General features: G+C 38.1%; 6 protein-coding genes across 9 annotated transcripts in view; 2 read left to right on the top strand and 4 right to left on the bottom strand.

Moving 5' to 3' along the window:
- Positions 1 to 36,873: 36,873 nt before the first annotated feature.
- LOC140241102 (glycerophosphocholine phosphodiesterase GPCPD1-like) lies at positions 36,874 to 62,678 on the bottom strand. The gene is made up of 18 exons (XM_072320869.1): positions 62,639 to 62,678; positions 57,471 to 57,677; positions 55,920 to 56,062; positions 54,750 to 54,791; positions 53,451 to 53,626; positions 51,411 to 51,527; positions 50,874 to 51,060; positions 49,558 to 49,708; positions 47,973 to 48,045; positions 47,316 to 47,408; positions 45,707 to 45,784; positions 44,191 to 44,233; positions 43,961 to 44,025; positions 42,330 to 42,395; positions 41,620 to 41,753; positions 40,919 to 41,054; positions 38,536 to 38,696; positions 36,874 to 37,002 (listed from the first exon to the last, which is right to left on the bottom strand). The coding sequence occupies exons 2-18, from the start codon at positions 57,608 to 57,610 to the stop codon at positions 36,930 to 36,932; spliced, it is 1,878 nt and encodes a 625-aa protein (XP_072176970.1). The 5' UTR covers positions 57,611 to 57,677; positions 62,639 to 62,678; the 3' UTR covers positions 36,874 to 36,929.
- A 14,541-nt stretch (positions 62,679 to 77,219) lies between these two features.
- LOC140240953 (N-terminal Xaa-Pro-Lys N-methyltransferase 1-like) lies at positions 77,220 to 79,897 on the bottom strand. The gene is made up of 2 exons (XM_072320725.1): positions 79,730 to 79,897; positions 77,220 to 78,259 (listed from the first exon to the last, which is right to left on the bottom strand). Exons 1-2 carry the CDS (start codon positions 79,895 to 79,897, stop codon positions 77,747 to 77,749), a joined length of 681 nt encoding a protein of 226 aa, XP_072176826.1. The 3' UTR covers positions 77,220 to 77,746.
- Positions 79,898 to 85,186: 5,289 nt separating this feature from the next.
- LOC140241101 (formin-binding protein 1-like) lies at positions 85,187 to 192,381 on the top strand. The gene is made up of 14 exons (XM_072320868.1): positions 85,187 to 85,369; positions 133,480 to 133,595; positions 138,213 to 138,263; positions 139,130 to 139,340; positions 140,528 to 140,632; positions 143,969 to 144,097; positions 144,527 to 144,673; positions 146,528 to 146,740; positions 168,580 to 168,600; positions 173,293 to 173,402; positions 174,325 to 174,457; positions 189,340 to 189,548; positions 191,008 to 191,087; positions 192,242 to 192,381. The coding sequence occupies exons 1-14, from the start codon at positions 85,346 to 85,348 to the stop codon at positions 192,379 to 192,381; spliced, it is 1,689 nt and encodes a 562-aa protein (XP_072176969.1). The 5' UTR covers positions 85,187 to 85,345.
- Positions 192,382 to 205,061: 12,680 nt separating this feature from the next.
- LOC140240752 (outer dynein arm-docking complex subunit 3-like) lies at positions 205,062 to 235,091 on the top strand. Of its 4 annotated transcripts, none has more exons than XM_072320521.1 (14): positions 205,062 to 205,195; positions 221,340 to 221,549; positions 222,833 to 222,957; positions 224,250 to 224,327; positions 224,740 to 224,910; positions 225,456 to 225,560; positions 226,320 to 226,442; positions 226,777 to 226,936; positions 229,934 to 230,040; positions 230,901 to 231,061; positions 231,495 to 231,657; positions 232,791 to 232,928; positions 233,374 to 233,452; positions 234,244 to 235,091. In XM_072320521.1, the coding sequence occupies exons 2-14, from the start codon at positions 221,459 to 221,461 to the stop codon at positions 234,366 to 234,368; spliced, it is 1,626 nt and encodes a 541-aa protein (XP_072176622.1). In that variant the 5' UTR covers positions 205,062 to 205,195; positions 221,340 to 221,458; the 3' UTR covers positions 234,369 to 235,091. The 4 variants fall into 4 exon arrangements, with proteins under 4 accessions (XP_072176622.1, XP_072176623.1, XP_072176620.1 ...); XM_072320522.1 differs by having other exon boundaries at positions 205,064 to 205,195; positions 221,373 to 221,549; XM_072320519.1 differs by having other exon boundaries at positions 205,071 to 205,191.
- Positions 206,889 to 219,044, bottom strand: LOC140241066 (uncharacterized). Its single transcript, XM_072320834.1, has 6 exons — positions 218,923 to 219,044; positions 216,394 to 216,537; positions 212,814 to 212,957; positions 209,893 to 210,042; positions 209,602 to 209,739; positions 206,889 to 208,388 (listed from the first exon to the last, which is right to left on the bottom strand). The coding sequence occupies exons 2-6, from the start codon at positions 216,526 to 216,528 to the stop codon at positions 206,889 to 206,891; spliced, it is 2,067 nt and encodes a 688-aa protein (XP_072176935.1). The 5' UTR covers positions 216,529 to 216,537; positions 218,923 to 219,044.
- Positions 235,092 to 239,589: 4,498 nt separating the features above from the next.
- The window catches only part of LOC140241100 (LIM/homeobox protein Lhx3-like), a 69,166-nt gene continuing 51,724 nt past the window's right edge, over positions 239,590 to 257,031 (bottom strand). Inside the window, exons 3-7 of the mRNA XM_072320867.1 lie at positions 251,398 to 251,572; positions 248,500 to 248,702; positions 242,143 to 242,300; positions 240,561 to 240,750; positions 239,590 to 240,029 (exon numbers count right to left, since the gene is read on the bottom strand). Of these exons, the coding sequence (XP_072176968.1) occupies positions 239,590 to 240,029; positions 240,561 to 240,750; positions 242,143 to 242,300; positions 248,500 to 248,702; positions 251,398 to 251,572 (1,166 nt within the window). The remainder of the gene's footprint in view (positions 240,030 to 240,560; positions 240,751 to 242,142; positions 242,301 to 248,499; positions 248,703 to 251,397; positions 251,573 to 257,031) is intronic.

Below are 257,031 nucleotides of genomic sequence, written 5' to 3'. Positions count from 1 at the left end.
ATAAGTTGTGACCACATGCACTATCTTCGGACTGAAAGACTCAATAAGACACATATTGAAGAAAAAAAAAACTTTTGCCAAAATCTCTAAAGTGAATACGAAAATATGAAATGAAATGACGCTTGCGAAACCATAACTATGTTAAAAAAATAAAGAAAGAGCCAAAGCATAAACATGTGTGCTAACCTGACTGCAAAAGATGTTAAATTGGATGCCCAAAGACGAATTTTAATGAACACGTGACTATATCATTCTAAATTGAATGAACGAATGACGAAATGGTGCTTGTTTTACGAATTTCAACTGAAGAAGTGTTAATTAGAATGAGGCTAAGGGTAATTCGAATCCTCTAAAACAAATTTGAATGAAGAGATCATAAAATTGAAATACCGAACATGTCATCTACCCTAAATTTTGCTAAATTGAATGCAGCAATTAGGACTGACAAAAGTGCGAAATTTGCCGGGAAAACCTATATTACGCTCGACAGGAAAACAAATACCTATACAACAATAAGGCCTACCAATACCTGGTGATGGTCTGGTCTTGCATTAAATATGTTTGGGTTTTTGTGTTTACAACCAGTTGGAAGAGTTTATATCATATCTCTTTCTCTTTACAGCTGATAAAAAGAACAACAAATTGATATATACATCAATATGCTCACACATCCAAATATTCACAATGATCATGACGATACAAAATTGCAGGCATGATTAGCAGTATCGAAATCCTGGAAATCGACAGAAGGCTTCTAAATTTTTCGATATTTTACATGCATATCTTGGTATCAAATAGGGAATGATACATGCTCGTTGACCAACTATCGTGTAATATATCGTAAAACCTAAGTCGTCACAATGAACGTGATAAGTGATTCGTTGACTTGACGTCTTTAGATCAAGCCTTAGATGATTAAGATAAAAACGACGTCTACATTAAATCAGAGAATATACATCCATAGACTGGGACAAACAAATACAAGCATTCTACGTGTATGTTCTTTTATGTATTCGTATGTGTACTTACCGACATGCTCGTTTCACAAGTGTTGTTGTATTTTAAGCTGACAGACGGTCGCCAGTGGCTCTTTGTGTTTAATCCTTTCAGTGAGAATTAATTCCATTTAAACGCCCACAATCACTTTTATCCATTCCTGTTAAAGAGTGGTCATATATATCTCCTTATCTAGGCCTATTGCTATATATCTACCCCACTTGACACCACAACAAAGATTCAAAGAAACAAGTGTGTTTGTAGTAGAGCAAGTTACACTCCGCTGGACGCTTATCAGTGTACGTGACTCATACTTATATCATGAACTGTTTACAAGTAAACATACCAGCGAGATACTTACCTGGATATCTGTACACAAAACAGACTGCCGGTAGTAACGAGGTAAATTTTGTAAGACTGGACTGCTGATGATGAGGATGTGCAGTTCCTCATTGCCAATGGACAACCAGGTCTTCTAGTTCAGGAACTTTTATACCTTCTATAATACCCTCGACGTTCTCGGAGCTAAATGAGGGATTTACCCATTTTCACCGCATATCATTACATGTCGTTGTTGGGTGTTCCACCATAGCTGGTTCGAACCAGTTACAGGAACGCAGAAAAGGTATGTTGGGACTCTTTCGGAACGGACAGCACTAATCTTTGGCAAATACACACGCCGTATTCACCAACACTCACAAGATGTCATTGAGCTCCATGGTTGAATTCACTGAGGTTTATGTGTGTGAATGTTTGTGTGTGAAACACAATTGCATCAGAATCTGATTGGTAAAACCTGAAACCCATACGAGCTCTTTGAAACGGCAACAAAACAAAAACATGTCCATGACAACAAATGGTAAACTGACGGGTATTAAAGACGGATGTTTTGATAAGAGATTTTCAATCTAGATCAGTTACCAATCTGATATACTTTGGGGCATTCAAAATTATAAGAACTTACTTGTCCGCATGCAGTTGGAGAGCTAACAGGTTAATGTACAGAGAAGGGGGTGTGAACGTTTAAACTGTCTTTTGAAGTGATAGAATGTATATAGCCATGGTAACAGAGTGCAATCTGTATATCAAAAAGAGAGATTAGCCCATAATTGAAACGGAAAATTCATGAACAAAGAGGGTAAGTTTTGGACCTGAAGATTCTGTCTCTTCCTAATATTTTCACCTAAAGATACGCATCTGTTGAATAGAAAACATTATTTCACAATGTTTTGAATGAATAAAGCGATACTTAATTGAACATGATACGTGCTTCATTGTTGTTCTCATAAGCCCTGCACATAATGTATAAATCAGAAATGTACCAGTAAAAGTATGCAAACTTATACAATGTACATTATGAGCGTATAAACCCATATTTTTCCACCCATGTAACCTCAGACTACACATCATTATGAAACCGTTTAAGTGTGAATGTGTACTTTTATATCTCATCTCAAGCCCATAATTAGGAGAAATTGGACCTTTCTAGTTTATCTATATATACATATATATATTAAATGTTTAGTCAAATACCGGTTAGTGAATGGCTAAACACAGTCACATGATGGAGGTACATTCGTTATGTTCGCCCATGGGCGAACATTCTTGGCAATGTTCTCCCATGACAGAAGGCCTACGCGGACCAGCCACCCACGCGCGCACAGTGAATTTGGCTCTGCGCGAGCGAGCGATCGAGTACGTGCGTTGTGCTCTGCATGCATGCTGGTGGTTGCAAAGATCGTACACTGTAACTACAGCCCAGTCGCTGTGTAGCGCACTGTACTGCGTATTAACAGCGTATAAAGAGTGCACTGAATCTCTACGATCTTTGGTGGTCGACGTTCACGTATTTGACTAACCCATATAATATAACAGATGACTTTTGTCGTCGGGAACATGTACCAAACGTTCCACCCTCAGGGTTTGAAATGCTATTTCGGGAGGCTATAATAAGTCCCTCGACTTCTTCTCGGGACTTATAACCTCCCTCAATAGCATTTCAAACCCTTCGGGTGGAACATTCGGTATGTTCCCTCCCCCGCCAGTCATCATCTATATAATATATATACATGCATATGCCCGTTAAAAATTCTCAAATTAAATGATATTGCTGCTTTTCAATGAATAACATATTATTACGAAAACATATTGAAATAGAGTGCAGCATTGATAATTACAACAAATTTGAATGGTCATGTTCATTTTTTTTAACCTAAGTGAAATCAAGCCTGATCATTCGTGACTCCCCCCCCCCCCCCGCACTCGCACCTTTTAACTGTTAAACTTTAAATGGCTGTCATCTCGTCAACATTATTACGTATGTTTATCGTGACGGAAACTGCAACGTGGAAGAGGTCGCAGAAGTGAAAATGCAATAGTTTATTCTTATACTTTACTTGTACATGAGTTATTAAATTTGCTTAAACACTGGATTTTCCTTGTAAATGGTAATTTAAACAAAATTGTTGTTATTGTATTTTCGTTTGTATATTATATTCTTTAAAAAAATAGCCGTAGAAAGATATTCATATATATATATATATATACGTGTTGGAATAAGAGCATGAAGACGATGAAGACAAACAAGTTGACATAATGCATTAGAATCCAACTTCATTTATTTGTAAACCAAATTTTCGACCCTTGCACGGATCTTCCTCAGGGTAACAGTGATATTTGTATTTGAAGCTCAGCACAGAAAAATAATAATAATTATTATTATTTTTCTGTGCTGAGCTTCAAATACAAATATCACTGTTACCCTGAGGAAGATCCGTGCAAGGGTCGAAAATTTGGTTTACAAATAAATGAAGTTGGATTCTAATGCATTATGTCAACTTGTTTGTCTTCATCGTCTATATATATATATATATATATATATATATATATATATATACATACACACATACAGAGCTCAACATTAGCGGGCTACTTTCACGTATGTATCAGCAATGAAACAAAGACTCTAACCTTCTTCGTACCCATGTACTGAATTGGACTAACCTATCTCCATCAAGTTCAGCATTATCCGTCTTGGATTTGTGCTGGTGAAGATGTCATCCACATTTTTCAGGTTGATCACTTCCTTTGCGCCTGATGGAAATCAATCAATCAGTTGTAATGAAAACATCTCGACGGAAGAATTTCATGAATTTGAATGATCACTTCCTCGTAGTGAAAGTGAAGGAGTGCGAAAGACTTCAGTCGACTTCAGGGCCGTACGCAAAATGTTTCGTGGGGATGCAAGGATAGGCTCAATATATTTGGGGAACATGGAAAAGGGGGAAGGACGTGGGAAGGGGTATCTCCATCTCAAACAAGGAAGCTTTTACGTTTCTGGAATCCATATGAACTCGTGCACACTTTAGATAGAATATTCGTTGAATTTTACAATGAAGAGAGTAAGACGATGCATTGCTTATTAATATCAAAGTTACAAGAAATGGTGCCAAACCAAACAAATTTCTGAATTTGTACACATTTACAGATTTCCCTATCTCTTTCTGGCTTGACGTCCCATTTCTCAGGTATAGCACACTCATGCATGAAAAACGGACTGATACCAATGTGGCAGTGTATATGGGTTGTGTGTGTCGTGTCATTTATTGTTCAAAAGCACCACTGATTTTATACAAGGCCGTGGGTACTTTTGCGAACAATTTCAATAACAGACGATGTTTACCTAAAGCTTCAGCCCCCCCCCCCCATCACTCGCTTGTATGAATTGGTAAATACAATGTCAAGAAAAAAAAAGATCAGCTGCATGGATGAAGGGCATTATCATTGTTTGTGACTGGAGATTGAAACCGTACAATCTAGCCATCCAGTGTAGTGCCACAGTGTCCCCGTTTCTGATATACTTTACACGTTCGATCTTCGATGACATAAAATACCAGCTGAGGCATTTGAAAGTTGACTTTGCCACTCTCTCCGAGCAAGAATGAGTCTCTTCAAAAGCTTTTACGGATGCAGTGAAATCTCTATTACAGGAAAGATAGTGGTAATGAAAATATTATGCATAATCGGATTATCCCTTACCCACGTTTGCGCAGCTGGCAGCTATGACGCGCACGGGACTGACTGCACTGCGCCCAGTGAACAAGAGGTGAGTGTTATGCAAAGAGATAATCTCTTTGTTATGTTTGAGCCGCGTTCCTCATGTTGTCTGGAATGTCCCTACGCACGTGTTCAAACACAAAATATACCAGTCGGGCTCTTTGCCAGACAAAGCAAGAATTAGTGGGAACTGAGGGAGGAATAAACTAGATCGTGGATTGTTGTTGGTGCTGGTGGTGTTGTTGTTGTTGTTGTTGTAGTTGTCGTCGTCGTTGATTTCACTAGCAGCATTATAAGCCTTTCTCTAGGCACCTAAGCATGACAGTACCCTTGTAATTTATGAACCCACACAAACACACACACGTACATACTCAAGTCATCTTGACATCAAAGCGTATACGGCTAACATAAAACAAACAAAAACACGGGAATTTGCAGGTAAAACAAAATTTAGTCCGTGGAAAATAAATCTATATAGTGAAGGCTCAGTGAAACTTTTCATATATTAATTGTTACATACCGATGTACTTAGTATGTCACGTTTTTATTTACTAACGTGTAAATTGTGTTTTCGACATGTTTGTTATCTTTCATTTTCATATCTCCTTTCCTTCCCTTTCGTGTTTTAAATATCCCCCTTGCGCTTAGACAGGTTGTATCAATCGCGATACAAATACAATGTATTGTTATTGTCATTGTCATTATTATTATTATCATTATAATCATTGTTTTATTGTTGTTGTTGTTGTCATTATTACTATATCATTATTATTGGTATTATTAACATTATTAGACTTACGTGCGACAAAATATGCATCAATTTTAAGACAAGGCTATTCACTAGTTATCCGGTAAATTTCTGCATTGATCTCTCTACAAACATAAGCTTGCGTCGCGTGCTGTAAGCGTGAGGGGACGCTCCCGTCCCAAACCTGCACATTAATGTTGCTTTCTCGCTTCTTCTAGTGGTCGGATATTTTAGTAGTATGTTGTTGACCAATAAAACATATCATATACATGTTTTGGGGGATTTTATTATCATTTGGACGTCAGCATTGTTGGTGTTTCGTCACGGATCAAACGCCGAATACTCGCAACTCGAAACAGCAAGCCGATATTATACCAACCAAAAATATACACAGCGAACTATATATAATGTGCTGGAGAGCAACGACTTACTCAAAAAAACTTGTAAGTGCATTTCAAAAGTCTCTCGTTGGTGAAACACACCCATCATTATACCAAAACAGATAATAACATATCCGTAAATGTGTAAAGTTTGAACAGCAATCAAAAGAAAAGCATATTGCTTATTTTGAGACTAGAAAATCCAAACATTACTAGCCAGCCCTAGCAAGACGAGTCCGAGCAGTACTCTCGAAGAAACTGTTTGATATTTCAGCGAAGCGAAGGAAGAAAGAGTGTGAACACGAATGATATCATAATCATTGCTTCCTTTGAGCAAAAACTGTATTCAAAGCGTGATTCAAAGGAAGAAAGCATACATTGCTTCCCAGAAAGGAGCGAGAAAAGCATGCACAAGAGTGATACACATTTAATACCAACATTAAACACAGGTGAATAAATCTACATTTATCACACAGAGCTGAGGAGCGTAGTGGGCATTGTATTTGATAATGAGAGCCTTTGCAACAACTCAGATCTGAGCTCTCGCCCATGGTTAAAACCTGATTCAAAGATGCTTTAGGGATAGATGCATTGCAGACCCATATAAAGGCCAATCCTTTGAGTACTCAATCTAACGGAAAGGCTCGTCTAGATCACAAAGGAAAGTGACCTCGGCAAATGGAATAGAACATCATGCTCCCTCTGTCTGATTTATTTCTTAATCTCGGTTCTTCCTTCACATAAAAGTGTTTCCGTTCTTATAATGTTACTACAACTCTCCTTGAGCATTCTGAGTTGTGCTTTCTTGAATCAAAGAGCTGAATCAACGCTTTCGGTTTGTCCTGGTGCACATTTACACGCGTTGTCATTCTTTTCTTAGAACAAAAGTCTGAACGGCTTTTGACTGGTGACGAACATTGACGAAGGACTTTTCGAATTGCATGTCCACATAGTTGACTGAGACGTGACGCCGTGAGGCCCCTATGTAAAGATCCCGCCCGTTCGCTATCATTGAGAACATTCTCAATTTTACACGACACCGCTCACACCAGTTCATTAGTGCGCCAAAGTGACGTCGTGAATGTTGTGCATACAGAGTGCGGATTTCGTTCAGCAGTTGCAGCGGCCATTGTGGCTAATCCCCACAGATTGAGAAGAGATCACCATCGTATACATTGTATTTCGGACAATTATGATTCCGTGTTGCTCTATGACGCCAATAGACCTACATTACATCATACATTATTCAATTGCACTGAGTATCAGCCATTCAGGTTACAAAATTGCGACGATGATTGCAAAGCAGTCAAGTTAGAACACATTTCTTTTCTTTTTTTCAAGTAGGAACACATGTTACTTCGGTAGCGTAGAAATTTCTTCGTTGTATCGCCACCTGAGCTACACTGGTCATTGGCGCAGGTCCCAGGCACAGCCTGCCGGCCAGAAGAAAACGAACTTACCGCCGAACTAAGCCGACCGACATTTGGCAGCACTCCCACCCCAAGGGAAAAAAAACACTCGAGATAGACGAGTTCTGAATTTGTAGGGTGAACTTGTGGACAATCGTTGCGCATGTATTGTCTTAATCCTTAAAATGAAGTTATACTTCCCAATCGGCTATGTGGACCTGCAAATCGAACGCTACCGCTCTTGTGGTGTACAATGAAGAAATGTCATAGTTCAAACTATAAACATATTTCAAGCCCGAGCAATCTATAGAAATGTTTTGAAAATCCTGTCACTAACCTTTGTTACAAGTCTAAAAATTGGAAACTAATTTTTTTTCTAGCTTTATATATTGGTATGCTCTACGTTATCAATACAGACTGTCGAAAAGCTTTTCCATCTCATTTTATTCCCCCTCCTTTCAAAGATTAAGCTCGCTTCACCTTTCACCCCATCATCGCGTGAGCGGAGATCCCTGGCGGAAGTTCCCCAGCCCTTTAGGTTCCAAATTGAATACCATACCAGCATAACGGATGCTCCTGACTTCGACATCAAGCAGGTAACAATCTTTTCCTCCCTCTTCGAACAATGTAAGTCGGCCCTGTATCAAAAAAAAAAAAAAAAAAAAATCACACGTTATTTCATGTATTTTTGAACAACTGATTTTTCTACGATTCGTAGTTGCTCTGGACCTTCTATTCAATTAAAATGGTAACATAGAGGGTAACTGCGCAATTCAATTCATATGAGGTAGACAAAACAATATGCATCTAATTGCAAAATGAATCTAAAGTAATATATCCATAACATTTGGTTTCAATTGTTGAATCAAAACACACATCCAAAGTCACAGAGCCACTATTTTTTTTTTCTTTTTCTCTTCCTTCTTCATATAGTATTCTTCGTTGTCTTCTCTTTGACTTTATTTTGTCTCCTCTCTAGAGAGTCCTTTTGGATCGACTTCAATTCGTCTCACGTCAGCTGCGTGTAAAGCAGGAAACAGTCCAGATCCAGGTCACGTGGTAATGTATCATCCAAAGCCATCGCCGCCATTAATACGGACTAGATGACGTAAATGTTCAAGCAATCTTACGTGAATTAATTCTTAACCTCACTTCAACTTATATAGGCCATTCAATGAGTTCGGGCTTAGGCGTCAAACGAGTATACTGACGCTATCATTACAATTTCAACATGATATATTACATACCTTGTCAACATACAGTGTTTAGTTATAGTAAATGTATCGTCTATATAGCATTCTTGTATAGTTCAGGTTATCTACCAATTACCGGGGTATGTGTGCGAAGTTTTTAGTTTACTCAAGGGTATCGTCAAACCATACGAATTGGAAGGATGGGGTCCTTCTAATTCCTATAATTGCGTGCGCTGTCACGAGTTAACGAACGCGAATTCCATGCGCATGCGTAACACTCTAAATGTCACTGGCCTCGTGCGAAACCGAGTGCACTGATTGGTCAATTCGTTCACGCAAGGTTGCTCGAGCATACGTCATGTATAGTTTGTGTTAATGGTAGGAACTGCCTTCCTTAATTCAAATTCGATCCATCACGTGACAGCTGAAGTTAATTTAGTCAAAACTCCCATTATAAAAATGAAGTCTCAACTGTTGCAGCATTATGAATTCCATGACCTATCTGTAGTCCTAAAATGGCATGAAGAGAATCTGAATGACTGAAATTGTTACATTCTGTGGGACGGTAACAGTCGTAGTCTCATATATCCACAGACGACAGAGAAGACTGGAAGGCCTAGATTCCTTTATCGTTGAGTGAAACTAAAAGGAAGCTGGTCAATCAGTTTTTGTACCTATTTAGTTCTTGAATGTTAAAGACATTAAAATATACGACTGCTTGGGGGTTTTTTTAAAGATGTATACCTTTACTCATTTCATGCACAGCAGTAAAAAAAAAAAAAAAATCATGTACTTGGTTTGTGAGCATATTGATTTTTTTGTGAAGAAAATTGACAGCCAGATATTTATCAAACTAGGACATTATTTCACTGTCAGTTCAAAGGGTCAATTTGATAGCCTGTTCCGAGTTTTTCGTCATAATGGATAACACAAGTCATAGGGCATTATAAAACCAACAATATACATTTTTGGCATCTGGCCAGGGGGTGTTTCATAAAGCTGTTCGTAAAGTAACGGACGACTGGCCCGACTGGTGATCAATATATTCTTGTGCTGAATTATTGAAATTCTGATAAGTATAGGACATCAGAACTGATCACCAGTCGTTCGTAAGTCGTTCGTAACTTTACGAACAGCTCCATGAAACAGTTCCCAGGGCGGTTCCGTGTCAATGCCTTTTCATGAAATGAGAGAAGTAGCCCTATTTGACTGGGGGGAGGGGGTATTTCATGAAGCATTTTGTCCGACAGAGTTGTCGGACAAATTTGCTCACAGCCAGTCAGATGCAAGGATTTCAGTAACTTGTAACAGTTTGTCAGAAAAACATTCGACCAAAACGCTTCATGAAATACCCCTTGTGTTCTCGGGCAGGAGTTGTCCACACGGTGTCGCGAAAGTGGAGGATGGGAAGACCTACTGTCTGCGGGAATGCGCCCGGCCCATGTGCGGACCAAATGTCATTTCCACACAATACCTCAAGGTAATGAGAATTACGATAGTGCAGATAACGATGAGTTTTAACTAACTTTTGTATAGTTTTGTAAGATGCGATTATGTATACATGATTAATACATATGTGCATACATTCAGTAATATGTCTCTTTACTGCTCATAAAACAATCGAGAACTATATATATATATGCACAGAAAATGTATTTTTCACATACTCCACGCTCGGTAGTCCGAAAAAATACATGATAGTTACTACCTATTTACAGGTACTGCCCTATAAAATATGCATGTATTTTTCCCACTATCGAGACTAGGCTTGATACATGTAAAAAGAAAAAAAAAATATGTATATACAACAATGATTAATGGATTTGCATTGTATGTTAAACGATCATGCGCGTATGCTGTTTGCTGCCTACAAAGCAGGACATTTCAATACGTCTCAACTGGACAGCCGTGGAAGAGAGTGCAAGGCACACCATAATATCAACATTGATAATATGAATCCTAACAAGCGTTTGACCGTCAAATTGATAATCACGTTAAATTCTTTTTTTTTTTCTTCTGAAGTGGAGGTGGTACATGTTAGTAACTAAAATGTAAAGCCTATTATGAATATCATTCATCAGTTGGGAAAGAAACATAGTCTGTTATGTAGGCCTAATTATTATTTTTTTTTTTTTGAGCAGGTACCATTCTGCACTTAAAACATTACAGATGCTTGCGTAATTTCTGCTAAAGTAAATTCTGCTGCATACTTTACTCCTAGGGAAATAAAACTGCTTTTTGAATAAACATATATATGCCTCCTATATTGTTCATTTATTCATGTTCTGTTCATATGATATATGTTTTCGTCCCTGTTCATGCGTGCGTCAAACCTGTGCAGCCGTGCTATACGTGCGAGGCGGACACGAACGGCACGTTGTATGACTGCGGAGCTCAGACGAGTGGTAACGAAACGGCGATAAGTGACGCGCACTTTCTCCTGTACGTGAATGGCGTTGAGTGCATGGGCGTGGTTGCAGCGTACGCACGGATTTGCTACGTTGAAAACACATTTAACAGGTAGGTCTATGGATGACTACCATTATTCAAACACAACCTTTGCTCATCAAAATTACTCCCCACAAGTGTCATTTTGGTCATTCTTTGATACCGTCTTTGCCGCTTACAAGAATAGTTCTATCTTAATCAGTTGCTATAAATCAAACTTTCGACAAGCAAGATCGAACATGGTATTTAAGACCACTAGAGAAATTGAAAAAAAAAAATCCTTCTGAAGAGAAAAGCGGAAGAAATAAATCTCATAATCAAGATAACGGATAAGTGTAAATTCAGATAAAAGCTCTTTTCACTTCATTTTAGAATTTGTCTATAGTATATTTCCTCTTGTCATACCTCCTTCAATCTCAAAAATAATACGATGTACAAGTGCACTTTTGTATGTAATTATGACGTACATTGTACTCCGTAGTTCTGACTGAGGTGTATTTATTCACTTCTTGTGTGAAATTGTATTGAAAGAAGTGACGTTTTCGACAATTAATTCTTGTCTAGACCATTTATTGGACTTATAAACCTCTGTCCTGATGCCGTCGAAAAAGTAGGAATCGATCATCTTCCGTCGCTGACCCAACATGAGATTTACCACCTATTGGTAAGTTCCTTTTTTATTGGTGGAACAGACATAAAGCAAGGTCCTATTTATTTCATTCGTACGTCGTTCATCTCCTAAACTTAATGGCATAACTCTAGTGTAGTTTACTTGCAAGACCTTGAAATCTTTTCACTTTTTTGACATACGTAATTGCCTTCGTGTCCGCAATCCTGCCCATGCTAAGGTCGTCGCACCTGCCCTAATGTATCATGAGAAGTCGAATTGGTAGACAGGTGTAATCATGTTACGTTAATAAGGACTTTGTGGAATAAATCTTATTCATTGTTGATACAATTTATGTTAGCTCGTAGCATGTGGCTTATTAGATTATTGATATCGATATAACTACGTGTCATTTACCCAGTTACCCTATTATTGGGTAAGTTATCTTATACTTTCATAATTTGTACTGTTCATTATTAGTATTTCTTGAAAGAAATGAAGCTAATCTTCTGTCTCACGAAGCGAGGTAAACACGACAAATTATTTCGATGTTTCGGCCGAGAAATGTGCTGGCCTTCGTCTAGCAAAGTAGAGCGAGCGCTGCAATCTACTTGGCCAGACGAAGGCTAGCAGATTTCGCGGTCGAAACGTCGAAATAATTTTTCGTGTTTACCTCGCTTCGTGAGACAGAAGATTAGCTTTATACAGTTACTACCCCGATGATGAACATCTTCCGTACTATTAGTATTTCTTACTGTAGAACTACCCTTTTTTTAGCCCTTTATCTTGTTCACTAAATAATTGTGTCCTTTGCAGAATGTTTAAAAGTTTCTTATTCCTAAATTTGTAACCAATTGAATTATTGGCAACAAATCTTAACGGATGAAAATTTCCAATCTCTCTTTATTTGGTTAATGTTTGTAAGTTTTTTTTTCTGTTTTTATTTTCAGAGTTAAGGAATTTAACCAGTTACAGCTACGATATGCAATGAAATTTATAAATGCCAGATGCATACTATATATAAACATGACAACCTTGGCAGCATTATAATTCCCGCATGTCTTCACACAAGACAACGTCTTTATGAAACAACTGCGTATTTCTAAATATCTATTTCATATGTGCATGACGTTTCAAAATGGATCTCTTGCTTCTGCATTGTTATGAGTGTGGAATTTACTCCTTAGCCCAGGTTTTCCATAGCCTACCCAGACTTAGGGGCATCTGACAGTAATATTTGTTCATGCGCAAACCGCAATGTAACAAAGTCAAAACGGTTACAGCTCGTTATTCCGAAGGTTCGTTATTCCGAAGGCTCTTCAGTCCGAAGATTCGTTATTCCGAAGGTTCGTTTTTCCGAATTTCATTTTCGGATGAACAAATCTTCGGAATAACGAAACTTCGGAATAACGCCACAAATGTTCGGATTAACGAACCCTTTTTCATTTTCGGATTAATGATCCTCGAGGTATAGGGAATTTGCGTGTTTCGGATTAACGAACCTTCGGAATAACGAACCTTCGGAATATCGAACCTTCGGAATAACGAACAGCACCCTTCAAAACACATCCTAATGATATTCTCTTTATTGCCTAGGCCTTTAATTCAGGAGTGTACGCGCTTTTCCGTGACGAGTATGGGGAACCTCTTACTCCCTTGAGTAATGAAACGGGTCTACCTCTGACACACCCTGAGTAAGTTCAACAAATAATGTCATAATTGGATAAAAGTTTCCCAAATTAATGGGACTATGCAATGCAATTACAAGTTGACTTGTGCTGATTTTGGCCATGATGTGACCAAGAGAATAACTAAATACATGCCACATATCACACACTTTTTTCTAATATTTTTCTTCATATTACTTGGGTACGCCCACATACAAGAAGAAACGATGAAAGGTAGTGCTTATTAAAGTTACCAGTGATTAACAGATGATGTTAGGGGCAGAATCTTGGTTTGGAAGTTTTTTGTGTGTGTTTATCCAACTAATATGAAGAAGAATCGTATGAAAATTATTGTAAAATGTATGGTACATATTTCAGACGTTCTTTTGGCAACGTAATTGATGATCAGTGTAATTTGAATAATAAGGAGCTACACGTCGACATGCATTACTTTCCATAGTCCCTTTAAGGGACGTAAATATTGACATTTTCATTTTCATTTCATATACTTTCCATATCCAAATAGACTGTAATACAGATTTCCTACAAAGTAACAGAACCGATTTGTAGCATCAAGTCAGTTGAACCTTTCTAGGACAAGGTACTGTTGTTGCTATGTCAGGCAAGGCTTAGAATCCATATAGTCCAAGAGCATTAGTTTTAACCTGGACATTTTTGGTAACAAGCTGATTTTTTCAGGATAGGTCCAGAAAAATGTCTAGAATAACATACTAAAAGTCCTCATAAATCCTCTTTGAGCGTTTTCCGCAATCCAAGATGGCGTCCAAAATGGCCGCCATATCCAGAAATTCTTATAACTTTTCAACCAGAGAACCCAAATATAAAATTTAAATGCCTAAATATATGTTTTGAAGCATGAAGAACTCAATAAAACACATATTAAGAGATGTTGATGCACGCAAGAACCGTAATCCAAGATGGCGTCCAAAATGGCCGCCATATTTTGAAATTCTTATAACTTTTCAACCAGGTAACCCAAATAAAAAATTTAAATGTCTAAATATATGTTTTGAAGGATGAAGAACTCAATAAAATACATATTAAGAGATGTTGACGGACATAAGTACCGTAATCCAAGATGGCGTCCAAAATGACCGCCATTTCCTGATTTTTTTTTTCTCATAATTTTGCAAGTAGATTTCAACTGTACACCCTTGTAATGTCGAAATATACGTTTTGAGTCACAGGGAACCAAATATAATACTTATTCTGAGATTTTGAAACACAAATAAAGCATTTAAGCACTTCAGAAATCCAAAATGATGTCCAAAATGGCTGCCATTTCCTGTTTTTCTCATAACCCTGCAACTACGTAACCGCGATGCGCACTTATTGAGACATAAGGAACCCAACAAAATACTTATTCAGTGATCTTGAAAGCAGGTAAGTACAAATAAAACCACGTGAGTTCTTCGCGAAAACCAAATGTTGCCCAAAATGGCCGCCGTTTGTTTATCACGAGACAAAGATATTCAACATAATGTTCGAGATCCAACAACTCAGATGGTCTGTTGGTAAAGGTTCGCTAGGATGCATCCCCCCCCCCCCACCCTTGGGGAAAGGTGTGACCTGTACAATCACTATTTTCCAAATATTCATCCTGAAGTCATTGAATTGCAATCATAAAAATGCAAAACGTCCCTCGCTCGGCCCCTTTCCATAGACTTTGTACACTTTTGAGATTAACACATTTCCGAATATGTCATCAAAAAGTGTGCGCTAGATCTTTCACTTACAAAATGCAAAAGTAAGGGTAATTTGCCCTTCCTACAAAATCCTTCCACCGCTCACTTCCCCAATATAGATTAAATACCCCTTTGATTAACAATTCCCAAATATTGCATCGAATGTATGTAAATGATATAATTATTTTCATTTCAATTCAAGTGTAATAGCTCCCTGGAATTGGAGGGGATGGGGATACTGAGACAATGAATTATCTACTCTTTAAGGATGGACAATCAATATAACACCAAAGGTGCACTAGGCCGGTTAATGATCATAGAAATGCCAAACTCCCTCCAGTCGAAAGGGATTCCCCCCCCCCCCCCACGTCCTCTACCAGCTCATTGCCTTGGATATACTAGTCTTTATTCTTTATTCTATACTTACACTTTTTAATAGAAACAACAATCTGGTATGTCATCAACATTGTGCACCATAAAACCCGTATATCTTGAAGGAAAAAACAAAAAACCTCCATTTTGTGGGAGGGTGCATCACCCTATACACTTCCCCTGCATATTTCCATTAGTAATATATATTTTCTTACTTTTAGGACAAAAACAAATCTCAGATATTTCACCAAAAGAGTGTGCTAAATCTCTGAATTTCAAATGGGAAAATGCCAAAATCTCCATCGTATGGGAAGGAGTATTCTCCCCACACACTTCCCCCTCCCCGACACTTTCCTGAATTCGTTCTTCCAGCGTTAAATAGAAAACAAATATCAAATATTTCACCAAATAGGTGCAACAGATCTGTAAATTTCAAGTCTGAAAATACGAAATTATGCCCTCGTGTGGAAGCGGGCATCCCTATGACTGCGCACTTCCATGATTACATAACTTTTTGTTACTTTTTATGGAAACAAAAAATTAACATTTCACCAATATGGTGCATCAAATGTCTGAATATCAAGTCTGAAAATGCAAAATCTCCCCCATGTTGGGGGGAGGGGATCCCCTTCCACCCCCTCCCATATATTGCCCATTTCCCTGAAAACTTCTTTATATATTTCCTACTCTTTGATGGAAACAATTCAATATCTTACCAAACGTTTGCACTATATGTTTCACTTTCGAGTAAAAAAAAGAAGATCCCTCGTGTAGGAGAGGATTATTCCTCCTCCATGTACCAATAACTATGAGTGCCACATTCTCTGATTTCTATCTGTAATATAATTTTACCTAATCTACACGAAATGAATAGGCCACCTTAAGATAATTTAGACACTTTGTTTTAAGGTGGAGCAATACACTGCAGCAAAGAGATTCACTGTCATTTGATGAATTACACATTATTTTGTCGCACATGAAGAAACTAATTTTCAACAGTTATGTAGCACAGACATCAGAAAGAATTGTTTTTACTTCTTGAGTGATAACTGACAGTTTCAAATGTAACTCACCTCATGGTAGACACCAAATGCGTTGGTAATAAAAAAAGGGCTAGCACTAAATTTTCATTTCATGTGCTTGAGGTGACGAAAATAGAGCATGTGGTAAAAAGATCTAGTAGGCTCTCTGCTTAGCAACATATCTGATGGTGAATGTTTCTATCGAAACAAGGACACACTCCTTGAGTTTAACATCCAAATGTTTTATTTGTATACTTTACTCATAAGAACTATTTGTAAATAAAAAGCTTCTTATATACTATACTGACATTTATTTACATAATGTTTTTATTGTGAGATAAAATTGTGACTGCCAGCCATTTTCCACGCCATTTTGCATTTTGGAAGAGCTCGAGCAGTTTAATCTGGACATGCGTGCGTCAACATCTCTTAATATGTATTTCATTGAGTTCTTTATAAATATTTCGAAACATAGACACTTAAATTCTGTATTGGGTTGCCTAATTGAAATATTTCAGAAAATGGCGGCAACTTTGGATGCCATCTTGGATTGCGGTACTTATGTCCGTCAACATCTCTTAATATATATTTTATTGAGTTCTTCATCCTTCAAAACATATATTTAGACATTTAAATTTTGTAATTGGGTTACCTGGCTGGAAAGTTATCGGTTATCAGAATTTCAAAATATGGCGGCCATTTTGGATGCCATCTTGGATTACGGTACTTATGTCCGTCAACATCTCTTAATATGTATTTTATTGAGTTCTTCATCCTTCAAAACATATATTTACACATTTAAATTTTGTATTAGGGTTACCTGGCTGGAAAGTTTTAAGAATTTCAAAATATGGCGGCCATTTTGGACGCCATCTTGGATTACCGTACTTGCGTGCATCAAAATCTCTTGATATGTGTTTTATTGAGTTCTTCATGCTTCAAAACATATATTTAGACATTTAAATTTTGTATTTTGGTTCTCTGGTTGAAAAGTTATAAGAATTTCTGGAAATGGCGGCCATTTTGGACGCCATCTTGGATTGCGGAAAACGCTCAAAGAGGATTCATGAGGACTTTTAGTATGTTATTCTAGACATTTTTCTGGACCTATCCTGAAAAAATCAGCTTGTTACCAAAAATGTCCAGGTTTAAGCCTTTTTTGACCTAATGCTCTTGGACTAATAATTTATCGATCGTAGTACAGATTAAAGGAAACCAAAACCCAAAGAGAAATATGGATTGAGTGAAAGCAGCAACATTAGTAGAACACATCAGTGAAAGTATGAGGAAAATCGGACAATCGATGCAAAACTTATGAATTTTTAACATTTTGATGTTGAAAACACTGGATCAGGAGACTTCTAGAGGTTGTGATGTCATGTGTGGACAACAATTATGAAGAAAATATAAAGGGAATTCCACAAAAATTCGTTTTTCTAGCATAGTGAAAGAGCATTTATTTTTATCAACCGTTTCAGAAAGCAGGGGGATTGCTACCCTTAACATGTATATGTCAGTATCAAGTTAATGGAATATGTAATTGTCATGCAAAGGAATATTTTGTGGAATTCCCTTTATATTTCCTTTATATTGTTGTCCACACATGACGCCAGATAACCTCTAGTAGTTTCTTCATCCAGCGGTTCTAACACCAAAACTTTAAAAAGTCATTTCTTGCATCGATTGTCCGATTTTCCTCAAACTTTCACTGTTGTGTTCTACTGATGATGCTGCTTTCACTCAATCATGTCAATCCACATTTTTCTTTGGGGTTTGGTTTCCTTTAAGCCAAAAAAAAAAGTGGACTACGACTAAAAAAAGAAATTGATTTCCATTTATTCCAAAACTTAGCCATGAACGAAAGTGTATCATACTTGCAAGTTTATGGTCCCAAATCTTTCGGCATAGTTTTTGTGTTGTGTGTGTTCACGCTTGGATGAGCAGGAGAGCGAGAAAATCGACTCATGCAATAGTATAAAAGTGAGAGAACGAATTTAATGTGCAATATAAAAAGCATTGCATATGCTTTCTTTTCAGAAGCAAAGTCCTTTCAAGCCCTGGGACCTAGGAAAACGTTGTTGCAGAAATCATGGGTTTTTTTTTTTAGATTAAAAGAAAAAATGTCAGCTGTGGCTGTTACTGCATATTCTATATCGGAACGAGATTTGATGGAACTAATGGTTAGAGTCATTAGGTCTGTGTTAAGTGAAGTGAAAAATCACAAACAACTGTCGAAAAACAAAGGTAATCAAACCTTCTAACATGCATTGTCAGTGTTAAGATCCCTTTTTGATTTAGCGATTTAGATGATTTTGATAACTTGGCAACCGAAATACGCGAAGTATGTGACCAAACTATAATGTAGGGCTCAAATACGAGGTTATCCGTTACTCTTATATAACACTAGAATTGAATGCTATCCTTTAATAACAATAACAAACCATATGTGTCCCTTTGATTCGATATAGACCTACGTTAATGCCATAGCCGTGCCAGTGCTCACAACATTAAGAGGGGCTGTCATCATGTCCAAATTAATTGGAATTCAATCTCCTGATTACCAATTTGATGCATCTATTCTAATGGTTTCAATACTTTAACATTTATTTATTGTTGTTGCAATGAAGGACTGGGCTGTTTCAGTGGAGTGAGAGAGTAATTCGGAGCATACCTCTGGAGTGGGATGTCCGAGGTGGTCAAATCAACCGGACGGTACTCGTGGTCGTAACGCCTAATATTGTCGTGAGTGACGTAATGAATGGCAATATCACGTAGTGTTCTTTGTGAATGCTTCGGATCTAGCTAATTTGCTGAAACTATTACGTGCAAACTCTTCAACTATAAGCGTTGGATGTTGATGTTGGATGTGAACATCATTATTTATCCCCATTTTGTCAATTATTTCATTTAAAGACAGCAATTACATCCCAGTTTATCATCTTTTGTTCAATTTACATTTATGATTTAAATACGTGACGCGTTTTAAACATATCAAACATTGAAATAAACTGAATATTGACCATATTTTGATGATAATATGACCTTTATGTTGAAGGGTTTTTTTTTTCAAGTACAAACGGAAAGTTTGTCTTAAGGATGAAGAGATAAAAGGCATAGGACATGACACAAGTCTCATTTGTCCTATAATTTCATACTATATTACGTGAAGTTAAACATCCAGTGCATTTTCTATGTTCGATAGGAAATCTCACTCATAGGCGTCATCAACAACTTTTGTTTAACATTCATTTTTCCCCGACGCCACCTAGCGAGAAGCAAGAGCCCACTACGCATGCCCGACCATGGTGGGGGTGGAACTAGAGGACCAGTCACCAAGTCACTTTGAGAAAAGAATAATGCAGGTAGTACTGATAGTACTCATTTACTTCAAAGAGTTTATTCAAACAACTTTCACTTACAAGTTGTATGATTTTCTCCGTGTCTCTCTAGAAATTCCTACTTTTCCCTATAACTTTTAATTGTCATTGAATACGTGCAGATAATGAATTCTGTCGTTATTGCACTGGTGTTTGAGTTCATTTCGTGGTCTTGTTGCTGTGTATAGGCCCACTCGACACTCAAAACTTTTGATGGGATATTGATAATGCAATTCTGTATGTTTACTGCATACTCTACAGAGCGAATCAATGACTGGAATCATACCTCCTGGTCACACGTTTTCTCGACTGACCTCAGCACTGTTGGATGACTCGGGCTGGTACATCGTAGACTATGACTTGGCTGACCCCTTCAATTGGGGTAGAAACCTCGGCTGTGACTTTGTGAACAGAAGTTGCAAATGGTGGATGGACACGCGCAGAGAAAGGCAAAATTCACATTACCTGTTATTATTCAATGTGTTAATGTTATGTCAATTACAACAATTTAACGAGTATATCGGACAATGCGAATGATTGATACTCATGTTCGCAAGAATGCTGGGTCTTGTAAGCTCATGAAACCCAGAAGTGCCCCCCCCCCCCCCCCACTACTGAAAACGCTCCGCCGGCCGGCCCTGGACAACATGTATGAGTACTGTTTTCGCTTTCAGTTGATAAACCCCTTTGTAAATACCGGGTCTAAGCATCATTACGTTAAACTGAATTGTCCCAGCCTGTAATCCAGCAACAGTAATATCAGTGTCATTTTCGCTTGAATTTGTGGCAGGCTTACCTTTTTGTTCCACATCGCTCCTGTTATTCGCATGATATTCCAAATTCTGGTCACCCATGCAGATGTCTTCAGTCGCCATATTTCGGCAGCTCTTTAAGATGTCATAAAATGTATATGAGCATCTAATGTTATCTTTATTCTGTTTATTCTTTTATTACTGTTCTCAAATCTTCTACAAATTTTCTATAATGATGACGTTTCAAAGAGGGGAACCATTGGCTCCATACTGTGACAAGCCCCGGGAATTTCTGTGTTACCCGGAAGGGACTTATGCAGGCCTTTGTAACTTGGCCAACCTAGGAGAGCCACTTCCCCCTGAGTTCCAGGTAATATAACATGAACGTTTGTAAGGTATATTACCTATCCGTCGACACGTAATCATCATCTTCACAGCATACAACATAATTATTACTATGAAAATGAAATGGATGTACCTTACTGAAATTTTGCGTTGTCAACAGATTCTGAAACTTTGCTTGATTGTATACCTGCATGATGCATGATGCCATATGGGGGATTTTTCATGTCTATTGGTGCAACACATGCGGGTTAGAATTCACAAGTGTTGTGTTTGTTCTGGGCAGTTAATTTTTAAGGGACATGGTTTTCAATGAACCCCATAGCAAATTTCGAAAGAAAAATCCACAAAACTTTCATTTCTGGTTTTCATGAAAAGTACACATTCTCTCGCCTTTTTACTGACATATTATGTGAAGGATAATGCTATTCCCCTGTTACCTGAAAGATTTAAATCAAGTGCTCTTTTCCTTTGCTAGAAAACGGAAAAACATTTTGAGTTTTCTTGATATCGCTTTCCACAGCACACGCAACATGCGCGACATCGGAACTGTTGTGGTCTTCTCAGTTAGCGATGACGGTACCGAAGCTTAAAAGAAAAATAACTTTCTAGCGGATTTCTGATTTCCTTAAACTTTCTGCTATACTATTGCATTCACTAAATCCACCTGTATGGGTTTCGTTCCCCTTAAAGTATTTCTCGTCACTTCCTGGGGTAAATGACTCCGAGGTGTCGCATTACGGTGGTCTTTGGAGCGTTGCCGATTACTGCCCTTTTCCTTTCGTAAGTATAAAAAAAAGTTCCAATCAATCTCTTCCTACACTTAGCACAAATTATTACAGATACAATACTTTCATTGCTAGCGTTATTTGCGTGCTTATTCAGAAAATGTTTCTATTTTTTCACACGAAAAGGGTTCAGTGTGTGGAATTTCCCCCGGAATAGAATAAAGGACCTAGATTAACGAAGTACTTTATGGAATTGATATTCATACTTTGAGGTATATGGAACTTTGCAATGATTCTCGATTGCTGTTAATGAACACTTCAACCTTATTGAGAATTAAATATTTCTTTACCTGGAAATGCAAAACTTCGTTATTGAAAGTTCTGAGAGTCATACATGTAAGTAAAGATAGTTGTCTTATGAGTTAAGAAAGACACATGGAAAATGGAAAATGGAAAAAATCACTGAAATTATACGATATACATTACCTAAGTAATCAATATCATAAGGAGTCTGCACTCTTGTCAAGATAAGTGGTACGTTGTCACATTATTGTGTGCGGTAGTGTTGGTTGTGACATTATTTTGCAGTAGCCAAATTATGCATGCTTTGTTATTGACATTGTCTCCTACCTCTCCGTTTGCCATCACAGGCCCATCCATTAATCCGGGATAATGATTCAAGACGATCGGTATGCGAGAAAGGTGAGTCGTAAACACAGCTTCCTCGATAGCACCTCTACTCCAGTAGAAAACAGAGGTCATGCTTAAAAAACAACAACAATACGAATAACTAGGGTTTCCAACGATCACTCTATTGTAACATTTTCAAACTAATGGCGATCGTATAATTTGTTTTATTTCAAACACATTTCTAATCCCTGCAAGTGATTTTTTTATACATCTAAGCATCTTTCCATTCCTTAATTAATCTAATTTTCTTTAAAAGTATTGACAGTCATATTATCTTACAGCCGTGCATGTTTAATAAATCGTGATATTTGTCCATCCACTCCACAGACATTGATGAGTGCGAGAGTTCCCCCTGTCATAATGGAGGGACCTGCTACGACCTTATCACTGGCTATTACTGCGCGTGCCAAACCCACGTGGAAGGACCGCACTGCGAAATTGGTACTAATCCCGTTGTCGTGGATGTCACATTTTCATTTTCATCAAGTACCAGGAGCTAAACTCAAATAAGTGTTTCCAATTAGTTTTTGAACAATATCACATTCGATATTCCCACGCCATACATTTAAACGGTGCAATTTTGATACTGTACGAGCAGCAGAGAAAATAGTTCTAACACATAATGACGGAACAACTAATCTTGCTTTTCAAGCAAGACACCAGCTCATTTAAATAATTGTACTTCAGTTTTGATCAAGAGCACTTCTGTACCATGAGAAGCTATGATATTTTCCTTAAATTTTCTATGAGTATTTCCTTAAATGTGTGTGTATGTGTGTGTGAGTTCATTTTTGTTTTGCAGTTGTTTTGTAGCCTTTTAACTATAGATAGGTAGACAGTGTAGTATAGTCACATGCGCTTTGTACTATTTGAAACTTGTTTCGTTACTTATTTAAAGGATGGTGCAGTTTCGGCTGAGATGGGGTTTGATGTTTCTAACGTTTTTGGATGATTTTTTTTTCAGATAATGAGAAACTTCTTATGAAATATGAAAGGGTATATTATAATTCAAAGAGGAATTCAAAGTTTACTTGACTAAAATTGGTTTGGAAATGACTGAGATATCCCTAAAAAGTAATTATGATAAAATTTGAGACCAACCTTTTGTCAGGATCCCTTTGTTTACTTTGTTTCTGGATATTTCAGCCATTTCAAAACCGATTTTTATCAAATAAACATTCAATTCCTTTTAGAATTGAAGGCTTTTTGACATTATAATTGATGGTTTCTATATATCAATTACGCCTCAACCAATACTATACCATCCATTTAATTATTCATTCTTCCTCAGAGAAAACCCAGTGCGCTACGACGGAGCAGTGTCTACCCCATGAAGGCTGTCTTGACGGTCGGTGTAATTGCAACGGTGGAAGAGTGAGAATAAATGGAACCTGCACAGGTCTGTCTCGCTAGTGACACTTTATGTCGTTAGAATTACGTATCGTGACCCACCATCCACATTATTTGCTGATAAAATCCATTTTCTTTACTTTAAGAGTTATAATTTCAATGAATTTGTTAAAAAAATAATAATTGTTGTATTGTTGTAATTTTTGTGTTTTCGTTTATGATATTCGTTATTTTTGAACAAGCTTACTGGTTCAGCGTATAAAATGTCAGTTAAAAAAACATGGGTGAAAATGTCAGAGGTAAGCACAGTACTAGTATATGAGTAGGAAATAACTTCCTCGCAGTCAGGCAGTGATGTCTTGTTCTAGTTTAGAGTAATTGGTAGAATATTTTAATCCAATATTTTCACTGTCATATGTGTTTGCTTTCATATAACTTTCTCCTACGGCATTTGTACTTCCGACATAAGACCTATACTTTCTATTTTGTTTTAACCTCTGGCAGTGAACCTCTGATATTTTAACTGGCGCTGCTTACATTATCATCATCGTCACCTCGGCTGATCTCAAACAAGTTTAGTACATCTGATGTCCCAAAATACTAAATATCCCACGGGTGAATACAAAGCCCCGTTCCTTCAACTGTACATGTTGGCAATAGTCTAAGGAGAAAGACAAACAACGTCTCCCAGTACCTGATGTTTCTGCTGTTTAATTGTGTACATCGTAATATTCCTACTCAATATGCCAATCACCAATGACATTCCAAAACGGATTCTTAATCCTGTAGATTTAACTTACAAAAAAAATGAACGTGCATAGAGACACTCTTGTCTCTTATTTAGTTACACCTGTTTTGGCTGTCCATCACTTTTCTTCTCTGTATTATGCATCTCAGTTCCGAGAAGGTTTCAAGTCGATCTTCTAATCACTCACATTGACGGATCTCCAGCGAGATACTCTCCACAGCTAAATGAGGACGAGCAACTGAAAACACGTCTCGGACATGCCGTACGTATGCATGGACGATAGTTTTTAACGTTGAAAAAAATGAACGACGTAATTGGCGTAAAGATTTTGTTACACTTTAGAACGTGACATTTGCGAGAGAATAGTAGTTCAATGGAAACTTCCATGAAAACAATAATACGTCATCTATTTCATCCTATCATAGGACAAGTTTGGTTAGCTATTTGTTTCTGAGATCACTGAAAGAGAATCAAAATTATGCTGTAATTCAGTAATTGTATAAAATGATATAACGGCAAAAAGGACATTCAAGAGAAACATATTCAGTATATTAAAAACGATAAAGAGGGCGATGAAAATATTGACAAGGTCAATAACTATCCTTTAAAAATCTCCAAGCTGCTATGACAATAGTATAGGATTGATCGTGAAAGCGATGGTTGTAACAATGACAATGAAACGTAGAATTTCGATTCTTACAAGCTACCACTATCCAGTTACTCCATCGTCCTTTATCCTTGTCATTAATGCGTTGATACGTTATGACCGTAAATAAAATGTGATTGGAATTACATCATTTCATGGTCGTAGATTCGGTCCGAGAGAGTAATTTGTTCATGGACATCAGGGTGATGTTCGAGAGTTCTATGGTATTGCATGAAATGCGTAAGACTACAAAATCGAAATGTGAGCTTTCTTTGCTTTGAGATTGGATATACGATATTGATTTTGCATGGCTTCCTTTCAGATACGAGACTTCTTATCACGAACGGAGCAATTACTGCTGGCAGTCGTAGATTTGCGCGTGATTTCTTTCTACAACGGGAGTGTTAGAGCAAGTGTGGCTGTGGCCCTGGCGCCATCCAGTACCGCAGATGACGTCACAATATACGACAGACTGCACAACGAACTCCTCGTTCCAGGAGAGTTGGCATCCGGGAACTTGACGTTCATGTTCGACGAGGACGATGTGGTCGTCGCTGACGTGGACGAGTGTCGAGTCGATGGTTTGTCTGACTGTTCGTTCGCGGCCACGTGTAACAACACACATGGAAGCTACAAGTGCACCTGCCTGTCTGGCTACGACGATGTCGGGGATGATGTAGCCGGCATGGGCCGCGCTTGTATCGGTGATCTAGCCCTTGACACTTGCCCTTTATGACAAATAACGTGTCTTGAAATTATATGATTTAAAATGGTTTATACGCTGCTCATTGATGATCATCAAAGGTCTTTAAGACGATTTAATTTAGTAGCAACAGATCCACGGTCCTCGAGTAAATGAATGTGCACAAAATAAATGTCACATACAAACTTGTATGAACTTGTGAACAGGAATTAATGTGGCACACAGAGGTTTATTACACCCAGTCCATTATGGGTAAAACTTCTTACCCTTAGAGTTAACACACTAGACGGGATTCGAACCATAGTCCTTCTATTTTTTGGTTGGTTTGGTTGGTTCGTTGGTTGGTTTGTGGCGTCGTTTTAAGAAAAATCACGAGTCTCATCCACTACACTGATGCTCCCTAAACTCTTGTTGTTGTTGTTGTTGTTGTTGTTGTCGTTGTTTTTTAAGTTAGGAAAGAGCTCCTCATTGTTACTTATAATGTGCTATCATCTTTCCTTTTCTGTATCAAGATGTGTGCTCATCCTCGCCGTGTTACCACGGAGGGCGCTGTCACAACTTCCGATTTAGATACATCTGTGATTGCCCGGCGGGCACCGATGGACTGCGTTGCGAAAGAGGTAGGACCTATATACAAGTTTTGATTCATTTCACTGTCTGCAGGGGGGTGGGGGTGGGGGTGGGGGGCAACTGCTCCCCCCTCCCACACACACACACACACACACATACACACACACACACACACACACACACACACACACTTTTAAAAACGTGACGCCTGCCGTGGTCTGCGCTGAGGAAATGTATCTTTCATTACACATTTGCATTTATTATCTGTATGCATCAATTACATCTTGTTTGTCGATCTATTATTTTCACAGCTTAAGGTCGCAGTAATACCACTCACAATATTTTGATGTAAATGTTTAAATGTGGAATTGATACGGAAGCTAGCGTTGGGATTATCTCAGCCAGTGTCCTTGCTTAAAATGAAGGAAGTTTGAACACTGATTCGAGATGATATCATCTTGATAACCCAGGGTTCCCGTTTCCGTTCCTACAGTCGTATCTCTGTGTACGACGGACCCAAGTCTCTGTTCCAGCCCTGGATATGAAGTTTGTAATGACGCAATGCTATGTCAGTGCCGCCCTGGCTACTTTAGATTGGACGGATTATGTCAAGGTCAGTACTATCCTGCACTGTTTACATGATAGAGACCGCGGTACTTGAGAAGAGAGGTGGAGGCCCTATACTTTTGGTTCTTGATGAAACAAACAAAAAAAAAAAACTATAAGCAGAAGAAATGAAACACGAACAAAATTGGTAACTGTAACACATATGAAAACCTTTCCGAGATTTGATCCTTCCACTGAAAGGGGCGGACCGGGGGCGAGAGATTCCTGGAAATTACCTTTAACTCGAAGCAAGTTGATTATATTTTCATAACTATATTTACTTTAAATCACTGTTGGTGGTGGGGTGGTTTTGTGTTCGTTTGTTTGTTTGTTTGTTTTCTCTCTGAATTGTACATGTAGCATTGGGGACATATTTTTCACAAAATTGTCAGTTCTTTTCTTTTCATTATTTTCTACGACATCGGAATGCAATCTGCCCAGTATATTTCACTTTTTCTTAATCGCAATAACAAAGCAAACGAGTGTGCTATCGGTAACGGGTAGTAAGCGAAATGTTAAATTCTTGCATTATTTTGTGCGTAACAAATTTCGATGATATTAATCTTTGGTTTGTAGTGTATAATCTGAAGTTACAGATTTCTGTGACGTCGTTATATAGCAACACAAAATAAATGATCGAGATTAGCAGTAATACGATATGTTTCTTATAGAATTGATGAAACATTTATCCCAATGGTGTTACTGTCGCTTATTTACCAAGATTGTTATATTTCCCCCTTTTTTCAAATCTCCTTAACTTTGTCACATTATCTCTATCTCATACATGTTAATTAGAGATATTCCAGTACCAGGGGTCAACAAACTTTTCCACTCTGAATGGGGAATGTCTAAATGTTACGCAACGCCTTGCCAACGAATCTGAGTCACAGTTCAACGAACTTTTGATGTTGGTTCGAGGAGCGGTAAATATTGCATTGCATTCTCACACTATTCCCACAGAGGCTATCCGAAATATAATTGACAATAGGGTTTTAAAAAATCACGAAGATGATGATGATAATGAAATTAAGATAAAATGATTTTAGAGTGATGAGGGTTATTAGTGTGTGACTGATTTACACATGTAAGAATTTCTCCATATAAACAAGAAAAGAAAGTAAAATAATAACAAAGCCTAACTATCGGCGCAAAGATTTTTTTTTCAAAAAATACACATATTGTAGGCCTACATGTGTTTGTGTGCGTGTATGTTTGAGGGACTATACATCATGGATTATAGTCACAGATCATACAGAAGGTTTCAATAGAATCCATTGTAAAATCCATTAAAATCATTCTCATTTCTCTTTGTACAAGGTAGGAGTCTATCAAAGCGCGACTACGTAATATAGAAAGGTTAATAGCGTATACACTGCAAATCGTTTTTCTCATTGCTTATTATAGACACTTTCAGATACACGTTTATGATCACAACTGAAATAGAATCGTTGAAGGATCCAAAAGGGCACATTACGATTTTCTCAACATTTCGAGAGTGGCAGGCAGTGAGCATACGACTCCAGTCTAAAAACATAATACTGTTTGTCTGTTTTGTGTTCGTGGTGCCTGATTGTGTGTGATGTTTGTTTTGGTTGGTTCAGTTCTTTTCTTACATGCCAGATGTCGTTGTCGATGTAGCCTTCACTGCTCTTCGACCGGGCGCGTGTGGCGTGGTCGGAGATTTCAAACTCGTGGTCGCCGAAGCTCTCCCGATGGCAGAAATCGAATCTCTGGTCAGAGATAGTATCACGTCGTCTTTCCTGACAGTGGGTCCGAATGTGATTGGGGTGGAACCAGACAGTATCGTCATTTCAGGTATATAAGTCAAAGTTAGGCTTACAAACAGCTTCCAAGTTCAGAAATAAGGCGCTTACATCATACATTCAAACAGCATTGTTTATCAGACAGCGTTGAATTAGCATACAGGTCAGGAGTGCAAATAATATCAGGGGCGGATCTAGCTTTTATAAAGGGGGGTGGGGGCGGTATGCGAGGGAGCGTAGCGACCGAGCCCGAGCGAGCGGAGCGAGCGAGGGGGGGGGGGGGGGGGAGGGTGTGGGAGGGGGTGTCCCCCTCCCACAGTAGGGAGAATTTTTGAAAATCTGTGTGTGAAAATGGCGTTTTCTTGCATCTAAAACACCACTATTTTTGGTATAGAGGTCATTGCCATAAATAGAAAAAAAATAAAATTACAAGTTAAAAAAAGATAACATAAAAAAAAAAATGGTCCCCGGATTTGTTTCTTTTTTTGGGGGGGGGGTGCAACCCCCAACCTCCCTCTAGATCCGCTTCTGAATGTAGAGAAGAAACTGTTATGTTATTACAACAAGGTTATGTTACTGTTATTTCTGTTGATTGGGATTATACAAACACCTTTTTGGACAGTCATTTGTCTATGAATAGAGAAATTCAGTATTGGCCAAAGCGAACTAGGCTTTTACTCTTTTCGTTCAAATGTTAAATTCTGTTTATGTAAAATTCACTGGAATGCTGCTAAAAAATGTAGACAAAACGATCTTGCTATTTTCGGACATCATTGCTTGTCGAGTTTTATCGAGTCTTTTGCACCGAAATTCCAGGGCAATATTTGTCAACACATCTGCCTCACCAATTGATACACTTCGTGATTATTGTCCAAATGAGTTGAATTCTTACTTACTAAAAATACGAAAAAATAACAAAAAAGCATAATTCATATACGTCAGACAATAATCTTTCACCTGTATCAAGACGCAAATAATGACCCTTTTGTTTCAATTGATTTTCAGCTCGCTTGTTTCAATGCTACACAAAATGGCGCTTTTTCGTTAATTCTGTAAATTGATTTGCATAAATTTGAATTAGATGTGGACGAATGTGCAGCCAAAGGGGCTAACGATTGCTCGGGTCACGGGTCAAAATGCATCAACTCTGAGGGCGGCTTCACGTGCCAGTGCTCCGAGGGGTACAGCCACGTGTCGTTGGACGGGACCAGCCAGGGCAGACTGTGTCGGCAAGGTACCGTCTCGTTGTGTTTTTGTGTGTGTGTGTGTGTGTGTGTGTTTGTTTGTTTTTGTTTGTTTTTGCTTTTTTGTCGTTGTTGTTGTTGTTGGGTTTTTTTTTCCCTGAAGATAATGATTGTATAACAAAAGGCTGTTGGCTGTCGCTGGCCGATGTTAACAAACTGACTTTCAATCTGCGATAGTCTGGTTTTTTTTTTTTTTTTTTTAATTCTTCTTAGGACTGCCATAGATAATACATTATCTGTCTCTTCGATATTTCGGAAGATAATTGGGGGGAACTGATTTTTACCTCGTCTTACGGGGACCACTCACGAATTACAGCTCAAACATGCAAAAGAAAGTAGAAAGAAAGGGAAAGATTATGATACAGCAATCTGTTTTGCGTAGATTTCTCCCATGGGCGGAAAACACATTATACAAGATAACTTTCTTCATTGTAAAATCCATTTTGAAACGTTTTTGTGGAAATCAATGTTGTGACTTGTTTGGTGTTTGTTTTGCTTTTGTAAAGCTCGAGAAAACAGGAGAAAAGTTTAGTTTTATTTGAGTTCATGGTTCCATGAATAAAAGACCAAACATTTAATTTTCGGTTGACATGACAGGCATAATTGATCTTCCTTTCAGTTTTTGTCTTAATGTAATTTTTTTTTTCATTCTAATGTAAGCTCGATTTTCCGTCATGTGGCAGTGTTCTACCACTTACGCCAGAGTTACTTTTGTATTTCCTACGGGTCGACTTCAGATCTCAGTAAACCTAAAACGAGAAAATATTCCAGCTGAAACCATGAAGACTGCATCCTTTCGTTCGTCCTCTTGTTTCAGACGACGTTAAAACTGCCGGTGGCCTTCACATCAACTTCGTGGCATTAATCATAATTTGTGCTGCAGGGTTCCTATTCGCTGTCGCACTGGCCGTCGTGGGTCTCTCCCTGCGACTGGTCATCAAACAACGACCGAGTCGACAAGGAACATCTAAGCCGCCTTGTGAAACGAAATCGACGTCGATTGCATGATGAAGCCACCGACTGATATCCGACTTTACTGCGGTTTGTTTTCATACGTGTATTCAAAAAGATTCGCGAGAGCGCAAAGTTGTATATCAACGTACCATCCAATTATAAGAGAAATACTTTTTTTTTCAGATGTCTTTTATGAACAATTCTGCTCTCAGGATTAATGCTGTCATTCTGTGTGTAATATATTACAAGGCTCGAAATTAGCGATGGCTCGAAGCCACCAGGAATAGACATTGGGCGACCAATAATTATGTTTGATCAAAAGATCGGTCTGTATCTTGTCGTCAGGGACATGTTCCGCGGAGACTGCGTCTGGCTTCACGGAATCACCAGAAAGCCGTAAGTCACAGTCAAAAAATGATTAGGAAAAAAAACCCCGGACAGACGGATTTTTCTGTCTACCATTATGTAAGAAATGATTATATGTTTTGGTTGCCCAATCGGACCAGCAAAACAAAAAGAGAAAAATTATGAATGCGAGCACATTGTATTTAACCGGAAAAGTCAGAAGAAAATAACTCGCGGCTCTTGATAACTTGATAACTATACGTGGTTTTCAGCTAGATGCCGCGACAAGGGTTGTCAGATTGCCGATAAACCATTGCCGTGTATTCTTGGCCAAACTCGATCTATTCTACGGTCAAATTCGGCCAAACTATTCAATTTATCTAAATCTTATCTCTCTAAAAACAGAAGTAGGTACGCCCCAGTGTGGTGAATATGTGGTGTCATGAAAAAAAAAAAAAATGTCTATGGCCAAATTCAATATTGCATGTTAGACTATAAAGTGTAATTAGTCACAGGGCAGGGTATTTGAACCCCTTTATCATACCTGTTAACTGTCACATAATTGTCATGGCTTATTGTATTAATTTGGTGTTCATTAAATCATTTTATTGTTGATGTTTCCTGGATGGGGGGGGGGGGGGGGGGGTGGGGGAGGTGTCACCGAATTTCATTGTCGGGTCACCAAAATACATGTATGAAATTTGATGATTTTTGTGGCCCATGCGACCAAGAAAAAAAAATAGTGTCAAGTCCTATGTTTTATTTTTGTCATAGCATAATCAATTATATTAAAACTTTTCTGTGTTGCGAGATTTGCTGAGTACTACAATGTACTTGAATTTGCACTTCGGCATCACTTCGGTATGTTCCATTCCTTCTGATAAGTTTCTGTGGGTGCATACGCATTAACTTTTCGAAGAAATTTCATTTTGCTTTATCACACACATTCTTTTTTTTTTTTTGTCCTAGAATATGCACACTCACTCACAGACATACATGCAAACAACCATACACACATACGCACAGTGCACACACACATTTCAAAGCATACACTGTGTACTTCCATGTTGGAAGCTTGAAATAATTTTTGTTGCCATGCATGCTCTTCGAATGTGATCGTGTCATATATTTGTGTCTGATATACATGTATAATCTACAACCATTATAAGGTGTTGTTTGACATTTATCATTATAATAAATTATTGTACACAAGTATCAATCACCTGAAATCATCGTGAAAATGCACTTAGTATTCATCAACATAATTAGCCTTGTATGTATGAATAATCTAATGTCATTTTTAAAAATGCATTTTTTTACGGATTATATATACTGTATTCTTAATAATTTTCAGGGATTGCAAATATAATTCATCCTTGGGATATTCATTTCTATGCGTGAATATTTCTGCCTATTTCCCTGTTGTCCCTTGTCTGCACGTTTCATTTGAAAGAGACAACCACTGGAAAGATATTGTGTTATCTCTTTCTATATAGTTGTGTGTGTATGTGTGTGTAAGTAAACATTATACATATGTAGTGTAGTGCGCGCGTGTGTGTGTGTGTGTGCGTGTGTCTACATGCATAGGGGGAACTTTTGGGGACATCCCTTTCATTATCATTAATCATCATCATACTGTAATCTTATTAATGAGTAATCATCGCAACCATCAAACATTATTGACGATGGTGTCACTGTTATCTATGTGCATTATAGCCGGCGTTTTAAAGGGACATTCCAGACGATTTTCATAATTTCACATCATGTAGTACATAAATCGACAACTCCATGTATAGATTTGTGGAATTCATTGTGGTTCTTGAGCATAGAAACAATATTTTGAAAAACCTTAAACAAATTACACTGAACAAGGATGATGACATGGGAGGTTAACATATTTCAGAAATGTAGCAGTGTAATTTCTAAACAATGCCGCTTGCTTGCGAGTTCACCTGTGCATAAAAATGTATGCATGCATTCTTCTTTTGTTCTGCTTCCTTGAGCCCCAACTCATGCATTCTTATGGTGACCCTGTCATGTCATCATCCTTGTTCATTGCAATTTGTTCTAAATTTTGAACATTTTCTTATTCTTCATCCCAATTATCACAAATTCTGAAACACTGTCCTCAGTATAACTAATTTATAGTTGTTCAAATGTAAAAATCTGAAAATCATCCGGAGGTCTCCTTTAAACACCAGCATCATTTCACATCATCATTGAAGCCATCTTTCTCAGCATTAGCATCATCATCAATCTATAACGGGCTTTTCACAGACTTAATGTAGGTTTTACTGCTGTTTGTGTTACAAATTATTGGTCACTACATTCTTACAATATAATGTTGAATGTAACAATATAAATTCATCTAAGAACTCGAATTTTCATCATTTCATGGTTCATTATTTTAGGCAATTTTTTTTTACAAAAATATTCTTTGAAAAAAAAAATCACGGAATGTTTTGCTGACATGAAATATTATAAATGGTTCACAATCACATGATCATGTTTATCAAATTGCAGACTAGTATTAAATTGACTATTAAAGCCACATAATATTTCACAAATATTAATTATTCTCACACTTGCATCATGATATGGCTTCTTCTACACCTAATGCACACGATATTAGCTGGAATCAACCTGGGTCATGACTTTGTACTAGGACCTTCACAAGTCCACAGTAGTCAATATTAGTAACACTCTTGTACATTACATATTGCACAGGTTGTACACTTACTAGCAAATATGAGAACTGCACCATACACAACTTCCTTGGAATAAATATATTTTATTCAATTTGTCAATAATGTAATATATCTCCAGTCATCACAAACAAACATATATCCATACCGAGCTAACACATCCCAGAATAACATTTATTTATTGCATATGAGGCCAACGGTTAAAACAAAACAAAACAAGAATTCCTCTTTAAGTACATCCATAAACCCTGTTCAGACTTGTGCTAAAAACAACGTAAGAGGTACTGCACTAAACAGTGAAAACTGATGTTCAACAACTAAATCTGGCTCAAAGTCATAAGATAAAGAGAAAGAAGAAGATATTTACATACATTTCTGCCTAACTACCCAATAGTAACAACACAAAAATGACACTCGGCATAAGAAGCTAATGTACAGAGCCAAGCATTTGGGCAATATTCAAGTACAGTTGTACATGCAAAAGAAGCCGACAAATTGATTTCTGTCAACATTAGCTAACCCTGAATGGTAAAACTAACATGTGGGTCCTGTTGTTGCCTTCTGTTTCTTCTTATTATTCCTCTTCTCCTTTTTCTTCTTCCTATCTTCATCCATTAACAGTATCACAAATGTAATGTCATGGGGTTCAGTGACTTATGGCATAGTCTTTAGGATGTTATAAAACTGATGAATGTCTTCTATGAGAGACATGTAATGCAAGAGGACACTTTAACAAAGAAGCAGATCTGTATATAGTGCACTCCTGTTATAATGAAATTGTGGTTACAGCAAAGTAAAAATTCAGGTTGCAACATGTTTGTTTTTTGTTGTTGTTGGGGTGTTTTTTTTTTTTTTCTTTTTTGGGTGGAGGGGGAGGTTTATTCAGATATAATTAAATTTCAATATAACTTAAGAAAACTGCCGGTCATGAGGACTTCGTTATAACAGGAGTCCACTGTATAGGGGAAACTGGGTTATTGTTTGAATAACACTATTAAAAACACAGAATGAAGTTCATTTCATCAATCTTTCCAACCCCCTCCCCTTAATTTCCATGATATCCATATTAGGACTTTGGCCCAACTGCCAGGTCTGAAGACTGCCCTCAGCACAGGCCATGTAACCAAACAGCCAATCAAATCTGCCTCATCTGCATACACATCAACCAATAGTTACAATTTCATTGTAATTTAAAAATCAGCTGATATAGCTGATGTTCGGTAGCAGAAAAATAACCACTTGCCATCTTCACCTGTTTCTGAGTCTTCTTATTCATCTTCTTATCATCTTCAACACTATTGTTGTCATTATAATCATTCAAAGAATCACCAACTTTGTGTCAACACTTGTTTCAATTCTCATTTCATATTACAGAATGTCATATAGAATGGTTATGAAATATTTCCTGTTCACTGCACAATGAATACTGATTATTACATCTATGTTTGTCTTACGTGTAAAGTAATTATGATCACTGTATTCATCTTTATCTTACTGTTTTCTGTATGATTTGGGGTAATACATTATGAGTACAGTAGTTATGATTACTGTTTTCTGTATGATTTTGGCTGAAATTCATATGTATTTTCAACCCAACATATCTGCAGTGGAACAGTCCCTACAGCATGTACCATGCAAAAAAACACACAAAACAAAACAAAACAAAACAAAGGCGTATTGCGTACAACATTCCATACAAAACACACATTCTTTGTTAGTGCTCATTCACTCCTACAGTATCAACGTCTTTGCATTCCCCATTCAGCAATACTTTGTGCTACGTAATGGTCTTTGGAATACCTGTTTGGAACAGCGCTGTAAGTACAATCAAAATACAGTCAACCTTGCCTATTAAAGTTGAATCTATTCGGACTAAAGAAATGGCTTCAGCTCAGAGAAAGTTCAACTTATGAGGGATCATAATCAATAGATTATAAAGAGAAGAGACATGAAAAGACCTTCAACTTAGACAATTATTTGATTTGTGCAAGATCGACTTTAAAGCAAGGTTGACTGTACAACAGTAATCATATAACAATGCAATTAGAAAAATGCATACACTGTACAAAGATGTCAAACCTTTGAGGTAATTCTGCATAATGCCTACATGTAAGTAGCACACACAAATCTATTGGGAAAATGTGCATATTAAAGAAAATGTAATGCCTCATCAAATTTCTACACTACTTAGTAAACAAAATCCTGAGCAAAATGGACATGAACCAAATTGGAGAAAACCCCACTCTGTCTCAAATGGTTCCAATAAACACGACTTATATCCATAGAATAATGCAGTTTAGTTTTGTTTATAATCAATGAAAATAAGAGAGTTGTGTAATAGTTATCAAGTTTCACATTGTCATGAAACAGAGATATCAGGTATGATCTAATGTAAGTTTCAAATCTCATTTCTTCATCTATATAAATCACTCTGATTTAAAAACAAAAACAAAAACAGTCCATTCCTGCCCTGCATATCAGACAGAAATTGAGAATTTTTCACTATTGAATCTCTGTTGAGTACATGTCCAAGTTTGACAAGATTACAGCATTTTTGGTGGAGGACAGCGCCATGTGCTTTAGAGTCGGCAAATGGAATGATTAGCATGGAATCTCACCAATTGCTCTAGATATCCCACAGCCAAGGCCACAGCCAACAGACCTCAATGACTCCCACACTCTACTTGTGACATCATCTTCTTTGACCTTTGACCTGCAGCAGAATGGCCAGACTCCAGTCTATCACCCTGTATCACAAGTGTCTGTCCCATTCAGCCTCACTGAGCAGCACTGAAGCATATCCTACCTGCCATCAGAGGTGCCTGATTTCTTCTGCATGAACTTGTTCTTTGTACCTTTGGGAAAACTGCCCATACTGAAAGACAGTAGATAGATCATAATGCAGATGACTAAAAGTTAAAGAAACACATCAGTGCAGACTTATGCACTCACCATGAAATACAATTATATCACTCCGTTAATGAGTTACTGACTTTGACTTTGCAAAATTCAGACTTCCTTAGTATACTTTTTATCATGATTTCACATAATTCTGTACCCTTATACGTCATTTTGATACTGAAAGACAATAGAATACTGAACTTGCAATTATACACAAGATTACAGAAACACATCAGCGTAGACACTTGCACTTACCATGAAATACAATCATATCACTCCAGTGATAACTTCCTGACTTTAGTATTGAAAATGCAAAATTTCTTAGCATACTCTTTATCATTATTTTACATAATTCTGTACCCCAATAAATCATCTAGATAGGACAACAGCATCCGGTACAATATTTCATAATCTGCCATACTTCCTGTCAAATGCATCTGCATCATGGCAATCTACCATACGCCAACTCTTGTTCTCATCTTTCTCTTTTCTAAACTTGACCCTACCCTCTCCATCTCCTCACATCCACATGTCTGTAGGGTAACATTCTACTGCTGAAAAGCCAATAGGTTCCTCTCCTACTCCCTAGTCCATCTTTCTATTGCAACAACTTGTCTTGTGACAATAGCGAGCTTCAGATCTGTGATGCAAATGCCAAAGACAATGCTATTAGGCTAAAAATCATATTCTTCACATGCACGAGACAGCTTTGTTCAACCCGGGAGGCTGTCTCATCTTAGCGTTTGCATCGCAGATCTAAAGCTTGTTACTACCGTACTTCTCCCAGAAGTCAAATTCTCCCTGTCCCACTTCATTCTCTTCCCCTCCCTCCCACATCACGTTCTCACACCAAATTATTATATCTGATCGTTTCCTAGCAACTCCTCTTTACCCATCCACAAGTCATCTTTCCCTCACATCCATCTGTCTTGATCAATAGTATGTGACCGACAAGCTCAAAACCTACACAAAGACGCAGATTAGGATTCTCTGTTATGGACCAAAATAAGTTGTTTGGGTCGACTGACACAACTATCTCAAGTTCTTTCTTACCTGGGAAACCAATATTTTCTCTACCTACTGTCAAAATTTAGTGTCTTGAAACAAACCAAAATGAAGATACACATTTTATTAGCAGCTTTTCTGCAACATGTTTTCTTGGCTATTCCATTGCTTTCCCTTAGACATTCATTGATACTTCTGCACAGCATGCCCAAGTGACCCTAATCTTTAAATCTTTTTTCCCCCTCCCTTTTCTATGAAACTTCACCTCCTAACTCTCACACATTTCAATCACTTTGGAATAGGTTCAAATGGTCCAATTTTAAAAAGTTATATAGCACTTAAAAGCTCAGAACTTACTCTTTTTAATAAATTATAGAAAAGTGGAAATTCATTTTGGCCTACATTTTGTGGGCTTGAGCTATGTGTAACAGTCAGTTTGTTCCTCTCTGTCTCTCACCCCCATTACCCCCATTCACCCTAATCCCCTTTCCCTTTCACTGACCTGTCATGAATGATGCAATCCACTTCAATCTTCTCCAGTTCCTCCCTGACGGCAGCATTGGCTGTCCTCTCACCCCAACAGGCCAGCATCAGACCGTTGCTATGGCAATCCTCCACCAGGGCGGGGTTATGTAAGTAGTCTTCGCAGTGGCCACAGAGTCCCTGGGAGATGAAGACAATTTTCTCATTGGTCTTATTAACACTTATTTGCCCAGACACTTATCCTTACCAATGTTTTTCATAAGCATTCAGCAGTCCATCAAAAACTTGATGGAATTGTAGATTAGCATGTCAACCTTGATGTTAACAATTTGCCTCAGTCCAGCATGAAACCCATGGTTATGACACAATATGGATTATTCACAGGACAAGGAAATGTCTATTTATTACCTCTGCCTAGGAGGGCGAAGGTTGTTTTCTTTTGTTTGTTTGTCTGTTAGCAAAATAACTCAAAAAGTAGTGAATGGAGTTGAATGAAATTTGCAGGAAAAGTTGATAATGACACAAGGAACAGATGATTAAATTTTGGTAGTGATCCAGGAATTTGTAAGGATTTTGAAAGGATTTTTCAATCTTTTGGCAGATAGGGTCAATAAACTTAGGAGTTGAAGCTGCGCGTATTTGAGGTTTGCATACGCGCTCTTAAGCACATGCTCTGCTCGGGCGAGGCAGCGCTGCATAGCTGGAAGCTGATGACGTAAACAAAAGGCTTCAATAGGGCAATTTTCAGCATGCATGTATAATGGGTGATAATGAGCTGCTTAGTGGAGGTCCGTGTTCAATGAGTGCTTTTCTAGTTGACAGTTACAGGAGTAGTTTCCAGACATATGTGCCAACAGACAAAGAAAGCACTCCAGTGTGCATGCTAACTGGCAAACAAAGCACCATGAGGGTTAATAACCCTGTCGAACAGTGTCCTTGAATAACTTAGTTGAAATTTGACCGTACCTAAACCAGGGGCGGATCCAGGGAGGACCGCAACCGGCGCAAGCCCCCTCTTTATTTGTGACCCGCTACAACAAAATGATCCTAAAGTCGGGCGAGGTCGATTATTTGAAAATTGCATGATATAATCCCCTAATCTTTCAGCTTTAAATTGATATATAACACATTTTATAAAGATAATCGGCTGCGGAGATATCGATGTTTAAAAGAGAGCATGTCGAGACGTCTGGAAAATCACTGTTTCGAGAAAAGCGCCCTAAAAGTCTTCCTTTCGACGCAATCGCGATCAAGGAACACGCAAGTCAGTGTTCACCTCTGGACAATAGAAGGTAAGCCCTAGCAACCCCCGAAGAGTTCATTCAAGCACATCAGCGTCGGCGGTCTCCTCACCAACCAATCAGTGACCAGGATGTGAGAAGCGGCTGAGCATAGCGCACCCCGCCCGCACGCACCAGTCGACTGGGCAGTGTGCGAGCTTCACGCTTCGGTTAGCAGCAAGCAGCAAACTGACCAATGAGATCACTCTGGTCGTTGTTAGGGGTGGAACCTATCTGTGGCGCTCAATCCAAATTTTCGAACCAGTTTCTGCTTCGTTGAAACGCCAAAAAACATGGCTCAGAAAAACGTTATTTTTTGGTCTTTCCTTTGATCATTTTGCTTCAAAATTTCGAAAGATGATAGAAGACATGTTAGACTCCAATAATATATCAACATCAGAAAATCGTAAGTTTTGACCAATTTTAATGCTCTGACTTCAAACACGATTTTCACGGCTTCGACCGTGCGCGACTTTAGGACCTTTTTGTCGTAGCGGGTCACATTTTTTTGTTGAAGCAAAAGAAATAAAAAGAAAAAAAATGGGGGAGGGGTGCGTGCGCCTCCCCCCCCCCCCCTTTAATTTTGTAAACACGCCCCCTCTTTACGGAATTCCTGGATCCGCCCCTGCCTAAACCAGATGTCACAAAAATTTGAAGCAATACTCTACAAAAACTTCACTTTTCCCTGCACAGATTGTACACAGCCTGCATCTCTTCCTCATACCCTATAATTTCTTATTAGCGTATCTAGGGCTTTTTGTGAATTCATAATGGATGCTCAGAAGTAGAAAATAAAAACAAAAACCTTTCAAATCAATTCTACTGCAACAGTTGTTAACAAATAAATAAAACCCATTGTAACAGACTGACAGCTAACTCCCTATCCACTTTGTCTTCGTACATAAACCTACACAGCAATAACCATCTATAATAACTGCACATGCTTATCATTATATGGACAAATTTAGAAGCAAAATCTGTACAAGACTGAGATGACAATATCATGGGATTGGCCTTGCCACATTCTCAGCAAAAATAACAATAATTAAAATGTTTGGAAGATGTAGATGACTTCCATTCATGAGTTTTCAACAATGAAGCATTGAAGCATAAAGCACTCACCAGGTACTGACCAGACATCGCCGTTAGGATGCACCTCTCAACAGTGACCGATCGAGGGTCAGTATACGCCTCATAGAGGTCGGTGGGTCCAAAGTTACATAACATCACAGGATACTTGGACTGCTTTTTTTGGATCCTGAAGTGAAATGTTGAGGGGGAAAAATATGGAAATCTGTATCCTTGAGACCTTCACGGGAGAAAGATGTCCACTTGGTAGACTTGAAGAAACAGAGGGAACAAGAAATTATCAAACCTAAGCAAACACAATATTTGTTTTCTTCTTTCGAAATATCATCTATCTTTTTTTTAAAATGCCAAGACTGTCTGCCATAATGAGAGGATTTCATTGGTTGTGTGAGTATACCCCCAAAGAGGTTCGGGACAGTAGGCCTATTGGAAGAAGAAGAAGAAACGGAGACATCGCAGAACACGTGTGCAATTTTTCTACCATTACTACCATTTGCTTTCCATGAACAAGTTTGACAATTGAAGAACAATATAATTCATAGTCCCACACACCTGTATTTCACAATATACCAGAGTTTCAATCTTGTTTTTCGAATGTGCATAATCATGAAAAATAGGACTTTCAAAATCATTATGATATTACGTTAGGATTTAAATTTCCAAAAACAAAATTTAAATTCCAAATTTTCATTTACGACATGTCATAATTGCCTAATCATGATATAGATACTTACATCTCACACATGTCAGGGTTGAAGGCAGAAAAAAAGATTCTCCTGTTACCGCCATGCTTCAAGACGACACTAAGGATGGCATCCAGTGATGAATTCATGTCCATTGGTGTACCCTCGTACTCCCAACCAGATTTCTTCAAGAAAGGGGTGAAAGTTAGATATGATTTTATTTGAAAAAAAAACAGTGACAAAGTCATCTCTCATCGCTGGCAAAATCATTATATCATTACCATTATTATGATCATAATTCCCAGAATCATTATGATTTGCAATGATGTACTACAGATGAATGACACCCACATATATGTACAACATGTACTACATGTGTGCTACAGAGTAATGACAACAAGCACTCTTATCAGGGGCCATGGATTTTTTTTTTTTTTTTTTTTTTTTTTTTTGGGGGGGGGGGAGGGTGGGCTGCAGGCTAATGGGTGGTCACGGGTCAAAATACAATGTACCTCAATGAGTTTTTGTGATTGTCTGTTTTTGTTTGTTTGGTTGTTGTTGTTGTTGTTGTTGTTGTTGTTGTTGTTGTTGTTTTTGTTGTTGTTGTTGTTGTTGTTGTTGTTGTTTTTTGGTTTGGGTTTTTTTGTAAGTTTTTTGTGTGTTTTTTTAAGGGGGGGCGGGTAAGGGCTGCAACCCCTCTGGTTCGGCAGTCTCTGATAACGCAGCATGGTGCAAAAATGCTGAATACCACTGGTACTCACCTCACATTTCATGGGGTACTTGATTTCTATATCAAAGCCACATTCTTCAGGTACTCTCTCTAGAGCCTGGATGACAAATAAAGGAAGTGAACACAATGCCAATTAAGATTTTACCATTACAGGTACATGCAAAAACCTATTAAGTCTTTATAAAAACAGTTACAAAACTGACAGCTCCTGCATAGTTAATACTGACTTCAATGTATTTTTGCTAAAGATCAAGCATACCTATGTGGTCTGTATCCTCTTTACCCCTCTCATTCCCCCCCCCCCAAAAAAAAAAAAAATAAGAGTAGAATGTCTGCCAATTCTCACAAGCAAAATTTGTCTGTGCATGCTTGATTTTCTTTTCCTGTTTCACTGTTCTAGACATTAGGCAAATCAAATCGTCGCTTGGGCGACAAGACCTCGAATCTACAAAATGTTAAATGCTCGGGAGAGCAAAAAAAAAAACAACAACATGGCAGCCAAAGCACTGTATCAAATGGGAGAGTCTTTCCCCTGACATGCTGTGAGGACTTCATTTTGGTGTAAGACAGCTAGGATTTGCACAGAACATCACTTAACTGATTATCTGACCATTAAAAAAAAAAAAAAAGGCATTTTCACCAAAATTTCAGATACGAGGTCTTGTTGCCCAAGTGACGAAATGATATGAGAGCATCTCACTTTATTAACCCATTGAGGACGGACTGATTTTGCTACAACACGCACTTCCCATAGACACCTGCCCGAGTATACTCGGGACTCGTCCTCAACGGGTTAATGGCATTGGTTTCTACTTCACTGAGAATGTACACAAATCTTCCTCCTCTTCATGAGGTTGATTCTTATGTACGTAGTTAAAACTGAAAAATCTGCATTAAAACGCTGATTGTACTATTAAAGGCAGGGAATCCCATTTGCATGCCTTCAATGAAGAGTTGTATAAATACAGTGGTATGTTGAAGAGAGTATCATTTTAGAAACTCCCATAAAGTACTGAAAGTGGGAGGTAACATTTAGAACATTTTTATTGACCGTTAGATTTTGAATTGAATTTTTCTCGGGGCCCATCGTAAATTCCAGTACAGTTCTAGGCTACCTTTGCAGACCAATGCACTGCATGTGTGTCCATCATGTATATTTTGTGAAGAAAGTTCATCAAAACTTCCACACATTTCTATATACATTCTTGCCACACACTCTACATGTTATTACATCAGCTCTTATACTTTTAGATTTGTGTTTATAGATAAAAAAATACAGAAGACTGCAACAAAAAGGCTAAAGTGTGGCTGACACACAGAACTACTGAGTAGTTGAGTTTTGTGCATTATTCAAATTGTAGATAACTATTGACTTCCAAATTTCTCAGCAGTGGCCCAAACAAGTCCCCTGAGATTCATATTTAATGTTTTGCTGCATTTTGGGAGGTCTGTAAAAGGTATCCCCTACCTTTAAAATCTGATACTAACTTTGAAGGCAATAGAATTATCACTGTGCAATTTCTGACCAAGCAGCTTTCCTAGCTGACTCCTCACACACATATCTATTATGTCACCCATGCACAATTATTTTACAGAAGGAGGATTCAAGCAAAGATAATGTCTCCAATTAAAAACTAAACAAAATAAAACAAAAACACTCACTGTCTGCAGCTTGCTGAAAGGCAAGGCATCCTCCACGTCAGGTACCGAATTCTCACAGACAAATTCTGAAAAGGATGAGAAAATTTTATGTTACGATTGTGATTACTTATCAATTGGTTTTTGTTTTTTGTTTTTTGATAACCAATGCAAATATATGTGACATTTGGTTAATAACGTGGGATCTAATGAGAAAATATGTCATCCATGAATGCACTTCATTTGTCACATACCTGATGTTCTTGATCCATCCGGCTTAATGACAGGATTCAGTTTCTGTAAAAAAAAAAAAAAAAAAAAAACTAGAAATGTCGCTACGGCGACTGGTGTATGCCTCCGCCATAATACATGATTCTCCTAATAGGTCTATAGTACAATGTCTTGACAACGTGTGATGACAGTTTCACACAATTGGCAAGATATTAAAATGAAAGGTTTTGCCACAAATGTGCTGAATGTTCACTTTCCTAGAACTAGGTTCAATTGGATGAATGATTAAAACGTCAGAGTGCAGGTATTTGGGGGAACTGATGATTTTCACTTGACTTTTGACCCTTTTACAAGTTTATGCATTGAGTAATTTTCAAGGTATTGAGAAAAAGTATAATTTCAGTATCAAATGGTAAAATAGTATTATCGAAACCTGGCCTTTGACCTTTGACCCCACAGTTCCAAAGAGAATCACTGTTAGGTAGAACATGCATAAATATGTAAGTTTCATGACAATACCTTGAGTTATTTTTGAGATATGGAGGAAAAAGTGCAATTTAGCACTTTCACTTGACCTTTGACCTTTTGACCTTTGACCTTTTGGCAAGAAACTTCCCACAGAATATATATTGGATTATACATGCATACATCAAGTTTTAAAAAAATCCTTCAGGTATTGCATAAATATAAGGAAAGTAGTTATATTTTGAGGAGTTGACCTTGACCTTTGACCCCTGACCTTTGACCCATGACCCCCAACTTCCCTAGCTAATCACTGCCCATCGGTACAAGCATATATACTAAGTTCCATGAAGATATCTTGAACCATTTGCGAGATATGGAGAAAAACATGAAATTTCAATTTTTTTTTCCACAAAATAACCTGTGACCTTTGACTTTTGACCCTGTGACCCTAAAATCCACGCAAAGTATCATCCCCCACGGATATACCCTCATACCAAGTTTGATGCAAAACCACCACACGGTTCTTGAGATATCGACAAAAACAAAACGGGACGGACGGACGTACGGACGGACGGACGACCCGAAAACATAATGCCTCCGGCCACTTCGTTGGCGGAGGCATAAAAACAGATTCAAGATTTAAGGAAAAACATGACATTATGTTGATATGAAAGCTCATCTCACCGGCAAAAAAAAAGCAGATTTTCGTTATCTTAGCAAGAAAAAAAAAATATGAAGGTGAGAGTAACATGAGACCTTAGCACCTTAGTCAATCTAAGGTCCAGAAACGGGAAATTACAAGAGAATAAATACAAAGTACTGAACCATGAATTTTATTTGTAAATCACTGAATTAAAAAAAAAAAAAAATGAAAATATAAAAAAGGATATTATATTGGTTGATAGTTAATCTTGAAAGACACACTTATGACACTTAAATCTCAAAACTGAATCTCTGATGTATGACAAACTAATTGTTATTCATCTTCACAAAATATATAAACAGTCTTTACATCAAGCTGAAGTGGAACTTTAAGATGTACAGCACTGAGCAAACTGCTTTATTTATCTTTACCTGCACAGCCAGAAGGTTTTCATAGGTTGTATCTTTGATGGGTAGAGTGGTCAGTACACTCTTTTGGCCTCCTGTAGACTGGTGGCAAGTCAAATAACAAAGGGAGAAGATAGTTAGACTGCGGCCACACTATCAGAAATAATCTTACTTTTGTCAAACAGAGCAATGGAACTGATGGTGTCTAAACTCATCTTTGTTATCACACAAGAATGCAGCTGGTGCTTTCAACTAATTCACTTAGGAATCACCAAATAATGACCCTATTAAACTTACTAATTTTGCTATTAAAAAAGAATGAATCTGATGCTCCTAACTACTCACAATAAGTCACTTTGTCATCACAAAGTAATGAGGCTAACTCATTTTGTTGTTAAAGAGTGTGAAATTAATACTTCTAACATACCCATATTGTCATCACTTACTAATGATACTTCCAAATCAATGATTAATATTCCTACACTATTTACACACTAATTTTGTTATCACTAACTGATTGGCTAACTCATTTTGCCATTGAATAAGGCAGAACTGATGAATGCTAAATAAATCGCTTTGTCGGCAATGGAAAACTAATGTGTTTCTAACAATATGAACAGGAAAAATAACATGCAAAACTATGGGTAGCAAGGACAGAATACTTTAACCTGTTGAGGACGGACTGATTTTGCCACAACACGCATTTCCAATACACCCCTGCCCGAGTACACTCGGGACTCATCCTCATCGAGTTAAATGTTCCTTTGCCATAGGATACTGACTCTCACAAACATATAGCCTGCATCTTACTCCTCCCACAAATGAGACAAGGAATGAGTGTGTTGTATTCACATATTAAAGGGTGTCTACAGTTCTGGTTGAGGTGAGGATTTAGCTTTTAACGTTTTGCGAGATATTCAGAAACCACTCTACGAGATGACAAAAAGCATGCAATTCTAAGGGGTATCAAAAGTTTATTTGATGAAAATCGGTTTTGAAATGGCTGAGATATCCAAAAACAAGGTGAAACAAAGCGATCCTAATAAAAGGCGTGGCCTGTCGCCTTTTATTATTATCACTTTTTTGGATATCTCAGCCATTTGAAAACCAATTTTCATCAAATAAACATTGAATCCTTCTTAAAATTACATGCTCTTTAATATTTCATAAGATGTTTCTCATTATCTCACTTTACGAATGTTCAAATCATGAATCCCCACCTCAACCAGTACTGTACAATCCCTTTAAAACCATTGAACAAGCCAACTACATTTACCACCACCTCTGGTAAAAAAAAAAACAAAAACAAAACAAAAGCAAAAACAAAACAAGAAAAAAATGGTTTCTCTACCTACTTCAGGAGTGCAGACAGTCCATCATCAAAATCAGGGACACACTGTGTGGGTTTTTGGTTGTTGGGTTTGAGGGTTGTTTGCTTTGGGTTTTCTCTTTTGGTAAATCGCGAGGGGGGGGGGATTTCACAACCTTGTGTCAGGACAAGAAGATACATCTCATTTTTCAGGGAGCTTCCCGCAGAACCATGCAGCTCTGATACTTCCGTTTTCTTTTCTGTTCAGCTCTTTTTTTCTCTCTTCTTCTTCTTCTTCTAAAGAATAAGGAGCACAGAACTCACCTCCATCATACAGAGGGAAAACTGGAAGTCATGGAACAAGACAGGAATGCCATCTTTGGTGACATGAACATCAAACTCCACGAAGTCTGCTCCCTAAATATGTAACAATATAAATGACATCAATCCAGGTGAGCTACAGTGCACTCCCACTATATCAAACACAGTTATAACAAAAGTCCGGATGCAATGAAGTAAAATTCAGGCCCCAAAATTATCATCTAGATATCTTTATACACTTTATTTGTTCGGACATACCAAATTTCAAAATAACGGCAGAAAACTGCTGGTCCCAAGGATCTCGTTATAACCAGAGTCGCCTGTATATCATTCCACACATATTTCAGCTATATAGTTACACACAATTTATAATCATACTATGTCATCAGTCTTATTTCTTCATGGTATGGTGTAGGGGCCGCCAAAACGTTTTCAAAAGTTTCTTGAATTTTTTGAATTTCGCGAGAGCAGAGATTCAAGAAATTACAATGCACACAAAAGTTGTTGTTGATGCTACAAAGCATTAGACACCAGCGTCAAAACTGAAGAATGGCTATGAACAGATAGGCCGAATATGTTTTGAAGACCTCATTTGAATATCGTACTGCAATTACCACTTTAGTCTAGTAATATATTGGACTTGAACATTTTGCCACTTACATGGTACGCTGCTTCTTTTAAAGAGTAGACAGTATTTTCTGGAACATTAGAGGTAGATTCTTCATCCCTTACACTGGAAGACACGATAACAAGGATGAGTCTAATGAATATGACTGATTTATTGTTGAATAGACAAGAAAGAAAAAAAAATTACCATGCCATGAAATAAAATACTACACATGCATGGTATTGTATAAACAAGAATAAACATACAATGACCAGAGAAGATCCGTTAGTTTAGCATGACCCAAGTAATTACACTTTTAGGATATTAGCACAGCACGAACATATCTTTGAATAGAAATGTAATTCTCTGAAAGATACTGACAATGTTTGAATGAAAATTTCAAAATCATACCTCTACCCTACCTGACAAACCTCATAGTTGTTGTTTTATAGAATATTTATGTATGTAACAGAGAGGTATTCTTGCCGTTACTCTCCATGAATGAGATTGGATGCTAATCATCCATTAATCACTGACTCTCTCCTCCCTAATTTGTACTTTCGAACAAGGTCTCTGCGGACTTGAGATGGCAAAACAATGTATCTACATCCAACTTCACTTCCAGTTAATCGAGCTTGAAGTTTGGCAAACCTACAGCTCTTTTTCTGTTTTCGTTCAATACTTCATATCTTACCCTTGCAGGAGCAACACTATCAGTAATACAGTGCATGCATACAAATTGATCTCACTAGACCCTTTATTTTTAGAATAATTTGCATTTAATCAAAACATACATTGTTTTGCCATCACAACAAAACCACAGTATCGCCATTGATATGGCAAAACAATGTAAGTCTCGATCACTGGCGCGCATATAATGTATTACAATGTCAATATGTGCGTGCTTCTGCAGCCGCGCGTGGTGCGTAGTCTACTGTATTACAAACAGGGAGATGGCAAAACAATGTATTGCAAGTAGATACATTGTTTCACCAAGTCCATGCCCAACGTGTTGAGCAGGGGCAAGCGTATTGCCGCTTACATTGTTTTGCCAACAAATTTTGAACAATTTCCAATGGGAGGGAGCATCATATCTCAGTAACGGAATGGGTTCTGATTTCAAGATTTGGTCAAGATTTAGATTATCCTAAAATAAGCTGAAATATGTGACTAAGTCAATTTTCATGAATTTTCTACATACATTGTTTTGCCATCTCAAGGCTGTCTGGGACCAAATAAATTTGCATGTTTTCTAAGACTGCATTTACGTCTGTTTTGATGTCTGCCTTTTTGCACTTGCAATATTGTGCATTAATGTTTATTTACCTTTCAATTTCACTGTTGCCTCAAATGAGGCATAATATTTGGTAGCTTCATCACTACTAAATATATCTGCAGTCAGAACTGTGAATTATGTAGGGATATGAAAAATTAAATGGTCAGACATTTGAGCAAGCTTGCATAAGAGCAAACTGGCCTTTCTGTTTTAAATACTAAAGAATTTCTGCTATAAAGAAAGAGTACACTCGGTGTGTATGGAAATTGTGTGTTTGTGTTAGAGCAAAATCAGCTCACCCTCAATGGGTTCAAACAAAGTTTTAGACCAATCAACCGTTCTGGAGTTGTAACAACTCTCACCTTTTCATGAGTGAGTGATCGCACATTGTCCGTCCCATGCCTCTGTGGCCAACGTTGAGGGCGCCATTCCTTTTCTTCCAATGTGTCGCATATGATACTTGGAAGCTGTGGGCCTCTGAAACCTCCAGTGGTTCAATGGCTGCATAGGAGACTACAAGTAAAATAATAATAATAATAATAATAATAATAATTGTTTTGGATATAAACTCCAAATTTTATTGTCCAAGAAAGGAAATTCTTTTTGCCCAATTGATCGTGGGCCCGGCAGCCACTGAGCAGCGCCAGATCGACGTTGCTCTAACCTTTTCAACTGTTGAACGGCAAACAAGGTAGCAGCAACTCCCATCTTTTAACGTCTTTTGGTATGACGCGGCCGGGGTTTGAACCCACGACCTCCCGATTGTGAGGGCAGCCGCTCTACTCACTGAGCCAACACATCGGTCCACAGTCAGTCATACTCCTGGCTAGTGACTGGAAGTTTAGCATTTTCACAAGTAGTCATTTTATTGCTTGATGGTTTGTTTCAAACACTGGGTACTGATAATTGAAAGTTCCTTACAGAGTCATAACTCCCCTTCAACTCAGGAAAAAAAACCAACAACTACGGTATTGCAAACAAGCAAACAAGTGTAAAACAAAAAAATAAATGCATCCACACTTAAAATGGCCACAATCTTTTAGTGATGCAACAAACATCCTGTACCAAAATAAAACACTTTATCTTCATCTCAGAAGTCGTGACATTGTTCCATATAGTCACAGCACAAGTGTTTTCTTTTTTCGTTAACGAAATCATTATTTCGTCGACGAAATGACTGATTTTGTAATGAAATAGGCCATGTGAGACTTGGCGCTCCACACAAATTGTCCATGGTTTAAAGGGATAGTACAGTATTGGTGGAGCTGAGGATTTGGCTTTTAACTTTTTGTGAGATACCAAGAAACCACTTATGAAATGGTACAGAGCATGCCATTCTAAGAGGAATTCAAAGTTTATTTGGTGAAAATCGGTTTTGGAATGGCTGAGACATCCAAAAGCAAAGTAAAACAAAGCGATCGTAATAAAATGTGGGTCCCACATTTCATTAGTATTGCTCTGTTTTGGGTATCTCAGCCATTTCATAACCAATTTTCATCAAATAAACACTGAATTCCTCTTGGAATTACATGCTCTTTCATATTTCATAAGAGGTTTCTCATTATCTCACCCCAAAATGTTAAAATCCTGAAGTTAGGTCTCAACCAAAACTTTACGATTCCTTTAAACCATAGGTCTAATTGTACCACCTTCGTGAATTCGGGCCATTGGGTCTCACCTGATATTTTGACACCAAGAGGAACACCAACATTGTCAAAAAGATGCAGAGGGACCGAGCCGACACTCTGAGTGAAGCTACTGCTCACCAACCAGCATTCACCAATCAGGGTGGTCTCCCCCTTTAAGCGCTTGCCCTCGCTATGAGATGGGGATGCACTGGCTTGCAGCAACTGGATCATGAATTTCTGAAATAAGTCAAAAGAAATCATTTGAAAAAAGAGTTATAAAACTTATCGAATGAGAGGACGGTGAAATGAGACTCTGGGTCCCATTTTATGTTACATTGATGATACAGGTAATGAATCATGAAAATGCTGGTAAAATGCAGTCTTTGTGTTGGATACTGTTCACATTCAATGTAGATGAAGATCATTCATTTCCATTCACAGTAAAGACTGATAGACAGGAACCACCCCTTCAAAATGTTCTCACGCAATGCTTTGTTACAGCAGGCCTATTCAAAATTGCACTTCATCACATCACATTTTCATCCAGATAAAACAGGATGTCTTGATTTATGATTTAGAGAGCTTACCACATCATGTCCTGCTGCCAGATTCTGAGTGGAGAAGGTCAAGACTTCAGACATTGCATCTAGCGGCTCACCGGACGTGGCTTGCTCTCGAGGTATGTGGTCTCCCAGGCGGTGGTTCTATGGCAATGATTGTCATGGCAAACACACACAAACAAAACAAAAATATAAACATTAAAGGTCCTGTTTACCTTTGGGATCAGTAATTTGAAAAATAATCAAGATATCACATTTGATGCATATATGTAGGTCAGTTGTATCACAAACATCCTACCATATAAGATTTTTGCAATAACGCCTAAAATATACTCCAAGGAGATATCACTATTTTTCTCATTGAACCATAACTATAGACGGTTTAGTCTGAAAACATTATTATGTCTATCGTTCACATTTTGTATTTTCAACAATACTTACATCGATTATACTCATCTGGTTCAAATTTTTACATTGGTTGTTTCTATCCCTAACTCACATTTTAGAACTATTTTGAAGCACTAATACTGGGTTTTTGTTTCATCTGCAAATGGTAAATTATGCCTTTAAAGTAACAGTCGTTTTGGATGATGAAGGGTATTTAACATTCAAGCCCCCTTGTCTCATAGTGTTTGAACTCAATAAATCACCCTCCATGCATTCAGGGAATGTACCAGGAGAATGCTGTAATTTGAATTATCTATGATGAGGGTAAAAAAGCAATTACCCTCATTTTTTCCCAATCTCCTTCTGCGTTTGTTTTGTTTTGTTCTTCTTTTTTTGTTTTGTTTTTTTGTTTTTGTAAGAGGCAAAGTGGCTGGGAGGCTAGTATATCTGAATTGTCAAAGGCAAAGTGAAACATGGAGTGCATGTTGATGTTCAGTTTCATCATGGAAATCAAGGAGTTCTTTTTCATAGCTGGACACAATCCCAACTTGCTACCCCAACAGAGGTGCAACTGGGCCATAAACATAAACTGTCATAAACACCCTACATTCTTAACCCCAGGAAAAGTACCAGAAAGGGACCTGCGAATCTGACACACCTGAGCAGCACACTTTGCATTCATGGTACTCTGACTGAGGCAAACTATTTCGAAAATCTTGAAATTTGGGGATTGCTGAAGGTAATATCCTTGGGCAGCACCAAGTCGCTACATAGCGCTCGCCTAATTGCCTGGGGCAAGTAAAAATCGAAGTCAGGCAAGCGTTTTGGAACAATGAGAGAAAATGCTTGCTGACATTGGCATGCAAACAGTACTGATGCCATCTTTCCCCTCCCCCTCCCCCCAACACATCTACAGTACACATTAAGTCAACCGTACAGTTCAAGCCCACAGATAAAGAGTGTCGAATAGTGATGCAATACAATAATTTAATTTCAGCAACTTTCCATCACTTACATTGTACATAAAGAAGACCCAATGCAATGCAACACCAATACCAGAAACCTAGATCTAAACTTTTATGACTCCAATGTGTTCAAGCGTGCAAATCAATGTGTATGTGTGCTGTTTATTCAAATGATTGTGACTCGACTTACAAATGTTTTTCTATTCAAATCAGTTTCATAAATTTTAGGACTTTCTTTTCTTGCAAGAATCTAAATTTCTGAGGATCCCTGTATGGTTGAAGTACGTCTGAACCTCCTGGACACCAAGTAGACTAGTCGAAAAAAACTAAATCCTACCTGGCTTTTACAAAGCCTCATTGTCAAAGCTAATATCTGATCAGGCAAACAGACTGTGAATTTCAAAAGAGCAAGCCTCAGGCTACTCAACCACAACTCCACTGTCTACACTGCCTACAACAATGAACCCAGCAAAGCAATCTACAGCCCTGGTAACCTTGGTCCCTTTCACGATGAGGGATGATTTATACTGCACAAAGAAATCACATGCACATTATTTTATAACCTCTGGCTTGTGGCCATGTTACATTTCGGTCTTACACCACTTTGGGGAGGGGTAGGGATTTCCTTTCAAAAGGTTGCATCAGTATTTTCTACGCAATGGGACCCCGAACTGTACAGGTGGGGAAAAAAAAATCCCACAAGATAAGAACTCACTGCCACTAGTATTGGAATGGATTCGTATGGAGACGTGGTATCCACAGCAGTGACCCGAATGCTACATGGCGTACGGCTCAGGGAGGATGTGAGTTCGGTGAGCGTTGACTTGTCAAACATCAGTTGAATTTCGCGAGTGTCCACCAGCCAACCCCTCTGTACCTTGTTCTGTCCATCTATTTAAGATTTCAAAAAAATGAAAAGTTTGCATTTTTCTTTTTTGTGGTAAAAATAGCAACAACAAAATGCGGAATACAATGCAATCTACATTGGGATCACAGAATGAAATATGAGTCTATGGAGTGTAGCTGAAGAACCATTCAGAGTTTCTATCTGCAATTTAGCATCCCAATAGGAAATGCACAGGCAAATATGAATAATATTAAGTCTTCGTGTGCCACGTTCCCACGCCTGATTGAGTCAGTGGCATGCCGAGCTCGCATATTTTGCTCAAACACACGATCTCGCCCAAACCGATATATAAATCACCAAATGACTGTAAAGTACAATGGATGCTTCACCAGGGAGTCTGTTCCTAAAACATGTAGCTTGCGTTGCCTCGTGTTTGAATATCTAGCAGTGTTCCATAGAGGTTTTTCGAATGAATTCTAATTTTCTGTTGTGGTTGTGTCTGCAAAAAAACATTCCTTCCAGACTTGGAAATGACCACAGCACAGCTATCACTGCACTGGCCATTTGTGAGAGAAATAATCATCTAGTGGAGTCACAAAATTTACACTGCAGCAAGGCTCAGAATTTTCTCTCCAAATTTGTGTGATGTATGTCTGCCATAAACGTTTCTATAGAGGGTTTCCACATGGCTTCGAAAGAAACAAATGTTTGCCAAAAATGATAAGTGCATCGCAGTCTCAGAACAATGGGGCACACAGGGGTTTACACCATGGCACACGAAAACACATGATGCACATACAATGTATACAATGATGACAAAGGTGGACATACACATTTGTATATGTTAGCAAAGATGCACACATAGATGCACACATTTGTATAATGTTGACATGCATGATGATACTGTTGACATAGATGCACAAACTGGAGTTTTACTAAAAGGGCATATTATTGTGAAATCTCCCACTTTTCTTTTCAACCCCCCCCCCCCCTGCAGAAAAAGAGAAAAAAAAGCTATGTCTGCAGCAGACAAAATTACAAACCCTCTATGCATTCATGTATTTTAACATTTTGAACAATGAGGCATACAAATATATTCAGGATCAAACAAAGAGTGATGAAAAATGAATAGTATGACCCTGACAAAAGATCAGATGAATAACTCACCATAGGTACCAAATGTTTGTAACTCAGTGTGGTACGGGATGTCTGCATGGGGAGACAACAGAGAATGTACGAGTATGACAGTACAACAGAAAGCAAGCTGGATCTGAGACATCATGAAATTCTCTTAAAGGGACTGTACATTCATAGTTTTGGTTGAGGTGAGGATTCAGCTTGTAGCGTTTTGCGAGATTTTTTAGAAACCACTCTATGAAATGTTAAAGATCATAGAATTCTAAAGGGGAATCAAAAGTTTCTTTGATGAAAATCGGTTTTGAAATGACTGAGATATCTAAAAACAAGAGATCCTAATAAATAGAAGTCATGGCCTGTCAATTTTATTAGTATCGCTTTTTTTTATATCTCTGCCATTTCAAGGCCAATTTTCATCAAATAAACATTGAATCCTTCTTGAAATTACATGCTCTTTTATATTTCAGAAGAAGTTTCTCATTATCTCACAAGAAATGTTATAAACCTAAATCCTCACCTCAACCAGCACTGTACAATCCAATATCAGAATCTGTTCTCTCCATGCTGACATTTGCAATTACTATTAAAAGACACGCATAACCTAACTATTTTTGAGAATCTATCTATTATGTAAAATACATAAAATTACACTTAATAGGTACTAACTACTACAGTGGCTCATCTGTCAATGAGTAACTTCTTTAGCTGGAAAACCACATAAGTGCAATAAAATTTAATGTAAGAAACTCTTTTCTTCTTCTAGGTGTCTTTCTTTTTTTGTCATTGTCACTTCTCAATCAGGGGAAAAAATGCTATATTGGAGCATATTTCATCTACCTGCATGGGCCTTTCTTGCACTGATACATCAGACATATTTATACCGAGGACAGAAACAGCTACCTGGTACATAGTAGAATGTAAGCTCTATACAGCAAATTAGTGGTTGCCTAAGCTTTGTGTAGTCTATTCAAATATCCCCTTTTAAGAGTCTTCTTAAAACCTATTGAGGATGAACTGATTTTGCTATAACATGCATTCCCCATAGATGCTTGCCTGAACATACATGGGACACCAAGCTAAAAGAAGAAAGTACGACAATCATGCCATAATCATGCCATATGTAGAATCCATTCTACAGGCAGAGGAAGTACAAGGAATTTGAGAGTATTCAAGATTATCGATACAAATTGATTCCCATACCTGTGACCGACATGTGACGAGGGACAAGACCTGCTTCCCACTCATGTACGACAATCTTTGATTCAGGAAGTTTCAGGAAGCTACAAACAGCATATCGGTAGTCAATTTTAGTGTTCTCTGGTACATCAATAGTAAGCGTCCACCTACATTATAAAGAGAGAGAGAGAGAGAACAGAGAGTTAAGTTGTTTTCCCCATAGTTATCTATGGCAAACAAATTAGTTCATCTTGAAATCCTGCTGGCCAACCAGACATACTACCTTGCAACTTTTAAAGTCAAGAACATAAGTGTACAAGACACATTGTACACAATGTGGGTATAGATGTAGGATTTTTTTTTTTTTTTTTTTTTTTTTTTTTTTGGGGGGGGGGGGGGGGGGTAAACTGAAAGAAAAGACTTATCCTTTTCTGAAGTGGTTGATTTTGCCAGAAACCCCTTCCAAAAGTATGTCTCACTACAAAATAACAATATATGACATGGTCGGCACCACATTTTCAAAAGTGGGAGGAGGAAAAAAGAAAGGTCTTCAGTGCAAAAACAAACCTTACCGCTCTTAAAGGTTTTGTTCTTTTCTTTTTGTGTGTGTGTGTGTAAACAAAGTGGGGACGGAAATTGAGCTCATCAACCAACCCTCTATGACCAGTATAAAGAGAAATCATACAATGATGTGCAGTCTTTTACTGAATGAAAGGGGGAGTTGGGGCAGAGCTTTAAACTGCTTATAAATCCAATAGCAAGTCATTGCCAGCTAGAGTAAAATGGAATCAAAATCATCACAATCTTGTACTAGTAACACAGCTACATGTAAGAACATGTACAATGTAGGAATGACAAAATATGCACCATTTATGTGGGCGGTTGTGGTATGCAGAATATTTAACCATATATGGTCTTTGTGACTCTTCAAAGATTGCCAGAACCTAGCCTTGCCTATGGATGGTGTGGCTCCCTTCATACATGTATAGGATCTGAAAATCTAAGCGAGGCTTTGCTATCTGTTGATTTCTCACCATTAGGTGCAATGTTTTAACTACAATTCAATTTTGCATACATTTATGCCCTTTCCAATAACCCATTAAAGTCCTGGAGTAATTTTTTCTGCAGAAATTATCACCCTGTCCTTGTCAAATAACCAAACTTGTTCTTGAAATTTCTGCATGATAAGGTACTGGTACCATCTATATACTTGAGAAAGTTTGTAGTAAATGGTTAGGATGTACCAAAAATTACTTGAACTCATGAACAAAAATTTTCAACTCTACCTAGAGTATAAAACACTAACAATTCAAAAGTAAACAGTACTAAAAAGACGTCATCAACCATCTCCCCCCCCCCCTCAAAAAAAAAAAAAAAAATGTAGTGGGGGGGGGGGGGGGGACCAGCGATGTGATGGGCAAAAATAAAAAATAAAGCAGCACTCCTGAGTTTAAGGCATGTACCCCATCTTCAAGATGCTATTTAATTGTTGTTTTGGTTTCAAGGGCTTGTATCACTCAGAATTGAGTACCAGTATTTACGTCAGTCTCTTTAAGTCTCTCAGCTTGCTCTTACCTCTGATCAGCCTCGTCTTTCTTCAGAGCCTGAACTTTTCGGGCCGACCACAGACCCAGAGCTGGGATATTTCCAGTGACGCACAGCACTTCACCTTCCCTCCTCGCCTCGAACCCAACTTTGAACGTGACCGTCGGCATCTTTCCAACCTTTTCTGTGCCACAGTGCGTCTAGCTGCAGCTCAGAGCAGATCAGCTCTAGAGAAGACTGCATGAGAAATGAAAAGAAAATTTATGATAAAACATATGAGAAAGGAAAATCAATTTGAAAATGTGCACTAGCTGCTTCTTTACCTGTGACCGCACCAGCGACCCCAACACATTCTGGTTACGGTGCCCCAGGGTAATACTTTACCTTTAGAGATCTATTTTACACATTACAACGATTAACAAGTTATAAATAGACCTAGTTCATTTTCATATTCCAGAAACCCTAGAGGTGCAGAACAATTCTTGCCTTTCTTGTATTGTACAACAGTCATCACAGTTGATACGTACTGCAAGTCTATGCGCGATACTCAGCTCTGACTGTGTTTATCATTAATATTTTTTTTCACTGGCTTAAATCTTAATAATAGAAATAGATTGTTTTATTCACACACAGACATTCATCTACCTCTGCTCGAGTGGCCCAGACAGTCAGAAAGCAGACACTCTCGTTCTCCTTTTGATATAATAATCATTATGTTTTAATGAACCTGACCTGCATATAAACTGACATGGTAAGAAGTTAATGTTAGAATCTATGCAGAGCCCTAAGCTAATCAACTTGTAAACAAAGCCCTTGGTCTTGCTACTTGGCTACATATATGTGGTCATTGGTGGCTAGCTGCTCAATTCAATGCACACATGGTGCATAGAACCTACAGTGTATTTGAATAACTCGGTCTTGCTACTTGGCTACATATATGTGGTCATTGGTGGCTAGCTGCTCAATTCAATGCACACATGGTGCATAGAACCTACAGTGTATTTAAATAACTCTTTATGCGCCACGTTCGCACGTCCGACTCAGTCGACGGCGTGCCAACTTCGCGTACTTATTCTGCTCAAACCCACAAACCCACCCAACCTGATCGATAAATCGCCAAAATACTGCAATGAGTACAATGAAAGCTTTTCTCGCGCTTCCTTTCGTCTCACACGTAGCTTGCATTTTATGTGGTGATTGACTATCAAGCGGTGTTCCCTAATAGATGGAATTGCATAAATTCTCAGTTTATGTTACTATTTTGTGTGCAAAAGTCATGCCTTTACAGTAATGTAGCTACTTAACTGTAGTCATTTCAAACAAAAACCATCATCGATTTCTAATAGTAATACAATTGTCATCAAAGCAAAGCTTGGCATTTTCTCTACATCCTTGCTCACTACATGTCCAGCTTAACAGAAATCTAGTTTTAAAATCAGTAACATAGATTTGAAAAACAGAATGTTTTCTCCAAGCATGAATACGTCGGTGTCCTAGATGTAGAATAATGTGGCACACAAGGGGTTTCCACCATGGCACATATAGTCCATGGGCCAGGCCAGATATTGGTACCACCTGAGGTGGCAAACCTTTGTGGTGTCATTTTGATTGTTGAGCATAAATGCTTATTAAGCTACAATCGTGTATGATAGCATTTCCAAATGAGTAGCTTAGTCAGGATATAAGTACTTTTAACCAATTTGGTCTTGTTTTCATATCCCTATACTTCTGAGTTGAGACTACCGGTAATCGCCATACAACGAACAGCCCTGTCCACAGGTGTTCTGCTGTAAACGCTGTGCTCTCTAGTCTTTATTCAAGACAGCGAAGGGAATATCCAAAGGTTAGGAAACAATGTACATCCCTGTCTCTAAAAAAACAAAACAAAACAAAGAAAAATAAAACAATCCCTTCTGATGTAAATATTGCAGTATTTTGATATTTTTCAACTAGTCATAAATTTCCAGTGAAATGCCAATTCTACGTTATTCAATTTTGCTTTATTTCCAGCCAATAACAAAAGATTTAAATGCAAATGCAATGAACACTATGTAATAGGCCTTAATACATTATGATGAATAATACCGTAAATAGATATAGTGACGTAAAAAGATTGATCTCCTGAAAAACAAGGCTGGAGAAGGGTGGATCACTCAAAAACATACCACCAATATTGTGATTTAGAATGAGAGGGGTTTTTTTATAACTGATGTTCATCATCATATGCATTGTTACTCCAAACATCCAGAGTAAAACATGGATGGGGTGATCGTGCTTTCTCCGTTATAGGAACAAAATTGTAAAATCAGTTACCTATTCAGCTTAGACTCCAACCCCAAGCACCTTCTGATCTGGAGATTCTCCCGCCCAAAACCCCTAGCAAACGGGAGACTCTAAGTTGATGCGTGCGAAGCGCGAAGTTCCTCGGGTTCTAGATGCTCTCTGGTGCTATCTAAGGCTTATTTTTTTCAACATACAATAGTAATAAGTAAGAAATCCTTTCCAACGGGAGACACAGAGCCAGGGCGGGAGAAATTAAATCTCAAGCGGGAGAACGGGAGATTTTGCAAAAATGGGTTTTCGGCGGGAGATCTCCCGTCGAAAACGGGAGAGTTGGAGTCTCTGATTCAGTTAATGCAACTGTCATCCACTAATTCAGTGTGTAGCTTATGCATGGACTCATCTTGTGTATAAATGATAAATCCTAATTACCCCAGGAAGTGCCTGAAATAAATGAGTTAAATCTTATATGAAGGTAAGAATGAAGGACTTGGGTCATTCTTACATTCATATTATAGCACCCTCTCTCGTCCTTCTCTCATCTCTTGATAGCAGAATATCATGTATATGAATCAAAGAACAACCCAAGTCCATATGATTCAAAGAACAACCCAAGTCCATCACACAAAATGGCCTCTCCACAATTAATGTAAATTATGTTAATTGTCATATGTTCTAATTTAATGTTGCCTTCCCATCGCAGTTAAATAGAATATTATTGGACAAATAAAAAAGATATGAAGTTTTTTTTAAGTTTACTCGAAATGGTGTTCCATGGACTTGGGTCGTTCTTACATTCAGATACTCAATTGTATTCTTTATCTGGTATGTTTGTTTGTTGCCATTTTGTTCTCTTTTGTCATGTTTGAACATGTGCTATTTACATGCATATCTTTCTTTTCATTTTTGAAGTGCCATGAGCACTGAAAGGTGGAATTGATGTGCATGATTTAGTATCCACTAGTATAATCAGTGATATGTTGAGGGTACTACATGTAGTAATATAAAAAATAGCATAGACCATGCTTTTTTTTTTACTAGGCTGAGGACATCCAAACTACATATGAATCTGATAAATGTGACAGCCCTGTAAATTTATTCTTTTGTGCAGTGTTTACCAGAATATCATACATTTTTGTGTTATCATTGTTTTCTTGCATTGGCAAACACCCTTTTTTTTTAATGCATGCAAGGGTTATATGACTGGACCAGACCCTATCTGTATATTTCAGTTGATCTTTCCACATTCCAAGCAAGTTTAATCACATAGCAGTTTATAGTAGTTTGGGCCAACCTAGCCCGACCAGACGCTGTTAATACGCTGTGTGAATAAAACTTTACAGCGACTTCGACTGGGCTGTGAACTGCGACCAGCAGCCCCATACGCATACGATATCAAATGTGTATACCACTGTTGGGCTGTTTGCAGATGACTGCCTAATCTATCACAACATCAGGTCAGAAGAAGACAGCGAGCAACTCCAGGGAGACATCAAAGCACTGGAACGATGGGAAGCCGACTGGCTAATGGAGTTCAACCCCCCAAAATGCCAGGTCCTCCATGTTACCAACAAAGGTAAACCCATCATGACGTCATACACCATTCATGGACAAACCATCATGGAGAAAGCAGACACTGCAAAATATCTTGGAGTCTACCTCCATGAGAAGCTCAGCTGGAACCACCACATCAACCAAGTAGCAAAAAAGGCTAATTCCACCAGAGCCTTTCTCCAGAGGAACATCAGATCATGTCCACAGAAAGTCAAGGTGCTTTGCTATTTCACCCTGCTCAGACCAGTCCTGGAATATGGAAGCATAATCTGGGATCCCTTCACCCAGGCAAACATCATGAAACTGGAAATGATCCAGAGAAGGTATGCACGCTTCGTCTGAAATGACCATCACAGAACAAGCAGTGTCACAGCCAAGCTTCAAAAACTTCAATGGCCATCCTTGCAAGAAAGAAGAGCACAGGCAAAGGTTGCAATGATGTACTCCATTAGGACCTCCATGATATCCATTCCCCCAAGAGTTCTGACCCCATCACTTCCTCATTCAAACAGGGGACACGACCAGAAACTCCAACTCCAAGTACCATTCACAAGAACACAAATCCTCCAAAGAAGCTTCTTCCCAGATGCAACCAGGCTTTGGAACTCATTACCCCAGGCCGCCGTCTCCTGTACCTCTCTGTCAAGCTTTAAGAGAGAGGTACTCAAGACCCAGCTCCATTAAGACACGGATGCCTGTTTTTAGCCGCACATAGTTCCATAATCCAGACACTTATATGCCTGCACAGCACAACGGTACGAAAATACACCTGACAGTGGCCTGTACTTATAGTGAAGAAGAAGAAGTATGGGGCTGCTGGTAGCAGTAAAGCCACACTGGGCGTAGCTTATATACTCTTTGCTAGTATTACTTTAGTAAAGGCCAACCTGAATACAATGACTATTCAACAATTCAGCAACGTTAGCGCAACCTTCTTAGAATTAAAATTATGAATTTAAAAATCATTAAATTACACTGTAGCTGTACGTTTCTTTTCAAATCCTTTTCACAGTTTCATACATCCAGAAAGTCTAGTAGATCTTCACTTTTTGAGCTATGATAGGGTCCAAACATACCCCTGGCCCCTTGCATTAAGCATACAGTAGAAAAAAAAGGAGATACCAATTATGCAAGAAAAAATGCTAACACAAAAAATTAAGTGTGGGACTATTATTGATGGACTGTGTGCCTCCAGTGTTCGCGACGGGGCGGCGCGGCTACAACTCTGTCAGCTATAGGAAACACGTTTTCACATTTTTCACATTTTTTTTTTTTATAACGAGTAAGTCTCAAGCACTAGCTCTTTTTAATGCAAGACACAGTGAGCAAACAATGGAATCAAAATCGACAATTCTTTAACTTACTTTGTTTTGACTCCCCTCCCCAATGATCGCCCAGCAGACCTCAACCACGGAGCTCGGGGATACTGTACAGCCGGTCACAACCGCGCCCAACCCCGCCCCTGGACCCACCCCACCCCCATAGTTCTGTGCAAAGAGTATGAATAGAAGATCAGTTTACAGAAAGACGAATAGATGTGGGGGAAAATGAATTGTTCGCAAAAAGACGAATGTTTGTGAAAAAGATGAATGATCAGGGGCGGATCTAGCATTTTATAAAGGAGGGGGTTGGGGGCGGTATGCGAGGGAGCATAGCAACCGAGCGAGCGAGCGGAGCAAGCGAGGGGGGGAGGGTGTGGGAGGGGGGTGTCCCCCCTCCCACAGTAGGGAGAATTTTTGAAAATCTGTGTGTGAAAATGGCGTTTTCTTGCATCTAAAACACCACTATTTTTGTGTTGTTTGAAGGTTTGCATGGTGAAGTTAATTAGGAAGAAAGATTTGCGGTGACACCATGTGTATGTAGTCCTTAACCGGATCGTAGTTTGGAAGAAGAGCTTAGAAAGAGGAGAAACGAAGAGGGAAGCGACATATGGGGGTTGTGAGGAGGGCAAAGAGTGAAGAGTGGGAGACAGTAATGGGCTGGAAGTTGAAGTTGCACTAGTGGATACACATGGTGTCACCGCAAATCTTTCTTCCTAACCACTATTTTTGGTATAGAGGTCATTGCCATAAATAGAAAAAAATAAAATTACAAGTTTAAAAAAAAAGATAAGATAAAAAAAAAATGGTCCCCGGATTTTTTTTTTTTTTTTTTTTGGGGGGGGGGGGGGTTGCAACCCCCCCAACCCCCACCCCTCTAGATCCGCTTCTGATGATTTGCAAAAAGACCAATGGTTGTACAAAAGATCAATTGTTTACAAAAAGATGAATGCTTAGAAAAAAAGAGTATTGGTTGAGGTGGGGATTCATGTTTTGAACATTCCTAAGTGAGATAATGAGAAATGAGATTTTTTTTAAAGATAAACAAATGGTGGAATCTTTTTCCCCTGATAGCTTGCCATACTAAAGATCAAGAGTATCCTCCCCCTCCCCACCCCCACCCTTTTTATTTTTAAACATCTCTCTTTTTTTATCTTAAAGCCAAAATAGTGGAGTGGCTCCTATTCCCCCCATTCTGCGGTCCCCGAGGTGGGAAGGGGGGGGGGGGGCGGATAGAAAGATGGGAGATGGATCGAGGAGAAAGAAAACAACTGGCATGATCGGCTTACTGATCGAGTATCGCGCGCAATTTATGATTGAAATGAGTTACGATACTGTGCATCCCAATGTAGACTGGTCACCTTGTTTCGCATGCAAGGCACACAAATATATTCAATATTATGCACACACATTTTGATTTAAAAGCATACAATGATGATGGCAGATACAATACATGGTAAAAACTCGATGTAGCGGGTAGAAAAAGGTTGGGGTGCAAAGATGCGATGGCGCTATATATTTGTCACCTCTCTACTTCAGACCCTCATCATGCTCAAATCAAACTATCTGTGGAGTCCCTTTTATACTTCAGATCTCTAAAGCTGCTTCAGACTACGGTATGGTATATGTATGATATTCAATTATAGTTTTTTCTTCACTACGTCCGACATGTAGAGTCAAGTGTTTTTGCATTCATCAATCATTGTGCAATTTTTAATTGTGCATACCCGTGTCTGTGTGCCAGTGGATGTAGGCCCTTCCGCTCAACAGCAAAATGTGCCAATTTCAGGGTACACGATGTGTATGATTGTCACATGACATTAATTTCAGCCAATCACCTAGTTTAAAACTGTATATTAAACCTGTTTAATCCTCTCAACCACAATAAGCAGATGCTGATATAGAATCATTTAAAGGTCCAGTTCACCTTTGGGAGCAGTGATTTCAAAAATGTTCAAGATATCACATATTTGTTGCATAGTGTAGGTCTGCTGTATCATAAAACATCCTACCATATGAAATATTTGCACTGAAACCTAAAGTATAAGGAGATATCAGGGTTTTTCTTCATAAACCGTAACTGTATACGGTTTAGTCTGGAAACATCTTTATTATAACTATTGTTCACATTTTGTGTATTAAACAACACTTAACATCGATTATACGGATTCAAATTTTGACAGTGGTCGTTTCTATCCCTAACTCACATTTTAGAACTATTTTAAAGCACTAATGCAGGGTTTTTGTTTCATCTGCAAATGGTAAATTATGCCTTTAAACTGTTAAACCATCTCCCTGAAGGTATAACTTGAAATGAAAAATGTTGATATTTAAAGTGTAATTGTAATTTGTTCTTGTTTGCAAATGAAAGCAATCTCTCTACTAAGAAAAAAAAAAAGATCTGAAGAGTTTGTTCGCAAAAACCGATAAGTCCATTTTTGAAGATTTTGAAGTACGGTCTCTGTCATAAAGTACAAAATAATACTTTTTAAATGACATATTGGTCACTACATATTAAGGTACTTTTTTTAAGTTATGGTCAAAAGAAGCAAATGTTTTCTTATTATTCTCTTTATTTTTCTTGACCTTTAATCGCAAATATCTCCATTTGGCAAATATGGACTTATCGGTTTTTGCGAACAAACTCTTCATCTGTTGAAAGAGAATACACAGATACATGTGTTCACCCATACACATACAAACATGCTAAGGCCTTTTGTATCATTCTGCTCCCCCCCCCCCCCTCTCTCTCTCTGTTCATCTCTCTTTAAGGATAGCCCAATATTCTTTAATACTCGGAAACACACATGCATATTGTGACCAGCCCTTGTTAGAATTTTCCTCTCTATTGTGTTGTCAGTTTATATACAACTGGAATTGGAACATGTCATTGAACAACATAAAAATCACACAGCAGAGGTCAGGTACATAAATAGAGGTAATCTTCTCTTAAAGGGGATGGCTAGTAACCGATCAGTGGGAATCAGTGGGAATGCTGAGGGATGATTGTTCCAATCCTTGTATTTTTATTATCTACTGTTGTGCGAAAATTATTTGCTTCAGAACAGTCTCATATTCAAGTAATGTGCAGTTTAATGTTTCGAGGTTAGCGTGCCTGGTCAGTGACGGGGCATTAATCTGCACATTACTTGAATATAAGACCGTTCTGAAGCAAATAATTTTCACACAACAGTAGATATATAATGTACTCTTAAATGAATCCCACAAGGATTGGAACAATCATCCCCCAGTATTCCCACTGATTCCCACTGATCAGTTACTAGCCATCTCCTTTAACCTTTAATGGCTTCCCAGGCAGATTAAAAAAAAAATACAATAAAAATAAATACAATACATCAGCATCATGTGGGAGAAATTGACAAAGATAATACACATATGTACAGGTAATACAAAGCATTTTTTTTTTTTTGAGCACCTACTGTAATGCTTTATGAATTACTATATTCTTGCATCTGATACAGAACCACAATGTCATCACTACGAAGATAAAATCAGTCAGTTTGACTACAACAGCAATACTTTGCTGTTATAGAATGGGTAGCGAGAATCCTGCGATCTGATTGGTCGAGAGCTATGTGTTGATTTTTACTGGCCGCACGCTGAGTCACAGTGGTAAACATGTTATCACGCACTTTTTAGCAAGAGTACGCGTACTTGTAACAAAGGTTCGCGCACTAAAGCAAGCGTTCGCGCACTCAGGTTGGCCATGCGTCCAGTAAAAACTGATGCATGCTCGTTTACGGCAAGCCAAAAGGAGATGCATCCAGTAATTTTGTCATCGGGTAACATGATAGAAAAATGGGTTTTTGACAAGAATATTACCCATTCTACAAATCAGATGACGCACATGTCTTTTCGTGCGTCAGTCGGAATATAGTGTGCATGCGGTAACTATGGAATTTAGCCTAAACCCACTCGGCTTCGCCTCGTGGGTTAAGCATTCCATAGTTACCTTATGCACACAATTCCGACTGACGCACTCAGACCTGTGCGTCATTTGTATACTATTGCAATAGGCAGGGTTGGGGAAGACAATCACAGTAGATCAAAAGCCTACATGAACGCCAAACAGGTTCAAGACATACAACAAAAATTACATTCCTGACCAGTTCCATAAAACTTGTTATCAGTAACAACTGTCACATTTCTATGACAAATTTGCTCTCAGCCAATCAGATGCAAGGATTCAAGTAGCTCGTAACAATTTTTGTAACTTGCTATTGGTAACAAGTTTCATGAAACAGGGCCCTAATCAGACACATTCTTATATCTGACAAATTTTTAGAGGGTTTCATGAGGCCAAGGATATTATGTAGAAACTGAATCTTGGAAGAGGTGTGGAGGGGGCGAGGGAAGGGGCATGGAGGGGGCACTGTGACATGTCAATGCCAGTTGCGATCTGTTGGTAATCTGAGCGTTGTTTCATGAAAGTTGTCAGCACTGAAAGTTGTCAGTCTCTGACAGTTTCAGTAAAATCCTTGGTTCTGAGTGGCTGAGAAGCTCTGGTCACTGACTGTTACTATGGTAAATGTTAACCGCACCAGCGACCCCAACACGTACCGCTGTTACTAGTTACAGCGCCCCGCACTACGGCGCCACGCGCCGGGGTTAGGTAACTGTCAGAGACCGATGATTTGTCAGGGCTAACACAGCACTGCACACTGGCACTGGTCTGGCAGCCCAGGACCAGTAAAAATCACTGTCGGACCAGTAACTTTTCCTTCCGAAAATGGACAAGTAAAAAGTAGAAAACTTGGGTACCTACTGGTCCGACAGACAGGACGGACCAGACGAAAAATGGGTTAGTGTGAAGCCCTGGCTAGCAACTTTCATGAAACAGTGCCAAGATTAAATTTATCTTCTCTATATATCTATGAAGAATTCCCAGAGGAACCCTGCCTACTAGAGAGTTGAATTTGATCTAACCCTTATCTTCACCCTTAACCTGTTGAAGACTGCTCCCGAGTATTTTCAGGCTGGGGTAAATGAGAAATGTGTCTTACAGGAAAATTAATCCATTTTTAACAGGTAAAAGGTACTGTTTACCATTGGAAGCAGTGATTTAAAAATGTTTAGAGTTATCACATTTGATGCTCATGTTTAGGTCAGTTATATCACAAAACATTCTACCATATACAATGTAAAAATTTCCCAATAAAGCCTAAAATATAAGGAGATATCATTATTTTTCTCAATCATATTTTCCTGAACTCTTGTAATGAATATGGCACTAGAATATTAGCACCACACTGGCTGAAAACTTGAGAGGAACAATGGGTACATTTGAAATGGCCGCCAGCTGCGAGTAACACGTCACCTTATCACCTCTCCCGAATCTCATTTGGATATCTATCTTTGGATACTGATATTGACACCTCCTGCTATATCAACTCATCATAATGAGTACCCAGACAAGGAAGGTGCTGCCAAGGAAGGCAAAGCAAGATAGGAAGAGTGATTTTGGGGTGGGAAACCGTGGCGCCACTCTTCCTTCTCCAAAGAACTCTACGCCGCTATCAAGAAGACGGGCCTCCACAACTAAGCCCGCCAGCCCACCCCGGGTAAGCAACCATCCCGAGACCACTGCAGCAGCAGCGGCAGCACCCTTGGCATCCGATACCATTGACGTGCCCGACATATCAAGAGATTTGCATGACAAAGGAGCTGACGTAACTTCACCTGAAGGAATTGCCAGCTACTTCCACGAAGCAACAAAGAACTTCGAGCGGATGATAAAGAAAGCTGTGGAATCCTTAATAGAGAACATCAAACAGGTGGAGACACATCTGGGACAGGCGATCGAGTTTGAGAGCAGGAGAGTGACGGAGGTGCAGACCAGGAATCAACAGCTAGAGAAAAGAATGGGCGAGCTGGAAAAGGAGGTTGGTGCCCTGCGATTGGAAGTGGAGAAGCACAACTCGGCAATCAACAAGAGCGAAAGGTTCTCACGGCGCAACAACATCCGCATCGTGGGTATTCCCGAGTCCACCACCGGCGACGAGGATTGCCCAGCTCTCGTCGAGAAAATCGCGAAGGAGAAGTTTGGGATTAACATCAAGGTAGAACGAGCGCACCGTGATGGAAAAGCAACCAAGGATCGGCCCAGGCACATCCTCTTCAAAACCCTGTCGTACCGTGAGAAAGTCGACATCATGAAGAATCAGCGCCTGAAGCTCGCAAAGGAAGCGTACTTCATGACAGATGACCTCACTGCTGACGATCTGACTGAGAAGAGGAAGTGGTCCGCAGCCGTTCAGGAGCTGTACAAGAACGGCGTGAAGCTTCGCTTCTTTGCTGGGAAATGGAGGAACCAAACAGGAGTCCCGCACAACTTCCTCTCCTCCTGTTAGATCACTTCGGTATGACTTCTGTATTCCTTCTCAATAACTCATTTATTATGTCATAATCATGTTCTTTATGTCTACTTCTATCTTTCCCCGATTATCCACCTCTCTGCCTTCCTTTCTCTGTCAATCTCTAAGTCTATACCGCGATTATGTAAATATTATGAATTTATAGTTAAATCTATATCAAATATCACATTGTGTATGATGAATATTGTGTATATAGAATATTTCCAAAGATACAATCTGACTTCTGATGTATATTGTCTGCAGGGAGAGTTGATATAGCAACGATCTATGTTGTGAGATCTCAATTGTCCGATGCGGCTGCTACTCACGAGAGTAATTTGTAAATAATCTATTCTCTGTATGACTTGCTCTATTCCTTCCCTCTCTTCTTGTCTGTTTTCATCAATTCTTATGCAAATGGTCACGACCATGTCATGGTCCATGTGTTGTTCTTGTTTTAAATATGGATGAAATTAATTCACATTCACATAAAAATGTCCAATGTCGGTATTATTTACCTGACGAGTTCAATTCAGAATTTATCAATAATGAGCATTCTTTCAGTTTATTACATGTCAATGCCCGCAGCCTGTTAAGAAATTATGAAAATATGCAATTATTATTGTCTACGATAAATATGAAATTTTCCGCTATTGGTATCACAGAAACATGGCTTAACGACAAATCTCCCCCTTTATATAACATTGATGGATATTTTGTTGTCCGTTCTGATAGAAAATGCGGACGAGGAGGCGGAGTCGCCCTGTTCCTATCACACACGTTATCGTGTAAAGAACGGCCTGATTTGATGTACAATGGAAATGAATTTGATTGCACATGTGTTGAAATTAATATGTATAATAGAAAAAACATAATACTTTGTGTAATATACAGGCCCCCTCATACAGATAGTAATTCATTTTTGGATAATTTTGATGTCTTATTAGAGCTGATTAATCAAGAAAACAAAGATGTATATATTATGGGTGATTTTAACATTGATCTCTCTAGAGAAGAGCATATTCTTAGAAATACATTTTGCAATATTTTGCAAGCAAATTTTTGTAATATTACAATTGATAAGCCCTCGAGAATTACGGTCAACTCATCAACGTTGATCGATAATATTTTTACGAATATTGACACAGATTATTCGAAATCTGGTCTTTTGTATAGTGATATTTCTGACCATTTACCTATATTTTTCATTTGTGGCGACACACAGAATTCTTATGTTAAGCAAAAACAACGTAAGAAAAAGCGGAAATTCACATTAGAAAATATATCATTACTGAACGATGATTTAATTACGGAAACGTGGGATGATGTATTGCTTTCTGCAGACCCAAACAGAGCTTATGACACCTTCTGGAATATATTCCTTTCTTCTTTTGACAAACATATCCCCACAATTGAAAAGAAAAACAATAAAAAAATCAAAAATCCGTGGATAACAAAGGGAATTTTTCGTTCCATTAAGAAAAGAAATGCTTTATATAAAAGTAGTTTACGGTATCCTGATAAAGATAATGTTAATCGATATAAATTATATAGAAATAAACTTACACAGATTATTAGGCTCTCCCGCAGAATGTATCATACGGAAGCTTTTGTAAATGCTACTGGAAATATGTCAGCCACCTGGAAGGTTATTAATGACGTCATTGGTAAGCAAAAGAAGGTGTCAACATCTCAAATTACGAATAATGGACAAACGTTTTGTAATCCTAAAGATGTAGCATGTTGTTTTAATGAGTACTTTGTTAATGTAGGTCCTAGTCAAGCTTCTAAGATTGATCATACACAGACAGATTTCTCGCAGTACTTGGGCACGTCAAACGATAATTCATTATTTTTCAAACCAACAGATTTTAGTGAGATTCTTGATATTGTGCATTCCTTAAAATCAAGTCATACATGTGGTCATGATGAAATGAGCACGTCTCTTTTAAAACAAATTGTTGGGAGTATATTGACACCTTTAGTACATATTATTGTAATTTGTCGTTGTCAACTGGTGTATTTCCGAACGCATGTAAAATTGCAAAAGTTATTCCAGTATACAAAAAAGATGACTCTTCTTTTGTTTCGAATTACCGACCTATCTCTATTCTTCCTAGTCTTTCTAAAGTCATAGAAAGACTCGTTTATAACAGACTGTATGATTTTTTGTTACAAAATGATGTACTGAACCAAGACCAATATGGTTTCAGGAAATTTCATTCTACTGATATGGCACTAGCCCAGTTGTATGACAGAGTGTCGACTGCCTTAGCTGAACAAAAACATGTTATTGGTGTGTTCATGGACCTAAGCAAGGCATTCGACACTCTTGACCACACTATCCTTTTACGCAAATTACATTGTTATGGAGTTCGTGGCATTCCACTGGAATGGTTTGATGATTACTTATCGAATAGACAGCAATATGTATACTATGAATCGGTAAATTCTGAAGTTTTACCTATACATTGTGTGGCGTCCCACAAGGATCCATATTGGGACCACTACTATTTCTAGTGTATATAAATGATATCACAAATTCTTCTAAGTTACTGCAATATATTCTGTTCGCCGATGACACCAATGTATTTTGTTCCAATTCTGATTTTCAGTCGCTTTTAAGAACTCTTAATACTGAATTGCCGAAATTATCTACATGGTTTAAGAGCAATAGATTGTCACTCAACTTAAAAAAGACAAATTTTATTCATTTTCACAATAAGAAGCATAAAAATGAAATGCACCATTTGAATATTATGGTGGATGGTATATTATTGGAACAAAAAGAAAGTGTCAAATTCCTTGGAATATATATCAATGAAAATTTGAAATGGAATGCTCATGTGCAATATATCTCAGATAAAGTGTCTCGTAACGTTGGTATAATCTGTAAGCTTAAGTATTATGTCCCAAAGAATATTTTATTTATGCTTTATAATTCCTTGATATTATCGAACATCTCATATTGTAACATTGTTTGGGCAACTGCGAAAAGTCACATTGACAGTATATTGCTTCTGCAAAAGAAAGCAATTCGTATATGCACCAATTCAGGTTATCGGGACCATTCAGATCCTTTGTTCGTAGAATTAAAAACACTAAAGGTAAATGATATTAATTTTTTGCAAAATTCACTTTTTATGTTTCGTTTGTATAACGGTCAGTTGCCATCTTCTTTTTTCTCATTATTTCATTTAAACAAGGATATACATTCTTATCCCACAAGGCAATCTGATAAATTTCATCTACAAAATCCTAAAACGGTGATGGCTCTGAAATCTATCAGACACACTGGACCTGATATTTGGAACTCTCTTCCTTCAGAAATTCGAACTTTAAAGTCTATGTATTCTTTCAAGAAAGCTGTAAAGACAATGCTGCTCTCTGGATATCAGTGATCTTATAATGTCATTGAAATTGTATTGTATATGAAATTCCCTCGTGGAATTATCGTTGTTCTGAATTTATTGCGTAATGTTATGTAACCGACCATGACCTGTAACTGTTCACCTGAACCTCGGTGAGAAAATACTTTGCCATGCTTTGCTATTCAGAGATCCAGGTGTTCTAACTTTGTGTAATAGTGAAAGCAGATAGACCTCTCCTCTCTCCTTTCTCCTATCCCTATCTCTATTCAAGTCATCCCTTCCCTATTTTCCTATATGTTATGTATTATGTACGAGGGCTGCATGCAAATCAAGCAATGCTTAAGCTGTAGCCCTTCTGCGTTATTCATTGCATCACTGTTCTGTTGGACATTTATGTACAGGCAATGAAGAAATGTATTGCTGTATATTCTAAAGGTAATGAAAAAACTAATTTTATTAGCAACTACTGTTCATGTATATCCATTTATATGTATGGTACCATTAATGTATATGATATATGTTTATGTATCTGCATGAGCAATGATATAATGCAGGAACCAATAAAATCAAAATCAAAAAAAAAAAATATATATACTAGAGAGGTACAACCAACAGGTCAGAGATACAACAAGCAATAAAGAAATGATAGAGTGGAATCTCATCGTAAAGAGGTCGGATATAATAGAATCCTCATACAACAAGGTGATTTTGAGGTTCCAACTCATTATATTCCTTTGTTTTTGTACCCCTACTTTGCATAGTGAGAACTCGACCTAACTAGGTAATTGTAATGGCTTTTAGGTCCTGGGCGTAGCAAGGTTCCCCGTACTGAGTAAATCAGTGACAAATTACGCAAAGTACTAACTGTGGAGGTCACTACTATTGTCAGTGAATCATTATACAATGTATGTGGCACTATACCATATCTAAAAGGAATCCAGGGACACCTATATCTACAAGGCATCCAGGGACACCTAGGGAAACCTGCCTTTGGTTTGTTTGAGGGTTTTTATTTTAAAAAAAAAAAATTAATGATTTCACTCTTTTAACTGCAACTAAGGATTTAAAAAGTGGAGTTTTCCAACCTCAGTAGTACTATATATGTGACATTATATACAATGAATAACTTCTTTTTCATTTCATGGTATAGCGGGGGAAAAAGTGCACAATTAAACTCGAAATGTCGCTATGGCGACTGGTATGCCTCCGCCATAATGCATGATTCTCCTAATGGGTCTATAGTACATGTTATTGTGGACAATGTGTGATTACATTTTCACAAAATTGGCAAAATATTAAAATGACATATTTGTCACAAATGTGTTGAATGTTCACCTTCCTTGACCTAGGTTTAAATTGGATGAATAGGAGAGCATGTATTTGGGGATTTAAGGACTTTAACTTGACTTTGACCCTTTCATAAGTTTATGCATTGAGTAATTTTCAAGGTATGGAGAAAAAGTGCAATTTCTGTATTGAATAGTAAATTGTTACCATTTTCATCTGGCCCCTGACCTAAAATTCATAAGAGAATCACTGTCGGGCAGAGCATGCATAAATATGTACTAAGTTTCAAGCATTTCAAGCATTCAAAATTTTAAGCATTTGACCTTGACCTTTGACCTTGAACATGTGCATCCAAAAGTTGATAGGCACAACTTCACCCCCTAATACACATACATGCCAAGTTTCATTAGGACACCTCAAAAGGTTTTTTAGTTACGCTGTCCACAAAATTCATTATGGACGGACGGAAGGACAGACAACCCAAAAACATAATGCCTCCGGCACCACTTGGTGGCGGAGGCATAAAAACACACTTAATTACACTGTACTACTGAAAAAATATGGATGAAATATTAAAATGCTTTCATTTCTCAAAGTCAGTTAGTGTCTATGCTGAAACTTACCATCTATGGTAGATTTTTCCACACATTAACACTATTTTCATGACAAAATGAATCGCCTGTTTGTATGTATACATAGGCAACCACAACAGTTGTGCACCACTAAAAAGAAATCCATACATGTACATAGATTTCAATACACCTATTTTTCACTGCTGGAATGGTTAAAGCTGTATATAAGTTGCATCCATGCATGTCGGAACAAACTGTAACACCAAGTTTAGAGCCTGTTCTGGTAAATATGCCTGGGGTGGGGATGGGAAGGGGGGTTGAACACTGAGTCTGTGGCCTGTTCTTGGAAGCACAGTAAATTGAAGAGTTGAGGTAGCGATTACAGGCCTAAAATACTCACTACAGACCTGGACTGGGGTTTTTTGTGGGTAAAGTCAACTCTGCAGATCTATTTAAAAAAAAAAAAATACACATAATTAGATAGATGCACAACCTAATGAATAACAAGTAAATAAATGAAGAAAAAGCAAACAATTTAATATATTAATTAACAAATTAAACGTCCATGCCTTTTCCTGAAACCTGAGATAACTGAGGCTTCAGCCAATACAGACCCTTGAATTAGTACGAACTAGTACATGTAGTGTTATTATTTTCATGCTCTCAATTGTCTTTTTTTTTTCTTTTTTCTTTTTTTGCTTTAAATGTAGTGAGCATATCCTAAATAGGTGAATGCTTTTTACTCAGAAGAGTCAACTGCATGTAGAATAAGATAAAAACATCTCCCACGAGTCCCACCTCTCACCTCAGCATAAAATGTTGTTGGGCAAATATAGATTATTTTTTTCATGACCAAGCATAGTGTTCTCTCCCCTAGCTTTATTGCCATGACACTGAGAAATGCTATCTTTGAGAACTACACCAGCTACAAATGATGCCCATCTATCAACGGAAACCTTAAGAGCAGTCCAATCAAGTATAAGTTCTGTAAAACTAGATATTTTTGCCTATTTTGCACAACCTACAACTAGCATGCCTAAAACTAGCATGAATACAACACTAACAGCATGTAATTTTTTAGTTTAATACTTTAAATTTGATTCTACAAAATCAAAAACATGCAAAATTCATATTATCCAGCCAAGCGTGAAAAATAACTTGCGTGAAATTTCCATTTTTACAGCATCTACAATATAGAGATATATACTGAGATCTCAAGATATATCTCAATGAACTACATGTACAATGGCTTTAGTTTCAACATTGACACAGTGGACTTTTATGAAGTATATATTTCATCTCCTTGGCCCACTCCCCAAATCACAGGTATATCCCCCCCCCCCCCCCCCATATTACACTATATATTGTGATCACTCTTTCCAGTGGTCCTGTTAACTCTATCTAAAAGTCCTCCACCTATGAACCTCTATGTTGCTTACACACACCCATCTAAAATAACTGAACCATATGTGGCTGCTACTGCATATGTGACTCTGCATCACAAAACCAACAAAAAGTCGCCAGACATGGATTTCTAGTTAAGGGCAGGTATTGAAAGAGTAGATTCTAAGGGGTTGCAGAAAAACCACTGAAAACACACTTTCCAATTCCTTTAATATGACACCCAACTTAAGAATAATTTAGTCGAAGATTAACTCTTTCAGAAAGTATGAAAAACTCAAGATTGACTTGGTCAACCTGTTTCACCTTTTTGAGGTCCTCACGTAGAATCAAGGGCTGCGACTTTTTGTTCATTTTGTAATGCACGGTCACGTTAAATATATGTGTACTTGCTTCTTTTAATACAAGATATTGTCTCTGTAGCACCCTAATCTGCAAATTAATCTGTATTAAAAGTAACACAAGGCATATTTGACTCAACCCATGCATTATTATGCAAAATATACTGCATCTTTCCAGGAGCCGAGGTTGACATTGACCTGTAGCTGCTAATGGTTTAATCTTGTATGAATGGGACAACAGATGTCAGAAAGAAAGGGAAAACCCATTTCTCTTACCATGCCCTACCTCTTTTCAAAAATGCATACCAGGTAGGTTTTAATGGAATGTGGCACTTTGGTTAATGAAGCAGCAGTTTGATTCAATTTCACTCCAATTCTAAAACACTTGCAATAGAGGTCTTCTGCTTTTCCTCCACTACAGTTACTGATTTTGCCGCAAATTTAATATCCACCACAGACATGTTTCTGAAATTTTTAATAAGCATAAAAAGGATCCCATTTGATGATACACATCATATCACGCATGTAAAGCTATGATACTTGTTATCATAATAATCTCTGGATATAATACATGACTTGGAATTGAATACAAGATCTTGTAGTTTTACTCCACATCAAGAGTAACAGAAAGGAAATTCTTACACACATTGTCAGTGATGAGTTGCAGAGACAAATGTAAGAGTCCAATAATGCATTTCTAGAGCTCTCAAATGGTCACTACAATGTATGTTCACTTTTTGACCCTCTCATTGACCACTGAACTTTTGTATGACATCAGTGTTCACAAAAACATGAAAAGGCTGCCCGAAAGTGTGAGTCAACATTCTCAACAACTCCCATTAATGCCAGAATAAAACCATGAAAGATTTCAGTCGACGATGACTGTGAAATGACAGATGTGGTGACGTCATAATCATCGCGCCAAATACAAGCTGCACGCGCTGCCATCAATATTCCTGTTCTCAATCTGAGAGGATGTGAAATCATTAAAGGATGCATTTTCAATTCTGGCGGTTGACATTCCAGAGAACATGGAGCATACGCAGTATCATGAAATTATGACGTCATCACGTAGAAGTCCCTAGTGTAGCTGAAACCTCACAGAATCGCTATATTCAAAGTAAACACCTGCTGGAATATATATCTGGTAAAACAAAAATAAAAAAAAAACAGTACCTCTGAACAAATACCAGTGATGTAAATCAGAGAGCAGATCACATACACTTATCCCCGTCTGCCTTTCAAAACTCAAAACAGTGTCAAATCAGGATAAACCTCTTCAAAGTGACAATTTGTTTAAACAAACTGGCCGTTATAAAAAAAAAAAAAGAAAGCAGCTTCAAACTTTTGAACTAAAGTCCTATAGAAGACTTGTGCAGTACTAGCATTCACTATTTGACAGTGAGACAGCTTGTGGCACTTTTAATACCAAAGGACATCATCTTGCTTGCAGTCATATTGTGCTTCAGACTTGTACTGTAGTTCATGCATTGTGTGTGTGAAGACAGTCAGGTTACACACTGGTGTAAACATTCTGCACACATTTTCTCTATCTCTCTCTCTAATTCTGCTCTGTTATGACTGTGTCTATGTGCATGTGCATGTGACTGGTGGGTGATTGGCATGGGTCAGATACCACCCATCACTGAGTGAGAGCCCTATTTAAGCCGAAGAAAAGTTTGTCCACCACTCTTTCCAATTAAGCTAGGGCGACTGTGCTTTATGACAGGGCAATATCAAAAAGAGATTTTTGCCCTCAATAAAAAGTGAAGACTAATATCATAACTCCTGCTGCCTTTGGGCATAATCATCTGAGGGCAAACATTTTGACGGTGAAGAGTCCAATCGGGAAGTTTTTCTGTGTGTCCTCCTTGATGATCTTCATCCCAGCTGCTTTAAACAGCTTCCTCAGCTCGGTTACTGAACGCGTCACACTGCTGTCCTGGTCGTCGAACACCACTCCAGAGCGGGCGATGTTCTCCTTGATGCAGATGATGCCATTTTCTGTCAGGCCAGCCTTACATCTCCGCAGGAAGTGAATCAGGTGGTCGTCGGTGAGGTGGCCGAGCACCCACTGTACCCAGATGACATCGTAGTGCTCTGGCTGAGGGCTGTAGTCCTGCAGACCCCGGCAAATGAGCCGCTCTACCCGCTCTGACTCGGCCCCGATATACGACTTGGCTGAATCAAGAAACTTCTGAGTCTGCTCAACCATATCCACATGCTGGAAGAGGGGTAGAAGAAGGTGTTTGGTAATTCGTCCTATTCCAGCTCCACAGTCTAGGGCTCTTTCTGACTGGACTCTATCAGGCCATGAACACTGTACAAAAAAAAAATAAATAAATAAATAAAAATAAAAATACTGTACAAGACAAATTCTTTTGAGACTCATGGAAAAAGTTACAACAAGACCTTTATGGCTATGCGTTTCATAAGGCACATTCACAAACTACAATTGACAATATGCAGGCCTGTCTGAGTACTGCTCATAAAACAATGTATACAGTCAAAATCTATAAACTTACTCACTTTCCCCAAAGACCACAGACAGAAACAAAGGAGTGGAATATGTTTACCATTACTTTAGGAATACAAGTCAACTCATACCGATACAATTTACTCAAGGTGGGCACACAACTGAATTGATGAGTGTTTTTAAGTATCACAAGTAGCCATGATAAAAAATCATGGGCGTACATACTCAAGAAGGATTCAAACCTACGACCTCCTGATCTCTGGACAGGCATTATATCCACTAGACCACCCAGCTTCCGCCCAACAGCAAGTGGTGGTTCTAATCCTTAGTTGTAGCATGCAGCGGGTACTGCCTAATTATTCAAATTCATGAAATTCTTCCGTCGATATGTTTTCATTATATTCATATACTCATTGACAAACTGTCCTTCTTCGACATAAATATTGTAAGCACTGAAATGCAGTAGCAATGAAAACTAGGATAACATGATAAACAGAAAGATATTGAATAGTTAAATTGATTTTTTGCTCCCAGTTACTTGAAACTGAATATTTGTTGCACAATATTAAATGGCTTACTTCAGTTTCAGATCACAGGCAGTGTTTACCGTGATTGCTTGCGAAGAATGACTTGTTCCGAGCGACAAGTCGGCATTGATATCATGATTTTGCTTTTGGTGCAGTTTGCTGGTTCAGAAGAATTTGAGATATCTGCACAGATGCGGAATCGGAAGTAAATTAGTGGGCCTTTAATACAGCCATTCGTGCTGGATTTTTGACTAATTAATGTTAGTACCTACACTTACAGTCGCTAGTCCACAAATCAAATCACGGCCAAAAAGATCAAAGAGGATTCAATTTCAATTCAATTAAAATTTACAATACAAATACAATTTCAATTTATTTGTTCAATATCAATTTCAATTTCAAGAAAGTAGGCTGATGTGTTCTAATTATTGGTATTGCTGAATACTCCAGACCACCTCGAGAATCAAATTAGGGCCTACTGGAGCTTTCAAGATAGTCTAGACCTAACGCTATTGTTTGTTTGTTGTTGTTTTTTGTTTTGTTTTTTGGGGGCCTAACAAAAATGTGCATTTATATTGCAGTCCCACATACCCATCTCCGTGTTGGTACTTAGTTAGCTATCTACCGAGCGAGTAGGCCTACCGCCTGTACCGGCTAACCTGGTTCTTTGAAAAGAAAACTGGAACACGCTTTAGTTTGATGTACGCTTTTAAAAATTCATATGTGCCCCAGTGTGCATATTACGTTTGCATTCTTAATACTGTAGGAGGGAAATGTATTTTGTTACCGTCAAAAATGGTTTGAGAAATTCCAACGATCCGTTGATGTCTGCTCCCGATATGTGACCGAATCCGCCAAGCATTCCGTCAACCGTGGCTGGAATCTCTTTCCAGTACACCTTCGCGTCATCGTAAAAGGCTTCTTTCGTCATTTGCTCAACCGACGGTCGTTCCATCTTGATAAGTTAATCCTATCCTTTTGGCAGCTTTATATTGTCTGAGCTCTAGATTTCATAAACTGTGACTGAAACTGAAATAAGTGTAGCTCCTCTGCGATCTGCTGGCTGCTGGCTGGCTGGCCGATTCCTAAAGCTATCAGTACAGTTGTACGTACACACGGTACGTTCACTAGTACACGTACGGGTTGTTCGTGCACTGATCCTTCATAGCAACGCACATGTTCCGGTTCGTTCGCGATCCATAAAGATTCTGGGCCGACACCGTCCGATTCTCTGCACTCGGCGTATGCACAATCGACAGAAAGTCGGAAATCACGAGCAGGTCGTGAAAGTTAATCAAAATGCTGGCACCTGTCGAAACTACCATGATTACCGTGTGTATGGAAATGTTGAGAAGTGAATGTATTTCTGAACATCACGTTTTTCATTCTATTCTGAATTATCAGTTATTATTATTATTCTATGTAAGGACGAAATACGGAATTACACATTATCATGAATTTCGTAAATACTCTGATAATCGACAGTGTATTTGACTTTTTCCTTTCTTTCTTTTTTTTGGCCGATGATGATAACCATAACCAATCATGCTATCAGTGATGACTATGAATATGTTAAGATAAAAAAGATTGTCATAGTCATTTATTATCATATTTTCAATTTTGAAGCGCCATGAGCACGACAAGGTGGACCTGTGCGCCATAGAGTTAGTATAGCCACTATGCTTATATTACTGTTATTATTATTATTATTATTATTATTATTATTATTATTATTATTATTATTATTATTATCATTATTATTATTATTATTATTATTATTATTATTATTATTATTATTATTATTATTATTATTATTACTATTATTACTATTATCATTATTATTATTATTATTATCATCATCATCATCACCATTATCAATATTATGAACAACATCAAGAATGTTATAAGCCTTATATAGCAATAACATACTATAGATGATTACCTGTATGTTGCATCACCAGTGCGCCTTTTCATGTCGCTTTGGTTGGACCCCTTTATATATAGAGAGAGACAATTCGGGCCATACAGCTAACCGAAGGTTGAATAAGAACCGTACGTTTTTGCAGAAATTTAGTGAAGAGTCCAAGTCAGTGGATGATCGTGGCAATGTTTTGGACCTAAGAGAGAGAGAAAAAAAAAAAAAAAAAAAAAAAAAAGATCACTCATAAGTGCATGAAAGCAAGAAGAATGTTAATGCTGGGGGTTGAAGATGCACTATAAAGATGACAGATTTTTGAAGCAATTGTCACCCTTTACTATTATTGATGTATTTGAAAGATTGCATCTGCTGAGATGAGCCTGCAGGCTCTGAAATTCCGACATCGTTATTAAAGGGTGGTGGCTAGTAATGTTTACTGATCGCTGAGAATCAGTGGATGCTGGGGGATGATTGTTCCAATCCTTGTAGGATTCATTTAAGAGTACATTATATCTGTCGTTGTGTGAAAATGATTTGCTTCAGAATGGCCTCATATTCAGGTAATGTGCAGTTTAACAGTTCCAGGTTAGCATGCCTGTACAGTGACGGGGCATTAAACTGCACATTACGTGAATATGGAGACTGTTCTGAACCGAATAATTTTCACAGAACAATACTCTTAAATGAATCCCACAAGAATTGGAGCAACATCCCCCAGAATTCCCACCGATTCCCGCTGATCAGTTACTAGCTATATCCCCTTTAAATAGTCAGGGACGAATTTACTGAATCAAAGCAAGAGAAGCTAGAAAGGTTGAATATGGGCTAATTTTTGTCAGTTTTCACCCTCTGTATAATATACTAATGTAACTACATGTATATATAATATTATTACGCACTCTTCGATACTTTCCTGCTTTTATTCTTTCTTTCTTTTTTGCGTTTTTTTTTTTTTTCTCATCAGACGGAGGGAGGAGGGACCGCCCAAGGGACCGTCACCGGGTCAATCTCATTGGCACCCCTCCCCCTGAGAAATTTAATGGATGTAGTATGATCTTCCGGGTTTTTTCCCCTCGATTTGCATGCTTTTGTTTTTATTTGGTTTAGGTATAAGTTTACCAGCCAAAAAAAAAAAAAAAAAAAAAAGGAGGGGGCTGCAGCCCCCAGTTCTGCAGTGCGTGTATAATCATATGTCACTATTAATACATAATGGGCACGCAGTCCGAGGGATAGCCCGTCGGTTAAGTGTGGGTGACCGATGAAGGTTTCGATTCCTACTGCATGGTTCCTGACTTGGTTTTCCCCGACATATTTGTCAGTGAAGTAGATCTATAGCAGTTGCGATCTTGCAAGTTGATATATGAATTTTGTACACCATTATAGGAGGATGACAATAGATGAAAAATAACATGAAATATGAAAATAATTGCATCCCGATCTATAATAGGAACTTACAGATTTTGGATTGTTTTGTAAATTCAGAGCCCTTGTTTAAAAAAAAAAAAACTAACTATACTAAGATTGTTATCTGTGTAACAAAATTGTTGCCTGCCAACATTCGCATGATATGTCTATATATCAATAATATCTTGCCAAAATTTTAGACAACTGCTTCATTGAAAACAATACTAGAGTTGCATATACAGTTAATAATACTCGTCAGAGTAATAAGTTATTATTCCATTTTATACAAATACAATGTTTCTATAGACGTACTAACAGGTATATTGACCCTCTTTTGTGGAATGACTTATACCAGACGACGCACCATTAGTCTTTCATCGCTTAAAGAGATCGTACAGTTTTGGTTGAGACCTAATTTCTGGTTTCTAACATTTTTTTGGTGAAATAATGAGAAATCTTTTATGAAATATGAAAGAGCATGTAATTCTATGAGGAATTCGACGTTTATTTGATGAAAATTGGTTTTGAAATGGCTGAGATATCCAAAAAAGAGCGATTCTAATTAAGTGTGGGGCCCACACTTTATTACGATTGCTTTGCTTTACTTTGTTTTTGGATGTTTCAGTCATTCCAAACCCGATTTTCATCACAAAAACTTTGAATTGCTGTTAAAATGGTATGCTCTGTACTATTAAGTGTTTTCTTGGAATCTCACCAAAAAAAAAAAAAAAATAAAATTAAAAGCCCAATTCTCATCTCCACCAACGTAACAGTTTCTTTTGATTCAGTAATCTCGTTTGACACACTCATGAATGAGTTATAGATATCTCACTTTCCTATTAACGTTTTTGCCGTCTGTATAGTCCAATATATTCTGTAACGTTTTGTACCATTTTTAATTGACAGGGATCAACCTTTGAAAGGCCATTTATTATTGCTTCCCCTACGTTTTATATTCATTGCATCTTGCATGATGTAAGTTGCGCGCTCATTGTAATGTTTGTATTTTACCGTTCTTATATATATACTCTGTTGAAATAAATTGAATTAAAAAAAATCATATATTTTTATATTTTATTATTCCACATTGTAGATGTTTAGGGAAGCCACATTTTGTTTACTGGGGACCAGTGAAGAGACCTAACAAGAACCGGCGATAATAGTCCATTTTGTGGTCGTGGTAGTCCGCAGGAGTAGGCTATCCAATGTATACAAACTCCCAATGCAAATTTTTCGAGACATGGGAATTGTTTTGATTAGCATTCGAGTTGTTTGATTCAAAATAACAAGTCGATTTTTCGACCATTTACGACCGTTTAATGTTAACCTCATAGTTTGATATCTTCATCTGGGCATAACGTTTTTTGTTTGTTTGTTCTGTTGTTTGTTTTAGTATAATATAGAGAAGAAACGTCTCACTCAGCATGCGTTCATATTAATTTTTGATTATGATAAAAATAACTGCTTTTTGAAACTGGATACATAGGCCTACATAGGCCTATTATAACGCATGTGGAAGTTAATTTTCATGGACTCTTATTCTCTGAAGTTATTTCATATTAACTATTTACCGGTCTCTTCAATATGAGTTTGAATATACTCATTCTAAGCATAGAATGCATTTTCACCTGTAAACCCGACTTGAGGTGACTGTTTGGGGGATTTTTATTTTGTACGTCTGTGGTTGTGTGTGTGTGTGTGTGTGTGTGTGTGTGGGTTTTTTTTTTTTCTCATCCAACATGTAGTACCCTCTTCTATCATTGTAAGTCACTGAACACGGTCCTCTTCTCGCCTTTCAACAGAGACAGTGACTTGCAATATACAACGTAAAAACGAATGCTTCAAGGTCATTAAGCCTATTAGTATTAAAGGGATTGTATAGTTTGGGTTGAGACCAAATTTCAGGTTTCTAACATTTTTGGTGAGAAAATGAGAAACCTCTTATGAAATATGAAAGGGCATGTAATTCTATGAGGAACTTAACGCTTATGTGATGAAAATTGGTTTTGAAATGGCAGAGATATCCAAAACAGAGCAATGTGGGACCCACACATTATTACGATCGCTTTGTTCTACTTTGTTTTTGGAAGTTTCAGTCATTCCAAACCCGATTTTCATAAAATAAACTTTAAATTCCTCTTAAAATGGTATGCTCTGTACTATATCATAAGTGTTTGTTTTTTTTTTGGTATCTCGCAAAAAGTTAGAAGACCAATTCTCATCTCCACCAATGATATATGTCATCCCTTTAATTGTACAAAATGTGCACTGAATTTTGTCAATAAGAACATCGGCCTACATGATTGACTTGATACATTCATACAGTATTTGCTCTTCAAGTACTGTGTAACACTAAAGGTCTATCAAGACATAAGAAATCAACCTTTTTCATATGGTTGTTATCCCTTCTCAAACCAACAACCACGCACGACACAATTTACCTATAACTTGTTGGGAAATATAGGATCAAAGTGCATTGCAAATCTTCACCCCACCCCCATCCCCTGAACAACTGCAAGAAAAACACAACATGGTTTCTTTGGTTTTCACTGCTGCGCAAAAATGAAAACTTTCTTATTGCGTACTACAATGTATTCTGCTCAACGAGATTTTTCTCCTCTCTACCAATGGGGAAAATAATTTTATTCTCTTTGATTCTGCAGCTACTAGTACATGATGTATTTTTCAAAACTTGAATAGCGCCATCACATGATTCTCGCGACTTTTTATATTTTTATTTTACAGCTTTGGATTCATCCCACAATGCACCACGCCCCTCTTTGACGATCCTACGGATCGACTGCATGCATCTTACACCGGTTTATGCATGGCTAAGCAGCCGCAGTGGCCTAACTGCGATCAGTGTGCACCCACCACAGTTCATGCAGCTGCAGTACTCCACTACGTAGGACACTCCACTGGTGGTGAAAAGGGAAATAGATGTACGGTAATCATTGGGGTGGATATGTGCGGTTCTTGAGTGAGCGGGCGTAACGTACGGTGACTAAACTTGTGACACGAAATCCTGCTAGTATTGGATGTTCTTCTTTATGTTGGAATACTGAGAAAAAGAGAGCAATCATGAGTTGGGGAACCGATCTGTGGGTAAGTAAATGGAAGAATGCGATGTGACCGCTGTGTGTGAGGCTCTGTTGATCTGCACTACGAATACGATATTGCGATCATCAATGAATGAATGATAATAAAGGGGACGGGTAACTCACTGGTCACACGGTAGACTGTGTAGGCCCTAGTGATAATGAAAGGGGATCTGCAATGATGATAATCAATCCAATAGAGCCTACGCACGCTGTGTGAACCCTTTGGAAGTGTGTGTGTATGTGGATGATACTGCATGTTGAGTGTTGATCGTAAAGAGTTTTCTAGACCTCACACCACCACTCACTTGATACCTGCCACTATCGTCTACAACCATGGCATGGGCATTATCCATGTGGGCGGAGAAAGAATTGGAACTATGATGTTGCTCGTTAGACCACATTATTTATTGAATGTTCACTGTACAGTGTACGTACAATTTACAAAATGTAGATCTAACAGTGTTAGTCATACTCATACAGAAACAACAACAACACTAAAATTTTCAAATTTTTAAGGGCTGCGCGTACCAAGTAGGGTTGGACCTACTACTCATTGACCGCCTAATGTTTATTTGCTTGATAAGAATATTTGACACTGAAATTCACGTAAAAAACTTGACCTACGTGATTGAGAAAATCCAGCTCTATCAAATGCTGTTGTTCCCTTTTCGATTCAAAGTTTCAGTGTAAAAATATCGCAGACGAACTAGCGTGGCCTCGTTTCAGCTCCCTGCGGTAAATCTTGTTATTAGGATCGACCGCTGTTTTTGCATTGACAATGCACGCAAACCGAGTTGTATTGAACACCGTGTTGTAGAAAACGTCTACGAAGCTTTTTAGAAACTTCCATAGACATTACATTGTGCTGTCATCACAATTCGGTGAAAATATTCATTCGAAATTTTGTCCTTGATTAAAACTATTAATGAACGGTGAATTATCGCGTTTTCCCACACCATCCTCATCACTCATTCAAAGCCAATCCATTTTTATGTGCTTTGCGCGCAGAGAAGTGCGTACTAAGTGTTCAGTGCGCAAATTATACGCGGTCGGTTTAAAAGAAGGTGGTCGATATGTAGTAGGGCTACCATACAATAAAAAGCATGGTACAAATGTAGATGGTCACTGATTACTATACTACTTGTACTAGACAGGAAGATCTGTCTGTCCAGAGGAGTCTTATTTTTATGACATGATCGCTCTATTTTAATTGATGAGGGGATCTGTGAAGCTACTGGTCTATACATTGTAGATGCAGTTTCCGCGCAACATATCCCCGGAGACCAGATACAGACTGATCTTTCAGTCGCAATTATTACCACCAGTGCACCACGGAAATCCCTCAAGCCCCACCCCCCCCCCACCCCCCCCCCCAAAAAAAAGGTGTAAACAGGTACAGTAGTAACTATAGTATTTAGTTGCGTGAAGGCTGACTTGTGATACTTTCTGTGCCTGCAAATGATGCAGTACATGAATGTGCCAAAATGGTTCACTATTCATCATGTCTGGGGAAATGTACAATATTAAGAACATTTCTCAGGGAAAATATGGTTAAGGTTCAGAATGAGCATATTAATGCTAATCACACATACACATTAGCTCACACAGTGAAGTGTCACACAATAAAGATGAATAGTAAATGTACATTGTACTATGAAAGAGGAAATTTTCGTGCATTTCACACAACCAGAAATGAACGCAAAAGTAAAAGCACACTATTATTTTGGCTTGTTGTACTTACAATTGTATGTTCCAGTATTGAATGTATGTCTTGATTTCACAGAATTAAAAACGTATGCAAAAATCATCTTACCCAGCCAAGGTGTGAAAAATTACACAAATGTACCCTATCCACTTTTACAGTATTCATTCTGTTTTAATTTCATTTTTTGAATTATCTACAAATGTACTAGTACTTGGCTGTTTGTTTTTGTGGAGCTAGACATTTCTTGAGTACAGCAGAACTTCACCCAAACATATTTGGGCATAAAATTGCATAATTTGTCCTCTTTAGCTACATGTACACTGTTTCTTGTTGAAAGTTGAGGTCTGTAGAAAAAGAGCTCTGTATAAGATGCTCACACAGTCAGTACACTGAAATGTACAGATGTGTAATGACGCTGCAGAGAGCAAGACACCTTGATTAAATACACAAAGCACAATACAATCTGGAGGTATTCCTTCCTATAGGTGCTTGATACCCCAATGTGTGTGTAATCATCAGAAGATAGAGGGCTTGAATGCCCTCATAATCCCTGCAACAAGACACACTACAACAGAGCACACATCACACCACAAATAGTCACACGGACCATCCCAGCCCAGCAAGCCTTGGCCGACGAGATTAAATCGGAGGGGAAGCCACCCGTAGCAACTGACATCATTCGCAGTCACAAACACAAGGGGGCAGCACTGTTGCCATTTACAGCTTGCATGGATTAAAACCTAATCTCATAATACAATGAAATGTATTGTCTTTAAATTAAGAGTGTGAGTGAGAAGGAGACAGACAGAGAGAGAGTGAGTGAGAAAGAGAGAGAGGGGGAGAGATGAAACAAAGGGCAGGAAATAATGTCTGAGCCTTGTCTGGAAGTGGGATGTGTGGGTTGGTGATGGACGTACAGTATAGATGATCAATGGTTCTTTTAAGCCTTGTACGGTACATTTAATACAACCCATCTGATACGTAGTTGTGGTACAAGAATAACTGCACAATCTGTGTTATTTGATGTGCTGTTGACCTGATGCGAGTGATTGATCATGCAATGACTGAAGATTTGTAGACTTTGATGGATCACCCAGTAACAAACTGACATTTAAAGTCCATGAACTCTTTCATTTAATATGCTTGACTAATTAGATTACCTCGATTTGTTTTTGTTATTGCTGAGTTTTTTTTTTTTTTAAGGGGGATGAATTAGGGCAACATGTTCCTTTCTGATATAATTTCTGACATTCCAAATACCCTTTAATTCTAATAGTTTGGGAATAGAGAGAACTTTACAGTATGAACACATTGTACAAATGTAGTTTATATCTTGTAAATTTGAAGAATTTTATGTGATAACAGAATATTTTGAAGGTCTTAAAGGAAAAAAAAAAGATTGGTTTAGCATTACTTTGCTTGTAGAAAGTATAATCACAAAAATCTATCAAAAAGCCTAAATGTACAGTATTAGAGTGGACAATGGTTCCCTGTGTGTACACTCGACATCATGTCCAAAAATCTGTACATGTCTGCATGACTACAATCGAGTCAAAATATTTTCTACCTCTGGTGTGGCAAGGCAGTTTGATGCTTTCACCTTTTGTATTTTGCCTTTTACCAATTACAGAGAAGAGGCAAAACAGATTGGTTCATCAAGATACTGTACAAAGATTTTTCATGAGGGTTTAATTTTTGTGAATTTTGCAAATTACTGTTCGACTGTGAATTCAACAACATGCGAAAATGTCACCACGCACTGGGGTAATAGTGCATTTATGATAGCCTCATTGTTAATTCACGAAAACAACATCTCACAAAGATGCCCTTGACCTCTTCATTGGCCAAAATATACACACGAATATATAACGGCTTATACACTAATATTCTACATTCAGAATCTTGAGATTGGTTGTCTTGATTAATACAGAAAACCTGTGCAAGCAAGAAGAAGTTGACACCGTATTACCGCACAAGTACATGTATAAAGTTTAATGTTGGAACAAGTTCAGCGCAGTTATTTTCTGCATGGTACATTGTAATGCAAACAAAATTCTAATTTATACAGAATGATATAATGTATCGATGTCATTGGACATACCAACTCCCAATAACACAATAATTTTTATGTGGCCTACAGCCATCAACAAAATGATCTCTCGTGTGAGTCAGCTCTCAAATACTGAAAATGCACACTTGTACAATGTACATTTATGAAGCATACAAAAAGTACACAAACTATTTATAGCAACGTAGATGAATACTCTACCACCTGTCCATTTTTTAAAGATGTTGCTCTTACACATGAGCTGTATTCATGTTGTTCATATCTGCCAGCATCTGAATCTGTCTCTGTTCAAAGGACGCATTGTATCTGATTACTTATGGTTGTCTATGTTCGTCAGACTCCCATTCATTTCTGCACTGCTGCACTGTGTCTGCAGCATGTTGATACCAGTTGCCCATTACGAGTACAAGCATTATGTTACAAATTATACATGTATGCCTTTCACTTGAGGGGAAATAAACTGGCCAGAAGTGAACACGGAACACTTCCTGAATAAGGAAATATTTAACAGGCATTGGAGATGTTAAATCTGGAGTGTGCCAGGACGGATTCACATTTCTGGCTGAAGAAATAGGCCTACACGTACATGTACTGTATACGCCATATATTTTGCGAGTCTAAATTTTCGCGAATCGAGAATCCCCAACAATTTTGCGAGTGGTTAAATTCGCGATTGTGGAGTCCTGTACTGAACGGAGATGTGTACACGCATACGTCACATTCACATCAGGATCAGAGTCAATATTTTCGCATGTCTGTAATTTCGCGAATAGCACCCGACTCGCGAAATTCGCAAAAATCAAAACCTCACAAAATATTCGGTGTATACAATATTGGCCTACAGTGTACATGGATTCCATTTTAAATGGAATCCATGGCTGCTGGTCATCAAGATGATGGTTTTGTGTGTGTTTGTGTGTGTGATATAATGAAATCACTCTAGATGGAAAACATGCTATTCATTCATATTGTTGTTCAATGTGCTGTTCACATTTACATGTTGTATGCACAGTATTTCTGGGGTTTTCTTTCTTTCTTTCTTTCTTTTTTTCTCCCAGACCCACTATTATTTCAAAATGTACCCTGTAGTTGTGTACATTGTACTGGTCATTTTCTTTCCTGTTCAGCGTTTGAGATTTGTAACCCAAAACGAAGAGCCATCTTAATGACAGGAAGTTTGAGATGATCATCCCCGGATGGATACTCAAGGCAATGCATTATGGGTAGCCCCAACTGTCCATCCCATCATACGAACCTATTTATCAGAAATATATGATTAAGAGGAATCCAGTTGCATCATGATTGTACAATAGCTAAAGTGGATGGCTATCCAAGGTCTGGGATCTGCTTCAACATTCCGTGCATTCCTGAAATTCTTTTGAGTTATGGCTTGCAGTCACATTTGAGTTCCTCTCCATTTGAGTCTTTCTGCATCAGACTTTGCAGCAGGGAAGAGCAAAATTTACTGTCTGCAGCTATAGATCTGTGTCAAAGGGTGCATTTATCAACTCCCTTCTGGCATAGAATCTACAATGTATGGTTGGACCTACTACTAATCGACCGCCTAATGTTTATTTGCTTGATAAGAATATTTAACACTGAAATTCACGTAAAAAACTTGACCTACGTGATTGAGAAAATCCAGCTCTATCAAATGCTGTTGTTCCCTTTTCGATTCGAAGTTTCAGTGCAAAAATATCACCGACGAACTTGCGTGGCCTCGTTTCAGCTCCCAGCGGTAAATCGCGTTTTTAGGATCGACCGCTGTTTTTGCATTGACAATGCACGCAAACCGAGTTGTATTGAACACCATGTTGTACGAAGCTTTTTAGAAGCCTTTTAGAAACTTCCATAGACATTACATTGTGCTGTCATTACGATTCGGTGAAAATATTCATTCGAAATTTTGTCCTTGATTAAAACCATTAATGAACAGTGAATTATCGCGTTTTCCCACACCATCCTCATCTACATTCAAAGCCAATCCATTTTTATGTGCTTTGCGCGCAGAGAAGTGCGTACTACGTGTAAGTGTTCAGTGCGCGAATTATACGCGGTCGGTTTCAATAAGGGTGGTCGATATGTAGTAGGGCTACCATATAAGGTTTCCAAACAATATTCAGGGAGATTTGGGCACACAAAGCTGTTTCAATTACAGGGTTGGAAATACGTTTCTAAAATGCAAAAAAGGGGGGAAAAAAATGCACTCGCAAGTTATGCATTTGAGCCAGAGATGCAAACTTCTCCAGAGATGACAAATGCAACTTCCAGTTGTTCATGGGTTTATAGCTCAGACCTGCCCACGGGTCAAACTGCGCAATGGTCCTTGTGGAGGAGACCTTTCACTACAAATGGTGCCCTGTGTACAACATGCACAACCAATGGTCTCCCGTTGTGGCTTTAAATGACTTAATGACCGTGTGACTTTCCAATGGCCGTACTTCTTTTCTTAAAAGAGTCTATTTTATTTATTCACAAATACTGAATTGATAAGTTGCCTGCTGAAGCCTGAAGCAAATTTTATCATTAGATCTACTTTAATAGTGTAATTACAAAAAAAAATGTACGTCATGTATATAGATCAAGCTTTAAACAGACTCACTGCAGGCCACCAGCTTGAGTGTATGATTACAAAGTATTAAGTTTGACTTCTGGAGTGGTGTAAGACAGAGGCAGGGAAGTCTAGACATGGTTGCATCCTGTACAGTATGTCATGTATCGTCATCTCCAATGTGTTGATCAGTTGGCAGTGAGGGTGTGGAAGTAACTAGTAGGCCTACATGTTCATGTCACAGAGGAAATCAACTTTTGTGGTGACGGAGAGGAAAGCAGAATTCAGTGGCCACATCCCGGAACCTTCTACTGTTTGCTTCCGGGCCAGAGTGCTCCTGAATACACAAGCCCTTGTAGGATTTAACCTTAAAGGTCCTGTTAACCTTTGGGAGTAGTGATTCTAAAAGTGTTCAAGATATCACATTTGTTGCATAGTGTACACTGTAGTACAGTTAGTATCACAAAACATCCTATCACATAAAATTTTTGCAATAAAGCCTAAAATAGAAAGGAGATCACTGTTTTCTCAATAAACCATGAAGTCTGTTGACAGTTAAGTCTGGAAACATTCTTATTACAACTGTTGTTCACATTTTGTTTATTATTACACAATACTTAACATTAATTATACAATGTACTGATTCAAATGTTTATATTGGTTGTTTCTATCCCTAACATCATAATCCCATTTTGTTTTTAAATCCCATATTTAAATGCAACGTGCAACTCTGCAGTTTGATACTCCATGTACAGGTCAAATTGGCAATCATCAAATGGTAATGAAATTACTCTTGTTTTGTTTGTTTGGTTTTTACTCAATTCATTTGAGTAGGGATGTGACTGTTACAGATGCGTTAAAAAATTCTCTATCATGTACATTATACAATGTATACCATAAGATATGGACAGCTTCATGAAAGGTTCAAAATACAATGTATTACAATGTACATGTTGATTTCAACACATGACTTTTATCTCGTGGTCACATGACAAATATAAAACATTGTGCTGGTAAGGTTGAGCAATAAAGTACAATTTAGTTTATGCTGGAGTGCTTATGCTAATGTACGTACAGCTGTATACTGATTCTGAATGTCTAGTGATGATGTGGTTCCATGACTACTGCTCACAGCTATACATTGGTAGTCCGTGTCCGTGGAGTTTAACCATGTCAGCAATGATGCTGAATCAAATTACACTATCTTTTGGGGCCAATAAGCATTTAAAGAGCATGAAGTACAACTGTATGCATGCTTCGGAGACTCAAAGTTTGGTGATTAAAACATGGAACTACATGTACGTACTTTCGTCCACACAAAAGTGGAATTTCTTTTTATGCCAGTACTTAATAGCCATACATTGTACTGTACGTGTGGCTTGTTCGAATACAAATTGTATGATGAGAATGTACTGTACAGTAGATCGCATTGTCAAAAGACCATCTGAGCCAGTACTCTTACCTCAACCCATTTTGATTTCACATTGCCAAACGTGTCCTGATTGATACATAAGAAAAAAAATATGTACATTTTCTCTGCAAAATTATGAATTATTACAATAGAATACCTGTAGATATTTTGGCAATGACCAAACAAAATAGACTACGCAGGTAATCTACAATACAGTACAGGTGTATGTACAGTGTACAATTTGCCCACATCTGTATGCGCTTGTACAATAATGTGCAACACACTACCGTACCTTTACTACTGTAATGCACTTGTCAATGTAATGACTCACCCCACTACCCCCGGACATGGGTGCGTCATTTCCTCGTTTGGTCCGTCAAATTTGTGACCCAGATGTTCGTCATTTTACCAGCTTTGTCCGTCAAATTTTTGACCGAGGGGTGCGTCAAAATCCCATCATTGTCGGTCAAATTTTTGACCGAGGGATGCGTCATGGTACGTCACTTGGCTATGGAAAATAACACGCATTATTCTGAACCGAGGGGTGCGTCACTTGCTATGGAAAACTGCACGCATTTTTGCACGCTACCAGTACCGTATAGTACCGCGAGTGAAATTACAGTGAGCGTTTTCCCGCGGCAAGTGAAAGTCGGGAAGCGTTTTGGAATAAGAGGGGAAAATGCTTGCCAGAATCTGGCAAACAAATAATTTAAAAGCCACCCTTTCTCCTCACATTTTCTAAATAATGTTCTGTGGTGACAAAGGCGAATTTTTGACAGTAAAAGAAGCGGCAGCAGAAGAAACTGCCTGCCGCATGCCATTTTCTGCTCGCGGGATTAGCCCGACGAGACGCGCGACACTGCGCTGCAGTATGCATCCACCGGACTAGCAATGGCCGCGCACACACAGCGCATCTGCACACATGTGATTGTCATGTATGGATTGCATGCACAGAATACACACTACAAATGTACGGAATACTAGTATCGTAGCATGCAGCGTGATGTACGGTGAATGACGGTACGGTGCTTACAGGGCCAGGGTAAGGGAAACTTGCCGAAACTTTGACAAATTATGTTTACGAACCAAAAGAAAATGAAATTGCTTGAATAAAACGTATGCAAAAATCGTTTCAGTATTTTCGGGGGTGCGTCAAATGTACCGAGGATGTCCGTCAAAAAAGTGACTTTGGTGTTCGTCACTTTCAACGTGTTGTCCGTCAAAAAAGTGACTGTGGTGTTCGTCACTTGCAGCGTTTTGTCCGTCAAAAAAGTGACTGTGGTGTCCGTCAAAAACCCCGTGTGGTCAGTCAAAAAATGACCATGACGCACCCATGTCCGGGGGTAGTGGGGTGCGTCATTACATTGACAAGTGCATAAAACCGGAATCATTCACAGCATGAAATTTTTCATTCATTGGAGCCTGTGGCCCATTTTCTTCTTTTTTTTTTTGTGGCATGAAATTTACGCAGTCTGCCACAGGCATTCGATTCAGAGGAGCTTTCTTGTGCATTTTAATTTTGCAAATCTTTGCTCTCGCAAAATTCATTGTACATGTACAGTAGTTAATGCATGCAAAAATTTCTGGTTTTGCAGTTATTACAGGGTAAACTAGTGGTATGCATGCTGATGCATTTGGGGAATACTCGCCTACTGGTGGAGACCATAATATGCATAATCTTGCACTCGTATTGCTGTTGTGTGTTTGCTACTGGTATAATTTCTGCATTGTGGAGAGTAGGTACCATAGAGTTATTCACAGACCGTGCACTGTGCCTTTGCAAAGTACATGTATATCCCAACCCTGGACATGAGGTACATTGTACATAATGTGTGTCTGTGTGTTTGTGTGTGTGAGAGACAGTGGTCGCTTGGCCCTGTATTCAATGACAATTGAGCATGCAGCTCATTACGAAGGTCTGTCTTCTCTCAGGGTATATTGAAACCAGGAGTGCATATTATGGCTGCTCTGGTACAGTTGTACTGTACATCATTTGAGGAAATGTGTTCAAAATGTGAATTGAAAGAGAGATCTATGTCATTTCTCAAAGGAAAATCAGAGACGAGTATATAGTTTAATATCAACTTTCACTTTTTATATTTTTTGTTTCATATGTTCATAATTATTGTGTAATCTGTATTGTTAGTAATCAAGAAAATCAATAAAACATACAAATACACAAAAAAAAAAAACTTTCACTTTTTGGTAAATTCATACTTGAAAATCATGATCTTAATACGTGAATGGCCTTTATCATGCTATAACATGGCTATCACTGAATCATTGCATATTTTTCAAAATTACAGTAGTTGGTTAATTTGTGCAACTCGCTTTTAATATTTTTAGGTTGCAGATGTGTACTGTGACTATGTATTGCACTCAACATCAAAGAGAATTTCTACTTCATTAGGATACACAGTACTTAGAGTACACAATAAGCCAGTTCAGAGTTAGCTCATGGGCACATTAGTATGAATGACCTTTCTTTTTTCTCAGTTGGTCAGGGGCACTCCACTCGTTTTTAGAGCGACATAATGCATAAGCTTTACAATAAATGTACGTAACAATTTATGGGATTCATCAATCCTGTTCAAACAAAGAATAAACTTGCGTAGACCAGATGAGCAGAATGATCTGTCAGTTAACACTTGAGAAAGCATCCATTTCATTATTTTGCATTGGATGTATTGACAATCTCTTATCTATTGATATTGCCAAATACCACTTTTGCTGTCAGGTGGATGTGCTGGCAAGCGGCATTGTATAAGGATTACATGAATTTCATAATCATTACACTGTACATCACAGATGCTTATCCAAGTGAATTTAAAAGCCATCATGCCTGTTGGTCTGAATGACCTTGTTTCTGCTCATGCGCAAAGTGGAATTCCGAACTGGCTTATTATGGACCACTTAGCCTAACTTTTTTTTTTTTTTTCGTGCTTGCTCAATCTAAACCAAGCCAGCTCATTGAAAGTTCAATTTTCTATAATAGCCTAATGTCCTCATAAACATTTGTCCATATGTTTTGTTGTTGTTGTTGTTGTTGTTGTCGTTCTGCCATTAATTCTTGTAACTCTGATATCATGGCACAATGGGTAGATTGAATCAATGGAGTGTATTTAAATGTAACATAAAGTACTGTAGACTGTCATAAAGTGCTTAAATCTCTCGGCGATCATTTGATATCTGATCATAGGAGGTTAATATCGGGGTATCAAGTCATCATAGAAATGATTTACTGCTGTTTTGCATGTAGATCCTTTGACGAAAGCATCATGAGGGTGGGACTGCTGGTAAGGAGAAAGTTCTTCCAAACAATTTTGGTTTCTTCATATAAATTCTAATTTTATGCATGTTGTATTTATAACGCAATTGAAGCTTGTCTGGAGGGCCACATCGTGTACTTTAAAAGCAAGTTGAGGAGTACTGCACAGTATTCTATGCATGTGCCACACTGCATCTAGAGATTTTCTCTCAAGAGTTTACTTGTAGGTAGTGTTGTGTAACAGAGAGCCTTGTGTGGAATGCAGTAGATTTCAGACAAGATTATCTATTGTAGGGTGGAGAGGATAGGGTTTTGTAGTTTAATCTCTTTGTGAAAGATGTACACTGTACTCTGATAAATGTACCGTAGGTTGTAAATTGTGAATAGTATGAGGGGGGGGGGGGGGGAGAGAATACGTACAGGATACATTGTACAGTGTATGTATTTACAAACACCTTTCAGGTGCAATCAATGGCTAACTGACCTCATACATATTACTCTGCTGAAGTAAAGTCTGCAGCCTCAACTCTCAGCTGCATAGTCTATGATCCAGGCAAGCTTAAAAGAGCCCAGTGTGCTGAAATTACTTTGGAACAGAAATGTATGGTACTTTTCTGAACCTCTGTATACTGTAGATTGACTGAGTGATCAGGTGTATTCTAGAGACCATTACCAGTGACCTTACACACTTACAATGTACATACTAGTATGATGGCCAGTGTACAGATGATTCATATCTTTTGCCGTCCATTGCAAAGTGTGAAATTTGATCTGTGCAGTGATTGTTGATTCACAAGATGTGTACCGTACAGTGTGCGTGTGTACAGTGTGCATGTCTACAGATACCATGCATTCCTTGTCAGTTTCTCATAATGATGAGTTTGTGTGATAACACGTCAAAGTTTAACCTGACTTTTAATACCATGGTCAAAGTGAACTTCAGGCCAGCATTTTATTTTTTTGTGACTCTACAGTGTAGCTGCAGGGAACACTTAGCCATGATGCAAAATTGTAAATCCCCTGTGTTCATTGCATTAATATTTATTAGGACTAGGACATAAGGTGGAATGACATGACACCTCCTCACCTATCGGTACGCTTTACACCCCCACCTCCACCCCCTCTCAGTCAACACCTCGGAGCAAATCTCTTAATACTTTATGTTGTGTGTGAATCCATTCCAGTATCTTCTCTCTCTCTCTCTATCTTTTCTTTTTTTTTTCTTTATCTCTGTGCATAATTGCTTTGTGGTGACTCATAGCAACTACATTATTCTACAGGGTCCTTTGTCTGTGCCTGTGAGTTTAATTTCGAAGTGGTGGCATCGCTTGATAAATGTGAAGGTTGAATCTCATCATGTTATAAATATAGGCCTACAGATTTACATTGTGCCCGCATGGTAGAAGGCACTCTAGGAAAAATGAAAATGGAGAAAATTTGCTAATGATTTAGTTCCGTAGAAAATGTTACACCCCCAGCAAATTAATTATTTTGTCAAGGTAAGAATTTTATAAATACTGATTGTAGAGGCTAGATACAGTTATTGTTTAATACATTGTATGCCCAATATACATACAATGGTGAATACACAAGTACATTGTTGTACGTGTACAGTAGAAGGCCCTCAGTGTACACTTGTACCGGTACGTTTACATGTGTATGACTCGCAGGTTATTATGCATTAATTATTGTTTAAAATTGTAAGTTATATGCTGCAAATTGGTACATGTGCTTGAAGCATGTTACCATAAATTTGTCAGGAACCCAATATTTAGTTTACTGTTCATTAGCGCAGTAGAGAGACTGTCAAATTTTTATTGCTTAAACACGGCTTACACTGAGATGTCTTTGGATACAATTTACAGATTTTTTTTAAAGGAGCAGTCCTCGAACACCTGCATACATGTACATCATTTCTGCGTCAGCATCACTATAGGCATAATTAGATTGAACTTTCCACGATCTGCTTGTTGTATCTCAATTAGATCAGGCCATCCTAATTTTACTCTAGATAGTTTTGGCTTCCTCTTCGTACAAAGCATGTTCTCTTCCTTTTCTGCTGCCATTCACATGCATGGTGTGGTCTGTGAAAGCAGGAAGTCACTATACAAAATTAAGATGGTATACAGGATATATACATGTAATACACACAAATGGCATCATGTTGGTACAACTGTAGCTACCATACACACAAAGTTCGCTTTTAATATAGCCAGCCAATCCCCCCAGCCTCCCACTGTTGTGTAATGTGTGATGAATATAAACAGCCCCATAGAGTCATGTTCAGGTGTTTCTACAGAGCTCAAAGTTAAATGAAAGTAATCATCTTGTGTTCAAGTTGATATGAGTCTCCCTCCTACTGTACTACACTTCTTTGATAATTGGCTGTCATGTAAAGCCCACCTACATGACCGTCTGGCATGTAGTACAATGTACATACACACTTGTGCAAGGGTATAAAAGTAGGGCATGATCTCAACTTATGCATTTAACTAGAACTAGATAACATGCATGACAAACATTTTGTGATTTTTTTTAATGTCTTGTTTTGTTTGATGTCTCGACTCAAAAGAGCTCTTTGTACATGTACATCTGTTCTGTTTTTAGGTTATTTTATGTGCTTCTGTTTGAAAGGAAGACAATTTTTGGTATCTAGAAAAAGGCAACCATGTGCCACTTGCTCTACAAACCTACATTGTATATATGCTGTACAATGTACAGTACCAGTAAAATAAACTGACCGCACCATTTGTGATTTGTCCTACAGTACAAAAGTGTACCTTCATAGTCATTGAGTCATTAGGAGGTCGTTGTAGAGTTGCCCTTTTTTAATAGCAACAAATGTAGTACTTTCATACAATGTCTTCAATAATGTGTCTCTAGATGGAGAATGATCCAAAAGCAAAGTACATTAGCATTGAAGTAAAACAGTCTTTCTCTGTTCATGATTTGGTGGATTTTGTAGGCATCTGCACAGCTTGAATTATGAATGGAATACTTCCTCATAGAACATTGGCGGAAGAAGTCAATTTGAAGTCATGCCGGGGTGGGGGGGGGGGGGGGATGAGTCTGCGGTACTGCATTAATTGGCTACTGAATTTGTGACTCTATGTAGTGCTATCTGTTTGCTTTCAAACCTTGTATGGGATCACTGTTCAAGGGATCTCAAACTTTGTGGTTGCAGCCTGGCTCAAGAGCAATGACAAACACTGCATTAATCCAGAACACAACAGAGCTGAACTACGCAGAAGAAAAAGGCCAAAAGTGGAACAGCCAATTTTCCCAAGTTATTATTATAGGCCAGTTTCCAAAATAGAGAATGATTTTGTAGCCAAAATGTGCCATATGGACCTGCGATACTTGTATGACATGCATAATATACTACATGTATGTGATGTGTGTGCCAGCATTTGCAATGTGTTGTGTGTGATATTGTTAGGGTGACAGCAGTCTCATGATCTTTTTTTGCCTTTTTTTTTTTTTTTTTTGATGCCGAGCCAATTTCAGTAAACTTGGCCTGTTTATAATTTCACGGTTTTCTTTATTCAGAACAGTCATTCACAGCACACGTCTAACAACAAGCATCCTGTGTAACCTTCACTGAAGGCAACATTAGTTTTTAAAGTCTTTTATAATGGAAGGGAGAAGGAGGAATGACAGTAGTGAGGGCAAGGGGAAGATGGTTTCTTAAAGAGCAACCAGATCAGCGACATAATATTTTCAGTTGCAAGCCATACTCGGACAAACATAATCAATAAATGTATGCAAGGATATCTGCTATGACATACAGCTGTACATGATGCATGATTACTAAACTACATTGTAATGCAGACTCACGAATGCAAAGCAATCATAAATTTTGTAATAAAAAAATTAATACAGTGCCGATCGCCACTTGCGTTAGGGCTAACATTAATGCAAGCTTTATTTTGTTTAATATACATAAGAATGTAAATTATGCACAGTACATAATGGCAGGGTAAAATGAACCCACTCGCCAGCTTACCTCAGGCAACCAAACTCATTGCCTAATACACAGGTACACCTATTTGTAACAAGTGAATTGAATCAAATGGTCAATTGCAGGTTTTTAGGCTTGCACTGTAGGAACCCTTGCCCAAATGCTAATTCTGGTATGTGGAAGAAATGTGTAACACATGGAATTGTGGTTTCATTTACTGTATCTTTTGCTTAATTTTTTTTTTTACATTTTTTTGGGGTGTTTTCTCTCTTTATTATGTCAATGTGAGATCTACAGTGTACACTGTTAATTTTCTCTCAGTGATACACACCTCACAAATTATGGTAGCGGTGGGATTTGCCCGTCCTATAGAGCCATACATTGTGCATCTCGTTCGGTGGTTTGTGTAGGAATCTCTAGCAGCGTGTCTCCATGACACTTCGCAGATGACTCAAAATCGGATGATGTCACGATACCAATATAGCGCGGTGATGTAGCGTCTATTCAAAACAGGAATTGTATTGTTATTGGCAACAAATTGAATTAAGATTCGGGGGGGGGGGGGGAGGGGGAGGGGAAAAAACCCAGACAGGCAAACCCACAGCAAATATTACATGTAGCATGCAAGAGGCAGGGAATGGAGCTAGAGATAGGGTCAAAGTAGATCAGAGAGTACAGCAGAAAATCATAAATAGTTCACATGTTCAGGAATTATTATTATCATATTTTCTATTGATACTACCTTGTACATATTTGTATGTGTACATAGCAAACTTAGAAACAATACGGACTTGAATAGAAACTGTGTTTTTGTCTCAAAGTATGAGAACAGCCCAAAAAATGTAATTCATGTGGAAATGTAATAATACGTACACTGTATGTACATTACAGCATTAATCGTGCTATGGAGAATCTGTGACAAAGGAGCTGTAAATACAAATGATCATGATTGTATTGGCAGTGATGATGATTATGATAATGATAATGATTTAAGATAATGAAGATGATATTGGGATTATGATGGTAATTATAATGGTGAATACATAATGTACATGAGTTAAACTGCTACTGCCATGAACACTGCATGTAATTGTAGGACTGCTACAGTACTTCTACAAAGTAATCAATGATGATGATATCCTTTAACCTGTTTTTTTGACTTGGTGAATTTTTGCGGTAGGTTTGGAAAGGTCCCTACTGTACAAACTTGAAATGTGATTGCTTTTAATAATGAGTATAGTCTTTGATACGTGTTTGTGTTGTTTGGTTAAAATGCATTATATTTTGTAATGCACTGTATTAGTTAACCATTTAAAGCATTCCAATACAAAATGAGTGAGTCATGTTGATTAAAGGTCTGATACACTGTGAAGGTGTGGCCGATTGTTTGCCCAAGTTTCTTCACTACCGTACCAGATAAACACAATCTGAACTGGCCCATGTCCCACACAAGCACACAGTATCTTGAAGCAAACATCGTTTGTCATGTTAGCCATTTGTAGTGCAGAGGGTTGTAATGATGCTATTTAATGAGATAATCTTTGTTTGTGATGTTTTTCAAAGAAATCTACGTACATTTTCTTTTTTCATAGTGATTGCAATATGAAAGTAAATGATGCCAAATGATAATGAAAAGGAAAAGGCAGAGATTTTTGTATTTCGTGTGATTCATGATAATATTGATATGTATCCCAATATATCCAGTATTTGACAGCCATTTTCTTTCCTGATATTAGTCCGAGGAATTCTTTGAATGGCCTCCCAAATAAAAATGTCCTCTTATTCCAGCATAGCATAATCCAATGATTCATTGTGCTTTCTGACATTAGTTTTGCAGAAGATGGATTTTTAAAAGCAAGCAATCATTCATTGACCCAAGTCACAATGTACAGTTTGTACTTCACATTGTAGGCCCTACTATGTACTTAACGTCCTGGCTGAAATTAGAGATCTATTCAAGTGCACCCCAGGGTTCATCAGTGGACATTGGACTGGCACACAACTGTATCATGCTAGACAGTAATTAGCACATCAGCAGGGAGGGCGCACAAACCAACACTGTTATGTAATACCACTCCTAGGGCTTTTAAATGCCTGCAATGCAAATGAGGCATAATGAAATGGTACTGGTAGAAAGGGGGAAATAGGGTTGTGGACTTGGCGATGTGGCGGTTGGGGAGTGTCATACTGTACATACAACTGTAGCCTACTGTAATACTGTAAGTGTTCCCATGCCGTAGTATTGATTGCAAATTAATTACATCAAGCCATGTTGATGTGCCAACTTTGTCAGTGGTTGAGAGATTTATGGTACCGGTAGCCTGACTTTCAGGCTCATTTATCATAAATTGTCTATCTTGTGGGTGTCTGTTTATATTCTGGCCAAGCACAATATATTCATTTCATGTGAATGAATTGATGCACATGTCAACCCATATACAAAGTTGTATACAGTAGTCCAAAAAGCACACAAGTGTGTATCAACAGATTACCATTGTTTTTGACAGCAAATCAGTAATTTTATTGGCATATTGTGGAAATGTCAGCTTATGACATGCATGTACATCAGTATGTATTTCTTTTAATTGATATAGCATTGTTCCCATCATTTTGATAATCAAAAGTGACTTTTATTATGGATCAGAAATTCCGTCATACATTCACAAATCAATATTGCAGTCCAACAAATGACACCAGAAAATTGCCAATACAGTACACTTTAGTATACATGTACGTACACAACCTGAAGGAAAGTATGATCACACAATTTTGTATGGATAGCAGTCATCCTATTGTGCATACAACACTTGCATAATGTACACGAGACATGACAGTAGTGAAATGTATGCTTACTGTAAAACCAGAAATGTTTGTGTGCATTTTAATTTGTGAATTTCGCAAGAGCCAAAATCTGCAAAATTAGAATGCACACTTAAGTTCTTGTCTATACTATGTACGTGTACACGTGTATGAATTGAATGCCAGAGGAAATTCAAAAAAAATTAAATGACGCCGCGAAAAAGGCCGTCTTTAATTCTCAAAAATGTCATGCTGCGAATATTTCTGGTTTTTATTCCACCAAGGTACTTTTCCTGTTCTGTACAATGTTGTTGAACAGCATCATTCCAGAAGTGCATGTAATAGCATTTCTCTCCTTATCATTCTTTTTGACTTCCACCAATGTGGCCAATTAGTTTGACATAAACAGAGCTAATGTACTTTAAAACATTCATCAGATGCCTCCGCTCGGCACATTTGTCAGATCCTGTTACGACGGGAATGTAATGCTGTCTCATCTCCATCAATCACTCTCACTCATGCCTTGTCTCGACCGGTTCCCTTCGCTCCCCGTCAGTAAACTTCACCGGCACGGTGTTTATTTGGTCGTGAGTAATCGTCAGCGCAACGCCTGTTCGCCTTCTTACGCTCTCAATACCAGAGTGCACATGAAGCATTCATCTTGTAGGACACATACATTGTACACCATGTACAGTAGTGTAGCATGTGCCCTCCCCTTTTAATACTGGTAGGTGTACAGTATTTCAAGATTTCACACTATGATGTAGCAAGAGTGTAGTTTGTCCCCATTCACAACTACAATTTCAGGGAAAACCAGTCTTCCTGCAATTTTTTACCTCTGGACCTTGTGTTGCCATTCAAAAATTCAAAAAAAAAAAAAATGCTTTGCTGGTCTCTAGGTATTACAGGTTGATGACGTCCCTATACAAATCAAGCTCTCACTCATACACTTTGCTTTCATATGATCATACTACAGTTCCAATGCCTACTATAGAGTTTCAATTCACACGATTGAGTCTCATAGTGGAAGAAGTACACTGTATCAGTATGATTCATGTATGAAGGCAAACATAGAAGTCATCGTCAAAATATACTTTCCCATGAAAAGTTTCTATCGAATCCATAAATATTAATTATAAAGTGGATATACAGAGGCCTCTGAATCCATTAAAAAAATAATGAAGTAGCTGTATAGATGCTCCTTTAGTAATTGAATCTGATCTTGCTCGTGGAGGTACACTGAATGGCTGTCTCGCAGTCAATGAAATGTGCGGGGAGAGCAAAAAGCTAGCCAAGCAGAATTAACCTGGAATCTCCCCCCTCCTCCTTGGCGATGCCACGGAGGGATGAGTCATCAGTGACAAGGATTCTTCCAACACAAAGGTTGCCAAGATGGTTGCCGTGGCGAGGGAGATTGAGGTGAGGATGATGGGAGGGGATCCGTAGAGTAAAGACCACCGCCCCCCTCTCCGGTGCTGGGTCTTTGTCATGGCTTTATTTCCTCTTGTCTCTTATTCCGTCTGTCTGTCGGTCTGTCTTGCTAGAGCCCTCCCAACTCTAAGTCCTGAAGTAATCTTCAATATTATGTCTTGCTTTAAATAACATGCAATAATCGGTATGTGATGAAACCTCTGGTACTACTCTATCCGCATTAGTCAGAGTTATATGAATTGACAATGACAATCCTAGCTCTGTGATCCTTCTTCCATTTCATCTCTCTTTTTTTTCCCTATTCAATTCTTTTTCTGTTCTTATCTTTTTCTTTTTGCCCTGACCCCAGCCTTTACAACGCATGTTTACAATTTTCTTAGGCTGCATTGTTATTTACATCCTTTGTGTTATTTTTCTCTTCTCACTGCTAGTAGGAATGAGTGTTTCTGTTTTCACAGTGATTGTGAATGTAAAAAGTCTAGTATTGACATGGGACTCACTAAGCATGTGCACTCAATTCCCTTTGTTTCTGTGTTGCATTGTGAATAGTAATAAATGGCCTTTGTCTTGTAGGAAATGTCATACATAACAAGGGGGGGGGGTATGCTGTCGATGGATACATGCAGCGCACATGTGCTGAAGTTTACACTGTAATGTAAAATGTGTATGTTTCATTTTTTGTGGGTATATTTACACTTATTTATGTGTGTACAATCTATGTGTGTGTTATGTTTTTGTGTGTATGTTGCTTACATTATATAATCAAAATCTAGTTTTGAATGAGATTAATACTGTAATTAAAGTGAATAAAAGATTGGACAATGAAAACAAAAGCAAAAACACAGGGTGGTGGATATAAATCGCAATGATCAATTGCAGTGAACGAAGCCTGGTGCAATTACAATTCACGTTTGTATGTCAATTTATCAATTGAATTTATGGAGTAAAATCTCAGAGAGTCAGTGCATGTGAGACATGTGCATTGATATTTGACCTGCACTGTGCATATATAATCTGTGGGATATTTATTGACGCAGCACTGTCAAAATTACCCAACCAAATCAATCATTTGTGCGAGACTGGAAATGTCGAAATTGAGTTCAGGTCGTTGTTTTGTGGGGACGTTTAATTACCCATGAGCATACGGTGCGTGTTTGTACTTGCGCAGTTAATGGAAAGTTGACTGCATAATTTATAAACAAATATTCTACACTTCTGTCATTTTGAATATGTGTGTTATTTATTTATTTATTTTTTTTTTGTATGTGTGGATGACTCACACATAATGCACAGCTCTAAAATCCACCAGAGCGTGCTATCAATCTCAATGTTAATCTTCAGGTCCGTGTACAAATATGTACCAGCTGTTCACAAAAAATATGAACGAGCTCATCTCATCTTCACGAGACACGAAGTTAAAGAGACAGAGGTGTAGATATATGCACATGTACATTGTACATTAATGCATTTTACTCTCCATCCCATTTGATATCACAGTGACACTAGTGAGGTGTTCTGTATGTTCCGTTCTGTCATATTCCTCGTTACTGTAAAACACGATATATTCGTGGCATGAAATTTTCGTGGATTGGAGCTGACAGCCTTTTTCGTGGCATGAAATTTTTGCGAGTTTGCCACTGGCATTCAATGCATATAGTGTTGGTACACTTTCACAGGTATTTTGATTTCGTGAATCTTGGCTCTCGCGAAATTCGCAAAATTAAAATGCACACGAACATTCCTCATTTTACAGTAGTTTGTCACCCTTGACCCATCAATTGCATGTTATACAACTTGTACATAGAGCTGAATTTTCTCAATGTTTGATCTCTGATCATGTTTACAAGAAATGGGAATTTTTAAGCAAAAGGATCACACTTGTGATATTCATTATGAATGAGCTGACGATGTCCCTTTAAGCATGCAATTGGCCAAATTTGGGGGGGGGGGAGAGGGAAAAATACAGTAGCAGCCATAATGAGTGTTGGTGAAAGCTGAAATCGCCTTCGCTCAATGACACTTTAAATTACAATCTGATCTCGTCTATAATTTACTGATGAAGGAGAGATTGCACATACGATCAAAGTTTTACGGGAATATGTTCCGCCTCTTGTAGCCATGGCAAGATTTATTACAAATCATGAAAAGTTCTTTCATATAAATTAAAATGTTTTTTTTTTTTTTTGGAGGGGGGGGGGAGGGGGGCGATGGGTATGCCATTGCAAACACGACTCATTACATAATGATTCATACCAAAAAGCTACTGAGCTAAATTTCAGGTAGCATGATACTGTAAATGCCGAAATTTTCATGATTTTTTTTTAAACTTCATTTACATGTGGGCTCTCGATCGCATCAAACAGCATCAAGTGGGTAAAGTACTACACAGTACTGTAGTACTTACATGTGTACTAGAATTGTTCTTCTTGGAGAGATTTGATCTTATTTCAAGCAATTTCAAGTCACACTTTCTTCTGAATTTGTGTGTTTGTTTGTTGGTTTTTGTTTTTTTATTTCAATTATGAGAACAAGAAGACCCCAAAGCTTGAAATTATCAACTCACAAAAATTTCCAAACAACTGCCGTTCACAAAAACATCTGTTGTTGAAAAGTTCAGCATTTTCATCGGATGATAGAATCTCTATGGCGGATACCACTGTCAAGTCAATTCATGTAATACAAAGAAGTTTGTTCCTGGTATCAGAATCAATGTGTTAGATGTCACTTTTCTCTCAGGTGTTTTCCCTTCACAGCACAGCCCTGATAATTGACTCAGAAAAAAACAACAACAATAAAGAGAATCAGGGATTCAAAAAAAAAAAAAAAAATCATGACATCAAGCACTCTGAAAAAAAAAATCCAAACAAACAAACAAACAAACATGAATCATATCTCGTGTGCAGTTCGCAAACTGTGTATAACCTTTGAGATTAAAACGTAATAAGGTCAATGAGTACAGAAAGTTGGAGATTTGCGAGATTGGGCAAAGGGTTGATATCTGGAGGGGGCAGATTCAGAGAGCCTTAAAGATTAAAGGGCAAACATCCGTGATGATGATGTTTGCTTCAGATTGAGGAAGTGACGGAACATTGCAGTATTTAAATAATCCTATCACTTTGAAGATAATCATTCCCAGAGATATAATTGTGAGTGTGCTTGGGCATAATATTACTCTGCTGTACAATGTTTAAGAAACTTTTTGTGGGGATCTTTCTTTATGAAAATATCAACGGAGCAAGCAGGCCACAGATTGAAGTTTTGAGACAAAGTACATTGTACCATGACCATGGCAATGGTAGCCTTCTCTGCATCTGTCAATTGTTTGTAGGAATGTATTATGATGTTAGTTGGCATTCGCCAAATCTTTGGTTTTTCAAATTGAACCACATCCAAAATTTGTTGACATGCATCCAGAAACCAAAGAATTAACCCAGAAAAATGGGGTCAGTTGACAATTTATTGTAAAATTTTGTTTATAGTTCACAGTTTCCTCTACTGTAACCCTTCTCCCCAGCCTGCTACAACCCCTTTTAAAGAATGATAATGATAAAATGAACAAATTGTGTGACTTTGAAATTTGCAAGTCATATGCTGAGGATTATTTCTGCTATCAAATTTCACCATATCAGTTCAATTGCTTTAATGCATGCAATCAGCAGAGCTGTTTAATAAGAGAAATTTCTATGTTTTCCTGATTTTAGCTGCTTTGGGGGCCTTTAACAGCTCTTCCAAAATCATCACGCCATATAAGAACTCTGTTGGCCTCTGATGGCAATCTGGAAGATTTTTCTTTTTTGAAAAGCCTACAAGAAGATCAAGATGGTTCCAACTTTCTGTTCTATAAATAATTCTAGGATTTAATCCCTCTCTCACTGAATGAGGCTATCCTGTCATATGGCAGATTTTGTCATTTGTGGGTACACATTAAGTCGATGTGCGGTGACCTAGGGCGTAATTCCATGAGAAAACCAAAGGTTCTCCAAGAACTCCTCTCAGAATATGACATTGGCGTAAACGAACAACTGCTGCACAGTGAGGAGCCAATGGAAGTTATGTCCTTGGATAGTCATCGTGTTTTAAACGAAGATTGCTGTTGTTATACATGTATTGTGCGATTTCTTGACTGTGTGCTTGGAGGGAAATTGAAGTTGCTATGTTAGGCAAGGCCCTGACGATTGGCGAGAACATGGTGTTGTCTTTGTGGATTCATCGAACAAAGAATGGCAAGGCAAGGGAACTCAAATGAAACTTTCTTTCTGTCCTTTAGTAAAAGAGTGATATTTTGTTACATTTATTTAATGTTAATAAGCATGCTCATCATTATCTAGTGATTTTAAGGCCATCAGTGTTAGGATTGAGACTACATGCAATGTAAGTCTGTAGTCATAATTAGGATGCCTACAGAGTTATTATCTCATACCTTTAGGGACTGTACAGTACTGGTTGAGGTGGGGATTCAGGTTTATAACATTCCTAAGCGAGATAATGAGAATCCTCTTATGAAATATGAAAGAGCATGTAATTTTAAGAAGAATTCAACGTGTGTTTGATGAAAATTGGTTTTTGAAATGGCTGAGATATCAAAAAAAGTGATAATGATATAAAGGCGACAGGCCACGCCTTTTATTATGATCTCTTTGTTTCATCTTGTTTTTGGATATTATCTCAGCCATTTCAAAACCGATTATCATCAAATAAACTTTTGATACCCCTTAGAATTGCATGCTCCTTGACATCTCATAGAGTGGTTTCTGAATATCTCGCAAAATGTACGCTACATCCTCACCTCAACCAGAACTGTTGTTCTTTGCTACTTGTGTCGAGATAATTTTTTGCTGCACTGCGTAGCTCCTGAAATTCTGAAAGCATGGTTTATTAGTGGGAGAAAAGTGAAAATGAAGACAGATATAATAAAGTCTGGAAATGGTGATCCTTTTGTAGAAAGCTTAGCATGAAGGCATGCTGTTGATCATTAGGTGGTAGTATTTAATTAAACTGACACAATTAATTGTTGACATTTCTCTTCATTAGGTTTCCTATGCGCCATAGTCGTTATGCCTGTTTTGATCCCAAGCAATTAAAGCTTGTGAGCTAATGACTAGCACAGGTGTGTTTAATCAACTGAGTGACATGCATGAGTGCATGTGGGACTAGATGTCCAACATGGCAGGGATAATGACTTTTTCACTCATTAGAGGGGCTCATTTTACATTGTTTGCTGATATGGGGTCAATGAAACGATAACTCATCCAATCGATCTATTACAATGTGACAAACGATCACATTAGACTTTTTTCCCTGGGTAAAAGTAGTGCAACAAATGCAACATTCCACTATGGAACATTGTAGCCTACCTCAGCATGAAAGACCTCTTTGAATGTTTGATTCAACAGTACCGTACACTTTTGTACATCCTTAATACTAGTGCTTGAGATTTATGTCTCCACAGTCAGCCCATAACACGTCTATCAGTCTAAAGGAATTCAAAGGGTTTGAATACTTGTTTTCCTAGCATTTCATTATCCGACCATTTGTTCTGCAGTATCATATGATATTTTTAATGCTGTACTATCACCTGATATTTATTGTGGTTTTTAAAGGGAGCTGCCATCAGTCTGTCACAGTAAAGCCAGTGTGTGGGACTGAGCAAGATTACGTTTTGTGTACACGTAGCTAGACTGGGCAATCACAACCTCAAATCTGCAGACTGTACACATACTCCTGTATTGGGGTACCACAATATCCTTTTTTTTTTTTTTTTTCATTTTGAGTTCCTCAAATAACCTCTTCCTTTTCATAGGGCTGAACAAATACAAGCCCAAGTCTTTGACTGAGTGGGTCTATTTTTTTTTTTTTCAAAGGCACAATACACCCTTGATGTCAGACTCCTATTGTTTACCTGCAGCACCCACCTCTGTATAAGTAGCAGTGGATGACAATAGAAGAGAACCCATATTACCTGGCTTCAAGGCAAGGTCATTGGCCAAGCATTGTTGGGCCAAACAATGACTACCCCACCCTCAGATGAGTTCATTCAACCATAAAGCTGGATGGCTGGACATGGGCTGGAATTTCTAAAAGAGGGTGTCCCATTGGTTTTTGAACTGAATAAGGTGTGAATACTCCCGAAAGCATGCACAAGCCATGTATACAGACATGTATTGTTAGTGGTGATAAATGACTTGTTTGCAGAAGAATGTGGGAGCTGTTTATATACTGGAAAGTTCTGTTCAAAGGACAATTTGTGGAACGGTGTACATTGACTGGTCTGTATCAAGGCCTCAAGTGTGTGGTACATCGTATTTAGCATCAGAATAATTCATACAATGGTGCTTATTAAATTACATTGTAGATTAGATTTTCCTGCCCATTGAAAAGAGACTGATGCATTACATCTTATAGGCCTTTACTGTACAGTACAATACAACACAATGCCTAATGAAATATTAGTATCATAAATATGGTAATAAAAATAATTACGGTATAATAATTCACATTTTTACTGCACGTAATACAGAGTTTATAAGCGCCTTACAAATAAATACAACATTGTAATTATAAATTTAACCATAACAGTAGCATAACATACACACTGTACCGGTACATGTTGTGTAGTTGTACATTGTACATGTATGCCTATGCACAGTGTACACATTGTACACACTGTGTAGCCTTACCAAGGAGGTACCTTCAGTTTGAAGGTTCTTCTCTCGCAGTGCTGAACGTGACTTTCTTGAATAAATTAACCATGATTCTGAATTCATGTTTGATCCATGTAGAAAGTCAAGTAACACTTTATGTGCATACATTCTGTCATTTGCCCTTCAAAAGGTGCAATACTGTACGATGATACTTTTCTCTCATTGACATTTCCGGACTGTTTGAATGATAAAAAGAGCATACCAGTAATATTAAAGGCCCTGAGGGCTACAAGCTTCATGGATACACTGGTATCTGCTTTTATATGTCTACCAGTATCTGTAAGACACTCAGTTATGACATCAGTCACATGTGAGAATTGTAATATTATAGGCCTACATTGTGTATTGGACAGACAATCCTGAGTTTCATTGTTTGTTTACATTCTGTTCATGTGACATAGCTGTGAAAGAAGAAGAACCAATAGTAAAAAGTGTGTGTTGCTATGTGTACACTCTACATTGTACATACAGAAATTTGAAATGGATGAGAACTTTGTGCATATCAGATACAAAGATATGTGTAATACAGTTCCAGTGAAGGCATCAATCAAAATGTGTCAGCATTTGTTCATTTACCTCCTAGAAAACAGACTGTAAGGTCAGATGTGTAGATTAATGTACATATATTACATATAGTAGCAGTAGGCCTATAATGTTGATATTTAGGGGAAACTTCAATATTCTGTCTTAAAGGTAGGGAATCCCATTTGCATGCCTTAAATGAAGAGTTGTATAAACACAGTGGTATGTTGAAGAGAGTACACGCATGTATCATTTTAGAAACTCCCATAAAGTATTGAAAGTGGAAGGTAACATTTAGTACATTTTTATTGACCGTTAGATTTTGAATTGAATTCTTTTCGGGGCTCACCGTAAATTCCAGTACATTACTAGGCTACCTTTGCAGACCCATGCACCGCATGTGTGTCCATCATGTATATTTTGTGAATAAAGTTCACCAAAACTTACAAACATTGCCACACACTCTATATGTTATTACATCAGCTCTTATACTTTTAGATTTGTGTTTATAGATAAAGAATACAGAAGACTGCAACAAAAAGGCTTAAGTGTGGATGACACACAGAACTACTGAGTAGTTGAGTTTTGTGCATTATTCAAATTGTAGATAACTGTTGACTTCCAAATTTCTAAGCAGTGGCCTAAACAAGTCCCCTGAGGTTCATATTTAATGTTTTGCTGCATTTTGGGAGTTCTGTAAAAGGTATCCCCTACCTTTAAATCAATAGTTACATGTATGTACGTAGATTGCTGTAGGCCTACTTACTTCATTTTCAATTATGTGGACCACCAAAAAGTGATAAACACGAAACAAAAGTACAATGGATGATGGATGTTAAGAGTATAGATATGAATACACTGTATGCCCATCATGATTTGTGGGCTGGCTTTTGATGTTTTTTTTTTTTTTTTTTTTTTTTTTTTAGAAACACGTAGTACACAGCTGTAAACCAGTTGTAAGAAGTTTAGTAATTGTAATACAGAGGTTATGGTGAGTGAGCCTCTCTTATTTTGTTACTCACTTTCTCAGCTTGTCATTCATGATACAGCTGTAGGAAAATTTATAACAAAGTTCTTTCCTGTTTGTTTGTTCCAACATTGTATCCCTGAGCTTTGACGTAATACTCAGACTTCATGTGGTTGAGTGTGGTAGACCGTGGCAAGTCATGTTGCCACTATTCAAAGCAGTGTTGGTTTCTCACACAATGAGATTGCAGACATTGAAGCTTTCATATCAGTGTCAAGGTTTAAAGTCTTGTAAAGAATTTTATTTGTTCAGCTGATAATGCAGCGATCAAAACAAGAGACCCAAACAACACACACACTATTAAAAGTATACTCCACTTCTCTCTGCCACTATATATTTCCTTTTCTCTCTCTCTTTATTCCTCTGCGATCTTTGTTTAAAAGTCGTGGGGTGTTACAGCAATTGGCTTAGAATTAATTTCGGATTATTTAGGGACGCTTTCCAAAATATGAGATCTCCATCTGTAGGGTGGGCATGGGATGAACAGCCACCTCAGGGGGCCGTTTATTGTCTGTGAGATGAAGCTGGGAAAGTCTTTATCCTCTTAGGAGCATTTTCATTGGCTTAAAAGGTCTTCCCCCTCCCGGGCTGATGCGGTTGCCCAAGGCGACGACCGATGCCTTCCCCATCTGGTTCCTCCATGCACCAAGAAGCTCTAAAATGAAAACGTCTCGTCTAGACAAAGTGCAGCTCATCATCGGCAAATGAGGCTTGGCCATGCAAGTTATGATGAAAATCTGAGACCAGCTTTCCTCCCTCCCCCCTCCCCCCACTCCCATGAAGGGCGGATCTCTTGTGAGTTTTGTAGTGAGTGGTTGGTATACTGTAGAAAGAGCAGTTTGAGCTGAATAAAAGGTACTTCATTGAGGTGTTGTCATCAGTGTGCACACTTTCTGCATAATATGCTGTGTGTATGACTCTCATGTACTTGTGTAGTGGTGTACAATTACAGTATAGTAGTCTTTGCAGGGCTCTGTACAACTGTACGTCAGTCAGAAGGGAAGAGTAGATGAGGTCTCGATCAAAATATTTGTAATTTAATCTTTGTACAATTTATTGAGACTGTAGTATGTATCAGCAATTTTGCTTTTATATTAGTGATAATATAGTATGTTTTTATCTGAGTATGCCCTGGTAAAACAGCACAAAGACAAAGAAAAGACAAAGAACAAGGGGGCATTTCACGAAGTGTTTTGTTGGATACTGTATTTATTTTTCTGAGAAACTGTTGTAAGGTATTGAAATCCTGGCATCTGATTGGCTGAGAGCAAATTTGTTTGACAAATTTGTCTGACAAAATGCTTCATGAAATGTCCCTCAGTTCTGTGAATCATATGAAAACAGGGAGGGTATTAATATGATTTCAATTTTGATATGTTCCAGTCAAATGCCTGGGGAACAAGACTACTTCACTGGCATACAATATATCCACTATCCAATGTACTTTTCCCTCTCTTGTCCCCTGTTTTCATGGCACATTGAAAGTACAATACACACTGAACGTTGTCCCTGCTTAGAAATAAAAACTGTATGACTTCAAGGATTCTGTTCTGCTCATCGAAACAGAAACCACAATTTGCATTTGTGCTCTGTATGCCACCAAAAAAAAAAAAAAAAAAAATGATAATAATAATCAAGCGGCAAATTGCAGGATGGTAATGGTCCTTGCATCTGTGTGTAAAGGTGTTCATTACAAAGTGCTATAAAGGTTTGGGAAAGGTTACACTAAATTGTGTTCAATCCTACCTACCCTTCAAATACACAGTCACTTTTGTAATGATAATTTTGCAGGAAAGATAACATGTCATAAAGTGAGGGACTGGCAGTGCTGGGCTTTCATACACACAACTTGTCAGTTTGTGGATTACAGCAATACAGATCACTTAATTCTCTACCATTCACACATATCCCCAAAAGTCTGTGTCAAAAAAGATCTCCAAATTGTGCACATGCCCCACCCCCCCCCCCTTCACCCAAGATTTGGTCCAGCACATTGCATCGTGGGATTGAAATATATATTACAACCTGTTCACACACAGTGCCCAAAGCGAATTAAATGTGTTTTGAGTTTGTTTGTTTGTTGTTGTTTTTTTAATCACTTGATGCAGTTGTAGTTAGTGATTTAAATGTTTACACACAAGAATTATCAGCTTGCATTGCATCACCAAAAAAAAAACAAAAAACACACAAACAAACAATTTTTTAAACTATAATACAGCTGTATTTACATTGTAGGTGGGTGTTAACAGGTTTATTATATTACAGGTACTAGTCTTCTTCCCACACACTGCATTCATGGAGTGTTCCATTGTCAGGCATGCCTCTCTCCCCTTTGCTGAAAACTAGTGTTAGGCCCTCTCTTGTCCACCCCAGTGACTGAGCGGAGGCGGAGGCAGTGACTGCAGACACCCCCTGATTGACAGATTTGGGAGGGGGGGGGGGGGGAGATGCAGACCCCTTCAGCCAAGCATTATGTGCATTATGCCTCCACGTTATGAGTGCTTAGCATAGCATAACGGGATGGGAGATAAGAGATCAGATGCCCTCAGCCTGCCTGGCTTGGTTTGACAGTATGACAGTCCATACTGCTTCCCTGTCATTTACATCATGAGAGCAGTTCAAGGTAGAGTCATCAAAATAAGGCTTGGGCTTGTCGAGATATTTAGCAGGCTTAGTAGAAACGAGTAGAAATCACCTCATGTAATATTTATGAATACAGAAATTAGCTCATTAACCCTTGCATATAAAGATGACTCAAAAAGTAAAACTGAAACAATGAGTATCCAGTCAAAAATCATTACAGAAGCAAATATTTTTTGTCTTTTTTTTTCCTTACCCTTTACCTTTTCTTGAACATATCATAATGTATATTATGAGCATACATTTTGAAAGAAATCTGATATCCTGCTATATTTTATAAAATTAGTGTGCTTTTCCTTTGCACACCCAACTTGAATTCTCTTCTTTAAAGTAAAGGGAGTAGTCTATCCAGGCTAAAGGGACTTATTCCTCCATCTGAGGTTTATGATCACATTCACTTTCATACCTACCAATGTCACCATGTGACATACCCATGTGTAGACTAGGCATTGTATCCTTCAGTTATTGGTTTTAGACAAAGCAGCTGTGTAATAGAAGGTGAAACCCTTTACATGTATTTTTGGCCAACTCCAAAACAGAAAGAATTTAGCAGTCCTGAAAAGTGTAGCTGGGCCTCCAAAGAGCAATTTTGTACAACCTTGCTGTTCGTCTTGAATGTCAAATTGAAGACATAATGAGTGATTCATACAAAGTAATAGGTTTGCTTGCATAAGGTGACATCACAGAAAGACTTGCATGTTTGAACTATTGCAAGACATGCATTAGTCAATCCCATCCTTCAGCCGTTAGATCGCTCTTGGTGCAAATACAGTAGCCTTGACGAGGTACCATTTCAGTGTCGTTCAGTGTGGATTCGCCAAAATGCTCCCTGACCGAGCAATCGATTTTCCAGGCTCCCTCACTTATCAGAATGATGCTAACAGGGATGTGTATGTCACAGGTCATCCTACTGCTGATATCAGAGGATATGAGTTTTAAAGGGAAGGTACAGGTGTAGCCATCTCCTACCTGAATGTGATTACTGCTGATATCAGAGGATATGAGTTTTAAAGGGAAGGTACAGGTGTAGCCATCTTCTACCTGAATGTGATTACTGCTGATATCAGAGGATATGAGTTTTAAAGGGAAGGTACAGGTGTAGCCATCTTCTACCTGAATGTGATTTCACCAGTCTTATGTTCACTTTAATTTCAAGGAATAAATTATCTTTGGGAATTGTTAAAGTTTTTATGTACTTGATGATCAAAGCCCCCAAAATGTTGATGTGATACTTGGAGAAAGTTTTTCATCCTGTTGATAAATCTTATGATGTGATAGGACACTGAATATTGAGCATTTTACATTTGCACGGGTGCATTTGATACATCACATGTTTGACATGGTTACAGTACATGTACATCACACATCAGGGTCTACTGTACTTCCTTTACATTCTCTCTATGCTGGTGGGGTCTTCAGTTCATGTGCAAGGAATTCATGGGGTCACTAATGAGATTAACATGAAGATTTGCAGAAACTGGGGTGGGGTTGAATGAAACATTTGAATGGAGGGAGGGATACATACCATATTTGGTATTCGTGTTTGTTTTCTAGACCATATTTGGCCAATGTATTAAAAACTGTAGCTAAAGTTTCACTATGATGAAAGAAATATCTCACTGAAAGGGGCACAGATATGATAATGAAATATTAGATGTAAAATGTTTGTTTGCAGTACTTTAATGCAATTGATGCTGTAGTTTTAATAGTGAGTACCGTGTTCCAAAATTTGCAAAAGATGAGACCAGTGCTTAAAACTGAAAAATCTTATATTAAAGGTATATATTACTGACATCAAAGAACTTGTTAAAACAATAATAGCAAAGACATGTTTTGAAAATGTGGCAGTGTGATTCATATAATTTGTGGGAGTAACAGCAAGATGTTTTGATTAATTAATTAGAATTTGGTGCCTTTCTGAGAAGTCTAGATATACAATTTATAATATCCACAATTTCAGAGTCACATTACGCTATTGGAGAGGGTTTTACAAGTAGTGTATTCTTACAGGAAATGTCTGTGAGTGTAGGCAGGCAGGCAGGAGATTCCCTGCTTGGAGAGTGGATGTCACATGACCAAAAACCGGAACAAAACTGGTAAGCTAGAGAGCAAGCTACATTGTAGCATACGCTCGGGGAAAAAAAACTGTGGAATTTATGAGGAAGGTGTTTTGATTTCGCTTTTCCGCTCACATCAGTAGTTGCCTAGCTACTTCCGACCAAAAACTAGAATGTGCAATAAACTGTTTGTGAGGTTTATTTTGTTTTTGTTTGTGGCTTCGTAAATGCCTCGTCTGTTTTGAAATTTTTTGGGTACATCTTTCTCTAAAGTTCTAGTAACAAGCATTCCCATCTATATTTAACTTGCAGTCAAATTTGCATGCATGTGTTGCTATGTCAGTCAAGCCTTTATAAGGCTTTTCGGTTGTCAGTAAAAACCATTACAGACTGTAGCTGTGATATATAGAAATGCACGCTGGTAAAGGATATGTTGGTAAAGCCGAAGGAGTGTAATACAGTGTTGATGCTTCCAATAGATCTGATTGGCGGACATCAATGCTAATGACACGTTCAGTCACAACAAAGTGCTCAATGTGCATGGAAATTCTCTGGATCGGGTGGTACATATTGTAGGTATAGGTGTGACATTGCTGTATTTTCATTCTTACCCCCCAGTACTGCATCATGGTCCTGTTGATGACAAATATGTTGTTTTTATCACGACCAGGATTCAGGGCATGGCAGACTCTTGGTATTTTCTTTTATACCGCCCGGCATCTTGTTTGTTGTTTTTCTTCACCTCGTTGCTGTTATGCCGCCGTGTTGTTTGCAGCACCGCACGAAGCTTCCTGATCGTCTGTCATCATGTGATCACGAAACAGACTTGGCGTAACGGTATGGGTGGGATGAGAACACCAGACACAGGGGAAGATTTTTGAAATCACTTCACACAATCACTTAATGTATCAAGTACTCGTACAACTCGCATGACCCGCATACCGTATCACAGTGAGCTGTACACCATGGCTACAGACATCATGCTTCCGCCGAGTGCAGACTGCTTGTAAATATTCAGACCATAATTAGCATCATGTTAGAAGCTGGAGCACGTATTTGCTTTTTATGGGTGTGTAGGTCCACACGATATAAGAGTCATTTACACTAACGGAGAAAAATCACAATGTCAGAAAGATTGTGTCGTTTGGGGAAAGTTGCCAGGCTAACTGTGCCAAACGCCATCCAAACCATCTCCAGAAAATATGTCGGGATTTCTGTTACTTGCACGACACATCACAGGAAAAGAAAAATTCATGATTTTGGTCACATGATACCTACATCTGATAAGTACAATTTTGGGCAAAGTGGCCAGGCTTTTATACGTCATGAGTTGCAAGCTGCATGCGGCAAACTGTTGGGCTGGCCGTGCATCATGTACATTGTACAATGTACATTTAGGAGGCAAATACATACTGGTACTTGTAGGCCTAATGTTTCTGAATTGCCATGACTTATAGCGATTTGTCCATTTCACTGTAAACAGAAAGGTCAATCATCATGATTTTTAATCATGTAGTAACTTCCACCAAGAATGGGCCTCATACTATTCAAGCAGCATCTACAGGACACAAAGAGAGACTTACTGCAGAGATCTATGAGGAGTAACAGAGCTCAAATTTACTGACAATGGAAAAATGTAAAGAAAATTCTCAAGCTTACCTTGCTTGAGAAACCATGAGCATTTATAGCATTATGAGATGCTACCAAAAGTTGCTAAAAAAACAAAACAAATATACACACACGGAAGAGAAAGCATCCCTTAATTCTAGAATGCTGTGTTCTTCAGAGATCTATGTATTCCTTTGCTTTTATTCAGAACCTTTTTTAGACATTTACACATGGTACACTAGTAAGTATTGTGTACTTTCGTACAGGTACATGTATAGGGTTGCCATAGTAACCAAAGTGCATGCATGGTATTACATCCCTGCAAGTTGCCTTGTGAGGTCATCTTTGTTTTCACAGCCTCATTCTCTCCACTTCCGGCAGGGAAGTGTCAAAGTACAACGAAAGTTGACTGAAAAAGCTTTCCTTGTCATGCCAAAACCATGGCAACTTGGCCAACCTACAATTGCACTCAGTTACTTTCACACAACTTTTATAAACTTCAGACTTTTAAACTTAATTGAGATTATTAGAGATAAAGTTGTTTTACCTTTCAAAGTTTGTCTGTACATGTATTAGTTCTTGCACATTCATCGTCTCTGAAGTCACCCAATTTTCAGTTTCAGTGTAAGAATTACCGCTACGAGAGAAAACGGACAAATCAATCCTGTCTGTGGTGGCGATGATATCGTCTTCCCCCGTGCCCCAGCCTCCTTCTGCCCCAGCCTCCTTCTGTCCCCTTTGCACAGTGTTTCCTGTACAAGTGACGATATTGTGTTTTGTCACGCAATTGTCCGAGACGGCTGACAGCCTTTGCTATTTGCGTCCGTCCGAGAGTTATTTTCGAGCCATTCTTGTGAGATGTCAAACGTCCTATCTGCCTCCATTTTGTCTCTCAGGATTTGACTGATTTTAGCCTCTGTCTATATTAAGTCACTTGTTCCTTTAGGTACAGTAATTCCAACCCTTCATCATCAAAAATTCTACAGTTACATAAGTTGTATCATTCTATTCATGAAATAAACCCATACTACATTAATGTCTGCAATAGGTAAAAGATAAAGACACTCTAGGCATAATGCATGCTGTGTCCTTTTGTCTTTGATGGCAATGTGTATTTTAGAACTTTTATAGACTGTCGGGATTGATTTTCCTTACCTGCACAATAACAACAAAAAATGGCAGAGATTTCTGAACATTGTTTTATTAATATTCCATGAAATAATTTTGCATTCCTTCTAAAACATACAATTTTGGTTATGTAATGAAATTTCATAAGAGAGATATCAGGCATAAATCACTTGAAGGCAGACAATTTTGTACTTCCTAGAAACGAAAATTGGCTTGTCATGAACTACTCTTCCAGAGCCTCAATGTTACAGCTGTTTTCAGCTGTTTTCAGTCTTGGAACTTTCGTGACAGATACAAAAAGACGAATAGCAGGTATCTGTGGCCATGCCTTCTTCTACTCTTATATAATCCAGCTGCTAAATTTGGCAAACGGGCATTTTTATCTTCCCCATGCAGGAGTGGCTGTTACATCATCACGCGTGCGAGCGAAAAAAAAAAGTTGCGCAGCGATGTTAAAAGAATACTCTAGATTGCTGTCCAGGTCAGGAGGAGCACGTCCCAGAGCTAAATCTGTCGAGTTTTGCCCAGTTCCCCCCCCCCCCCAAATATCGGAGAGGGAGACGAAAGAGAGAAAAGGAAGCGTATGCAGGGTGGTTAATCTGTGACAGATGACTACATTTTTTTGTTAATCCAATCAGAGTAATAAGAGATGTTGCCTGCGAGGTCGGATTCTGTCATTTTCTCCGCTGACTAATACAGTGTATCTGGGGGGCGCAAAGTTAGAAGAAGCGTCGGCCCTTGTGGAAAATGTAATTTGTGACTGGGCGCAGCAAGCGGAGGCCATACGGATTCAGCTGCGTAGACATACATTGTAGCCTTGTTGTCAATTGTGTTCTTCTGGAGCCTGCCCGATGATAGTCCAAATCCGCTTGGATTCGACACGGAGTTTGTGTCATTGTTGATGGGAAAGGCTTGAAAGTTTGTGCAATAAGTTTGAGACTGCTTGAGCCTTTGCCGATCTCACTGTGGCTAGTTCTATTCATTCGTAAGGATCAGAAACAGTCCACCCACAGCAAACCTGCCTTGTGTTTTATCAACCTTTGTGCTTCTTGTGATCTTGTGGAATACAGTATGTGCCCCATGAAGCCTTATTCTTCAAAGTTTCCACCACACTTAATTCATACTTAACAAGGCATTTCATGTTGATCTGTAGCATCCCTGCATGACTGTCTGCCAGGATTTGTGACAGATTTTCCTCTGCTGATATCGCTGAGACCTCAGTGTTTGTCTAGCTTGTCTTGTGCCGTCGTTTTGAAGTGATCTTGACTAGTATCTGCACCCATTGGGGTTCACTTTAATGTTGCACTCTAAATTGGGAAGAAGTGCAACGCAGGAAATAATGTCCGTGAACAAGAAGTTGAGAACAAATGGTAATCATGAGAAACATGGAAAGAAGCTGGTTTCTGTCCCATCTGAGCCAACAGTTTCTTATCGAGAAGCGGTCAATGGTTTGTTATTCGTAAGTATTGCTGTTACATCCTATACAGGACGCTCAACTCCCGTACCTTTTTAATAGGAAAATTAATTTTCTCTTTTGTGCATTCCTGCTTTCATGCTGTAAAGATTTCATTGTCAATAAAGAGGTAACAAAGTTTGTTTTGGTATGGATGTTCCAGTTCAAATCCTTGAGATATTGTCAAATTGACTCAGAAAACCTTTGGTGTGACAACTAGTAGCAACAACTTTTGAAGGTTTGTACATCAGTTTCTATAGGGAAGGAAATGTCCCCCATAACTTTTATAACTTCACATTTCTGTGTTGAAATAATGATGATGATGATGATAATAATAATAATGATAATAATCATCATCATCATCATAACCATCATCATAATAATGATAATGATAATAATGATAATCACAATAATAACCCACAATTGTAATTGCCAAATGAATTGAATGCCAGGGATTTATGTACATTAAGACAATTTTCTTATCTTTATCAAAATGATGTAATTTGCCCAGGGCATGTACGTTGTATCACTTTTTGTTGCCAATGAAAAGTAGCCATAGAAAGTTTCTGGTTTGAATGCACGTAAGTGGAAAACTGGCTTTTATTGTTTGAGTGCATGCGTGCGTGTGCTGGCCTGATTTTGGTTTAGTGTTATTGTAAATTTTTCCATGAATTGCACACTTGGAAAGTATAGTGTAAATATGTTGGGAGCAAGTGTCTGTGCTGCTACTCACAGGCCTTACAGGGAACAGTTAGGCAGGGAATCATGAGACAAGAAAAGTAGATGCTGTTTACCAGAAGTTTGCAAACTTGTAGTCAGTGCCTACTTTTCACTCACATACAGGGAGCTACCCACTAGGGAGAGTGAATCTTTATCAAATTTCGTACCATCACAAAAACAGTGGACACGCCCACTCCTGAAGCAGGGTTTCCCCCGTCACACCATGCTGTTAAACAGGAAGGCTGTGCCCCAGCATTGGGGATCGTTCCTGAAAGTGGAACATAATTTGTAGTAGTGGTCAGTGATTTAGCATGCAGTATCCAATTTGCAACAAATACACTGTAGTCAGGACATGACCAGGTCAATACAGGAATTAGAATGGGGGAAATATATTTTATGTCAAGTCTGACTATAACAGGAAGTCCATGGTCAGAATGTGATGACAGCACAGTGCTATAAAGAAAAAAGAAGTAATTTCCTTGTTAACCTGTAGAGGACAGGTTGTTTTTGCTGTAACACACATTTCCGATAGATGCCTGCCTGGGTATACTCAGGACTAGTCTTCAACAGGTTATTAAGAGGAAACACTTGTAAGATGAGTGCATGATGTATGTTTGACACATTGCTGATTGCGGTGATATGGTTACTGCATGGCAGCATGTCGTATATAAGACGTACTATAAACATAAGTGTCAAAGTAAAGTTCCTTTTACTCTATACAAAAGTAGCTGTCAATTTCAAGTCCAACTTCCTCATGGGGGGGGGGGGGGGAGGGGTGTGCAAAATTGGTTTTGTTAAAAATTGACAATCAAGGCATGTCATGCCAGCCAGCTTCACTCGTAGAATTGTGTATTATGTGGGAAGGAAGTTTATTCATCATATCAAACTCATTGCCAATGCCATGAGCTTTTTGAGGGCCTGTAAGAACAACGCACAATATTTGCCTCTGTTGTGATAAAAAGCTGTAATGTGAAAGTCCAATTGTATGGACTTTTTCTACAAAAATGTAGATTAAAGGTACAGTGTACAGTGTACATTACATAATACATTCAGATTTATGTATTACAAAGTACAGAATTTCCAGTTAATAGGTTTGGGGGAGAAAAGGGGAGGAAAAATGAAGTTTATGCATGATGTTTACTTGAAAAAAGAAATAGGATGATTGCTATTTTCGTGAATTCTTTCGTACATGTACCTCTATGGAATCTCAGGTTTACGAGATACAGGGTGGTATGCCCCTACACAAGGGCTGCTAAAGTCAGTATTTTTATTTTGTTTTCGAGCAGTCTATCCTTATCCCCACAACCTCATATTGATACGTGAGCCAAATATCAAATTTCATTGTTATTATCTCATTTAGTACAGTGCATGGTTACAGACTTGAAACAAGAGAATAAACAGGACCGCAATAGTCAAGTGAACTTGATGGTACATCATATATGTACAGTGTATGTAGCCTGCTATACTTTATAGTGAAATGAATGTTTTATACATTGTATAACGTATTCACGGAAGACATACCCTCTCATAAAGAGTTTTGCTTGAGTTGAGATGTTTGTGTGTGGTATCTACTTACACCATTTTCAACACTGATGTCAAGGTCATTGCTCTGTTGATGATTGTAATTTGTATGACATTGACAATGAAAAGGATTATTTTGTTTGTTTATTTTTATTTCTTTGTATATAGAAAGATAAAGTAATTAAAATGATGATAACCGTTATTATCAAAATTACATTTGTACCCTCAACATCATCAGCTCAATCAGTGTATAAAACTGAACACACAAGATTTGGGTTCACTGTGGACTGTGGTTTTTAAGGGCTAAAGCCAATGGGTGGTTTGGGGGCTTCATGATTAGGTTTTCCGTCAAGGAAGGACATCCCCCGCCTACTGTGGAAAACGTGTTCCATGTCACGCAGCATTCGGAGAAGTGACATCCATCCAGCCGACGAGATTACCGAACAAAATCAGCATTTTTTTCTCCTCTCCCTTGCACCTCATACAATCTCTGCTGTACCCATCATATCCTGCGTGGTGTTTGAGTGTATCATTCCGAAATCCACAACTTCCTCATGCCCCGACAAATGAACCCAATCGATTAACCCTCAGACTACGCATCCCTTCCATTTTTCAGTGCCAACTTTAATAGAGCTGGCATTATACTGTATGTCTTGCTTAGGTTATAGTTCTGTGTGGGACTTTAGCTGTCATTTGATGAGCCATGACACTTTTTAAAACAAGTCACATCAGCCACTTTGTCAAGTACGCCGTACGTAAGAAGATATTACAGCTCCGTGACATCAAAACTGTAAAGAATACAAAGTAAACCTGTAATGCTTTCAAAGAGAGCGAAGCTTTCATGGTGTTTGGGAGCTTGGTTGAAAACTTAGTTCCCCTTCCTCCTCTGATCAAAAGATTTCTCAGAAGGTATACAGAGTTGTTAGTTGAGCAAGGTCTTTTTCTTCCCCTACATTAGATTCAATCCTGCCATTAGTTCTTAAAGTTGAGTGGAAAATATCACTTACTGTCAGACATTCATGATCCACAGAAAAATTGTTAAAAAAAAAAAAAAAAAATGCTTGCATTTATTCTTTGAATTCTTTACATTTGTACAATATTTTTTAAGGATATTTTTATATCCATTGTTTAGAGGAAACTTTGTCACTTTTTTCCTTGAAAAGTGCTGCCATTAGTTAGCAAACATTAGTCTGGGTACTGTACAATGTACAATGTTTGTTACAGTTTATCTGAGTAACTTGTATCCAATCTCAGCGTCGTTCGAATGACTGAAGACTACTGTCCAATAATGAGCACATTTTTCTCTGATGAGTGGATTTGCATATCTGCAACATGACATTACTTTCCTCCACAGTCAAGCCATTTGTTTTTTCTCAGTACATGTGTATGCCTCATGAAGCTTCCCAAAAGTGTTTCCAAAACACCAGTCATACAAAGTTCTCAGCATGAACAGTTTAACCTGAGCCTTTTTTAGTGTGTATACAATATTGTACTATTCCATGCTCTGACTTATACACCACCAAACAGTATGAAGTTCTGAACATTCCAAACCAGATATAAAATGTGTGAACATTGAACCGTATTAAAAGCGCAATCGATACAGCCAAGCTTGCTATATAATAGCAAATGGATGATATGAGTAGGCCAACAATGGCAAAAAGATTTGCATACATTGCACATGCCAGCATAGAAGGATCTTTTCTTCCTGCTTGTACACTGAAAGAATCTATTGATGTATGATTTTATGTGCCCATCAAAACTGTTCACTTTTATGTAGTCATGAAACCAAAAGCCACAAGGGCAATTATCCTTGTTAATATATTGAGGGTCCCCATGCAGGCTGTTGTTCAAACATTATGCCAGACCCATACACTCTATGAATACTTTAATTCAATTGAAGCGTAATAGCACTCCCAAGATCATCTTGTATTTGGTCCTTAATAAACTCAATGTCACTGCAAATCTGTGCCCTACATCTAAACTTTAAAGTAGCAAAATTAAAAACAAAAACAATAATATTTAATTCAGAAAGAAAAAGATGAAACTTTCATTGGATTGGTTGTAAGCAAAGTATCGTGTAACTCCCTCTTGATTGATTTGCTTGACAAGGTAGAGTGATGAATGGCACTAAAAAGCAGTGTACTTTAGGGACCAACGAGGATGTGGATAGGTTGGACTATAAGTTTTGTACGTCTACATGTTATTTGTGTATTGGAAAATTTTTGCGAGAGAATGAAATCTAACAAAGTCGTATGTAAGGCTCTCAAAATGATGATTTCAGGGCATGTTTAATATTACCTTCAGTGATTTTTCATCTAGGCTATCAACTGGAAAGACATTAGCCCATTTTGTAGACCTTATTTTGACTTTTGAAAAAAATATATATATATATATGTACCAGGTATGTTGACTTGAGATAAGGGTATTTCTGAACAGAAAATGTCAAGTTATGTTTAATACAGGCATGGAAGCAGTATATTTCTTGTCATTTCAACTAAACAAAAAAGAAAAAAAAAGTTATTTATCCCATGGCAGAGGTACACCAAAAATAGTTACTTCCAAGGCAAAGAAGGCATGGACTCTGTGTACATAAATTTTGCCATACTTAAGAAATAGGGACAAGATATACACGGGTGTACTTTGTACAGACTGTACTTTGTCTGGGTATTAAGGAAATAGTAAATTGCAGAGGAAACTGTGTCTGTAGGGAAATGATTGCATAAAATATTTGACATTGAATTCAAACTGAAAATAAGCAGGGCTGTGTGAATAGGTTTGTTGTAATTTGTATGGCTGTGACTATCTTTTGCATAGGGGGAGGGCACTCTGTGGTTTGTGCAGGGATCTTGTATATGATTCTGGCTACTGTAGGGCAAGATATTTTCATGCCATAAAACTTTTGTGAATTGGAGCCGATGGCCTTTTTCGCTGCATGAAATTTATGAGAATTGCCTTTATTCAAATGAATATACAATATATGTAGGTCCTACATGTATAGTATGGACAAGAACTGTTGTGTGCATTTTTATTTTGTCAGTCCATGGCTCTTGCGAAAGTAGCGAAATTAAAATGCAAGAAAGTATTTCTGGTTTGACAGTGTCCTTCCTCTCTATCTTATCTGTTTCCTTTGATAATCCTTCTCTTCCTCACCCCCTCTCTGTCTTTTCCCACATTCTTATTTCCACATGGAGAGATGCCATGTAACTTTTTTTTCGCAGTATTATACTGTTTTTGCCAAAAATGTAGAGGTTTCATGGAAAATACTGTTTTTCCCAAATCATATTTTGATACATTACATGTGTATTGCAGGAAATGTGAAGATACTGTGTTTCCACCAATGTGCCTTTTCAGCCCTCAGCATTACTGCAGTGTTGTTTTATACAAACTTGGCATCCCTGCATGTCTCTTTCACCCTCTTCCCATCCTATCTTTCATCCTTTTCCTTTTGTTTCCTTTTCTACATCTTTTTTCTCCTTCATCTTCTCTTCTCTTTCTTTCATCTCATCCTTTTCATTCTCCTTCCCCTCACTCTCAGTTTGTGCTCCTTCACCGTATTGTCCTCCTTGTTTATCCGTCTTTCGTTCTGTCTATCTCCTCCTCCGATTTTGCGATGATTCATTCGTACCTATAGATATGGAAGGAAGTGAATGCAGGAAACGATCTATGATTTCCCGGCTAGACCCCTCAAACGTTCCTTGTGGGTTTGAATTTCCTCCCCCGGGAGGGCCAGCTGTAACCTTACGCCCCAGTCCGATGGGGCTGGTATTTCGGCGTAACTTTACTTCAGGGGCGCTCTTTAATCAGAGAGCTTCTCACATACACTTCTAGGGGTGGAATACGGGCTGTATTTGTCAGCACAAGGTTATATTGAAGACCACTACCTGTGGATGGAATTGCTTGATGATATGTTTCTCAAGGTGACGTTATCAAGGCTGTCAGCTTTCATGCACTCCGCATGAGACTGATGAAAATTTATGCAAATATGCAAACTTGCATAGAAAATGTTCCACTTTGATACATGCTCCACTATTAAATATAAAAGTATAATGCATTATGGTATCTTTTATATGAAGAGTAAAATGAAAAATCAACAGTGTATTATTCTAGTATCTTGTAAATATGCATAATATCGTCGCTGGGGTGACAAGACCTTGTATCTAAAATTTTGGTGAAAATGACTTTTTTTTAAAGGTCAGATAATCAGTTAATAAGTGCTGTCCTCTCCAAATCCTAACTGTCTTACCCCAGAAATGAAGCCCCAACGGCATTTGTCAAAGGAAAGGCTATCCCGTTTGATATAGTGCTTTGGCTGCCATATTTTTTTTTCTCTCCTGAAAATTTGACATTTTGTAGATGTGAGGTCTTTTCGCCCCAGCGACAATATCCAGTTTGATGACATTTTAGGGAATGCCATAGAATTAGGGAATGTTGGTGATAACCTCAGAAGAAAGGGAAATGTCGAAAAAGAGGTTGCAAAGACATGCAGGATCACAAACAGAAAGAATTGAGGTGAAAAGTGTGTTTTTATTGTTCTCCACAGAAATTCCAAGGGTGTTATTCATCCATCAGTTTTGTGTGTTACGCACTGTGACCACACCATGAAGTTGGATCTGAACCATAATTGTGCCTTTGTATTGTGGTTTTCTTTCATTTCATACCACATACAATGTACATGAAGGCCCAATATTATGCAGTGCAGTGAGCATGCCCTGTGAGAATTACCTTGGGATAGGAAGTTGTTTGGTAGGCAAAGTTTGTGGGCAGTCAGCTGTTCAGTGAGGCGATGTTTATACACAAAATGAACCTAGTGCCTTGGAGTGAGGTCAATAGGATGTAGGGTAGTTTTTTTGGTAGTGAGTACAAATAGTGGCACACAGTATATTACAAACATGTCTAGAATAGATGAAAAGTATGTCAACCGGTAGTGTAAGCAAAGGAATCCGTCCATAATGTACATTATATCAATAGCATCTACCTGTAGTATAATGTGAGGGGAAATTCTGTTATTGCCATGTACATGTAGGGCCCCTATGCCTATACTGTATAGGCCTATGAATATAGGCCTACTGTATAGGCCTATGCCGAATATAGAAACATGAGAAATTATCAATTGAACTTCAGCTTACAAGTTTACTTTTTACCTCTCCACTTACTAGTAAATTGATTATTGACAATTGACAAACGGGATCACTTCAAAGCCTTTTACTCAAGACTCACATTTTTCACCAGGCATTCAATTGCTAACTCTCTTGAAGGAGTCTGCGCCTTTGAATGTTTCTGCAACAGATACAATTGTAGGCCTATATGGCGCTATACAAATGCTGTGGGTTATCATTATCATCATCATCATTGCTGGATTCATGCTATTAATATTCTTTGTACATATGTATTTACAGTACAGTATATGTGATGTGCCTGCTGTCATAATATTGTAATCTTAGTTTATAGAACAGGATAGAGTGGCTGCAGCTACACATTGTAACTGATAGAGCTCTGTTTAATAGTGATTTGCTACACTTTTTTATGTCTAGACAAGTGAGAGTCATTGTTTTTTTTATGTTCATATGTCCAAAGTGGAATCAGTTGGATCACGTTGTAGGCTTTTCTCATAATGGCGGCTACAGTGTACTTGTTGTAAAGTCCTTCTTGGCAGTATTATGTGTCAATATCCGAAACACTTGCATGCACAATGTATAGTACAGAGTTGTACAGTAGATTCTCTGAGGGGCTGTTAGTTTAGATGAAAGCTGTGTAGTGAAATTTCTTCAACGCATTAGTTTCTGTTTCAGCCAGTTTGTCATGTGAGCAGCATAAACTTTTTTTTTTTTCATGCCTGAGATGTGCATACATTTGTAGTCTTTGAATTGAGACCCTGCTGCCATAATATTTTTTCTGTTGGGATCAGTGGTGAGTAAAAATAAATAGTGATATGATTATTATGAATGGAAATGATGGCCTCCATTTTCAGGGCCTGATAGCTTCAGCCCATTTAAGATGATGATAATGTATGAAGGAAGAGATTAGTGTCTATTTGATACTCTCTGACTTTTGTGTGTGAAATGCATGGAAATGGATATTCTATTCTCAGCATTTAATGTAAAATTGTAGCTTAAACTGGTGATGGCTGTGACATAGTACAATTGTGTACATACAGCTTTCTTGAAGTGCCCCAAAATGGTGGCCCACTGGAATACAGTAATGTAATAAATGTTGTTTAGAAGGTAATATAAATGTCCAGCATTCTGCAGACAAGGATGTCACTATAAATTACAGTGTACAGTAAAATTGTATGTCTACCTGATACGTACACACTGCATACAGGACTACTGCAGCATGTAGGCTGTAGGTATGCACATTGGTAGATGTACATGTGATCACACAAAGTTTTTCTCTCATATTCAGAAATTCTGCTGATCCGCATTGTGCAAGTATACAAATGTACTGTAGGGCTCATCTCACCCTCATCGCAGGAGTGTCATTTGTATAGAAGGTGTCTTGGTGGGATCCTATATGTATTGAACGGTGTGTACTCGCACAGATGTACAAAAACACATGCACACATGTAATACGCTTATCCAAGGAGTATAAGTTATATTCCATCTGTGAAAAGAGCAGACTAGATAATGGGTAAAGGTGAAAGTCAAAAAGTGCTTCTCTGTAGGAACGGGTCAAACCCCAATATGATGGCGTTTCCACCTGTTGCATGGAGGTGTACACCCCCCTGAATGCTAGTCTAACTTTCAGGCTTTTCATTCCCTTTTCCAGTATCATAACAATAAATGATTTAAAAAAGAAAAGAAAAAAAAAAACAAGTAATAAAACTGTAATGAAAGTGAAACTTGTATGATGTCACCGCAAGATCAATTGATTTACTCAGTAAGCTTTTAATGGAAGCCGTACAATTAAAGTAAAAAAGAAATACATGTATGATTGATGTGATGGTATAAATAGAGGAATGGTGTTAATTATCATGAAGCCAATATTTTATTGGAAACCTGTTCTCTCTACATAAAATAGTATTAGTGTAATAATGACAGGGATGAACTGTGTTATGATCATTATGGGAAATATTGGTAGATGAACAACTGTAGAAGTAGAAACAGTGGTTGTATTCTGTAGTTGTATCATATTGATGTAATGATGATGATTCAATCATACAGTAGATTAACATTATATTTGCCAAAAATCTCCCGAGACCTGTTAAAATTTGAAGTAAAAAAAGTGCTTTGTTAAAATTCCCCTTTATTTTGACTGATATTTCCACTTTTGTGTAGTGATTATATTGCTATCACATGACATTTATGATGATTAAATGAAACATGCTGTAGGCCTAGTTGTACATTTATGTCATTGCTCATTTATACATCTTCTATAAAGGACCAGGGAAGCATTCCATGAAGCATTTTGTCCCACAAATATGTCCGACGCATTTGCTCTCAGCCAATCAGATGCAAGGATTTCAGTAGCTTATAACAATTTGTCAGAAAAAAAAAAATATCTGACAAAACGCTTCATGAAATGCCCCCCGGTTTCTTGAAATAAAATAATTGGTTTTGGTACAACTGTATGTTGTCATATCAGTCAAGGAACTTTATACATCAGACTGAAAGCCTGCTGTGCTTCATGTTTAACACATTTCCAAACTGCATGACGACTTCATGCGGGATTATTTCTGCGTGTAAGTACTCACGTGCACCCTGATTTTAACACAGTTCCGCCTGCTCACCCATACATTTTTATGCTGCTGTCGGAACAGAACAGAATCACGTGGGTGTCATCTGTCTTGCTTTTAAAAGGTGCGAGATTACCAAAGGAAGAACTTCATGGAAATCGCCCGTTGAGCAGCAGGGGAAGGAGAGGTTATCTTCAATTAGTCTCAGTTGTGTGTGTGTGTGTGTGTGTGTGTGTGTGTGTGTATTTGTGTGTGATAGAGAGAGAGAGAGATATGAATGGCGAGTGTGGTTTGGCACGGTGTGATTACGGCACGTAGTATTCCATGGGCGGAAGGATCCATTCTGATTAGGTGTACCCGAGTGTACTGTACCTGTGTCCATGTGTATCAGTATGCTGGATTTACCGTGCCAAATTGTGGCTTGAACACACCTCAAATTGCCTTTTTTGTATCTTGCTCTGAAAAATTGTTTGTTTGTCTGTTTATTTGCATTTTATAACCAATTTCATGGAAGTGTAAGGTGAGGCCCTATTGTAGATGATGCGGGATCACCTCAGATATCAGTCATATTTGTGTCAGTCAATTATTTAATTAGAATCACAGTGTCCTTCTAAACTATTCCAAGAACTCGAACTTTGGTAATTTGTGTTGGGATATTTGCAAATAAAAAAGCAGTAAGTATTGCTTTGTTGAAGTATCGTGATGAAAGAAATCCATGTTATTGTTTCATAGTCTTCAAATCAGATTTTATATTAATTATTGATGCGCTACTTTTCAGTCCATAATTGAAACATTGAGACAGAAAGGTTCTCAATTTTCTTTAGAGGAGAAGGAAGAAAAAATATCATGAATATGAGTTTCACATTGAAGAAGTCACCATAGTGAAGCAGAACAACATTGGAATTAGAATATTACTGTCAGTCCATGATATAACATATTGTTTTGATATGGCATCAATTGAAAATTTACCCACTGCTGTATGCAGAGTTTATAGTGGAAGTGATTCTGTTTCTACAGATAAGCACGAAGACAAACACAATGTTGTACATTGCATTTATGGGAATGAAATGGAAATGAGTTGTAATTGGTGTATGCATGTCATTGGGATCGTCATGCTACATATGTAATTACTTGACATTTGAGAACCAGATATTCTATGGAATGCCAAAGGTGTGACAATAAAATGTCTTGCAATGTGTGTACCAATGCTCTCTCCAGGTGGGGAAAGATTTTGAATTGTCAGTTTCTAAAATGAATGATGACATGTTGCAATTGCCTAGATCTCTATGATACTGAGAATCACTATGGCTGACTGGATTTTCTTTTTTTGCTCCTTGATATGCTAGCCATAATTATTTAAATTACAACTTATAATGCCTTCTCATGTTCTTTATAATGATTACAATGTAGTTTTCATGAAACAAAAATTGATACAATATTGGAATTATGTTGTTTCCCCCAATTGCATTTAGTGTTTTGGTTCTTCGTTGTGTCATAAACATTATTGAGAATTAATCTGTTTCTACTTGTTGGGTCTTTTTCAATATCATCTTCATAGACCCACAGGGAAGTTATTTTGCTATAAAGAAAGCAGTACTATTGTATTTGTAAACAAGTATACTTGCACTGACGTGGTGCACACTTTTCTTTGTTGCTGTTTTGTACTCTATAGATACTAGTTTGTGTGACAAGTGTATAGTAGAATGTACAGGTACAGTTTATATTTCTTTTTTTCACCTCAAGTGTGTTACTAGAATTACCTGATAATCTGGTGGTGGGAAATGAGTTTGCCTACCAGCACATTCATGTATTTTGGCAAAGTGCTAATGAAACTGGATATTTTCCTCTTTACCCAATGTCTTTCATCACAGGACCAGATCAGTAATCTTGAGAAGCATACAGACAGAGGTATCGACTTTGTGGAAAAATTCAGCCATTTTGTCAAGGAGAGGCAGAAAATTGAAAATGATTATGCATCTCAACTCAAGTAAGTTTGTCTCTATTTTCACATCTCGTGCATCTTCACCCTCCATCATAATACCCCCTAGCATGAGTATAATGCAGAGCTGCAACTATACCAAATTTTGATATTTTAATAGTATGATATAAATTCTCCCCTAAAAATATATATTTCTTGAATGGAAAAGTTATTCTTTATTCTGAAATTTTAAATAGTTCACTCTTTTAATAGTATGAATGTAGGTTGTGCAGCTTTCTCAGTTACATCAACCATGATGACTCTTGTATCCAAAATATGCCTCTTACTGAGTACTACAATAATAATGTTTTGTATTTCTAGAGGAATAGCAACCTTGAATTTTGAGAAAGCAACCAGTAATCATCATAACCTCTCCTCTAATCATTGTCTCTGTTCATTTCCTTCTCTCTGATAACTCTCAAAATGCATTTCTTCCTCTTTCCATCTTTCCTTCTACGTTCTCCTTCTCTTTCTCATCCTCCCTGTCCATGCCTCTCCCCTTCCATTCTCTTCTTTTTCTTTTCATCCTCCTCCTCCATGTTTGTTTCTTCATGATTTTTTTTTCATCTTCTCATCATTTTACTACTCTCTACTTCTGCTTTTGCTTACTAAGTCTCTGAGATAAGGTAGAATATATAGTCTCTGTCTGTCATTCTGTTTGTATGTTTGTATCTATCTATGTACGTACTGTATACGCTATATATTTCGCGTGGGTTTTATTTTTCGCGAATTTCGCGAGTCAGGAGCTATTCGCGAAATTAACAACACGCGAAAATATTACCTTCCAAAATGAATCCCTTGCTTTGATGATACAAACATTTCAGTACTAGTATACCATGTCACGGCTTACCGAACAGACCATTATAAACTGTTATAAATTGTTTACGCACATACAGCACATCCACGTCGAACTACTAGTATACACAGCCCAGTCGCTGTAAGTAGCATTCACACAGCACAGTAGACGGCGCAATACTATTTCTGCGAGAAATTCCACTTTCTGTTGTTTTTGTTTTTTTCATCGCGCCACAACGTTACAAACTCGCGGCGTGTCACCCTTGATTACATGTGCGCTATCATAGCTCTTGCGTTCACATGCCGCTACGTCTTTACAAGTACTGTATGTCAACTTTAGGGGCCGGGGCTTCGTATGCTCCAGCTGGTTGCCGCTGAATTTACTCGTACCCCTCGTACCACTCGTCAGAAATCTAGCGCGATATACTTAACCACTTCAAAAATGTTAAATTCTAACTTACTAGTTCGCAGAGTTTGGTAAGTTTTTTTCATGCAGTGTATAACTAGTATCATTCTTATTTGCTAGTAAGTTGAAAATTCACATTTTCTGTGCCACTTCATATTTTCTCTGGTCCCCTAATCGCGAATTTAACCACTCCCGAAAATGTGTGACAGCGGCAATTCGCGAAAATTTATGTACGCGAAAATTACAGCGTATACAGTATCTATGTATCTATGTCCCTATCGATGTATATCTATGCTTTCTACCTATCTATGTACCTATATCTATCTATCTATCTATCTATCTATCTATCTATCTATCTATCTATCTATACTATTCTATGCTACAGGTGTATACTATACGATCTGTCTCTCTATCTATGAATCGTACTGTATTGCTCGTACCATAGCAGTGCATTAAATGTGTTCAGATTTTAAAGCACCGTTGAGGAAACACATCGTCTACCTCATCATGGAAGTTCCCAGAAAAGAGCTCTTCAGAGAATACATGTACATGTCAAGGGTGGTGATTCATGGATTATGATCAGAGTTTTCTTTATAGAAACGTGTGATCAAGTCAACCAAATGCTTGATACATTATGACAAAGTGAATATATGATAAGCACTGTAAGCACTCAAACATTACCACAAGGGATATTTGAAGCCACTTGCGTGATTGAATGTAGCCGGCCCACACAAAATGTGGCAGAGTTCAGGGATGCATGAATGTACTTTACAGTCCAGAGATTGAAAGTGCTTCACTATAACCTGAATTAGGCTTCTTCTTTTTCTGTGTTTTTTTTTCCCTTTTTTTTTTTTAAAAAATGTGTGAACGGGGTTTGCACCAGGATCCAAAAGTTGATAAGTCTTGTGTGTGAATCGACCCACTCATGCTTATCTCAAGTCCATCTATCACCTACCAGAAATCAATAATCAGATTGACAGCACAAAATAAACAATAACAACAGCAAACAAATAAAACAATTCAAAATTAGTGGTGAATAGATGGCACTCCTTGTTAGTCCTAGTCTAGTTTCCAGACCTCTGGTTATTATTTCCCATCATTCCTACAGTACACAGAAGTCGTAAGAATATTGTACTGTCACTATCAGTACATCTGTGCACAAAGAAATGTTACCATGCTACAATGTGTACAATGTACAAGTAAATGAAACCTGCAGCTAAGACTTTTCAACCAGAAACTTTGTTAATTGGTGCCTTTAAGCTAAGTAGCTCCATCTTCCCGACATCCTGCATCTTTTAGTACATGCCGGATGGAGCAGTCTCCCCTCCCCCTCCTCTTCCCCCTCCCCCTCCCCATGAGAATCACTTTCATTAAAAGCCATGGCATGGGAGCTGCAAGGCGTAGACAATTTTGCAAAGTCAGACATACGGCAGGAGCAAAATAAGTCTGAATGTCAGGAAAATCAAAAATAATGAAACAAGGGAGTAGTCGTGTGACTGTAATTTTGCATATTCATTATTCCTTATTTTTTTTTATTAATGCCACTAACATCTCTGTCTGCCCCCCCCCCCCCCCAAAAAAAAAAATCCCAAAACAATAGAATTTGTGTTTTCTTTCACTATTTTTGATGCTATAAATAAGTACGTCAAATAGGAGAAAGTCACTACCCTCAAAAGGACTGGCATATAAAGTAAAATCATATAGATCTATTAGCAAAGTTCTGTACAAAAAACCTCATATTTTGGGTTTATTCTTCATTTGTGCACAAATGGGTTATTTTCATTGGCTTAGACTATACTGTAGGTGACATAGTGCAGATCAAATGGCCATTACCTGCTCTTTGTTTGAATTTGCTAAAATTTGTCACAAATTTGCTGCAAAATGTAGGTATACTACTACTTTCATTTCATATGAGCGGCAGAGCTATCTATTCTGGTGTCATTTCATTTTAAACTCCAGACTGTATTTTAAAGTGTAAACACTGATGTACATTATATGCAAACAGATGCGTCCACTAGAAACAGGCACACAGGGGGCTCCTTACTGTGCTGTATCTGGGTCATTTCATTCTTTTTGTGTAATGGAAAAAATTCTGCAAAGGCAAACAAACTCCCACCCAAAATAAAAGAAGTACATGAAAAAAGACACTATTCACAGCAGGACTGAGCAGTTTCTTTGTACATATTAAAGAATGGACTATTCACTCTTCTCCCCTTCCGTGCTGTCAATGCACCAGTTGTGAAAGAAATTTTCCTTTTCATATTTTTGGCTTTTAAAAGTATGTACAGTTTTGGCATATAGCCTAACCTGCTAGTAACCTTCAATGCATTGTAAGAACTAGCTGTATCGTTATAATCGTTAGCAAAGAAGCAAGTTGTGTACAATTTTTTGTACATGTTTGAGATGTAGGCCTAAATAGGGGTACCTGGTATTTGTGCAGGACAGTGTGTGTTTGTGGACAAAGATGTTCTATGACCTGTCCTGGTTAGTAGGAATTTTTTTTTTTTTTTTTTTTTTTTTTTTTTTTAATGTACATCAGGGCCCCATTTAATTTAACATGTTAGGATTGCTATTGTTTTTAGAATGGCAACATTCCATAGCAACAGTCAATCTGGAAGCTGAATTCTAATTACCAGGACACAGTCATTCCAGCAAAGGGCTACATTTTCTTGCAACTTTTTTGTTTCTTGTGGGTTGTTGCTGTTTTTGTTGTTGTGTTGTTGTTGTTTTTGTTGATGGTGGTTTGTTTGTTTGATGAAATGGGGCCCCAGGTTATGATGATTTAAAGGCAGTTACTGAGTCAGTCTCACATCCAGCTGCTATGACAAATACGGGGAATATGAACATACAACAGCAAAGGACAACATTACAATGTAGTTCTACTTCATACATGTACACATACTATGACACACTCTGTGTTTGTCCTTGTGGGGATCTCTTTAGGGACAGATTAGTGACAGTGAGCTCAAAACATCTGTCTGTTAATTGACAAACTTTCAAAAATTGTCAGATGGGGTCCTCAGTATGTTGTCAAGGAAAAAAAAGACAAACAAAAACACCACAATGATTAGACTTTTTTCATCACATTAAAGGGTAATTAGAATATTTCTGCATGTTGTATGTGTTCATTACTATACAGTTCTATAGAGTTATTTGTGCACATAGTATTAGTATGAATTATGCACTACTATTACAGTTATTAAAATGTATTCTATGAGTTTATAATAATAGTATTGATCCAAGTGTTGCACCATTTCACACGACATTCTTGTTTTCCTTTTACATCAGTCAGAGGTGATCCTAGTTGGTTCGTATGAGGTGACTGATGATATTTTTTTCTTCAAGGATGATACATGCATGAATGAATTGTAGTAGACAAATACTGAGATCAGTCATTGTCTCTTTTCCATCCCTTTGTGTTCCAGGAAACTCTACAAAAACTACCTACCCAAGAAAAAGGAGGAAGAAGAATATAAGTGAGTAACAACAAATTGGAGTATTGGACTTTAGCTGAGAAATTGTAATAAACTTTAATATCTGTGTCTTATTCAGGGCATTACAAAGGATATCTCTTCCACTTGCCCTATACCGGTACTTTCTAAAGAGTCAGGTGCTTGTTTACGTTACTTTCCCAAACAGTGAGGTTCAGTTGCTAGGGCAAGTGAGCTACACTGTTGTAGTAGCATTCTGACATGTTATATTTAGAGGTAATTCTTTTTGTGAAGGACTTAGCCAACAGAGTGACCTCATCAATGGATCCAGCCGCATGGATCTTTCCTCTACCTGTGAATGTAGGGAAAAGTAAATTTCATTTGAAGATTGAAAGACGAAATGCTTAAAGTAACAATGCTGATGCCTGAATGGTCTCTGTGTCTGCTAAAAAGTGGTATATGTTTACTTCATGTGATTGTGGGATGTGAGGAGAAAGAAGTTTGCTATTTTATTAGCATAGCAGAAAGAAGTGTGCATTTTATTAGCATGGGTTTGAATATTAACAATGTTTGATCTGCTTATAAAATTGCTTGAATTTTGTATCAATTTTACCTGGTGCAAATTATTTTTCAATGGGCCCCCCCTTTTTTTTTTTCATAAAGAACAGCAACGAAAACAAGTTTGCACTCTAGGACAGCTAAAATATTGCTGTTTTATCCTATTATACAGTGTAGTGTACAGTGCTCCAAATATTTCTGTTCAATTTGTCACATAGTATGTGATACAATTTGTGAACTGTTTTCTTAATCAGATGTCTTGGTGCTTGCCGCATAGATAGTTGCTGCCAGTGTATTTTCTTTTGCCGTTTTGATGTTTCTACACCCCTCTCTCCCCATCAAAACCCAACTAGGTACTCATCACTGAGCGCCTTCCGCCAGATCCTGCAAGAGATGAACAGCATAGCCAACCAGCACGAAATCGTGGGCGAGTCGCTCATCAACAACGTGATGAAGGAGGTGCAGGCACTGATGCAGGAGTTGAGGGCGGAGCGCAAGAAGCACCTCCAGGACTTCAAACAGGAGGACAACAACCTGGAGAAATCCATCAAGAAACTGGAGAGTGTAAGGGCACCCTCATGAGTTTATGAGTGGACAGGGGAATTGTAAAGTTTTTTTGTTTTTTTTGTTAGAAGCCAGTCATTTGAATCATTTGCATAGAGGTTTTGCAGGGTAAACACCCAAGTGCAAGGCATGTGTGACCAAAGAACACTTTAAGGAAGGTCGACAGACTGTGAAATTGCCCCTCGAGGTACTAGAAACTGGAATGGTAATAAAGCAAGCAGATCTCAAACGTTAAAATTCTGATTCACATAATCATTGTTCATTTAGAATTGAAATGATAGAGTGCAGTCATTGTAGAGTGAGATTTTTTTTTAAAGAATTTGGATGTGATGTTGATGCTTGCTTTTCTTTGTACTGCTCTCAATTGTAGTTGGTAGTAGTGCTGTCAGAAATTGCTACCTTTATTGTCCTCTTATCACATGCTTAAATACCCCTGTGTGATCTACAGCCCAGGACTGTACCAAGCCTGTGGTTATACCTAATTCTATCCTATAAGTGGGGATATTCTACTGATGACAGCATAGATTGTGACTGTGGCACACCTCAAACCATGCCACACCTCCATTTCCCTAGCCTTGAGGAACAGTGTAGCCTAAACGACCTGATATAATTATCTATGTATCTTTATATACTTTATTTGGCTGGCTAACAAAGTTTTTATATGATGAAAGAAAAAAATGCCACCTGTATTAAAGCTCCCTTTCCTTTTTATACATTTAAATGTTTAATCATGCATTGAATGTGCCCCCAAACAGATGTGTTCTTGAGTTTGGAATTAAATGGAAATGCATGTTCTTCATACTGGATTTCTTTTTATTTGGCTTCCATGAGGAATATAAAGTTCTATTTATTTCTTTTAATTGGGAATTCTTTTTGTTTGTAATTCAGAAAAATGATTTCATATACAGTATATCCATGATTTATTTGATACTGTGCCGCAGCTTTATGATTTTTTTTTTTATGTGTGTGGGGTGGGGGGGGGGGGGGAGGGAGCGAGGGATTGGTCTATGTGGTATTGTTTTAATGTCTAAAAAATCTTATTCTTAGTTTGATGATAACATTCATACTGTGTGTTATACATCAACTGTGCCATTTCCATATGTATGTATGTTATGTTAATTTTGTTGTCATTTTCATTTGGCTGTAAAAAAATGCTAATAATGATAACATATCTTGATAACTTGCAGACGAAGACAACATACAAGCATTCACACGAAGCCTGGGTTCAAGCCAAACTCCAGTTTGAAAGAGCAAATGAAGACATGAACCAAACAAAGGCACAAGTGGAAAGGGTAAGTATTGTTTCTGATCCCTACCTTTAAAAAGATACATTTATCCTGTTCCTTCCACAGTTCTCTGAGTGCCTTTAATGCCCCCAAACGAGATTCTTTTTGCCCGTAGACAGAGAGGCAGACAGGTTGGTAATCCACCTGTGTGAAGGCAGTCAAGCGGTACATTGTATCCCCCTTTCCACAGTCAACTATTGTACATGTGCCAGTGAACAATGGAAATATCGATCTGGTGCGAGGTATGAATATAGCGTGCACTGATGAGCTCACAGAATCTTTTGTTCTACACAAAACCAGGTACCTGAATGAAGTGACTGGGGTCAGAGAACCCAGATTTCTAACTGATCTCAGCCTTCATTGCTATGTACATGTTCGTACGAGTTTACAACAGAACAAGCGAAAAACTAAATCAGGAAAAAGGTACATAATCCTGTGAAATACGCATTTTTCAAACAGAAGGAGAACACATGCTGATAGAATAAACTCTGATCTTTTTATCAAACCCACTTTTCTGGGCATTTTAAGACAAAGAAATATGAATTTAGGCCACTAAAGCAGGCACTCTTGTCTTCATTTTAGGAACCTGGTATACCAGGTTCCCGTATATCAGTTGCTTCTACGGGAACCTGGTATACCAGGTTCCCGTAAGGAACGGGTTAAAGGGAAATGTACCCAAAATGCGTACGTAGAGATAGTTAATGTGTAAATATTGGCAGATCACATCAGTGTAGATGGAGGAAAATTTGACAATCTGTTCAAAAGTTATAAATTTGTTTAAATTTAATTTGATTGAATTAAACCCATCTCTGGATAAGTACAGTGTAGACTCTACAATTTGTAATCACAAAAGTGGAACAATGTAAGATGTACAGAAAACTACACATTTTCTCATATTTCTAGCACAGCATTCCATTTCCATCTTCTTGAAGATTAGTGGCTGGTTCTTCACTAGACTTTTGAGAAATCTGTAGAGGGCATCAAAATTTGTACACAAGACTTTAGTGCCCCTGGGGGGACCTACAAAGTTGGGCCCAAATACTCAGTATGATCTTTTCTCTTTTTTTTTTTCTTTTTGTTCACATTTTTTGTCTTTTTTGGAATGCCGAGGGGCTAGAGTTTGCGCAAACTTGGCAGGAGTCATATGATTTGAATAGGCAGGATATTAACCCATTGAGGACAAGTCCCGAGTATACTCGGGCAGGGGTCTATGGGAAATGTGTGTCGTAGCAAAATCAGTTCGTCCTCAACGGGTTAAATTTATAAGTATTACCGAGTGAGCAACCAAAGGGTAACCACCTTCTTGTATAGTTACCATCATGATTTCTGTGCTGTTACTTACAACCTTTTGAACCTGACGCCGGAAGTTGCCTTTACAACAGTGGACTGAGCTGCACTCGTTTGGACTCGTGAAGTAAAGAGAAGACCTCACGTAGCGCGAGTCAGACTGATTCTAACCACTACCGGGAAGTGAAAGTGATCTTTCCTGTGTGTTGTCTTGGAGCACATTGTACTCTTGAGAGGCTAACATGCTTGGTAGTGGTTTCTATCCCACATGGTATAGTAAAAAATCTGGTTAAAGGAACACATCAAATTCTAAAGGATGTCATGAATGCAGACCATTTGCAGCATCAGTGATAGCCAATCATAGCTGATTGTGAACACAGTTTGTTTGGTAGGTGATGCTTACTTATAAATGTACTCTGCTCTCTTAACCTGTTGACTCCCAAGCCATCTAATCCCATAGATATAGACACAGGGTGAGTTCCATAAGGAAGTGAATACACAGGTGCAGCTTCCTGTAGCTGTGTCTGTCTTGCATGGTGAAAGGATGCAGGACCATGCTGATATGGGGCCCTAGCCCCAGATATAGGAAATAGTGTTACCACCTGTGCATGTGTGCAAGAATAAGAAAGCTTCAATGATACTGAGAGGAAAGAATGGGAAATATATCGAGACACTGTACACATCATTCCAGGACGTCTTCCCCTGTAAAGGGAGAGATTTGTAATTTCAATTTAAAAAAAAGAAATTTAAAGAATATATATCATGATTATATCAAGACACAAATTTGGTATTTCATCCCAATCTATTTCTGTCAGTCACATGTATACGACTTGATTGAATGGCTTTGATTTTTTTTTTTTTCAAGTGCTATGTTATACCTTATCCATGGTGTGTTCAGCTATACCTTGGCCATGGTTTGCTCAGTGGAAACAAAATGGCTTTTCCCTGTTTAAGCTGTCATAATGCTCCCTTTTGAATTAATTCTACAATCAAACTGAATTCTGTACTGTTGCTTCGATCCTACAATGTAAGTTCCACTCAGAACAGTAGAGTTGATTACAGCAGACTTAACCTGATTTTGACACTGGTGTTGGAAATACCAGCAGTAGATCCTGCTTGTAGCAAAACTGCGTAAAGTCATCAATCAAGTAGCAAACCAGAGATCAAAACCTTTCGAGTGATGTTAGAAATTGAAAGAATATAAATGTACTTTGCTCTTTACTTTATTCTCCTCATGACAGACTTGATCAGTGGCCAGATCTGTCATGTGTAATGGTTGCATCACTGCTATATTCTAGATTGCATATTTATTCAGAAATTTGCACATAAAACTGATTAATGAGTGAATGGAACCATTTATTCATGAAGTGAAATTTATGAATTAATCTATGTATTTAATTCATTTATTCCTTAAAGGTGCATGGTCCCGGTGTTTTAGTCAAATGCGTATGCGGGCGCACGGCGCAGGTTTCCTATAGAGACCTACGCTTTTGACTTCTCTTTAGCGCTTACGCTTTGGCCCACTTCCCCGAGTCCGAAGAAGTCCGATTCACTGTAGTCAGTGGTCGGATCACAGTTCGGCTCATGATTCAGCTGAGGGGGATGACAGATTTGGCAAACTTCTTTTGTGATGTCATAATAACAATCTCATATGCACGCACCCTGGCACTACTACAGATTGCGCGATGCGCAGAGAAGACAACGAGTCAACGTTACTTAGCAACACCTACGCACTTTACTCTTGAGGACAGCTCAACTTTGGTAATCTTTGTATCAATGCTAACGGTGATCAGCAGTATCATCAACAGCGCCCTCTACACTACCGGGACTATGCCCCTTTAATTTGTGTGTTCATTCAGTCAGTCACTTATTTGTCAATCTACGTGTATCTGCCTACAGTGGGTTGTACATATCTATCTAGATTCAAGTGTTTATAAAATCACATGTGCCTAATTATTTGCATATTTTCTTTCTTATTTCAAATCAATATTCATGTATGTTATGCATTCAATTATGCAATGAAATGTCCATTTACATGACCTTTGTTTCTTACAGTACCGGCAAACTATGAATGCCAAAAACCAACAGAAATGTGAGTGCAAGGATAACTACATACTTCAGCTTGATCACACAAATAAGGACCAGCGCGATTTCTACTACACGAAAATCCCACAAATATTTAATGTAAGTAACCTTTACATATTTTTACTATATCTCAGATTCTTTTTTTTTTTTTTTTTTTTTTTTGGGGGGGGGAGGTATATATGTGCGTGTGTGTGTGTGTGTTTTATGTGTGTGTGTGTGTGTGTTAGTGTGTATTCATTGGGCCCTTTACACTTTTACTCTTCTTATCAGTAATGAGTAGGGATTGTTTTGAAAAGAAAAAAAAAATAGCAACAGAAATAGAATGTCAACAGAGCAGAACTGCTTTCAAATGCATTTATTGATTCTATCCTTTATGTCATCACATTTTAGGGATAAAGAATTGGTCTGTTTGCATGAAATGAAGACTGCAATTCAGTTTCCAAAATGTGTAGTCCCACATGTAGTAATCCAAGAGGGCAGAATGTTGCAATGTTTGAAGGGGTATTTCTTTTCATTCACATGTGGCAGAAAATTCAAGAGATGGACGAGAGACGGATTCAGCGGCTGGGCGAGTTCTACAAAGTCTTTGCGGATGGTCATCGGCACGTCATTCCACTCATCAACAACTGTCTGGACACGATGACGGCTGAGGCAGAGAAAATAGACTCGGCAGCTGTAAGTATATTCCCTGCTGCCTTAAATCTCAATGGGAAACTTTCTTTTCCCTTGTCAATGTTATGTATAGATGTTCTGTGACACTTTTCAAAGTCTTTACACTTGTGCCCTTCTTCCATCAGTGGGTCTGGAGTTAAATTATTTTACTGTACTGTGCAGGTCATGCTTATTGTTACCTTAGGGGAGGGAAAAAACAAAACAAGAAAGAACAGATTAGGTAGTAAGATTTCTAACAGACCAATATTCATAATAATTCATAATGAGGTAGCTGTGAAAGTGCTCTGTAGTTAATTTGAGTTCTTTATTTCATTGGAATTTATTGGGAAGTGATCAATATTTGATTCCTGTTAGTCTTCTCCTAACTAGCTCTTGTATAATGCAACAGCAAAATATGCAGACTCTGTTTAATACTGAGCACATTATAAAACATGTGCATGCAATTATATTCTTTTATGGTAAGTCACAGTTGTAATGATTAATGTCACCTTGAGGTCATTTTTGAATTGTCGATTAATCATGACTGTGTATGTTTGCTTCTGTATGTCTGCTTTCAGACTATTTTAGAGTGACAGAAAAGTAATTCCTTACACATCACGGCGTATTTTCAGGCATCAAAAACAAACCCTAGACTCGCAGAGTCATACAAAGGTGTGTCTAAATCTATCAATAAGGGAGTTCAAAATTGTATGAACAAAGGAGCACCTTGTCTAACTCTGTCTCATAACTAGTAAACTCTTTAACATCTGATAATGTGTATCGTATTCTATTGATATGGCAGTTCAAGTTGAATTGATCAGAAAAAGGAACTCCTCTTTAAACTTATCATCTTTTATGCATATCCAGCATCGGATATCATGAATGAGAAGAGATCTTAAAGTTTCTTCTTCGCCTAAATGGTTGATAAATGCACAGGGAAAATATGAATGTCTGGTACTTTACGATGTAATCCATTAATGTCATGTATCTAACATATCTTCCTCCTTCCTTCCTCCTGAGTAGCTACGTTCTCCTGTGCCATCTGTCAAGTGTCTGTTCTTCGTTCAAGTCACCTTTCATTTTCTTTTTATGTCAGTTCCTGTATCACGATGTACACTGTGTGTGTATCTCCTTCAGTATGTGTTAATACTTACTATACTATCAACTCACCGTAGCTGGACACAACTTGATTGGATGACGTGCTGATGGGTATTCACGGCCAAAACTCAAAGAAATGATTTTATTTCTTCTTTCAGTGCGCATAAAAAATTTGCATAATTGAAGTGCTTGTTTCTATGTATCCAAAGTTAGACACAAAAACAAAATTAGACACAAGCTTATGTTAGGAGGTTTTGTTCTAATTTTCTCTTCACAATGATTTTGGGTATGAAACAGTAATATTCTCCAAATTTTGCATGGCTAGTCCACAGATTGATAGTGAAAGTTGAGGGGGGAAATGTAAAATGAGAATTTGCTCTCAGCTGTCTTAGAAATGAGTAAACATACATCTAGATGCAAAGTGCTGAATTATCGGAGAAGAAAAGTATGTCTCTTCTTGAATGCAGTTAAGCAAGGAAAAGAAAAAAAAGCCCCACCAAAGTGCTAGTACATGTACATATCGATATAGTGCTTAAATAGATTGGCTACGAATGTAGTATTATTTATGGGTGTTTTCACTTTCTTTTCCGTATCATGGGTTGTGTGAGATATCATGGCTATGTAAAGTTATTGGGAAAGACCCTTTCAGTGCTCAAAGGATGGAAAACATCCAGGCATGCTGGTGAAATTTAGTATACTGCCTTATGATTGTTTATTCATGTACTTGTCTTTATTTCTGTTTTTGTTTTGATGACATGCCGGCCAACCTTTTCCTCCTAGGATGCCAGGTTGACGATAGAAAGGTTCAAAACGGGGCATGCCCCACCCGACGACATCCCCCAGGTCGACTACGACGACATGCAGCGCAAGGAGTCGGACATCGATACCCTCTCCGTTCACAGCCTTAAGGACCACGTCAACAACGGCACGGGATCCATGGCAATGCGCAAGCGCAAGAATAAAGGCACCATTTTTGGCATGTTTGGCAAAAAGGTACACATGCTAACCCCACTCGTACCCCCAAGTCTCTTGATATCAAGATTCTCACCTTCCCTTTTGTTGTTACTCTCTCCCTTTTCTATTGCTCTCTCTATCTTTTCCTATCACCCTCTCCCTTTCTACCCTTCTCCCACTCTCTACCCTTCTTCCTCTCTACGTGCCCCACCCTCTAACAACCCAGGATTCCAAGAGGACTATTGATAAGTTCAAGTCGGGGTTGATTCCTCCCGACGACTTCCCCATGCAAGATTTGGATGAGCCCAGCCCTAGTGAGCCCGAACCTGACACTGTGTCTCAGACCAGCGTAGGCAGCGCAAATGGGGTCGCCCCCGGCTTTAAGAAAGAAAAAAAGCGTGGTGGTATCTTTAATATCAGAAAGAAAGTAAGTACTTTTGAAGATATGTGTCGAAAAGAGAAACGAAACAAAGAAAGAAGAAATCAGAATGACCGATCTAACACATGAAATTAAAGGAAACGCTTTCCTCCATATATATCTATTCAAAATGACATCTTCAGATCAGCTGCCTTTTAACAGAAAAGCAGTTATATGTTTTATTTTATTTGTGTTTTTTCTTTGTACTGGTGCTATGCAAGTCCATCCATTCATATGACACAGCTTCAAAAGTGCATTTTTCTTTGAGTTCCAATTTTGTTCAATATTCATGGGAGACCACGCATATTACTGGCCTTGATATGAATGCTACATGGCTCATTGGATGATTTTGAGTTCCCATCATTTCTCTGCAACTTCTTCTTCCTATTACCGTCTGAACTATGCATATTTTGTTTTGTTTCCTCTCAGCCGTTTTTTGTGTTGTTTTATGATTTGCATCATTTTTGCAGGGAAATTATATTCAAGTTTTTATCCATCATAGTACATGTATTCCTACAACACCATGCTGATGAGACATACAATGTATGTAATGTTGCACACACACTAAATATCATAATTCAGTAACACACCTCAGCACCAATAGTTACAACTAACAAACTTTGCGCATTCTCACACACATCATTGTTTCGGAAGATAATCATATGATAGCAATTAGACCACTGATCGTCATATCCAGGCGCATCGTACATCATTTTTGCACATGATCAAATATCAAAATTAAAGGGAAATGCCCTAGCCACAGTAGATGATAGTTTTCCACCATCCACAAATAATCATTGTATTCTTGATATTTTTAGAATTAAAGAAAGAAAGAAATTTATTTAAATCATTTATGAATGAAATGAGAAAAAAACAAATTAAAAAAGCATTCTTTTTATTTTGCAAAAAATTTTCCCAGCTCTTAGCTGATGATATTTTCAGCCAATGATGGTTGATGCCGTATTTAGCAAAGTAACACTGAAATATCACAGTCATTTCCATGTCATGTGAGAGTGCAGGATAGAAGGGGGTTTCCCCTTCTCCTACTGAACTGCACATTGTACACATTTTGCTTGGCAGAACAGCTTCCTAGAATCCAACGATGAACACTGCTGGAGGTTTCTCAGCCGCAAAAGCAAGTGTACAACCACAAGAGCTGTGTATTCATCCTCACTTGAAATATGCTACAGGTTAAAGAGATGACTTAGATTTTGATTTTTGTTGTTGTTGTAGAAAACATTGTTCAGAATTCATAAACATCCACACACAAAAAAACCCTGAAAACGAACAAAAGTACCAATTCTAATGTTTAGATTATGCAATCAGATGAGAATTATGTTTGATGGATTAAAAACATGCATACAATTCATGCTCTGTAAGATATTTCCCTTCTGTTTTAAGAATTAGAATTTTTATACACTGACTCTTATCAATTGATCCATGTAAATCTCTTTAAATGGAGTAACAGCTTCAGAGACAAGACTGCTTTCATTATGGAGTCAGTTGTGGGTGTCATGTGATTGCTCTAAAACCAGACAGTCCGCATAAAGAAGGGTGTCAAATGACTGGTGATGTAGAGGGAGAGTGTGAGAGTAGCCACTCTTTGTATTAAAGCGCTGGGAAACATAAACAATAGGCTTGTAAAAAAGATTTAAAGGGAGATCAGCACCAAGTCTTGTTCAAGTTGACTACCATGAATAAAATGATATCAAACAGACTGATGGAAGTTTACATGAAGATCGCAGATAAAATGAAGTTATGGAATTTTATGGCCTCACATGTTTTCCAGAACCAGTGATACTGTTTGTGACTGATGTAAATGAATTAAGAGAGTAAAGTCACTGCCCCACAAACCTCATGTAAATCTGAAAAAAAAAAATCCCACTGATTTTCCTTTTCTCAACTGAAATGCAAAAGAATAAATTGTGATGTTTGCATGAAATAATTTTAGGGTTGTATTGTTTTTATAGCAATAATATTCAAGAGAGGACTGCATTAGCTGAATAATTAGCTAAACTCTGACTTCTGAATGTTTTTATTTATCATAAAATTAGTGGACATTTGAGAGGTAGTGACACATCACTATTAATTGCAAATATACAGTTGCAGACAACATACTTTTGGTCCAAAAAAATGTTAGACATCAGAATTCTCTTGCTTTCTAATCTATTGTCTGATTATCAAGAAGCACTAAACGCTTCTGTCTGTTTGATTGCATTCTATTTATCAGACAAAACTTGAATATGGAGTGTACTCTTCCTTTAATAGACACTCTCTGGGCATTATTAAATGGTTTATACATCACTTTTGAGTCCATAAGGAAACACTGACACAAGTTTTTCATTGCACAGTAGTTTGTAGAACTATGCAGCATGCATTTCCCTCTCATAAAGAGTGCAATCTTCAATTCATACTGCGTTAGAATTGCAGCACAGCAAAAATTTTCCAATGCCTAGAAACACATGTATACACTGGTAGAAGGTAATATCATAGAAGCTGTAGCTAGTGCCAGCTAGTCAGTAGGTGTTCGGGATAGTGGTTATTTCAATCACATTTGTTCTCCTTCCCTTCTCTTTCCCCCAGCTCTTGCCACCTTTTACATAAAACTCTCCATTCTTTTTCAGATATTGCAGGAGTTTCATAACAGAAATAAAATCAGTTGACTGTAGATTAGCAGAAGAGAATATGCCCCTAAGAGAGCAGTACAGATTATACAAAATAAATCAGCAAAAGTTATAATAAATTACCCAGCTTTTTGAGAAAATTACATGTGTGTCAGCATGAATGTCAGAAGGCCATCTGCCATTGCATTCTACAAGCCCTGTGGAATGTCATTCCTGCTCACACGACCAGATACTGTAAAACGAGGAATGTTCGCATGCATTTTAATTTCGCGAATTTCGCGAGTGCCAAGATTCGCAAAATTAAAGTGCACACGAAAGTTCTTGTCTACACTATATGCATTGAATGCCAGTGGCAGTTCGTGAAAATTTAATGCCGCAAAAAAGGCCGTCGGCTCCAACTCCGAAAAATTCATGCCGCGAATATATCATGTTTTACAGTATTGAAGAACATAACTGTTCTTGTTCTCAATCAACTGCTAATTGCATTTGATTGTATACAAGAACAAGGTCATGAAGAAAGCATACCATTCTTGTGTGTGGTCACTAGGCTGATAATTTCTGTCCAAGTAACATTAATTCAAAATATTTCAGTTCATGCACATCACAAGAGCCTACTGTACATTATAGAACAATCTGACATTACATGTAGATGTAGTCAGCCAGTCATTCATATGCTTATGGGTTGTAGATCCATTTATTATTATGACTGTAAAAGTGGAAAGTTTCATGTGATTGATTTATTTCCACTCGGCAGAATAGGTTAATACATTTCACATGTTTTACTGTTGTTTTGCGGACCATCACGCTGATTGAGTGAGCAGCACTTCAAACAGCTCAATGCTGCCAAGACAGCTTAGGGTTTTGACAGCACACACTATGGTAAACAGTAACCGGCCTGTGTTATGACAGTAAATTCACTCACAGTACAGGACTAGCAAGTGTGAAGAAGACTACAAATAAAGTAGCAGTTAATGTGCCTCTATGATATACCAACCTTGAAGTAAAAAATATATAGGAATGTTACATAAAACAAGCAAATTATTAGCTTGCTTTTATTTTCGCGCTAGCTTGATATTGCACAAAATGCGTGAAAATTTCCACACACAAAAAAAGAGAAAATTCCACTTTTACAGTGTCTCATATAAAATGAATGACATTTTGTGTGCAAAAAAACCCCCAAATACATCATACTTGTAGGAATCCACTGTGAAATGACTTCAAAGTCAATGGGATGCACACGTATAGGTTAGTCAGATACACAATTTACATGCATGAAATTATTTGTATCTTATGAAATCATATGAAATTGTCGATGCATAATTTTAGTTCCATCATATATCATGAAGATAAAGCCCAGCCTTTAGTGCTAACCTTCATTTTTGAAACCTTGGTGCTGTATGCGTTCATTTTTTTCAATAGTAATCTGGTCAGAGGTTGGTAATATGAATGACTCTACTCCTATTTCTTATATGAGTATTTTTCCTACTGCAAGCTCCAGTATAGTTATGGTAGTGAGATTATGTTTTCTTGCTCATTAAGTTCAAATTGGGTGTTTGCCAAAATTTTCACTTATTTTCAGTTTGTTTGCTGGTGGAGATTTGTAATCCTATGTTATTATAAGAAACTATTGGAACTCATTTTCACCCATAAAGAACCAATATTCACTTGTGGGGCAGGAATATTTTGTGCATTTCCAGGTTTTTATTACAAAAAGAAGGCAGAAATTTGATTTTTTTATTTTTATTTCATCATTTTGCTGAGTTAAATTTATTAATTTTTTTTTTTGTCCCTATGCTTTAGATCAATATTAATTCTGTGCTTACCTCCTGACCAATGCAGTTATGTTTTTTAAGAAGACTAATTCCTTTTCAAGAATTAATCCAGCTATAAACAAGCGTTTTCATTGTAATTACAGTGCTGTCTTTTTTTTTTTTAATACAAGGTATTTTAGCATGAGAAAGCTGTTGTGCCAAAAAGCCAAAAAGTAACAAATCAGCAAACACTAACAAACACCATGTCATGACGTCTAACTTCAACATGACCGCATTGTCTCAAATATATGTGATCATTTTAGCTGTTGAGTACCATTTTTATTCTAATTGTTACAGCAAGGGGCAGAGACCTCGTGTGGAGGTGTTTCATGTATATTTCGTGTCACTTTCTGTGTTATGAAGTTATAAGTCTATGTGTTTAGGTGCTGCCTGTATAAAACTAATTTTTTGTGCATTACCACATCAGTGTGCACAAACGTGGAGTACATGTCGGAGTTTTGAGATGTGGAGGCAAAAAACGAGATCTCCTGGTTAAAAGCCTCTCTGTATTTTTGTTGTTTATTTTCTTTTTATCTGATTTTTGGCAGGGACTCGGCCGTGAGGTGAGACTAGACGTTACTTGTCACATGTTCAACTCCATGTTCATGTGATCATTTATAGTTTACATACCTTGTTGTATATCATAACATGTAGTCACGAGGTATAGCGGTTGGTAACTGACAAGATTGCTTAATCCCAAGAGCATACATTACAAAGTTATTGGACGGTTGGTGTACCCATATGCAGCAGCAACGTCGTGCAGAAAGAATATGTTTTAACGTCTTCATTGCCATTCCAAATTAAGGCCGAATACAGTTTCTGCTGTTCAGTGTTGTATCTTTATATTGGCAAAAACAGTGCCATCATACTCCTGCTTCCTGTTTGAGGAATCAAAGCATATTTGCATTTCATCTCTGATTTACTAGCAATAATGAATCTGCATCATGATTTTACTGTGATTTCAGTTTGTACAAAAGCTGTGACGAGGGATATGATACAACGACGTATCTTCATAAACAGCAGATGCAAAATTATGATTTATTTATTTTTGTCCGGATGCGAAACAATAAGACAAAATAGAGCGAGGTGCACTTTGGAGCCAGAATTCAGTTGTTAATTTGATCACAACCACCTGTGTACTGTAGCATTTAGTCGGTGTACAAGTTGTCATTCTAACCCCAGACCTTATCACACTGCACACAATTGGCACTGTACAGTACCTGGAGTATTTCAAGCAAACTGACCAACCATCCTTTGGCACATCGAAGGCTATAAACAGCCTTGAATCATTCTTCGTCCATACATAACTCTCTCACATCATGCTAATGAAGTGGAAACTAGAATTCCTCAAATTCCCAAGTGGCACTGTGGAGTTTGCCTTAGATACTCGATCATGAATCTAACTGCTCAATGATGCCTTCATAAGGATCACTTTCAGTCAATTCCATTGCAAATTTTTTAATGATAATTTAAAATGCCAACACTAATCGTTCCTGGTCTGAAATAGCCACCACTTCATCAGTCAATGGATCAAAAGACTGGATTTACCATTTGTGTGAAGCATATCTTGTTCTGAGCATAAACTTTATACAAAAGATTGTGTCTGCACCATGCAGCAAATTGACAGCCGTCATGCACATCCAACTTCATTAAATGCGGAATTACGTTTTTTTCATCAACACTGACTAAAAAGAAAGGAGATGTTTTTCACAAACCTCGTGAGCACTTGGACTGTGATCAAATATGTGCAGATTGGGAATTAGTAGTAAGAAAAGACAACAGCAAATGATAGGTTCAAAGTTCACGTCACTAGATAGATTGTTAACTGTTTGTCAGCACCACATGCCCCACCCCCTTTCTTCCCAACTTGACACCCCTGTTATGTAATACATGCCCCTGTACATAGCCACCATATGTGTACCACTGACATTACAAAGTGTCTCTATGTCAATCATAAAAAGATCTTTGCCGTTCACGCCGGGCATTGGGAGAAGCTAACGTCACTTGAAACTAGCTCTCTTTCATCATATCATATTATAATGAAGCACAACACATTTTTGCATTTGTATATGTGTAGCTGGTGGGAGCATTCGTGTAGTTTCTGGTAAACATTTGTTGTTCTTTACATTGAAGAGACCTAAACATTAAAAACCTTATCATTTGAATTTATATCGGTATATGATGTACACATGCAAACATCTGTGCCAGTTTACAAGACACTGTAGACAGGTATTAGATATGAGGAAGAATTTCATACCCATGTTTCATAAGAATAGCATTGGATAAAAGCATTCATTTAGCAGAAGAATTGCAATTAGCAAAACAGTGCACAAAATAGATAGTTAATCACCTGTATGTTTGTGTTGTATATATATGTTGGTGATCCTCTGTCTGCACTTGTCTTCAACAGTTCATTTATTGTTTATTTTTAGCAATCCCTCATTTTTAACTTTGCCATTGATAAAAATTATGTGTTAAGTTATTGTATATATATATATTTTTTTTTTATTTCTGGCAATAGCCAGTAAAACATTTAGCTGCAGTAACCCTACAAGTTCTCCAGACTATGTAGTGTTTTTGGTTTCGCCCCATGATGTATTTTGGAGTTGAAGTGATGTTGGAAGTCATTCACGGTAATTACTAACACAGATTATCACATGATCACTTCAAAATGATTTCATGTGTCGGGATCACTTACAAGATATCATTTGACTTTTCGCTGTCCGGCTCACAAATTAGGTTATAAGAACGAAAACAAACTGCTGGTAACACAGCCTGATATACACTGTAATTAACCAGTGAACTTGAGTCGTGTTCGCTAGTCCCAGTGTTAATGCTCTCTGTATTTCCTCATTGGTCACCCATTAATTGGTGCGATATAGGCACCGACACAAAATGTCATCACTTGACAAATGCCAGTTTCACATTTATCCAAGCTCCCCTTTGTGCAGCACTTACCAAGCTTTTGTTCTGTCTATGTGTGTATATTGTTTTATGTGATCATCATTGAGAAGACACCCCTCCCTCCTCTCTCTCTATAGTGTCTCGTTTTACAGAGCTCTATTAAACTTCTTCACACTTAACAACCTGGAAGTAAAGGGGAATCATTGCCCAGCATCAGAAACCTATAAATTGACCTTTGACGTGCTGGCTTGATGGGAGAGTTTGAAGTCCCAGTGAACTTTTGACACTAAGATATGGTCTTGAAGATTTATTTTGCACATAAAAGTCATTCCATCCTTTGAGTGGGATCTTGCAGATGCCCACATATTTGTGGCTATTATCACATGCAAATTGAAGCAAAAATCTTATGAATGTGCCGAATACCTCAAAAACAAAGAAAACAAACAAAAACACATAATGAGCTAAGTGAGATTGCATAGTTATTTTCTCTTTAGTATTAAAGCATGATTATTTTGATAATATGATTATTAGCATACTTGTCATTTAAGTCAAATATCTTGAATATCTCAAGTTATTAAGAATGAGACAAGGATTGTATTTTTCTATCAATGTTCTGATATTCTAATGGAGGGCATTTGTTAAGATATGTGAACTGACTAACACTTGAGGGGACATTGTTCAGCTTCCCAGCAGCGCAGTAAGATACTGTCAAAATCAAGCATTCAGAAGTTTGAAAAATTATGCTATCACTGTCAATATATCTGTGGAGAAATATTTGACACAGCCACCTGCATTGTATCTGTCTAAGCTTTGTTTTATATGCAATATATATAATATATAAAATAATCATGCAGCTCAGATTTTCATCCCTTGGGTGAAATTGATATCTAAAATGGGAAATCTTGAACATTTATTTTGACATACCATAAATGATGTCTTCACAAAAAGATGTGGCTGTAGTTTACATTTTCTTCTTCAAAGCTATACTATAAAAAAAAAATAAAAAAAAAAGCTCATATTATGTTCATGTACTGCATATACTCGATATGCCTTTAATTATCATTTATCACATGAATCAGGGCTTTTTCAAACATTTTGTGATCAAGATCTACATGCATGAAATGTGCTATAAAGAAATATGATTCCCACTTTGTGAGGACAATACCATCTTACCCAGCTAGAGACAATGTTGGTGAATTCAAGATTCACTTAAAACTCCCCCCAAAATAGAACTTTGCATACTTTATGGCATAAACAGTATATCAAAAAAGTGGCATTCTTGAATACAAAGCACTGAAATGCTATTCACAAAATCATTTTCTGCCGAAAATGGGAAGGAAGTACAGCTGTAAGTGACAACAAAATGCTCTAGCCCCAAAAAGCATAGCAGTCTTGACCAAAAAGAAAACAAAGAAAACAACAACAGTAGCAATGCATTACTTCAAAAAAGTCTTACAAGCTCTGAATGCCATACCCCCTTAGTAATATGTGATTTTGAGGTAGTTGGACTCATACAGTTTGCCATTTTTAACTCTATTACCTGAATGGCTGGATGAAAATGAAGCGGCATTTGCCTCCGTCATCAAAGGGGTGAAGAGAGGCGCCCCTTCTTTACCCCCATCTTCCTCCACTCTAATGGACATTAATGAAACCACTTTTATTAGCAATGAAATGAGTATGACACTATAATGTGTCAACCCAAAGATAACACTTCCTGGTTAGTCTATTGTGCAGTCAAGGCCGATTCTGTGACGTGAGGTAGAGAACATATAAATGAGCTTATAAAGGCCGAAGTATGCTGACAACTTCGGTTAAAGGGGAAGTCTAGTCCTGTTGTAAGCTAGACTAATACGGAAGAGTAATATCTTATGAATGTAACTAACTTTAAACATTTGATTAAAATTGGGTTAAAAATTAGGGAAGTTGTGAAGTTGTGAAGTTTCAGTATTTCTGCAGAACAGTTCTCGGACAGTTGATATGAATGTGCAAATGAGTGAGCTGATGATGTTATCAACTCACAATTTTTCATTGATTATGTACAAAAAAAGAAGAAAAAAACTATGATGAAAATTCAATATATCTGTTACCAAATTGTAAACCATGATAGTCTGGGTTGAATAACTTCAGAATAATGATCAGTTAAATATATCAGGATTTGAGACTGGGACTTAATTGCATTTGAATGAAAAACTGGAAATTTCAAAGTTTTCTGTACAAACTATATTTCAAGTTGTGAGGGGATGATATCACTTTACTATTTGCATATTTATGTTGACTGTTCAAAATCTGTTTCCTGAAAAATGAGCAAAACTTCAAAATGTTATAACTTCCCTATTTTTCATCCCATTTTGATCAAATTTCTATTTTTGAAGCCACAGGGTCACTAACATTATATAGAACTGTGCACACATCTTTACCCCAAAAAGCCGTGGATCGCTGTCATGATCCGGAGTACCACAAAGAATTAATCACTTGTTCCTTTTACTACAAAAGACCTGTCTCAAAAAATGTCATCAAAATCAGTTTATAATTTTCTGGATGATTTTGCTGAAAGACAAACAAACCGAGAAAATCCAGCGAATTTTTTAGTATGGCTACTACAGTACTAAAACACCGATAAATTCATTGTCACTCAGTTGCAACCAAGAAATGCTTTAACATAACCACATTAATAGCAGAGTAAACAATCTCTCTTTATGTAGTCAAATTAGGCCTACTTTATGATGAAGACCCAAGAAACAGCAAACTAGTCTGGGTCGTAGCTTCTCGGGGTTAAGGGAATAAAAAAATCAAAGAGGCTGCAAAGTCATCATTAGGTAGGGACTTGTTTGGATGATGTATCGCTCTGGATGAAGTATGGTTCTCACTGCATCCACAAACATTCTGTCATATGACAGCTCTTGGAGTGGTATTACTGATGGTAAACTGTGTAGTAGGGCCAAGGAAAATAATCACATTTGTAGGAGATACCATTCAAAGTAGAAGTTTTCTCCCCCTCCCCTATATGTGAATTCAACAGGTGTTATTAATGATTTGTATTTGGCACTTTGAGTAACCTGTGTCATTGTTTGATAATGTTTGTAGACAGTGATAAACAGTAATAATCTCTTGTCTGGTGTATGCATGCTTATAGCATATTTTCACGTCGTTAACCAAATAAATCATTAAAGCCTTGTAGTCACCATACATAGCTATGCACATTGCAATTAGTATTGGGTGTAAGTGGCTTTGACATTTATCGGTGGTGGAATAAACATTTATTGGTGGTGGAATAGAGAGTTCAACTCTTAGGTATATTAGTGATATAAATATATGTACATGTATATATGCAATTATACAGTTATGCACACAGATATGATATATGATATATATTCATACACACAGATATGCATATATGCATTCTTTTTCCTTCAATGGATGAGTAAGGTACATAATTACTAAAAGGATAGAATTTGTTTCATTTTGGTAAAAAAAAAAGAAAATTTTGCTTGTCGTGCCTCATTTACTCGTTCCATCATGTGTTGGGTGTATTATCAGGTACCGCAGATTATCTTTGTGGGGTATGTATACGGTGGATATGAATTATTGCAGAATAACAGACCTGAATTTGACCTTCCACATTAGCCTACAGTGCTCAGACCCGCACAGATTTTCCAGAGACAGAATATCAATATGGCAGTGTCATATCAAGATCATGTTTTTATTTTCATACAATATATAGCGCAGGAATATATATAATATTTGAATATATGTAATGTATGTATATGTGACCTTATATTACAAAACACACAAAAACAAAAACAAAAATGAACAAACCATGCATCATTTGCAAAAAGTTAATTTCCTAGTTGACCTGAAAAAAAGTCAACAGACGGTAGGGGCGTTGATGCTCTGAAAAGCATAATAGAGCATGATCAATTAGTATGCCAAGTTTTGGGTCACTCGGGTAATCCCTTCAAAGCAGTTGCTATAGAGATTCAAATCCAATTTTGTGTGTAGGCAGAGTAAACAATGAGTCAGTATATTTCAGTATCCCCCTGACCTTAAGACACTTCTCTATTTTTTTAATCAAAAATAACTTTCGTTAAGGTTTATTATTCTTGATATTCTCTCAGCTGTTTCAGTTTTGTAGGAACATGCAAGTTTGCTAAGTTAATTTTTCTTTCAACAAAGAAAATATGTGTGGCAATTTCTTGTTTGTTTTGTCATCGTATTTCAGTAAACTCAGCTTGTCACTTGTGGAGATCAAGTTCTTGTTATGGGATTTGATTTTTTTTTTTTTTGTTAGCTTCCTGTTAAATCAAATTTCAGATAATACCAAGAAATGTTTACATGTGTGTCAACAGAATTGAAACCCTGTATACTAGTATCACATCTTAGAAGAAAGAAATTGGAATTAATGACATCCCATGTGAAGTTGTGTCCAGGAAGTGCCACATTTTCTCATGGTTTCACAGAATTCGAATATATATTCTGTTTGTGTTGATGGATTTGCCTTTTTTGTTAAGAGTGAAAACTTTAAATCAAACTTTACCTACCCGAAGAGGCTTCTTCATTACTCTGATTATGGTTTGAAAGTTGAACATTTCCTTTAGGATTTCCTGCCCTGTGTAATGTTCTGTATTAAGTGACTGATAGAGAGAATGAAGTGAGGTTAAAAGGAGATTTTGTAAAGTGTAGACTTTTAACCATCTTGTGTGGTATCTTGATATATTTGCACATTTGTGTGTTTTGTCTGGGAGGATTGTCTAACAAGATTGAGAACATGTAGTTGGGTTCATGTAGTGGAGGCGTGGCCCAGTGGAAAGTACCATGGACCTTCAGTTGTAAGGTCCTGGGTTCCAGACCCCGGGCAGCATCAGTTTAGACCCAAGGAAGGGCACATTCTATCAGCATTGTCTTGCCCTTTGATGGTTGCTTCAAGCTATGGGTCATGTGGTTGCTCGCTTGTAAACATTCATTGCTTACGTAGCAGCCATGTGAAAAATATCATTTGATTCAGTGCAATATGTACAGATTGTAGACAGGAAACTGTCACATTTTATCGAGGCTGTTTAATGTGCATTTGATTTCATGATGGGGGATACAGTGTCAGTTACATAAGCCAAAGAAAAATAGCTGTAACTTCATGCATCAGTAGTAGTGGATAATCAGAAAATCTTTAGATGGAGACTAACTTTTCTTTCTGTATCGCACTCAGGCACAGTTTCACCAGTAGGATGTGAAAGTAGACTTCTTGTTGTTTTAATGCAAAAATGCAACAAACAAAATGTCCAAAACAGCCAAACAAACAAACACCAGCGCTATTTCTTTGCGTAACCACTGTTCTGTAGGATGTCTACTTTATCAATCTCACCATCAAGTTAGTCCTGGAACCTCAGGAACATACCTGCCAACTCTTCCTGTTAAACATGATATCCTTATTTTCCGAGGAAAAGAAAAAAGGTGTTTGTAAGCTTGTATTTTTTCTCTCTTTCTTTTTTTGATGAACACCTGCTGATAGTACTGTAGGACAGATGGGTTTTTATTCTTCATCTTTTTAGAGTCACAAAAGTCTAGAATACATTAAAGTTGGTCCCTAGATTCAGACAGTAGATAAAATGAAAACCTTATTCGCATTTGAAAATTGGCACGTTCCATTGCTGTAAGAATGTGATTGATTGGGAGTTGATTTCTAAAAATATACTAATGCAGAGATGTTTCAACATGTCAGCACATGCTTGTTGAAAGAATCAGCAGAAATAACCAACCTCACAAGCTCAAAGTAGGACAAAGAACAAATAATATGCACACAGTCACAAAGTAACATTGGCAATAAACTGAAGTGAGCTGAAAAATAGCAGAGTTCTCAAATGGCATTGTAACACAAACTATTCTTTTTCATCACCTGCCTTCCAATACTTGTCTGTAGTGTATCAGTGTTAGCCTTTTTGTCTTTGTTGCACAATAGTTGATTCAGCTCAATACACAGTAACAACAAACATGCCATCTCCACTAATAGTAAGATGTTCTTTTGCTGAGGCATGTCTTCACTTGATATGTTTCTGCCTTTAAGAAAAAAAATAAAAATAAAAAATGGACATGTGGCATTTCTGCAGCCAGAAGATCAATGTGAAATACACCACACAAAGCATAACAAGCCCCTCTGAAACATTGGAGGTGGTTCACATGGAAAAAGTAATCACAATGCAACTTGACATGAAGGCACTTGAGATATTAACATCCATGACTCTCGCACATTAGATGCTATTGTTTACATGAGGACAGACCACTGCTTAACATGGTGGTGTGTCAATGAAACAATAAACATTATTACCCCACAGGTGTGTATATGTATGTCATAGCAGTTCCTTTATATTATGTTGCAGTATTTTAATTTGATGCTCTTTTGTGCCAGTCAGATTCACAGAGAGTCTGATATTATCATTCAGATGTTATATCCAACAAAGGAGTGGCATCCATGGTGTCAAGTTTAATTTGTTGCTTCTCTTGCTTGTTGATTCTTCGACCTCTGTTTTCTCTGGTTTTTAACAGGCAATGTGAAATGATTATTTCCTTTTGTTTGTATGAATGTCTCTTTTATCGTATCAAGCATTTAATGGGATTTTTTCCTTGAGCGGCATTAATTGGTCAACTCCTTCTCAATTTTCTCTGATCCCCCTACCCCTTAACTAATTTCTGTGTCTTAATGCATTGCTAACCTCCTTTGACATGACAATGGAAATTTCATCTCCCGCCCACCCTGCCTCCTTGGTGTGTTCTTAACCTCGTATCTGCTCAAAATGGTGATTTGCCTTCTGATGGTGTGTTTTTCATCTAACAATGACGACAACCACCCATTCCTTACGTGCCCTCATCCATCTCCTTTTTTGTGACTTTGTGGAACTTGTCCTTTGTTTGAGTTTCTTTTTCTTGTTTCTCTCCATTTATCCTTCTGTCTATCTTTCTATCCATTTATCTTTCTTTCTATTCCTTGTCTCATATTTCATTATTACATACATATTGATACTCATCATTTCTGTTTTCTTACATGGTTTCATTATCTTTTTCTCAATAAAAACATGTGTTTCTACCACCAAAACATCTTCAACATCTCTATATCATCATCCATTCCTATGACAACTACATCATCATTTCAACTTCTTCCAATGAATGCATGACCATCATTGAACAACAAAAAATGATGACAACAAATTTCACTTTGAACTCTGATGTTGACTATTTCTTCTCGTCTTCCCGATGGTCTTAAAATGTCTTGTGACTTTGTTGCATCATCATGTGATAACCCCTCCCCCATCCTACCACCCTCCATCCGCCCCACCCCGCCCCGCCCCACCCCATGATGTCGTCATGTTGAGAACTAACCTTCATTCTCCCTTCACCACCTTCATGCAACCTCTGCCCCGCCTCCTGCATCCCCCACCCAGGAGGAATCTGGTGGTTCGCGTTCCTCGGCTGGCATCAAGATGAAAATCCCTCACACACCGTCCTTTAGACGCAAGGTATCGTGGTGGTGAATGTAGTAGACTAAAAATGGCTAGCTGGAGAGATCAACCTAGGTGCAACAGGATGCGAGTGCACGCTGCCACTGTAGTCTCTTTTCAAGCAGGCACAGCTAGATACTTTTCAGAAAATTGACAAAGTAAAAAATTAGATATTTTGCATCAAGCAACATTGTAATTTTGACCTCATCACAGGAATAAAACTTTCAGTTGAGTAATAGCAAGAATTCAAGCTTGCAGTTGATAAACCGTCATTGTTTTTAAACTTGAACTGATTCCTTTCATAGCTGCACATCCTGCATAATCCACAGAATTGGTGGTCATTTTTATCCAATGCTGGGATTTATGACAAATTTTCAACAGTTATCATAAGAGAAGTAACCCCATCTAGAAACTAATCTAAATCACTTAAATAACATAAATTTCACATTCAAAACTATGCACTTCATTGTGAAAGCAAAAATCCTGAGCAGATAAATCAGGAGATTTGATATGGAAAAAATTGCACTTTATGTCAAGAGCATAAAACTTTTAGGAAAGTGAAAATATTTTTTGGGCAATATTTGTTTTATGAATTTTTGTTTCTTTAATATGTGATAGTTGTAATGGAACAAGCTGTGCCTGTATAGTGGGATAGGATTGGAATGTATGAGTAGAAAGTCTTGTCTCTTGTCCCAGTATCTGTACCACAGCCTGGCCTTTGCATGTATCGCATGTTTTAGTTGTGCACTATCTTACTGTTAAACGCCCAGTGAAGCTGATATTTGTATGTCCCTTTTTGTTCAGTGTAGAATATTTATTTGACCGCGTGAATTCTGTTGGGTAGATAAACATGAAAGGTTTCTAAGTGAAATGTATCGCTATGGCAACCACTGTGTGGGTTATTTCATGTACTGGCCTTTGCAGTGAACTCCAAAAATTTGCCTCCAAGAAAGGAAACAAAAAAAGCACTATACCGTATGGCTTCTATTGAGACATACATTGGGCTAGTGATAATCTTTACACCATTCTCTAAAAACAAAAAACAAAAATTGAGCACTACATGATGTATGCACCTCTGTCCTCATCCCCTGACCCTTTCTTCCAATAGGGTAACCAAAATTAGAACAGGTTTTGTATGGAAGCATTCAGTAACTTAAGAAAGATGTGCGCTGGTAGTAATACGCATCATTATTAGTTACCATGTACAGTGTAGCAACACACAGCAATCCTGAGAAAGTCATCATTTAACTTGATGCAGAGCATGAAACACTAGATACAAGGGCATTTTTTGAGAAATATGATACAACTGGTTTTTCTAGCACTTTAAATTCAGAATGATAGCCAAAAAGAGCCGAAGCATAAACCAAATCTTTAGCGAATATACAGTGTATCGGATGATGTACGAGATTCAGAAGAAAACTGGAAGCAGAATGTATAAAACTATAACTAGAGAAACTAAGATTGAAACAGTTATAATAAAGTTTTAGATTTAACATACCATCCCCAAAGGTACTGTATACTAGTAATCTATAATGTTTGGTGCTCGTTCTCCCTCTAATTTTTTAGAAGTTTAAAGGGCAATTTCATCGCATCACACAAATGATTTGTTGACTAGCATCACTGGTAGAGGAAATGAAGCTACCTTGGACATTAATCATTTATTAACTTATTTGGCATCAAGGGGCATGCGTCATTTATCATTTTATTTCTATTTTAGTTTCTCATGACATTGCATGTGAGGATTGTCACAGTAGCCTGACATCACACTCGATTTAACTTCCTTAATTCTCACTCCACCTGAGGACTTTTCCTTCAATCATTTCCTCGTGTAAACAAATCCTACGTCATCTTTGACTGATGTTGTGGCTTCCGATAGTTTATTTGTCACAACTTTACTGGATTTCTTCTCGAGTGGTGAAGAGAAGTGGAGGGGAAACCCACAGAATGGGCCACGGTCACCATTTTACCCCCAGCTAATGCAAAAGATCAACACACCTTCATAAGTTCATGTGCACAAACAAAATGTGTCACATTCACATAAGCTTTTAACAAAGTTAAGCAAGCCACAAAACCATAACACTAATAACCCCTCCTAGTGAAAAAAGAATAATAAAGTTGAATAAAAACAACAACTAAAACCTTCCTGAAAGATCGCTAATGCACTGCAAAAGAATTCAAGCTACATGTTTTTTACTGTTTAAATCAGTATGTTATATAATCGTATGTAAACACAAGAAATACTATGGTGATGGTAAAAGAACTCAAAACTTATTTGTTTGCACTAAATAGGTGGCTAGTATTAGTGGTACCAGTGCTTAAATGAAGCCAGGACTTGACAATGAAATTCAAAATGGAGAAAAACATCAAAGGGTGACACAACAGTATCAAACAAATGCACATTGCCCTTTTGATAAATAAAAGAAAAAGAAGAAGAAGAAGTAGTAGTGAAATGCTCAAAATTAAGTAGATAAATCCTAAAGGTAAATTCTAATGGCATTAGATGGCTATGCCATTTACCATGGTTTTGCAAGTTTGGGAGGAGAGGGATGAGAGAAGAAAATGTCTACTTTTGTGTCTTTTCTACTCCTTCTTATCACAGTGTAGGTGCTAGACTTGGTTTTATGTCATTAATAAGATATGAGATAAATGTATTTTGAAACAAATATACAGTAGTGATTCCAAGCACTCTTTATTCTAGTTATTAATTCCTAAGGATGATTTTTTTTTTCCCAAGGGGGATGGGTGAGGGTGGGGGAATCATGCTTTGTTACGGATCTTCATTCATTGATAAGTTGTCAAAATTGCAGAGAAAAGGTGTTTTTTGTAGTTTTTCAGCGAAGAAGGGTTTTGAGAGGAAAGGAATGTACAGAGGTGTGTACATTACGGCTTGGTCAAATCTGAAATAATGATCAACGAATGTTTCTATAATTTAAAGCACCTCACCAACAATGCTTGAGATGTTAATTATCTTTTATACTAATTTCCCAAAGTCTACTGTCCCAAATTGTTCTCATGAATCAAATCAAGCCAAACATGCGTTAGTTTTGCTGCTGTGGGACAAAATTTTAAAATATCTTTGGATTGCCAAACACCTATAGGTCTTATCTGTCAAATGCTTTTAGCAGAGTGTAGTGCTAAATCTCTAGAATTATGAATTAGCAGAACAAAGAATAAACTTCTTAACCTTAGGAGGCAACCACACTGAATTTGCTAAAAGCAATAATGTAACTTGCTGCAACATTTTTGTACGTTGTTTGATGTTGTGTACTTAGAAGCACAGTATTGTTACACTTAATGTGCCAATGAATGGTTGCAGTTTATTTTCATAGCTCTCTATAGTTCTTTGTTGTTTTTTATTTTCTCCTTATTGAATGGTTTATTTTGTATTATGTACTGCATTAGTACTGAGTCCCTATGAATGTCTTATTATTTGAATATTCACCTGTTTTGCTTCTTTGTTTTTTATTATGTTTAACGGTCTGTGGCACAGGGTCGATTCAGGAGAAAGGTGTGTTTGAGATCCCAATTTTTTTCTCTTTTTCCCTTTTTCCTCCTTCCACAGTTGTATTTAAACCAAATTTAACCTCTTCAGGTAGCCGCAAATAAAAACTTACCCTGCAAACTCTTTTAACAACATCCCTTCTTTTTTCCCTCTATACGCCTGTCGTGTGTTGCATCATCATTTGGGGCTTGGCAATTGCTGTGCTGTAGCAGTGTTCACATCAAAACTGCATAGACCCACATATTGCAAATTGCGTGAGCAAGGGGGAATAGGATAAGACCTGAAAGAGCAAAGCAGTACAGTAATTGTGCCTCAGCGCTTGAAGTTAACATTTGCCAACTCATCCAAAGAAGGCCGTGTGGATCATTGATTTCACAACACATGAGCAGACATCCATGAGTGTAGTCTTTATGTGTGGATGAGCGGTTTGTCTGAAATGCCCAGACTCTATTTTGTGTGGATCTTTCAAAATGTTACTGTTTCTTCAGCTAGTGTTTGCTTCTGCCTTCATTCCTCTGTTACCCTCTATAAGCTCCTTGAATATAAGCAAAAAAAAAAACACAAACAAATGCTGCAGTTTTTGTCAAGCCCTGAATGCATTGTGCTCTGGTAAAATTTCACTGTCTTCTTCTATTTTGTCTGTTCTTAAACGGGCCTTGTGATGGGTTGATTACTGCTGATCCAAGATGTCACATTTGATCTCGGGTTTGACTGGTCCACTTCAAGTTGTAGGCTCACGTTCTGAAGTCAGGTTTGGATGTAAACTCTGCCCAGTCGTGCAGTCAAAGTATGATACCCACTTTGTGCTAGATTTACCAAAAATTCATCTCCATCCATTTGCTGTCGTAAAATCTAAACCAGTTTAGCATTCTCTTGGTAGGAGATGAAATACAAAATTTTCTTTGTGAATGAGCAATGCTGTGAGATGGCTTTTTCTGTACATCCTGTGCAAAGTTTAAGTAAACCAGACTTCAGAAAATGAAACTAATAGCCTAATATGTTGACACTCGTAAACATGAAACAGGTGCATGATGGGAGCTACTGTCGTATATCACTGTAGGGAAGTAGGAGAAGTCCAGTAAGAGACCTGTAGGCAGACTTTGAGAACATTTACTCTGGTGTAATATGTAATCACAGACACACCAAAGAATGCATGGAGCACTGTGATCCCAGATCTAAAACCCCTACACCTGGCAGCCATCTTGGCAGCTAGAGAATTATTCAAAATGTAGTGTCGTCTATTCCATTTTCGACAGTCTTCATCGGAATAGGACTACTCCAAGACAAATTAGAATTTTGTGGGATTTATTGTACTCTTTCAGGACAGAAAAAAAAATGACACTGCTAATATTTTCATTGACAGAGTTCAACACTTCACAACAAAAGATATAAACAAATCTTATTGGAATTTGTGTTGATTTTTTGTCCCCTCTGGAGGTGTTGAGGCTCTTGGTCACTGTGATTTCTAATGCCATTTTGAAAATCCGCGAGCAACATAGATGGGGTGCAATTTGGCGTTGGGGTGTTGTGTTGGGGTGCAGAAGTGCAAGGGAGCTTGGTGTGTCCTCAGTGGTGATGGTGGTTGCTATGGTAACATCATTTCCCAGTCTGGGGCAGGGATTGTCCGAGTTAATGAAATCTTGGTTTAAAAAAAAATATATATATATATATATTATATTTGCCTGCTCAAATAAGTCTTCATTATAGAGATAAGATTGTTGATATAACTTGTTCAAACTTGGAAGAAAGCAACAAACTGAAACATAAAGCCCTGTTACCAGCAGCTGTTAAATGCTAAAAAGCACAGGAGATGAAATACAGATGAAAAAGTATTTTGCACTGATGAGTCAAATTCTTTTATGCGTGATGATGGCTAAGTCCTGCAGAGAAAGGGGTGTATACCACTGGTAGTCCGGGGTCACAAGGTGTGTGTATTGTGGTGCACAGAACCACTGACAGAAACACACAGATGCATATATGCACATACCGACATACTCTTCCAAATGTGAATAAGCACACCATTTTGTAACCACACAGTGTATGTATGAAGAGTTTGTTCGCAAAAACCGATAAGTCCATTTTTGAAGATTTTGAAGTACGGTCTCTGTCATAAAGTACAAAATAATACCTTTTAAATGATGTATTGGTCACTACATATAAAGGTATATTTTTGAAGTTATGGTCAAAAGAAGCAAAAATTTTCTTATTATTCTCTATATTTTTCTTGACCTTTAATCGCAAATATCTCCATCTGGCAAATATGGACTTATCGGTTTTTGCAAACAAACTCTTCATATGTATATCAAAATGGACTGATGACTTTCACTTACCAGATAACACACAGACACACACACAGACACACACACAGACAAGTGGGCATAGCATGCAAGGGATGAAGGTGGTGACTGTACATAAAATCCTCAGTGATCTGAAGTAGGAGATGCGTATCCGTGGAAACCTATCATCTCTGCCTTGTCATCTTGGTCTCTGAGCAGAAGAGAAATCCTCATCAGATGGGGGCAAAGTTTTTTGCTCATTCATTTTCCCCCTTTTTAACTGTGGAGACTTCATTCTCTTTTGTGTGAACTCAGTTTGTCCTGCCTTTCTCAAACTTAACAAAAAGTAGCAAGCAGTAGATCGTCAGGTGTTCTTTTCTGATGATGATAATGATCTTGTTGGTCTAGCATCAGAGCGATTTTTAAGGATCAGTTCAATATATCTTTTTCTTTTTCTTTTTTTTTTTTTTTTTTTTTTTTTTTTTTTTTTTTGCATGCTGTATCTGACTGTCAGAACAGCCAATATCTGAAGAATCAAGGTTGCAGATATTTTAGTTTTGAGATTATATCCCTTGTTGGGGAAAAATAAAGATTGTGAAACATTGTAAATGACAAAGGTGTTGTTCATGATATACTTTACCTCCAGCAATTGCAACAGTTACCTCTTTCTTTAGGCCTGTGATGCTTGCAGGATGGAAGAAAATGAAATTTGCTGGCAACTGAAGGCTGAAAGATGAATTCTGCTGCTTTCTGTCAAAAAAGAAGAAAAATCATTAGTAATACTCTATGGTGCATCTTTTTTCCTGTCTCTGTAATTGACACACTTTTTTGTTTTTATTTGTTTTCATATATTTTTCAGCGACCTCTATCCTTTTTCCAGGTATGTTATTGAGTCTTGCTACAGAAAAATCTATACCTTTTTTTTTTTTGCATTTATTTATTTATTTATTTGTTGATGATTTTTTGAGTGATTTTTTTTATTTTTTTTTTATTTTATCAGCTTGAAAGTCTGGCAAGTTGTTGTTTTGATATAGTGATACGTAGTTGAAGTGCGTGCATTTGACTTTTCATCAATGATCTGCATATTTGATGATTGTTTCATACACACTCCTGCCTTGCCTTGTTCCTTCCCGACACACATTATTTTTATGTTTATATCTTGTGGCAGGAGAGGGTGGGGGTGATATTATAGATGACAATAGATGGTTTGAGAAAGATTGTTTTAAAAAAATGCTTTTTCATTAGCACAAAAGCATAAATCTTTTTAATCAATGTGTCAAACAACACAATAATTCTACTGAAGAAATGAGAAAAAAAAAGAAGAAATGTTTCCTCTGAAAATTTGCAAGTGGTTAGAAGCAAAGAAAAACTTAGGGCGTGAATACTGTAGTAGTGACATGTAGAGATTGTTCAGAATTTATGTTTCAGTCATTTGAACACACAAAAATTGCTGGTATATTGAATATTTTTTTTCTCTTAATACATGATATTGCTTTTATTCATACGTTTTGTACGTAATACAACGTGCTTGATGCATAACGCTTTAACTTTCTGTGAAATACCAATGGCAAGATAATGAAGTTTGCATTAAAACAAGCCATTGCAGACAGACCTTTTATTTGTATTTGATAGATCTGTGATCGGTGTCAATGCGTGGATAATTGCAAATAAAAACAGTTATTGTTAAGGAGCTTTGCAAATTTTGCATGTTAAAATGAAGTGAAGTTAACACGGCAGGGAACAGAACAGAGATCAAAAAAACCTCCTTCCTGGCTTAGCAGAAATGCAGCACTTCTGTTTAAGACTCTTTTATTTAAACTTTGGCTTTTAAATCAAATAATGCAGGCTATAACTGATGAGTTACTTTCTAACTTCCATTTATTTTATTAAAAAAAAAAGGTACTGAAATAAGAAAGTCTCTATGCCAGCATGTCATCGATGTTGTAAAAGTTATCATTGTTACTGATTACTATAACTTTAAAAGGGAATGAAACCCAAATATTTGTGAAGTATATGAATTGAGTGAATGCAGTATTACCAATATAACACATCAGTGAAGTTTTGAGAATCCATTCAAAATGTAGGAATTGTTTTGGCACCCCAATCACTGGACAAGAAGACTACAACAGTTTGTGACAGCATACATGGGCAATGTTATAAGGAAATGATTAAGAGAATTCCACAAAATCTCTTGTTTTCCTCTCTTATTTTTGTTTGTCTTTTGGAAAGCACACATTCCCGCGTCTAGATACTAACGTATGTTACAGGTAATATAATTATCCCCATTTACAGGAAGAGGTAAAGCTTTCATTATGCTAGAAAAATGGAAGTGTGTTCGAATTCTTTCTGTATTTTCTTTATATTGTTGTCCTGCCATAGTGTCACAAACTGTTGTAGTCTTCTCATCCAGCAATCATGGCAGCAAAACTTACTAAAAAAAACAATCATAAATTTTGAACGGATTGCCAATAATCCTTAAACGTCACTGATGTGTTTGACCAATACATTTGTAATCACTCAATCCACATAGTGTATAATATTCAGGTTTCATTCTCCTTGAACTCTTACACTAACCCTAACCAATGCCTTTAATACCCTCAGAACTATCCATGGTAATGCAGGATGAGCCAGCCACCCTATCAGGCAGATCTTAGAAATAATCTAATCAACTTTAATCTTTTCCAGGTTTAAAAAGTCATATAGAGATGAAAGTAAGACTTCTCCATAGACTTGATGTTTTCTGTTATTGTTTTTTTAACATCAAGGAAGTATTATTTTCTGTGCATTTTGTACTGCGTTACCAGTTTCCCACGATCAAACCTCTTCCGTCAAAGTGTATTTTGCTATAAGTGTTTATTGCTGAGTGATTTTGACTTTTTTTTCTAAGTTCAATGGTCTTGTGTCAATAATTTCTGCACTTTTTTTTATTGTATATCAAAGAATTTGTATATCAACAGTTGAAAGTGAGGTAAGAGAAGTTTCCAGGGATGCAAAGCTATAGACACCTGTTGCCTTCGCTAGAATGTGACAGAAAGGATTATGACGAATGAAATTACGTACTTTAGTACAAGAGAGAGAGAAGAGAAATAGATAGCGTTTACCAGTCTTTCCTTCTCTCTTGCCTGGTATCTCTTCACACGCCATCTCCTGTGCACCTGTTTGTTGCTATCTCACCTTCCTCCCCTAAAACATGCTTCCCTCTTAATATAACCATTCCCCCCTCCCCCTTGCATCGTGTCTATACCAGCAAGAACTCCACCTGCATCTTCCTAAAACTCTTATTGTATGTAGTTATGTATGCCCCGCCTTGCCCCGCCCATCCTCTGGCTTGCCGCTACCCCCTTTATGCAGCTTTGCTCCGCCCTATCTATAACCCCTCTCCCAAATCTCCGCCTATCTGTTGATTGATCGCCTGGATGTGGTACTTGAGTGTAGTGCTGCGGTAGTGTGGTGGTACATTCTAGCATTACCTTGTCATGCATGTGTAGCAGATATCATCAGCATGTCATATGGCTTGTTGTACCTCTACCTGCAACATGCGTCCAAACAGTTTGGTCATCACTTCTCAATATTCTGTTTTGCATGCTCTGTTTAGTGGTATTACACCCCTGTTACAATCTCTAGACCAGTCAATTCACCACCAGGGACTTATTGGTCAGTTTGACTGCCAACTTAGAGAGCTTTGTATCAAACTTAGGTGGAAATACAGACAATAACAGCAAAACAATCAGAACAAAGAGACAATCAAAATGAAAGAACAATTTGAAGCAAAGAGATGATGCCCTAAAGGTCATCACCAATACACTTTGAGCTGACTGTAGAAATCCCAAAGACTTTAATAAGAATTAGCTAGGGATAACATTCCTCATTTGCTTATCGGGGCTGGATTTTTTTTTTTTTTTTTTTTTTTTTTTTTTTATATGACATCTTATTTCTGTGAGTATCATCCAAATTATGTCAATGCACTATTGCAAGAATGATATTGAGGTGTGAATTAGGTTATCTGTGTCATCATTAACATTGTGTCTTTTTTTTTTAAAGAATGATAAATGAATCAGTTCACAGTTTGCTATATGATTGACCTTGACCATTTTGTGATATAATTTTATATAGTATTGAATGGGTTACTACTTATTGGAAGTACAAAACCATTGAAAATTCATCACGTTCTTGTCCTGCACAACATTTCTATTCATGATTATGTAGAAAATCCTTGAAATGTGCTTGAAAAAGAGATATAAAGAAAGAGCACTCAGGGTGAATTTGAGGGTTGAGATAGGAGATTTGATCTGTTATATTTTTCATATTGGAATTTCATATTGACCTAAATCAATAATTCAAACATCATTGCAACATTTGAAAAATTATTTTTTTAAATCAAAATATTGTCTTGACATCGTCATCAAAACCTTCATAGCAGCAAGCCACTCTACCAGACATGTTTCGCTGATTAGCTGAAAATTTTTCAGAATAAGGAAATTTATATTTATGAGCCATAGGAGTCATGAATGATAATATATCATGTTATAGGATTATCACTTAAGAATATAGTATGTCAAATATACAGGCACAATTTAATGTACAGATACAGATTATTTGAGGGGTTATACAATGTACATGCCACATGCAAATAGGATTAAGAGTTGGTCCTTTTTATTACAATTTTGTAAAAAGCTGTTAGATTCACTCCGTTTTATTGTATATATCACACAAAGCACCATTCATAATTATTCACATTAATATATATATCCACTTATACATAATTATGTTGAGCACACTTAAATGAGTGGTGTGCTAATCATTGTCATTTTCATACGGGTAGCCTAACTTTGCTGGTAAGTGTTAAAGTTGGTTCCCATACAGTGTTTCATTTCCAACATTTTGAATAGGAGACATACCCTCCAAACTCAAGTTCCACTTTAACAACTGCTTGATTTATTTTCTTTTTGTTTTTATCCTCTGTAATTGATAATATGTTCACATAAAGTAACTCTGAAGCACAGAAGTGTACAAATAATGTCGGTGTCATGTCTAACTGCTTAAAATTGCCAACAAAAATTGGAAAAGCAGTAATATAGTTGTAGACATTATGATCCTTTGTTTTGCATCTGGTAAGGATGATCTGCAGACTGTTGTTGGTTTATTAATGCTGTTTTGTTTTGGTCTTTTATTTTCTTAGTGTGCCTGTATGCAGATGTTGCATGGCATTGATGATGTTGCTCTGTGTCTGCATGTTCAGTTTGTATGGTTCAATTTCAGAAGTGAATTCTGTGTCATTCAAGCAGACGAAAATTTGATATTCTCCAAGACACAAAAATACCTAAAAAGACAAAATTCTCTCAAATTTGTCATTAGAAGTGAAATATTTCTTTGATATTATATGACAAGGTGTAATCAGTTTTGGTTTATGTGTGCATGATTAAGGACTATTGATTTTGCCAAAATGTTGCCTTTGTAAGTTTTGTGGTGAAGGTTTGTAAAAGCTTATTTGAGTTTGACGTGTTGCCATGGAGATGGGAAGTATTATGTCATGTTCATTGATGATGCTATCATCCTGGTCTTACCCTACCAGGAGGAGCCCAAGGAGGACTTCAGCCACCTGCCACCAAACCAGCAATCCAAGAAACTCAAGGAGAAGATTGAGGAGCTGAATCAGCTCATCGAATCAGAGGTCAAATCGAAGTATGTCTCATCTCAGCTCGTTTTATGTCTTCCGTCTCTTGCATTCTTCCTGTTTACAAATATTTTAGTCGCATTTACTTTAAAAACGAGGAATGTTTGCGTGCATTTTAATTCCGCGAATTTCGTGAGAGCCAAGATTTGTGAAAGTAAAATGCACGTGAAAGTTCTTGTCTACACTGGATGCATTGAATGTTAGAGGCAACTCGCAAAAATTTCATGCCATGAAAGTATCTCGTTTTACAGTATTTTGCCTTACATCATTAATATCCAGGATCTACAAAATAAAGAGATAATGGGGAATTTTCTTATTCAAGTCAAGTTGACTGAAGGAGGCACTCTACACAGATTAAAGGAAGCAATACAAACTAATGTGGCTTGAATGACATACCTGAAATAATTTTACATGTTATCTACAATGTACCTCCATGCATAATGCAACGCTGCACACTGGCACTGGTCCAACGATCCCTGACCAGTAAAAATCACTATCGGACCAGTAACTTTTTCAGGAATGGCCCAGTAAAAGATTGGAAAAAACTGAGCACCTACTGGTCTGACGGACAGGTTGGACCAGTAGAAAAAATGGGTTAGTGTGCAGCATTGCGTAATGTGTAGAAGCAACCCGTACTAACTGCCACGGATTCATACTGTTTTAAGCCTTGTACAGGGATTGTGATTTCTTCTGGGCTTTTTTTTTTTCTGTTCATTCATAGTCCTTCAAGTTATGCTCAGATTTGGTGTGATTAACTTGTTTGGCTTCAAACACAGTTTTCGTATGACAGTGCTGCAGCCATGTAAGACTTTGTTTAAGAGGGAATTGCAGAAGACCTTGGCTATATACAGTGTGCATTGTATTATGAAATCTCTTGTGTGTATTTCTGTTTCACTGTTTGTGTTTGTGTGTTTGTTTGTGTGTATTCAGAGAGGGACTGCAGAGAATGAGAGAAGTATACACCAAGAACCCCACCCTGGGCGACCCGGCCAGCGTCGACCGACAGCTTGCCGAGATCGGGAAGAAGATGGATGGATTGAGAATGGAGTTGGCGAAGTATCAAGTGAGTTACCCCCGTCTCAGCGATCAAAGGTTTAATTATCTTCTGTGCACCTTCACAGTTATAATCCAACTCCCTCATCCCAAGACTGCATTACGACATGTACCCTCATAGTGGTAGTCATCTGGGTGAGATTTTGATGACCTTTGACCGTCGACACATTGCTTGTCTCTCATTCGTTCACGTTATCATTGCTCCGTAACTCATCTTCACCTTCTAACCAGCAGGTGTCATCTCTCCCGACCCCCCCCCCCCCACCCAACACCCCACACACATCACACCGTGCCTTCTGAATATCATCGCAAGATTTAACACATCAAGACCTAAAATTGTCATCCTGTTCTCTTATACTTGGCACCTCTAAATGCCACTGCATATTCTATTTGTGGAGAGAGATTAGACAGGCCTGGCTAAATTCACTAGATCTGCACAAAAATCTGAAAGATTATCTAAATCAAAATTATCAAAACCATGTAAGTTTTCAGGAGATAGATGAATAGATACAATCAATTTAATAAATACAGCATATATGTTGTGATCATATATTGTATACCAAAGTCTTGCTAAACTGTAATTTTCTATTTCATGCAGTGTTTCGTGACATCGACCTAAATTTGGTATTGACCGCTAAGTCAGAAAATTATATTGTAGATCATTTGTGACCCCAGATACAAAGATGGTGTTGCCAATTTCCAGATTGAAACCATAAAATATGTTGTTATCATATATTGTATGCCAAAGTTTTGCCCAAATGTTGTTTACAATTTCATGCTTTGTGTGTCTTCTTCTAAATTCTTATATCACTGATTGGGTTTGTAAGTTGATTTTCATACCTAAAGACCTTTCCCAGGTTTCTAGATTAACAGTGTAAGATATGCAGAGGTGAACAAGTTAGATAAAGTTTCCTATGAGCAGTTTGCTGTAGCTTTAGCAAAGTAAAATGTATGTTCCCCCACTGCTCATATGCACCTTAATTTTCACTAATGAATTTGGAAAAATTTACCAAAACATTTTACAATTTTTTAGAGACTGTAGATTATTTCACCCAGACATCTGAAATTTTCACCCAGACTTTGGATAATTTCACTCTGTGTGCAACCATTTCCATTCTAAGCTTCTTTACATATATGTACTTGAGCTACGCAGTATTCTATTTGTGCTAGATTCACGTTTGTCGAAACTCTTTGTCGTGTTTCATTTGCCTCTGCAATGTTTGTACAGTTTGTGTCTGCCTCTAATACATGTATGCATGGCTTGGTGTGTTCCAACGCAGTTACTAGTAAATAGTCATTTCTTATCACCATAATGCAATCTAGTTTTCATTCCATGTAATGTGTCATACAGTGACCTGTGGGTGAAGGAGTGTGTGTAAAGTTAGTGACTATCATCTAGAAGCTTCATGGCACAGAGGTGTTGGCCTTGGACTCTTAAAGATTATGTCCTAGGTTCAAATCTCAGCCTGGTGCATACATCCTGTATACAAGGTGTTCTACCCTGTACCCTTTGGCACCGGTATAAAGGATGGTATCCAGCCATGAAAGGGTAAAACTGATGGTAACAAGACCCTTGTAAAGAATGGAGCTTGCACTGATGATGGTACCCAAGGGAAAATTCTACCATATTATCATGATTTATTCATATTAATTTGGTCTCAAAAAGGTGTAAGGGTGTAATAATAAGATGGGAATGGAGGTGAAAGGTTTTAGCCATAAGATGTCTGTGGAGGACACCATGGTACATATACAATAGATAAAAGGGCAGCAAAGTACTAGGTATACAAATTTCACATAGGGAGTGAGATCACAGTTTGAGGTTGTGAAAAAAAGTAGTGACATCCTTCTTGTTCTCAGTTCAGATGTATTTCAGCATTTTGTACAATTATTGCATAATCTTAAGTCTTGTTCCCCTTCTTCATAGCATTACTGTCAAGCCAAAAAACAAACAAACACACACACACACACACACACACAAACACAAACACACTAAGAAGAGATTTGCTTGATTCTGAGTGTCTTGGAGCTCAAAGATGATAAATTTGCTAGATGTAGGCATCTTGATGATAACAGGTAGATAGGAAATTTCACCCCCCTGATTGAGATTGTATTTCAATATTGGCTGATATCAAAGATTATAGCGTTTGCACACACATTTGCTCTAGTTCATGCAATGATATGCACATCACTGGATTGTGAATTCTTACACCAGCCACTGAATACTCACCTTCACTCAAAAAAAAAAAAAAAAAAAAAAAAAAAATGAAGAAGAATAGTAATGTCAAATATAACTAAAATTTCTGTAACAATCCCTCTTTTAGCACAATGTTTCAAATTTCACAATATTTTCATGAGAGGAACTTACTACCATATTTCATCTATTTTTTTTTTCGTAAAAACATATTGAATTATTCAAGCTAACATATCCTTTTTTTTTTTTTTTGGTTAGTTAGATTTTGGTGATACTTTCATTACACTTTTTCATTGTTTGGTTTTATTCAATACATCATTGTCATATTTCACATTGCTGGAGTGTTGCATTAAAGGTGAAAACTACATGTAGTATCTGGGAAATCTGAAAATAATTTGTATATTTTTACTATTTGACTGAGAAAGAAGGGAGTTAAAAGGGGATTTCTTACCCATTGTGATATAATTTTGTGCTTGAATGCTCTACCGTACTAATGAAAACAATAAAAAGATATGACAAGTAAATAATAGGGGAGAAAAGGTCTCTACTGGACTTGAGTGTGTTGTAAAAGTTTTTTTTGAGCATGTTAGCCATTTGGTTGACCTTAGATTGTCTGAAGAAAACATTGTGTTGTGTATGCATGCATGAGTTTGTTTGTTTTTTTGTGTGTGTTTCCCTTTATTTTCTCCCCTACATCAATCACCCCGTAAATCCCTTATGTAAAATGCTTGATGAATATTCAATGTTTGTAAGATTGGCCAAAAAAAAAAAAGCATGGCACATACAGAGATCTACTATCATTAATGACACTGTGGGGGTAGTCGTGGAGAGATTGTGTTAAAGAAGGAAGAGAAAGTGGAAAGTTGATATGAATGTTATATCAAAGACAGACGTAGAGAAATGGTTTTTAAATTTTCATTATATGTGGACATGTCGAAAAAAAAAATTGTCATACAAATTTGCTATTTGTGACTTTAAAAAAAAAAGGTCTTTTCCCTTCAAAATTTTGTTGAATTCAGACCTCCTAACCATTCTGAAGTTGGAGGAAGGAATATGAATTTTGACCATTACCAGCTCTTGTTGCAATAGGAGTTTCCTATATTTTTTTTTTTTGATAATTTTATTGCACATTGCTATGGGAACAGCTCTTTTTTTCCTGCTTTTGAGCCAAATCATCCATGGTTTTTCAGTCAGAAAGGTTAGGAATCTGTAAATTTCCTCTCCCACCGTACTGCTTGGAGTGTGGAATAGCATTTCAATCTTTCTTCTTTTTTTTGTGTGTGTGTGTGCCTTGTTTTGTGATAGGGATAGAAACCATATCTTATGGCTTCTGTGCATGTGATGGCAAAAGATACTTCACATGATTATGTCTGCATTGATCCTTGAAAGTAGACTCATACTTAACACATATACATGTAGAGTACAGACATTGGTTGAAAGTGAAAATACAGTCACCCTAATAACAATGCCTGTTCCATTGAGTTTAAAGATGTCCTCCTTTTTGCAATTGGAAGGACTGGCAGTTGAATAATTCTTGAGAACTTCATGTGTATCTTGCATCGTGGGAAGATGTAGATGGGACAAAGGTTTCCTTTTGACTTAGTTTTTTTCTTTCTTTCTTTCGTTTGCTGTAATTGTCAAGTGGGTTATGTGATATGTTGTGAAAGCTCACTTCTGGATTAATGAATAGCTATGAGACGTCTGGAATTTGCTTCTTTGTTTTCCATTTTGAAGTCAATGAAGTGGATTTACAAAGTTATATCAAACTCGCCAGTCAAAAGAGTTAGAGAGAGCCTAATTTTGATCTAGAATCCCATCATGCTTTCAAATCCAAGAACATCACATGAATGGTTATGGAAGGGACTATTGTGGTGTAGTGGGGGCTGTGCAGTGTAGGAGTGTCCATGTGTCATCAGTAGGAAGAGATAATTAGATTCATGTCTCAGGGTTTCTGCCAACACAACGATATCAGCCAACTCAAGAGGGCAGTCTCCATGACATTAATGTTGATACCGGTACTCTCTTTGGTTGGCAGATAGGAGGGATAAATGGTCCTGTAAGTCATGAAAATAATCCTCCAGCTTTCCAGATCTTAGTAATAGTGAAAGGAAGATACTCTGTAGTACCAGTTATTAGTGTTATCAGTGTTATGCCTCCCTCACCTTCTTGTGCAAACCATTTTGCTTTTGCTTCTGTGCACCTGTCTGATCTTCCACACATAAAATGAATACCGGTAGGTAGTTTTTATAGATAGTTCACAAGTAAACAAATTAGTGCATCAAGTCAATTATGAAAATGAGGCTTAAATTAAAATGATATAGACATAGATGCATAGAGACACATACACATAGTACATAGAAGCGACTTTATCACTTCCGGAGTTTGCAATAATGATGCACTTCCTTGCACTCCTTCACCTGAAACTTAGACCCCGTTTACAGTGCGAGGCTCGGCCGCGGCTCGGCCGCGGCCGTGCCCAGCCCCGCTTCAGTGTAAACGCGCAAAAGGCCAAATGCGAGGCCAAAATTGGCCTCGCATTTGGCCTCGCTCTGGAGGTGGTCTCGGCCGCAGCCGAGCCGCGGCCGAGCCCGGCCTTTTCTTGGTGTAAACGCAAACTGGGCCAAATGCGCGGCCAATTGCGCGGCCAATTTTAGTCTGGCTTCCAAACCCTCTGCCTGTATCTTTCGCTATTCAGGATATTAACCCCCTCAACGTCGAAAACTAGTATAGTTTAGGGTGGTTTTGTCCTGCAAAGGATTCTTTCCTTCGGCAAAGGCCTTTGCCCGAACGGCGACTTCGTCGCCACGGAATTCATTTGGCAAAGGGTCTGAAAACCAGACAATACCAAATTGCATTTGTTTACAAGCAGAGCGCCACTACGACAAAATATTGAAAGGTTTGAATCAAAAGCGCGGCCGAGCCCGGCAGTGTAAACGGACAAAATTGCGAGGCTCGGCCGCGCAATTGAGGCCGGGCTCGGCCGGGGCTCGGCCGCGGCCGAGCCCGGCCCCGCACTGTAAACGGGGTCAAAGGCTAACTTACACACCTCAGTATAGGGGAGGGGTGGGTAATGTATTCTAGCAATGTCCAGTGTGTACTAAGTTCTTTTTATATCAAGGTAATTTGTTTCACTATTTGGCTGGGGATTCCTTTTAATGGTTGAAGAAGAAGAAAAAAAAAATTATTGGAAGCTGATGTAGTTTGAAAGATCACATCGGAGTTCTGGCAGTACTTCACAGCCCTTGCTTATAAGACATTTATTTTGCTTTGGTTTGTGAACTGTACTTTGTAACAAGACAGGGTTGACATTTGTACTGATAGGTGTTGGGTTGTAGAAGATGATGACTGGCTTAGCTGTAAGTGAAGTCAGCATGAATCTATTTTTCTCAATAGTTCCACTTGAGAAGGGAAACATGCAAACCCCCTCACAATGTATATGCTTGCTTATCGTCTATTGAGAATGAGAAGGGCGTTAAGTTGTCTTGAACACTATGGGTTTTGTGACAACTTAACGCCCTTATCATTCTCAGCCGACGTTATGCTAGTTGCCTTATTGTTAATACTAAGTTGTAATGTTAGAGTAGATACTAATAATTCAGAGATGATATTGACCCATAGTGCATCCAAGGGGTTATGACCACTAATGCTAAATTGTGTCCATATGGCAGGATTACATAGAAGTAAAAACAAAGTTTACTTGAGTATGCTAGAACCATCATTAAGATTTCTACTTTATTATTTGTAGGAAAGTCCCCCCACAATGCAGGTCACATGTGTACACACAAATGTGCGTGTTCAGGACTAATAGATAATGATTTATTTTTCAAAAATTGCGCAGGAGCTAACAGTGAAATGGCATGACCGCTGATTGATTCTGCCTCTGCTTAAACTTGATTTTACGCTGACAAGAAATATTAACAGCAAGGCTGGTATACCGGCATACTGACAGCTCGCCACTGGTTCTTATGATGCATTCTTCCCACATGCCTGCTTTTCATTTGTTACCCGGGATTGTTTTCATTTCCAAAATTCATTCTGGTTGGGGGTTTAGAAAACGCATGGCATGACCCACACAGAGAGATTTCTATGTTTTTATAGAATCTGGGCGGTTATCCACAGAATATGAGTTGATTAACATGTTTGCTTCATTTCTAAAACGGGATAGGGAGAGAAGTGGAGTAAGGCAACTGTACATAGGAAAATTATGTCTTGCTTTGCATTTGCAATGTATTTGCTGTTTCAAAGGGCACAGACATTGTACTGCAGTGGATTTGCTATTTGTTGACAAAAAGAAAAGATTCTTTTTTTTTTTCGTAGAAATTGCACTCAGTTTTGGATGATGGTACTTTTGTGTGACAAGCTTTACCTTGCTGTATGCATGCCATATGTCTGTGGTAGTCACAAATACAAAAGAAGAGCTAATGAAAGCTTTATTCAAAGATTGGTGAGAATTGCCATAGAAATTATCCTCATGCCTGAATTGATATGACTTGCACAAGTTAACTAGAGTGTCATGTGAATTGTTGGAAATGTGTCAAGTATGGAGTGGATTTTCACACAGACAGTGTGTGATACATTTCTGATTTCAATTTCCCCTTATGAATAAACTGTACTCATAAAATAGTAGGTGCAGTATTCAGCCACTTTGTACAGTCATGTTTGTTGTAACAATCATACTGTTTGTCATTTCCTTCTTATGATCTTAACAAGAATGAATTAAAAAGTTGATAAATAGGTGAAAAATTGTGATCCTTGTGGTTCAGCAAGTTGTTTTCAGTCAGCACTAAGATAGAATAATCGTTAACCTCAATCTAAAGTGTTTGTTTTCATCTTTTTTTTTTCTGATATGGTATTCTGCTCTGCAGAAAGCGGTAAGGGAATATTTACCTCTCTTAAATTATTCTTATATATCAGCTCAAGATACTACACTCTGCACCATTTACTCTCTCTCTCTCAAAGAAAAATGAGAGAAAAACAATAGAACAGCGTGAGCTTTATGATATAGTCCAGCTCACACTTGAAGTAAAACAAAAATTTGAGTTGATTATCTACTTTAAAATATATATATATATTTATCTTTAAAAAGCCCAGTGGGCTTTTCCACCGTATAATTCCTTTTGATTTATTTTGCTGACCTCGCTCAAATATTTAACAAAATTCCTGTGCAAGTCTCTGACGATTTTTCGTTATGTTTATTCGGCGGGAGAGAACACCACTTCTAAGACACTTCTTCACCCATCCTTTCTGACTTTAGAAGTACACTGGCCATTCGCCATACAAAAACAATTCACTCCCGAGTGTAAGTACTGCCCACATTACTCGATTTCTTGCATTTTGTGTTTCTGTGAGCAGCATTCCTCCTTTTTATTTCTTTCCTTCTTTTTTTTTTAATTAAAAGAAGATTTATTTCTTTTTTAGATAATCAAAATGCCTGGTTCTGTTTTTTTTTTTTTTTCTCTCCCATTTTTCGTTAACAGCATGACCGTGCATTGCTGCTAAGCATGATTTATATCTATATATATATGTATATATGAAGTCTTTCTTTGAAAAGTACCCTAGTATGATTTTGTTTGTTCTGTTTAGAGTAAACTGTTTGCTGAATGTAAGGTAAACTTCTCACATGGTGTATTATGTCATGCAAGCCTCAGTGGTTACTTGGAAGACACTGTCGTTATCACTGTTTTTGTCAGGCTGTAATGTTACCAACACCGCATGTCTGCTTTCAAAGTGAACGGAGGGAAAAACAATAAATAACATGATTTTTATTATTTGAAGGCATTATTTACCATTTGAAGATAAAACAAAAATCCAGCTCTAGTGGTTCAAAATAGTTCTAAAATGTAAGTTAGGGATAGAAACAACGGGTGTGAAAATGTTAATCAGTAGAATAAACATGAAGTATTGTTAACCCTAATCAGGCTGGGGGGGGCGGAATCCGCCCCCCCCCCTCGACGTTTCGCGCAATATCTTCGCAACGCGATAAGCTCCCGCCGCGATGTTTCATGACCTTTTTCTTTCAAGTATCGCGCAACTTTTGAGACCCAAATTGTTGCGCCCGCGCGTGCCGTTTTGACGCGACGCCCGTTTGAAAAAAATTCGTCAACCCCAAAATTGCTCCAAAACGTGATTTTGTGTACAAATCCAATGCAAATTGTGTTTTTTCAATTAATTCACATAAAAATTCATATCTTCACTTAGAATGGCCGAAATTAATTTATTTTAGCATAATAATGCTTCGAAAAATGTCTGTGACAAATTTTGGCCAAAAAACAAACAAAAACAAAAGGTAAAAAAACAAAGAAATACATAAGAAATTCAAAAAACAATAAAATACATAAGAAATTAATTTCGATACCAATTTTTTTTTTATCCTAAGTCTCAGAAGAATGATACAAGAAACATTTTAAAAAAGAAATTAGCTTAATTGGAGCATTAATAAGTGATTTAGAGCCCAAAACTGATTTCATGCATAAATTACAATAATTAATTAATATAAAATATAAGAAAAATTTTTCGCAGAAAGCAACCATACATTTTGATAGAATACGTCGCGGGCGTCGCGTGTGCCGATTTTCGGCGCTATCGCGTGTTCCATAGGCGAGATCTGAAGGGGGGGCGGAATCCGCCCCCCCCCCCCCCCAGATATAGCATAGCCAAAAAAGCCCAGCCTGATTAGGGTTAAACATACAAATTGTGAACAATACTTATTACAAAATTGTTTCTAAAATAAACTGTCTACCGTTATGGTTCAGTGAGAAAACAGTGATATTTCCCTATATTTTAGGCTTTATTGCAAAATTTTTGTATGGTAGGATGTTTTGTGATACAACTGACATACAGATTGTATCAAATGTAATAACTCGAACATTTTTTAAATCACTGATCCCAATGGTAAACAATACCTTCAAGTAATCCTCACATACAAGTCCATCCAAAAGAAGTGAATTACTCTCAGAAACAGTTTATGACAAGACAAAGAAATCCTCTGAATTCAGAAATTATTGATTAGCTTTCTTATTTTGCTTGTGGTTTTGTGCATGGGCATGAATGCACTTTGTTATTTGTCTCTCTTGGAGCCACTGGATAGGTTTTAGATTACTAATTATTGCTTGCCTGTCACCAAAGATTTTTTAGAGCTTGATAAAGTGAGGAAAAACTTCTGGAGTTTTATAAATCCACGGCCGAAAGTGATTGTGAAGTTTGTACATTCAGAAAAATGAATTTGCAAACTGGTAGAAATTATTTCATCCTCTCTTGACACAACAGAATGATGTGGGAAAATGAAGATTAAATAAACAAGATTATAGATTGTGTTGTGAATATGAATATATTATTAATTGGATATGTAAAATGGTAATTATGTAGCTGTACAATGGAATATAGGCTTAAGATACAGATAAACGATAACATGAACTTGCATAAAAGTTCTGGGGTTTTTTTGGTGAGCAATGTGTACCATAGTTTTGTAATAGGCCTCTTGTTCAAGGGCAGATTGCTTGTCGAAAAGAACAGCTCAACCTCTGCTGAAACTAACAAACTCACCTCGTAGGCAAAACTTGTTGCTGCTGAACGCATTGCCAATTTGTGTAGAAGAAAACAAAACAAAAAAAGTGACACAGTGCTATGCCAAATGCATCCGTGATTGCTTGATAGAGTGAGATGAATAGTGTTTTAATATCAGTAGTGGTGTGCATGCTCAGTAGGAGGTATTGAAAGTGTTTGGTATGTGTAAAATAGGTGGTAGTCCATTGCATTTAGGGACATAAAGCTGGTCTCTCTCTGTTTTTTTCTTGTCTTTTTTGTTGTTGTTGTTGTTGTTGTTGCAAGAAACCTGCACCATATTGACTTTGAGATGCAATATTTGAATCGTTTGTGTTGATCAGTGAAGCAAGAATGTTTTCATTGATGTTAAAAGCCTTTAAGACTGCTGATAATTGTATTGTGTAATTTTGATAAAACTGAAACTTTGGTTTTAGATGCAGGTGCAATTTTCACAAAAACTTAAAATGGGTCGTCTCGGTCCCACATAACCTTATCTGTGTTGCATCAACAATGTTCAACAAAGAATAGCCAGTTTCTGTCACAATTGCCTAATTTCTCGACTGCAAATTTTTCCCTGTGCACTCAAAATTTGTGAGAGAGAGAAAAAATGCTTTTGGCAGCTGCTGTATCATGTCTGTAATGTTGTTTTACACCTAAGCGAGTTGCGGAAATTGGTCAGGATTAGCATCTATCAAATATGGTGGCAATCTCTAATGGGCATTTTAGTTTGAATTAATTTTTGCAATAAGCGGTGAAAAGACTCCAAGTAGATCTTCAAATCAAATGCTTAACAAGTATTGTACACTCCTTGTCATTCACCCCCTTCTCATTTCTCTCTCCCTCTGTCTGTCTGTCTGTCTGTCTGTCTCTTTATCTGTATGTCTCTATCTAGCTATCTGTCTATTTATTTATCTATCTATCTGTCTATCTATCTATCTGTCTATCTATCTATCTATCTATCTATCTATCTGTCTATTTATCTGTCTGTCTATCTATCTATCTGTCTGTCTATTTATCTATCTATCTGTCTATTTATCTGTCTATCAGGCCTTCTGTCTGTCTATCTATCTGTGTCTCTTTTTTCTTTCTCTGACTTTATGTCGCTGTTGACGTGTTGTGGGATCCTTGCATGTGTCAAGTCTACTGGTATGCATGTACATTGTGTCTGTAAATTGAAAACTATTTGACAGCAAATTTCTCCCTCCCTCTCTCCCTCTCTCTTTGTTTCTCCTTTGTCTTGTATTTCATATGGTAATACACTACTTCTCCGTAGTCATCCTATGAAGCTTCTGGATGATGCTTTCATTTCTCCTTTTTTTTTTCTCTCTCTCATCTTTAATATCTCTGTCACATGGTTTGTTTCTCTAGTGTCACTCTCTACTCCTTAGCATCATTTACCTTTCAGTGAACCAGTGTTCTGCCACCTGCCATTTTTTAAGAAAAATAGAATGATGCATTTGTCAGCAAAGAGTGTGATGTTACTGTGAATGAGAAACAATGCATTCCCATTACAACGAGAATGGTTATAACGAAACTCTCGATACAGTGAAGTAAAAGTCATGTCCAAAAAGCGTTAATCTGTATGTCTTTGTATACTTCATTGTTCGGCTATAACAAAATTTCAAATGTAGCAAAAGAAAGCCGCCTGTCCCTAGGACTTCATTATAGTGAGAGTCAACCGATTAAGACAAAGTACATTGTAGTATTCAGTGTTCAATATGCATCCTTCTTTCAGATTACTTTTCTGCCAGATATTGTTGGCAGCAAGGGAATGCTATCCATTTTGGAGGACATAGATCATTCAGTACCAGATTGAAAAATGATTTGGCAGATGAGAGTAATGCTCTTGTGCGCATGGTTTTTTTCAGTCTTCTTGAATTAACTTCGACAATTAGGCACAGTTTCTCTTATTCAAGATGTGCAATCATGCGGTGTGTAGCTGGTTGGTTGTGAAAGCTTGATTCAGGGAGATGGCGGTTTAGAAGCTTCAAAGGGCATCACGGACGGACTTGTAAGAAAGACCTAAAGAGATTTAGCACTTTTTCAATTTCATCTTTCGTAAAGAGTAGTTCAGAGATAAAATGTGGATTTTAAAGTATAGTAAGACATATACTTGATGAGCAGACATGCAGAATGTAAAGAATCTTGATTTTTGGCAAAAACTGATATGAAGATGCTGTCTCTGTAGAAAGAAATCCCATTTTAGTTATTTCTAGCATGCCTGTACTGTGCTTAATCTAAATCAAAATGCATACTATATTGATGGACATCAAAACTCTTCATTAGATTCATTAGGCCTTAACACATTGACTCGTCATTAAATGTAAAATTGTTAGAACTGTTTACTTGTGATGTGGTCATCATAGTTTAATCAAACAGAAACAAGTAATGGAAGGTGTTTCTTTTTTATTATTTTTATCTATGTTATTTAGGGAAAGAGAGCATGTTCATTGATTTGTTGGTTTCTCAAAGTAAGAGTGGGATCCTCTCTTGCACAGCTTCGCTTTAGTATGCACCAAGAACTAACATAGCATGAGTGTTCTTTTTTAGACTGCCTTTAAAGAGCACAGCGAAATGAATAGATGGAGCAAGTGTGAGAATAAAAGAAAGAGAGAGAGAGATTGTGATGCACAGCCATTTTTTTTTTTTTTTTGTTATGTTCTGCTCTTGCATTTTGAGCTTTGAGTGCACACAGCATGCCCCGCCCGGCAACAGGAATGCATCACCTGCCCCCGCTGCTATCACCTCTATGATGCGCTTGACCCATTCAATGTGTGTTGTGTGATGCAGGGAGGCGACCAGGAGGAGCAGAGTGAAGAGAATGAAAAAGAGGAGCCATGCCATCGGCAAAGTGTACTTGCTGAGATCAAGGTTTTTCTGTAACCGCGCTAAGATTGCCTGCACAAAGAGAGCAAGGAGGAAAAAAAATGAGATTTTAGTAGTAGTAGTAGTAGTAGAAGTAGTAGCATGGAGGTAGAAAGAGTCTCTTTTCGCCTCCCTGGTAGTGGTAGTAGTAGTAGAAGTAGTAGCATGGAGGTAGAAAGAGTCTCTTTTCGCCTCCCTGGTAGTGGTAGTAGTAGTAGAAGTAGAGGATACGTTGATACCTGTAGGGATGAGCACTTGCATGGCGTACATTGACGCAGCCTGAGGTCGGATACATAGGCGGGGATCTAGGGGAGGGGGAGGGGCAGTGTGAAGGGGGGGGGGAATGAGCGATGTTGTGCAACTGCAACCTGGTGGCATATCACCTCATTCAGATTTTAAAATTAAGTACTAGTTGAATGAGGAGTTGTCGCTGAGAAGTAATCTGCTATAATTCATATTGCAGCTGTGAGAGAGGTACCAAATGTAGACACAATAATGCCGAGGTGCAGAGTTTCAATAATGTGATCAATGAGGGGAATTTTTATGATTATTTATGTTTATTTCATAAACACATACTTTGATTTCTGCTTAAGTTTGATGTAGAAGCTGTTCTCCCAAGTCGTAGTGGTGTTTAGGTTAAAGATGTTATCATGAATTGTATAATACATGTAATAACATCAGTCTAGTGTTGAGCATGGCTGCTATAATCACTATTCATAAGAAAGCAACATTATTTTACCATTGCATTAATTTCTATATTTCTTTATTTGGTCCCCTTGATTTGCTTTCCAAAGAAATTGAAAAGTCTCTTTCATATGCAGAAAGCGTCTTTTATGTTTGTTACATTGATATATAAACTGTCCCTTGATACCAGTAAATCAGGAAATAACATATTCTAATATATATTTGTATATTTTCAATGCATAAAATATTTTTGTTTAAATATAAAAACATTATTCAATTGGTGTGAAAGGATTCTCCTGATATTCTCATGATTAATTTCTTCCCTGTATCTTTTATTTTGAGCGACTAGGGTGCATATATATATAAGCAACTGTAAAAACAAAAGAAAAAGAAAAAAAAAGAGCTATTTATTTCTTATATATACCTATCAAATGGGTGATATGGGTGCATGACAGTTAAGCCTAAGAGCATGAAACCTTTATCCAGCTATGTGTGTCTACAAGAACACAACAGTCTTTAAATTGATGAAAACACATATATACAACATCCATTTCAAGTAAAATGCATGACTCCATAAAGTTCTTCTGTATTTTATATTTTCTGCCACTATCTGAGCAAATAACTAGCAAAAGGAGAAAACAAATTGCAATATAACTTTGCACAACATGTGTCTGCAAATGTTATGTGTGCATGGATTTTTGTTTATGTTTGGTCCACTTTTTTCATTTTTTCGTATGTTTGATCCTTTTTTTTTAACCGCAATGCCTTTGAGGTACATCGCACAAGATTTTGTTGTTCAATGTCTTTATTCAATGTTTTTGTTCATTGTAAAGTTGGCTTTCTGCTCTTGCAGTGTCTTAAATGTGCAACTTGTTCTGATTGTTTTGTCAAATTTGGTGTCTTGTATCTCTTTGCATTTTACATCTTGACAGACTTCCGACAATTTTAAGAATGATTGTAAATTGTTGCAAGATTTTGTGAGTAGTGAACTCCAAACGAAAACCGATAAATTCAGGCAATTTAGACCTAAAAATGATCTTTACGAAGAGACAGATATGTGTACGACAAGAAGTGCGAAGTAGTGAGTATGTCTAATATCTGCATCATTTTTTCTTCATTAAGAAAGACAGTTAATGTTTTGTTATATTGTAAGATGAAGAAAGTAGCCAGGCTAAGATATTTATGTATGTCATTTCTAAAATGGGGAGCTGTTCTGTTTAGTGTTTTTATGGTTTTTTTTTTACACCTGCCATTCTAATTACATCTAATGAATTTTGTATATTTTCAGTAAAATATGAAATGAATATAGGATTTGATACAAAGATCCATTAAGTAAGTTGTCATGGTTGATTTTGTGTGTAGTGTATGGATCTTGGGTAAAGCGTATTGAAAGTAGTGTAAGGTTTGCTTCATTGTAGGCAGTAAAGGGTATTAAAAGCAACAGAAGCTAGGACTCAATGTGCTAACCAGAAGAAAGTGATAAGTGGCATGCCAATGAATATAGTGTATGTACCATGGAGCTGTGTTAACATTCATACATGACTGACGTCTGATTTGTTCATGACATTTTGTTGTGTTCTCATTTGATAATACCTTTCTGTGTACCACAGAATTACCTAGCACACGCTGAAGGCAAAGCCCCCACCCCACAGGGCACACCGCAGAACACACCCCACAGCACACCCCACAGCACACCGCAGCCACCATCCAAGACGCAACAGGCACAGGAGGCCGAGTCGGAGAGGTTGCCCCCCAGTGGGGCCGAAACGCCGCTGACGATGACGGAACATGACGGCCAGAATGCAGGGGAACCCCTCAGGTAAAGACTTTGGGAGTAAGGGAAAAAATGTAGGGGTCAAAGGTCAGTCAGACCTGTCAATGTCAGCATACGTCTGAATTACTGCAGTGAGTTCATTTCCTGTACTTTCTGTATTATACACCAACAGACTTCAACCCCCAGAAACACATCCCTAAAGCCAGAGACTCTGCTGCCTTGACCCCCCAGTAAATGGGGAAACTCAAGTGATATGCACGATTTTATTAAAGCCCCTTACTAACATTTGCAGATGAAATAAAAAGAAAAAGAAAACAGCTGTAGTGCTTTGAAATAGTTCTAAACTGCGAGTTAGAAATTTTAAAAAAAAATCAACATGAAAATGTTAATCAGTATAATCAATTGGTGGAAAAATGAGCAAAGAAAAATTAAAAGTATAATCGATGTTAAGTATTGGTAGAAATACAAAATGTGAACAATACCATATGTCCTTAAAAAAAAGTGGCCCTCCGCAATGATAATATTACTTTAAAAATAGTGAATCAATCCAAATACAATTTCAGGGTATGAAACAAGAACTGATTCCCCACATCTTACAGAAAACCCCATCCGATTTGCTTCAGCGGTCAAAGAGAAATGAGGATTTGTGTAGAGCATGTCAGGAATGAATCCCTTCCCTCCAAGTGCTAGCCATTGTGTTCACACATTATGCTGTTCCAAGAGCATCCAAGTGCTAAGCTTAGAAGAATCAGACCCATGACATGCTTTACAACGATTCATGTTTCTCGATGACCACTTAACCAAATTGAATGGGCTTATTTTTTTTTGCAAAATGCATGTGTATGGGTAAGATGTTATACTTATAGGCCATGGAATAGCATTCAGGCAGTTTAATCATATTGGAAGTTATCAATGCAAAAATCCGATTGTAATTTTTTGGAGGACATACTGTAGTCTTACTAAAAACTGTTTCTAAAATGAATTGTCACCAAATGTGATAATTGAACATTTTTTAATCACTGCTCCCGATGTTACACAGAGGATTTAAGAATGCAAAGTGCTACATCCTGTAAGGCCAGGATCCAGTCAAAGGCCCAGAAAGCTCTAGGGTTATAGATGCTTCCTGGTGCTATCTTAGCCTTATTCTTGAACACATGTGACAAAACTAAGTTGGGTGGGAACAAGCTGAATTATAAGTGGGAGACACACACCTAAAGCAGGAGAAATTCAAACTCAAGCGGGAGATTTTGTGAAAATGTCCTCAAAGAAAGAGAGTTGGAGTCTTATTAATGCCTGAAACATGTATAGTAGATGCCAAATGAGAATGTTAGATTGAAGACTCCAAACTTCCATTCCAACAGCCTTTTTGATGCACTAAACTGTGAAACAATGTGCTTGTATTCAAGTCTTTGAGTGATGTGTGTGAACATAATCAAAACATTGTCTTTCTTTGAGTCAATGCTAATGGTTTTTCTCTTCCTTCCTACTTTGTTCTGTTTCCTAGTCCCGGTTGGGGAGGCCAAAATAGCTTCGATGAACAGGAGGAGCCACTCTGCAAATGTCGTGCCCTGTACGACTTCCGGTGTAAGTCCATCTTCACTAACCTTTGTGCAGATTTTAAAGGGATGGTACAGTATTGGTGGAGATGAGAATTGGGCTTTTAACTTTTTGCGAGATACCAAGAAAACACTTATGATATAGTACAGAGCATACCATTCTAAGAGGAATTCAAAGTTTTATTTGATGAAAATCGGGTTTGGAATGACTGAAACATCCAAAAACAAAGTAAAACAAAGCGATAGTAATAAAGTGTGGGTCCCACACTTTATTAGAATCGCTATTTTTGGGATATCTCAGCCCTTTCAAAACCAATTTTCATCTAATAACCATTGAATTCCTCATAGAATTACATGCTCTTTCATATTTCATAAGAGGTTTCTCGTTATCTCACCAAAAAATGTTAGAAACCTGAAATTAGGTATCATCCAAAACTGTACAATCACTTTAAGAATTCAAATTCAAGAACATTTCTTCAAGAGCTTTTTTTATCCAATTTTCTGTTCACTTTTTCATGTCATGTCTTTTTCTGGAAAGAAACACAAAGTGATTAAGTATGAAAAGCAAATGTAAATGAAAGAAAATATTCACACAAAGTAACACCCCCTCCCCAACAAAAATTCATGCACTTTTCAAGGCTTATGCAAATCTTGTTCCCCCAACTGTATGTGTTGATTTTTTGCTCCAAATGTGCGGCATATATCAAAGAAAGAGAGGAAGTGTATGATTTATTGCTCTCAAATGTGCGGCATATATCAAAGAAAGAGAGGAAATGTATGATTTATCGTTATGTTATTTATATATTCTCTGTCTCCTGGTATGCAATGCCACATTCCATTTGAGTGTAATATGAATGCCACTGTCTGTCTTTTCTGCCTTGTTACTTTAATATTCTGGCATTTTTGTCAAAGTTTTATGTGGGTTAGTTGGTACAATACACACAGAATGCACTTCAGTCTCCTTTCAGATGTTTTCTTTCTTTTACTCCAGTGCAGATTTACTTACAGATTTACAGAAAGTTATGTTCTCACTTCAGCTTTGCCCATTTTTTGTTCCTTTCTGCTTATTTAATGATCACACCAAGTTTACGCACCAGTTTCTATTATACTTGTTAGAAATGCTTCATCACTATACCCCAACTTAATCTCTTTCTCTCTATGGCATGCCATTCGATCCCACAGCCGAAGACGACAACCTATTAAGCATGGTGGGCGGGGAGGAGATGGATGTGATCGAGATGGACAGTGGTGACGGCTGGACTCGAGTGCGGCGGGGCGACGAGGAAGGCTACGTTCCGACATCGTACATCGAAATCATGTAACGCTATCTGCGGCAAGAGAACTGATTTACGAAGATGGATGGACTCTTAATTTTTTTTTTTTTTTAAAGCAGGAAGGAATTGTCATAAGAAGCGAAGGCAATGAAGAGATTGTGAGATCTTACGTATGAGACATGGAGACAAGTTGCATTGATCGCAAGAACAACTGATGAATGGAACTAGACACCTTTATCTCTGGAGTAAATCATCCGACGGCCTTCTCTCTACCCAGAATGCATCTCGGTGATGGCCATCTCGGTGAAAGACGGGTCAGCCGATGACTATTCCGTAGAGTGAGGACTGACCTTCTAGTCATACGGTGCTGGCTGCTTGCCTGTTTTGTGCATGATGAAGGAAGTTGTCTCATGGTCTGATGTTTGAAAGAGACAACAGAGATAAATCAGATATGAGAGCACATATATTCTCGGCCATGACATGTTTCTGATATTTGGGACATTGTTTAAAAACTGGTACTTGTATTTATGGATGCTTATTCCTGTCTTTTTTGGTAGGATGGCACTAATGTTTGAGTAGTTTTGTATCTCGCCTTCAACCACTTGACTAACACCACCAATGCCAGGCAAAGTTCGTGTAACTAGGAATTGTAAAGTCCAATCTATTTGAATGTTTGCATGTTCGAAAAAGTTGTGACTGTTGTAGACTTTTAAAGATTAAGAACAAGCTTCTACTTCGTGTGACATTCAAAAAAAGCACTCTTTGTATGCCAGTATTTTTTTTTTCTTTTTATGTATCTATGCAGAGACGTAGACATGAAATAATACTATTGTGTCGCATAACTTCTTTTATAGGTTTAACCCATTATGAAGAGCTCCAGCTGGCGTAGGTCAGAGATACTGAGGAAAACTCATATGTTTTCTTCAATTGGACATCAAAATCTGTGATGGTGAAATGATCATATCCGGGTAGCTTTATATCAAAATGTCCTATTTCTTGTTTGTAACACATATTAGGATATCAACGTTTCTCATGAAAGAGAGACAGACTGTGGTCTGTCTGTCTGTGTGTGAGATGTAGAACACACAGGAAAATGAAGAGGGTTGTGGTCAGCAGTTTCTCTATGGGAGACCACCACAAATGGTCAGCCTTAATCGTCCAGAGCCGTAGATGACCACTAAATTGCAACACATAGCAGCAAGACAGCGCCACTGTTTCTGCTGATGTCCGTGCAATGCCTACCCTGCTCCGATGCAATTATTTTTTCTTCTTGGGAAATGCATCTGTTTATAAAGACTCCCTTTTGAAACTTCCTCCTTCTCACTGAATTCACTGAAGGGGAGTTGCCAAAGTCTCCTTCAGTGTGCCGAAGTCTCCTTGAAGAACTGAATGTATCTTTATGTCGTGATAAGAGAAACCAAGCTTGCCTGTTGCCTAGTTAGATGCATGACGCATATTGTGTAACATGTGTCGGACTATCTTCCTGATTGCCCTATGGAGTTTTCCCTCACACTGTCTGTATGTTGGCAGCCGTGCTGATGGTGTGGGTCGAGTCATGAGATTTGCAGGACTCAAGAGTCTGTTCATGTGAGGAAATTTGAAGTGCTAAGTTATAATGCAGACATGTAAAAAGGAACGTGAACGTGCTGACCAATGAAGTCTGGTAACAAAAGAACACAAACAAACAAACATACATGTACATACATTACATACATACATACATACATACATACTTACATACATACATACATACATACATGCAAATGAAATCATAACCAAGGGATGTACTCATGTAAATCAGCAAAAACTGTAGTGTAAACATGCACACCAATGTCATGGCAGAGGAGATTGGAATGAGTGATTATTGACATATTGTAGGACAAAGAGATTTCAATCCAACATCAGGAAGAGGTGCTGTATTCCAGCTCCTGGGGCCAAACTGGAAAGAACAAAGTTTTTTATGGCGGAGAATCTATGACAGTGATGTGACGTATTGTACACAAACTAAACTAACCTAAAATTCATACATGTATGCACAGTCATGAAACATCAGGTTGAGGCGTGCAAGGTTATTTTCATATCAAGCAGTGACCAAGATGTGCTTCCTCATGCAGGAAATTGAAAAGAAGAGAGTTGAGGATACTAAATTTTCTGGGGCAAGTTTAACGTATCACTGTTGTGGCAACAGAACTTTGTATCTCAAATATGTCAAATGTTCAGGAGAGCGAAAAGACATGGCAGCCAAAGCACTACAACCAATGGGCTCACCTTCCTTTCACATGCCGTGGAGGATTCATTCTTGGGGTTGAGACAACTTGGAGTTTGAGAGGACGTCACTTGACTGATTATCTGAAGATTAATCCATAACAGTGATATTCACCAAAATTTGAGATACAAGTATTTTTCACCCCATTAACGATACGCTTTGGTGAGGAGTCCCAACTTGTGTAGACACATAGCCAGAAATGGATTTGGGTGGTAGAGAAAGTTACTTGACAGGGAAGATGAAGTTAATTTGTGGAGTTGAGTAATTACTAAAATGCACTTGTAGTTTATCAGCTTACATTACTTTAACCCAAAATGCATGTCCTCTTCTCCTTTTCATGAAAGCCATCTTCTTGGAGCCAAGTAAGAATGGGTTTCTCTAAATCCATATAGACTTTTGAAGTACATGCAATTATGAAATCAATTAGCTCTTATTCAAAAATTATGATTGTCTTTCATTTTAAACAAATGCATCTTATGACATCATTGTGAAGTGGTCGTATTATATTTATGAAATTGTTTATGAAATGAGAGATACCTGAACTTTTGTAGACTAGAGCAAATCTGTTTTTGCTAATGAGCGACTTAGCCAGATCTGGGCTAAATTCTGTCAAAGACTTCCGAGAAGCGGATATTCAGGATGTCAAGCCACGCCAGGCAAGGAGTGCATTTCAAGCCCCTGTGGAACAATCTTGCCAATTTTTTCCCCCCATCGTGACATTTTCCTTCTAGGCTTCATGGCGTGAAAGAGAAATCTGAGATGTATGCATCGAGTGAGAGTACAGTAAACATAAGAGTGAAAGTTTAGGTGGAAGAGGAATTCAGCAGGTCCAATTCTGCTGCTACTGCTTCCAAGATTAATTTTTGCCATGGATTTGGATTGATGAAACAGTCATCCCCCTCAGTTATTTTTGTTTCTTTTGCACTTCATTTCATAAATTGAAGAATATGGCCATGTGCAAGGATTTGTGAAATTCTCATCAGTTATTTTTTTTTCTGATGGGATATTGGATAACTGTATGGGCTATGGATTGATATTATCTGTGGAGAATATGATATTGTCATATATAAAGTGTCCTGTCTGTGGGATATTGAGTCCACAATTTCTTTCTTGATAGATAAACCATTCCATATTCAATTTGCTATGTCATAATTTCTTGATTTTATGAGAAGTCCATAGCACTCTGTATAATAAGCATCTACACATATATATAGCCCATGTAATTTGATTCATATAGAAATTGAGCACAATATTGTAGATACTGAATTTATAGCTATTCCATGTGGCAATGTCATAGACAGGAAGTGATAATGTTGGGAATTTAATACTCCCTATTTCTGTTTTTATGTTGATTATGTTAACAGTGGTACACTAGCATTATGGGTGTAGTCATTACTATTCTAAGGGTTTACTGGTGAAGTAGTACTGCAGTTTGTCATCTGAGCATTCGCAGTTAATGTGACTGCTTTTCTTTTTTGCTTTTTGTCTTCCATTAAATGCTAGCTGTGATTGGAAGCCCCTCATTCTCAACATTTTTTTCTCTTTCTCAAAGAGACTCTGGACTGGGACATAGTTTCCTTTCTTTCTTTGAAGGTAAATGTCAAAAGCCAAAACTGTCAAGGAAAATTTTGTTCACTGTAATGCATCACTAAAAAAGCGCAGTATATATTATTTTATCAGCCTCAAAGAAAGAACATGTCAGGAGACAGCTAATTGAATGAACACTTCTGATAAAACTTTGAAGAATTACGTAGGCGGTCTGGTGTCACAGTAAGGAGCTTGCCATTCATTGATGTTGATATATGCATTTGATAATGATTTATGCATTTGATTATGCTGCAGAAAACAAACTAAAAAGTAGGGGGCTAAGTGAAAAGAGCTGTGATACGATGTAATCAGCTCTATGAGCAGAGGACATATTGTCTGTATTTAAGATTTTGAAGAGAAAAAAAAGAGAGATCTACGATCAAAGAGTTTGACACGGGGTTACAATAAAAGTGACAATTTTCATGTGATATATTTCTTATCTATTATTATTTGGGGGTTTTGCACTTGGGTAAGATGATTTTCACATGTTTTTTTCACTTTGTTGACTGCTTACACATCACTACTAATAGCATGAATTATCATTGTGAGTAAATATGTAATGAACAAAATATTGTGCGCTGCTATCACATAGCGTGAACGTTTTCAGACTGCAAAATATTACCTTGTTATTAATATGTGATAGGTGCCCCCTGTGTAAAGTAGGAAATCAAATTGCAATTCTAAGTCAATTGGAAATTTTCTTCATTTCCTTAGGGCTGCAAACTCTTTTCTTTCTTTCTTTCTTTCTTTCTTTCTTCTTACATCCAGTGAATTTATGTTTGTATGTGCTTTCACAAACATAGCCAGAAAGATCTATTCTTTTTTTATTAGATCTTTTCGCTCTCTCACCCTAAACTGTAACACCGTTCATTCCACCATTTTCTTATGTATAGCTGCTGCTTGCAAACTCACTTTCCTTTACCTGTTACAAGTATTATTGATATCACAATGATATTCATCATAATTATTGAGACTTACAGTAATGATAACCTGAGGTATGAAACAATGAAGGTAAAAGAATTATGATAATGAAAACAGTAATGTGCTCACTGAAGCTAATAATCACCCCTGAAAAGTGATAAATGCCAATACTGCTTTTACTCCAGAGTCGATGATCCTAGCTTTGGCTCATGATGAATTACGAGGCTCTGCTTTCATTGAGGTTCTATGTGGTGTTGTACATCACGGATATTGGTTCACAAATTGAGGCAGCCGTCTGCTGCTTATCAATCAGTCATCAATATGCCATGATATCATTGAGATCAGAAAGAGATAGGAGAATATTATATGTTCCTCCTTGTCATATTTGAATGCACTGTAGGTAATATACACCATGGTGCTCACGAGAAAATAGAGCATGTATAGTCTGTACCATGGCTACCAATTGACCCTTGAAGTTCTGACTATGGGTAACATGTTTACATACACCGTTAGTAAGATTTGAGGATGTTCGTATCAAGAGGGGGATTTGCCATATCTTAACTTTATCTCTCCATCTCTCTCTTTCTGGGTGATGTATCTCTTGGTATTCATCCATGCTCAAAAGGGAATGTAATCATATTAAATTGGTATATACCCACATTAACCTCTTTGCCTTCAAAAACAAGTACATCTGATATGGAGTAACAGATGTGATGTTTGCACAAAGCCAGTTAAGACATCACTCCCACAGGGGAGAAATATTACTGTTTCTCATTATTATGGCAGTCTATTATGAAATATGAGAATGTTCAGATCTTTTGACAGAATCCGTTGTTGCAAAAAATTCAGTGTAAGTGTATCGATGAAAACTGGGTAATTTCAGAATTCGTTTCTATGTACTTTGAGCTTTGCCTGGTCAGCATAATGTTATTATTTTTCATGGAAGAACAGAAGTGGATGATGAGATTTGTGGGACAGTGTGAAATTTGTCGAATTCAGACTGAAAACTGTGCAGAACAGGGGGAGGTGTGATTTGTGGCAGAAAACCTTATGGCAATTTTGTGTAAAGTTCAACACAATGTGTATCATATTGAAACTCATGGTGCACGGATGGGTGCGTTATTTATGTTTGCATTTTTGAAGCATTTTTTTTTTTTATTACTTACAAGAGATTTGTGTAATTGGACTGAATGCCAGCTGTACTTCTGTATATGAAACAATGACTTGATGTATTTCTTCTTTTTTAAAATTGTTTTTTTTTTCTTTTGTGGTTTCTACGATGTAAAGGCAGAACGTGTGACTTCACTGGTTTTATCGTGCAAATATTTGTTGGATGTGTTTACATGTGTGGCATTAAGTTAGGGGACACGTGATGTAGAGGAATCAATTGAGACAAAATGACAAAGCTTTGTATATCAGTTACGAAACTTGACCTACAGATATGAAATTGATCCTAGGGCGCGACATGGCTAAATTGAATTTTGTATGGTAAGCTGCACTTTTATCAAAGATAGAATTTGTCAAACACATACACTGCATGAAGAAGCCACAAATTAAAGGTATGGATTGGAACAAGTAGAGTTCCATGCTTGTGAATTTAAACAAAAAATCGAAGTTGGCAGACCATATTTCCTCCGTCAAAACTGACGGCAGTAACAATTAAATGTCAGAGGTGGCCCAAGGACTGTTTTTACAGAGATGCATTAAAATTGTGCATTTATATCACGAGTGATATATAATACAGAAAAGATGAGCACTTGTACGAGATAACATTAATGTGGGCTATGTCTAACTTTCATGAATGATAATGATTTTTTTTTTTTCTGTCAATGATTGTATCAAGTGATATCCCAATGTTGATTCGTGGTATATCTTATCTGATTTAATGGAACCTACCCACACATGTAGCAGTAGTGGAGTAATTATACCAATGTAGAATGATAGGCAAACACTGTCACCACGTCATATTCACCACTCTATCTGTTGTTCTAAAAAAAAAAAAGGCAACAGGTACTTGTATTAAATGTAACCATTATTTTACATCAAACCCAAAGCTTTGCCTCGTTTGAGCCGTTCGTTTATATGGTTGGTTTTTTGTTTTGTTTTGTTTTGTGTGTGTGTGTGTGGTTTTTAAGCTCACCTGAGCCGAAGGCTCAAGTGAGCTATTGCGATCGCTCTTTGTCCGCCGTCCATCAACCGTCGTGCGTCGTCCGTAAATTTTTTACATTTTCATCTTCTTCTTGAAAACCCCAATACCGATAGTCACCAAACATGGCAGGAAGCATCCCTAGGGGCTTAGGATCTCAATTTGATAAAATGGGAACCAGGCCCCAGCCAGGCCCCCCTTAAGGAATCTTTAAAAATCTTCTTCTAGAACCAGAAGTGATAGAGCTAAGTTAATACTATGAGTTAGTACATTAATGGCTGTAGTTAAAAGTTTGTTCATGGCAGATCCAGGGGTGCCCCCCTTGGGGCGGGGAGGTCCAAATGGGGCCTAAATTGTACATTTTCATCATCTTCTTGAAAACCTCATGATGGATTTTCACCAAACTTGGCAGGTAGCATCCCTAGGGGTGTTAAAATGGGCACCATGCCCCACCCAGGGGGGCCTAGTGAGCACAAACCCCCAAACCCCCCCAAATTAAGGTATCTTTAAAAATCTTCTCCTCTAGAACCAGAAGTGATAGAGCTAAGTTAAGACTATGAGTTAGTACATTCATGACTGTAGTTTCAAGTTTGTTCATGGCAGAATCAGGGGTGCCCCCCATGGGACCCAGGGGAGGGGTCCTAATGGGGCCTAAATTGTACATTTTCATCTTCTTCTTGAGAACCCCATGACCCATTTTCACCAAACTTGGCAGGTAGCATCCCTAGGGGTGTAGGATCTCAATTTGTTCAAATGGGCACCGTGTCCCACCTGGAGGCCCCAAGGGACCCAAACCTCCCAAAATTAGGGAATCTTCAAAAATCTTCTCTAGAATCAGAAGTGATACAGCTAAGTTAATACTTTGAGTTAGTAAATTAATGACTGTAGTTTCAAGTTTGTTTGATAACAGATCCAGGGGTGCCCCCCTCGCGGGCAAATTGGGGCCTATAAATTGTACATTTTCATCTTCTTGAAAACCTCATGATGGATGTTCACCAAACTTGGCATGTAGCATCCCTAGGGGGTTAGAATCTCAATTTGTTAAAATGGGCACCATGCTCCTTGTCCCCCCCCCCCCCATCCCTCCAAATCAAGGAATCTTAAAAAAGTATTCTTCTCTAGAACCAGAAGTGATGGAGCTAAAATTGGTACTATGAAAGGGGGGGGGGGTCCGAATTTGGGCCCTAATTGTACACGTTCATCTCCTACTTGAGAATGCCTGGTCAAATTTTGGTAGAGCTGTGTGTAATTTAGATTAGTGACTGCGTGAAAGGTGAACTTGCCATACTCAGGTGAGCGCTAGACCCGCGGGTCTCTTGTTTGTTTATTTGTTTGGTTGGTTGATTTTTTTTTGTTTTGTTTTTGCTTTTTTTTTTTTTTTTTTTTTTTTTCTGGGGGGTTTGTTTTTTTTTTTTTTGGTTTTGTTTTTTGTTTTTTGTTTGTTTGTTTGTTTGTTTGTTTTTTTTTGTAGTGAGTTGATAGGGCGAGATTGTCACTGTGTGTCGAAGGAGTCTTGAATGTTAGTTTGCAGTAAAATTAACCTCACGGCCGTGCAGTCTAAGGTACTTGGAAACAAAATGCACTGATGTTGGTGGAAGTCTATAAGTCTTTGGCTTTACACATGAACATCCTTCTGGCTGATAACATTATATTTGACAAAGTAGGAACACTATTTAACCTTTAACAGCTGGTTTGTATATATGCACATACAGTCTAAGAAAAATAGACTTGACTTTGGACCTTTTATGGGTGCAACTTAGCACCTTTCAGACCAGAGCACCTTTACAGGTGCAAACTTTGCATCTTTCTATTCTTGAAGGTGCAAAGTTGAACCCATTTTTCTCAGAGTGTATGTAGGCCCTATAGTGGTGGTTTTTTTTTTTTTTTTTGTGTATACTTTATTGTGTGAAAAAACGTATTTTTTTGTATACTTTATTGTGTGAAAAAATTTATTTTTTGTATACTTTATTGTGTGAAAAAACGTAAAAACCATAAACGCAGACACGTTACATGCATGTATGTGTCTGCGTTTATGGTTTTTACGTTTACGTACATGTATTTATGTTTACGCGTGTTGGTAAAGAGAGAGTAACAGAAATAGACCAGAATAGAGAGAGAGAGAGAAAAAAAAAGGACATGCATAATAGAAATGGACGTATGTTTTCAATATTTACAAAACAGAAATAAATAACGCCATCTTACTCATTTCTTCCAATATTTAAGTCGAAAGATATGCCAGTTTATGTCAGCAGACAAAAGTGCTTCCTTTGATCCATTTCAAGATGGAGACATGTGGGAAAAGTGTAAATACAGTGTACGGAAAGGGATAAGATGACAGATGGGGAATTCACAAACTGCTACAAAATATATATATATATCGACAAAGTTGTCATAATATAGACGACTATATATATCCGATGAACACTGAGATTGACCCCCCCCCCCAAAAAAAAAAAAAAAAAAAAAATCAAAGTTTATTGCTTGAACACCTTAATGACAAAGTTTTGAGGAATTGATGCATAAGTAGATCGCAAGGCATATTCTTGCGAGTTTGATATACATGTATTGGTTTAAAGAAAACGACAATTCAATGAATCTTAATCAGGGCAGAGATCAAAGAATTTGATGAAAACAAAAGACATTTTGAATTCAACAAGTGTAGAAAATTACAGCTGAAATTATGATTAACAAATGCCTAAAGTGGCACCAGCAGTGACATCTTCTGATCGGTCCCATAAATTGCAGAAATCCAGAGACGTGTCTTGTTGTCTAAGAAGGAGAAATTGTGGATTGACAATGGTTATCGTCATCGTGGATTAGTTACGTCTATAGTTATCGTGGATTGTGAAACGATTTCCCTTCATTTGCACAAACTTTGTGGAGATGAGCTAAATTACGAATCACAGGCCTTAATTCTATCAATTGAAACGTGCATAAATTCACAAGACGTATACTGTGTAATTAATGAGGTAATCGTTTAATTTCCACAGAAGAACAGACACAAGTATGTTGGATGGTGTCGTGAAAGATTAAACTATATTCCTTACCGATTGGACTGTAACAAATTTAATTATATACACCAGTTGTTTATTATCGTACGTTATGGAATGCTAGGTTTTGAAATGGCACGCCAATATAGCTTGGTAAGTTGGTGTAACACACATCGGTGACTTTTCTCCTTCCTTCACATTTCCAGCAAGGGGCATTCCTATCAAAATATCGAAGGAATGGTATAGTTTTGGTTGAGATGGGTATTTAACTTTTTTGCAAGGTACTGTAATTACAAAACCGCTCATGAAATGTTAAAGAGCATACAATTTTACGAGGAATTCAAAGTTTATTGATGAAAAATGGTTTTGAAATGACTGCGATATATTAAAAAAACAACCCGAAAACATAATGCCTCCGGCACCACTTCGTGGCGGAGGCATAATAAAGGTAAAGCAAACTTATTAAAAGGTTGGGGTCCCACCTTATATTATAAGTTGCTTAGTTTTGGATAGTTTAGCCATATCAACACGATCAAAACCAATTTTCATCAAATAAACTTTGATTTCCTCTAAGAATTGTACACTCTTTCATATTTCATAAGAGGTTTCTTGCCGCTGAAAATTGTTTATCCAACAGTGGTGAGCTAATGGAATAAAATGGAGTCAAAAGGGATTTGAGCTTTCGAAATCTGGTCCCCTTTGATAGCGATTAATATTTACTTTGCAACTGATTGACAAATTGCCCTACATCGACGTTTTTTTGTTTTTTTTTATCATGGCTACTACTAAAAAACACTGATCAATTCAATGCTTATTTACGTCGATGTAGGGCAATTTGTTAATCAGTTGCAATGAAAACATCTCGACGGAAGAAATTCATGAATTTGAATAACAAAGCAGTACCCGCTGCATGCCATAAGGATTAGAACCAACACTTGCTGTCGGGCGAAAGCTCGGTGGTCTAGTGGAGATGACGCCTGTCCGGTGATCAGGAGGTCGTAGGTTCGAATCCTGCTCGAGTATGTACGCCCATGATTTTTTTTTTATTTTTTTTTTATCATGGCTACTACTAAAAAACACTGACCAATTCAGTGCTTATTTACGTCGATGTAGGGCAATTTTGTCAATCAGTTGCAATGAAAACATCTCGACGGAAGAAATTCATGAATTTAATATTTACTTGTTCCAAACGCACAAAGCTTTACCAGAAATCAACATACAATCCATGCAGTCGACTCCCATTATAACGCAGTCGTCGAGACCGGCAGTCTTCTTTCATATCGGAAGTTCGTCATATCCGAACAATGAAACAATAAACAATAAAGAGCGGATAATCTTGGGACCTGAATTTCGACTTCGTTGTAACAGTTAATAATGTACAACCGTTTTCGCTATAACGCGAGTGCACTGTATTACCTTGTGTTTGCTTGAAATTAACTTTCCGTTGAATTACAGTATTTGCCATGAGACCGTGCATACATCAAATTTTGCAAAATTTTACGAAGTCATGACGAGGATCATCATGTTCGACGTCATCAAACACTCACGCATAAAGTGGTTTACACGAACGTTGAATATTGCAAATTAACAACTGCTATGAATTTTATCATCGAACGGCCCGACCTGGGGGCATGAAAGAATTAACAAACAAGGTGCGTAAGTCTCCACAGTTATTTGGCAAATACAGTACAGTATTAGCAGTTAACAGTGGTTATACAATACTGTCTATATACATCTGTACATTAGACAACTGTAAATAAAATAGAGAAAATAAACACTTATACAACAGCACAGTTCCTAAAAGGCACACGATCACATACAGGGTCAGACACACACATTTGTCAACCGACTTTTTCAACTCGTCAACGCATTAACCATCATCATTGTAGGGTCTATCAAAACTAGAAAGATACGTCGCATGATATTAGATGTGAGCAGGCAGCAGTAAGCGTACGCTCGCGAAAGGGGTATCTCACTGAGTGTCGAATGTTTGGGAACGTAGCGAACTCTAGGGAATTTTAGGTTTCGCCAGGGTTCATTAACAGTAACAGACAGATTTCATTGTCGCTTTTTTTTTTTGGGGGGGGGGGGGGGGTCGCAAAAAAAAATGAACGTGTTCATCATTTCCTTGCGACAAGAAAATCCGTTTATGACAATGAAAACTGCTTGCGAATTTGATTACAACCCACTGTTAACGAACCCCTAAATTCCCTAGAATTCGCTACTCTCGCAAACATTCGCAGCTCAGTGAGACACCCCTTAAAGAGTAAGCTGTTTTAAGCGACGACGTGTTGAGCATCGAGAGGAGAAGTAAGAACTATTGTAATAAAACTCTTCCGTTATTGAGTAAAAGCAGGACATTCAAAGATAATATGAAACTTATCACCTGTATTTTGCACGTTAACCAATATACAGTGGAAAATTATCAAAATAAAGTCTAAGACAGGCTAAACATACCAAGCTTACCATAATCAATACGATTACTGTAGCTGTCCCACATTTTTTTTCAAATGATCCTTACATTATTCGTACTATAGGAACCTATCAATGAAAGCATTAGCAAACTTTTGTGACGTCATACTAAGAAGTACGCACCCTGGCATCACTTATCAATGACAGCTTTAGCAAACTTTTGTGACGTCATAATAAGAAGCACGCACCCTGGCATCACTACAGACTGCGTGATGCGCAGAAGACTGCGCTTTCCGAGGAGGACTAGGCAACGTTACCTAGCAACACCTACGCGCTAAACTTTAGGCCTCGGGCGCGGCGGGGCGGGATACCAGCGCAACAGGCTAAAAGAATTCACTTCAACCAACGCCTGTTTATCATGCGCGAAGCCAGTTGCCTGCTATGCAGCAAATTTATACAGCGCGCGGCAACATTTCCTCCTTTCTTTGTAGGTAGGAATATCCGTTTCTGGGCAGGGATCGCACTAGCCTCGCGAAGTACGTGAGTATTTTCGTTTTCAACAATTTAACAATTCAACAATGTATAGAAAATCTAGCTATAAGAGACCTGAATGTCATGAATGTATATAATCTAGTCGAGCATTTCTGGGCAGGGATCGCACTGGTCTCGTCAAATACGTAAGTATTTTCGTTGTCAACAATTTGTCGTGTACTATAAAATAGCTACAAGAGACCTGAATGTCATGAATGTACTGTATGTCCCCCCCCCCCCCCCCCCACAAAAAAAAAAAATAATAATAATAATAATAACTCATTGCCCACATCTTAATAGAGAAAACCCCGTTCGATTTGCTTCAGTGGTCAAAGAGAAATGAGGAATTTTGTAGAGGATGTCAGAAATCTCTTCCCTCCAAGTTTTGTCTATTGTATTCACACACAAGAGCATCGAAGTGCTAAACTTGGAAGAATCAAACTCATTACATGCTTTAAACAATCCACTTTTCTCTGTGACCGCTTAACCAAATTGAATGGGGTTTTCGGCAAAATAGAGCTAAGATGTTTTATTTTAAGGCCTTGAAGAAGCATTTAGACAGTTTAATCATATTGGGTGATATCAATGCGAAAATCTAATAACAGACAGTCCAGTTTTGGGGGGACATACTGTATATAATCTAGTCGAGTATTGATTGCGACAGAGTGTGCAGACAAGAACGGAGAGAGAGTAATGTTGCCTTGGATGCACGCTGCTGGAGTGAAAAACCCACGGCCATTTATATTGTTATTAATAAAGTATAATGAAACCGTAAAAGTAAAACCTAATCTAGACCTAAATCCGTATGACAACAATATGGATTCAGTTTTGGGATTAATTTACACACTACAGCAATGCTTAGTTGGATTTTATGCAGACTAATGTAATAAATAAAAAATGCAGTAGGAGAAGAATTAATATCGTCATCATTGCTGACTTCAGAAACCAGACAAAGTTGTTTCGCGAATTAGCCAAGATTCGCGAAATTTAAATGCACGCGAAAAGTTCTTGTCTAAACTATAGTCGGGGACACACTATATTAAATGCCAGTGGCAATTCGCGGAAATTCAGTGCAACAAGTGGTATTTCTGGCTTTAAAGTATCTATTAAGTATTTCATATAGATACAGATGCGATTAAAGAAAGGAAGAAAAACTTGCATACATGACATCACCTCGACAAATTGTGGCGTGTAACAATCACCGTGTTTTATAATTAGCACCACATTGATACTAAAATGAACTCTAATTTTGTTCTGGTTTACCACGGAGTTGAGATGCATATCGTCCGGATATTGTCTATGAGACTATTGATCCCTGAGCCTGACAATGAAGCGCACTCTTCTTCTTCTCTTTTCCTTCAGAATAAGTAGGTCCTACAGTCCACAATGTACAATGTATGTATTTTTGGACTGTCTGGCAGGTCTGGTGTGGTGTATGTGGTACCGTGTGAAATAAATGCGGGATAAATTAAGTGCAGCAGCACACAAATAAAACAAACAAACAAACAAGCAAACAAAACAAAGCAAAAAGAAAACAGCGTTCCCCTTCTATCAGAGCTGGAGTTTCTCTACCTAATCTTGCCTGCAACTGTTGGCAGAGGTACATTTGACAAGACCTTCTGGCAGATAGTTCCATAGCCTTCGAGCTGTCATATACATTGTACATAACTGGCTCTGTTATGATCCTCATCACAGCTGAGCGTTATTTAGCAAAAACCAATAACGATAATGATCGTACATCCTGCATGAAATGAGAAAGCTGCTTACGATTCGACCCCTTAAGCTTTTTACTTGCAATGACTTTGTCTCCTTTCACTTCCACAAGGTAGTACACGGAGGACTTTTTCTTCTTTTTCCGTTTCTTCTTTTCCTTATCTTCCTTGCCAAACTTCTTCCGCTTTATTTGGATGACTGCGTCACTATTGCTGCATTCGGGTAGCTGTTCTGCATTCATCTTCCTCTTCCTCGTGGAGAGTTTTTGTTTCACACTTGGTATGACAAGCTGTTGTTCAAGAGCTGGGCTGACATAGTCTTCGTGAGGTGGGCCATCCCGCATCATCAGGCGCCCTCTCGGCGGACTGGTCTTGTGAGCAGCTTCTCTGTTCCGTCTTGCTGGAGATGCTTCGGAGGAGGTATCGATTGAGGAAGACGAGGGGGACTCGATGGTAGAATGTGAGGGAGCCTCGATGGCGGAAGTTGAGGGGACCTCAATGGCAGAAGGTGAGGGGACCTCGATGGCTGAAGATGAGGCCTCAATGGCGGGATCTGTGGAGTTTCCGAACGCAGCAATTGGTCCAAGTTTGTCCGCGTTGTAAACCTTTGTGAAAGGGAATATCCCCGCTTCCTCAAAGCCACTCATGGGTAGTTGCGGGTTTGAGGACACTTCTTCCCATGCAGGCCTAAACACCTCCGCGAAGGTGAACTTCTGTACGACCTCCCCAAGATGAGCGAGCATGTAGTCACGTTCAGCTTTCTCCCAGGCAAGCTTCAAAGGGCCAAAGACGGTCAGGTCACAGGGTTGCAGAATGTGACTTGCGTTCGCTGGCAGGCAGTACAGGATAATCTTGTGCTTATGGCACAAATCCGCAACCTCCAGGGTTAGATGGCCCCTGTGACCATCCACCAAGAGGAGAACCGGCCTGGGCACATTATGTAGGACCAAGAATGGGACGAAGCTATTTTCGATGAAGTCATAGAAGATTTCACCATCCATCCGACCATTCTTGGATCTGCCCAGAAATGTTTGCTCCGGTCCCCCTTCAAGTGGATTTTGACGGAAACGCTGCCCGGGAAAAACCAAAGTAGGTGGTAGGAACTTCCCATCAGCTGAGATGGTGCAAAGCAGGGTGATATGTGACCGGTCCTTTCTGGACAGTTGGCTAACCGACTTGGATCCTTCTTGATATAGGACTCTTTGCGTTTTGCCACACAAAGGGAAGTCTGATTCCTCGCAGGTAAATATTCGCGAAGGCTGCTTCAGGATGGACAGGGCTTTGGCTTCTTGCATGTGGTTTTCAAACTCGGTAAACCACGAGTCGACCTTCTTTTTTGTCAGGACGGTACGCTCTTTTCCGAGTGGCTGAGGAATTTCCTTGGACAGCTCGGGATGCCTGGCCATAAATAGTCGCATCCACTTGTATCCGGGCAGATTGTCCTTGAAGGGTGTTTCTCTGTGATCATGGTCCAGTATCGTCTTGACGACCTGTAATGCACAATTTGTAATTTATTCTTGATAAATCAAATAGTCATTTACACGTACAGTGCACTCCCATTATAACGAAATGCTCGGGACCGGCAGTTTTCTTTCGTTATAACGAAATTTCGTTATAACCGAACAAATACAAATGTACAATATATAACGAAAACAAGGAAACCACGTATATATATATATATCATATTCTGTTTGCTGAATACTCATCATACACTAGAAAGCTATGTGAAATGTGATAGGATAACTGGGCAAAATCGTGAAATAGGCCCCACCGCAGTGCACGTGCACCCATGCGTTAGCAAGCAAGGGTAGGTCCTAGGGTTATAGGGTTAGGGTTTAGGGTTAGGTAGGGTTGTATTTATGGTTAAATTTGCCGTTAAATTAGTCGAGGGACATTAGGGATTCCTTCCGAGAAGAAAGGGAGGACGAAAGATGCTATGCTGTGGAAATCGACCCCACCGCTGTATCAATTTCGCGTAAACGCCGTTTGGTGGGGCCGCATTCACGAGTATTATACTGTGGAAGGAAGCCCCACCGCGGTGCTTACCTACGATGAACGCCACACAGTGGGGCTGAATTCACGAGTATAAATAGGCGAGCCGCCGTAGTATAAGTACGGACACGCAGTGGTGGGGCCTATTTCACGAGTATGCCGATAACTGCACTACAAAAATAAACGCAAGTTCCCCTCAGAAACTGTGCATGACACACGGAGCGAACACACAGTGGTGTGAAGCGTTCACACATGCAGAGACGCTGTAAATGCTTGTTCCGCTACGTATTTTCGAAAGCAATTCACATTTCGTTATAACGGAGCGCATTTCTTTTGTTTCTCTTTGTCTGTGGCGCTCGGAAAAGACTTCGTTATAACGGAAATTTCGCTATAACCGTGTTCGTTATAAGCGAACTTTGTACCATAGACTTTGATGGTGATAATTTTGGGACCAGAAGATTTACTTCGTTATAACGAAATTTCGTTATAACCGTGTTCGTTGTAACGGGAATGCACTGTACTATTTATGAAACTGCATGAGGGTGTGTCTCTGTGTGTACTGGTAGGTGAACCTTCCTAGTGTGTGTTTGTGAATGTGTGTGTGTGTGTGTGTGTGTGAGGGAGAGAGCGAGCGAGAATATTGATGTTGTATACGTACATTATATTTCCAGTGAAAGTTTATAAAAAGAAGATCAAATAATTGTACTCCACCTGTTTCAGCTCCTCCTTCGTCTGACCATAACCGATTTTTGCCATTTGTCTGATCCACTCCGAGATTTTGTTCTCCTCGGCAACAGTCAGGTATGGTAGTTTCCCTATTCTTGCATCTACGGGTACTTTACCTGAAATCTATATGAAATTAAATAAAGATATTTACATTTTATATCAATTATACACAACGTGGGAGATATTTTTCAGATTATTTTGCGATACAAATAACTCTCATCAAAATAAGTTGCAATGTACAGTAGAGAGAAATTAACGTCAAAATAATCTACATACCTTGTCAATAAGGGTGGTTTTAGGAATGTTGTATTTCATGGCGGCTTGTCGGATGGACATGCCATCCACCGCGATGAGTTGTAGGGCGTCAGCTACGTCTTGCTGGGAGTAGTTGGCGCGATACTTCCGGGGCCGGGGCGTGATGGCAGTCTTAAAATACAAGAAAAAAACATTTTACAACCATTTCTATTTGTCATCACTAAAATCAAACTGCATTCTGAAATAAGTGACTCTATTAAAGTCTTCATAACATTGAAACGTTAATCTATATCGCGATTTTAAAGGTCCGATTTTACCTGTTTTGTAAACACCTGCATGCACCCTCCTACAGACATCTTAAGGTGCAATCACACATCGCCGGTTTTGATGGCGGTTCATGGCGGTTCAGCAAATCGCCGTGCTCCGCCAAAGACCGTGTTTACACCGTACACAAACCGTGGTCATCCGTCACTCATCCGCCATGAACCCCGGGAACCGCGGGGAACCGCGGGGAACCGCCAGAAAAATTAAACAAGTTTAATTTTTCGTGGCGGTCTTGGCGGTTTGAAATGGACCGTGTTCACATCGCCGTTCATCGTGTAAAGAACGGCATCCTCCGTGTTTGCACTGCAAGATCCTTAATGATACCGTGTTAACACCGCCATAATTTTCAAGCAAAGAGAAACAATGAACTTAAAAGAGAATAATGGCTCCGGCGACACTTCGTGGCGGAGAAATAAAAAATGGAGAAAAAAAAAGCAAAGATGAACCCATAATCCAAGATCGGGTAAATATACTGAATGCTATAGCTTCCTTACCTCTTTAACACATACAATACAGTAATAAATAAAGTTTAATGTTCAAAAAGTTGTTAGGTATGTTGCATTACATCATTTACATTAAAACCATCATTTACATTAAAAGGTAAGTTCATAATTTTAAATAAAACTTAGCAGCTTTCAAGATGGCCAGCAACGTGAACCTGATAAGTTATACACAGAAGACTTGTGTAAATATGTTATGTTGATACAGATACGTTGAAACTTAAGAGAGTAGAGGGAAAAGCAATGTTGAAACTTGAAAAAAAAAAATCACCATTATTGTGTTACGTGAACCTGTAAGTAAAGAGGAAACTATGCACACATACTGTATGTATATGCTTCTTTGATAGTGTATAATGTACATATGTCTTTTTATTGACTATTGTTAAAGATATTATTATTATATTATCATCGTTGCCGTTCTTATAAAGCGCATAATACCTTTGGCAAGGCCTCTATGCGCTTAAAGGTATTAGCCCACATTTGTAAACCTGCAGCAATTGGTCTCATAGTTAGCATGGAGTTTGGGTATGATTGCAGTAACACCTGTGCAAAATTTGGTTCCAATTAGTCCATTACTTTCATAAAAATAAATGAAAATGCACCGTAATCCGTATGCATGCGTGTCTATAACGCTCGCTAGCTCCGGTCCACGTACGTGTTACATGTACAATGTACGTAGCTATAGCCCGCGCTCGTAATTCGATTTTGGGTCGGGTTGACCCGGTTTGAAAATTGATTTTAAAACGATGATTTTCTCTCTTTTATCGAATGGTATAGACAAAGAGCGACAGGTGAGGTATGTTACTGTTATAACTTGTACTTGAAGTCATATTGGACCTGTTTTATGCAGTTTTGATTTTCGTGGGTTTGCAAATGTGGGCTAGTACCTTTAAGAGGGGGTAACAAAAAGATAAACAGGAAAAGGTAATTTCAGAAACAGCAACATGCTGCATTAATCATCATCTACAATCACTATGTTACTATTTTAGCAGATAAGTTTTTAAAAACATTTTGGACTTATTGATGAGAACTTGCATGTTTTATCACTTGGGGTGCTGTTCCACAGTTCTGGGGCTGCATAAACTTTGTTTGTCATAGTAGTTTGTTGTAATGGATCGAGGGTATCACATACAGATTCCCCTTACGATTTAGGAACTCCCATAGGCTCATATTTCACGAGGAGCAATTTTGTGAAAACATGGATAAACAAGCAACAAGATCTTAAATCCAATACAAGATCTTAATACCAAATAATAATGTGAAAACTTAAAGAAAAAGAGAGACGTTGAAACAAGCAAGTACTTGTACATCACTGAATAAATAAACCTGCAAATGAACAGGAATCTTTGGAAACTTTGTTGGATTCTGCTTTGATAATTACGTATGTCATTTAATGACAGTTAACACAGATATTTTAAAAATCAAGAGAAAAAGCACGTTGAAACTTCAAGATAATTGCTTGTTGCATCACTTATATTAATCTGTAAAACACAGGGGGCTACATAATTTCTTTAAAATTGTGTTTAACTAACAAAGCAAAACGCTCCTTGTTGAAAGCCATTGAGGACAAGTGAAAGGGCTCTGATTGCATCCAACTACATGGGCTTGGTATGGACTCCTCCACCTTCCGGGGAGATCCGTGTTACTACCGCGTCAATCCGCGTTTGCTCCGTGTTCAAAACGTGTTGAGAACGTAGTCACGTCGCGTTTAAGTGCTTTCCGCCATCATGCATTGGGACACGGTTCACGGCGGTTTGAGAACCGCCATGAACCGCCATCTAAACCGGCGATGTGTGATCGCACCTTTAGCTATCACGAATTCGAATGATATGCGTAACTCTGCCTGTAAAATATACTCAGGCAAAAAATAAAAATAAAAAAGAAGAATACGTAATATATTCGTGATTTCATTCGGTCAACAAGAGACGAGTCTTCTATAGTCTAATTTTTCATTCAACAAAAAAAAAAAAAAAAAAAAAAGAGTGATTCAGTTTCATACATGGGTATATGTAGGGCTAATCCACAACGTGGAAGACGTTTTTCAGATTATTTTGCGATACGAATTTATAAGTTGGAATATACAGTAGAGAGAAATTAACATCAAAATAATCTACATACCTTGACAACATGGGTGGTTTTAGGAATGTTGTATTCTATGGCGGCCTTTCGGATGGACTTGCCATCCAACACGTTGCGTTGTAGGGCGTCAGCCACATCTTGCTGGGAGTATTTGGCTCGATTCTTCCGGGTCGTGGTGGCAGCCTCAAAATACAAGAGAAACCATTTTACAACCATTTATTGGTTCTATTTTTTATAACTAAAATCAAATCGCATTCAACAGTTTGAAATAAGTGACCCTATTAAAGTCTTCATAACATTGAAATGTTAATCTACATCGTGATTTTAAAGGTCCAAACACAATTTGGGTTGGGTTTATTATTTTGTAAGCGAACTTGAAATTGATTTTTATTGTTGCAGTGGGTTACACGATTCGTTGAGGATTGTGCGAGTATACAAAAACTATTAGCGCAACAAGTGGATAGACCTCAACAGGCTTATTATTTAGTTTGTTTGTTTGTGTTTTGTTTGTTTCACTTTTCCATCGAAGACGATGGCTGGATAGCTCATATCATCTGCACTAGCTGGCCTCCCATATAGGGTCCAGGTGGATGGGAGGCGGGACTACTTCACTGGGTTATGCACCCTCCTCCTTGCAATGAATGAATAAATGAATGAATGAATGAATGAATGAATGAATGAAGCGCGGGATCGTGTTTGTACGTGTATGAGTTGTGACTCTTTCATTCACGGGACCTTCATTTTATGTCCTATCCGAAGGACAAAGTGTTCTGCTTATTACTAGAGGCAGGGCCGGCGGAACTGCCCCCCCCCCCCCACACACACACACACACACTTGTTTTTCTGGAAAGGTTTTTTTCTTCAGTATTTGAGTGTGTGTGTGTGTGTGTGTGTGTGTGTGGCTTGTCAGCTGAAGAAGAATCCCGGAAGTGGGAGGTGACGCTGTCAGAGAGTTGTGCTGAGGGCCTTCCGCCCCCCCCCCTTTTTTTTTTTTTTGCTTGTCAGCTAGCAAAACCCGGAAGTGGTACCCCAGAAATACAAACTGCCCCCCCCCCCCCACACACACACACACTTTCAATAACGTGGTGCCGTCCGGAAGAGGGACGGTATATGATTACACGCAACATTCCCCAGTTAGACTCGGGAACCGAACCCGGGTCCTTGGGATCTGTCAGAGGCAGACGCGCTACGTTCAGTTCAGTTCAGTTCAGTAATGTCCCAGTCACATATAAACACGGATGCTCAAGGATCTACACGGTGATCCGGGGAGGTCCGCGGATATCCGGGGAGATCCGAGATTTTGGTATGACTGTACACACGGTATCAACACGGCAGCTACACGGATAAGGCCGGAAGAGCGCGGCGTCTACACGGACAAACACGGCATCTACACGGATCAACACGGCAGCTACACGGCAGCCACACGGACCACCCCGGATTGCTCTGCCAACACGGCAATCCCCGGATGACGCCGGATGTTTTTGACCTCCAAAAGTTGCCGTGTTGGCCTCCCGGCGTCAACACGGATCTCTCCCCGGATCAGATCCGGGGTGGTCCGGGGTGATCCGGGATGTCTATGTGACTGGGGCATAAGTTTTATTGTCCCCGCCGAACGAGTTCGAGCAGGGGACTATGAAACGGGCTCCGTACGTGTGTGTGTCCGTGTGTCCGTCCGTCCGTCCGTCCGTGTGTCCGTCCGTCCGTGTGTCCGTGTGTGCGTCCGTGTGTGATCAAAATGTTCAAAATGCTACTCCTTCGCCATTTCTAACCCGATTTTGATTCTGTTTGCTTTATGTGATAGCACTACATGGGAGCTTTGAAACTTCTATACAGAATTTCAGTTGTGACCTTTGACCTTGACCTTTGACCTATATTGTACATTTTGCTTCAAAATGCTACTCCTTCGCCATTTCTAACCCGATTTTAATTCCGTTTGCCTTATATGATGGCACTAGGTGAGGGCTTCAAAACTTCTACACAGAATTTTGACCTTTGACTTCTTTGACCTTTGACCTTGATTTTTGACCTATATTGTACATTGCCTACAAAATGCTACTCCTTCGCCATTTGTAACCCGATTTTGATTCCGTTTGCTTTATGTGATGGCACTAGGTGAGGGCTTCAAAACTTCTACACAGAATTTTGACCTTTGACTTCTTTGACCTTTGACCTTGATTTTTGACCTGTATTGTACATTTTCCTACCAAATGCTACTCCCTCGCCATTTCTAACCCGATTTCGATTCCGTTTGCTTTATGTGATGGCACTAGGTGAGGGCTTCAAAACTTCTACACAGAATTTTGACCTTTGACTTCTTTGACCTTTGACCTTGATTTTCTTACCTATATTGTACATTGGCTACAAAATGCTACTCCTTCGCCATTTCTAACCCGATTTCGATTCCGTTTGCTTTATGTGATGGCACTAGGTGAGGGCTTCAAAACTTCTACATAGAATTTTGACCTTTGACCTCTTTGACCTTTGACCTTCATCTTTTCACCTATATTGTACATTTTGCTACTGAATGCTACTTCCGGCGGGGACATATATTACGCACCGCGTAATTTCTACTTTTCCTTGTTTCTCCACTTGTACATAACAGAAGAGAAGTATAACAATATCGAACATATTATTCACAAGTCATGAAAATATAAACAAAATGTCGCATTGCAAATATATAATCATGTGAAATAATACATAAATATCATTTCAGATCTCAAAATACCCCGAAACAACTCATCATCCCGGCAAATAGCGTCAATCAGATTAGTTTCTTGGTACGCTCTTTCGATATATTGCAAGCAAACATTAAATGGTGAAAGACGGGTACTCAAACCCTTACCAGAACTATATGTTTTCACTTTAAATAAAGATAAAATTACACCATATACCATTTATATGATTGACAAAATGAAGTGTCTGTTCGCAAAAACCGATAAGTCCATATTTGCCAAATGGAGATATTTGCGATTAAAGGTCAAGAAAAACAAAGAAAATAATAAGAAAATTTGTGCTTCTTTTGACCATAACTTCAAAAATGTACCTTTATATGTAGTGACCAATATATCATTTAAAAGGTATTATTTTGTAGTTTATGACAGAGACCGTACTTCAAAATCTTCAAAAATGGACTTATCGGTTTTTGCGAACAAACTCTTCAAATTTATATCGAACGAACGGGGGTTAAAGTTATCATTCCACTGTGAATTTTATCTGTTTTGTGAACACCTGCATGCACCTTCCGTCAGACATCTTAGCTATCACGAATATGAATTATATGTGTAAGTCTACCTGTAAAGTATACTCGGGTAAAAAACAAAAAACAAAAACAAAACAAAACAAAACAAAACAAAACAAAACAAAACCGTAATATATTCCTGATTGCATAAATTTATTGGACGGTCAACAGGCAACGAGTCTTCTATAGTCTAATTTTTCAATCAAAAAAAAAGAAGAAGAAGAAGAAGAAGACAGTGTTTCAGTTTCACACATGGATATATGTAGGGCTAATCCACAACGCGGAAGATGTTTTTCAGATTATTTTGTGATACGAATTACTCTCATTAAATAAGTTGCAATATACAGTAGAGAGAAATCAACATCAAAATAATCTACATACCTTGTCAAGAAGGGTGCTCTTAGGAATGTTGTATTCCTTGGCGGCTTTTCGGATGGATATGGCATTCGACGCGATGCGTTGTAGGGCGTCAGTCACGTCTTGCTGGGAGTAGTTGGCGCGATACTTCCGGGGCATGACGGCAGCCTTAAAATACAAGAGAAACCATTTCATTACAACCATTTAATGGTTCTATCTTTTTATAACTAAAATTTATTAAATAGCATTTGACGGATTGAAATAAGTGACTCTATAAAATTCTTCATAACACTGAAATGTTAATCTATATCGTGATTTAAAAGATCCATAAGACATTTGGGTTGGGTTTATTTTGTAAGCAAACTTGAAATCGAATTTATTGTTGCAGTGGGTTACTAGTATGCCTACATGATTTGTTGAGGCTTATGCGAGTATACAAAAACTATTAGCGCAACATGAGAATACCCTTACAGGCCTAACTACATTTGTTTGTTTGTTTGTTTGTTTTTTGTTTGTTTCACATTTCCATCTAAGACGATGGCTGGATATAGCCCATGCACTAGCTTCTATCATGGGGTCCAGCTGGATGTGAGGGGCGGAACTACAGCTGTATACACTGCCCGCTACTTTGGCAAAAGGAAGCAAGTGACATACCATCCGAATTTGAGTTATTGATGTTTTCATAATTCACATAATGAGCTCTTCTTCCAGGCCAAATTTCATGCAGAGACACTCATCCTACTAAGAGATATGTTAGATAAGACATCATGATAGTCCATTGACGTCAGTGTAAATGACAGACACATTTTGCTCTTTTACAAGAAATGTCACTTTTGTCACTTGTTTCCTTGTGCCAAAGTAGGGCAATATAGTACTTCACTGGGTTATGCACCCTCCTCCTTGCGATGAATGAAGCGCGGGATCGTGTTAATAATAAAATACGTATAACATGGCCTACTATAGGAGTTTTATTTATTTATCTATTTATTTATTCAAGATTTCATGCGTGTTCACAAAACAGGAATGCATACAAATGTATGCAAGTACATCTCATTATAGCCAAGACAGAATATATACAATAAGTATACATTGATAAGAAGTAGTTACAGGATAGTATACAACTCCACTAAGAGAGCTACATTATTCAAGGTAACGAACACGTAAAGGAATTGCAACATATATTTTGAAAATCGTTGCAACCCCCGTGAACACAATCTATATGCTTGCAAATAGTTAAATGATACTTGATAGGAGTTGGGGGTATTTACAAAGAGAGCATGGGAACATGAGGGGGGAAGAAGAAATGCATGTGTGGTGCCTATTTGTCCTGTCGGACATTGACAAGAGAGAGCAAGAAAAAGTTTAAAGTGTCAAGTCATTATAAGCAAATTATACTGATTAGATTGATTAAATTTCTCATAAATCCCATTCAAATGTCGATTTCAGAGGAAATATATGATCGCAGCAAGTTTAATAGTGATTCTTTCATAAACGGGACCTTCATTTTATGTTCTCCCCGAGGGAGAGAGTATCAGGACTGCTTCTTACTAGAGGCAGGCCGGGCCAGCAGACTGCCCCCCCCCCCCCTATTTTCTGGAAAGGTTTTTTTTTTTTTTTTTTTTTTTTTTTTTCTATAAATTATTGTTATTATTGTGTGTGTGTGTGGCTTGAGAGCCTCCTGCCCCCCCCCCCCCTTTTTTCCCCCTTATTTTAGCTAGTGAAACCCCGGAAGTGGCACCACCAGAAATGTAAACTACCCCCCCCCCCCCCCCCCCGGCCACACACACACACACACACACACACACACTTTTAAAAACGAGTTGGCCGTCATTGAGAGGTTCGGAGGCAGACGCGCTACCGACCGAGCCAAATCCCCGCTCAATCAGTGCAGTGGGAAAGGCTGGGTACTTTTGTTGTTCAGCTAGCACTATTTGAATTGTTCACAAATTTAATGTAATGCCTCTAGCTAGAGACAATTGGTATCATACAGAAAGGCGGTACCTCCTTCCACACACTTACGATGCATACTTTTGACCGAGCCTTCCAGAATATAGATTGAAGGCGAACCGTATAACTGCTAGACGATCGATTCAGACCTCGAGAATCAATCGCAGGGGCGGTTGTGATACTTTTGTCTGACAACTGCCCATTGTCGCATTGAAATGTTTTAGATGCAATTACTCCCAAAATAACATTTTTATATCCTTTGATATTAGAACTTAATTATAAAAGCTGCGTGAAAGTTAGCACGTGCGTGGGCAGCCTTACAGGTGCGGGTATGGTAGTTCACCACTGACACATGATTGTACAACTTCGTGTTAATCACTGGCTTGTACAGTTTAATATTAAGGAGTCAGTGCTTAGCTAACGGGATGGTAAAGCACATGTACATGTACTAGTATAGGGCCCCCGCGTATCCAAAGATCGTACACTGTGTACGATCTTTGGTACATCTAGCGTGCATTCACATTGCATTCAATACAGAGTTACAGCACATTTACCTCGAAACTCGTAATGAAACAAGGCTACGTGCTACTATGCAACTTAACTCACCTTCTAACGGAACCTGGGAATGGTCCGTCCAGTAGAGCAGGCAGGATTTGATGATGATTTTGGAGATACTTTGAGCTGCCCAACTGACGTTTTTCGGAACAGGTACATGTTTGTGTGTATGCCTATACTGCATATGCAGGATGTATGTAGTCGTCGATCGCATCGTACGAACGTGTGCACAAACTATAGCGCACGCAATGGGCTAGTTGCTTGCTTGAATTTCGCACAAAACCAAGGCTTATGTTTTATTCATTAGCTCGGAGAAAGCCACGTACAGTACCGTGCAGGGCAGTCGATTCTTGGCAGCGGTCAAGTCAGCGCAGCATTTTATAAAGAGAACGTCTGTAGCTATACGAAGCATACGTTGCGTCCATGGTTTTTCTGTGTACGATCTTTGATAATACTGTACATATCCTCCCATCACCATGTCATCATTCTTGGATTTAATGATTCAATCTAACACAAGCTCTATGGTCCTTCACTACTAGTACTGCAACATCAGTCCATGGCATAGTGGATTTTATCATCAATATTAGGAGATGGAGTGCGTGTATGAGTAGTGTGTTATGCTCTGGATTTGTAATAGGAAGTTTTGGGGTTCGAATCCCCGTTGGAATCGTGCCTCGTGCGAATATTCGTGGACTAAGCGCTGTCCGAGTAATGATCATTAGAGGCCTAATTATTATCATTCAACTTCCCTGCCCAAGGGCAGTATACAAAATAAATCCTTTTGCATCATAATGTCGGAGCCAGTTTGTTTAACCCTATTCCCACCGGGGGGGGGGGGGGGGGCGACGTTTCGCGTGATTATTCCGCACTTTATGACTTTTTTTCTTTCAAGTATCGTGCAACTTTTGAGACCAAATTTGTCGCTCCCGGGCATACCGTTCTAAAGCCACGCCCCTTTGAGTCGACCCCCAAATTGCTCAAAAACATAATTTTGTGTACAAATCCAATGTAAATTGTGTTTTTGCAATTAAATCATGTAAAAATAAATATTGTTACTTTCAATGGCTGATAAATGATTTATTTTAGCCTGTTTATGCTTTAACGAGTTTCTGCGACAAATTTTGACGAAAAAACAACAAAAACAAAAAGTAAAAAACAAAGAAATACATAAGAAATTAAATAAACAATAAAATACATAAGAAATAATTATGAAGCCGAATTTTTGCTTCAACATTATTGTTGAGGATATTGAAAAGAATATGTTCACCAAAAATTCGAAGTCTTAAAGCTTTTTTTATTATTATTAAAATTTGAAAAATCTATCTAGTATACAGTCTTATAGATTACATTGGCCTCTACGTGAGTGCAAATTTTCGCGAGGGTCGCGCGATCCACGACCGCAGATCTGAAGGGGGGGGGGGCCAAAAAGCCCCCCCCCCCGGTTTTTTTCAAGTCCCTCAAAAACCCGGTGGGATTAGGGTTAATACACTCCCTGTCAATGTTCAAACATGTATTGTACATCTCTTTATCGACTTTAAAAAACAAACTATGAAAAGCCACATAGGGATTCAATTGATTTGATACAGTGCTATTACATGTATGTCCAATAGTACGTGATCCTTATTATTCTATTGTTAACTCACTCTCGATGTTTGCAATGTTACACATAACTGTACTGTGTTTTTCATGTAGAATGATGTTTGTTACTACTGCGGGAAACTTTTTGAAAGCAGTTTTACAACACTGAACAGGCCAACCCTGAAGTATGAAATAAATAAAGGAAAATAAATTACTATCCACCTAACTAAAATGAATGAATGAATAAATGAATGAATAAGTTAATAAATAAACAAATAAATTAGATAAATAAATAAATAATGCTGATATTTATTATCATTACTATCATTGTTTTAGCTTTGAAAATGGGGGATAGGAGCGACTGGGGGGGGGGGAGGGCTTGGGAATATAGCTCGTGGATAGGCATGTCAAGGGTCAATGGGGCAGCGCAGTCCCCCCACCCCCCTCCCCCTTCACCGTGGCCCTTCTCTAGAAGAATCTCGGGGTGGAACCTTCTGAAAGTCAAGAGCTTTTGTTGTAGGTTTATTCGGGGTTTTTGTTTTGTTTTTTGTTTTTTGGTTTTTTTTTACTCCTCCCCTCTTGAAATATTTGTAAGAGTCAAGTGTGTGTGCGCGTGTGTGCATGATATGTGACTGTGTGCGCGGAGGGCCCGGGGGTTCTGCTACTCCCTCAATGACGTAAATATGACGTCTGTCGTGACGTAAGAAGTATGTAAATTTGACGTGATTTTGCTATTAGGGTGCAACTACCTCAATCCCCACCCCCCCCCCCGCCCGCTTGCACGGTCCCTGATGATTGAGGTAAGACCACGCAGATACTGATGATAATTGTAATCTGCAAAGTGTTTTATATTTCATGACATTGTGTATTATACGATTGAATTTATCTAGACACAGATATCCCTGGCCATATATCTCCGTCAGGTCTTCATTCCCCAGTAAGTACGCCTATAGCGCCGCCATCATACTTTTGGAACTTCAGTCGATCGTCATCGACCAGCGAGTGGACAATGGGGCCGGACAAAGGGCAGAAGGCGATGGCTAACGCGTGGACCATCTACGACAACATTGAACAGTACCGCGGCAAAGTCGCCCTTAAAGGTAGGATACAGCGCGAGGATCTATAGAATCACATTTCTGTTTCTTTGCTTGATTGAGTATGGGGTTCTACAGTGATTCTTATTAACAAGGAAAACTTACCACACCACCCCATTTTGTGGAAGCCATTCTCAAGTACATAAAGAATCTATTTTTACTTCCGGCAGTTTTAAAGTCGTCATAAAGATTTAACTGTCCTTATGTCATGTGAATACTCTCGAATATTTTCATGACGTAAGGACGGTTAAATTTAATAAAGTGGTAAAATTTGCAAGCTGTTAAAAATGCTGCTGCTTTTTTATTTTATTGGGTTTTTTATAAAAACATTATCAAAAGGAGAACGAGAGTTAATCTTTAAAGGACAAGCTACCCATTTATTATATTAAAGCAGCAATGTTAGTAGAATACATCAGTGAAAGCTTGAGGAAAGTCGGACAATCCGATCAAAAGTTATGAATTTTTGCAGTTTCAATTCCGACATCGCTGGATGAGAAGACTAATCCCAGTTTGTGAGGTCACATGCGTAGAACGATATAAGAAAATATAAAGAAAATTCAACGTGTTTTCACCTTTCTCGCATATTTAGTAAAAGAGCACTAAATTTTGACCTTGCCTTTTTTTTTCAGAAGGCAGGGGAGTTGTTAAGGATAACATTATACCATTATCCTTAGCACACGTCAGGAACAAGTCGATTGAAAGTGTACTTTGTTTCAAAAAGTGTAATTTTGTAGAATTGCGCAGAACCTTTGAAAATTCATAACTTTAGAACGGATTTTTCTCAAACTTTCACTGATGTATTCTACCGATACATTGCTGCAGTCACTCAATCCACAATGTTTATTACAGGTACTGTTTACCATTGGGAGCAATGATTTAAAAAGTGTTCAAGAAATCATATTTGATGCATATTGTGTAGGTCAGTTGTATCACAAAGCATCTTACCATGTAAAATTTTTGCAATACAGCCCAAAATAAATGGAAATATTTTTTCTCACTAAACCAACCTTAACTGTAGACGGTTTAGTCTGTAAAAAACATTTTTATTGTAATTGTTGTTCACATTTTGCATATTTAAAAGTACTTAACATTAATTATACTGATTCAAATTTTTACAGTGGTTGTTTCTATTATATCCCTAACTCACAATTTAGAATTACAGTGTATTTTGAAGCACTAAAATTTGGTTAAGTTTCATCTGCAAATGGTAAATAATGCCTTTAAGGGGAACTTGTCCTCTAATTGAGTTAAACCATACTCGTTCCCCCTCCTTCTTCTCCCCACAAAAGAGCGAGACCATCGGGCCTACTATGAGAGCTCTCAGATGAAGAAACGGCAACATGAGGAAGAGATCGCAATCCTTAGACGAGATAACAAGGACACCCGGATGACACTGGCCCAGAAGACTCTCAAGGTATCATATCAAGAGCTTGATCGCAGAACGAGTTAACTCCATTCTTTTTAATTTGATATATTTGCCATTAAAACTGTTATATAAAGCAAAACAAAAAAATAATCATACAATATTGGGTATTATAAATCATAACTTACTTTTTTTGGAGGCGCACACAGTCAGTGATTAATATTGTATCACTGTAATAATAATAATAATAATAGTAATAATAATAATAATAATAATAATAATAATAATAATAATAAAGGACATTATTGCGCAGCTGCTACAATAATATACTCTATACTGCGCATTACAAAATAACATACATGATTCAAACATAGAAGAATGCATTGTTTCAAAAGATGACTTTTTAACCTGACCGTCACTGTACAAGCATGCTAACCTGGAAACATTAAATTGCACATTACTTGAATATGAGACCATTCTGAAGCAGATAATTTTCACACAACAATAGATATATAATGTACTCTTAAATGAATCCCACAAGGATTGGAACAATCATCCCCCAGCACTCCCACTGATTCCCACTGATCAGTTACTAGCCATCCCCTTTAAACTCATTAATTGTAGCTGCTTGCCTTATACAAACAAAGGGAGATTATTCCATAATTTCGGTGCAGCATGCAAGAATGCCCTATCACCAAGAGTAACTTTTGATTTCCCTGATGGATATTTCAATAGTGTTTGATTCCGTTAAACTCGGAGATTATAAAATGTTTTAAATGATGTTTTTAACTCTACAAGTTCCTGTATGTACACTTGTGCTTTAGCTTTACCATGAATAGCGCCATATACAATCAACAGAATTTTAAATATTCTCTACTTTGCAGGCAACCAATGTAGCGAACGTAGTAATGGATCACCTGTGTTGTTTTTTTTTTCTTCTTCTTCTTTTGTGACTGTAATTTTTGTTTTGTATTGTCCTGTTATTGTGTTTTCTATAGTGTTTTGTAGGAAGTACCAGTGTGCTTAGAATCGCCTGTATAAGCGCCATATAAATGGAAGTACATGTATTATTATTCTTTATTATTATTTTAACTTCAAGAATATTCCGTGTAATGTATACAAGTTAGTGATGTATCATACTGAAAAAGGTTTTATTTTGCTCTGTCTGATGGTGGATTTACTTAAAATGTTTGAATATGGCGCGTAACCCAATTTGCGATCAAGTTCATCATCCTATTACACTATATTTTACACATTACACCGCCCTCTTTTTACTTTACTCGACCGATGACGATCACCTCCTTCTAATCACAGTGAGCCTTCTCTCCCTGTCTCTTCCCCAGGGCGATGCCCGGGTGATCACCCAAGCCCTCTCGACCAGAAAGGAAGAACAGCTGGCGTTCCAACGCAAGACAGCCGAGGTAAGGTTTCAACTGAAGTCAATACTAGTATGACATGGGTTCTTGTCGGTGTAGCACGGAAAACTCTATGACAGGTATATGGTTTATTAACACACATAGCACTCCTATACAAACACATGCATATACGCACATAGAATCAAACAAACAAGCCCAAAGGATTCTTAATCCTCATAGAAGTTCTGATTGGCTGATACCTGCCTTATGTTTGATTTTTTGCCTTGTGTTTGATTTCATTTTTTTTTTCCGCAACAGGGCACAGGCCAATTAAAGCCTACTGGTATTCTTTCTAGTTATCATTACCTTCATCAACTTTTTAGTACCTATCTCATTCATTTTACAATGCAGAGCATGAATATGTGAAATAAAGTAAGAAATTATCTGCGTTTTTCTTTTATCATTGTTATATCGTCAGAGCGCCATTCAAGAACTTGATCAAAAAGTCTGCGAGAAGGCTAAGCAGCTTAACCTACTCCGCTACATACGCTTACAAAAGGAGCAGCGAATTCGCGACATGGAGACCGCCCTCAATCAGGATAAAGCTGCGCAGAAGAAACACGCAAAGTTGGCCAAGTACGACTTGCAGGTAATGTTCTATCGCTTACCAGGCAGGGTGTAATGAAGAAAAAAAATGGGAGCGGAGTTCCTAAACAATTACCATGGATCCATTCGAGTATGATTATTTATAAACGACCGAATATTGTATTTGCTTATCAAACCGAGAATCAGCGTAAGGAATCATCAACTTCAATCAACTTGTTAACTTTCCCTGTTCTTATTTTACAAAGAAAGTGAGTCGACGTTTTGATCATTTCCAGTGGACATGATTGAAGTTTACAAATTTTGCGATCATTTTATATCAATCACTGTCACTCGCGAACAGTTCGGGTGGCTGCATGTTACTCTGTAGTAATACAATGTGAATTCCACCTTTGATTAGCATGCAACTTACCAATGTTTGTATTCCTCTCTAGTCTCTGAACACAGACCAGTTACCTTGGCGGAATAATACCACAATTGACTCACTGTAAAATAGTATTGACAAATTTCATACATTCAAACAATTTTTCAAACTCATTGTTACTTGTAATAATGCGATAACATTATATATGTTTCATTTTGATATTGCAGACAATTCGCATGATCGAGAACAACCTTGACAAAGCCAAGATTAAGTACGACATGGCGATGAAAATACAAAGAAACTATCTGGAGATTCTCAAATGTTTAGAGGAGGTGAGTCGCCCGCCTACACAGTTGTCCTGCTCCTGAAGATATTAGCGAGTTTATAAGATCTGGGACGCTAATGTTTAGGCCTCTCCAGGACAGCGTCTAGCTACGCTACCTGGGAGAGTATTTCTTGAAGGTTTAAGGTCCAAGGCCCTGCGACGCGTCTATTAAAAAAAAAAAGATAATAATAATTAAAAATTAAAATAAAAAAAATGTGCTCTGCACGTGCGCAATCAGCTGATGTTCCCATTGTCCAACCCCGAGGAGGTGCGTCGTAAACATCAGCGTCGCAGATCTAAAGTTCGCTATTGTGTGAGAGATGAAAACCGTTTGATATTTTCATTTAAGGCGATATTCGATAGCCCTCAAATGAGGGCAAGTTGCTGACGATTCGGATGTCGAGTTAGTAAGCGAGGACAAACTTGAAGGCGGTTCTACTGACATCCCGGAAGGTACATACTCCTGATGGTATAAATGTAACATGTGGAAGTTCAGAAGTTGAAACCCATTTCGACTCACCAGGGTAGATTACAGTTCGCTTAGTAGAAACCTTGTAGTGAGTATTAGAAGTAGAAAGGTAAACGATCGAAGTCAATGAATTCCTGAAATATGCGATTATGATCATTTTTCTATCTCCTTTGTGATTTCATTATTTGTAAAGACTCTTTTGTCCATCAAAACTAGTCCCGTTGTATTCATTTTGGAAGACGGTAGAAACATGCCTGTAATCATCAAGAATCCCTTTTGATATGATGCTCTCGATAGGAACGGCTAACGCTACCGAAGAAGTTGCGCTGCTTAGAGAGAACTCTCGAGGAGCAGCGAAAAGAGCTGGAAGAACTCAAAGAAATCAACAAGGACGCTCACATCAAGAAAGACCTAGCCAAGGTATTGACACTACACGGTGATTGGTTAATATTTTACAATAAAAGATTTTGTTGCAGTGTTGTTGCACTCGTCAGCATTCGCACTACAAACACTATCCTCACACTTAAAGGAAATAATGACTCCTCAAATAAATTCATTCCCGCCGCGGCAATGAAAACTCGTCCTCAGCATTGTAAATAAAATTATTGGAATGGCTTTGTTTCATCATTTTCAAATATGGCTTAGTGTGGGTTTAAGAATGTGAAGAAAACGGGTTATGTTTCAAAACCATCATCTTGGAAATTAGTTTATAAATCTCATCACGTGATGTATCCCCACTTGTCACGTGACGCAGAGTGAACTAACCGTGCTCGAGCAGAAGATGATCGAAGCCAAGCGGTCACGTGATCGCACTCTGACCCGGATGAAGAAACAGGCGGAGCGACAGAAGGAGATGGCAGATAAGATTGAGAGACGCGCTCGTGCCACGCTGCAGACTGATGACGTCACACAAGGTAGAAGAACACAAGAATTCTTAATCAATACTTGCCATTTTAGCATGAGAATAGAAATCATCCCAATTAAAATAATGGCAATGTCGAAGATGAAAGTCTTGAAAAGATTTGCAGTTATGTGTAACGTTTTGGCGAGGCTGTTGAAAGCTGTTGTAGCTAGGTCCTAAGACCACGAACTACCAATCCTTTCATTCAAGTATTCGTCGACGTTGACGTTAGTGTTACCCCCTGTATAGATAACCCCAACGAACACGAAACATACGGCCTATATCCATTAGAAAACAATTAGGGGAAACGATTAACAGAGCCCGCAGACCTGATACCTCGAACATCCCATTGAGTTTCGAGAACCACTCAATACGCACGATCGACACAATATTCTCACTTCTACACCAGTCGCAATAATATAAACAAGATTTCGGGTACACGTTAGGAACTCGACACCCACGAGTCACACATCTCAAGAATCCTACAGCCCACGATCAAATACTGCAGTAGCCTTTTGTCGAGGCCCTCTCGGTGTATGATGGCTATAACGGGCGAGCGAAGCGAGCCCACAGGACCACCATAGCACGATAGCGCAGTCAAACAAAAGCTGAGCTCACTTCGTTCGCCCCATTCTCTCACCACCATACAGTGAGATGACCTTGAGTTAAACCATTAAAGGACTCTATCGTCTTCTTGGTTTTGTGAGCAACAATCTTGAAAATCTCAAAAATACTACGTGTGGGTGCAACCATTACATTTTTACAATTTTTCACTCTTTTCAGGTGTCCATTTTTTGAGACCGTTATTATAGTGATGGGTAGGGTGTCCTATGCGTGTCACACTTATACTGTTATAATATTTCGTTATTGTCCTCTTGATTTTGTTCTGGATCGTGGTGGTAGGTGCAGTGGTGATCTAATTGCTAGGCGTGAGTAGTGATTGTATAGGGTGTGCAATGGTTTCATAATCTGTGAGTTGAGTTGGTAATATAAATTTCTGCCATAGCTGCCTTGCGTGTCACACCTCTGAAGTGTCACTGTCTTGATTTTGTTCGGGATCGTGGTGGTGATGGTGATCTGGTTGATGGGCGTGAGTGTGGGTGGTGTGCTTGTGGAGTTGTGCTATCGTCCTGTTGGTTGGTTCGGGACTGTGGTGGTGTTGTTGGTGTGTGGTTGCTGACCTGGTGTGAGTGGTGTGTGCGTCTTGTTCCTGTCGTTGTGTGGGAGCGTGTGCTACACGTCTGCTCCTGGCGGCAACCAGGGAGAATTCCACCCGACTATCTATTCTATTCTATTGTTGTATTTAATGGGGATCTATCTATTGACAATATTTTCCCCACAATGTGCGTATTCTTTATGTAAAATCATGTGTTGTTAATGAAAGTGGGTGGATTGTTAGATGAAATGGGGAATGAAGCGATATGTGTTGGGTTCATAAATAACTGTATAGGTTGGTTCATTTTATATATTGATAATGTTATTCATAACAATGTATATGGGTTCGTGTTATATGAATTCAAAGTGATATCCGGGGGTTGCATCCGGGGTTGCATCTCTTTTATTGATTCGTGGGTGTTCCGCATGAATGATTCCACGTATAGCCTAGTCTCTTCTTGCCAGTCGCTTTTTCTAAAATCTAAATGAGGCAGTGTCCAACAATCTGAGTAGCCTAGTCTTTTAATGCCAGCCGCTTCCACTAAGATGTTTAACAGCCTGAATAACCTGGTCTTTCTTGCCAGCCGTTTTCTCTAAGAGCTAGAGAGGACAGTGTCCGACAGCGCAATTCCCAAATAAAGAATGATGTGAAAAAGACTGGGCGTGAAGACCAAACCATCTATTGTGTCCGCGATGTTGCTACAAAATACAAAATTGGCCCCTTGAAGTCACAATCCCAAAGTTCCAGTGATTCTGTATACAAAGGTTGTGAATAGTGGTGTCAGTTTCGATACACCTGTGGATAGGACTTACCCGTCGCTGAAAAGGAACTTTGACACCAAGTAATCTTCTAATCAGGTGGAGGATTGAATTTAAAAAAAAAAAACTGTATACAGTTTGTTTGTTTTTTTTAATTCCTATAGGAGCGGACAATGGATAATGATAGCAGGGTTTTCTATATAATTGCGTAAGAATGCCACGGTTTCGTGTCGAGGATTTCTTCTCGTCTTCACTTATGCCGCAGGGCAGGCAAAATGTATGGCCAGTTCATACACTATGGATGACCAGTTCATACACTAAATGGATGACCAGTTCATACACTAAATGGATAGGCCTCCAAAGCAAAGCTCAAATTGCTCTTCTGCTATTTTGACAGTCATTTTGGCGTCCATTTTGTATATTTCTAAATCTTTTAAGTGTGCAGACGTTGTATCATCCAGATTCAGATTTAGCACCCTCGAAATAAGGACAACAAATTCAAAACCATTAATTGGGCTCACAATGATTAAACACGGTCAGGCTCAAAATCTCACTTTGACGCCCCGACTATATAGAAATCTTTTAGCAAGACATACGGATCGGCTGACTAACCTGGCCTATATCTCTCTTTCACTTTTCAGAAAGATTGTCTGCCATTTTGTTTACCACAAGATAACAAAGCAAACAAAAGCATTGTAAACTTGTAAACACTGTGCTGTGATAAGGATTGTAATGTTGATAAGAAACACTAAATCTTAAATGGTTATTAAATGGTTGATTCAGCATAAATTTCCGACTGTTATAAGTAACGTATGGTACTTACAACACTTAAAAAAAATCCTTAGGGGATAAACGCGAGTGTATACACTGGAGTATAATTATTTTGTATCATTGAACTAGAGCATTAGTGCACCTTTGAAGGCGATCTTCTCTAGACAATCACCAGCTTTTCGCTTTCATGTGGCCATGATGCAATTTTAACGAAGGTCTTGGCACCTTACTACAATCTAATTCTAATGAAAACGATGAAAATCTCTGCCTTCGTTGATTTATATATTGTTGCTTGTTCAATTTCAATTTCTTGCTTGTTGTACAGATTCCAAACGTCAATCACAGATGGACGAAGATAACTGGATTAAAGTGACAACCTACGAGGAGGCTTTCCAGAGAATCAAAGATGCGACAGGTGTCTCAGATATTAATGTAAGAGATACATCGATAGGACCAATGAACATCTCAGGGATGCCAGCCCATGTCAATCTTGATTCACCTTGTTCTTATTTCATGTCTGGGATCTCCGTGTTTTTCGCTATATTTGCCTTTCCGAAAATATCGTGAAAGTGATCAATAATAAGCCCCAATACCATTAGGAAGAATATTCTGATACAATCCGTACTACTGCTAGTACTACTTTTACTTCTACTATTAATGGTAACAATGATTGTGATGATAACCATTACTATGTTTATGATACCTTAAAAAATGATGATTACAATATAGTAACAATGACCAAAATAATAGTGGTAATGAAATTATCATGAAATGAGAAACGTAAGATCTCTAAATTCTATGTCATTTGATTTTACTGCATTTAAGTGGTTACTGTACATTAACGTAGATCACAGAGAAGGGATAACACCAACAAACTTTTGCAATTCTCTCAAACACCAGGGTCCCGTTGCATAAAACTTTTTTAGCAACCTTAAAAAATTCAGGTTGGGATTCGCCCAACCTGAATTTTTTAAGGTTGCTAAACCTAAGAATGTAAAATCCGTTGCATAAAAACTCTGGTTGGGAGCTTCCAACCGGAATTTTGTGATTTCAACCGGAAAAAAATCCGGTTGGAGTTTTATGCAATGGGCCCCAGGGATTTTCTTTATTCAAGATTCAATAGACTTAGATCCATCAGACTCATAAACATGGATCAGTGATGATGTTTTTGTGTCTGAGGTCAATCTGAAACTTACTTGACCTTTTCTCATCATAACAATACATTGCTAAAAAATTAAATGAGTTGGAAAGGATTTGTAAAGACGGTCGTATCGGCGTTTTACTGCCTCTAGGAAATCGAATCGCGCTTTTTGAGCCAGAACAGTACGTACGAACACCTCGAACAGCAGAAACAGAGTGGTGAGAAGCAGCGTAAATGGCTGGAGGAGCAGAACCGTCAACTAATGGAGAACTACGAGGCGCTCAAATACAGCGGCGAGAGCAAAATGTCCCAGTGAGTTTATCTAAACGTGGCAATCACTGTAAATGCCTCTAAAAGCCACTGTTTACCATTGGCAGCAGTGATTAAAATGTTTGAATTATCACATTTGATGCATATGTATAGTTTAGTTGTATCACAAAACAGTGTATACCATATAAAAATTTGGCAATAAAGCCGCAAATTTAAGGAGATATCACTAATTTTCTCAGTAAATCATAACTGTAGACGGTTTATTGTAGATGTCATCATTTCAGCTTTGCCAAATTATGTTTTAGTTACACACAAATAGAGTTTGCTCGTTTCCAGAATGTCGACGTGACTAGTATGCAACATAAACGAGACCGCGACAGAAAAAGAAATTGAAAGATTTTTAAAAAGAACATAGAGTTGTGGTGTCGCACAATAAGAGCGAGAGAAAGAGTTGACTGTTCCATTTTCGATCCAGGGGTGAGCAGTTGCTTGAGCAGATGCAGGACCACTTGGAGAGCGAGACGAAACGAAGGGACGACGCCAAGGACAAATTAGAACGGTCCTACAAGCTCCTGACCGACCTCCGAACTGGAATCAGGCATCTCTTCGACAACCTTAAGGACATTAAGGTCAGACCGGTGAGTTTTACCAACCTTCATCGATATCATCATTTTCGCTGAGCTATGAGGGACGAAAATTAGAAAGACATCTGTGAGCGTCCCGCTTACGATTTTTTTTTCCGTAACCCTAACGAGTCGAAATTGCTAATTGTGTCCCTTGAGCAAAGACTTTGTTTTAGTACGCATGTGCCGCGTCCACGCTTACGTTACACTGGTACTTTTGAGACACCGAGTATGATAAACGTAGAACATAGGCCTCGGCGAAAAAACAAACAAACAAACAAACAAACAAAAAACGCTTGCACAAAAATGCCATTTATTTTACACATTTATAATCAAACACACACACATACGCAGATAGACACCAAGTGTAGTAACCAAAGAGGGCAATATTGTTGGCAAAACTCCAAGCTCTTGTAAATTGAAAGTTTGTCGGGCATATCTTACCTATTTTAATTCTCCTATTTTAGGGTTTTGTTTTTTCCTTTCCCTGGTCCGCTGATTCATGTATCGCCCAGAATATTTGTCAACGTGCATTCTATCAGTTAATCATTATATTTCTCTTGACAAATAATTTGGTTGTCATAACTACGCTGGGATTTTAAAAGATGTCCGCGTACTACGCTGTCTACTGTTTGCTTTCTAAGATAGCTTTGGCTACTCTCATCATAAAAATAAAAAATAAAAATAAGTAAATAAGTTGTGGGGAAGGTGGACAAAAGAACGGCTAAATAAAATACAAGCGCATATTGTGTGATTGTCTTGCGTCGCAACGTTTAGATTACCAAGCAGGTAATGATTTTACGATTCACGATCAATGTTCTCGAACGATGTTCTCTTCCGCTGTTCTATGTGTCCTTTCTGTGTCGATCTATACGACATAGGAGAACCTATCGAATCAAAGACAGGATCTGTACCGTGCAACAACTAACAAACTTAAACGTACTACAATATCGGGGCGGGGGTTAAAAGTGCCAAATTGACAAAAAGGGACGTCATTATTCGCACTAACTTTTGATAGGTAAATTATAATAGTAATAGAGAAGATTTCAACATATAAGGCTTTTTTGCATCTAGTGAAAACGCAACTAGTGCGAAACTCTAACCTTGTTCGTCACTCCGTATTTTTCCCGCCCTTCTCCACCTCTCAGCCAATGAGGAACATTCCCGCGGTAGTCGACGACCCGATCGACCAGCTCAACGTCTGCGAGGTCAAGCTTCTCCATATGATGCAGCAGGCCAGCGTGAAGGACACGGCTACTTTCGTTAAAGTCAAAAACAGTCCGGAGGTTTGTTACTTTGCGTCTTGTTACACTGAGGAGATTTAAGGAAGGGTAATTGTTTGTGTAGATACGAACAATACGTAAAATGGACACTTGATGGAATAAACTATGAAGGGATTGTGACGTTACATCCACTTCAACTACGATGCTTCTTCTATCGAATGTTCCAGTGTGCGTGATTGATTTAAGACGCGAGTGATTGAATCATAATGAAATACAATCATGTCAAATTGAATAGAAAAATCTGAAGGAAGAAAAACAAAACAAACAAAAACAAAACAAAACTGGAGGATAAGGAAAATGAAAGTTTAACAAGTGACAAAAAAGAATTAACCGAGAGATCTATATAGGAAAGAAGGCTATAAACGTCAGGTAATAAAAATAGAGATATTACAACAGTTTGTAAAGATGATAAAGAATTTCATAAATCAATTAATCATTCCCTCTGCAGTTCCAAGAATTCATGGAGAACCACCTGTCGCCTGAGAACCTCCGAATCCGAATGGACGAACCGGACGCCTACGATTCGGGTGAGCCAAGAAACAAACGAACGAACGAACGAACGAACGAACGAACGAACGAACGAACGAACGAACAAACAAACAAACAAACAAACAAACAAACAAACAAACAAACAAACAGAAAAAAACTAAGAGCGATATTCCCGTCATATTTGATACGGAGTGCAGGTTGCTTTACAATGTTTCTGCTACATATCCTATCAAAGTTACTATCTCTCCAGCAACACGTTATCTCTCACAACTCCCTCATTTTCTTGGGATGTCGAGGGGGTAGGGGGAAACGATTTAAAAGAAAAAATAAGTATTGGGTCGCCTTGGCTTTGTTTTCATGTGAAAGTTAATAGCCTGTTTCGTTGTTAGAATACAACAATAGGTTAAGGAGAAACATACAACAAAGGTTGTTGGCTACTTCATTATCCGCTGATACGTTGTCAGCGAGTGATGTCTCGATAAACTACGCCGCTACACAACACTGCTCTGCCAGCATGAAGAGCGACATCACTCGGCGAGTGCGCTATATTCACCATCCTGTCAACCAAAATTTTTTAATTCTCATTAAACGTGCAAAGTACTCTGCTATTTGATTACCTATGTTGACATCTCTTTCCTTTTTATTAATATTGTACGTGACTGCGTACTCTCGATTATGTTTGAGATGGAGAAAAATGAATTAAATTTAAATTTGTACAAAATTCCTTGGATCTCACGTTGTTTGCGACATTATCTCTGAATTGAATATTGTGTCCTGGAATCTAGCGATATTTCAATTCTCCTTTCTCTGACCTCTCTTGTGCCCGTAGATGAGTTCGGGTACGACAGCCAGGACAACGAAGACATGATGACGAGTTCCGACATCAAGCGACAGGGACAGAACCTCATGAATGCCAAGAAGTCGAAGAGAAGGACGCGAAAGAAGAAAAATTAGGCACCCACGTACCCCTAGAGGGCGCACTTACAGAATTTGACGAGACTTTTGAATAAATAGAGCAAAAGGTAGCCACATTGATAACACTTCAATATGATATAGTTCCATTTAAGCTAATGCAAACGGAGGAACGAAGGCAAGCCGTAGGAGGTGAAAGGTCACATCCATTTGGCGAGTGGAGGAGGAAGTGACGAACGGTCCATCGATTCAAACATTTTCAAAATTATTCATTATCATTGTTCCTTCGCCTCTAACAATGAATATGCCTTGTTGAGGTTTAGTCCAGAATTTTCAACTAATTATTTAGTGTTCTTTACAGTTAAGTGGGAAATTAACATGCATTGGAGATACGCTCGAATACTAGTACTCAAGTTTTAACTTGGCAATCATACAATGTACCAAACAATAGCATGTTGCTATGGCGATCAGAATAAGAGTTCCAAATACATTCTTGCCAGACACAATAGTAATTATCTCATACAAATGAGCATTCTCAGACGTCTGTTTGCTGTCAGCCTCTCTTGTACTGATTCAGTAATCATCAGCATTAAAGGAGAACAACAGCTCCCTCAAAAAAGGAGGAAAATCCGTCATAATTCTCCTTTTCGTTAAATTTTCCTCAGCTACTCATCATGTGCTCGTAAACGCGGAGATTGTGGTACAATTATGTGTGAGGCAGGCACACTTCAGATTTTTCGAAATAAACCTTGAAATGAATTTTAACGTTGTGGTGTTTTGCTAAAAGTATAGCAAGGTCATCGATCATCAGTATGTACGTGTGTATTACGGATTTGTTACAAAGCATATTATGTGTGTGTGTGTGTGTGTGTGCTTGTGCGTGTGTGTGTTAACGGATTGTATGGCTTTTTTGTCAGCTCATTGTGCATGCATCCACGTGGTGTTTTAGGAAGCTGTCCCGTAATGATGTGACGGTTGGACGACTCCTGAATTACAAGGGGGAAGGATGACCAAGCCATCAGAGGACGTGTAGAGGCGATTGACTGGTCGATTAATTCACTACTACGATCCTTTTTTATGATATTCTTTATTTGAATTTCATTCAATATCACGTCCATGTTAACGAAATTAATATGAACAAAAATGTATTCTCTTTTGTGCTGCTAAATAATTTCATTTCAACATACAGTACAATACACAGCACGCACACACTCACACACACGTGCACAAACACACATGCACACATCATTGCAAGTGGTAGTAGTAGTAGTAGTTGTTGTTGTTGTAGCAATAGCAGTAGTGGAGCAGTAGTATGGTAGTACACTGTAGTAGTATATAGAAGTGGTAGTAGTAGAGTAGTAGTAGTAGTAGTAGTAGTAGTAGTAGTGGCAGAAGTAGTAGTAGTAGTAGCAGAAGTAGTGGTGGTGGTGGTGGTTGTCGTAGTAGTAGTAATAGTAGTAGTAGTAGTAGTAGTAGTAGTAGTAGTAGTAGTAGTAGTAGTAGTAGTAGTAGTGGTAGTAGTAGTGGCAGAAGTAGTAGTAGTAGCAGAAGTAGTGGTAGTGGTGGTGGTGGTGGTGATGGTGGTTCGCTTCATAGCTGACATCACATGCATGTTATAGAAATATCATCTCCACTAACAAACACGATCTACATACCATCATCAGTAACATGGTTACCATATTCATTTTGTCATCGGTACAGTCTTAGTCGGCCATCGTAACCACCGCCACATAATACGTATACATTGTCATCATCACCGCCTTCTTCATCATTATCATCATCATCATCATCATCCCCCTCCTCTTCCTCTTCCTCTTCCTCTTCCTCCTCCGCCCTCCTCCTCCTCCTCCTCATCTTCCTCCTTCTCCTCATCATCTTCTTCTTCTTTTTCTTCTTCTTCATCTCCATCTATCCTCTTCTCTCTTTTTTTTTTTTTTTTTTGCTTTCACCCTGCTCACTCTTATCATTTCTCTCTCTGATCCACGAAACAGCTACGACTTTCACACTAGTGTGATTGCGAACACAGAATATTTTACAGACAACAAGACAGGAGAGACAACCCAGTATTCACATGATGTGTGATCACATTGTATTTGTCGATAAATTAATATACAACAGTATTTCATTTCTGGGTACGAATGCGAAAAACAAGAAACGAACAGAAAACATAAATAAATAAACAAAGATGAGTATCTATAGTTGTCCATGCTCAGACATATCATAATTATGGCAAGACGTGCACAGATCAATAACTCGACAGAATGCATGAAATATGTTTGTTTGCTCACTGGCAAAACGCTGGAAATTAAATCACGAAAGTGGAATACAATAATTGGCCATCAGTAGAATGTGATAGACATGGAAATTTTAGTACAAGTACATATTTTGACAAATAGCGAAAAAGAAAGAGAGAAATTATTATCGTTCCTAGGTGATTGAATTAAAACTTGCATCTTTTGCTTATCTCCCTTTTTGAAGTTGCTCTTGAACTTTCGTGGAAAAAGGAAACATATATAACATACATAGAAGTATGTAGTCATAAGAAAAAACACATTCCACTCAATAACCTGAATTGAAAATCAAATATCAGACGTCCAAACTATGAAGTACAATTGCACATTTCCCCTTTTTGTATCAAAGGTACATATTGGAATGAATGAAATGCCAATGGATATCATGACATTTGAAATGAAATGTGAAGCAAGTCGACACACAACAAATTTGTACGGAATGGGTAGATCTGTTTTTGCACTTTAAATTGTTAAGTGATTTCATGATATTTCGGAATCAATCTTTGGTAACGAGAAAGCGTTAAACATGTTATGATGCTGGTTGATTTCCAAGTATGGGAATTTCGCCTATCATAGCTTTTAATATAATTTTATTATGACAATTTCCCAAGCGCTATACATTTTGTTTTATTTTCAAGATATCAGGTTTTCCTCGTGCTGCATATCGATTATAATTCATTATTATACGACAGGATACCCGTTGAGCTGATCTGGTTAATTCAAACGAAATACTAGAAACAACAATTGCTTTGTGATCACTCACTGATGTATAAAACACAACACTTTAGAGTAAATTTGTCTAAATCAAAATCAAGTTTGGTCTTTCCTATAGTTCTCTCATCCGATATCATACAACCTTTTCCCGATATCTTGAGTTTTGTTTTTGTTTTGTTTTTCTTATAATGCGCTGTTGGGAAATTATATCATTTCTATTACATATTGCATTATTAGTATTTTTGAAGTTACTTATCTTCAGTGGGGTACAAGTATTGCATATTCTAGTCTCTTCGGCCACTGGCTGCGAGGTCGTTGTTTTTGACATGTAATTATAACCACATTCTTGTAAATTCATGAAAGAGCTGAGAGCGACAGAGAGAAAGATTGACGAAAACCTTAATCATTTGGCTCCAACTTTCAGTGTCTGTACATTCACCATATATATCGTATTGCACGTGTACGCCCCGCCCTTCGTTGCACGTTTTAAGAGTATGATTAAATCTGTGAATCAATTCCACAACACAGCAGAATTTTTCAACAGGATGGAATGTTTTTGACATAGTACATATTTTGCGCATATTTCCACACACAATGTTGATACGTTTATTGGCTTTACTTATGATTACCTCCGTTAGGACGTATATATCAAGTTTTGCAGTATTTTATCCTCAAATGCATTAGACGCAGATACTGCATGGCATCTGTAGTAAAAGAATCCGTTTTAGTTCTTTATGTTGCAGAATACACCCCTCTGAACACATCAGGTCGTGTGATAAATCTGAATTAGCAGATTCACAACTCAGTCATTATGGTAAACGTGATTTAATGCAATGAGTCTGTTCGTGCAGACAATAACATTACTTTCTTTGGATAAAATGGGTACGTGCATTAATCGCAATTGGCTTCCCTGTCAGACCATTTCCTTGAAATCCTCAGACAATTTGAGTATCCATGACAACCAGAGTACATGTCTAAACGGTCGTTGTCTTTAAGCAAATTCGAATCGACCTGACAGTGAGGGGTGATAGTATCGGTTGGTATTCCGGTGAAAAGCACTCCAGTGTAGTTCACCAAGTTACCAAGGCAACACTCACAATTGGAGCCAAGTAGAGCTACGTTCAAGACTCCGTAAATTCCACCGGCTGTATAATATCAAGGTTTATCAATTATGTAACTTTTTGCATTGAATGCAAACTTACATCTTCTGTTTTCTTTCTTTTTTTATCTTTGGAATGTTTGTCATAACATGAATCTATCATTACTATATACCGCATATCTTTCATCATAATGACCCGCGAGTCGATGATATACTCAGCTTTCTTTGTATGAATAATTTCGTGTACGAATTCATTTTTAAAGCTAAGTACTTATATCCCTTCATCTGCAAAATGCTAAAAAGCACAATCTATGCCTATCATCTTTATAGTCACTCTCAGGACTGTTGTTACTTTTATCTGAACGGTAAGTTACAGGTTGATACCACCAAGCGTCGACTCATAGTGGCAAGAGAGAAGAATTTCACGTCATTCCTAATTGCAGTTTGGTACCACGAAATTGCACTGAAGGAAAAAAAAATCTGATGGCATAAGAAGACATCACATCAAGTTCAGAGAGAGACAAGCATAAACCTTGATGCCTTGAGTTATATGTTTGCGATATTTTCGGCATGCTTTCATTGTAACAAGGACTCGATGCCTTATCTGAAATTTAGAATGATATTTGAAATCAATCCGGCACGCTGGCAAGAAAAAAAAAAAATAAATAACGATGAAAGAAAAGAAGGCGGAACCTACAATGAATACACACGCAACCGCGGTCTGTTGAATGATATATATGTTTCTCTACAAAACAAACAAACAAAAACGTTATGAGTCGTCTCAAATGAAATTGCACGCTTATCATACATTGCTTTTTTTTCTGATTAATGATAATGATACCAACAACCATGTTAATAATTACAGTCATAATAAGAGTATTAAACATCACTAAGAACGCCAGTTAACTCATTCCCGCTTGATACTCCGATCACTCGATGGGATGAAATTCCTCTCAAGAGTGAAAACACAGTTACTCCATTTTGTGATCCACGTGGCGATTGCACTTATATACTGTCATTATGTTGTCTTCTTCTTGTTTGTTTTCAAAAAATGCATATTGTCATGGCAACCAATCGGGCGAGTTGTCTTTTGAGGTCAAAGTTCAAACCGAGTCAAAAACCAGGTCCAACCTGGAAGGAAAACGTAGTTTCCTCCGGGTTAATACTGTGGGTGATGCGGGTGCGGATGAGGGATGTGGTGGTCTAACCAGGGACCAGGGTGTGGCTGCGGGAAGTCGTCATGGAAACCAGCTGGTGGGGGTGGAGGCGGGGGCGTGATGACACCGATGTCGCCGCCGGGGTTGACCACGGCTCGCATGGCCTCGCCGAGACCGTGACTGGCCCCGCTCATGATGCCGGGCATACCCGCCGCCTCGGTGAACGGGATTCCTGGCATGGTTCCAGGCGACTGTTGGACGGGCAGTGTCGGGGATGGGTTGTTCACAGGGTAGCCATTCGAGACGGCAGGAGTGGTGGGCAGAGGCGAGAGGAAGGACTCGCACGAGTTCATGAATGAACCGTTGTTGGAGACGACTGGTGGCACAGGGGGGCGGTCGTTGGGGTACGGAAGGCCGTGATCGGGCATACTGGGAGAATGATCTGTAAATATCATCATGGGGAAAGAAAAAGTGACAGACTGTAACTACTATGCAGACACAGTTTATTGCGGCTTTCTGCTATTATTTCAGAAATTTGACAACAAACAGAATTTAGCAAACTACAAGCTGCAATTTAGCATTTTGACCATGAAATGGAATAACGAAAGAAAGTACGACCTCTGCATCACAGCTTGAATATATGATGATGACAAGGTTGCAACCCTCTAAGATATAAAATTCTTGCAATTCAAAAAGTTTGTATCCCAAATGGTGCTTCAGGGGAGAGTCCCACTACATGATTCTTGATATCAGACGATGAAAGTCAAACGCGCTAAGATTCAACGTTCACTTTCTGAAAATAGGCCACTGATGTACCGCATTTAATTGGAATTAATGTCAGTGTGAGGTCTTGAAACAACTCCTCTAAGAATTAGATAATCTTTCTCTTTATCAAAAGAAGAGAAGGAGATTATTTCACTCAATTTTGGAGGAGAGACATGTACCTCGTGAATAAGGAAAGTGTTTGACTAACCGTCGAAGTCCGTCTGGTCACCAATCTCCGACGGTTCGAGCTTGACGGGCGAGGCGAGAGGCTCGGGCCCACTAGCCGGACTGCTGGCGTCGTTCACCCGCTTGATGTTGCGGAAGTAGTGGCCCCATCTTTGTCGATTGGCATCTTTCTTCAGCCGCTTTTCCTTGGCGCGACGATTCTGAAACCAGACCTGGTGGATTGGAGAAGAGCATTTGTTGTTACTAAGTAATGATGGAGAATAGGGGGAAAGGAGTTGTTGTCAGTTTGTACTTCGAGATATCTATCGAATGACGAAAATTGGACCAAAAGGTGTCCTCATTATAATCTTAAGTGTTAGAATGTTTACTTTGAATGACGAGGTCACAAGAACGAGGGCAGACGTATCATTGCCATGGTTACCTCTAACGATCAAAAGACAGGAGAGAGATCAGACGTCTCGTAACTATGATGTCGCTCCATAAGCCGCGGAATGGAATGGGAGCAGGCGTATCGTTGCCATAGCAACCTCCTAAAAGCCCTCCCCATTAGTGTCAGACAACTTCGTCTGCCTTCCCGCCCTAAAACGTGACAAACGGAACATGCAGGGTGTTAAACGTGAATGTTAGTAAGCCTACAACGCAGCTCTCAGAAAGAGTGTGATAGCAAGACACTGCAAATGAAGTGAACGATGCTTTTTTTTTTTTTTTTAGATTTCATTGTATTGAGGCAATCTATATTCTCCTATAGGAACAAAATCTTTATATCAAAGCGGTACCAACCAGAGACTTGTAGTCTTTTCTATTATGATGAAATTAGGATGGAATGAACTTTGTGTTATTGTCATGTACCTGATACATTCATTCATCCTCATGATATTGTATGTGCATACTGATGATGCGCGGTGGACAATGGTGGATATGGTGATGATGATGATGATGAGGAGGAGGAAGAGGAGGATGATTATGATGTGTTGATGAGGATAATGATGATTGTGGTGATGGTGGTGGGGTTGGTGGTTGTAATGGTGGTGGTGATGATGATGATGATAGTAATGATTATCATGATTTTGAAGATATGACATAAGTGATGACTGAGTGATGATCCTATTTAGTACCTGAGCTAGCAGCCTGCTATGGGGAGACTTGTATTTCTACCGTGTTCATTTAGCAGTTCGCTCTGTAATTTAAACATGGACCCTACCACAACGTAGGGTCCATGATTTGACTGAACCCTACCACAACGTAGGGTCCATGATTTGACTGAACATGCCTAGTTTACGCGGCTGATAATGTTCTGCGTATATGATGGAAAATATGACAGCTAATATAAAGACTGCTATACATACAGCTAGACCCATGGAAGACCGGCAGCACTACCATGACTACGATGGTACAGCTGAAAACGAGTAATTTAGACATCTTGTCTTGTACAGATGGAAAATGAAAACAAACAAAAACAACAAAGAAACTTCCCAGTTTTACCGCCTTGCATTTTCAGAAATGAAAATAATTATACATTGACGATTGTGATGACAACCTCGTCTCCAGGTTGACAAATACCCTCTTGGGCATTGAATAATACGACGTGTATGGTATGAGCTCACCTGTACCACCCTCATATCAAGACCGGTCTCCTGGGCGAGTTGTTCTCGGACGTGCCTGGCAGGCTTGGGACTATTGGAGTATGCGTTCTTCAGAGTCTCCAGTTGCTTGGCTGTGATCGTCGTACGAGGGCGCTTGTTACTGTTATCCATCTCAAGTTCTGTGGCACAACAGAGGAAGACAAAAGAACGGACAGACACGCAGGTAATTACTATTGCTTGTGGGATACGGGAGATGGACAAGGCTGTTTTTCCTGATCTCTTTTTTCACTCTAATTTCATCTTGTGCAGGAGTCTTTCGTTGTGTACGACTTAAACCAGTGAAGCGAGGGAGCAATTTGTAGTCAATCCATTCGGGTGTCATCAACTTCAAATTTTGCATTAATGCAATTGATCGTCGACAATAGGTTGGCAGGCGGATGACTGCGAGGGAGAGAGAGATAAAGTTGGGGGCTGAAAGGGATGGGAGAGGAGTTTTGTCGTGAAGGTGCTACACACTGATGGCGCAACAAGTTTCATTATCACCCGTTGTGTGGGAGAGCATTAAGAGGAGACGGTCCTTGATAGTATGGAGAAATGAACTACTATAGCGAATGACTGAAGATGAGTCCTCGTTGCGGGAATGGCTTTTGGTATGGGGCCGATGGGAGGGGGTAAGGGGCAATTATCAATATGAGATGATAGAGATATGATGGGACAACCATTCAGCGGCGCGTGTAAAAGCTTCGCACTGGCGCGAATCGACACGCTCTCGCGGGACCACAATGGACGTATAAATCATTGAGAAAGCGCGCTGGAAGGGGAACGCGTAGACGAGCTAGCCCGTCACGCGTCGTTAGTCAAGCACGCATTTCCCCTGTCATCTTCCTTATTCATTCCCGCCCTTTTTGCGCCCTGCCACAGCGTTTGAATACACCCAGGAGCAGACGATGAGCTCCTCGTTCCCAGCGTAGCAAATCGGGCACGACAAGGGGTGAGGTGGGGAGCGACAAGTGTGCAACTTTACAAATATATCGATGCAATGAAAAGAGATGGTGGTAATATCAGCAAAATAATAATAAAGGGAGACGGACAGAGAAAGAATAAAGACAGGGAGACAGACGGGGGGGGGGGATGGGGGTTGAGACAGAGGAGTAAGGATTACTGACGGTAATCGGACGGCCATGATTCCAACACTGACATTTGGGCAAGCTCATCGAGCCGGCTATGACAAATGGTCATTACCTTTTCATGAGTCTGCCATTTTTATGGCATGAATATTCTATGGCGACAACGGTGCTTTCAAACTTGCCTTTCGCAAGTCACTTCCCCCTCCCCCTCCCTCGCTCTTCCTCTCTCTCATCATCTTTTCATTTTCATTATTGCTACGTGTTTGTCTCCTCCTCTGGCTCTCGACAGATGTGTATGGGGGGGGGGACAACTTGTTACTTTGGTGGATCATTTTTTACTACCACCTAACGACTGAATCACTGATGTGGTAATATGTAACACTTTTTTCTCTTTATAATTCTCCCTTTCAAACTGAATTTTGTAACAGCCTATACTTGTTGATTTATTCCGTAAAGTAAGTGGAGCGATTGACTTTGAAAAAGAATCCCGTCCAGCGAACCGCGTATCAAATATTGACTTTAAAATGGACAGTTGTAACTCTAGCTTACATATTCATGTACAAAACTGCATCAGACTCGTTATCCTATTAGCCATATAATACCACTGAAATTTCCCGCGCAACACTTTCTTTATTTATGATACAGAAAGGCAGAAAGGGAAGTTAATGGGTTTATATTTTCGGCAGTCATGGTATTTGACGAGACAGCGTGGTTAATTTAGCGCGACAAAAGCCGCGAGCTTTTCCATCAAAAGAAGTGTTGATGAATAAAATAGTGAATTTATGATAATCGTCTGCAAATGTGGACTGTTACCTAGACACTAAAGCGTGGAGCATGATGTTAAAGGAACTTTGGATATACTTTAATGGGGGGATTACATCGGGCGGAAGGAAAGCAGACACTGTAGAGGAAATAAAACGAAGTCGGCCTTCATCTTAAGCAACACTCAATGCAGGCTTAGAAATCCATTTGTGATATTTACTAAACGTATGAACACCTATATCTTATATCTACAAGACGAGCGTCATCCATGGGATAAGAAGGTGACTACCACAATTCAATGTTTTAGTGACATGCAGTGGCAAACATTCACCAACATTATCAGTGATTATTACACTATAGCTGCTGGTATTGAGTACCGCTACAAGTAGGAAGCTTTACGCTCACTTATTAATCAAAGACATTTACGACGAACGTATTGCATAATTCTCCTATTTAGACGTTTCGTTCTAAAGGATCAGGAATAAGTTTATTAAATCAAGATATAAATTGGTATAGCATGTTCTCTTTCGGCATCTACGGTCAAAGAAGGAAATGATCTACTAAGGATCTAGGGTGCATGGCTACCGTTAGTGCCAATTTACAACAAGCTTTTGATCAACGCATTCAGACGTGAGAAAACAGTCTGATGAGCTTGCAAAAATGTTCAGACTTTAGTTTAGCTTCTGAGGGGCTCAAAGGTATCTCCAGCGTGCACATCACAAGGGGGCTGACTCCAAGGGAAAGGGTGTATTGTGCCCCAGGGGATCTAGAGCTGTCCTTCATTAGAAGACTAATGAATGCGATTGTAGAGCGCATCCACCGAGTGTCGTTTTAATTATCATTAGTTCCATCGGCACCGGTTGCCATTAGTTGCACATGCTGAGACCCGGGAACATTGTCGCATCTGAATTTCCTCACATTACGGGTAAATGATTCTATTCAGATTAAAGCGAAGTATTCCGACGCTAACAAACCAGATAAATATCACACAGAACCTAGAAGGTATCGCGCGTGTGGTGTGCATAGAGAGTAACATACACCATAAAGACACTCATAAAACTTACAAGACATGTCAGTATCCAAAAGTGAACATTAACAATTGAATACACGGACAAGTGACGAAGGCGAGTATATTGTTTATCGCTTTCATTTAGCACGTATGCACATAAGAGCATCAATCTCCAATTTAAGTAAACGTTTGGTAATCGGTCTTGGCGGTTCGTATTAAAAATCCCGACAAAAATTGCTCCACTGATACGCATTTCGGAAACCTGGCATATTCTTGATATGATTGTATACATTCCTCATCTCAAGTAACACCAATTCATCGAACTTGCTAAGCCAGATTCATGAGAATGGGGGACTAAAATGTATATATAGCGTAATTTGTATGGTATATAATCCAATGCATAATAGTGAACTTTATATAACATGAAAAGTCGTAACAAGTAATTACAATTGTTTCTTTGGAAATTAAATACCTTGTGCTGTGGATTCTTGTATGACTCGAACGTCTATTGAGACAAAACACAAATAAGGCAAACCGTTAAAAATGCACTCGGTATTGTCATTGTAGTTTTGAGTGAATTTGTGTCTAAACGATTGGAGTTCAACACATCAATTAAGCTCTTAAATCATAGAAAATGTCTTTTAAAAAGTACATTGAGAATCTTTTCTTCCGATTTATAAATGGGTTTATATCGAAATTAGATTTGCAATCAATTTAGGCTGCCACACTTGGAGTAAATCTGGTAACAACTTAAACCCTTATAGCTGATTTCTATATTATTTTTTTTCTTTCCCGAATACTGCCGTAGTAACAAACAACTTACAATATTTGTAACATTTTTACTTTATGGACACAGCCCCTTTTTGAAAATCTTATTGTAAAATTGTCCTGGTAAGTCAGGGAGTATAGCCCTTACAAGATAAAAGAAGTCCGGATTTTGTTCGGATGAGCACCTTGCAGTTAACAAAACACATTGCACTGGAGAATTCGAGAGAGGCGCATCTCGTTATAGATGTAAAAGATATGTTTTATGGAAAAAAAACAACACACACACACATAGAAATGCGGGAGGTGTCTGTTGCACTTTACGCATTACTGGGTCTGTCACTATTCATTCAATTCACGAGCAATTGTATCTACCTACACAGTCAACATGTGGATTTATCGATTCCATCGACAACAAATGACAAATCTTCCGTGATCTTTATCATCACCGACGACAACACGATCACTTTGATGATTTCGGTTCCGTACGAGCGCACGACAGAATTACTCATTAGAAACGAAGTAACGACGGAGCGACGATCATTTAAATGGACGAAAGTGCATTTTGGCTACAGCGGAACCTGAGCTGAAGTGTGGGAACCAATTCACACCCACTGGTCGTATGACAGGGAGCGCAAAAATATAATTTTCGTGGGAAATTTTGCCCAGATTTCGTGGAAGACATATGCCCGATCTGTTTTCCTGTTTCCTTGCTCATCGTACGCGGAGTAAACGGAGCGAATCGTTGGCATAAAAGGGGGCACGTAGCAATAAAACTGGGGCATGAGATGTTTTGCGGGATCGCTGTTCAGTAGCAAGCCGTTCGAAGACTTTCTCATCGTTATCGCAGCCTCGTAACAAAAGGGCGCAACGGAGGAATGCGTGCGCACGATTAAGTAATTGCAAAATTCGGGGTAAGTATAGCGAAACCGTTTCCATGACAACAACAGCCTGTGTTGTGGGCATTAATGAGTTAGCCCACTCGTTTAGTAATATTATGATTGGCGCAGCTTACCACTGAGTTTAATCAGGATATTTTGTCTCTACTGATTACTCTCAAGCAAATGATTGGCCTCGAATTAAGTTGGGACTATTTTAAAGAGAGAGAGAGAGATAAAGAAAGAGATAGCTCAAAATTCTTCTCGCCGAATCCGCTCCATTCGCGCCAAACGGAAAGTAATTATGAATTTAGCTCCAATGCGTCGCTATATGATGAGAAGCAACTATAGGGCTTCGGTTGTTTGCATAGCAGTCAATAACCTTTTCAGAGGAAACAAAACGAAGTAACACTTTACCCACGGCTTCCAAATGAGTTGGTTGTAAAAAGAGAGTGTGAGAGGGAAATACGATATCAGTGATCGGAGATAATATATCGCGAAGGCATATTAAACTTCTCAATTTAAAAAACAAACAAACAAATAACTGTCTTTTCTTTGTAAGATTTAAAAGGAATGATCACTGTTCTGTTTGTTTCACTTCACTCATCTAAGTAACTACAATATGAACATGGATTTGAGTCTCACTTGACACTATAACCACTGATTAAAGATTACCAGTGGTTCGCCTTGCTTAATAATTTCAGAATACATGTGGGATGAGTGAACTTTTCGCCGTAAAAAACGCCTGACGTCTGACATTTTTACCTCTGCAGTTCTCACCGCTGGTATTTTCACTTGCGACATTTTCTAGCTCTAGGCTTGTATTACTGTTATATTTGTTTGTTTGTTTGTTTTTTTTTTTTACCTCAGGGTTAATTGTTAACCTGTCGTATTTTTACCTGGCACCAGATGACCAGCACGTTATATATCTAACGCAGATGAAAGCGATAATATTCAGACAATGTAACGTGATAAAACCGATGAGTTTATCATTCCCATCCTCCTATCTAACTCACCCATCAATCCATGACTATTAGTAACTTGAAAACTTCTCTACAAACGGCGGTTCGACTTGGTGAAATTGAGGATGTGACATGACTACACCTCAAGTATAATATATTGTAAACCTGTTATGTCACTATATCTCCTACTCTTACGGTTTTTGATCAAATCAGTATCTTTAATTCATTCCTAGACTATATTATAGTGTCAATAACTTGGTATGTTATCATTTCATTAGTCATCCTTATTGCAAGATGAATTCAAATCCTCGTGATAAGATATGGTTAAGACACTTTAAGACACCGCAATGTAAACCTGCATTTCATCAACAGTCAATTAATTTCCCTTGGCCAGATTTGTTTGTTTAAACGTCTGCTTACGAGCAAGCGGAGGACACAGGGGAATTGCCAATTCAAAATCCAATTTGAAATATAAAGCTTTGAAACATGAAACATCATGAAAAGATGACAGGAGAAGACAGGAGAAGGGAAAATGAGGAAAGAAGTAAAGTTTTATATCTAGCTCTGTGCTTTTATGTGTATATAATACAGAATAGTGTGTAGGTAGGTAGATAGATAGATACAGATAAATAGATGATAGATAGATAGATAGATAGATAATTAGATAGATAGATAGATTCAGATAAATAGATAATAGATAGACAGATAGATAGATATAAATAGATGATAGATAGATAGATAGACAGACAGAGATAGATAGATAGATAGATAGAAAAGATAAATAGATAATTAGATAGATAGATAGATAGATAGATAGATAGTCAGATGAATACATGAGATTGCTCTATGATGAGACTCGCACTCTGTCAACTAACCTCGTGCTTTGGCCGCCTCGTAGTCTCCTTTGCAGACCAACTTGTTGTCAGTCATCAGGAAGAATTCGTCTCCCGTAGAGAGCTGCCTGGTACAGATGATACAGCAGAAGCAGTGGAGATGGTACACATTATCCAGGGCTCGCCGGACGATCTCTGTGGGTGCAATGCCCTTCTCACACGACGCACACTTTGTTCCGAATCGCCTGTCGGAGAAAGGAATTACGTCATAAAGACATTTTTCGCAAAAGTCCAAAGGTCACGACAAGGACTGGAGCAAGTAGGCACACATTGAAAGTGCGGTTGTTTAGTATATGCAATAGAACATCTCATCTCCGAACAATCATGATTCGATTGATTATCATTTGTTCGAGCATTCTGATCACAACTGTACAAGATACCACGAACTGCCAAAAACAAATTCGAAATCCCCTAAACATCAAAGACTCTATAACAGACACGCTCTGTAGACTATGATAGATGTTATCCTATTTGCCAAGGTGAGGTGAATCAAAGGAAACCTGGACGGCCTAAAAATGTTTCTACCCCAACTACCGTCTGCTAGGCTGTAGAACTGTATAGAAAAAGTCGCTTTTCGCAATCTTTCTTTTTCCCGCCTGTATGAGTTCATTCAACAATGCCACTCATCAGATTAATGTCAGACACGCGAAGATGCAGCAGCGATGCCTCCGAGTGTTTTTTTTTTTTTTTTTACTTTTCATTTTATATTATTTTGAGTCTTGATGAATCTGGCAGCTGATTGAAGATAAAAACAAATTCGAATCAAAAGGTTAATGACGAGAACCCCCTTGCGTTTACGACATACACTGAGAAAGGCCGAACACAAACGATCTATTTAAACTTTGTTGAGGTTTCCCGTTGACGACAATCACGAGAGTTCATTGACATCGCCAAAATAGCGGTCGGCTTTCACCGTCGGAATAAGATTTCTTAAGGTGTCATTGACCCCCTCTGGACTAGAAAACCCTCTAACCACTTCAAAACATATTGGGGCCACTTACAACAAGGAATTAAGACGCACAGTCTGATCTCGATCAGGATTTAGGGGAAAATTTCGCGCGGCACATGGCGAACACATGCTTTCGCGCCTCGCCGCTGCTTCAATTAACACAGATAGTCTGCGCGTAATCCGAGGAGGTTGAACTCTGGGACGAATGATGCGCTGACGCAATTGTCTTTGTTCGTGTAGAGGTACGGACACACTGTCGGTATGCCAAAACTCTTGGACTTGCTCATCTTTCTGGCAGAGCACATTCTTGCAGCCGTGTTTATTGATGAAACCGACTCCTAGCGCATGAACTGAGTCTTCTGTATCTCTCTTGTGCAATATTATACGTGATCGAATGATGCTTTATTCTGATTTTGTAAAGATTATGCCCAGATTTCTAATCAACACGGCGTCAAACGATTTGTAGTGTCCAAAAGGATTCTACAAAACTGCCATTGTTCTCAATTATTTTATTTGACATGTCGTGCCCTGAGGAGTTCAAACAAGTCCTGGTGTGAAAATTGAAAGCTTATGGGACTACTACTACTACCACTACTACTACTACTACCACTAGGCTTCCTACTGCAACTGCAACAAACATAAACACACACAGACATACACACATACATACAAAACACTCGCTCTCTCACGCACACACACACACAGACACGCACATACACATACAGACCACACACACAGACCACTTTTTTGTTTTTCAATGATATTTTATTGATTTCATTCAAATCAATCATAAATCAACCCATTCTGGGTGTAACATGAACATAAAAACGGTACAAATGCCATTCAAAAGACAAATCCATTACCAACTTATACTGCCCATCATCTCCCTTCAAACATAACAACTCGATTATAAATCAATCCTACTGACCATTTCTTCACGAGAAAGTATTGACATGTACAAAAAAAAATGTATATATACCTCACACACACACACACGCACACACACACACACACATACACACACCAAGTAGTGCTACCGTCTTTGATCATGAGCTCGCACTCACGGCGAGGTAAATAACCTCACGTGTGACACACCGCACAGACACGACTCGGGCGGCGCCACTCTACCACTCGGACGGCGCCACTGTACGACGCGGTGGCGCCACTGCCAGCTGGAGTACCGGGCAAATGAGGGGCTCAGTACCGTAGGGCTGGCATAGGAGAAGAAGAAGAAGAAGAAAAGTTCCTCCGGTGGGCGTTTTCATTTAATTCCATAAAGAGAACAAGAAAAAAAAAATCACCATGAAGCTAGCCCATTTGTGTTGCGTCTTTTGAAGACAGTGACACGATGAAGTAAGGGAGAGAGAGAGAGAGAGAATAGATAGGCAGAGGGTTAAAAGAGGAGAAACGTAAGTGTAATGTCTCGATAATAAGGCTTATTTCGCCCCGAGGGGCGCTGGTCGCGTCATGGGAATTAGGGCGCTGCCCCCAAACGAGTCCCGCCCGGATCGCATCCCACACACCATAGCAGGTTGCCATGACTCTGGGCGACAGAATGGATTTCTCCTCCCGTACACCAGGAGCACCGTGGCATTTCTACACACCAGTCAGTCAGCAGGTATAGCCGCGGGTCACGTGATGCTCGCACGGTAAGAGACAGGGACGCACTCCCGTGATTCATTCATTTTACACATTATAGACAGAAAAGAGATCGGCTACAGGGTGGAGGAATATAGGACTGTTACTTTGACTCTGTCACCAAATCATGCTTAACGCTTCCTTCTCATTCCTCCCTCGTTTTTCCTTCCTTCCTCCCCATCCCCCCTCATACACACACACACACACACACACACACACACTAGCATGGACACATACTATCTGAGATGAGAGCAGCCCATCACTTTTGGCGTAACCATGGTGATGGTACTTACTTGAAGAAGTCTTCTTTGCAGAACACACCGCCATCCCGCGAGAAGCAGCGATCAGTCAGCTGAGCATTGCAGTCGACGCATCGGAGGCATTTAGCATGCCAGGCTCGATCCACAACCTTGAGTATGAATCGATCGAGGATCGGGTGATCACAGCCCGCACAAAGAGAAATCGATTCTGAGCAGAAGGGAGATGAAAATATACGCCCTGTTATGATTTTAGACATTTCTGCTAAGTACTTCATTATTACAATTTCTGATTAGAAAAAACACACGTCTTATTTCTTTAGTGGAATTCAAAGCATTAGCATAAATCAATACAATACACAGTAAAGTAAACGTATACAAAGAAAGGATGTCTCTAAAATATATGGGGGTGGTATAAACCGGATGATTGACATAAGCTATATCACTATCAAAATTTAATCGTTTTAATGATTTTGTAGTATCAAGTGTTAACACACAATGCCATATTGGTAATATTAGTATCAGTATAATGCTGAATATTATTATTGTCTGATATGATAAAATATGTGAGTGTGTGTGTGTATGTGTGTGATGTGTGAATGTGTGCGTGTACACACATAAGGATTATTACTCACATCATATACATGCATACATACAAATCATACATAACATGACAGCTCTGGTTTTGAACATCACACACAGCAATAGACAGGGAGAATAACAAATGCCAACTACAGCTTCATCTAGAAGAGCACTGAAACGCCGTTTATGCATGAGATAATTCTTGTAGTGGGTCTTATCAAGGAGGTATACCTCCTTGGTCTTATCACTCTTTGTCAACCCGTCCATATTATAACCTGCGTTTGTCATCGGGTATCAGTGAGTGTGGTGAACGATCATCACGTAATCTTTGAGCAAAAAAAGACGCAGTGTACTGGGAAGAGTTACTGTTTGAGTGCAGAAATATTCGAAATGAGTTCTGCTGTTGTTGGTGCTGTTGCTGTTATTATTGTTGTGGTTTGAAAAGCAGATTGCATCATAATCATGAGAAGAGATTATAGGAGAGTATAGATAAAAGCAGAAAACAAACTCTTGTGCAATATCTGGTCATGAATCTGAGGAGTTCTACGTTGGGGATACAAAATTATTTCCATGAATACATAATATAGCTGATACAAAATTAATCGAATTGCTCTCAAATCATGCCATACAAGGCAAAATCCATGGATTCTAGTCGCAGAAGTAGAGGAACATAATGGCCTATTAATATATATACATTCTTTCCACTGAGAAATGATGTAAAGCTACTGACGTTTAAACGATTTTTAAAAGTGTGATATAAGTCTTTCTTGTCGATGGACCACTGTCTCTGTTGATAAAAAAAAAAAAAAAAAAAAAAAAAAACGTAATGAGGCTCCTAATGACCCGTTGGAAAGGAGAAGCCATTATTAGCTGCGTTACCCGTTGTTTTCTCTCTTTCCTATGAATATGATACGAAAAATCCCCGGGAAAATAGTCAGCGGTGACGAACGACATTGTATGCGAAGCGGAGAGGAAGCGTTATCAGCAGTAGAATTCATCAAGCGAAAAATTTGTTTGGACCCCCACACATTAAAATAGGGGAGAACATAGACATTGGGTCTGAACAAAGAAAATTTTCTTCAAAATGTTTAAAATGTATATAACTTTTCTCTTTAAACTTATTTAGGAAAAAACATAAACATATATTCAACCTTATGTTTCTGTGTGTGAAAGAAAACTTTACTAGTGTTTACCAGCTGAAATTGTAACCCAAATATTTCTCACATGTTTTAAGAAAAATCCTCTTTTTCTTTTTTTTTTCTTTTTTGAAGTATGTAATCTCTGGATGAACATCATTACACATCTGGGAGAAATTTTTTACCATTCAAATTCCAAAGCGAACATGGATGTCAAATTGTAATTTACAAATTGTCAAGCGTTGATGAGCGAGTGGCAGACGAAAATTAATTTTGTAGCACACTCTCCTGATTATTTTCATTGCAGATTTTCTTTATTTGTCACGTTGCATTATAGTATACATAGCCACACGAAACTCGCTAGACACAAAGTGTATAAAATGTATATCAAAGATGAAACAAGCGTCCGGAAGACAGCTTTTTATATAAAGTATAAGTAATCATGTTATATTGGCATTGTTTACTTCATAAGAATATAGTTGCACTACTCGTAATACAATTGATATACCTGCAGTGATAGATTTCTTGTGAAGGTTTTCCATTTTGATAGAATCTGCTTATCATCATAACACGTCTATCACAATATCTGCTTCGTCTATGCAGTAACTTTGTTTTCAAATTACTGATCTCACCGTCGATCCTCAAATCACATAGTTTTTGAAATTGTTAAAGCCCTTTCGAAGCATATATGTATTGGAATGAAATCATGATGTAGATGTATTCATCCATAAGTTGATAAAATAACCTTTGAGAAGTGCACCTTATAAAATATCGATTCATATGGTTTTCTCTTAATCGCTTAAACGTACTCATTCTGTGTTGAACTATCGCTTTACTTTGAGCAAAGTTTGTGCATCAACGTGTCAACTTGTAAAAACAAAATTTCATGATTATACAATAGCTATTCAGAACAAAAAAGTTGTCTACAACATCAAAGGAAGCAGTCTCATTTCCACTGCATATATCTTATCTAACACTATGAGGCTCGCAGTCAAGATGAAATTTGTATTTCTTACAATAAATGTTACACGCAAACAATAGAGATTATTTTGATTTTCATGCTTTAGATCAATTAACTATACGACAAAAGCTTTCGCTAGTAGAATCCTACATCAAATTTATTGTCATGCAGAAAATGAAATATAATGGCATAAAATTTACATTGCGGCAGTTTCGGTTACAACTAAAAAAAAAAAATAAAGAATAAATGAATATATATATATATATATATATATATATATATATATACATATAAACCGTAACTATCTCTACATAGAAATATCATTGCACTAGTTCACTTCCATGATTATACACACAATGCATGACACAATCTATACAAAAAGACAAATAGTACTGTTGTAATTCAACATTAGACTTCACATCTTCGTTATTTATGTCTTATCGTAATTCCAATTTTATATAAATCAATTGATTCACTCATCAATCACTTTAAAAAGATGAGAGTACGTATAGTAGAAGTACATCCTAAACATTAGCTTGATGTAATAAGACCTTATGATAAAGAAGCAAAAGGCAGAGGAAACTTAAGAGCGTGGGGGTTTGTTGAGAAAAAAAAAGAGACAATTAGAACCAGAATATTTGAAATTCTTACAACCAACAGATATAAATGCATTGCACCAGATCTCAAAATTATACAAGAGAACATAACAATGAATAATGTAAACATTTCTATCAATGTTTGTATATGGCATATGTAAATTAAGAATAAAAAAATAATTAATATAATGATATTCACGATTTTATATCCAAACCAATGACAACGAATGCTTTGTGACCTGGGGACGTAGTCTAAATTAACTTAGAGAAGATGTATTCTGCGCATAAAGATACTATTAGGAAAACTGCAATTATTTTTTTGAAAGTAACTCAAAGTGAATTAATATTAAGTCAACAGCATAAAAAATCAAGCAAGGTGAAAAAACGTATTAGAAATTTTTCATGTATCATGAAGTAAAATAATTTCTCTAAATATAACTCGATTCATATATGTATATATATATATATATATATATATATATATATAAGCAATGCATTGAAGATGCAAATATGCAAATTACGTTCCTTACTTGTTCTAAATAACCGCGGTTACTTAAGCAAATTGATATTACTTGCTTTGAAACAAAATGTATCTCTTGTAAATACGAAATATGTTTATTTTAGGTATATACTAAAAAAAAAATATCCATTTGTATTTTGAGAGCAGATTTATCTGTATCAAATTGGTAGTTTGCATTGTGTATAGTGCACGTAGTCACGGGTGTCCCTATCTAATATCCTAATTGCTTATCTAATCAAATTTTCTTAATTAAATTAGCTCGAGAGTTCGATGTATTGATAAAACCGCCGCGCGCACTGACTACTTGCGTCGCCGGCGACGGAGGTACTCTCTGCCCGGTTGTCATGGCGGCGAGTGGACCCGCTGAAAGCCTCGATCCGACGCCTCTGTAGGAGAATCTTTCTCCCGACATGGAGGAGCGATCGGCAAACGGACTAGCTTGCATCTTCCAACGAAATAACGCACAATACTACCTTTATTTCCCACTTTTGAAGACGCATTCACTGCATGCTTATTCCCAGGTGCTAACATTACAGATTATCAATTTATCATTAGTGTCATTCTAAATTTAGCATCCAACAAAGAAGGAGTCGCTGACAACCGCACGTCTGGTGAATCAATGTTAAAGATTTATAACAATTCCGCTTATTCACATCTCAAGTGCCAACTTAACAGTTTGTTCGAGCTGTTGACTTGCTCATTGTTTGTCTTAAAATGCAATGTGACTCTCTTTTTGGATGATCCTTCCTGATATTTGACAAAATGTTCAGTGTGCAAATAATTGATCTTCATAATCGATATTATTTTAATTCTTTCATAACACAGTCGAAATTTCAAAGTGCCTAGTATGAATCATGAATCAAATTGCGAGTAAATCAGATTCTTTTTATTCAAACTACGCGCAGTGTGAAAAGAAATCCATAAATATCTCAACGTTGTGAGATAATAGAACAAAAAAATAAATAGATTTTACGTTACTGGAATTCCACAAATATTTCAGAAAGAACGAAATGAGGAAATTAAGGAGGAAATTAAGTAAAACTGTGTACAAGAGTGGAGGCTGAATCTATCGGAATATCTCCTTCACAGCAATGCTTGTAACATGTTATCATCCATTAGAAACAGTAATATAGTTGCCTGAACATTCGTTTCACGTGAATTTTACATAAATTATTACATTGACAAAGTAAACATACATTACTTTCAGTTACAACTCAAAACAAGACTAGAATATGAAATAAGACCGATATCAAAAAAAGCGAGGGAGAACAGAAAATAGTATTCATTGCAGTTCTTTGCAGATGATGCGCAAAGAAGATTCCAGATGTGAGAAATAAAGCTAGAAAAGGGGAAAATGAGGGGGAAAAAAAAAAAACCTCTTTGCAATGTGTACGGGCGAACAAACATGAAGAGAGGCGGGCTATGTGCGAGGCGGAGGAAGAAGATAATTTTGCGCGGGAACATCTACTCGCTGAGGAGGCAAATTCAATTCAGAGAGAAGGAAAATCGAGTTATGATGTATATAGGAATTGGCTCGGAACGGGGCTAAATAAGATCATCTCTCGCTCAGCTATTCCTGATGAGATTAGCGCCCGATGCTCGCCTCTCCGATTTCCAAGTCAATCTTCAAAGTCAAAGTTGCCACGAGGATGGATTTTACTCAAAGAAATAAAAGTGTATAATAATGCATTTTTTTTTCTTCTCAGACAAAGTAAGATTCATCCAGGCACGAAAATAAGGGAGTATTAGGAAAAGGAGAAAAATGAGTCGAGGGAAGGATTAAGTTAAAGGAGTTTTTGTTTGAATGGGAGGCACGATCCTAAATATGGCATGCGGAAGAATCGATTAGGGTTAGAGTCAGGTGAAGAATAGGAT

The sequence above is a fragment of the Diadema setosum genome, chromosome 17, assembly GCF_964275005.1.
Source record: "Diadema setosum chromosome 17, eeDiaSeto1, whole genome shotgun sequence".
In the NCBI taxonomy this organism is placed as follows: Eukaryota; Metazoa; Echinodermata; class Echinoidea; order Diadematoida; family Diadematidae; genus Diadema; species Diadema setosum.
The sequence above is the reverse complement of the archived record's forward strand: the minus strand, read 5'-3'. Positions and strand labels throughout refer to the sequence as shown.

Excerpts from the sequence above, each read along its gene's own strand:
- LOC140241101 (XM_072320868.1), top strand. The coding sequence starts at position 85,346 with ATGAGTTGGGGAACCGATCTGTGG. Across the intron at positions 139,341-140,527 it reads CCATCAAGAAACTGGAGAGT|ACGAAGACAACATACAAGCA; the intron begins GTAAGGGCACCC and ends GATAACTTGCAG. Across the intron at positions 144,674-146,527 it reads AGAAAATAGACTCGGCAGCT|GATGCCAGGTTGACGATAGA; the intron begins GTAAGTATATTC and ends TTTTCCTCCTAG.
- LOC140240752 (XM_072320519.1), top strand. The coding sequence starts at position 205,074 with ATGCGCGAAGCCAGTTGCCTGCTATGCAGCAAATTTATACAGCGCGCG. Across the intron at positions 222,958-224,249 it reads TGGCCCAGAAGACTCTCAAG|GGCGATGCCCGGGTGATCAC; the intron begins GTATCATATCAA and ends TCTCTTCCCCAG. Across the intron at positions 226,443-226,776 it reads TCAAGAAAGACCTAGCCAAG|AGTGAACTAACCGTGCTCGA; the intron begins GTATTGACACTA and ends CACGTGACGCAG.
- LOC140241102 (XM_072320869.1), bottom strand. The coding sequence starts at position 57,610 with ATGCCGACGGTCACGTTCAAAGTTGGGTTCGAGGCGAGGAGGGAAGGT. Across the intron at positions 48,046-49,557 it reads GATCACTCACTCATGAAAAG|TGTAAGGGATGAAGAATCTA; the intron begins GTGAGAGTTGTT and ends CGTGTCTTCCAG. Across the intron at positions 42,396-43,960 it reads CTTTCAGCAAGCTGCAGACA|GCTCTAGAGAGAGTACCTGA; the intron begins GTGAGTGTTTTT and ends TTTGTCATCCAG.
- LOC140241066 (XM_072320834.1), bottom strand. The coding sequence starts at position 216,528 with ATGCCCCGGAAGTATCGCGCCAACTACTCCCAGCAAGACGTGACTGAC. Across the intron at positions 212,958-216,393 it reads AGAGCACCCTTCTTGACAAG|GCTGCCACCACGACCCGGAA; the intron begins GTATGTAGATTA and ends TTGTATTTTGAG. Across the intron at positions 210,043-212,813 it reads AAACCACCCATGTTGTCAAG|ACTGCCATCACGCCCCGGCC; the intron begins GTATGTAGATTA and ends TTGTATTTTAAG.
- LOC140240953 (XM_072320725.1), bottom strand. The coding sequence starts at position 79,897 with ATGGAACGACCGTCGGTTGAGCAAATGACGAAAGAAGCCTTTTACGAT. Across the intron at positions 78,260-79,729 it reads TTCTCAAACCATTTTTGACG|TGTTCATGGCCTGATAGAGT; the intron begins GTAACAAAATAC and ends TTTTTTGTACAG.